Source organism: Tetrao urogallus (genome assembly GCF_951394365.1).
Source record: "Tetrao urogallus genome assembly, chromosome: 5".
NCBI lineage: Eukaryota > Metazoa > Chordata > Aves > Galliformes > Phasianidae > Tetrao > Tetrao urogallus.
The window spans coordinates 48,783,295-49,071,652 of record NC_136818.1 but is presented as its reverse complement, the minus strand read 5'-3'; the positions used below and the strand labels follow the sequence as shown (position 1 = coordinate 49,071,652).

The 288,358-nt window shown below is 41.8% G+C and overlaps 8 protein-coding genes across 8 annotated transcripts; all 8 read right to left on the bottom strand.

Annotated features, from left to right (window-relative positions):
• Positions 1 to 20,909: 20,909 nt before the first annotated feature.
• Positions 20,910 to 47,936, bottom strand: LOC306946965 (kinesin-like protein KIF20B; the record flags this gene model as incomplete). The annotated part of the gene is made up of 33 exons (XM_079536117.1): positions 20,910 to 20,960; positions 22,056 to 22,198; positions 22,668 to 22,800; positions 23,552 to 23,632; positions 24,245 to 24,448; positions 25,458 to 25,583; positions 26,230 to 26,394; positions 27,360 to 27,536; positions 28,429 to 28,584; positions 28,959 to 29,098; positions 29,355 to 29,480; positions 30,110 to 30,170; positions 30,578 to 30,700; positions 31,349 to 31,487; positions 32,056 to 33,259; positions 35,398 to 35,560; positions 36,299 to 36,418; positions 36,627 to 36,688; positions 37,193 to 37,460; positions 38,032 to 38,179; positions 38,711 to 38,850; positions 39,439 to 39,693; positions 40,555 to 40,717; positions 42,109 to 42,255; positions 42,719 to 42,790; positions 43,257 to 43,368; positions 43,703 to 43,900; positions 44,492 to 44,540; positions 45,415 to 45,599; positions 46,594 to 46,732; positions 46,927 to 47,043; positions 47,212 to 47,298; positions 47,781 to 47,936. The coding sequence occupies 33 exons, from the start codon at positions 47,934 to 47,936 to the stop codon at positions 20,910 to 20,912; spliced, it is 5,610 nt and encodes a 1,869-aa protein (XP_079392243.1).
• Positions 47,937 to 54,406: 6,470 nt separating this feature from the next.
• LOC306947260 (kinesin-like protein KIF20B) lies at positions 54,407 to 81,452 on the bottom strand (the record flags this gene model as incomplete). The annotated part of the gene is made up of 33 exons (XM_079536529.1): positions 54,407 to 54,457; positions 55,553 to 55,695; positions 56,165 to 56,297; positions 57,049 to 57,129; positions 57,742 to 57,945; positions 58,955 to 59,080; positions 59,736 to 59,900; positions 60,866 to 61,042; positions 61,935 to 62,090; positions 62,465 to 62,604; positions 62,861 to 62,986; positions 63,620 to 63,680; positions 64,088 to 64,210; positions 64,859 to 64,997; positions 65,566 to 66,769; positions 68,908 to 69,070; positions 69,809 to 69,928; positions 70,137 to 70,198; positions 70,703 to 70,970; positions 71,542 to 71,689; positions 72,221 to 72,360; positions 72,954 to 73,208; positions 74,070 to 74,232; positions 75,624 to 75,770; positions 76,234 to 76,305; positions 76,772 to 76,883; positions 77,218 to 77,415; positions 78,007 to 78,055; positions 78,930 to 79,114; positions 80,109 to 80,247; positions 80,442 to 80,558; positions 80,728 to 80,814; positions 81,297 to 81,452. The coding sequence occupies 33 exons, from the start codon at positions 81,450 to 81,452 to the stop codon at positions 54,407 to 54,409; spliced, it is 5,610 nt and encodes a 1,869-aa protein (XP_079392655.1).
• Positions 81,453 to 87,909: 6,457 nt separating this feature from the next.
• Positions 87,910 to 115,416, bottom strand: LOC306946673 (kinesin-like protein KIF20B; the record flags this gene model as incomplete). Its single annotated transcript, XM_079535766.1, has 33 exons — positions 87,910 to 87,960; positions 89,056 to 89,198; positions 89,668 to 89,800; positions 90,552 to 90,632; positions 91,245 to 91,448; positions 92,458 to 92,583; positions 93,230 to 93,394; positions 94,360 to 94,536; positions 95,429 to 95,584; positions 96,435 to 96,574; positions 96,831 to 96,956; positions 97,590 to 97,650; positions 98,058 to 98,180; positions 98,829 to 98,967; positions 99,536 to 100,739; positions 102,877 to 103,039; positions 103,778 to 103,897; positions 104,106 to 104,167; positions 104,672 to 104,939; positions 105,511 to 105,658; positions 106,190 to 106,329; positions 106,918 to 107,172; positions 108,034 to 108,196; positions 109,588 to 109,734; positions 110,198 to 110,269; positions 110,736 to 110,847; positions 111,182 to 111,379; positions 111,971 to 112,019; positions 112,894 to 113,078; positions 114,073 to 114,211; positions 114,406 to 114,522; positions 114,692 to 114,778; positions 115,261 to 115,416. The coding sequence occupies 33 exons, from the start codon at positions 115,414 to 115,416 to the stop codon at positions 87,910 to 87,912; spliced, it is 5,610 nt and encodes a 1,869-aa protein (XP_079391892.1).
• A 6,455-nt stretch (positions 115,417 to 121,871) lies between these two features.
• Positions 121,872 to 149,278, bottom strand: LOC306946671 (kinesin-like protein KIF20B; the record flags this gene model as incomplete). The annotated part of the gene is made up of 33 exons (XM_079535764.1): positions 121,872 to 121,922; positions 123,018 to 123,160; positions 123,630 to 123,762; positions 124,514 to 124,594; positions 125,206 to 125,409; positions 126,419 to 126,544; positions 127,200 to 127,364; positions 128,330 to 128,506; positions 129,399 to 129,554; positions 130,405 to 130,544; positions 130,801 to 130,926; positions 131,580 to 131,640; positions 132,048 to 132,170; positions 132,819 to 132,957; positions 133,397 to 134,600; positions 136,739 to 136,901; positions 137,640 to 137,759; positions 137,968 to 138,029; positions 138,534 to 138,801; positions 139,373 to 139,520; positions 140,052 to 140,191; positions 140,780 to 141,034; positions 141,896 to 142,058; positions 143,450 to 143,596; positions 144,060 to 144,131; positions 144,598 to 144,709; positions 145,044 to 145,241; positions 145,833 to 145,881; positions 146,756 to 146,940; positions 147,935 to 148,073; positions 148,268 to 148,384; positions 148,554 to 148,640; positions 149,123 to 149,278. The coding sequence occupies 33 exons, from the start codon at positions 149,276 to 149,278 to the stop codon at positions 121,872 to 121,874; spliced, it is 5,610 nt and encodes a 1,869-aa protein (XP_079391890.1).
• Positions 149,279 to 155,741: 6,463 nt separating this feature from the next.
• LOC306946670 (kinesin-like protein KIF20B) lies at positions 155,742 to 183,108 on the bottom strand (the record flags this gene model as incomplete). The annotated part of the gene is made up of 33 exons (XM_079535763.1): positions 155,742 to 155,792; positions 156,888 to 157,030; positions 157,500 to 157,632; positions 158,384 to 158,464; positions 159,076 to 159,279; positions 160,289 to 160,414; positions 161,060 to 161,224; positions 162,190 to 162,366; positions 163,259 to 163,414; positions 164,265 to 164,404; positions 164,661 to 164,786; positions 165,420 to 165,480; positions 165,888 to 166,010; positions 166,659 to 166,797; positions 167,237 to 168,440; positions 170,579 to 170,741; positions 171,480 to 171,599; positions 171,808 to 171,869; positions 172,374 to 172,641; positions 173,213 to 173,360; positions 173,892 to 174,031; positions 174,620 to 174,874; positions 175,736 to 175,898; positions 177,290 to 177,436; positions 177,900 to 177,971; positions 178,438 to 178,549; positions 178,873 to 179,070; positions 179,662 to 179,710; positions 180,586 to 180,770; positions 181,765 to 181,903; positions 182,098 to 182,214; positions 182,384 to 182,470; positions 182,953 to 183,108. 33 exons carry the CDS (start codon positions 183,106 to 183,108, stop codon positions 155,742 to 155,744), a joined length of 5,610 nt encoding a protein of 1,869 aa, XP_079391889.1.
• A 6,459-nt stretch (positions 183,109 to 189,567) lies between these two features.
• Positions 189,568 to 216,525, bottom strand: LOC306946815 (kinesin-like protein KIF20B; the record flags this gene model as incomplete). The annotated part of the gene is made up of 32 exons (XM_079535916.1): positions 189,568 to 189,618; positions 190,714 to 190,856; positions 191,326 to 191,458; positions 192,210 to 192,290; positions 192,902 to 193,105; positions 194,115 to 194,240; positions 194,896 to 195,060; positions 196,026 to 196,202; positions 197,095 to 197,250; positions 198,101 to 198,240; positions 198,497 to 198,622; positions 199,116 to 199,176; positions 200,076 to 200,214; positions 200,654 to 201,857; positions 203,996 to 204,158; positions 204,897 to 205,016; positions 205,225 to 205,286; positions 205,791 to 206,058; positions 206,630 to 206,777; positions 207,309 to 207,448; positions 208,037 to 208,291; positions 209,153 to 209,315; positions 210,707 to 210,853; positions 211,317 to 211,388; positions 211,855 to 211,966; positions 212,290 to 212,487; positions 213,079 to 213,127; positions 214,003 to 214,187; positions 215,182 to 215,320; positions 215,515 to 215,631; positions 215,801 to 215,887; positions 216,370 to 216,525. 32 exons carry the CDS (start codon positions 216,523 to 216,525, stop codon positions 189,568 to 189,570), a joined length of 5,487 nt encoding a protein of 1,828 aa, XP_079392042.1.
• Positions 216,526 to 222,985: 6,460 nt separating this feature from the next.
• On the bottom strand, positions 222,986 to 249,952 carry LOC306946814 (kinesin-like protein KIF20B; the record flags this gene model as incomplete). Its single annotated transcript, XM_079535915.1, has 32 exons — positions 222,986 to 223,036; positions 224,132 to 224,274; positions 224,744 to 224,876; positions 225,628 to 225,708; positions 226,320 to 226,523; positions 227,533 to 227,658; positions 228,314 to 228,478; positions 229,444 to 229,620; positions 230,513 to 230,668; positions 231,519 to 231,658; positions 231,915 to 232,040; positions 232,534 to 232,594; positions 233,482 to 233,632; positions 234,072 to 235,275; positions 237,414 to 237,576; positions 238,315 to 238,434; positions 238,643 to 238,704; positions 239,209 to 239,476; positions 240,048 to 240,195; positions 240,727 to 240,866; positions 241,455 to 241,709; positions 242,571 to 242,733; positions 244,125 to 244,271; positions 244,735 to 244,806; positions 245,273 to 245,384; positions 245,719 to 245,916; positions 246,508 to 246,556; positions 247,431 to 247,615; positions 248,610 to 248,748; positions 248,943 to 249,059; positions 249,228 to 249,314; positions 249,797 to 249,952. The coding sequence occupies 32 exons, from the start codon at positions 249,950 to 249,952 to the stop codon at positions 222,986 to 222,988; spliced, it is 5,499 nt and encodes a 1,832-aa protein (XP_079392041.1).
• Positions 249,953 to 256,412: 6,460 nt separating this feature from the next.
• Positions 256,413 to 283,367, bottom strand: LOC306946813 (kinesin-like protein KIF20B; the record flags this gene model as incomplete). The annotated part of the gene is made up of 32 exons (XM_079535914.1): positions 256,413 to 256,463; positions 257,559 to 257,701; positions 258,171 to 258,303; positions 259,055 to 259,135; positions 259,747 to 259,950; positions 260,960 to 261,085; positions 261,741 to 261,905; positions 262,871 to 263,047; positions 263,940 to 264,095; positions 264,946 to 265,085; positions 265,342 to 265,467; positions 265,961 to 266,021; positions 266,921 to 267,059; positions 267,499 to 268,702; positions 270,841 to 271,003; positions 271,742 to 271,861; positions 272,070 to 272,131; positions 272,636 to 272,903; positions 273,475 to 273,622; positions 274,154 to 274,293; positions 274,882 to 275,136; positions 275,998 to 276,160; positions 277,552 to 277,698; positions 278,162 to 278,233; positions 278,700 to 278,811; positions 279,135 to 279,332; positions 279,924 to 279,972; positions 280,846 to 281,030; positions 282,025 to 282,163; positions 282,358 to 282,474; positions 282,643 to 282,729; positions 283,212 to 283,367. 32 exons carry the CDS (start codon positions 283,365 to 283,367, stop codon positions 256,413 to 256,415), a joined length of 5,487 nt encoding a protein of 1,828 aa, XP_079392040.1.
• Between the last annotated feature and the right edge of the window lie 4,991 nt (positions 283,368 to 288,358).

Genomic DNA, 288,358 nt, shown 5'->3' with positions numbered 1-288,358 from the left:
GCTTCATGCCCAGTCCAACAAGACTGTGCTGGAACAAGGTTACAGCACCACACATCTGCACTTGGTCTCATACACAGCTATGATTTACAGGATATATTTTCTAATCCATAAGAACTTTCACTTAAGAGTACTCTCCACTCCATCCCCTGAAAAGTTTATCTAAATAGCTGTATTAACTGCAAATTAAGGCTGCCATATGATGTTTAGTTCTGTACCATGATCCTGAGTTCACAGTACTCAAGAAGAAGTATTTCCCTCTTTTAATGCTGGTGTCCTTAAGTGACACCCAAAAGTACCTCTATGCTGCTAGAAGTACCATCCAGAGTCATCACAGTGGCAATAGTTAATTAAGTTTAGAGATCAAACAGAAACAACTGACTTTGTCCTAGCAGAACTCATAGTGATAGAACACAGATCTACTGATAGCAATTGCTATTTATTGAATATAAATGATTTATGGATGGAACCATCCTTCCCCCACTCCTGCATTTTTTTTTTTTATTATTTCTAGCTCATAGTTGCTATTTAGCAATTAAGTTCCTGTAACATTTTTGAGAGAAGTGGCTGAGGAATTACAACCTTCATGCAAATCATTTCAACTAACAACTTCCAATTTCAGGATGTCACATTGGATGGAAAATTGTTATTTCTCTCATAGGCTGCTTGCAAAGGAATTACAAAATTAACAGGTTAGACAGAGATCGCAACAGAAAGCCACTCCCCATATCACCCATGGATCCTCCAATTTCCCAACTCATTTACACTTCACAGAGTTGTTCAAGCACATTTCCCCCAGAGCAAAGCTTTTGTTTCATGTCCATTCCTGCATTTTCTTGTTCTAAACCAGTAACCACATTAAGTCATTCATCTGCTCAGACTCTCTGCAGCTATCTTCGCTTAACTTCAAGGTCACTTGTGTGCACTCAACCCAGCATGCAGCCTTGTTTGTCACCTATGTGGCATGACCTGGCAGGCCCTCACAACTCATTCTGTGATCCAGACTCAGGTGTGAGGAGACATGGAACTGGAAAGGTCTCTTCAGCTTCAGCACACAGCTGCTTTACAGGCCAGTGGTGTTCACCATCTTTAGATTAACCAGGCAAAAATTTCTTCCTCAGAGGGCCTAAGCTTTAAGAAGCAGCTCCATTGCATTAACACTCATAAACAAACAGGTATTCCCCTACTTTAGGGCACACTAGATGACAGAGACAGCCAGTAGATTTCATGCCAAAAATCACTTTAATCTGAAATACAGATATCTACCCATGCAAAATATGGCTTGTTCAGCACTGCCTTCTGTGCTTACTGGAAAGAATTTCAGGAGACCTCTTGTAGACAGGCTGCCCCACAGCTCATGTTTGCATCCAGCAGCCACTGTACAACTCATGGTTAACTTATAGTTAATACATGGTGACTTATGACAGATTCAGCATACTTTACACCAAGTTTCAGTATGTGTATAAAGCAGTTTATATATTGACCCACTAGCACACATCCTAACAACATTTATCTGCATGAGACTGAAACCCAGGGCACCTAATGAGAAGAAACTGCTGCAACACTGAAACAGTGACAGCTCACTTCCTACATAAATGCATCAGATTTGTGCCCTTTTTGACACTGCCTACTCACATGTCATTCAACCAGCAAAGCAGACAGCACTACTTCTTCAAAAAAATACTACCTAAGAAGTAGTGTTATTAACAATACTCACAACACTTAGGAAAAGGTTTCTCTTCCACTGATTTTTTATTTTTAAAAATCAGGGTTAGATTATTGCAGCATGTCCACGTGGAGTAGCAACGTAGATAAACCGATCTAAATTCCTCCCTCTGCGTGTCAGCAACTACCCAATTTTTTCTCGCATATACCACAAATACATTCGTATTTCATGACTCCTCAAGTATTAAGTCACAGAGTAACTGACGAATCTAGATCCTATACTTGAGCCTAACGGATCATAAACACACCTATAGAAAAGGCTCTCCATTATTTCTTGATGCTTTCCCTTTACCAGCAGTACTACAGGTGAGAACATAAATCCGTATGGTAAACAGAAATTAAAAAAAGAATAGAGTGAAGCACTGAATCTGTTATATAGAGTTAACAATAAACAAAAGATACCCGTGTATAGAATTAGTTGTTAAAGCTGAAGAACTAAGAAGTGGCATATTTAAAAAAGGAATGTAATACCTTCTGGCTGTACTTACTGAGTTTTTTTAGTTTCAAGAACTCATATAACATAAAATCTATGGTCTTAAAGCTTTGGTCATCAGATTTAAGTTTGTGTTTAAGTTTTCATAACTATCTTCTCCCTTATGTCCTATAAGAAAGCTAAACAAATTTAAAACAGGGTTCAGTACTCACTTCACCAAAATAACTTGTTTTTCACCTTCACAGACAATATTTAGAAATAAGAGGGCAAAACAACTGTACAGCTTGAGAGTGAGGTGGCAAAAACATGGTATTTCTCTCATTATACTACAGAGATACTTCAGTATTTTTTGAATGACTATGTAGAAGATTTTTTTTTTACTTACCATTAAGGGAGAACAACAAAGAACGTTGTTCAATATTCAGCTAAATTCAGATCCTCTTACAACATTTACCTGAAAACATATTTTAAAAATTGCTTCTTGAAACACTGGCAGGAAATATATTGCTCCCATGAAGACCCAAAGATCAACACAAACTACAAGGAATTCTTGGTCAAGTAATCCTTCCCATAGCACCAAACACACAGCAAAGCAAAATAGAAAAAGCATTCAGTCCTCTCATCTGTTGCAGAAATAGCTGTTATTTGAAAATGCTTATTTCAGTTCTTATGGAAGCAGAACACTCTTGAAATAGAAAAAAAAAAAAAAGTTTTACAAAATGCAGGCTAAGGAAAGATCAGAGAACCTGAAAAACATTTAGTATTCTTATCTCTCACTGCACCACAGAAAATAAAGCCTACAATACAAGTGACTTCAGCAACCTCGCAGACAAGTAGCAAAACATGCCATAAATGAGGATCCTGAGCACAAGACAAAATAACACCCTCTTGAGAAAAAGAAGATTTAATTAGAAATAAAGAAGACAATCATCATAGCAAAGATAAATTGGCCAAGCACTTACCTTGCAGAGGACCGGGTCTGCACTAGTTACAGCAACACCTTCAGCAGTCAGAGCCCCAAATTTGCCCTCTCACCAGCATGTGCTCCCCAAAATCTTCCTCTATGACTCACAACCACACAGAGCAAACACAACAACATACCCTCACACCACACACTTCTCTACCAGCAAAAGACCTATTTAGCTTCTGGCTTCAGCTGCCACCAATCTGCATCACCTCAGTCATCATCACTAACACCTGTACAACCTCACTGCCTCAGATTACACCTGCAGAAACACTAAGACCTTTAATAACTTATCTCAATACATAATTCTGCAGGCAGTGAGCAAGGATTAGCAGCACCTGGTTCTTTTTCTGTGTTCTGGAAGGCCTCTAGAAGATGCAGGTAATCTCTAGAAAATCGAGGAGAAAATCAAGGAGTTTTTAGGAGTGAAAGACAACATTTTCAACTTACATAAGTTTTTGTATTTTAAAGTATCCAAAAACAAGATTCTAATAGCCCCATCTTACCCTCTAAATAACCTACATTTTAAGGAAATTATGCTGTTTGGAAATAAATAATTATCTTTCTGTTTCTTGATCCAGAATTTTGCAAATTGAAAAAAGAAAAAGGACAGTAGTTCTTCCATGCAAGATCAATTGCGTAAATTGTATCTACCAATATATGTCTCATTTTTTCTTTGCCAAATAAATTTTCAGTGACATATTTGTGTTATATACTTACCTTAAAACAAGTTACTGACTTCAAGCAGAAAACTTCTCTTGACATTTATTGACAATATTGCAGTAGGGTTTATGAGGCAGGAATGTAGTGTTTTTGAGGTTATGGGTTTTTGGTCTTGGCATATCCTCTGCTGCCATGCTGTATGGAACAACGTGTGCTCGCTCATTTCTATACTCCATAAAAACACAAACTTAGTAGCAAATTATGTTATTTTGCTGTTTCTGTCTGTGTTTTTTTACTACAACCAATTTCCAAGCCAGAGAAACACCCTCATTGGATCTACTCTTTCTTACAGAATTACAATAGCAATGAACCTGATGATCAGTGAGACTGATTTGAAAAGAACTTCCAAAAGAATTATCCCTCTGGAAATGCCATTGGATCTCCGTGAAGGTCTTTAAAGTTTACAACAATTAACAAAGGACCTGCACTGGCTTTCCAACATGACAAACATTGTTAATTTTTGTTAAGGGCTTTGAAAAGGTATTGTCTTTCAGGAGTGAAAAAGCCCACACAGATCACATGGCAGAGAGGATTCACCTATGACAACAATGCAAAGTCTGCTAGTCTCACATCAATTAAAATTATCTGCATATTCATAGCCTCGCTCAGTCTACTATGAAACCATTTTTCCTTCATATAGCTTCATTTTTACTTACCAAATCTCATAATCAACCTTGCCCTGGAAGTCTGGGCAAACAACTGAAGCTGAAAAGCCATATGAAACTGCATTTGTCCTTCACCCAAACTTTGCCCTATGTTCTCCCAGTACATTAGCAAAGAACAATCTTCGTGGCTCTTCAAGGATTGTTTAAAATACATACATTACATTTTCACTTAAAACGTGGATTTCCCCAACCATCCTTCAGAAGAGTTTTGATTTCTATTTTATAGAAAATTAAAGACCTAATTGGCAAATAGGCATTGTAACAAGTGCAGTTCTTCCACAAACACTGTATTTACTTTCAGTGTTTGGTGTTCCAAATGTAAAAACCTCCAGCCAGCTGCAATTCATGTATGCTGGAGGTTCAGCACTTGGTCCTAAAAAAATTTATCCACTGAATTTGCCAAATTTTTCTAGTTCTAACACATGCCAGACACTTTAAATGGTGGTGTGCCGGTTAATATTTAATTCTTATTGCAAAAGCCCATCTGTCTTTCTTTCTTTCTTACATTTCAGCTGAAAACAAACAAACCTGCATGAAAAGTGAGTAGTCATTTTGATTTAAAGGGATTGCTTTCTCTGCCTTCAGAAAAAGACTGGTATTAAAAATTAAAGAACAGTTCATTTGTGTCTACTTGTCATTGAATTGCACTACTCCACAGTTAACTGCTCAGAAACCATCCAATGCCTTCTCCAGAACATTGAGGGTACTCTACCACCCCCCACATCATCTCCTGCTGTTGATTCTCAGCCAAAATCCTTTTGCTGCTTTTCTCACACCCCTGGGGAAGGTATGTGATAGAGCTCAAAACAATTGCTAATAGAATTATATTCAACAAAGTCACAGAAACAGTTTTGATAGTAGAGTCCAAATATCTGACACACACCAAAAACGCTTCAAGAAGTTTTAAAATTAGAGCAATATGTCTTTAAGCTGTGCAACTTCTTCCACAGGCTAAGTAGATACAGCAGCCAGCAAGTTCCTTCCTTTAGCAATGAGAAGATGGAGACTGTAAAGCACTGCCCCATGTGACATGTACAATGATTAAAGGTAGGTGCGAGTTTCCACTGCCAGTCCAGATCTAATATAGTACAGACACATTAGATCTGCACAGAGAAGAGCAGACAGCTGCTGGGATGATCAAAAGCAGTCTGAGTTCTGGCATGCAATGTTCCAACTTTATATAGCAGCGAACCTCTTACCTTCAAGTGTGATATAACCATGCTGTGCTTTCCTGGATTAAATCAACCTTAAATGTTCTTGTATACTTGCTGAAGCACTTAATTCAAGATAACAAGATTATTGCATAGATATGTATAGTGAGATTTTTGCAGTTACATTTCATGTCTTGATTTCTAACGCAAGCCATTATGTGAGCTAACATTGAGTCTGATGGGTATGAAATTCTTGTAGTGCATTAAAAAAAAAAAAAAAAAAGGAAAAAAAAAGCCAAGAACATCACTACCACCACCACAAACCTTTTTATTGTTACCAATACACTTTTTATTAGAGTTTTATTAATTGCAGCGTTAAGATTCACTTGATTTCCTGTACAGTGTCTCCATCAATTCGATTATCTGGTCAGGAATGAGATCATTCTGTGGCCTTCTCCTCTCCCCTATCAAGATGCCTGTTGTCAAGAAATCTGTAGAGATATAGTGACCATGATTTGGCTGCCTGTCTCTAAATCTGGCTGAAGCCAGCCAATGGATTCAACAGTTAAGATGTGGACACACTTAGATGCTATGAGGGTATAAGCTGTGTCTTTTGAGAAGCCTAAAATAAGAAAGGCCACAAGTAGTCCCTGGTTCAGTGCTTTAGCTGTACTGCCAAGATACAACAAATTCTTAGACATCACAAGATAACACAGACCTATTCATATTACCTTGCAAATACTGAGTGTTTTTACTACAGCCAACTTTGACCACTGGAGAAACTGGAGAAAGGTTTTCTTTATGCAGTGTAAGAAATGCTGATGCCTGATTTTCTTACACAGTTTTTCCTTCTGAAGAAAATAATTTAAAAATATTTATGAAGCAAAATGCAAACTAAGTTTTCAGACAAATGCAGAGATAAAGAACTTGTCATGAAAAAATGTATCTTGTGATTAATATTCATGTTCAGGAAATTCCAGCAGTTTGAGGTATTGGTGAAGCTGTCTGGGCAGGCTTGCTGGAAGCTCTGCCTTCTTCTCCTTCAGTGCATCCAGATGTTCTCTTAAATCCCCACTCACAACCCCACTGTCTTTGGAAGCAGATATTCTATCGTGGCTCATGTTGTGAGAAGGAGCAGCCTGGAGATGGAAGCATTCTCTTTTAACATGCCTTCACTTAAATACAGTTGGCTGCTCCCCCACTGTAAGCAAATGGATGCCAAAGGATCCTTGTAGGGATGTCAGGATATGATTTGTCAGTCCCTCCTCAGTCTCAGGTTTCTCTGAAAAGATTTTAAATAAGACATAGTAGCATCTCTTACCGAAACTCCTTGTGTTTGGCTAATACTTCTTTTCCAGAAAGGCCTGAGAATGTCAGGCAATGAGGAGTTCTCCCATTTCCAGAGTGATATTTTAGAAAAACTTAATCCTTTTAAGGGGAAAAGATGGTAGATAATTTCTCATTTCCTTTACTTGTCATTCAAAAAAAGCCCTGACTTGTACCAGACCTAGAGCTACTCATTGCCATTCCATGGGAACTGCTATTCAGTGATCTTCCATTAACAGCCACTTTGGGGGATTTGCCAGTCCTCATGCCATTTCTCCAGGGCATTTTTTGTTGCCATTTAGAGGAATGGGAGACGATATTTAGCAGTTGTTGGGATGACTTCGAGACACATTACTGAATAACACCTCTAGCTCTATTTATAGTCCACAGGAGAAAGCCTCCTCAGGGCGTTCTCTCCCATAGGAGTGTGTCATGTAGTCAAACACCTATAAACTCCCTCCTTAAAACATTCAGCAATGTCCTGCTGCTGTGTGCTGCTGCCACACAAATGGCTTAGAACTGCAGTTGTCCTGGGAATCCTACAGGCACTTTGACAGAGGACTTTTTACCTGATGATAATTTAGGTTTCATGAGACTTTCAATTGCAAAGAGAAACTGTTAGGTGGCTCAGGGAGTGAATTTGAGTGCCATTTTTGCTCTACTAGGAGAGCTTGCCTGGCAATCCTGTAGCAGATGACATCAAACCAAAGGTGTGGAACACTTCTGTAAATTCCCCTGTGTTTGATTGATTACAGTGTTAATATGGTTTACAGAACAGATACTCCTCCAAAATACCAGATAATCCTTCAGTGCTCAAAACTGAGCTGGGAAGTAGCAGAGATCTGCACCTGCACCCTGAGCAGACCGCAATGGAGCTGCTGCATAGCCCCCTCCCCACCAAGAAGTGTGGAGTGAGGTGCAGCCAGATGGCCCCTTCAGGCCCTCACTCAGTGGCAGGAGACATTACATACATTTCCTTCACCCTTCTGAGAAAAGTGCACAGAAATAGGCAAAATCCTCAAGGGAACAATGCAGAAAATAAAGAGCAAAACCAGCAGAATAGGCCTGTTATGAATCCAAAAGCACTCTCGAGACCAGTTGAAGAAGCAGTAGCAAAACCAATTTCATGTTATGGAGATAAATCATGCAGTGCTTGTGCCTTCAAACAGCTATTCTATTTATTTTTTAAATCTGTGTACTGTTCCTTGCAGTTTTAGTTTGAACTGTGCTTTTCTTGTTTGAATTGCATCCAAGAGAAACATCATTTAATTCTCTGACCTCCATTTCCAACAGCACCAGGATCTCACCAGAGGGGGAGACAACATGGGCAGCAAAAATTCAGTTTGCAATAGAGCATCTTGAGCTGAATGGATGAGGAATGTTTTTTCTTTCTCAGCCTATATATACCTATCACACTGACAAGGCATTCAAGGCTCCTTTGCAATCAGATTTGGCCACCTAGAGCACCACAGGAGAGCACCAATAGTTCAGACACTGAGGTCAGTTGAAGCCTGTCGAAGGAATATCAATACACAAAATTTCACCCCCTCCCTTCCTCAGGACTTGACACTTCTCTGGAAGGTTCAAGCCCTGTTATTTTCCATGGAAATATTCGTTTTTACTTGAAATTGTTGACTAAAGGCCAGCCACTATGACGATTCTCAAATTCAGTATTAAACAGCAAAATACTATAAAATGGGAATTGTAGATGTTAAAAAAAATAATCTCTTTTTAAGCACTTAGACCTGTTTTTAGTTCAGTCTTCTCCTCCTATCCTCCATGACATAGAGGAAATCTCTCTGGATATCCAGCCATACTGCCTATTGTAGCAGTTATACTTAAACAACGCTCAATTTGTGCTTCCTGACACTGGGTTGCTAAAAGAGTTGTGAACAATTGGCTTAACTGAGAACAGCTGTAAAATTATGGTAACCAGGCAGAGCAGAGATTTGCTTGTCATAATGGATTTTAGAGTTTAAAAGTCCTTTTCTTCCCCAAATGCACACAAACACACTTTACCCTCTTTGAGGCTGAAACAGTCTGAAAGGCAAATGGGAATTCCATAAAATCTGAAGTGAAAGAAAACTGCAAAAATTCTACCCATAAACTGCTTCAGATCAACTCCTTATAACATATGAACATAGTGCAAAAATCCTTCCTTCCACTCATTAGCAGAAATCAGAATACCGAGGTCTGTGAAGGAGAAAACTGAGCTGATAGCTGGGACACTGTAAGATTTTTCAAAGCGTAGTAGTTTTTCTAGGAGTTTTAATTAACACAGTTAAAATATTTACAAATAGTGCCAAAGCAGACAAATGGTGCTGTGCCACACTGCATTTTCTGACTCAGAGATAGATTTTCCTCCTATATTACTTACAAGTTTTCCAAGGGAAGAATGTTTATTGAGGTGCATACCTCAGGACACATCAGACAGTAAGGAAAATTAAGCAAAAAAAAAAAAAGTGTCATACATAGATGCATATGAAGATAAACTAAGCTGCAATCTCTTTACCAGTGCATTACTTTATATCATAGTTTTGTTGGTTTATCAGTTAGTACAAGGTCTAAAAGGGGGATCAAAGTGGCTGACATGAAGTCAAGGCCTTCGATCCTTTCTGGAGTATTACTTGCAAAGTTAAGGTAAGTGAACAAAGACCCAACTAGGAACAGTTGTTAGATCCATCTCAGATCCAACAAGCCCTTAATTTATCATTGTCCTTTCTGCTGTTCCAGCTGCCTGTTGGTATAGCCAAAGAAAAACCAAGTACAAGGGATGTACCTACTTCATCCCCATACACCATCACAGAGCAACCACCCAGTCAAGTGTGATCAAGCATTGCTTCTGTTTTCCTTTAAGTGTTTTACAACTAAAGCAAAGACTGCATTTGAAAGAATTCTATTGCTTTTCAGAGTTGAATACAAATTCTCCCTCCTTCCACACGCTGGTTAGAAGGCAGCTCAGCAGACAGCTCTTGATTTATAGTCAGTTTAAGTCAAATAAGGGGGCTTTGATGGACTGCACATAATTTAATTTGTCTAGGATACCAAAAACTCTGCCAAATGCTGAAGAGAGCAGTTAGGAAGAATGTGCTTTAGGCATTCATGAGTATTCCAAGGCTCACCTGTTGACTGCTTGCTGTATTGCTACAGAAACGTGCAGATAAACTCAATAGGGTGTCTGAGGCGAAGATGAGTTCAACCCACATAACTTCTGAGGCAAATACCAAGTTTTAGAGTTCAGGAAGACTGAGCAGGCAGTTACAACTCTCATCCATGATTCCAATCCTCTCCCCAAAACTCACAGAACATTAAGGGCACAAGTGGTTACTGACCACTGAGAAATAAAGTGGAACATTTTAATTGTTTTTTTCTTAATATGAAACCATTACTGAAATTCCACTGCTATGAGCCAATTCAGACTTCTAGATGGAAAAAAAAATTCACAAGATGGAAATTAAGTCTTGCCTGGTGAAAAGGGGCAGTTCTCTACGCAGATCATGCAGAAATTATCAATGGCAGTGTTCTTTCCACCATCTTCCAGTATCCCTGGCGAAGTTCTTCTTCAAGTGCCTACGAAGAAAAAAGCTGGTGACACCAAAGAGTACCATCAGTATTTACCAAGAACTGACCTTTCTAAGGAAAAATTTACCTAAAATTTTACTTCCTATTTTTGGAAGACTATGGCTGAAGTACAGCTTGCAACAGTTCTTCAGTTTTTTCTCTTCAGAGACTAAAATTATGCTCAGATTTACACCTCTTGATCAAGAGAATTCTTATGTTCATATATGGTTGTATTTACTCAAGCGTGATCATGTCCTTAGACCACAAAGCAACTTTAAATTCACCAGAGCACAGAAGACAACGAATTTTGCTGTATGAAGCAATAACTGAGCCTGAAGAGTCTAGTGAGCACAAACTCATCCGACCTTCTCAGAAATATCCATCAGCCTAAAAAATCTAGAAGACGTTATCTGCATTTCCAGATGTTACTCTGTCTTTGGTCCATCAATATATCACACAAGTTTAGCACAAACTGTGGATCCACAAGATATTCTGTGAAAACCCAAAGCAGGTGGGGCTGGAGCAAGATACTAACTGGGAGAGAGAAAGGCCCCTTTTCCCAAACAGTGAGAGCACAGGGACACAAGAAAGACTGAAAATCAGAGGTCATAAAAGCCTGCCTTCAAATGCGCAAAAATAGTTACAAAGATGTTATATCCTATTAGGACAAAGCAAGGGATAAGGAGCTTGCAGCAGGGAGATTTAGAAAGCAGGGAAACTGAAGAGTAAAGAGAAGGAGCTCTAGATGTCCAGAAGGGTTTGGATTCCTGGCTCTGGATGCATTTGATACTGCACTGGATTACCATCTGAGAGGGATGTCCCAAATAACCTTCCTCAAGTAGTTTATTCCTACAGCTTTTCTCTTCCCTCTTATTTTCAGCTCTGCATACTGCTGCATTTCAGGCCATTTTGACTCTGCACTGTAATCTTTTCCTTAACTTTTAATGGAGATATTCCATCTCATTTGCTCCTCAGTTTCATTTTGTTGGATTTGCTGAAACTCAGAATACAGTAAATACATGAAAAGCATCTGAAGTCAGCGAGATCAAACAGATGTGTGCTGTTGTCATGGTTTTATAATTTCTGTTATCAAGTGTTCTACATCATAACATCATGTAAATCACCGGGAGTTAAAGAGTTAATGCCCCACTACAATGGACTGCTGATTTTCTGAATACCTGTCTCTCAGAAGAGAAGAACTACATACTCTGGAGGACTTTGTATTCAGAGGTGAACATAAAGCTGACAAATCACAGGACTCTCTCCCTGTCTGGCAGTGTTTGGTTGTGCTCCCCAGCTGTTTTGCCTTCAGTTCAGAGTGAAGCCTTCGGTTTTGAACAATCTCTCCATTTTATTTGATTTGTTAGTCTCAATTCCAATTATATATCATATTATACTGTGTTATCTTGTATTCTGACATCATATTTAGTAAATTAATTTTCCTCCTCAGATCGTTGCTGCTGTTCTATTTTTAGACCCAGCACCCAGCTCCCTACCCTTCCTCTTTTCCCCTTTTCCAGGCTGGTGGTCTTGTGGGCCTGCTACTCCATGACAGCTACCTACATCCAGATATATTCTGTAGTTCGTGTGGTTTGCGAGAAAAAACTTTCAGATAGATAGATAACACTGGAAGTTTTGGAAGGTTAGTTGCTGCAAAGGTTGACTGTAGCTACTGCTGAAGTTAAAAATTAGCTTCATCCTTCCAGGAGGTGTGTTACTCTTCTATGCTTTCAGTGTAACCTCTGACAGGCATCACACCTGAACAGCATGAAAAAGCAGCTTATTCCTATTTCAGGAAGCAGGCAACACTGATGTTAGAAAATCTTTTCGTTGATGGGCAAACAAGATAATAATACCACCTCAGACTTTTACCTTCAAGTTCATCCATTTCCTAGTTTCCTTCATTCAAGCTTGCAGCTTTCAGATAGCAGCTTTGACAGAAGACAGATGAGAGCTGGGAGGAAGAGGAGCACAGATTCCACCAGGCTGGTTTGCTCTCTCTGGGCACTGAGGGAGCTCTGGGAGGTTTCTCTGATGCTGAAAGTGCTGACACCCTACTGAGAACAGGAGGAAATAAACGTGAACACGTGCAGGCAGACTTGTAGAGGTGCTTTTGGGCAAGAAAATGGCATTGTTCTCTAAAGACAGCAGGCTAGAAACGTCGCAGTTTTATTCACGTCTTTTTAAGCCCTTTGTTGTTTGAAGTGCCCCGAGGAAGCACCCCAGAGACTCAGCAGCCCTTGATGAAAAAGTAGCTAAAACGCCTGAGGTAATTCAATCTCACACTTCTGCTAGTAGGTTTCACTCTTAGTAGTAGCTACTGAGAGCTTCTTTAGCTCCTCCTCTCGATAAAATGAATCTCTGATATCAGCAGCCATTAATTCAGTGCTTGATCATTTTGATCAATGCTCAAGAAACAGCAATTTTTTTGTTGCTTTGGCAGATTCCAAGCCGCAGGTTTCTCACTTTTCATTCGGAACTCAGAGATCATTATCTCCCGAGCTGTTTGCTTCAGAATACAGGCTCTCAGGAAGCAACAGAGTTAAGCGCTGCTAGCAGGCTTAACGGAACAGGCTTTCACGGAAGCCAACACAATCAGTTAGGAATGCCTTTAAGAAAAAGTTTTGGCGCGTTTCAGTTAACAGTCAGTCAGGGCAACTTGAACAATAGGGCAGCTAATACAGAAATTTGATTTATCACATGGCCAATTCATTCCAATTCAATTTACAAATTAGATTACCTTCCAAGCCAGGATAGGATACTCTATTAAAAATGGTACGTGAGCTCCCAACAATGACAAGTCTCCACTTGCCGTTTTAGCCTTTAGCGTGCATGTCTTTGAATCAGTCATGAAGAGTAGAGCTGTAAAGTCTCGAAAAATTTCATTACCTAAAATCTAAAAACTGGTACATCTCATATTAGTATGCTCTACAGCACTGCTGTGCTAGTCCAAAAGCCAAGTACACCATGTCCTACCGTGCCATAGTTCTGAACATACTTTTGTTTTCCTCTCCATCATTGCTTCTACGATAACTGTTCCAAAACACCACCAACTAGTCCCACTTACGTAGGCTCATGTTTTGAGTTAATGAAAGGCAAAAATGTCAGTAAATAAGAGAAAAACACGTCAGAAGGAAGTAATGTAAAAAGTAATTTTGAATTTCGCCACCCGTAGTTTAAATTTAATTCACTTTTTTCCAGGTGGTAATAAATTAATTCAGTTTCAATCATCTGAGACTAACAAGCAAAAAAAACTCACTTTATTTAGTGACTCATTGCATATGATTCTCTGATTTTGGTTTAAATGATAAGATTTTTTTAAAACTAACTGTTCACAAAAACTGAAAAAACTGTGTTAACAAAAAGTGAAAAGTGTCACTGTGTTTTCTCTAGCAATGAGGTCAATAAAAGTAAAAATAAAATCAAAGTTGATACTGATTTTTTGGAAGAAAGGAAATGAATTAACACTGATTATACAGAGAACTAAGGGTCATCAGCCCAATTCCATTGTAGCAAATGAAACACTCAGATGAGGTTTGAGCTACAGAATATTCACAAAGAGCATAGATCTGCACAAGAGAACAGGAGAGTGGAATACAGTTACCTTTTTTTTTTTTTTTTTTTTTTTTTTTTTTTAAGTTGTGATACATTAGAAAACAACAGGATATTAAAGGGCAATCCAACTGACACTGTACATCCTGCTGACCATGATGTGTAATCAGTGTACAGGGGGGTTCCTTTTGACCCCACCACTACAACAGTTTCCCAGGAAGGCTGAGAAGTGCCAGGGGACTGACAGAGCACCTGCAGAGCTCCATCTTTCCCCTCTCCCCATACTTGGTAACAGTCTTGGCACCACATCACAGTGCTGACTGCTGTTCTGAAGGCTGCAGTGTGGAAGGACAGCCCTCCCTCCACGTGGCAATAATGCCACTGCAGCCCACTTCTTTCATGTCTTAATGCAAGCAACAAGCCTTTATTGTCAACGCTAAGACATAATTGTATTGACTGCATGTGATTCAAAGTTCAGTCAAATATCACATCCTCTATCATCTACTAATTCCAAGCAATTTTGTCTTACCTTATAGTGCTGATAACAACTTTTGAAGTGTCTGGAATGAATCAGGTAACAGACCCTTGGAACTGTGCATAGCTGTTGCTCAGATGTAACGGTTATGAGAAAGAAAGCGAGAGTAAAATTACACGAAACCAGCACACAGTACAGCATTAATCTCTATGAAATGGAGAACAAATTGAATGATAGACATTAAAAATATATTTTAAGTCCCAGTATTGTGTGGGGCAGAAAAACAATGCACAACAGGAAGAACAAAAAGTCAAAACAATAAAGGCAGCAAGGCAACAGTAAAAATCAAAATTAATCAATACTTAAATGCACTCAATATAGTCACAGGTATAATTTGATGCAACATGTAAGCTTTACAGTGTTGGAAAACTCCCTAATTATAGAGATATCTTTTTGCTATACCTTCATCTTGTTTGTCAGTCAGGGAGTGCATAACCCTAGCAGTTAGGGTCCACCTCCATTTTTATCAGTAGAATATTAAGTTCTAAATAAAGTATTTTCCATAATAGCTGAAAGAGTACAATAGCAGAGATGAGAAAGGTCATTTTTGCACTGATTGCCAAACCTTTCTTCTGAAGTAAACTGGATATTTCAAAATTATTTGAGAATTATACATATAACATGTTTGAATCAAGAAGAATACTTCATTTTACATAAATCACAAAAGTTTAGGAAATTAGAAACAGCTTGCATGAAGGATATATACCTCATGCTGGAATGTAGATGTGTACCTCCCACAACACTGAAGTATTTGACTTATGAAGTACTTTGTCTTCTGGCACTGTCTGTATATAAGAAAATTTTCCTCTATCATCATCATTCTGCATATTTATCATGTGCTTAAGATGACATGAATTGAGCTCAATGCCTTTCCTCCAGAATTTGTTTGAAAATAACTTCAAAAAAACAAAGATTACTCAAATATATTATTTGGATAATGTGACTCTGCTTGCTAAACTACTTGGAAATTTTGACATCCAGAGAACCCTGCGACATCCAGAGAACCCTGCAACATCCAGAGAACCCTGCACACAAAGCAATCATTCCCCCCCTTTCCAGAATTATTCATTGAACAGCTGAAAGCAAACCAAGACTTTTGGTTTCTCAGCAACTGCAAAGGGCTTAGTGCTTGGAAAGCTGCACTCCAAGGGATTTACGCATTGTAGGGGAAAATCTTAACTTTCTCCTGACCTCCCACCACATTTCAGCAAAGACAGAAATTCTTTAACTGGAGAGATGACAGAATGTCATCAGAGATGTCAGTGGAGTTTTCCTGAGAAGTTTGTGCTGTGGTTTTCTGTTTGTAGGGAGTCGGTTTCTTTTGGGGGTTTTATACTCCTGAGAAGAACACATAATGTTTAACTACCTGACTCAGCCTCACATTTCATGATAGCACCCCAGGACTAGTGAGATCCATCCCTGCCAATGGAGGATTATGTGTCTTTTCCAAATACCCACGAGCACAGGCATCTTTGTGAAGCAGCCTCCTGAAGAACTTGGACAGTGCCTGCACTACACTTTCTCCCAAAAGATTGCCAGAGGAGCTGGGAGCCAATGCTAGTTATTTTATTCCTCTTACCACTGTACAACAGAGAGCTCAGACTGCAGAAGAAATGAGCCAAGAAGTCTGTTTCTTTCCCAATAACTGAGCAGGCCCACGGCCAGGCTTCAGGTGACAGCACTCAAAAGCTGCAGACAGAGAAGGGACACCACCATCCATCTGGTTAGGAATTCTGAGCAGCAAAAGATTTGTACTGAAAAGCGATGCCGTAACCGTGCCTCTTGCCCTTGCCACTCAGCAAAGCCTAAGCTTGGATGGAGCCTGGTGATAACTGAGCCTTCAAAAGTCAACAGCTTTTTGAGATAATTTAAGACACAGTGGTTAAGCACCAGGGATTGTGAAATTGATAGAACTGCTGTTAAAAATTTGTGGTTGTTTTTTTTTTTCCCTAAACAAAGCAACTTGTTTTCTTCACTTGCTGTTCCTTATGAAAACGCACAGAAATAAGTCAAGTCTGAGACTCACCAAACACCAAACACATGACATTTTGAAAAAGGTCAGTTTTGCAGCAAGAACAACATAAGATTACACCAAGTGTGCAACTACTTCTCCCATGCAGGAGAAGGCAGCAATGAGCCTGTTTTCACAAAAATACCGTTTTAAAAGTAGCACTTCTGTGGTGTAATCAAGTGCATATCATGAAGTGCCCAGTACCAACGAGAGCTCTGTTAATAGCTTCTGGAACAAGAAGTTCACTCTCACCTCCCACTATGACTTTTTCTCCGATGTCACATGGTCAATAACTTGCAGTCTTCTGGAAATGAAATATTTGCAAGTAGTTTGCAAATTGCTGCTAATCAGAATCATCTTCCATGATGTCGCCAATCACTACAGGCAGCAGTGTTTCATTTTGACATCTGGGCATGAGGCATTTCTGTGAGGCATTCACATATGCAGGTTAATAAATGGGAAGGAGGATGATTTAAAGTACTCATGCTTTCATCAGTGTGCAGTAGCTGCCTGTCTCACCTGGTAGGTATGAATGCTGTTTTCTACTCAAGATCAATACAAACTTCCATGTTGACATCCACTTGCAGATCTGTCCAGATAACACCATGGAGAAAAGCTTCTAAAGGTCAGTTCAAGTTTTTAATAAGATTGCTAAGCATAAAACCATATGATTCCCATGATCTTTCACAGATCATTTCCTTCAAAATCAAAAACCTGGATCTCACAAGCCTGCAAGCAAGGAAAAAGCTTATTTGCACAACAACAAATAATATGATTGTTTTTTTTTCAAACACTAGAAGTATATTTTTCTATTGCCAGCTGCTTTTAAGGCAGTTCACTTCCCATCAAACTCTCAAATATTCACCTAAGTCAGCTTTCTTCCACATTTCTACCCCCTGAGTGATTGAATCTATGGAACTGTTGGACTTGGAGATGACGTAAGGACAAACTGCCAGCTGAAAACCTTTCAGTTAACTCTTCCAACTGCATCCAAATGTTCAAAGCTCACTGAGTGGAGGAACAGTATTTGGGATTTTGCACAGAACCTGCATAATCATTTTGGTATTGTTTTGCAGCCAACATCCAAACAGAAATACTAGTTTAAGACTGGCAGCTTCAGCTGACAATACCTACATCTTTCTTGGTTAACCACAGGCACATGAAAGCATTACTGAACAGCTTTCCCCAGATATGGTCAAAATTACCCACGTTCAGTGAGGTCTCTGAGCTGTACCTGCTCATGAGGTACAATAGTTCACCTTAATAGATAGTACACCTGTCTTTTTCCAGTTTTTTCCCAGTATTTTCATTCTCCCCCATCTGGCATGCAGTGACACCAAGACATCACATTTACGATGAAAAAGACTTATACAGAACACACTTCAAGCAGTTGGAAATGTTGCAACTTCAGAAGTCATCTACTGCAGCTTAACCCAGCAGGCAGCTCAGCACTACACAGGTGTTTGTTCACTCCCTTCTCCCCGTCCCCCTCCCACTCCCTCACTCCCCCCTAAGTGGGATGGGGGAGAAAAAAAAAAAAAAAAAAACTTAGAATTTAGGTCAAAATAAAACTATTTACGAACATTGAGAAAAGGAACAGGAAAAAAATTATGACATACATATATATCTGCATAATAAGTGATGCACAAAGCAATCAATCGCTCACAACCCACCAACTGGTGCCAAGCCTGTCAACAATAAGTTGGCAGCAGTTTTTATGTGCCTGCTGCTGACACTTCGGGGCAAACCCTGAGTGAACCAGGATGGCAGTGGAGGCTCAAGATGAAAGATAACATCAGAGGCTTCAAACCATGGAAAAAAAAAAAAAAGAAAAGAAAAGAAAAAAAGGCATCTGAGAAGCTCAGTGAAGCTGAGGGAGGAGATCTTTTGCTGTAGCTTTTGCTTGCAAGCAGTGTGCATATAAGGCTACACAGCTGAAATAAGGCTAAAGGGTGAAGGCCTGGCTTATAAGCCAATGAGAACATCTCCTGAGAGCTTCTGACAAACATGACATGTGGTTTCTGCTTTGGGTGAAGGACATTTGTATAAGCTTCATAGAATGTAGTGGTGAAACTGATGCCACTTCTGTAAATATACATTTTTTGGTAATAATTCTGCTCTTCAGAGAACTTTCAAGAGGATGCCTTAGCGACTGGGACAGATGTACCGAGGAACAACACTAGATGTTCATGAGAAAACCGGAAAACCTTCAAGCAGTGCAGGCACTGGGTGCCAGCGCGCAGAGGGCAGCCCAACCTTTGCCCCCAGGCGGTTCAGATGAGATTGCTCTGTACTTTTCAATCCGTTCCAGGTACAGGAAATGGCACAGAAGCCCAAGAAGTGCTGGGCACCGTTCTGAAGCAACACTGTATGGGCAGTACATCTCTTCAGCAGGGCGAATGTGTGAAATGTAGCTCCAGAAGTGACAGAGGGGAGAGACATGGAATGCGCTGCAGTACAGACGCTCCCTACAGGTGACAGGGAAATGCAGGAGCTGAAGGAGCTCCACTAGCAGCAGCATAGCTCCACGAAGCTCGGCTAAGCGCGCCGAGATGCGGGCGCGTCGGAAAGGAGCAAAGCACTTCAGCTCCCCGCCGCTGGCAGAGGGAGGGCTGCTGACTCGGGATCAGAAGGGCCGCAGCGCCATCGTGCGGGCGCCGCGCCGGCTGGCCTACACGCATGCAGACGCACGTGCTCACCCACATACGCACTTCTTGTTTATAGCTCGACTTTTCTTCAGTCACAGCACAAGTCGAGCCCCAAGAAGCTCAGGTATTAGCATGCCTACTTAAAGCTGTCCTATCACAAAGAAGACTCCCCAAAATATTCGGTTCTCCTTTCATGGAAAGGAGCAAAAACCCGACAAGAAAAACCCACTGTCACAGCTGTTCCACGTGCAACATTTTTACCACCAAGAGCTGGAATATTTGAAGCTACAACATTTGGTAGGGAAAAGAACAATCAAATCAACAAAGAAATCATACCACAAGGAATTCAACGTGCTTCCTATCCTGCACTTACCTTGTGGATTTTTCTTGGCTTCAAAGCTTATTTGGTGATTTAATGACAAGCAATCAAGCCGTCATTCAAAGCAGCGTGATGGACCGTGAACCTCTCTGCAGGCAAGAGCAAGGTTGCGCAACGGGAGGAACAGTCCTGCTCAACAGGCATGTATTGATGGGTTCTAAAATTAACTTGAACTGTACAGAAGAACAAGATGGGGGGCAAGATGAGCAGCTGGTTGAACTTGTGCTGAGCGTGGAACAAAGCAGACAGAACTCTGAGAAAGGCAAAGAAGCAATACGCTAAGTACGGCCCACTGTTTAAGACTGTGCCATGACTTTCACTTTGTGTATTTATTATGCCTCCAGCTATGACACTTGCATAAAATGCAGAAACGCTCACCTACCACCTAGCTAAGAGTCATCAGCGATGCACTCTTCTCAAGTCCTGAAAGAGCTCAACTGTAGCCCTGAAAAAGGTCAGTCTAGACAGATAACCAAACCACAGGTGGGAGAAAACAGAAGATCCGGACAGAAGGACAAAGGAACTCAAAGCGTAGAACTACCTATGAAAACATTAAACAAGATTTCACGACAAATGCATTCATCTCTACTTAGGAAGGAAAGCCAAATTTGAGAGACGGGCAGCTTATTCTCTGTCGTATTTGAATGAAGAGGTGAGAAAGAAGATGGCGCCTGTCTTCCACGTTGAGGAACTGGCACTATCTTCTCTCCAAAGAAAATTCTTTAAAAAGATTCAAAAATTAAGCGTTATCATGCGCTGATCCCATTCCTCTCCCGCAAAGTTCTGCTAAGTACACCAGTCACCTGAAAAAAGCAATTCAGGCCATCCTGAACAAGTATGTTATTACTACTGCACAATGGGTAAATAACAAACACTTCTAAAGACACCATTCCTATACAGGGGAGGCAAAACAAACAAAAAACAAAAGAAGAAAAAAAAAAAAAAAAAAGAACTCCTTCCCCCCACCCCCCAAAAAAAAAACCAAACAAACAAACCACCAAACACATCATTCAAGAAAACTGGTATTTATTTCAACTTCAAGAGTCAGTTTGAAACGTCAGAAAGACACTATACACCTATATATACTATACTATATACAAACCTAAGAACACAACTAAGCAACTGTTAACGTTCAATAACAACCAGATATAACAATAACAATATAACAGAACTAAGTCCTGACTAAGTGGAACAAACATGCTTCTTCAAGGTTATTCAGCGTTTTTTGGATCGTAGTCGTCACTTGATGATTACATGGTCGCTTTCCTTCTTGTTCTGTTCCACAGAAACCTGAAGAAAATATTTCAAAAGTTACTCATCTTTTTACACAAGACTGACAATGACCCATGCAAACCTATTTCTTCCCCTAAATGGATTTCAGAATGGCATTTGCTTATTATCTTTTAATCAGAATTCTATAGGATACAGAGATTCTGTAGGATACAGAAATCTATAGGATACGGAGATTGTTTTAATGCAGCTTAATCAGAAGGAACAAATAAGACACATGTACAAAATGCTGTTTATTTTAAAAAATACCCACTCCCAAAGAAATCCTGAAGGCAGCATTCACTTTAAAATGCTTATTTTCCAATGAGCATTCTAATGCACGTTTTGTGAAACATGGGGTGTTCAGAAAACATTTCTAGCCTAAATCCCTGTAGCTATGACTTGCCCAGCAATTCACTTCTCTGTTCAGTTCCATGCTCTCAGAAGTACAGCGAGAGAAAAAATTGTCTCATTTCCTTCGTGCTCTAACAAAACCCATTTTGGTTTCTGCCCCCCTCATCCATCAAATCAACAGAAAATTCGGTGGGATGTTACAGTGTGGGCAAATGAACACTATGTTGAACAGAAAAAGGACTCTAACATAATTAAAGGATGCGGCTCCAACAGAGCAAGAACTCTCAGCACCATAGCTGCTGGCAGAGTCACAAAATTGCTTTCTGAAATGGTGCATCAAGTCCTGGCACTTCAGATCCTTGACAAGTTGGCTTGGGCAGGATAACGCAGTTTCAGCATACCTAAAGAGCTGTTCAAGTTGTGCTTTAGAAAAGCATAGCTGCAGTAGAATAATCCCAACCCAACACACTGTAAGTAACTGTGATTCCAAATTGGAAGACGTCTCCATGATTGCTACATTCCCTACATAGGCTGCTGTAAGCCAGCAGCCAAATACGGAGATCTTCAAAGAGAAAATAAAATAAAACTGCAGGAAGACCAACAAGAATGACTAGGTCGAACAAAGAAATAGCTCAGCACTTTCAACCTCCTCCTGCAAATAGATGAAATCTTCAAGTTTGTTGGACTCCTGAGTAGTTTATGTTGAGACAAGACTACAGAAATGCATTACATTGGACAGAATAGTAATGTGTAATCGCTCACCCAAGAAGCAGGTATATCTAGAGGGCAGGAAATGTCAGCTGAATACAGCTTCCTTTTGGATCTTTTTGGCTTCAACTCCTCCTTTCCAAGACTTTCTGGTTCAGGAGATTTTGGGGAGCTTACTGCTGCCATCAGCTTCTTGGCTAGAAGAAATTTGTTTTGATTCATAAAGTGACCAACTTACGGATTTCGTGAGTCTTTATATCAACAAATGCCAAAAGCTTCATTATAAACTTGGTTCATAAGTGATACATCAAGTTTAAATTAAAATATTCAGAAATTGCAATGGTCCATCAAGGGTATGAAAAACAAACATGACTCAGAAGTCGCTGGAAGTGAGGAACTTCGGCAGGAGCTAAACAACAGGCCTAACTTTTGTGCTGACAGAAGCACAAGGTGGAGTCAACTTCCTCTGCATACTTGCAGATTTTCATTCAAGTAGTAATGAATCTCGGAAGAGATGAACAAATGCATTTATTTCATAAGTTGAAGAGCAACGTAACATGGCAGACAAGTTCTCTAAGAATATATACATTCATAGCCTACAGCAGAAACAAGCCATTCTGCAGTGCCTACAGAAGGTGGAATAAATCTTACTTGTTCTACACCAACCTTTAGAGTGAATAATAGAAGGAGTACTTTGAAGAAAATCTCCAACTTTTTGTAGAGTTCCATCACTCCTGCTAGTCAATCTTCTACCGGAAGTACACACTCGCTTTCTTAGGAAGTACTCTTTTCCGGGTTTCTGTTTAACAGACACGTGAACAAGAAATAAGAGCATTGTTTAAGCTTTATTTTAGGTCAGTGTTATCTTAAGCCGACATTTTGAGCTTTGCTACTGACACCTCTGTTTATTATGCTAATGATATTACAACTGCAAGTAACGTAGACAATTTTATACCCTTTAGGGAGTTGTCAAAGTCTCAGCAATTCCAAGGCATAAGTTTCTTAACATTTGTTAAAGAAGCAGTAGTTTCTTTAAAAGTAAATCCCAAGCTGTGGAGATGTTTCTTACATAAGCTGCTCTAACTATAAGAAACATAAACAAACATACAAAACAGAAGACAACACATTGGGAAAAACCTACTCTTCACACTCTAACCATGCCAAGGATACTCCTAAGACATTAAAACATCTCTTTTTAATCATTCCCATGCATGCAAATCACATGAATCTCAGCTTAATACAAGGGCTTCACTTACAGAAGCACATGATAATACGCTCAGGCTTCTCCTCCCAGCTATTCTGTCTGCGATATGCCTTCCACCAAATCATTCCACACTACAGCCCAGCCATTATACACTCTTGGGACACACCGACTTGCTCTATGGTAAGCTTATGGGATTTAATAGGAGGAGGTCATAAGAGTTTAAGATTCCCATTCAGCTACACAAATAAGGATAAGACACTGCTGCATAAGAATGTTTACTCCCTTCAAATGGCCATACAATGACAGAAAGTCCCAAACTAGCTTCCAAACTAGAACAAAAACCAACCATTTTCTCGTCACTTGTAGAGGGTGAATTACAAGCCATGGCAGACTTTGCATTTTTCGAGTTCTCACTTATCACAAAATCCTGGGAAAATAAGACAAGTTTTAGCCACAACTCTTTTGGAAAGATTCACTTTTCATTAGGTATATCACAAAAGCAAACACTTTCAACGCTATTGCATTCAGTAATAGGGAGGTATTTGCTAGCGGTAACAATTCCAATGTGAATCAAATACTAAATAAACATTCAAGTGCACAAATGGGTTGGTAGCATTATTAAGATATCAGTATTAGACATCCTGTGATGCGATGCCATCCCCATACAGAGTGGACTTTTTTCTCCCCAAGACTCGTAAGAAGCAAAACTGCATGTTGACAAGTCAGAGGAAACACTCAGATATTTCAGACAAAATAGAAAGCAAACGTATAAGAAGTCTGAAAAGCTGACTGATGTCTTCGGATTTTCAAAGAAAATTCACAATGGAGTTGAGATTAAATTCTTTCCCTTCTCTTAAATCATTATCACCCAGCTTGGCTAGTAGTTTAGTTTCATTAAAGCTTGGACTCCCCACGCCAAGGTTCATCAATTAAATGCTTCAACCACTTTCCTGAGATAGAAGTAGCATTTATTAAAGCTTAAACGAGGAACGGTAGAAAGGCATCAGATATTTCGTTTTCTGTTTGGTGTAGGTCATACCTCATCCATGTCATCACTTTTTCTCTTCTTTCTTGTCCTAGGCATTTTCACCCTTGCAGGTAACATGCTGTCGCGCTGCTTAATCTCCATCTTATCAGGTTGCAGAGTTGGCAGTTGGATCTCCACCTCTGGTTTTGGGAAACAACCAGTTTTTCCATTTTCTGTGGATGCTTCAGAAGAGTGGAGGTCAGTTTCCAAATGCTCCTGGTAGCACAGAGAAATTTTAAGTGCAAGTGTTAGGGAAGCCATGAGATCAAAAACTATCATGCATCTGGAGAAGGATATGCAAACCTGCAGTATCCCAGCTGTTAGCTTACAGAACACTTCTAACAGAAGAAGCAGTCTATTTCAGTTACAGCAGAGTTTAGCCCTTCTTTCCCAGAACCTGTTACAATTAAAATTATTGTTTCCAATCTAAGGTAACAGAAAAAGTTTTCCATGTTACATTGAGCCTGATGCTTTACAGCTCATTTTTCTCAAGGGCACAGACAACCATTCTCTTTCTACAATTAACTGACATGATCTTCTTCATCTCAACTCTGCTGCTGCAGAACTGGGCAGGAACAGAAGCTTTTGACGCAAGTGCCTTATTATCGTCCAGCTTAGTTTTAGGCAGTTTGCCCTTCCTCTTCTACACTAGAGTTGCAGAGATCCACCCAACCCTGTTTTTCTCGGCAGGAACAACAGAGTCAGAGCTGTGATCACGTGGACTCCTCCTTCTCTATGGCAGGAATTCAGCTAGTAGCTAGCATATCAAAAGCAAGTTCAGATGTTGAACAGAACATGGAAGACGGGCTGCTGGGGACATCAGGAAATGGCAGATGGCTGCTACTACTGCCATGAATACATAGAACTGCTACTTTACGAAAGCTGGCAAAGTTAGAAATCCTGCAGGGGAAGAAAACAAGTTCCATTCGCTGTGCCCATTTCAGTGGCTCTGTAAATTGCTTTCCAGGTGACTCATGTAATCATGAGCCACGTCATAAGCATCAACGAGAGGAAAGTTTTCAACTGCAAATAAGAGGAATTCATCACACAATGGTTTCAACAGCTTTTATTCCTACCAAAGGCTATGAAAACAGATGATCTGATCACCTTGAAAGGGATAAACAAAGCTTGAGAATTGTGTAGAGAACTCAAGACCTTTTCCTACTCATTCTTTATCAAGATCAGTACAACTACCACATTTTCAGATTTGAAGTCGCATACTAACCTCAGATTCATTTAATGAAGTGATACCGCTAGGACGTCGAGTTGATGAATAATTCCCTTTAGCTTCACGTCTTCCTGGAACACTTTCTTCATCTCCGTTTTTAGTTTTGCTTTCTTTTTTCACAGCCTGTAAACATTTAAAATCAGTGAAGATCAAGCTGTGCAGCACACCTCCAAAATATTTTGAGTTTTCTAAAGTTTCCAGTGTAGAATCTCAAGCTCAGACACCACATGAACAAGTTAGTTGACCTTCACAGCACAAGTCTGTGAAGGTAGTAACATCCATTCATCGTGTGATCTTCAGATTCACCCTACTGTGTCTCTCCAACAGCCTCATTCAGTACTCCACCTCCAAAAGAGACCAAGTCAGATGTTACTTAGGGACAAAATCTGTAATGCTGGTCGTCTTGTCATCCATTCAGCCCGTACTCTCCGCACGCTCACAGCTGCTATGTTAGAATGCCAGAGACTAAACCTCTGCCTAATCTTTAGTGTCCACACATGAACACATGGAAAATTGAACGGAAAAGTTCCATTGCATATATACAGAGGTGGAGTTCCAGTAAATAAAATGCTTCTGAGAGGATGAGAGCACATGCCTGAGTGGAAGACAGAAAGAACCAACACTCATCACTGAATATGTCGTTAAAGGACTCTATGTTAAGAAAAGCGATTCTAACTCCTGGGAGATTTCCAGTATCTCTAGGAAAGCAGCAGAACAAAAAGGGGTGAACAAGACTTTGAGTACATATTTTCTGTAAATATAATCATACCTTTTCATTTACAGAACGATCCATTCTACCTTGTCTTTCTTCAAGTAAAGGTACTTCTGACAAAGCCTGGGGGCTATTGTGGTTGATGCGTTGTTTTAATTCCTTTATAAAGTCATCTTTGTCAGCCAGTTCTTTTCTTAACTCTTCTATCACAGTTTCATTATCCTAACAAACACCGTAAAAATTGCTGAGTTGCAGGATTGGCAAAAGGAGCTAACACACACAAGCAGCACTGCAGTTACTTAGTAGCAACCGTTTCAGAATTGCAGGCAAAGACAGTAAGCTAATCAAGAACAATAACATTGCATGGTTTTGTACGGTCACTGCTACAAGTGCAGTAGTCACCTTATTGCCTGGGAAGATGTATTACAATATGTATTGAATTCTTTTCTTTTCTTCTACTCTTGTGCTTCAGCCTTTCTCTTAAGATACAAGAATTAAAAGGGTTTTTATTTGTTCACGAAGACCTCTGTACTGTGAGAACTGTCAGCCCTTGTAGGGGAAGTTTTGCTATGAGCGCGGCTCCCATCCCACAGAAGGAGATATCCAAGCATTCTCAAAAAAGCACAACTCAATTAGTCTTCTGTTTAGCTTCTGAAGTTCCATGCTACTGCTTAGATTGGCTGTCCTGATTTAAAGCTGGACAGTGAAATAAAAAAGGCAACTTCCAGAGATCATTCCCCCTCTGCCTTTGATGCTTCCCTGCATCTCTCTTCCCATCTCCTTCCGTCTTTTCATGCCATTGTAGATACTAGCTCAGAGAAAACAAAGAAAGTAAGAAACCTGAGACAGAACTACTATCTGACCAAGTATTGAGCCTAGCTTGGGACCAAGAAACGCTGTGAAGTATGGGAAAAAGTTACAGACGTCCAGACTAACCTTAGGATCAAAAGCATCAAACTGACGTCCGTTTATTTGAACTACTAAAAATTTTGAAACTCTAGCACTACCAGAAATGCTGTTTCTGAAGAACGGAAGTCAAATCTGGTGCTTTTTTGGTTAGCTGCACTGCACACGATGTCAATACGACAGTGTTTAAGAACAGAACTACACCCAAAATACAAAGAGCAGGCATAGCGTTTTGCAGAATTTATGGGTAGCCAATCAGGCAGGAAGAAAAGAGAGCTGACCTTGCTTGAATCCTTTAAGGCCGATCGTTTCAGTTCTGCTATTTCTCTCTCTCTTTGCACGGCATTAGCAGCCAACGTTTTGAGCTGCACTTCCAAAGCTTCTACTAACTGATCTCTCTCTTCACGCCACTTTTGAAGATTGCTGTCCTTTTCCTCCAGCTGGGCAACAAGTCTTGCCTAAACAAAGAAAAGATTATCGATGAACAGCACTAGCACACACGGAAGTGTTCTTACAGTTTGGTAGGTAGCACTGTTTTACAGTCTTAGTAAATGTACGATCTCTTCAAGATCCACGGGAGCTCTGGAACTATTGCACTACAAACTACAGAAGCAAAACCATGCTTCTATTAGACAATCTCTGTTACTCTCCTTGTGAAAAATTATCATTGGTATTATTTAAGAACCTCCACTTCGGTTTGCTCATTTAGTGATTACTAACAGTACCAGTCTCCTCACATCCTCTGTGCTGCTTGCAGGTCCAGAAAGTCAGGACTAACTACTTCCGCATGCAAAAAAGGTTTTGTGCACCATACAGATGTACATGTTTGAGAAGTTACATGACAACAGCTCAGTGAACAGCTCAAGCAACCACTTTGTTATCAGTCACTTCTTGGAAAGTGATAAGGGAGCAAAAAAAAGGGAGCAGATTGACCCAGCAGTTTTATTCAGTATCTGGAGAGAAGTTTGTGGGGTTCCTTTGGAAACTCCATTGCCTTTTTCTTCCTTCTAAAGGCTTAGAGGCCTTCTGTGTTCCAGAAAAGAAAACAAACAAATCCTATTGTTCAAAATGTTTTCTTAGACTCATTAAGCAGTAATTTATTTTTCAACTGTAATTTTCTTATTTAAGTCCCACATACGTTACATTTCATTACGTAGTTAGGAAAGCTTTGTCTTTTTGTGACCCTCCTATTCCTCCCTTTTCCAAATCAAGCAGTTCTCATACGGGCTTCATAAGAAAGCAAGGGGACTTGGACAAGCTACTCTTACGTGCCCATACTGTTAGTACTTGGCGTGAAGTTGTCTCCAAACTACAGACTCTGGATGACTCTGCCAAGACCTCGTCACTTACAATTTCTGCTTGTTGCTTTCCGTGCCGTTGTCGGTCCTTAGCAAACTTCTTCATTTCTCTGTTGCGAAGATTCTCAGCTTCTTTTACCTGATTCAGGAGTCCTTTTTTTTCCTTCAGCCACTTCTTTCTATCAGTTTGATACTTGGCCTCACTTGTCTATTTCAAAGGAACCAGAAATGAAATACTAAGTGATTAAGGAATAAAAGTCTTAAAAGCCAGGACATCATTAAATAGACTTGTTTCTACAAGAAAATGAAAATTAGACACTCAGCACAACAAAAAAGGCTTCCTGGCGATAAAGTTAGCTGCTGATTTGGATAGCTTATACAAGTTGACCAAGCAACTAATAGAAAAAAGCTTTGACAAAAAGTTATAATCTGCTTTGAGTTAATATTCCTAGCTGTACCTGGTCCTTATTGCACACTGCACTGCAGGTTGTACAGAAAGATTTTTCCATCAATGTAACAGTTTACTTTATCATGTTATAAGTAGTCTCCTAAGTTGAAGTTACAACTTTAAAGTGAAGTTACCTTCAGCTCTTTTTGCAGCTTTATTAATTCTGTATGGTTTTCATTCACGTTTGCCTCTTCCCTTTCCCTGTCCTTTTGCTGCCGGTCACTATTGCTCTGGTTCTGCAGTTCTCTGCATCTATGTTTCCACGTCTCCAGTTCTACTCAATACACAGAATGAGGTTAGACACCTTATCGTTTCAAATGTGTATTTGAAACACCACATTAATGACTTTTTACTAAAGCCACTTAGGTTTTGCCTGCTGTAGAACAAAGAAATAACAGAAGCTTTTAACAAGTAGAAATTTGTTGTTCACTATGGAACATTAATGCCCAAGCCAAATGAAAATGGAAGTGGCTATCACAATACATCTAAAGCACTTATGCATCACCGCTCCCTTTCCACTGAAAGATTACCTGAAGCTAGCCTTTCCTTCTCTTCTAATTGAGCTTCAAGCACTTGATCTTGTTCAAGCTGAGTCTCTTGTTGTTCTTCTAATGTCGTCCTCATAACTCCAATTAGTTTTTCTCTTACATACAGATCTGGAGGTTTGAAAATTTACAGATGAACTCCCTATTAGTTCCCGTTATCCTCTCCCGAGGAGTTTTCAAGTCGAGGTTCCCCCATGACCAAAAGCTCTCTTGAAAGAAATAGAGCATCTCTATTGAAATATTCACATACAGATACAGAGTTCTTAAGTGACTCTTACCAACTTGTTTTAGGTGAGAATTCTAGTGCTAGGGACAATCAGAATATGGAGTTTATTACATGAGAAAATGACTGTAGTTCAGCTGCTCTAAGATCATCCTACAGCCTACAGAATCTGTTATTGCAGAACTTGACATTTCAGAGGTTGAGTTTACTTCAGAAGGTCAACTAAAACAGCACATGAGCAGCAGACTTTTTAAAAAGCACTGCAAATCTGCACTTTCTTGGAGACTTCTCCCAAATCTGTTGCTTTACTTTCAAGTTTACTTGATAATAGTCATACAATAACATTTAAAGCAGTGCGTAACTATTAAACATCTAGTTTGGAGTTTCTCAAATCACGTTTTAAAATATAAAAGTGTAAGACTCGCCAAAGTCATTAGCGATGTGACAACATTGACATGGATACTACACAGAGATAGAGAGAGAGAGAGATGGAGAGAGAGGAAAAATAATGGCTGACCTTCACGTATTTTCTCATATTGTCTGGTGACTTCTTCCAACTTCTCGTTATTCAACAGCTCCTATATTTCACATTGAGAGAAAAGCATACACAGTAGAAACAAGCAAATTTTTAAGACAGCCTTCAATCAGTCATTTTTTCATAAAGTACAAATAAGTATTCAAGCTGATAAGAAGGGTTTGAGGTAAGACATTTCAATTAACATACAGAGATGTCACTCATCAGAATCAGGTTATATGCAGCTATTAAACATGTATTTACTATGCAGCTTATTGTATTTAAAGCAATCTGCCAGCGCTCTGCAATGACAAATTATTTGAACACCTTTCATGGTCTATCACTAATTTCAGTTGGCTACTTTCATTTTACCCCAATTTCTGTACGCTTTTTCCTGTGCTTGGAATACTCGCATCATTCGTTTAAAAAAAGAAAATTATGAGCAAGGAAATTTTAATAAAAGTCATGTACCTGTCTAAGTTGCTGGATAGTAAGCCTTTTGACATCCAGCTCTTCACTGAACTGTTTTTTAATCTTTTCAAGTTCATCAATTCTGTTCCTCAGAGATTTCTCCATAGAATGCAATAAGGACACCTGTAACATAAGTAAAGCACACAGTTATTTTAAGACTTCTGTAAACCAAGTTACCTAAAACCATTTTTATGCCTCAATTTTCCACCCTAAACACTTCCAACTAACAATAATATTTCCAACTCAGTGCCTGCAAAATCGGTTGTAAAATATCTTCCTGCTTAATAACTAGATTATAATCATTAATATCATTAAGATGAAAATAAAGAAAAAAAATAGATATGCCTCATATCAAAGAGCCTCTGGAAATCAGTCTATTTCTCGTCAGGTAAATACCATTTTTCTTCCCAGTTATCAGCGCTTTTCACAAGAGTCAGGTTTGAGGCTTTGGAGTTGCCACAAATACCAGAGGCAAGGCTACTGTTACTACAGAGATCACCACAAGTCCCCCTCCAGAAGCCAATTAGCCATTCTTTTCACAAACATTATTCAAGACTACCAACAAAGTTTACTTTCCTCTGTTCGTTATCTTTATGAAACCATGTCTTGACTTCTGGTCTCCTCTACAGCTTCAACGGCAACATTCACTAAGCGTTGCTGCTTGCCCCACCAGCGTGACACATTTTTAAGCTTCGTAGGTAAGGTTTGAGCAAACAAGTTCTAACAACAGAAAGCCAAGCACAATCTTCTAGAAGAAACTTGACTACAAACCTCGCTTTGTATTTGCAGAATTTGTTTCTTGGCATCAGGAAGTTTGTCTTTTAAGTCTGCATACTCTTCTTCTTTCCTCTGCAAATCTTTTTTCAAATTCCGCACAAGGACAGAGCTCTCAGTAACAGCCTTTTTAAGCCTTATGTTAAAAATAAAGAGACAAAGAACATTACTGTACGCATCTCATGGAAACAGCATTTGTGGCTTAATCCAGGCCCTGCCTGCTGGTTTCTACTTGTAAATAGAATCTTAGATCTATCTAGACCAGTGACAAGATTTAAACAATTACTTTCAAATTTCAGCTTGCCCATCTCATGGAAACAGCATTTGTGGCTTAATCCAGGCCCTGCCTGCTGGTTTCTACTTGTAAATAGAATCTTAGATCTATCTAGACCAGTGACAAGATTTAAACAATTACTTTCAAATTTCAGCTTGCCTCTCATAATCAGATTCTGAAGCTACAGATACTTCAGATTCTGTTCTGAGGGATGTACAACAAAACCACCAGAAATCCCCAAGTTATTCTTTGCTTCCTTGCACGCTCCTGTTTTCCCTTTGAACTCAAGTAGCATACCAAAGCATCCTAAAGTAGTAGCTTGGCTACTGATAAACATGCAAAAGCATTAAGTCAAAGGGATGTTCACAGGAACGAGTTTTAACTCTAGCTCGTTCTCAAAGGGCTGTAAGTTATCTCAGGAGTTACTTACGATTCTATAGTTTGCATTTTCTCCTTTTCACTCCTTTCCTTTTCCCAAAGAGAGTGCTTCATCCGCTCCAAGCTGTTTTTCAGCTGCACAACTTCTTCCATCAGATTTGCTTTTTCATTATTTAGCTCTTCAACCTTTGTGTCTTCATTAGCAGACTTCTCCTGCAGAGCTGCCATAACTGTTCCTAGATTTACAATAATGGATTCCTTTTCCTTAAGTAACTCTTCGAGTTTTGTCACGCTGCCTTCCTTTGCTCTGAAAGCTTCCAGGAGACATTCAAGCTCTCTTATTTTTACCTCACAGTTGGCAACTTCCTCCTCAAATTGTGCAATTACTCTGTGATCTTCCGCAGCCTTTTTTTCAAAGTCCCAGGTTTTCTTTTCTACTTGCTCTTGTAACTGATTCATAAGATCTTCTTTCTGACTATCTGGATTTGTAACCTCGCTTAGCTTCATGTCAAGTCGATTATTACAATTCTCAGCATCTTTCAGTCCCTTCCTTAGGCTTTCAACATCTTGAAGCAGTGCTTCGATCCGCTGACTTTTTTGTGAGGAAACATCAATAATACTTTTGCATGCTTCCCAAATCCTTTCAAGACCGTGGTCAAAGGAGCGGTCCTGTGCAAGATCTGACAGAGAAGAAGCCTGTGACTGAAGGCATGCAGAACTAATTTGAGATCTCTCTGGTTCATCTTCCTCAGAGCCTGAGGAATCCTCTACATTGACTAAGTCAGTATCGATAGCGTAGGACTCTAAGTGACGTTTGTATAAGTCACCTAATTTGGTCTGCACTGCTTTTACTTGTGACACTTTATCAATTATGTTTTGTTTGGCAACTTCTATGATGTTATTTAGTTGAACATTTTTTTCTTCTAGCCCCATATTTACAGATCTCTGTTCATCCAGCTCAGAAGCAATTTCCCGATACTCAGCTTGACACTGCCGAAGTTGTTCACAGAGGTCAGCAGCTGTTTCTTCAGAAAAAGAGAGCTTAGTACGCAGGCTTGTGACCTGCTTACTGAGACCTTCTTTTTTATTTTCTTCTCTCCTGCAATGCTCTTCAAGCACAGCTAAGTGACGTTCCAAGGTTTCCGTTCTTTCCCTCAGTGCTAGTACTTCCATATGGTACGCAGAGCACTTCTGCGTCACGTGTTCAATTCTCTTTTGCTCTAGAGTGCTCTTTTTCTTTCTCTCCTTCACAACAACTGGAAAAAAAACACCACACAAAGAAAAGGAATGCAGCTCACGTTGATGAAAATCAATACTAGGTAGTAGTTCACAATACCAAGTATCAACTACTAAATGAAAAACTGTCTTAACATGAAAGCCATACCCTCACATCTCGTGGTATTTGAAAGTACAAATGGAGTTAAAGCCCTCTGAACTCGTAATCACGTGCCTCAGACTTCTAGACATAGTTTGCAGCAAAAAGCTTTCAGTCCGCAAGAACGCTTTTACCGTGGCACTACTCCAACCTTCCACTGCACACTAGTAGAACATGTGGTTAGTTTTAAGAAACATGGGAACGAAATAGATAATTCAGCTATATTGCTTCCACCTTCCCTGCTTCAGCAATCCCTAGAAAACAGCTAAGAATCCACCTACTTCTAAGAGGTATTAGACAGTTCTCTGAGAAGTTTCATTTAAACTCATGGTGCTCTTACTTTAAAAAGATAAAATCCGGGACAAGTTGATCACTTCAGTGTGGGTATCTGCTGTCTCCTTTTTTTCAGTTGGTCTCTGAACAACTTATGGGGATTCCTACTTCTGTCCACACCTACTATTTTTTTGCATAGAAAGCTTGCTCAGAAAAAGGTACACATTTGCAGACTCAAGTTTCCATAAACAGTGCATTAGCTTGGGGCTGGTTTTTCCTTAGCTAGTGAGCACTAACTAAAATTACATGCATTTTCTTCCTATCAGAAGTGACTCCTGCTGTACTTCTTCCTTGCTTTAGAATCCAGCTACGTCCATTAAGTAATATGCATACTTTGCTTCAGCATTTAAAAAATAAGTCAAGACTTAAATGACTAGGGATTGTGACAGCACAATATATCCCACAGAAATTTTGTAGAGTCCCGCTATTACTACAACCACAGAAAAGCAGAACTTTATAGCATCCACACACAGCCAGCATTACACACAGATACACGTGGATTGCATGGAAACGGCCTCTTAACCATTCCAACAAGTTCCACAGACGGCCCCCAAGTGATTTAGAAGTCGTTCTGAAGCAACAGCAGTGGCATCTTCAATCCCAAACCAGGTTTTGGGTTTTAATTGCTCCCAGCACCTCTAGCAAAGGCGAGTAAAATCCTCCGTTGGAAGACTTAGAAGTAATCTAAATGCTTTGTGCTGAAATGTACAAGCAAACACTAAAGCAAGAGAAGTAAGACTGCAAGAAGGTATGTGATGTTTAGTCTAGAAGCTCCTTATGCACCAAGTAAGGAAAAAGCATGATCCCAAAACGTGGGAAACGGGACCGAAAGCTCAGTGAATGGTGTAAATACCCTGAACTTCAAACCAAGATAACCTATCGTCTCTAATGAAATTTTGCTCACGCTACTAGGATAACTAAATTCTATAAGAGAATCAGCACAACACACCTGTGCTCATTGTTACATTGTGTATATTTAATACAGTTAAAGAAAATATATTAAACAGTAATTGGACACTTATAATACAAATTAAAAAAAACAACATCCAACATGATTGAATAGTCAGTATTTCTTCACAGAAAACTCAAGGCTGACCTTGTGAGTATCAGTTATCCATTTTAATTCCTAGCTGGAAGAGTACTACCATTAACTTTTTAAATGAGAGCTTCAGTCATATGATTATAACAAGCCTACTACAACTGGAAGTACGACAAAGTCCACATCAGCTCTATTTCCCTTCCTCTGTCTCTGGTAATACGAATATGCGTGATACCATTCAGTGGTCACATTATTTGGCATAAATACTGGATCCTAAAGATGGCAGAGGGAAATCATCCAAGAGAAGCATTCTCATACAAACAAGGCATGGCTTTCCTCTCTTGCACATATTTCGCAAGAGAAAGGCAAGAAAGGAAGGGACTACAGCTAAGCCGTGGATGAGGAAAAAGCAGCAAAAAGGAAATAAATAGTGCAGAAAGCTTTTATTTTAAGCATTCAGAAATGAACAGCATAGGACCTTCTGCAAAAGGGATATTTACATTACAGTTACTTCTATTTACAGAATAACACGGGATTTTCTCCTCATACCATAAGGTTGCGCTTCACAACCTTTTGCTTCCATTCCAGAATAGGAATCAATTTGGTTTTTTGGAAGACCCCTGGCTCAGCGATGGAAGAAACTGTACCTTTCTTTGGAGGTGGCTCTTCCACAGGAGGCTTATCTTCAAAACAGCGCTTTCTGCCCACTTCCAACTCACTTTCCGCACGTCCCTTGAATCGGCTGCTTTCACTAGCTTTATTAGAGTTCTCATTTGCCAGCTTTGTTTTAAAAGTAGTTATAGTCTTTTCCTGTATTGATAGAAGACCAGTTACATTGAAGCTGAACAAAAGGACCACTTAACGCACAGTAATCTTCTGTAGGCAAACGTTTTCACAAAACTACACAGCTGCAACGTTTATCCAAGGACCCTAAAGATGTCAGTTACAAATCCCAGCAACAGCAAGAACAGGTACACCTTCAGATAAGGACGAGCACAATACTCGGTGCAGTACACAAGGGAGAGCAAGAGCCTAGCAGGTTACAAAGCAAAAGACTTGCACACAATCCAGAGGAGTTTACCAGAGTGACAGAATTAACTATAAATGCTTTCAGAGCTACTTCACGCTACCACACATCAAGGTAGAAAATGAAGAAAAGCCACCAGAAGTGGTATGCACACACACTTCTAGCCAAGCTACTCTTCACATACTCAGTAGCTTGCAGTACATTAGCCAGGAGAGCTCTATTAACTGCATAGAATGTAGAGGTATCCTGGCCATCCACTCATACTTCAAACTCCGCTCAATATACTCCTACTGCTGCGCTTCCTTTGATGTAGGAGCGTCAGGTAGCAGTTGGTGGAACACACTGATATTTTTCTTGCTTGCGTTAACAACAACTATCTTCAGATTAACCTGAATTGTTTACAATTTCAAACAGTAACAGCTTCGTACAGAAAATCACTTTTACAGAGGTGAATGCATTACAAGCATAGGGTTTGGGATGGGTTGTTTCGGTGTAAAGATAGTGAGATGGGCAAAACTCACATAGTCCTTCACTTTTTCTTCTAAATGAGATCTCAAGTCTTGTAGCTTTGTAATAATGGCATCTTTCTGCACCACGACGTCTGTTAGCACTTGAATCCTTTCGTTTTGCACATTCATTCTCTTGGAAACAAAATAAAAAAATAGTTCAGTCATCAGCTTCTAATGCAGTGTTAAGTAGCCGAATTGCACAATGCATTTTAAACGCAAGTTCAGTTTCGCTAAACTTGGTGAGAAAGCTACTCCTGGAGCCTACTGGAACAGCATTTTAAGCTACCACAACTTGGTTTTAAACAAATAATCCTACACTGGATTTTCGTGATAAAGTTACCTCGGTTGCTTCTTTCAGTTGCTCAACAGACTCATCCAATTGAATCACCTGCATTTCAAAGTCTGTAACACACAGAAAAACTGGCATTAATAAGTAGCCAATAGGTAGTTTACTCAGTAATCCCAGATGTTCCCAGACATTCTGATGTTGGAGTAGATTTGAAGAAATTAATTCATTTGCACGTGGCCTGCACTTACGGGAGTGTTTCAAAAGTTGTATTTGTTGGAATGAAAAGGTTGCATCAGCAAGAAGTAAAGAAGAGCAGGGATTACAGTACAACAGCAAAATCTACACAGAGACATTTAACCCCATACTTCTGAAAGCTTCAGCCTGCTAGCTGCAGCTTAAGCGGAAAAAACATGAAATAACCAAGAACCGTGCAATTGTTCAACCTGAACACATGCACAGAACAAACAATCACTTCATATTGCACACAGGCTTTGTATTATATACAGGCGATGGCTCCAAACGTAGAACATCTCCTCTACTTCCAGCTCAAATTGCTTATGTCTACTTCGGATTAGTGAACTATTTCTTTCTTCTACCCATGGCATCACACAACTCACCTTTGTTCTTCTGTCTCAGCTCTTCCTCAGTTTTAAGTAGTTTGGTGTTTTTCTCTGTCAGCTCTTCCTTGGCCTTCATGAGTTCAAAGCCAGCTTTTTCCAGCTGCTCCTCAAGCCGACCAATAGCTTCCTGTGGATCCTCTAGGGATGCAATGTAACTATGTGCTGCCACAGCTTGCTTTTTAATATCCATAACATCACGCTGCAGAGAATCAAGAATGCCCTCAAGATCAGCACAGGTGTCACGCACTGCGCTATGTTCTCCACCCTGGAACACAATTTCTTGTCAGTTACAGTTGGTGGATAGCTACCTACGCAATAGCTGTTACTTCTACAGATAGTTTGGATAGCCACTGTGAAGTCAACCACCTAAACAGTTTTTAATTCCAGCTTCAAAGCCCACCATGCAAGTTCACATGCAACTTAACAGAGAGTTGTATTGGGGGGCGCGGGGAGTGGGAGATATGAATTGGCAATCTAGCAACAGCGATTATATTTTATAGTATTTGACGACCCACTATCACACTCCTTTTTTATATTACCACAGATACAACTCCTGCAAATTTAACCTGTAAGCTAGGATTCCCTTTTTCCTCGAACACAGGGTCATTTTTCGTTTTCTGTTGCAGAAACACAAAGAAAAGCCGTCAAATTCCCAAAGCTGTCTGAAAGGCTCAGCAACCATTCGTACTAGATGAAGAATAGATGCATCTTGCTCATCATACAGCAACACAGCCTGCCTTTCCTTGTGACCAGCCTTTCAGCTCCCTAAGACGTGCCCATACCACTTAACTGGTAAAAAGGAAAGTATTTAAGAAAAAGCAAGAACAAAAAAATACCAGGGGTTCAGCTTGTTCGCTGCGAGGCAGATTCTTTAGTTTCTCTTCGCCTGGGTTGTCAGCATAGCCACTTACAAGTTCCTTCAAAATTTCAAGGCGCTTTTCAGAATTTTCTTCAAGCCGTTCTTGTTCCTGGGAAAGGCATTCTCTGTAGAACAAAAGACAGAACATACGTCAGCTAAAAGCCAACCCATCTCAACCGCTACGTTATTAGCGCAGTTTCTTGAAAACAAAGATGTTTCTCTATTTCGGCACCACAGAATAATACACAGAATATTACTGCTACACTGACAAAGAAATGTATTTCCCCACTCCCCAAGACCTGATGGAGGTGAGGGAGAGCAGCAGCAGGTGACAACAGATGCAAATGTTTACTAGAAGACTTCTTCCTGAGCTCCTCAAGCCAGAAAAATTCTGTTTGCCACTAAGAGAGCAGTCAGTAAAGATACCCTCCTCTCCTCAGCCTCCAAATCAAAGCCTTTCCTGCGCTGTATTTCTCCTAAATTCCACCGTCCAGGTAGACATTGATTTCTTACCAGAGACCAAGTAAGAGTAAAAGAGCAAGTCCAGCAGAATAATAGACTATTCTTTCATCCAATCCAACTCTCAGCAACACGGGAATACACCCTCACCTTTCCTTTTCAACCAATAACTTTAAGAGCGTTTAAAGCTAACTTACTTGAACTCTGTTTCCTGCTGAGCAACATATCGGGTAAATTTTTGGGCCACTTCATCACAAATTTTCAGTTCCAGCAGTAACTTGTCCTTCTTCTCAGCAATAAGTTGGTTCCTCAAGTCTTCCACAAGACTCAGCAGTGCCTAGGATAACAGCACTATTAAGTTTTTCATCAAGCAATGGTTTCGCTAGAACTGAGTTTTCTCCCTTCACTCTATTTGAAAATGACCTCCCACTTCTTTCATTAACTTATTCATAAACAGAAGCCTTCACATTTGGTCCTAGCTCAATAACTTACAGGCTTGCTCAGATAAGTCATTTGCCAAGAAATCTAAAGCAGATAATTCATATAGAATTCAGCTGTTACTTTGCAGATGCCCTTTTTTGGGGGGGGGTTGGGGAGGGGTGGGAACAGTCTGCCCAGAGAGATTACGGGTACCCCCTCCCAGAGGTGTTCAAGGCCAGATTGGATGGAGCCCTGGGCAGCCTAGTCTAGTACTGAATGGGGAGGTTGGTGGCCCTGCATGCGGCAGGGGGGTTGGAGATCCATGATCCTTGAGGTCCCTTCCAACCCTGGCCATTCTGTGATTCTGAGATTCCACTTAGTTCTTAACATTGAATTTAGGGACAGAAAGGGTGCTCAGAACGAAGAGGAGGGAGATGGAAGAAAAGAAGGATGTTGTTACAAGCCTCAGGGATGCACTAATTCTTAAAGCAGTCTGGGCACTTACTGAATATTCTTCTTTCCCTATCAGGACGTTATTTTCTTCGTATTTCAGCACTGTTTCTTCTCCTGACTTCTTATGTTCTTGCTCCAACTCATAGTCATCATCTTCCACTCCATCTTCTAGGGTCCAGTCCCACAGAAATCCAGTGCTTCTCCTTGGGACGGTCATTTTAGAGCAACAGGGCATTGATGACCCACTGGCTGAGTTCTGGCCAAATGACTCATCACGAGGAGGAACAGATGCATCCGTTACTATAACCTGCCCAGGAAATAAAAGAACAAAGCCATCAGTATTCCTTCAACCTTGACTAGTACTTCCAAGAGGGACCTGCTGTCATTTCCTCTCCGGAGCTTACTACTCCCTTGGCCTATAGCCTTTGTTTGGTCACTACTTCAACCAGTTTTCAAGAAAGTAGAAAGGAATTACTGCAGACTCCAATCCTCCCCTTAGTCTCAAGACTATCACTAGCCAAACAACGTGCAAGAACTGCCACTTCACGAAGCCACAGGTTTCTGCTTTTGCTTTCAGTTTCCAGTTGCACTCAATGCAACTGGACATCATCTTTTCAGGTCTTTGTCTTGCACAACCACATCACCCTCGTAGGCTGCTCCTTCGACTTTCCCACTTAACCTCCTTAGATACGGCCACAATCCGAGGGCACACATCCACCAGTCACTCTTCAGACAACAAACTGCCAACGCTTCAAACACTTCCATCAAGCCTGCAGCACTGATCGGACAGTTTAACTTCCTCAGCCTTATATCATGACTCTCATTCCTACCCATTCTGACTAACCTCCGCTTCCCCACTGAAGCCTCTTACGGCCATAACACAGCCTTTCAAACTCTTTGCTGCTCCATTTATATTGTCAGGGCTTGACCTGAACAAGAGTCAAAATTACAACACGTATGGGCTAGCTGGATTGGCTTTCCTGGGTGGGATCATATTTTGGGAAGAGAGAAAAATTAAGTAAATAGTGGAGAATTTCCTCCCGATATGACAAGTTGCTTCTTGTTAGGCTGAAAACCTTTTAGGAATAAGATTCTCAGAAGAGAAGGGCTTCCGCCCTCACACCCCAAAGAAACACAACAACCCCAGGAGAGACTACAGCACACTCACTTTTTGTGCAAGAGCTGAGAACCTCAGCACATTGAACGTTTCATCATAGGCTGAAGCACTCTGGCTGATGTTTACTAACATGTGTATCTTCCCTTTTCCACTGAAGAATCCCTGAAGAAAGTGCGTCAACTTACTCTCCCGAAATGGTATGTGCTGCTGCACCCTTTGGAGACAAAAACCACAGCAAAGCCCATTACCACAAGTTAACAACTTCAGTTCAGTGTACGAGCTATCCAAGCGGAAGACAGCATATTAATAGCGGCAGAACTCCTTACATCATTTTGGGTTGTGGGCTGTTTTTAATGCTATCGCTTTTTGCTAGTCTGCAGACAGGTTGTGTGGTTGTTCCAGCTACTACGCAGCCTTTATCTTCTTGGACATCGCACAAGAATATTTAAAACAAAAAGTACGTCCAACATTTAGCCTATGTTAGGTCACACGGCCTCACATTACCTTCAATTCTCTCTCTCCTTTCTCTTTCCCTTACCATCTTTGCAAAAACGGCCTATCTACTTCTCAGAAAACAGTTTCTACTTGTACGAAAACCTCACCTCCCTGGTGAGGTTGCCCACTGCACTCTTGACAGCTACTGAATTCTGCAAATAGTGCAAGAAAGCTTCAGATAGTTACACTGCTGTCACAACACACACACGACCCATAAGCAGCTCTACTGCAGGAGTGCTAAACAAGAGTCGTGTTAAGAAAATGACTATCAAAGTCATCTATCAATATGATAAGTGATTAAGCTTCAGTACATTTCTTCTGAATTGTTCAGATGTCAAGTGATCAGGACCAGAACATAAAACAGTTCTGAACACATCACAGCTCTTCAAGAAGCTGCTAACTTTAAAGGCACCCTTCTTACCTACAAAGGAAGGACCGACGAGAGACTAAACCTCTAGCTAGGCCTATTTTCATCTTCTTTAAAGCACAACAGAATTTGAGTAGGCTACCAGGCAGAGTGTTAGCAAATAAGAGAATTTCTTCAAGCACACAATGGCATTTCCCAAGCACAGAGCACACTTAATCTGTGTGGAAGAAAGACATCTTCAAATGAGAATCTACAGAGAAAGCTGCTCCTGAGCGGTTGCATCCAGCTGTGACTGTAAATAAATACTACATCCTTTTAAAATACAGAAAGTTCTGCCTGCACTCACTTAGAGCCCAACTGCAGGCAAAAATAGCAGGTAGGCTTCTCTTCTGTCTGCATTATTGTAGAGAAAATAGTGAAGAGAAACTGTCTATCTTATCCCAGGATTTCTTTGAGAAGGCAAGGCCAGAAGAAACCATGTTAAGTTGCTTAAGTCCACGATAACACGTTCAAAGATTCAGAACTCAAAGGTTTACTTAAAAAAATCAAAAGTAAAAAATAAACAAAGCCGGCAAGTTTATAGACCACTTTGTTAGATCAACAAGGCTTCACACAACTGCAGAAGTCTACGTGTACTTTTCACTCATGCCTTAGCTTTGTACTCTGCATTTTAGACAATAGCTTAAACGTTGCACGCAATACCTGAAATCCACACCTGGTTTCCAGTTAGTACAAGGACTTACTTTGACTGCTGACTGATCCTGAGTGCACTGATACACTTGCTTAGAGTCAGGAGAGACGTATTGATATTTCCACTCTCTTTCAGCCTATCACCTTTGTTGCGCGTCTTGGTATACCTTTCTGAACCAGCAAGATCACACAGGGATAACCTGAAGGCAGATAAGGAAAATTAAGTTTTCTTGCCTCGGAACGTGCCCTGATTATTTTCATTTCTAACACAACCACTCCTCCCAACGGAAGAATTTCTTGAACCCTCCCATGCTTTTTAATGTTGCTTTCCTAGCGAAGCTGCACGCTACTTCCTGCCAAACGCTTCTTCAACAAAGCTTCCATTTTTCTGCCATGCGCTTCTTTCTGAGGACTTAACGTTAGTTCAGAAGTCGAGTGGAGCAGGATAGAGGAACATTGTGCTGAACAGGGGGCACAAGATGCAGAACAGCACTGCAACTGGATGGTTTAGTACCGTATGACGATAGGAAATGGGGAACCACCGCTCATACACGAGGCTCCATCAGGGAACACTGAGTACGTAGCCTAGTATCAGTACACCAACACTGAAAACAACTGACAATTTCACCCCAAAAGAAGAAGGGACCTTTGCTCTGAACTTACTCATTGACTCGTGTCACTCGTGGCATTTCAAGGTCTTCAATTTTTAGTAACTTGATGGTAAATATACTGTGGCTAAAAGGAGAAATTTAAAACCAGTAAGGAGAAATGAAGAAAGGACAGAAATACATGTATTTTTACAAATCTACAACATCTAGTCAAAACGCTGCTGGATCTACTTGAGATTCAATTAACTTCATAATTCTACTGGATGCAGTAAGCCTTTTAAAGAGACTTTTTTCTCAGCTTTTTTTGCTTTTCTTCCCTCCCCCAAAACACCAGTACTTAGACAGAAGAAGGCTTAGTTATTCTGCTGAGAGTTTTTGATAAAACAATTGGCTTTTGTACACGCTTATCTGCTCGAAGGACTAATCCATCTTGTTTCAAGCACTAGAATCACATGCAGTTACAGGATATCTAATGGAACACTCGATATCAAGCCTCTTTAAAGCCTTCTGCCCTACAAAAGCCACAGGCAGTATTTTCACTTATCCCTCTTCCCCACACCATCTTATACCCAACCTCAGACAAAGTCTCCCACCTTCGGCTGGAACAAGCACTCAGCTTTGGGCTTGCAAAACTCCGGTGTTTCTGTCCCAGTTCAAAAAGTTTAAAAGCTTCTTCACAATCAGAGACCTGAACCCACTGCAGACCTTTCAGAAGAAGGAAAAGTGACTTTGGGAGCTTCATTAGCAAAACGAAAAGTGAACAAGAAATGAGGTATACAAACAAAGAATAATACACTTAGTCAACACAAGAAAATACTGTATTAAGTCTGCTTCAGATACACGATAAGCTGATGAGAGATAAGACTAAGGTTCTTCCTCCCATGGAAAAGGGCAAGATACAGTATGCCTCTGCATTCAAGCAGACATTTCTAGAGCTAAACTGAACACATTTAAGAGTTTTCTATCTCAGAAGAAACATTATTACAGAAATAGCACTTTTCCATGACAAGCTTGGTGATTTGCAAAGCACTCCAGTTACCTTTCACGTAAGAATATCCCTTGTTGTCTGGAGCAAGGCCAAGTGTCTTTTTTTTCCTGTCATCTGACATAGGAGCCAGTAAATCATAAAAACATTCATTGTAAATCTCAAAAAATGAAACCCAAACAGAGAACTTTGAGAAATTATCTAGAGATAATCTGCTAGATTGTTCTGATCCTTTTGAGAGATTTCCTACACCTGCAAAGTAGAAAACATTACAAGTCAATCTAGAGACAGCAAAACTAATTGCATTTAAAAATAAGTAACGACTAAGATTACAGCAGCCTTGTTAATTAAAGAAAACTCTTCCCAGGCAAAAACCACGGACATCCCCCTCCTCCCATACACACACAGAGCATCTGGAAGTCATATGCTTGCCCTACACCTTTGCAAAGACACATCCACTTGAGAGCTTGCTTTTTCACTTCCAAAACCTAATCTAACGCGTCTAGTTGGGTTAGAAATATTCTGAACTCTTCAAAGGCTTTTTAATGTAGTTCTTGAATGCCCTAAAAGCCTGTCAGAATATCACTAGGAATCTTATCACAAGCCATACTCTTTCTCTTCGTTTTATACTTACACCTCGTGCTTAACACCAGGTTATGCTAGACGTCCAAGTAGTCTCCTAACCACTTCATCCCTTCTGTTTTCTGCCCAGATGTCCTGCCCATTATTCCAATCCATCGCAAATAAAAGCCAAATAATCCTTTTATTATTAACATTAGCCAAGAGTCCGTTCTTGACCTTAGCAGTTAGAAAAGCTTCTGTATTGTTTAATACAAAACATACCCTTAGAATCAGCCGGTGCTTTGCCGTTAGTGCTATTGCGATGCTCTACCTGCAAAAGAAAAGAGAGACTTCTGGATTTATTACTGAAGCACAGCACCAACACACCACCTGTGTTTTTGTGGTTGTTTTTTTTCTTTTTTTTAAAATACAGCTATATGGCCCTCCCAGAAAGCAGTACAGCATAGTTTCAATATGCCAACACCAAAAATCCTGGCAGTACGTTACGATTGGTTCAGTGCACTCATACACTCCTGCTTTCAGTCTTGTTTTTACCTTACTACTCATTCCTGACAATTCCTCTACTATAACATACTACAGCTCGCCGATACAGGGGGAAAAAAGAAAAATTGGAGGAGAATCCCAAACTGGAAAGAAAAATGCTTGCACCTAGTCAGTTTATCAGGTCAAGTGTTCTACCTACAGACATGGCTCTTGAAACCAGAGGAGGCACCTCTAGCACATGATCACATCTCATCCTACTCCATTAGAGAGTTAAGATCAGCATACAGCCGTTCACTGCATTTTCTTTCCACATCCTCACTAAACCTGGAACAGAGCTTTGGTTCATGCACATGTAGAAGACAGGTGTTGTTTCCCCCCGCCATACTTACAGATCATTGCAGCCAGACTTAACACGTGCCTGGGCTCTCAAAGTTATTCAGAAAGAATCTGACTGCCACCTGCCTTTGACGCACACTTAACTAACTCCTCAATAAGATCAATCTAACTCCACAACTGAAATACCCCACTATGGTGTGGCATGCCACTAAGAAGATGCTTCATTCTTTGTCGACAGGAACAGAAAGATGAATAAACAACTGCGTGAGAACACACAAGCCTCTTTCATCACACAATGCACAGGATCACACTGAGCTCTCTCAAGACGCATGTACTCATCGTTTCTTTATGAAGTAGTCTCCTACCTCTTTTGTCAGACGAAGCAAGGAATTTTTAAGAGCAGTTTCTTCTCTCACTTGGTCTTTAGTCAGTTTTATGTAATCTCGCCACCGAATAGGTTTCAGATCCATTTTGGTGTATAGCCTTCCTCCAATAGTTTTAAACAACATATCCATCGTCCTTGGCAAAATACCAACATCATCTTCTGTCCCTGAAAGCAAAAGAAAGGCCCCAGTAATTATCATGAGCAACGTACAAAGTAAACGAAGACGAAGATAGCGGATTTGAATCTCAAGGCACACACAAAAAATTAGAGGCCAGTTACAGTCTGAAGCAGCGTTTGCAGTGTTACTAGTGAAACACAACCCATTCCTTAGACATTACAGGGCATCACTTGAAAGCAGCCAAGATATACTGCATCAGCTTAGCCATAAGAGAAGGGGGAAAAGAAAACGCAGCAAAATCCCACATTCAACAAATATGCAAGTTTTCAACTGTTTTCCAGGCTTCCTCCCCTCTCTGAAATAATCCTGACATACAACCAGAGAGATGTCTCTGTAACACCACTGTATTCATCCCACCAACCTTAGTAACCAGTACCTGGGAGCCTTGTAACTATTGCTCAAGGAACTCAACTTCTTTCCCCACTGCCTTTTCTTAGAGCTCAAAAAAGACAAGCTTCTATGACGTTGTTATTACTAAACCCAGAAACTTGAAAAAAGATGGAAATAGCCTGCTCAAATGTTTCAAAATGTTTAATCTCTGCCTACGATAAATCCAACAAACTCAGACATACTTTCTTCAAATAAAAAACAGCATCTAAGATGCATAATGTCATTGTAGGAACCAAAACCAAAGTTGCTGATTTGCACCCTTCTCACAGACTGATCGTTCGATTTCACAGCTTTCTCTTCGCCCTGAGATTTGGAGTACTTGGACATGGAAGTCATGCACATCTCTCTGAAATTCCTGCTGGCTTACAAAGGACTACCACTGCACGTATACGCAAATTCGGGTAGTGACTACAGTTGTCACTTTAGTAATATATGTCATGGAAGAAGACTTTTCAAGGCTGCTAATATTCAATAGAAGGCAATGTACAAAGCCTGCTGAGTCACTAGGTAAGAAGTCAAAACATCTCTCTCTTCTAGAAGTAAATCCTGCTTCAAGAAACTAATTCAAGGAAAAAACTTTTCTACTCTTACCTTGGAATGTGTAGGTTTTCCCAGCATTTCTAACGCCATACGTAAAAACAAGGCGATTACATCCTTCTAGGAAGTCTAGCACTGGCTGCTTCACTGCACCTTCAAAGAATTCTTCTTGAGTTGCTTCAGGTCCAAACACCTGAACGTTACCAAGAAGCTGGTTAATCTCTTTAGCTTGTTTAAGCAGTCCTTACATACTTGTAGGAGTCAGATACACGCTTATAATCATACAGGGAATTCTTAAGAGAAACTTGTTGGTTCTATCTTAAGTAACAGAAGACAAGCAACATCTTCCACAAATAACTTAGAGGCATTTAAAGAAAATTCATTTACTCGTGAAAAGGTGAATTTCTGTATCGCCTGTCCTGCAGTTTTCTCAGTCGGTCGACTCCAGGAGCTCTTAGGGGGTTTCAGTATAACGCTTGTTGAGTCCTCAAGTGAAACACACCCCTATTAAAAGGAAGCACAAGTAATGCAGGCATCAAAAGTGTTTTAAAAGATCATCATAAGGGGAAAAGTAAACAAGTATACATTAAGGGTTGTTTGTTTTCTTTTGTTTGGAAGGTTGGGTTTTTTTTGTTGTTTGTTTTTAGCGTTAAGATTAAGTAAATGTCGTACCTGAGATCCATTTGCTCTTTCCAGTGCTGTAAAGGGCTTAATGCGCAGGCAAACTTGTATGTGTCCCCTAGGCTCCAAACTAGACCTCTAAAATTGAAAGAGCTGGAAGTTACAAATCTGACTAGATCCTCTCTTTGATGATTAGCACATTTAGACAGCATTCTTTTCATCAGCCTGTTGTAACAGACTCATTTGATGACACGGGAAGCACAAATATTTCACTCTGTTTTCACAAGTGCTTTGGCCCCTGCTAAACTTCCTTGTGAGAGCCTAGAGTTTCAAAACAAATAATACTGCAGTACACTCATGTTCTGCATTCAGGCCAACTATAAGCACAAGTCTTCCATCACTCTGCTTCTCTGAAGTGACGTCAGCTTCACCCACTGAGACTGGTGCACCCCATAAGGTATCAAAGCAACACCACACATCTTGGTCTAGCCTACGCACAGTCTAAAGGCACAGAAGAGATGACTGTCATCTCCTCTTTAAGATGCTAATTCTTCTTACCAAGAAAAGAATGAAGCTTCTTTTACAAGATCCAATTAATTTTAATATTGAAGCTTTCTTACCCGGCTCATGTCTGAGCTTGAAGAAACCAAACTAAACTCATCAGAGAGATTTGTTTTTATGTCTTCCACATTTACCAGTCCTGTTCTTTCTGGAAGCTCTATGCCAGCTACATAGGATGGTCTCAAAATTTTATCTTCTTCTGAATTAGTTTCCATTCTGCAAGATGATACAAAAAGAAATTATTCTTTGCTCTTTCAACGCATGATGCAGAGTTCCTAAGTTCAGTTAGGTAATACGCGACTAAGTGATATCTGCAGTTTGCTTTGTGTGTGTGGACTGACTCTTGCTTCGTCTTCCTTTTCTGTTCTACTCAACTTTCTTTACCTCAAACCCACAAGCGTAACCTTTTTCCTATTCTCCCCTCCATCTCCCCACAAGGAGCAAACCCTGTGGTGCCGAGCTGCCTGTCAGACTAAATCACACCACAACCGCCCATCGGGAAAAAGCCTTTTGCATGTAGCACAGCCTTGCTAGAGCCATGATGGCTGATGGAAATAGTCACAGATACCATTTAGTAAAAGCAGGCCCGCTCCACATAACCTTTCCCGTCATCTCATTTTGCAGTTTGAGTCTCCTTTTGGAATAAAAGCTTATCACAATAGAACATTGCAATGGCTTATCCCTGTGGCACCTAATCAATCGTTGGTATGAAAAAGGATAACCCCATGCAGTTTAACACAAGGCAGGACTCAGAGGCACTGTGAAGTCTAACAGGTAGCTTTGGTATTAAGAGGATACTAAACATCAGAAAACCTCATGCCAGAGTACAACTGTTGGCTTTTAAATCCGCAATTTAACTCCTTCAGTGCATCTCAGTCTCAGCAGTGATCTGCTACAGAAAAGGAAAGTGTAATTGATTCAGCGTGACAGGACACCCAAATACCCCTTAAGACGCACATCTGACATACAAATACCCGCGTGTTTTGCCCACACTTCATTCTCCTGCTACTTCTTCCTCTGATACTACAGGGGCCATCTTTGCAGTTTATATTTGCCCTCTGAAATAGCTTGTCAGGATATCACTCATCTATCACGGCAAAAAGCACTCTAACACTTGGTGCTGCCCGGCTTCCTACAGCTTGGACAGCAATTCAGCCGCCTTACAACCCTACACCCTCACGCCAAGCTCCAGCAGCGCACATACAGTGTCCGTAAGTGCTAATAGGGAATAGGCAACGTTTGATAAACTTCAGCGGTTAAAGCGGCCGATGGGACCAGCGCTGGGGCACAGGCCCTTCGCTCGCTGACAGCGCTGCCTCTCACGCAGTCACGTTTTTGATCTCCGCGAGCAGCACAAAAAGCCGGGATGGAGCAACACACAGCTCAGCCCTCCTACCCGACCAGCAAAACGCAGCTGCCGAGTCGGACAGGGCTAGGCAGCCATCGCCGAAAGTCACGCGGAAGGGAACGGGCCAGGCGTTCCCTTCCCTCTCCCTACAGCTTGCAAGCACGACGGGCAGCTGTTCAAAACAGGGGAAAGCCCGCCCTGAAATACCGCCCGAGCTTCAGCAAACGCCGTCTTACGGGAAAGAAACGGACCCCCGCCGAGCACGGTCGCTCCCGCAGGTCGCTAGGCAACCGCAAACCGCCGACGCCGCCAAAGGGGCCGCACGTCTCATAACCGCCGCCTCACTTACGTGCAGCGATGGCTGCTCGCAAGGCGGCATTTAGCAGGATCCTGCTCTCGCGCTGTGATTTCTCGCTTGAGAAGCAGAAGGCAGGCCTGCATGCATCTGCTGCGCCTCGAGGGGCAGCCTGGGGTGGCAGGGGCAGCCCCTCTGCCAGTTTCCCCCCCCCCCCCCCCCGGGGGACCCGGCGACCCTTATCCTGCCGTATCCTGCCGTTTCGTGGCACGGGGAGCTCAGGAGACCACAGCACCCCGCTGCGGAGGCCTCCTCTGCCTTAATATTACCTGTTCTAGCTGTAGTTGGGACTGTATGGATAGAAAAGACTCTGAAATGTGTACTCCAGGCTAGAACGCTTCAAACAGTAGCAGAGAAGAACACCTACATCTTTCTTGGTTAACCACAGGCACATGAAAGCATTACTGAACAGCTTTCCCCAGATATGGTCAAAATTACCCACGTTCCATGAGGTCTCTGAGCTGTACCTCCTCATGAGGTACAATAGTTCACCTTAATAGATAGTACACCTGTCCTTTTCCAGTTTTTTCCCCCAGTATTTTCATTCTCCCCCATCTGGCACGCAGTGACACCAAGGCATCACGTTTACAATGAAAAAGACTTATACAGAACACACTTCAAGCAGTTGGAAATGTTGTCCAAGTGGGATGGGGGAGAGAATTAAAAAAAAAAAAAAAAAAGTAGAACTCATGGGTGAAAATAAAACTATGTACGAAGATGGAGAAAAGGAACAGGAAAATAATTATGACATACATACATATGTACGTAACAAGCGATGCACAAGCAAGCAATCGCTCACCACCCACCAACAGGTGCCCGGCAAGTCTCCAAGCACTTGAAGCGAGAGCCAGAGATTAACTCCTCCTCCTTTGCAAACTCTCCTTCTGCAAGGAATATCGCCTTGGCCAGCTCCTTGGGCACCCTGTGCCTCTCAGCTCCTTTTCTTGCTCCTCATCAGTAGCACAGTGGGACAGACTGAGGGGTCCTCAGCTCTGTGCAGCGCAGCTCAGCAACAACTAGACACATCAAAGTGGTATCAACACTCTTTTTCTCATAGAGCCAAAACATAGCATAGTCACTAGACATTGTGAAGCAACACAATTCCATCCCACCGGAAACAATGACGCCTTCTTTCAACAATAAATTGCAGAGCGCAAGAAGTCTTCAGCATCCAGCAGGAAAGGTGCAATTTGGAATTTTTGTACCATAAAACATCCAAACTTTGTTTCTCAAAAGGAGAAGTCTCAATCCCGTAGATCACTCAGAAATAAAAGGAGATTGTAGCATTTACTAGACATGCATTCTAAGCTCCCAGAGTAGAATCACATTTTTGTTTTACATCAATGTTTCTGGGAAAAACTAGAGATGAACTTAATAGGGGGATCTATGAATGTTAAATTCAGCAACTTCAAAAACAAACTCTTCCTTAGCCAAGGTGATCTCCCATACTTGATCTTAAACTACAGAGGATCTCTTTTCTGCCTAATTATTTTTTCAGCAGCAGGAATTTCCCCAGCATGTAAGATAAAGGATAGGTCCATAAGCTCCTCTGAGATGTCAGTCAGCAGCAACAGGCAAACAAGTTATAGCTGGCACTGGTACGTATGAACTGTTTCATCACGATCCTGATAAGAAGCTTGAAGCTCTGAGTCACAGAATTGTAGGGGTTGGAAGGGACCTCTAGAGATCATCGAGACCAACCCCCCTGCCAAAGCAGGTTCCCTACACCAGGTCGCAAAGGTAGGCGTCCAGGCGAGTCTTGAACATCTCCAGAGAAGGAGACTCCACAACCCCCCCGGGCAGCCTGTTCCAGTGCTCCATCACCCTCACCGTAAAGAAGTTCTTGCGCACATTTGTGAGGAACTTCCTCTGCTGCAGCTTATGTCCGTTTCCCTTTGTCCTGTCTCCACGTACCACTGGAAAGAGACGGGCCTCACCACTATGGCCCCCACACCTCAGGTATTTATTAACCTGGATTCCATCCCCTCTCACTCGTCTTTTCTCAAGGCTAAACAGACCCAGTTCCCTCAGCCTTTCTTCATAGGGGAGATGCTCCAGGCCCTTCACCATCTTCGTGGCCCTCCGCTGGACTCTTTCCAAGAGGTCCCTGTCTTCTTTGTACTGGGGAGCCCAGAACTGGACACAGTACTCCAGATGAGGCCTTACCAGGGCAGAGTAGAGGGGGAGGATCACCTCCCTCGACCTGCTGGACACGCTCTTTTTAATGCACCCCAGAATGCCATTGGCCTTTTTGGCCACGAGGGCACACTGCTGGCCCATGGCCAACCTGTTGTCCACCAGGACGCCCAGGTCCCTCTCTGCAGAGCTCCTCTCCAGCAGCTCATCCCCCAGCCTGTACTGGTGCATGCAATTATTCCTCCCTAGGTGCAAGACCCTACACTTGCTTTTGTTGAACCTCATCTGGTTTCTTACTGCCCAGCTCTCCAGCCTGTCCAGGTCTCGCTGAATGGCAGCACAGCCTTCAGGCGGGTCAGCCAATCCTCCCAACTCCGTATCATCAGCAAACTTGCTGAGGGTGGCCACTATCCCCTCATCAAGGTCACTGATGAAGATGTTGAACAAGACCGGACCCAGCACAGACCCCTGGGGGACACCACTGGTTACAGGTCTCCAGGCAGACTCTGCACCACCAACGACAACCCTCTGTGCTCTGCCAGTCAGCCAGTTCTCAACCCACCTCACTGTCCACTCGTCTATCCCACACTTCCTCAGCTTTGTTATAAGGATGTCGTGGGAGACGGTATCAAATGCCTTTCGAAAATCAAGGTAGACTACATCTACGCTCTCCCCCCATCCACCCAGCATGTCACAACATCATAGAAGGCCATCAGGTTGGTCGAGCAAGACCTCCCCTTGGTGAAGCCATGCTGACTACTCCTGATAACCTCCTTTTCTCCCAGTTGTCCGGAGATGGCATCCACCACAAGCTGTACCATCACCTTTCCAGGGACAGAGGTGAGGCTGACAGGCCTATAATTACCCGGGTCTTCCTTCTTGCCCTTTTTGAAGACTGGAGTGACACTGGCTATCCTTCAGTCTTCATGACCTCCCTCATTATCCAAGACCCCTCAAAGATGACGGAGGGAGGTTCGGCAACGACCTCCGCCAGCTCCCTCAGCACACGTGGATGCACCCCATGGTGCAGGTCCCATGGACTTGTGGACCTTAGTACTGCCTAGGCACTTACGGAGCACCTCTTCCCTGACTAAGGGAAGTCTCCCAGTCCCCAGACCCTCTCACCAACCTCCAGGGTATGGGAAACCTGAGGGAGAGCCTTTCCACTGAAGACGGAAGTAAAGATTAAAAAGTAGTAAAGTAATTTAAACAGAAGTATTAAAGATTAAAAAGAAGTAAAGTAAATATTCTGCAAATATACACTTTTTGGTAACAATTCCACTCTTCAGAGAGCTTTCAAGAGGATGCCTTAGCGACTGGGACAGATGTACCGAGGAACAACACTAGATGTTCATGAGAAAACCGGAAAACCTTCAAGCAGTGCAGGCACTGGGTGCCAGCGCGCAGAGGGCAGCCCAACCTTTGCCCCCAGGCGGTTCAGATGAGCTTGCTCTGTACTTTTCAATCCGATCCAGGTACAGGAAATGGCACAGAAGCCCAAGAAGTGCTGGGCACCGTTCTGAAGCAACACTGTATGGGCAGTACATCTCTTCAGCAGGGCGAGTGTGCGAAATGTAGCTCCAGAAGTGACAGAGGGGAGAGACATGGAATGCGCTGCAGTGCAGACGCTCCCTACAGGTGACAGGGAAACGCAGGAGCTGAAGGAGCTCCACTAGCAGCAGCATAGCTCCACGAAGCTCGGCTAAGCGCGCCGAGATGCGGGCGCGTCGGAAAGGAGCAAAGCACTTCAGCTCCCCGCCGCTGGCAGAGGGAGGGCTGCTGACTCGGGATCAGAAGGGCCGCAGCGCCATCGTGCGGGCGCCGCGCCGGCTGGCCTACACGCATGCAGACGCACGTGCTCACCCACATACGCACTTCTTGTTTATAGCTCGACTTTTCTTCAGTCACAGCACAAGTCGAGCCCCAAGAAGCTCAGGTATTAGCATGCCTACTTAAAGCTGTCCTATCACAAAGAAGACTCCCCAAAATATTCGGTTCTCCTTTCATGGAAAGGAGCAAAAACCCAACAAGAAAAACCCACTGTCACAGCTGTTCCACGTGCAACATTTTTACCACCAAGAGCTGGAATACTTGAAACTACAACATTTGGTAGGGAAAAGAACAATCAAATCAAAGCGTAGAACTACCTATGAAAACATTAAACAAGATTTCACGACAAATGCATTCATCTCTACTTAGGAAGGAAAGCCAAATTTGAGAGACGGGCAGCTTATTCTCTGTCGTATTTGAATGAAGAGGTGAGAAAGAAGATGGCGCCTGTCTTCCACGTTGAGGAACTGGCACTATCTTCTCTCCAAAGAAAATTCTTTAAAAAGATTCAAAAATTAAGCGTTATCATGCGCTGATCCCATTCCTCTCCCGCAAAGTTCTGCTAAGTACACCAGTCACCTGAAAAAAGCAATTCAGGCCATCCTGAACAAGTATGTTATTACTACTGCACAATGGGTAAATAACAAACACTTCTAAAGACACCATTCCTATACAGGGGAGGCAAAACAAACAAAAAACAAAAGAAGAAAAAAAAAAAAAAAAAAAAGAACTCCTTCCCCCCACCCCCAAAAAAAAAACCAAACAAACAAACCACCAAACACATCATTCAAGAAAACTGGTATTTATTTCAACTTCAAGAGTCAGTTTGAAACGTCAGAAAGACACTATACACCTATATATACTATACTATATACAAACCTAAGAACACAACTAAGCAACTGTTAACGTTCAATAACAACCAGTTATAACAATAACAATATAACAGAACTAAGTCCTGACTAAGTGGAACAAACATGCTTCTTCAAGGTTATTCAGCGTTTTTTGGATCGTAGTCGTCACTTGATGATTACATGGTCGCTTTCCTTCTTGTTCTGTTCCACAGAAACCTGAAGAAAATATTTCAAAAGTTACTCATCTTTTTACACAAGACTGACAATGACCCATGCAAACCTATTTCTTCCCCTAAATGGATTTCAGAATGGCATTTGCTTATTATCTTTTAATCAGAATTCTATAGGATACAGAGATTCTGTAGGATACAGAAATCTATAGGATACGGAGATTGTTTTAATGCAGCTTAATCAGAAGGAACAAATAAGACACATGTACAAAATGCTGTTTATTTTAAAAAATACCCACTCCCAAAGAAATCCTGAAGGCAGCATTCACTTTAAAATGCTTATTTTCCAATGAGCATTCTAATGCACGTTTTGTGAAACATGGGGTGTTCAGAAAACATTTCTAGCCTAAATCCCTGTAGCTATGACTTGCCCAGCAATTCACTTCTCTGTTCAGTTCCATGCTCTCAGAAGTACAGTGAGAGAAAAAATTGTCTCATTTCCTTCGTGCTCTAACAAAACCCATTTTGGTTTCTGCCCCCCTCATCCATCAAATCAACAGAAAATTCGGTGGGATGTTACAGTGTGGGCAAATGAACACTATGTTGAACAGAAAAAGGACTCTAACATAATTAAAGGATGCGGCTCCAACAGAGCAAGAACTCTCAGCACCATAGCTGCTGGCAGAGTCACAAAATTGCTTTCTGAAATGGTGCATCAAGTCCTGGCACTTCAGATCCTTGACAAGTTGGCTTGGGCAGGATAACGCAGTTTCTGCATACCTAAAGAGCTGTTCAAGTTGTGCTTTAGAAAAGCATAGCTGCAGTAGAATAATCCCAACCCAACACACTGTAAGTAACTGTGATTCCAAATTGGAAGACGTCTCCATGATTGCTACATTCCCTACATAGGCTGCTGTAAGCCAGCAGCCAAATACGGAGATCTTCAAAGAGAAAATAAAATAAAACTGCAGGAAGACCAACAAGAATGACTAGGTCGAACAAAGAAATAGCTCAGCACTTTCAACCTCCTCCTGCAAATAGATGAAATCTTCAAGTTTGTTGGACTCCTGAGTAGTTTATGTTGAGACAAGACTACAGAAATGCATTACATTGGACAGAATAGTAATGTGTAATCGCTCACCCAAGAAGCAGGTATATCTAGAGGGCAGGAAATGTCAGCTGAATACAGCTTCCTTTTGGATCTTTTTGGCTTCAACTCCTCCTTTCCAAGACTTTCTGGTTCAGGAGATTTTGGGGAGCTTACTGCTGCCATCAGCTTCTTGGCTAGAAGAAATTTGTTTTGATTCATAAAGTGACCAACTTACGGATTTCGTGAGTCTTTATATCAACAAATGCCAAAAGCTTCATTATAAACTTGGTTCATAAGTGATACATCAAGTTTAAATTAAAATATTCAGAAATTGCAATGGTCCATCAAGGGTATGAAAAACAAACATGACTCAGAAGTCGCTGGAAGTGAGGAACTTCGGCAGGAGCTAAACAACAGGCCTAACTTTTGTGCTGACAGAAGCACAAGGTGGAGTCAACTTCCTCTGCATACTTGCAGATTTTCATTCAAGTAGTAATGAATCTCGGAAGAGATGAACAAATGCATTTATTTCATAAGTTGAAGAGCAACGTAACATGGCAGACAAGTTCTCTAAGAATATATACATTCATAGCCTACAGCAGAAACAAGCCATTCTGCAGTGCCTACAGAAGGTGGAATAAATCTTACTTGTTCTACACCAACCTTTAGAGTGAATAATAGAAGGAGTACTTTGAAGAAAATCTCCAACTTTTTGTAGAGTTCCATCACTCCTGCTAGTCAATCTTCTACCGGAAGTACACACTCGCTTTCTTAGGAAGTACTCTTTTCCGGGTTTCTGTTTAACAGACACGTGAACAAGAAATAAGAGCATTGTTTAAGCTTTATTTTAGGTCAGTGTTATCTTAAGCCGACATTTTGAGCTTTGCTACTGACACCTCTGTTTATTATGCTAATGATATTACAACTGCAAGTAACGTAGACAATTTTATACCCTTTAGGGAGTTGTCAAAGTCTCAGCAATTCCAAGGCATAAGTTTCTTAACATTTGTTAAAGAAGCAGTAGTTTCTTTAAAAGTAAATCCCAAGCTGTGGAGATGTTTCTTACATAAGCTGCTCTAACTATAAGAAACATAAACAAACATACAAAACAGAAGACAACACATTGGGAAAAACCTACTCTTCACACTCTAACCATGCCAAGGATACTCCTAAGACATTAAAACATCTCTTTTTAATCATTCCCATGCATGCAAATCACATGAATCTCAGCTTAATACAAGGGCTTCACTTACAGAAGCACATGATAATACGCTCAGGCTTCTCCTCCCAGCTATTCTGTCTGCGATATGCCTTCCACCAAATCATTCCACACTACAGCCCAGCCATTATACACTCTTGGGACACACCGACTTGCTCTATGGTAAGCTTATGGGATTTAATAGGAGGAGGTCATAAGAGTTTAAGATTCCCATTCAGCTACACAAATAAGGATAAGACACTGCTGCATAAGAATGTTTACTCCCTTCAAATGGCCATACAATGACAGAAAGTCCCAAACTAGCTTCCAAACTAGAACAAAAACCAACCATTTTCTCGTCACTTGTAGAGGGTGAATTACAAGCCATGGCAGACTTTGCATTTTTCGAGTTCTCACTTATCACAAAATCCTGGGAAAATAAGACAAGTTTTAGCCACAACTCTTTTGGAAAGATTCACTTTTCATTAGGTATATCACAAAAGCAAACACTTTCAACGCTATTGCATTCAGTAATAGGGAGGTATTTGCTAGCGGTAACAATTCCAATGTGAATCAAATACTAAATAAACATTCAAGTGCACAAATGGGTTGGTAGCATTATTAAGATATCAGTATTAGACATCCTGTGATGCGATGCCATCCCCATACAGAGTGGACTTTTTTCTCCCCAAGACTCGTAAGAAGCAAAACTGCATGTTGACAAGTCAGAGGAAACACTCAGATATTTCAGACAAAATAGAAAGCAAACGTATAAGAAGTCTGAAAAGCTGACTGATGTCTTCGGATTTTCAAAGAAAATTCACAATGGAGTTGAGATTAAATTCTTTCCCTTCTCTTAAATCATTATCACCCAGCTTGGCTAGTAGTTTAGTTTCATTAAAGCTTGGACTCCCCACGCCAAGGTTCATCAATTAAATGCTTCAACCACTTTCCTGAGATAGAAGTAGCATTTATTAAAGCTTAAACGAGGAACGGTAGAAAGGCATCAGATATTTCGTTTTCTGTTTGGTGTAGGTCATACCTCATCCATGTCATCACTTTTTCTCTTCTTTCTTGTCCTAGGCATTTTCACCCTTGCAGGTAACATGCTGTCGCGCTGCTTAATCTCCATCTTATCAGGTTGCAGAGTTGGCAGTTGGATCTCCACCTCTGGTTTTGGGAAACAACCAGTTTTTCCATTTTCTGTGGATGCTTCAGAAGAGTGGAGGTCAGTTTCCAAATGCTCCTGGTAGCACAGAGAAATTTTAAGTGCAAGTGTTAGGGAAGCCATGAGATCAAAAACTATCATGCATCTGGAGAAGGATATGCAAACCTGCAGTATCCCAGCTGTTAGCTTACAGAACACTTCTAACAGAAGAAGCAGTCTATTTCAGTTACAGCAGAGTTTAGCCCTTCTTTCCCAGAACCTGTTACAATTAAAATTATTGTTTCCAATCTAAGGTAACAGAAAAAGTTTTCCATGTTACATTGAGCCTGATGCTTTACAGCTCATTTTTCTCAAGGGCACAGACAACCATTCTCTTTCTACAATTAACTGACATGATCTTCTTCATCTCAACTCTGCTGCTGCAGAACTGGGCAGGAACAGAAGCTTTTGACGCAAGTGCCTTATTATCGTCCAGCTTAGTTTTAGGCAGTTTGCCCTTCCTCTTCTACACTAGAGTTGCAGAGATCCACCCAACCCTGTTTTTCTCGGCAGGAACAAGAGAGTCAGAGCTGTGATCACGTGGACTCCTCCTTCTCTATGGCAGGAATTCAGCTAGTAGCTAGCATATCAAAAGCAAGTTCAGATGTTGAACAGAACATGGAAGACGGGCTGCTGGGGACATCAGGAAATGGCAGATGGCTGCTACTACTGCCATGAATACATAGAACTGCTACTTTACGAAAGCTGGCAAAGTTAGAAATCCTGCAGGGGAAGAAAACAAGTTCCATTCGCTGTGCCCATTTCAGTGGCTCTGTAAATTGCTTTCCAGGTGACTCATGTAATCATGAGCCACGTCATAAGCATCAACGAGAGGAAAGTTTTCAACTGCAAATAAGAGGAATTCATCACACAATGGTTTCAACAGCTTTTATTCCTACCAAAGGCTATGAAAACAGATGATCTGATCACCTTGAAAGGGATAAACAAAGCTTGAGAATTGTGTAGAGAACTCGAGACCTTTTCCTACTCATTCTTTATCAAGATCAGTACAACTACCACATTTTCAGATTTGAAGTCGCATACTAACCTCAGATTCGTTTAATGAAGTGACACTGCTAGGGCGTCGAGTTGATGAATAATTCCCTTTAGCTTCACGTCTTCCTGGAATACTTTCTTCATCTCCGTTTTTAGTTTTGCTTTCTTTTTTCACAGCCTGTAAACATTTAAAATCAGTGAAGATCAAGCTGTGCAGCACACCTCCAAAATACTTTGAGTTTTCTAAAGTTTCCAGTGTAGAATCTCAAGCTCAGACACCACATGAACAAGTAAGTTGACCTTCACAGCACAAATCTGTGAAGGTAGTAACATCCATTCATCGTGTGATCTTCAGATTCACCCTACTGGGTCTCTCCAACAGCCTCATTCAGTACTCTACCTCCAAAAGAGACCAAGTCAGATGTTACTTAGGGACAAAATCTGTAATGCTGGTTGTCTTGTCATCCATTCAGCCCGTACTCTCCGCACGCTCACAGCTGCTATGTTAGAATGCCAGAGACTAAACCTCTGCCTAATCTTTAGTGTCCACACATGGAAAAATTGAACACATGGAAAATTGAACGGAAAAGTTCCATTGCATATATACAGAGGTGGAGTTCCAGTAAATAAAATGCTTCTGAGAGGATGAGAGCACATGCCTGAGTGGAAGACAGAAAGAACCAACACTCATCACTGAATATGTCGTTAAAGGACTCTATGTTAAGAAAAGTGATTCTAACTCCTGGGAGATTTCCAGTATCTCTAGGAAAACAGCAGAACAAAAAGGGGGGAACAAGACTTTGAGTACATATTTTCTGTAAATATAATCATACCTTTTCATTTACAGAACGATCCATTCTACCTTGTCTTTCTTCAAGTAAAGGTACTTCTGACAAAGCCTGGGGGCTATTGTGGTTGATGCGTTGTTTTAATTCCTTTATAAAGTCATCTTTGTCAGCCAGTTCTTTTCTTAACTCTTCTATCACAGTTTCATTATCCTAACAAACACCGTAAAAATTGCTGAGTTGCAGGATTGGCAAAAGGAGCTAACACACACAAGCAGCACTGCAGTTACTTAGTAGCAACCGTTTCAGAATTGCAGGCTAAGACAGTAAGCTAATCAAGAACAATAACATTGCATGGTTCTGTACGGTCGCTGCTACAAGTGCAGTAGTCACCTTATTGCCTGGGAAGATGTATTACAATATGTATTGAATTCTTTTCTTTTCTTCTACTCTTGTGCTTCAGCCTTTCTCTTAAGATACAAGAATTAAAAGGGTTTTTATTTGTTCACGAAGACCTCTGTACTGTGAGAATTGTCAGCCCTTGTAGGGGAAGTTTTGCTATGAGCGCGGCTCTCATCCCACAGAAGGAGATATCCAAGCATTCTCAAAAAAGCACAACTCAATTAGTCTTCTGTTTAGCTTCTGAAGTTCCATGCTACTGCTTAGATTGGCTGTCCTGATTTAAAGCTGGACAGTGAAATAAAAAAGGCAACTTCCAGAGATCATTCCCCCTCTGCCTTTGATGCTTCCCTGCATCTCTCTTCCCATCTCCTTCCGTCTTTTCATGCCATTGTAGATACTAGCTCAGAGAAAACAAAGAAAGTAAGAAACCTGAGACAGAACTACTATCTGACCAAGTATTGAGCCTAGCTTGGGACCAAGAAACGCTGTGAAGTATGGGAAAAAGTTACAGACGTCCAGACTAACCTTAGGATCAAAAGCATCAAACTGACGTCCGTTTATTTGAACTACTAAAAATTTTGAAACTCTAGCACTACCAGAAATGCTGTTTCTGAAGAACGGAAGTCAAATCTGGTGCTTTTTTGGTTAGCTGCACTGCACACGATGTCAATACGACAGTGTTTAAGAACAGAACTACACCCAAAATACAAAGAGCAGGCATAGCGTTTTGCAGAATTTATGGGTAGCCAATCAGGCAGGAAGAAAAGAGAGCTGACCTTGCTTGAATCCTTTAAGGCCGATCGTTTCAGTTCTGCTATTTCTCTCTCTCTTTGCACGGCATTAGCAGCCAACGTTTTGAGCTGCACTTCCAAAGCTTCTACTAACTGATCTCTCTCTTCACGCCACTTTTGAAGATTGCTGTCCTTTTCCTCCAGCTGGGCAACAAGTCTTGCCTAAACAAAGAAAAGATTATCGATGAACAGCACTAGCACACACGGAAGTGTTCTTACAGTTTGGTAGGTAGCACTGTTTTACAGTCTTAGTAAATGTACGATCTCTTCAAGATCCACGGGAGCTCTGGAACTATTGCACTACAAACTACAGAAGCAAAACCATGCTTCTATTAGACAATCTCTGTTACTCTCCTTGTGAAAAATTATCATTGGTATTATTTAAGAACCTCCACTTCGGTTTGCTCATTTAGTGATTACTAACAGTACCAGTCTCCTCACATCCTCTGTGCTGCTTGCAGGTCCAGAAAGTCAGGACTAACTACTTCCGCATGCAAAAAAGGTTTTGTGCACCATACAGATGTACATGTTTGAGAAGTTACATGACAACAGCTCAGTGAACAGCTCAAGCAACCACTTTGTTATCAGTCACTTCTTGGAAAGTGATAAGGGAGCAAAAAAAAGGGAGCAGATTGACCCAGCAGTTTTATTCAGTATCTGGAGAGAAGTTTGTGGGGTTCCTTTGGAAACTCCATTGCCTTTTTCTTCCTTCTAAAGGCTTAGAGGCCTTCTGTGTTCCAGAAAAGAAAACAAACAAATCCTACTGTTCAAAATGTTTTCTTAGACTCATTAAGCAGTAATTTATTTTTCAACTGTAATTTTCTTATTTAAGTCCCACATACGTTACATTTCATTACGTAGTTAGGAAAGCTTTGTCTTTTTGTGACCCTCCTATTCCTCCCTTTTCCAAATCAAGCAGTTCTCATACGGGCTTCATAAGAAAGCAAGGGGACTTGGACAAGCTACTCTTACGTGCCCATACTGTTAGTACTTGGCGTGAAGTTGACCCCAGACTACAGACTCTGGATGACTCTGCCAAGACCTCGTCACTTACAATTTCTGCTTGTTGCTTTCCGTGCCGTTGTCGGTCCTTAGCAAACTTCTTCATTTCTCTGTTGTGAAGATTCTCAGCTTCTTTTACCTGATTCAGGAGTCCTTTTTTTTCCTTCAGCCACTTCTTTCTATCAGTTTGGTACTTGGCCTCACTTGTCTATTTCAAAGGAACCAGAAATGAAATACTAAGTGATTAAGGAATAAAAGTCTTAAAAGCCAGGACATCATTAAATAGACTTGTTTCTACAAGAAAATGAAAATTAGACGCTCAGCACAACAAAAAAGGCTTCCTGGCGATAAAGTTAGCTGCTGATTTGGATAGCTTATACAAGTTGACCAAGCAACTAATAGAAAAAAGCTTTGACAAAAAGTTATAATCTGCTTTGAGTTAATATTCCTAGCTGTACCTGGTCCTTATTGCACACTGCACTGCAGGTTGTACAGAAAGATTTTTCCATCAATGTAACAGATTACTTTATCATGTTATAAGTAGTCTCCTAAGTTGAAGTTACAACTTTAAAGTGAAGTTACCTTCAGCTCTTTTTGCAGCTTTATTAATTCTGTATGGTTTTCATTCACGTTTGCCTCTTCCCTTTCCCTGTCCTTTTGCTGCCGGTCACTATTGCTCTGGTTCTGCAGTTCTCTGCATCTATGTTTCCACGTCTCCAGTTCTACTCAATACACAGAATGAGGTTAGACACCTTATCGTTTCAAATGTGTATTTGAAACACCACATTAATGACTTTTTACTAAAGCCACTTAGGTTTTGCCTGCTGTAGAACAAAGAAATAACAGAAGCTTTTAACAAGTAGAAATTTGTTGTTCACTATGGAACATTAATGCCCAAGCCAAATGAAAATGGAAGTGGCTATCACAATACATCTAAAGCACTTATGCATCACCGCTCCCTTTCCACTGAAAGATTACCTGAAGCTAGCCTTTCGTTCTCTTCTAATTGAGCTTCAAGCACTTGATCTTGTTCAAGCTGAGTCTCTTCTTGTTCTTCTAATGTCATCTTCATAGCTTCAATTGTTTTTTCTTTTGCACACAGATCTGGAGGTTTGAAAATTTACAGATGAACTCCCTATTAGTTCCCGTTATCCTCTCCCGAGGAGTTTTCAAGTCGAGGTTCCCCCATGACCAAAAGCTCTCTTGAAAGAAATAGAGCATCTCTATTGAAATATTCACATACAGATACAAACAGAGTTCTTAAGTGACTCTTACCAACTTGTTTTAGGTGAGAATTCTAGTGCTAGGGACAATCAGAATATGGAGTTTATTACATGAGAGAATGACTGTAGTTCAGCTGCTCTAAGATCATCCTACAGCCTACAGAATCTGTTATTGCAGAACTTGACATTTCAGAGGTTGAGTTTACTTCAGAAGGTCAACTAAAACAGCACATGAGCAGCAGACTTTTTAAAAAGCACTGCAAATCTGCACTTTCTTGGAGACTTCTCCCAAATCTGTTGCTTTACTTTCAAGTTTACTTGATAATAGTCATACAATAACATTTAAAGCAGTGCGTAACTATTAAACATCTAGTTTGGAGTTTCTCAAATCACGTTTTAAAATATAAAAGTGTAAGACTCGCCAAAGTCATTAGCGATGTGACAACATTGACATGGATACTACACAGAGATAGAGAGAGAGAGAGATGGAGAGAGAGGAAAAATAATGGCTGACCTTCACGTATTTTCTCATATTGTCTGGTGACTTCTTCCAACTTCTCGTTATTCAACAGCTCCTATATTTCACATTGAGAGAAAAGCATACACAGTAGAAACAAGCAAATTTTTAAGACAGCCTTCAATCAGTCATTTTTTCATAAAGTACAAATAAGTATTCAAGCTGATAAGAAGGGTTTGAGGTAAGACATTTCAATTAACATACAGAGATGTCACTCATCAGAATCAGGTTATATGCAGCTATTAAACATGTATTTACTATGCAGCTTATTGTATTTAAAGCAATCTGCCAGCGCTCTGCAATGACAAATTATTTGAACACCTTTCATGGTCTATCACTAATTTCAGTTGGCTACTTTCATTTTACCCCAATTTCTGTACGCTTTTTCCTGTGCTTGGAATACTCGCATCATTCGTTTAAAAAAAGAAAATTATGAGCAAGGAAATTTTAATAAAAGTCATGTACCTGTCTAAGTTGCTGGATAGTAAGCCTTTTGACATCCAGCTCTTCACTGAACTGTTTTTTAATCTTTTCAAGTTCATCAATTCTGTTCCTCAGAGATTTCTCCATAGAATGCAATAAGGACACCTGTAACATAAGTAAAGCACACAGTTATTTTAAGACTTCTGTAAACCAAGTTACCTAAAACCATTTTTATGCCTCAATTTTCCACCCTAAACACTTCCAACTAACAATAATATTTCCAACTCAGTGCCTGCAAAATCGGTTGTAAAATATCTTCCTGCTTAATAACTAGATTATAATCATTAATATCATTAAGATGAAAATAAAGAAAAAAAATAGATACGCCTCATGTCAAAGAGCCTCTGGAAATCAGTCTATTTCTCGTCAGGTAAATACCATTTTTCTTCCCAGTTATCAGCACTTTTCACAAGAGTCAGGTTTGAGGCTTTGGAGTTGCCACAAATACCAGAGGCAAGGCTACTGTTACTACAGAGATCACCACAAGTCCCCCTCCAGAAGCCAATTAGCCATTCTTTTCACAAACATTATTCAAGACTACCAACAAAGTTTACTTTCCTCTGTTCGTTATCTTTATGAAACCATGTCTTGACTTCTGGTCTCCTCTACAGCTTCAACGGCAACATTCACTAAGCGTTGCTGCTTGCCCCACCAGCGTGACACATTTTTAAGCTTCGTAGGTAAGGTTTGAGCAAACAAGTTCTAACAACAGAAAGCCAAGCACAATCTTCTAGAAGAAACTTGACTACAAACCTCGCTTTGTATTTGCAGAATTTGTTTCTTGGCATCAGGAAGTTTGTCTTTTAAGTCTGCATACTCTTCTTCTTTCCTCTGCAAATCTTTTTTCAAATTCCGCACAAGGACAGAGCTCTCAGTAACAGCCTTTTTAAGCCTTATGTTAAAAATAAAGAGACAAAGAACATTACTGTACGCATCTCATGGAAACAGCATTTGTGGCTTAATCCAGGCCCTGCCTGCTGGTTTCTACTTGTAAATAGAATCTTAGATCTATCTAGACCAGTGACAAGATTTAAACAATTACTTTCAAATTTCAGCTTGCCCATCTCATGGAAACAGCATTTGTGGCTTAATCCAGGCCCTGCCTGCTGGTTTCTACTTGTAAATAGAATCTTAGATCTATCTAGACCAGTGACAAGATTTAAACAATTACTTTCAAATTTCAGCTTGCCTCTCATAATCAGATTCTGAAGCTACAGATACTTCAGATTCTGTTCTGAGGGATGTACAACAAAACCACCAGAAATCCCCAAGTTATTCTTTGCTTCCTTGCACGCTCCTGTTTTCCCTTTGAACTCAAGTAGCATACCAAAGCATCCTAAAGTAGTAGCTTGGCTACTGATAAACATGCAAAAGCATTAAGTCAAAGGGATGTTCACAAGAACGAGTTTTAACTCTAGCTCGTTCTCAAAGGGCTGTAAGTTATCTCAGGAGTTACTTACGATTCTATAGTTTGCATTTTCTCCTTTTCACTCCTTTCCTTTTCCCAAAGAGAGTGTTTCATCCGCTCCAAGCTGTTTTTCAGCTGCACAACTTCTTCCATCAGATTTGCTTTTTCATTATTTAGCTCTTCAACCTTTGTGTCTTCATTAGCAGACTTCTCCTGCAGAGCTGCCATAACTGTTCCTAGATTTACAATAATGGATTCCTTTTCCTTAAGTAACTCTTCGAGTTTTGTCACGCTGCCTTCCTTTGCTCTGAAAGCTTCCAGGAGACATTCAAGCTCTCTTATTTTTACCTCACAGTTGGCAACTTCCTCCTCAAATTGTGCAATTACTCTGTGATCTTCCGCAGCCTTTTTTTCAAAGTCCCAGGTTTTCTTTTCTACTTGCTCTTGTAACTGATTCATAAGATCTTCTTTCTGACTATCTGGATTTGTAACCTCGCTTAGCTTCATGTCAAGTCGATTATTACAATTCTCAGCATCTTTCAGTCCCTTCCTTAGGCTTTCAACATCTTGAAGCAGTGCTTCGATCCGCTGACTTTTTTGTGAGGAAACATCAATAATACTTTTGCATGCTTCCCAAATCCTTTCAAGACCGTGGTCAAAGGAGCGGTCCTGTGCAAGATCTGACAGAGAAGAAGCCTGTGACTGAAGGCATGCAGAACTAATTTGAGATCTCTCTGGTTCATCTTCCTCAGAGCCTGAGGAATCCTCTACATTGACTAAGTCAGTATCGATAGCGTAGGACTCTAAGTGACGTTTGTATAAGTCACCTAATTTGGTCTGCACTGCTTTTACTTGTGACACTTTATCAATTATGTTTTGTTTGGCAACTTCTATGATGTTATTTAGTTGAACATTTTTTTCTTCTAGCCCCATATTTACAGATCTCTGTTCATCCAGCTCAGAAGCAATTTCCCGATACTCAGCTTGACACTGCCGAAGTTGTTCACAGAGGTCAGCAGCTGTTTCTTCAGAAAAAGAGAGCTTAGTACGCAGGCTTGTGACCTGCTTACTGAGACCTTCTTTTTTATTTTCTTCTCTCCTGCAATGCTCTTCAAGCACAGCTAAGTGACGTTCCAAGGTTTCCGTTCTTTCCCTCAGTGCTAGTACTTCCATATGGTACGCAGAGCACTTCTGCGTCACGTGTTCAATTCTCTTTTGCTCTAGAGTGCTCTTTTTCTTTCTCTCCTTCACAACAACTGGAAAAAAAACACCACACAAAGAAAAGGAATGCAGCTCACGTTGATGAAAATCAATACTAGGTAGTAGTTCACAATACCAAGTATCAACTACTAAATGAAAAACTGTCTTAACATGAAAGCCATACCCTCACATCTCGTGGTATTTGAAAGTACAAATGGAGTTAAAGCCCTCTGAACTCGTAATCACGTGCCTCAGACTTCTAGACATAGTTTGCAGCAAAAAGCTTTCAGTCCGCAAGAACGCTTTTACCGTGGCACTACTCCAACCTTCCACTGCACACTAGTAGAACATGTGGTTAGTTTTAAGAAACATGGGAACGAAATAGATAATTCAGCTATATTGCTTCCACCTTCCCTGCTTCAGCAATCCCTAGAAAACAGCTAAGAATCCACCTACTTCTAAGAGGTATTAGACAGTTCTCTGAGAAGTTTCATTTAAACTCCTGGTGCTCTTACTTTAAAAAGATAAAATCCGGGACAAGTTGATCACTTCAGTGTGGGTATCTGCTGTCTCCTTTTTTTCAGTTGGTCTCTGAACAACTTATGGGGATTCCTACTTCTGTCCACACCTACTATTTTTTTGCATAGAAAGCTTGCTCAGAAAAAGGTACACATTTGCAGACTCAAGTTTCCATAAACAGTGCATTAGCTTGGGGCTGGTTTTTCCTTAGCTAGTGAGCACTAACTAAAATTACATGCATTTTCTTCCTATCAGAAGTGACTCCTGCTGTACTTCTTCCTTGCTTTAGAATCCAGCTACGTCCATTAAGTAATATGCATACTTTGCTTCAGCATTTAAAAAATAAGTCAAGACTTAAATGACTAGGGATTGTGACAGCACAATATATCCCACAGAAATTTTGTAGAGTCCCGCTATTACTACAACCACAGAAAAGCAGAACTTTATAGCATCCACACACAGCCAGCATTACACACAGATACACGTGGATTGCATGGAAACGGCCTCTTAACCATTCCAACAAGTTCCACAGACGGCCCCCAAGTGATTTAGAAGTCGTTCTGAAGCAACAGCAGTGGCATCTTCAATCCCAAACCAGGTTTTGGGTTTTAATTGCTCCCAGCACCTCTAGCAAAGGCGAGTAAAATCCTCCGTTGGAAGACTTAGAAGTAATCTAAATGCTTTGTGCTGAAATGTACAAGCAAACACTAAAGCAAGAGAAGTAAGACTGCAAGAAGGTATGTGATGTTTAGTCTAGAAGCTCCTTATGCACCAAGTAAGGAAAAAGCATGATCCCAAAACGTGGGAAACGGGACCGAAAGCTCAGTGAATGGTGTAAATACCCTGAACTTCAAACCAAGATAACCTATCGTCTCTAATGAAATTTTGCTCACGCTACTAGGATAACTAAATTCTATAAGAGAATCAGCACAACACACCTGTGCTCATTGTTACATTGTGTATATTTAATACAGTTAAAGAAAATATATTAAACAGTAATTGGACACTTATAATACAAATTAAAAAAAACAACATCCAACATGATTGAATAGTCAGTATTTCTTCACAGAAAACTCAAGGCTGACCTTGTGAGTATCAGTTATCCATTTTAATTCCTAGCTGGAAGAGTACTACCATTAACTTTTTAAATGAGAGCTTCAGTCATATGATTATAACAAGCCTACTACAACTGGAAGTACGACAAAGTCCACATCAGCTCTATTTCCCTTCCTCTGTCTCTGGTAATACGAATATGCGTGATACCATTCAGTGGTCACATTATTTGGCATAAATACTGGATCCTAAAGATGGCAGAGGGAAATCATCCAAGAGAAGCATTCTCATACAAACAAGGCATGGCTTTCCTCTCTTGCACATATTTCGCAAGAGAAAGGCAAGAAAGGAAGGGACTACAGCTAAGCCGTGGATGAGGAAAAAGCAGCAAAAAGGAAATAAATAGTGCAGAAAGCTTTTATTTTAAGCATTCAGAAATGAACAGCATAGGACCTTCTGCAAAAGGGATATTTACATTACAGTTACTTCTATTTACAGAATAACACGGGATTTTCTCCTCATACCATAAGGTTGCGCTTCACAACCTTTTGCTTCCATTCCAGAATAGGAATCAATTTGGTTTTTTGGAAGACCCCTGGCTCAGCGATGGAAGAAACTGTACCTTTCTTTGGAGGTGGCTCTTCCACAGGAGGCTTATCTTCAAAACAGCGCTTTCTGCCCACTTCCAACTCACTTTCCGCACGTCCCTTGAATCGGCTGCTTTCACTAGCTTTATTAGAGTTCTCATTTGCCAGCTTTGTTTTAAAAGTAGTTATAGTCTTTTCCTGTATTGATAGAAGACCAGTTACATTGAAGCTGAACAAAAGGACCACTTAACGCACAGTAATCTTCTGTAGGCAAACGTTTTCACAAAACTACACAGCTGCAACGTTTATCCAAGGACCCTAAAGATGTCAGTTACAAATCCCAGCAACAGCAAGAACAGGTACACCTTCAGATAAGGACGAGCACAATACTCGGTGCAGTACACAAGGGAGAGCAAGAGCCTAGCAGGTTACAAAGCAAAAGACTTGCACACAATCCAGAGGAGTTTACCAGAGTGACAGAATTAACTATAAATGCTTTCAGAGCTACTTCAGGCTACCACACATCAAGGTAGAAAATGAAGAAAAGCCACCAGAAGTGGTATGCACACACACTTCTAGCCAAGCTACTCTTCACATACTCAGTAGCTTGCAGTACATTAGCCAGGAGAGCTCTATTAACTGCATAGAATGTAGAGGTATCCTGGCCATCCACTCATACTTCAAACTCCGCTCAATATACTCCTACTGCTGCGCTTCCTTTGATGTAGGAGCGTCAGGTAGCAGTTGGTGGAACACACTGATATTTTTCTTGCTTGCGTTAACAACAACTATCTTCAGATTAACCTGAATTGTTTACAATTTCAAACAGTAACAGCTTCGTACAGAAAATCACTTTTACAGAAGTGAATGCATTACAAGCATAGGGTTTGGGATGGGTTGTTTCGGTGTAAAGATAGTGAGATGGGCAAAACTCACATAGTCCTTCACTTTTTCTTCTAAATGAGATCTCAAGTCTTGTAGCTTTGTAATAATGGCATCTTTCTGCACCACGACGTCTGTTAGCACTTGAATCCTTTCGTTTTGCACATTCATTCTCTTGGAAACAAAATAAAAAAATAGTTCAGTCATCAGCTTCTAATGCAGTGTTAAGTAGCCGAATTGCACAATGCATTTTAAACGCAAGTTCAGTTTCGCTAAACTTGGTGAGAAAGCTACTCCTGGAGCCTACTGGAACAGCATTTTAAGCTACCACAACTTGGTTTTAAACAAATAATCCTACACTGGATTTTCGTGATAAAGTTACCTCGGTTGCTTCTTTCAGTTGCTCAACAGACTCATCCAATTGAATCACCTGCATTTCAAAGTCTGTAACACACAGAAAAACTGGCATTAATAAGTAGCCAATAGGTAGTTTACTCAGTAACCCCAGATGTTCCCAGACATTCTGATGTTGGAGTAGATTTGAAGAAATTAATTCATTTGCACGTGGCCTGCACTTATAGGAGTGTTTCAAAAGTTGTATTTGTTGGAATGAAAAGGTTGCATCAGCAAGAAGTAAAGAAGAGCAGGGATTACAGTACAACAGCAAAATCTACACAGGGACATTTAACCCCATACTTCTGAAAGCTTCAGCCTGCTAGCTGCAGCTTAAGCGGAAAAAACATGAAATAACCAAGAACCGTGCAATTGTTCAACCTGAACACATGCACAGAACAAACAATCACTTCATATTGCACACAGGCTTTGTATTATATACAGGCGATGGCTCCAAACGTAGAACATCTCCTCTACTTCCAGCTCAAATTGCTTATTTCTACTTCGGATTAGTGAACTGTTTCTTTCTCCTACCCATGGCATCACACAACTCACCTTTGTTCTTCTGTCTCAGCTCTTCCTCAGTTTTAAGTAGTTTGGTGTTTTTCTCTGTCAGCTCTTCCTTGGCCTTCATGAGTTCAAAGCCAGCTTTTTCCAGCTGCTCCTCAAGCCGACCAATAGCTTCCTGTGGATCCTCTAGGGATGCAATGTAACTATGTGCTGCCACAGCTTGCTTTTCAATATCCATAACATCACGCTGCAGAGAATCAAGAATGCCCTCAAGATCAGCACAGGTGTCACGCACTGCGCTATGTTCTCCACCCTGGAACACAATTTCTTGTCAGTTACAGTTGGTGGATAGCTACCTACGCAATAGCTGTTACTTCTGCAGATAGTTTGGATAGCCACTGTGAAGTCAACCACCTAAACAGTTTTTAATTCCAGCTTCAAAGCCCACCTTGCAAGTTCACATGCAACTTAACAGAGAGTTGTATTGGGGGGCGCGGGGAGTGGGAGATATGAATTGGCAATCTAGCAACAGCGATTATATTTTATAGTATTTGACGACCCACTATCACACTCCTTTTTTATATTACCACAGATACAACTCCTGCAAATTTAACCTGTAAGCTAGGATTCCCTTTTTCCTCGAACACAGGGTCATTTTTCGTTTTCTGTTGCAGAAACACAAAGAAAAGCCGTCAAATTCCCAAAGCTGTCTGAAAGGCTCAGCAACCATTCGTACTAGATGAAGAATAGATGCATCTTGCTCATCATACAGCAACACAGCCTGCCTTTCCTTGTGACCAGCCTTTCAGCTCCCTAAGACGTGCCCATACCACTTAACTGGTAAAAAGGAAAGTATTTAAGAAAAAGCAAGAACAAAAAAATACCAGGGGTTCAGCTTGTTCGCTGCGAGGCAGATTCTTTAGTTTCTCTTCGCCTGGGTTGTCAGCATAGCCACTTACAAGTTCCTTCAAAATTTCAAGGCGCTTTTCAGAATTTTCTTCAAGCCGTTCTTGTTCCTGGGAAAGGCATTCTCTGTAGAACAAAAGACAGAACATACGTCAGCTAAAAGCCAACCCATCTCAACCGCTACGTTATTAGCGCAGTTTCTTGAAAACAAAGATGTTTCTCTATTTCGGCACCACAGAATAATACACAGAATATTACTGCTACACTGACAAAGAAATGTATTTCCCCACTCCCCAAGACCTGATGGAGGTGAGGGAGAGCAGCAGCAGGTGACAACAGATGCAAATGTTTACTAGAAGACTTCTTCCTGAGCTCCTCAAGCCAGAAAAATTCTGTTTGCCACTAAGAGAGCAGTCAGTAAAGATACCCTCCTCTCCTCAGCCTCCAAATCAAAGCCTTTCCTGCGCTGTATTTCTCCTAAATTCCACCGTCCAGGTAGACATTGATTTCTTACCAGAGACCAAGTAAGAGTAAAAGAGCAAGTCCAGCAGAATAATAGACTATTCTTTCATCCAATCCAACTCTCAGCAACACGGGAATACACCCTCACCTTTCCTTTTCAACCAATAACTTTAAGAGCGTTTAAAGCTAACTTACTTGAACTCTGTTTCCTGCTGAGCAACATATCGGGTAAATTTTTGGGCCACTTCATCACAAATTTTCAGTTCCAGCAGTAACTTGTCCTTCTTCTCAGCAATAAGTTGGTTCCTCAAGTCTTCCACAAGACTCAGCAGTGCCTAGGATAACAGCACTATTAAGTTTTTCATCAAGCAATGGTTTCGCTAGAACTGAGTTTTCTCCCTTCACTCTATTTGAAAATGACCTCCCACTTCTTTTATTAACTTATTCATAAACAGAAGCCTTCACATTTGGTCCTAGCTCAATAACTTACAGGCTTGCTCAGATAAGTCATTTGCCAAGAAATCTAAAGCAGATAATTCATATAGAATTCAGCTGTTACTTTGCAGATGCCCTTTTTTTGGGGGGGGGATTGGTGGGGAGGGGTGGGAACAGGCTGCCCAGAGAGATTACGGGTACCCCCTCCCAGAGGTGTTCAAGGCCAGATTGGATGGAGCCCTGGGCAGCCTAGTCTAGTACTGAATGGGGAGGTTGGTGGCCCTGCATGCGGCAGGGGGGTTGGAGATCCATGATCCTTGAGGTCCCTTCCAACCCTGGCCATTCTGTGATTCTGAGATTCCACTTAGTTCTTAACATTGAATTTAGGGACAGAAAGGGTGCTCAGAACGAAGAGGAGGGAGATGGAAGAAAAGAAGGATGTTGTTACAAGCCTCAGGGATGCACTAATTCTTAAAGCAGTCTGGGCACTTACTGAATATTCTTCTTTCCCTATCAGGACGTTATTTTCTTCGTATTTCAGCACTGTTTCTTCTCCTGACTTCTTATGTTCTTGCTCCATCTCATAGTCATCATCTTCCACTCCATCTTCTAGGGTCCAGTCCCACAGAAATCCAGTGCTTCTCCTTGGGACGGTCATTCTAGAGCAACAGGGCATTGATGACCCACTGGCTGAGCTCTGGCCAAATGACTCATCACGAGGAGGAACAGATGCATCCGTTACTACAACCTGCCCAGGAAATAAAAGAACAAAGCCATCAGTATTCCTTCAACCTTGACTAGTACTTCCAAGAGGGACCTGCTGTCATTTCCTCTCCGGAGCTTACTACTCCCTTGGCCTATAGCCTTTGTTTGGTCACTACTTCAACCAGTTTTCAAGAAAGTAGAAAGGAATTACTGCAGACTCCAATCCTCCCCTTAGTCTCAAGACTATCACTAGCCAAACAACGTGCAAGAACTGCCACTTCACGAAGCCACAGGTTTCTGCTTTTGCTTTCAGTTTCCAGTTGCACTCAGTGCAACTGGACATCATCTTTTCAGGTCTTTGTCTTGCACAACCACATCACCCTCGTAGGCTGCTCCTTCGACTTTCCCCCTTAACCTCCTTAGATACGGCCACAATCCAAGGGCACACATCCACCAGTCACTCTTCAGACAACAAACTGCCAACGCTTCAAACACTTCCATCAAGCCTGCAGCACTGATCGGACAGTTTAACTTCCTCAGCCTTATATCATGACTCTCATTCCTACCCATTCTGACTAACCTCCGCTTCCCCACTGAAGCCTCTTACGGCCATAACACAGCCTTTCAAACTCTTTGCTGCTCCATTTATATTGTCAGGGCTTGACCTGAACAAGAGTCAAAATTACAACACGTATGGGCTAGCTGGATTGGCTTTCCTGGGTGGGATCATATTTTGGGAAGAGAGAAAAATTAAGTAAATAGTGGAGAATTTCCTCCCGATATGACAAGTTGCTTCTTGTTAGGCTGAAAACCTTTTAGGAATAAGATTCTCAGAAGAGAAGGGCTTCCGCCCTCACACCCCAAAGAAACACAACAACCCCAGGAGAGACTACAGCACACTCACTTTTTGTGCAAGAGCTGAGAACCTCAGCACGTTGAACGTTTCATCATAGGCTGAAGCACTCTGGCTGATGTTTACTAACATGTGTATCTTCCCTTTTCCACTGAAGAATCCCTGAAGAAAGTGCGTCAACTTACTCTCCCGAAACGGTATGTGCTGCTGCACCCTTTGGAGACAAAAACCACAGCAAAGCCCATTACCACAAGTTAACAACTTCAGTTCAGTGTACGAGCTATCCAAGCGGAAGACAGCATATTAATAGCGGCAGAACTCCTTACATCATTTTGGGTTGTGGGCTGTTTTTAATGCTATCGCTTTTTGCTAGTCTGCAGACAGGTTGTGTGGTTGTTCCAGCTACTACGCAGCCTTTATCTTCTTGGACATCGCACAAGAATATTTAAAACAAAAAGTACGTCCAACATTTAGCCTATGTTAGGTCACACGGCCTCACATTACCTTCAATTCTCTCTCTCCTTTCTCTTTCCCTTACCATCTTTGCAAAAACGGCCTATCTACTTCTCAGAAAACAGTTTCTACTTGTACGAAAACCTCACCTCCCTGGTGAGGTTGCCCACTGCACTCTTGACAGCTACTGAATTCTGCAAATAGTGCAAGAAAGCTTCAGATAGTTACACTGCTGTCACAACACACACACGACCCATAAGCAGCTCTACTGCAGGAGTGCTAAACAAGAGTCGTGTTAAGAAAATGACTATCAAAGTCATCTATCAATATGATAAGTGATTAAGCTTCAGTACATTTCTTCTGAATTGTTCAGATGTCAAGTGATCAGGACCAGAACATAAAACAGTTCTGAACACATCACAGCTCTTCAAGAAGCTGCTAACTTTAACGGCACCCTTCTTACCTAGAAAGGAAGGACCGACGAGAGACTAAACCTCTAGCTAGGCCTATTTTCATCTTCTTTAAAGCACAACAGAATTTGAGTAGGCTACCAGGCAGAGTGTTAGCAAATAAGAGAATTTCTTCAAGCACACAATGGCATTCCCCAAGCACAGAGCACACTTAATCTGTGCGGGAGAAAGACATCTTCAAATGAGAATCTACAGAGAAAGCTGCTCCTGAGCGGTTGCATCCAGCTGTGACTGTAAATAAATACTACATCCTTTTAAAATACAGAAAGTTCTGCCTGCACTCACTTAGAGCCCAACTGCAGGCAAAAATAGCAGGTAGGCTTCTCTTCTGTCTGCATTATTGTAGAGAAAATAGTGAAGAGAAACTGTCTATCTTATCCCAGGATTTCTTTGAGAAGGCAAGGCCAGAAGAAACAATGTTAAGTTGCTTAAGTCCACGATAACACGTTCAAAGATTCAGAACTCAAAGGTTTACTTAAAAAAATCAAAAGTAAAAAATAAACAAAGACGGCAAGTTTATAGACCACTTTGTTAGATCAACAAGGCTTCACACAACTGCAGAAGTCTACGTGTACTTTTCACTCATGCCTTAGCTTTGTACTCTGCATTTTAGACAATAGCTTAAACGTTGCACGCAATACCTGAAATCCACACCTGGTTTCCAGTTTGTACAAGGACTTACTTTGACTGCTGACTGATCCTGAGTGCACTGATACACTTGCTTAGAGTCAGGAGAGACGTATTGATATTTCCACTCTCTTTCAGCCTATCACCTTTGTTGCGCGTCTTGGTATACCTTTCTGAACCAGCAAGATCACACAGGGATAACCTGAAGGCAGATAAGGAAAATTAAGTTTTCTTGCCTCGGAACGTGCCCTGATTATTTTCATTTCTAACACAACCACTCCTCCCAACGGAAGAATTTCCTGAACCCTCCCATGCTTTTTAATGTTGCTTTCCTAGCGAAGCTGCACGCTACTTCCTGCCAAACGCTTCTTCAACAAAGCTTCCATTTTTCTGCCATGCGCTTCTTTCTGAGGACTTAACGTTAGTTCAGAAGTCGAGTGGAGCAGGATAGAGGAACATTGTGCTGAACAGGGGGCACAAGATGCAGAACAGCACTGCAACTGGATGGTTTAGTACCGTATGACGATAGGAAATGGGGAACCACCGCTCATACACGAGGCTCCATCAGGGAACACTGAGTACGTAGCCTAGTATCAGTACACCAACACTGAAAACAACTGACAATTTCACCCCAAAAGAAGAAGGGACCTTTGCTCTGAACTTACTCATTGACTCGTGTCACTCGTGGCATTTCAAGGTCTTCAATTTTTAGTAACTTGATGGTAAATATACTGTGGCTAAAAGGAGAAATTTAAAACCAGTAAGGAGAAATGAAGAAAGGACAGAAATACATGTATTTTTACAAATCTACAACATCTAGTCAAAACGCTGCTGGATCTACTTGAGATTCAATTAACTTCATAATTCTACTGGATGCAGTAAGCCTTTTAAAGAGACTTTTTTCTCGGCTTTTTTTGCTTTTCTTCCCTCCCCCAAAACACCAGTACTTAGACAGAAGAAGGCTTAGTTATTCTGCTGAGAGTTTTTGATAAAACAATTGGCTTTTGTACACGCTTATCTGCTCGAAGGACTAATCCATCTTGTTTCAAGCACTAGAATCACATGCAGTTACAGGATATCTAATGGAACACTCGATATCAAGCCTCTTTAAAGCCTTCTGCCCTACAAAAGCCACAGGCAGTATTTTCACTTATCCCTCTTCCCCACACCATCTTATACCCAACCTCAGACAAAGTCTCCCACCTTCGGCTGGAGCAAGCACTCAGCTTTGGGCTTGCAAAACTCCGGTGTTTCTGTCCCAGTTCAAAAAGTTTAAAAGCTTCTTCACAATCAGAGACCTGAACCCACTGCAGACCTTTCAGAAGAAGGAAAAGTGACTTTGGGAGCTTCATTAGCAAAACGAAAAGTGAACAAGAAATGAGGTATACAAACGAAGAATAATACATTTAGTCAACACAAGAAAATACTGTATTAAGTCTGCTTCAGACACACGATAAGCTGATGAGAGATAAGACTAAGGTTCTTCCTCCCATGGAAAAGGGCAAGATACAGTATGCCTCTGCATTCAAGCAGACATTTCTAGAGCTAAACTGAACACATTTAAGAGTTTTCTATCTCAGAAGAAACATTATTACAGAAATAGCACTTTTCCATGACAAGCTTGGTGATTTGCAAAGCACTCCAGTTACCTTTCACGTAAGAATATCCCTTGTTGTCTGGAGCAAGGCCAAGTGTCTTTTTTTTCCTGTCATCTGACATAGGAGCCAGTAAATCATAAAAACATTCATTGTAAATCTCAAAAAATGAAACCCAAACAGAGAACTTTGAGAAATTATCTAGAGATAATCTGCTAGATTGTTCTGATCCTTTTGAGAGATTTCCTACACCTGCAAAGTAGAAAACATTACAAGTCAATCTAGAGACAGCAAAACTAATTGCATTTAAAAATAAGTAACGACTAAGATTACAGCAGCCTTGTTAATTAAAGAAAACTCTTCCCAGGCAAAAACCACGGACATCCCCCTCCTCCCATACACACACAGAGCATCTGGAAGTCATATGCTTGCCCTACACCTTTGCAAAGACACATCCACTTGAGAGCTTGCTTTTTCACTTCCAAAACCTAATCTAACGCGTCTAGTTGGGTTAGAAATATTCTGAACTCTTCAAAGGCTTTTTAATGTAGTTCTTGAATGCCCTAAAAGCCTGTCAGAATATCACTAGGAATCTTATCACAAGCCATACTCTTTCTCTTCGTTTTATACTTACACCTCGTGCTTAACACCAGGTTATGCTAGACGTCCAAGTAGTCTCCTAACCACTTCATCCCTTCTGTTTTCTGCCCAGATGTCCTGCCCATTATTCCAATCCATCGCAAATAAAAGCCAAATAATCCTTTTATTATTAACATTAGCCAAGAGTCCGTTCTTGACCTTAGCAGTTAGAAAAGCTTCTGTATTGTTTAATACAAAACATACCCTTAGAATCAGCCGGTGCTTTGCCGTTAGTGCTATTGCGATGCTCTACCTGCAAAAGAAAAGAGAGACTTCTGGATTTATTACTGAAGCACAGCACCAACACACCACCTGTGTTTTTGTGGTTGTTTTTTTTCTTTTTTTTAAAATACAGCTATATGGCCCTCCCAGAAAGCAGTACAGCATAGTTTCAATATGCCAACACCAAAAATCCTGGCAGTACGTTACGATTGGTTCAGTGCACTCATACACTCCTGCTTTCAGTCTTGTTTTTACCTTACTACTCATTCCTGACAATTCCTCTACTATAACATACTACAGCTCGCCGATACAGGGGGAAAAAAGAAAAATTGGAGGAGAATCCCAAACTGGAAAGAAAAATGCTTGCACCTAGTCAGTTTATCAGGTCAAGTGTTCTACCTACAGACATGGCTCTTGAAACCAGAGGAGGCACCTCTAGCACATGATCACATCTCATCCTACTCCATTAGAGAGTTAAGATCAGCATACAGCCGTTCACTGCATTTTCTTTCCACATCCTCACTAAACCTGGAACAGAGCTTTGGTTCATGCACATGTAGAAGACAGGTGTTGTTTCCCCCCGCCATACTTACAGATCATTGCAGCCAGACTTAACACGTGCCTGGGCTCTCAAAGTTATTCAGAAAGAATCTGACTGCCACCTGCCTTTGACGCACACTTAACTAACTCCTCAATAAGATCAATCTAACTCCACAACTGAAATACCCCACTATGGTGTGGCATGCCACTAAGAAGATGCTTCATTCTTTGTCGACAGGAACAGAAAGATGAATAAACAACTGCGTGAGAACACACAAGCCTCTTTCATCACACAATGCACAGGATCACACTGAGCTCTCTCAAGACGCATGTACTCATCGTTTCTTTATGAAGTGGTCTCCTACCTCTTTTGTCAGACGAAGCAAGGAATTTTTAAGAGCAGTTTCTTCTCTCACTTGGTCTTTAGTCAGTTTTATGTAATCTCGCCACCGAATAGGTTTCAGATCCATTTTGGTGTATAGCCTTCCTCCAATAGTTTTAAACAACATATCCATCGTCCTTGGCAAAATACCAACATCATCTTCTGTCCCTGTAAGCAAAAGAAAGGCCCCAGTAATTATCATGAGCAACGTACAAAGTAAACGAAGACGAAGATAGCGGATTTGAATCTCAAGGCACACACAAAAAATTAGAGGCCAGTTACAGTCTGAAGCAGCGTTTGCAGTGTTACTAGTGAAACACAGCCCATTCCTTAGACATTACAGGGCATCACTTGAAAGCAGCCAAGATATACTGCATCAGCTTAGCCATAAGAGAAGGGGGAAAAGAAAACGCAGCAAAATCCCACATTCAACAAATATGCAAGTTTTCAACTGTTTTCCAGGCTTCCTCCCCTCTCTGAAATAATCCTGACATACAACCAGAGAGATGTCTCTGTAACACCACTGTATTCATCCCACCAACCTTAGTAACCAGTACCTGGGAGCCTTGTAACTATTGCTCAAGGAACTCAACTTCTTTCCCCACTGCCTTTTCTTAGAGCTCAAAAAAGACAAGCTTCTATGACGTTGTTATTACTAAACCCAGAAACTTGAAAAAAGATGGAAATAGCCTGCTCAAATGTTTCAAAATGTTTAATCTCTGCCTACGATAAATCCAACAAACTCAGACATACTTTCTTCAAATAAAAAACAGCATCTAAGATGCATAATGTCATTGTAGGAACCAAAACCAAAGTTGCTGATTTGCACCCTTCTCACAGACTGATCGTTCGATTTCACAGCTTTCTCTTCGCCCTGAGATTTGGAGTACTTGGACATGGAAGTCATGCACATCTCTCTGAAATTCCTGCTGGCTTACAAAGGACTACCACTGCACGTATACGCAAATTCGGGTAGCGACTACAGTTGTCACTTTAGTAATATATGTCATGGAAGAAGACTTTTCAAGGCTGCTAATATTCAATAGAAGGCAATGTACAAAGCCTGCTGAGTCACTAGGTAAGAAGTCAAAACATCTCTCTCTTCTAGAAGTAAATCCTGCTTCAAGAAACTAATTCAAGGAAAAAACTTTTCTACTCTTACCTTGGAATGTGTAGGTTTTCCCAGCATTTCTAACGCCATACGTAAAAACAAGGCGATTACATCCTTCTAGGAAGTCTAGCACTGGCTGCTTCACTGCACCTTCAAAGAATTCTTCTTGAGTTGCTTCAGGTCCAAACACCTGAACGTTACCAAGAAGCTGGTTAATCTCTTTAGCTTGTTTAAGCAGTCCTTACATACTTGTAGGAGTCAGATACACGCTTATAATCATACAGGGAATTCTTAAGAGAAACTTGTTGGTTCTATCTTAAGTAACAGAAGACAAGCAACATCTTCCACAAATAACTTAGAGGCATTTAAAGAAAATTCATTTACTCGTGAAAAGGTGAATTTCTGTATCGCCTGTCCTGCAGTTTTCTCAGTCGGTCGACTCCAGGAGCTCTTAGGGGGTTTCAGTATAACGCTTGTTGAGTCCTCAAGTGAAACACACCCCTATTAAAAGGAAGCACAAGTAATGCAGGCATCAAAAGTGTTTTAAAAGATCATCATAAGGGGAAAAGTAAACAAGTATACATTAAGGGTTGTTTGTTTTCTTTTGTTTGGTAGCTTGGGTTTTTTTTTGTTGTTTGTTTTTAGCGTTAAGATTAAGTAAATGTCGTACCTGAGATCCATTTGCTCTTTCCAGTGCTGTAAAGGGCTTAATGCGCAGGCAAACTTGTATGTGTCCCCTAGGCTCCAAACTAGACCTCTAAAATTGAAAGAGCTGGAAGTTACAAATCTGACTAGATCCTCTCTTTGATGATTAGCACATTTAGACAGCATTCTTTTCATCAGCCTGTTGTAACAGACTCATTTGATGACACGGGAAGCACGAATATTTCACTCTGTTTTCACAAGTGCTTTGGCCCCTGCTAAACTTCCTTGTGAGAGCCTAGAGTTTCAAAACAAATAATACTGCAGTACACTCATGTTCTGCATTCAGGCCAACTATAAGCACAAGTCTTCCATCACTCTGCTTCTCTGAAGTGACGTCAGCTTCACCCACTGAGACTGGTGCACCCCATAAGGTATCAAAGCAACACCACACATCTTGGTCTAGCCTACGCACAGTCTAAAGGCACAGAAGAGATGACTGTCATCTCCTCTTTAAGATGCTAATTCTTCTTACCAAGAAAAGAATGAAGCTTCTTTTACAAGATCCAATTAATTTTAATATTGAAGCTTTCTTACCCGGCTCATGTCTGAGCTTGAAGAAACCAAACTAAACTCATCAGAGAGATTTGTTTTTATGTCTTCCACATTTACCAGTCCTGGTCTTTCACATAGCTCCATGCCAGCTACATAGGATGGTCTCAAAATTTTATCTTCTTCTGAATTAGTTTCCATTCTGCAAGATGATACAAAAAGAAATTATTCTTTGCTCTTTCAACGCATGATGCAGAGTTCCTAAGTTCAGTTAGGTAATACGCGACTAAGTGATATCTGCAGTTTGCTTTGTGTGTGTGGACTGACTCTTGCTTCGTCTTCCTTTTCTGTTCTACTCAACTTTCTTTACCTCAAACCCACAAGCGTAACCTTTTTCCTATTCTCCCCTCCACCTCCCCACAAGGAGCAAACCCTGTGGTGCCGAGCTGCCTGTCAGACTAAATCACACCACAACCGCCCATCGGGAAAAAGCCTTTTGCATGTAGCACAGCCTTGCTAGAGCCATGATGGCTGATGGAAATAGTCACAGATACCATTTAGTAAAAGCAGGCCCGCTCCACATAACCTTTCCCGTCATCTCATTTTGCAGTTTGAGTCTCCTTTTGGAATAAAAGCTTATCACAATAGAACATTGCAATGGCTTATCCCTGTGGCACCTAATCAATCGTTGGTATGAAAAAGGATAACCCCATGCAGTTTAACACAAGGCAGGACTCAGAGGCACTGTGAAGTCTAACAGGTAGCTTTGGTATTAAGAGGATACTAAACATCAGAAAACCTCATGCCAGAGTACAACTGTTGGCTTTTAAATCCGCAATTTAACTCCTTCAGTGCATCTCAGTCTCAGCAGTGATCTGCTACAGAAAAGGAAAGTGTAATTGATTCAGCGTGACAGGACACCCAAATACCCCTTAAGACGCACATCTGACATACAAATACCCGCGTGTTTTGCCCACACTTCATTCTCCTGCTACTTCTTCCTCTGATACTACAGGGGCCATCTTTGCAGTTTATATTTGCCCTCTGAAATAGCTTGTCAGGATATCACTCATCTATCACGGCAAAAAGCACTCTAACACTTGGTGCTGCCCGGCTTCCTACAGCTTGGACAGCGATTCAGCCGCCTTACAACCCTACACCCTCACGCCAAGCTCCAGCAGCGCACATACAGTGTCCGTAAGTGCTAATAGGGAATAGGCAACGTTTGATAAACTTCAGCGGTTAAAGCGGCCGATGGGACCAGCGCTGGGGCACGGCCCTTCGCTCGCTGACAGCGCTGCCTCTCACGCAGTCACGTTTTTGATCTCCGCGAGCAGCACAAAAAGCCGGGATGGAGCAACACACAGCTCAGCCCTCCTACCCGACCAGCAAAACGCAGCTGCCGAGTCGGACAGGGCTAGGCAGCCATCGCCGAAAGTCACGCGGAAGGGAACGGGCCAGGCGTTCCCTTCCCTCTCCCTACAGCTTGCAAGCACGACGGGCAGCTGTTCAAAACAGGGGAAAGCCCGCCCTGAAATACCGCCCGAGCTTCAGCAAACGCCGTCTTACGGGAAAGAAACGGACCCCCGCCGAGCACGGTCGCTCCCGCAGGTCGCTAGGCAACCGCAAACCGCCGACGCCGCCAAAGGGGCCGCACGTCTCATAACCGCCGCCTCACTTACGTGCAGCGATGGCTGCTCGCAAGGCGGCATTTAGCAGGATCCTGCTCTCGCGCTGTGATTTCTCGCTTGAGAAGCAGAAGGCAGGCCTGCATGCATCTGCTGCGCCTCGAGGGGCAGCCTGGGGTGGCAGGGGCAGCCCCTCTGCCAGTTTCCCCCCCCCCCCCCCCGGGGGACCCGGCGACCCTTATCCTGCCGTTTCTTGGCACGGGGAGCTCAGGAGACCACAGCACCCCGCTGCGGAGGCCTCCTCTGCCTTAATATTACCTGTTCTAGCTGTAGTTGGGACTGTATGGATAGAAAAGACTCTGAAATGTGTACTCCAGGCTAGAACGCTTCAAACAGTAGCAGAGAAGAACACCTACATCTTTCTTGGTTAACCACAGGCACATGAAAGCATTACTGAACAGCTTTCCCCAGATATGGTCAAAATTACCCACGTTCCATGAGGTCTCTGAGCTGTACCTCCTCATGAGGTACAATAGTTCACCTTAACAGATAGTACACCTGTCCTTTTCCAGTTTTTTCCCCCAGTATTTTCATTCTCCCCCATCTGGCACGCAGTGACACCAAGGCATCACGTTTACAATGAAAAAGACTTATACAGAACACACTTCAAGCAGTTGGAAATGTTGTCCAAGTGGGATGGGGGAGAGAATTAAAAAAAAAAAAAAAAAAGTAGAACTCATGGGTGAAAATAAAACTATGTACGAAGATGGAGAAAAGGAACAGGAAAATAATTATGACATACATACATATGTACGTAACAAGCGATGCACAAGCAAGCAATCGCTCACCACCCACCAACAGGTGCCCGGCAAGTCTCCAAGCACTTGAAGCGAGAGCCAGAGATTAACTCCTCCTCCTTTGCAAACTCTCCTTCTGCAAGGAATATCGCCTTGGCCAGCTCCTTGGGCACCCTGTGCCTCTCAGCTCCTTTTCTTGCTCCTCATCAGTAGCACAGTGGGACAGACTGAGGGGTCCTCAGCTCTGTGCAGCGCAGCTCAGCAACAACTAGACACATCAAAGTGGTATCAACACTCTTTTTCTCATAGAGCCAAAACATAGCATAGTCACTAGACATTGTGAAGCAACACAATTCCATCCCACCGGAAACAATGACGCCTTCTTTCAACAATAAATTGCAGAGCGCAAGAAGTCTTCAGCATCCAGCAGGAAAGGTGCAATTTGGAATTTTTGTACCATAAAACATCCAAACTTTGTTTCTCAAAAGGAGAAGTCTCAATCCCGTAGATCACTCAGAAATAAAAGGAGATTGTAGCATTTACTAGACATGCATTCTAAGCTCCCAGAGTAGAATCACATTTTTGTTTTACATCAATGTTTCTGGGAAAAACTAGAGATGAACTTAATAGGGGGATCTATGAATGTTAAATTCAGCAACTTCAAAAACAAACTCTTCCTTAGCCAAGGTGATCTCCCATACTTGATCTTAAACTACAGAGGATCTCTTTTCTGCCTAATTATTTTTTCAGCAGCAGGAATTTCCCCAGCATGTAAGATAAAGGATAGGTCCATAAGCTCCTCTGAGATGTCAGTCAGCAGCAACAGGCAAACAAGTTATAGCTGGCACTGGTACGTATGAACTGTTTCATCACGATCCTGATAAGAAGCTTGAAGCTCTGAGTCACAGAATTGTAGGGGTTGGAAGGGACCTCTAGAGATCATCGAGACCAACCCCCCTGCCAAAGCAGGTTCCCTACACCAGGTCGCACAGGTAGGCGTCCAGGCGAGTCTTGAACATCTCCAGAGAAGGAGACTCCACAACCCCCCCGGGCAGCCTGTTCCAGTGCTCCATCGCCCTCACCGTAAAGAAGTTCTTGCGCACATTTGTGAGGAACTTCCTCTGCTGCAGCTTATGTCCGTTTCCCTTTGTCCTGTCTCCACGTACCACTGGAAAGAGACGGGCCTCACCACTATGGCCCCCACACCTCAGGTATTTATTAACCTGGATTCCATCCCCTCTCACTCGTCTTTTCTCAAGGCTAAACAGACCCAGTTCCCTCAGCCTTTCTTCATAGGGGAGATGCTCCAGGCCCTTCACCATCTTCGTGGCCCTCTGCTGGACTCTTTCCAAGAGGTCCCTGTCTTCTTTGTACTGGGGAGCCCAGAACTGGACACAGTACTCCAGATGAGGCCTTACCAGGGCAGAGTAGAGGGGGAGGATCACCTCCCTCGACCTGCTGGACACGCTCTTTTTAATGCACCCCAGAATGCCATTGGCCTTTTTGGCCACGAGGGCACACTGCTGGCCCATGGCCAACCTGTTGTCCACCAGGACGCCCAGGTCCCTCTCTGCAGAGCTCCTCTCCAGCAGCTCATCCCCCAGCCTGTACTGGTGCATGCAATTATTCCTCCCTAGGTGCAAGACCCTACACTTGCTTTTGTTGAACCTCATCTGGTTTCTTACTGCCCAGCTCTCCAGCCTGTCCAGGTCTCGCTGAATGGCAGCACAGCCTTCAGGCGGGTCAGCCAATCCTCCCAACTCCGTATCATCAGCAAACTTGCTGAGGGTGGCCACTATCCCCTCATCAAGGTCACTGATGAAGATGTTGAACAAGACCGGACCCAGCACAGACCCCTGGGGGATACCACTGGTTACAGGTCTCCAGGCAGACTCTGCACCACCAACGACAACCCTCTGTGCTCTGCCAGTCAGCCAGTTCTCAACCCACCTCACTGTCCACTCGTCTATCCCACACTTCCTCAGCTTTGTTATAAGGATGTCGTGGGAGACGGTATCAAATGCCTTTCGAAAATCAAGGTAGACTACATCTACGCTCTCCCCCCATCCACCCAGCATGTCACAACATCATAGAAGGCCATCAGGTTGGTCGAGCAAGACCTCCCCTTGGTGAAGCCATGCTGACTACTCCTGATAACCTCCTTTTCTCCCAGTTGTCCGGAGATGGCATCCACCACAAGCTGTACCATCACCTTTCCAGGGACAGAGGTGAGGCTGACAGGCCTATAATTACCCGGGTCTTCCTTCTTGCCCTTTTTGAAGACTGGAGTGACACTGGCTATCCTTCAGTCTTCATGACCTCCCTCATTATCCAAGACCCCTCAAAGATGACGGAGGGAGGTTCGGCAACGACCTCCGCCAGCTCCCTCAGCACACGTGGATGCACCCCATGGTGCAGGTCCCATGGACTTGTGGACCTTAGTACTGCCTAGGCACTTACGGAGCACCTCTTCCCTGACTAAGGGAAGTCTCCCAGTCCCCAGACCCTCTCACCAACCTCCAGGGTATGGGAAACCTGAGGGAGGGCCTTTCCACTGAAGACGGAAGTAAAGATTAAAAAGTAGTAAAGTAATTTAAACAGAAGTATTAAAGATTAAAAAGAAGTAAAGTAAATATTCTGCAAATATACACTTTTTGGTAACAATTCCACTCTTCAGAGAGCTTTCAAGAGGATGCCTTAGCGACTGGGACAGATGTACCGAGGAACAACACTAGATGTTCATGAGAAAACCGGAAAACCTTCAAGCAGTGCAGGCACTGGGTGCCAGCGCGCAGAGGGCAGCCCAACCTTTGCCCCCAGGCGGTTCAGATGAGCTTGCTCTGTACTTTTCAATCCGATCCAGGTACAGGAAATGGCACAGAAGCCCAAGAAGTGCTGGGCACCGTTCTGAAGCAACACTGTATGGGCAGTACATCTCTTCAGCAGGGCGAGTGTGCGAAATGTAGCTCCAGAAGTGACAGAGGGGAGAGACATGGAATGCGCTGCAGTGCAGACGCTCCCTACAGGTGACAGGGAAACGCAGGAGCTGAAGGAGCTCCACTAGCAGCAGCATAGCTCCACGAAGCTCGGCTAAGCGCGCCGAGATGCGGGCGCGTCGGAAAGGAGCAAAGCACTTCAGCTCCCCGCCGCTGGCAGAGGGAGGGCTGCTGACTCGGGATCAGAAGGGCCGCAGCGCCATCGTGCGGGCGCCGCGCCGGCTGGCCTACACGCATGCAGACGCACGTGCTCACCCACATACGCACTTCTTGTTTATAGCTCGACTTTTCTTCAGTCACAGCACAAGTCGAGCCCCAAGAAGCTCAGGTATTAGCATGCCTACTTAAAGCTGTCCTATCACAAAGAAGACTCCCCAAAATATTCGGTTCTCCTTTCATGGAAAGGAGCAAAAACCCAACAAGAAAAACCCACTGTCACAGCTGTTCCACGTGCAACATTTTTACCACCAAGAGCTGGAATACTTGAAACTACAACATTTGGTAGGGAAAAGAACAATCAAATCAAAGCGTAGAACTACCTATGAAAATATTAAACAAGGTTTCACGACAAATGCATTCATCTCTACTTAGGAAGGAAAGCCAAATTTGAGAGACGGGCAGCTTATTCTCTGTTGTATTTGAATGAAGAGGTGAGAAAGAAGATGGCGCCTGTCTTCCACGTTGAGGAACTGGCACTATCTTCTCTCCAAAGAAAATTCTTTAAAAAGATTCAAAAATTAAGCGTTATCATGCGCTGATCCCATTCCTCTCCCGCAAAGTTCTGCTAAGTACACCAGTCACCTGAAAAAAGCAATTCAGGCCATCCTGAACAAGTATGTTATTACTACTGCACAATGGGTAAATAACAAACACTTCTAAAGACACCATTCCTATACAGGGGAGGCAAAACAAACAAAAAACAAAAGAAGAAAAAAAAAAAAAAAAAAGAACTCCTTCCCCCCACCCCCAAAAAAAAAAACCAAACAAACAAACCACCAAACACATCATTCAAGAAAACTGGTATTTATTTCAACTTCAAGAGTCAGTTTGAAACGTCAGAAAGACACTATACACCTATATATACTATACTATATACAAACCTAAGAACACAACTAAGCAACTGTTAACGTTCAATAACAACCAGATATAACAATAACAATATAACAGAACTAAGTCCTGACTAAGTGGAACAAACATGCTTCTTCAAGGTTATTCAGCGTTTTTTGGATCGTAGTCGTCACTTGATGATTACATGGTCGCTTTCCTTCTTGTTCTGTTCCACAGAAACCTGAAGAAAATATTTCAAAAGTTACTCATCTTTTTACACAAGACTGACAATGACCCATGCAAACCTATTTCTTCCCCTAAATGGATTTCAGAATGGCATTTGCTTATTATCTTTTAATCAGAATTCTATAGGATACAGAGATTCTGTAGGATACAGAAATCTATAGGATACGGAGATTGTTTTAATGCAGCTTAATCAGAAGGAACAAATAAGACACATGTACAAAATGCTGTTTATTTTAAAAAATACCCACTCCCAAAGAAATCCTGAAGGCAGCATTCACTTTAAAATGCTTATTTTCCAATGAGCATTCTAATGCACGTTTTGTGAAACATGGGGTGTTCAGAAAACATTTCTAGCCTAAATCCCTGTAGCTATGACTTGCCCAGCAATTCACTTCTCTGTTCAGTTCCATGCTCTCAGAAGTACAGCGAGAGAAAAAATTGTCTCATTTCCTTCGTGCTCTAACAAAACCCATTTTGGTTTCTGCCCCCCTCATCCATCAAATCAACAGAAAATTCGGTGGGATGTTACAGTGTGGGCAAATGAACACTATGTTGAACAGAAAAAGGACTCTAACATAATTAAAGGATGCGGCTCCAACAGAGCAAGAACTCTCAGCACCATAGCTGCTGGCAGAGTCACAAAATTGCTTTCTGAAATGGTGCATCAAGTCCTGGCACTTCAGATCCTTGACAAGTTGGCTTGGGCAGGATAACGCAGTTTCAGCATACCTAAAGAGCTGTTCAAGTTGTGCTTTAGAAAAGCATAGCTGCAGTAGAATAATCCCAACCCAACACACTGTAAGTAACTGTGATTCCAAATTGGAAGACGTCTCCATGATTGCTACATTCCCTACATAGGCTGCTGTAAGCCAGCAGCCAAATACGGAGATCTTCAAAGAGAAAATAAAATAAAACTGCAGGAAGACCAACAAGAATGACTAGGTCGAACAAAGAAATAGCTCAGCACTTTCAACCTCCTCCTGCAAATAGATGAAATCTTCAAGTTTGTTGGACTCCTGAGTAGTTTATGTTGAGACAAGACTACAGAAATGCATTACATTGGACAGAATAGTAATGTGTAATCGCTCACCCAAGAAGCAGGTATATCTAGAGGGCAGGAAATGTCAGCTGAATACAGCTTCCTTTTGGATCTTTTTGGCTTCAACTCCTCCTTTCCAAGACTTTCTGGTTCAGGAGATTTTGGGGAGCTTACTGCTGCCATCAGCTTCTTGGCTAGAAGAAATTTGTTTTGATTCATAAAGTGACCAACTTACGGATTTCGTGAGTCTTTATATCAACAAATGCCAAAAGCTTCATTATAAACTTGGTTCATAAGTGATACATCAAGTTTAAATTAAAATATTCAGAAATTGCAATGGTCCATCAAGGGTATGAAAAACAAACATGACTCAGAAGTCGCTGGAAGTGAGGAACTTCGGCAGGAGCTAAACAACAGGCCTAACTTTTGTGCTGACAGAAGCACAAGGTGGAGTCAACTTCCTCTGCATACTTGCAGATTTTCATTCAAGTAGTAATGAATCTCGGAAGAGATGAACAAATGCATTTATTTCATAAGTTGAAGAGCAACGTAACATGGCAGACAAGTTCTCTAAGAATATATACATTCATAGCCTACAGCAGAAACAAGCCATTCTGCAGTGCCTACAGAAGGTGGAATAAATCTTACTTGTTCTACACCAACCTTTAGAGTGAATAATAGAAGGAGTACTTTGAAGAAAATCTCCAACTTTTTGTAGAGTTCCATCACTCCTGCTAGTCAATCTTCTACCGGAAGTACACACTCGCTTTCTTAGGAAGTACTCTTTTCCGGGTTTCTGTTTAACAGACACGTGAACAAGAAATAAGAGCATTGTTTAAGCTTTATTTTAGGTCAGTGTTATCTTAAGCCGACATTTTGAGCTTTGCTACTGACACCTCTGTTTATTATGCTAATGATATTACAACTGCAAGTAACGTAGACAATTTTATACCCTTTAGGGAGTTGTCAAAGTCTCAGCAATTCCAAGGCATAAGTTTCTTAACATTTGTTAAAGAAGCAGTAGTTTCTTTAAAAGTAAATCCCAAGCTGTGGAGATGTTTCTTACATAAGCTGCTCTAACTATAAGAAACATAAACAAACATACAAAACAGAAGACAACACATTGGGAAAAACCTACTCTTCACACTCTAACCATGCCAAGGATACTCCTAAGACATTAAAACATCTCTTTTTAATCATTCCCATGCATGCAAATCACATGAATCTCAGCTTAATACAAGGGCTTCACTTACAGAAGCACATGATAATACGCTCAGGCTTCTCCTCCCAGCTATTCTGTCTGCGATATGCCTTCCACCAAATCATTCCACACTACAGCCCAGCCATTATACACTCTTGGGACACACCGACTTGCTCTATGGTAAGCTTATGGGATTTAATAGGAGGAGGTCATAAGAGTTTAAGATTCCCATTCAGCTACACAAATAAGGATAAGACACTGCTGCATAAGAATGTTTACTGCCTTCAAATGGCCATACAATGACAGAAAGTCCCAAACTAGCTTCCAAACTAGAACAAAAACCAACCATTTTCTTGTCACTTGTAGAGGGTGAATTACAAGCCATGGCAGACTTTGCATTTTTCGAGTTCTCACTTATCACAAAATCCTGGGAAAATAAGACAAGTTTTAGCCACAACTCTTTTGGAAAGATTCACTTTTCATTAGGTATATCACAAAAGCAAACACTTTCAACGCTATTGCATTCAGTAATAGGGAGGTATTTGCTAGTGGTAACAATTCCAATGTGAATCAAATACTAAATAAACATTCAAGTGCACAAATGGGTTGGTAGCATTATTAAGATATCAGTATTAGACATCCTGTGATGCGATGCCATCCCCATACAGAGTGGACTTTGTTCTCCCCAAGACTCGTAAGAAGCAAAACTGCATGTTGACAAGTCAGAGGAAACACTCAGATATTTCAGACAAAATAGAAAGCAAACGTATAAGAAGTCTGAAAAGCTGACTGATGTCTACGGATTTTCAAAGAAAATTCACAATGGAGTTGAGATTAAATTCTTTCCCTTCTCTTAAATCATTATCACCCAGCTTGGCTAGTAGTTTAGTTTCATTAAAGCTTGGACTCCCCACGCCAAGGTTCATCAATTAAATGCTTCAACCACTTTCCTGAGATAGAAGTAGCATTTATTAAAGCTTAAACGAGGAACGGTAGAAAGGCATCAGATATTTCGTTTTCTGTTTGGTGTAGGTCATACCTCATCCATGTCATCACTTTTTCTCTTCTTTCTTGTCCTAGGCATTTTCACCCTTGCAGGTAACATGCTGTCGCGCTGCTTAATCTCCATCTTATCAGGTTGCAGAGTTGGCAGTTGGATCTCCACCTCTGGTTTTGGGAAACAACCAGTTTTTCCATTTTCTGTGGATGCTTCAGAAGAGTGGAGGTCAGTTTCCAAATGCTCCTGGTAGCACAGAGAAATTTTAAGTGCAAGTGTTAGGGAAGCCATGAGATCAAAAACTATCATGCATCTGGAGAAGGATATGCAAACCTGCAGTATCCCAGCTGTTAGCTTACAGAACACTTCTAACAGAAGAAGCAGTCTATTTCAGTTACAGCAGAGTTTAGCCCTTCTTTCCCAGAACCTGTTACAATTAAAATTATTGTTTCCAATCTAAGGTAACAGAAAAAGTTTTCCATGTTACATTGAGCCTGATGCTTTACAGCTCATTTTTCTCAAGGGCACAGACAACCATTCTCTTTCTACAATTAACTGACATGATCTTCTTCATCTCAACTCTGCTGCTGCAGAACTGGGCAGGAACAGAAGCTTTTGACGCAAGTGCCTTATTATCGTCCAGCTTAGTTTTAGGCAGTTTGCCCTTCCTCTTCTACACTAGAGTTGCAGAGATCCACCCAACCCTGTTTTTCTCGGCAGGAACAACAGAGTCAGAGCTGTGATCACGTGGACTCCTCCTTCTCTATGGCAGGAATTCAGCTAGTAGCTAGCATATCAAAAGCAAGTTCAGATGTTGAACAGAACATGGAAGACGGGCTGCTGGGGACATCAGGAAATGGCAGATGGCTGCTACTACTGCCATGAATACATAGAACTGCTACTTTACGAAAGCTGGCAAAGTTAGAAATCCTGCAGGGGAAGAAAACAAGTTCCATTCGCTGTGCCCATTTCAGTGGCTCTGTAAATTGCTTTCCAGGTGACTCATGTAATCATGAGCCACGTCATAAGCATCAACGAGAGGAAAGTTTTCAACTGCAAATAAGAGGAATTCATCACACAATGGTTTCAACAGCTTTTATTCCTACCAAAGGCTATGAAAACAGATGATCTGATCACCTTGAAAGGGATAAACAAAGCTTGAGAATTGTGTAGAGAACTCAAGACCTTTTCCTACTCATTCTTTATCAAGATCAGTACAACTACCACATTTTCAGATTTGAAGTCGCATACTAACCTCAGATTCATTTAATGAAGTGATACCGCTAGGACGTCGAGTTGATGAATAATTCCCTTTAGCTTCACGTCTTCCTGGAACACTTTCTTCATCTCCGTTTTTAGTTTTGCTTTCTTTTTTCACAGCCTGTAAACATTTAAAATCAGTGAAGATCAAGCTGTGCAGCACACCTCCAAAATATTTTGAGTTTTCTAAAGTTTCCAGTGTAGAATCTCAAGCTCAGACACCACATGAACAAGTTAGTTGACCTTCACAGCACAAGTCTGTGAAGGTAGTAACATCCATTCATCGTGTGATCTTCAGATTCACCCTACTGTGTCTCTCCAACAGCCTCATTCAGTACTCCACCTCCAAAAGAGACCAAGTCAGATGTTACTTAGGGACAAAATCTGTAATGCTGGTCGTCTTGTCATCCATTCAGCCCGTACTCTCCGCACGCTCACAGCTGCTATGTTAGAATGCCAGAGACTAAACCTCTGCCTAATCTTTAGTGTCCACACATGAACACATGGAAAATTGAACGGAAAAGTTCCATTGCATATATACAGAGGTGGAGTTCCAGTAAATAAAATGCTTCTGAGAGGATGAGAGCACATGCCTGAGTGGAAGACAGAAAGAACCAACACTCATCACTGAATATGTCGTTAAAGGACTCTATGTTAAGAAAAGCGATTCTAACTCCTGGGAGATTTCCAGTATCTCTAGGAAAGCAGCAGAACAAAAAGGGGTGAACAAGACTTTGAGTACATATTTTCTGTAAATATAATCATACCTTTTCATTTACAGAACGATCCATTCTACCTTGTCTTTCTTCAAGTAAAGGTACTTCTGACAAAGCCTGGGGGCTATTGTGGTTGATGCGTTGTTTTAATTCCTTTATAAAGTCATCTTTGTCAGCCAGTTCTTTTCTTAACTCTTCTATCACAGTTTCATTATCCTAACAAACACCGTAAAAATTGCTGAGTTGCAGGATTGGCAAAAGGAGCTAACACACACAAGCAGCACTGCAGTTACTTAGTAGCAACCGTTTCAGAATTGCAGGCTAAGACAGTAAGCTAATCAAGAACAATAACATTGCATGGTTCTGTACGGTCGCTGCTACAAGTGCAGTAGTCACCTTATTGCCTGGGAAGATGTATTACAATATGTATTGAATTCTTTTCTTTTCTTCTACTCTTGTGCTTCAGCCTTTCTCTTAAGATACAAGAATTAAAAGGGTTTTTATTTGTTCACGAAGACCTCTGTACTGTGAGAACTGTCAGCCCTTGTAGGGGAAGTTTTGCTATGAGCGCGGCTCCCATCCCACAGAAGGAGATATCCAAGCATTCTCAAAAAAGCACAACTCAATTAGTCTTCTGTTTAGCTTCTGAAGTTCCATGCTACTGCTTAGATTGGCTGTCCTGATTTAAAGCTGGACAGTGAAATAAAAAAGGCAACTTCCAGAGATCATTCCCCCTCTGCCTTTGATGCTTCCCTGCATCTCTCTTCCCATCTCCTTCCGTCTTTTCATGCCATTGTAGATACTAGCTCAGAGAAAACAAAGAAAGTAAGAAACCTGAGACAGAACTACTATCTGACCAAGTATTGAGCCTAGCTTGGGACCAAGAAACGCTGTGAAGTATGGGAAAAAGTTACAGACGTCCAGACTAACCTTAGGATCAAAAGCATCAAACTGACGTCCGTTTATTTGAACTACTAAAAATTTTGAAACTCTAGCACTACCAGAAATGCTGTTTCTGAAGAACGGAAGTCAAATTTGGTGCTTTTTTGGTTAGCTGCACTGCACACGATGTCAATACGACAGTGTTTAAGAACAGAACTACACCCAAAATACAAAGAGCAGGCATAGCGTTTTGCAGAATTTATGGGTAGCCAATCAGGCAGGAAGAAAAGAGAGCTGACCTTGCTTGAATCCTTTAAGGCCGATCGTTTCAGTTCTGCTATTTCTCTCTCTCTTTGCACGGCATTAGCAGCCAACGTTTTGAGCTGCACTTCCAAAGCTTCTACTAACTGATCTCTCTCTTCACGCCACTTTTGAAGATTGCTGTCCTTTTCCTCCAGCTGGGCAACAAGTCTTGCCTAAACAAAGAAAAGATTATCGATGAACAGCACTAGCACACACGGAAGTGTTCTTACAGTTTGGTAGGTAGCACTGTTTTACAGTCTTAGTAAATGTACGATCTCTTCAAGATCCACGGGAGCTCTGGAACTATTGCACTACAAACTACAGAAGCAAAACCATGCTTCTATTAGACAATCTCTGTTACTCTCCTTGTGAAAAATTATCATTGGTATTATTTAAGAACCTCCACTTCGGTTTGCTCATTTAGTGATTACTAACAGTACCAGTCTCCTCACATCCTCTGTGCTGCTTGCAGGTCCAGAAAGTCAGGACTAACTACTTCCGCATGCAAAAAAGGTTTTGTGCACCATACAGATGTACATGTTTGAGAAGTTACATGACAACAGCTCAGTGAACAGCTCAAGCAACCACTTTGTTATCAGTCACTTCTTGGAAAGTGATAAGGGAGCAAAAAAAAGGGAGCAGATTGACCCAGCAGTTTTATTCAGTATCTGGAGAGAAGTTTGTGGGGTTCCTTTGGAAACTCCATTGCCTTTTTCTTCCTTCTAAAGGCTTAGAGGCCTTCTGTGTTCCAGAAAAGAAAACAAACAAATCCTATTGTTCAAAATGTTTTCTTAGACTCATTAAGCAGTAATTTATTTTTCAACTGTAATTTTCTTATTTAAGTCCCACATACGTTACATTTCATTACGTAGTTAGGAAAGCTTTGTCTTTTTGTGACCCTCCTATTCCTCCCTTTTCCAAATCAAGCAGTTCTCATACGGGCTTCATAAGAAAGCAAGGGGACTTGGACAAGCTACTCTTACGTGCCCATACTGTTAGTACTTGGCGTGAAGTTGTCTCCAAACTACAGACTCTGGATGACTCTGCCAAGACCTCGTCACTTACAATTTCTGCTTGTTGCTTTCCGTGCCGTTGTCGGTCCTTAGCAAACTTCTTCATTTCTCTGTTGCGAAGATTCTCAGCTTCTTTTACCTGATTCAGGAGTCCTTTTTTTTCCTTCAGCCACTTCTTTCTATCAGTTTGATACTTGGCCTCACCTGTCTATTTCAAAGGAATCAGAAATGAAATACTAAGTGATTAAGGAATAAAAGTCTTAAAAGCCAGGACGTCATTAAATAGACTTGTTTCTACAAGATCATAGAAACATTAGCAGTTTTTACTACAGAATGTTCCCAGTGCATGTATTGCATACTCATCAGTTCTTTTCCATTTAATAATAATATTTTTCAGTATTTCTTATTCATACTGGAGGGACTCCACAGAACAACTTTTTCTCTTTATAAATGTTCTCACAAGCATTACAGAACTTACACCGAAAGTCACTGCATGAAAAACTATTTTAACTTAAAAGTGTCTAATATTTTATGCTGCCTTGCAGGAGATGTAGATAACTTGCACCTCCTTTGGGGTTGAAAGACAAAGAAACGTAACACAATTTACGCTGTAGGAATAGTCCATGTGTACTCAAGAACGTCACTCCAATCCACAACAACTTTATCTCCTTTTCTATCGCAATCAACCTTACTGTCAGACACACTCACATATAGCATAGAGCATCTGAGAAACTACTTGAAAAAAAAGAAAAATTCTTTTAACCAAGGCCAATTAAAATTAGACCCTCAGCACAACAAAAAAAGGCTTCCTGGCGATAAAGTTAGGTGCTGATTTGGATAGCTTATACAAATTGCCCAAGCAACTAATAGAAAAAAGGTTGGACAAATGTATGTTAAGTTATAATTTGCTTTCAGTTAATATTCCTAGCTGTACCTGGTCCTTATTGCACACTGCACTGCAGGTTGTACAGGAAGATTTTTCCATCAATGTAACAGTTTACTTTATCATGTTATAAGTAGTCTCCTAAGTTGAAGTTACAACTTTAAAGTGAAGTTACCTTCAGCTCTTTTTGCAGCTTTATTAATTCTGTATGGTTTTCATTCACGTTTGCCTCTTCCCTTTCCCTGTCCTTTTGCTGCCGGTCACTATTGCTCTGGTTCTGCAGTTCTCTGCATCTATGTTTCCACGTCTCCAGTTCTACTCAATACACAGAATGAGGTTAGACACCTTATCGTTTCAAATGTGTATTTGAAACACCACATTAATGACTTTTTGCTAAAGCCACTTAGGTTTTGCCTGCTGTAGAACAAAGAAATAACAGAAGCTTTTAACAAGTAGAAATTTGTTGTTCACTATGGAACATTAATGCCCAAGCCAAATGAAAATGGAAGTGGCTATCACAATACATCTAAAGCACTTATGCATCACCGCTCCCTTTCCACTGAAAGATTACCTGAAGCTAGCCTTTCGTTCTCTTCTAATTGAGCTTCAAGCACTTGATCTTGTTCAAGCTGAGTCTCTTCTTGTTCTTCTAATGTCATCTTCATAGCTTCAATTGTTTTTTCTTTTGCACACAGATCTGGAGGTTTGAAAATTTACAGATGAACTCCCTATTAGTTCCCGTTATCCTCTCCCGAGGAGTTTTCAAGTCGAGGTTCCCCCATGACCAAAAGCTCTCTTGAAAGAAACAGAGCATCTCTATTGAAATATTCACATACAGATACAAACAGAGTTCTTAAGTGACTCTTACCAACTTGTTTTAGGTGAGAATTCTAGTGCTAGGGACAATCAGAATATGGAGTTTATTACATGAGAGAATGACTGTAGTTCAGCTGCTCTAAGATCATCCTACAGCCTACAGAATCTGTTATTGCAGAACTTGACATTTCAGAGGTTGAGTTTACTTCAGAAGGTCAACTAAAACAGCACATGAGCAGCAGACTTTTTAAAAAGCACTGCAAATCTGCACTTTCTTGGAGACTTCTCCCAAATCTGTTGCTTTACTTTCAAGTTTACTTGATAATAGTCATACAATAACATTTAAAGCAGTGCGTAACTATTAAACATCTAGTTTGGAGTTTCTCAAATCACGTTTTAAAATATAAAAGTGTAAGACTCGCCAAAGTCATTAGCGATGTGACAACATTGACATGGATACTACACAGAGATAGAGAGAGAGAGAGATGGAGAGAGAGGAAAAATAATGGCTGACCTTCACGTATTTTCTCATATTGTCTGGTGACTTCTTCCAACTTCTCGTTATTCAACAGCTCCTATATTTCACATTGAGAGAAAAGCATACACAGTAGAAACAAGCAAATTTTTAAGACAGCCTTCAATCAGTCATTTTTTCATAAAGTACAAATAAGTATTCTAGCTGATAAGAAGGGTTTGAGGTAAGACATTTCAATTAACATACAGAGATGTCACTCATCAGAATCAGGTTATATGCAGCTATTAAACATGTATTTACTATGCAGCTTATTGTATTTAAAGCAATCTGCCAGCGCTCTGCAATGACAAATTATTTGAACACCTTTCATGGTCTATCACTAATTTCAGTTGGCTACTTTCATTTTACCCCAATTTCTGTACGCTTTTTCCTGTGCTTGGAATACTCGCATCATTCGTTTAAAAAAAGAAAATTATGAGCAAGGAAATTTTAATAAAAGTCATGTACCTGTCTAAGTTGCTGGATAGTAAGCCTTTTGACATCCAGCTCTTCACTGAACTGTTTTTTAATCTTTTCAAGTTCATCAATTCTGTTCCTCAGAGATTTCTCCATAGAATGCAATAAGGACACCTGTAACATAAGTAAAGCACACAGTTATTTTAAGACTTCTGTAAACCAAGTTACCTAAAACCATTTTTATGCCTCAATTTTCCACCCTAAACACTTCCAACTAACAATAATATTTCCAACTCAGTGCCTGCAAAATCGGTTGTAAAATATCTTCCTGCTTAATAACTAGATTATAATCATTAATATCATTAAGATGAAAATAAAGAAAAAAAATAGATATGCCTCATATCAAAGAGCCTCTGGAAATCAGTCTATTTCTCGTCAGGTAAATACCATTTTTCTTCCCAGTTATCAGCACTTTTCACAAGAGTCAGGTTTGAGGCTTTGGAGTTGCCACAAATACCAGAGGCAAGGCTACTGTTACTACAGAGATCACCACAAGTCCCCCTCCAGAAGCCAATTAGCCATTCTTTTCACAAACATTATTCAAGACTACCAACAAAGTTTACTTTCCTCTGTTCGTTATCTTTATGAAACCATGTCTTGACTTCTGGTCTCCTCTACAGCTTCAACGGCAACATTCACTAAGCGTTGCTGCTTGCCCCACCAGCGTGACACATTTTTAAGCTTCGTAGGTAAGGTTTGAGCAAACAAGTTCTAACAACAGAAAGCCAAGCACAATCTTCTAGAAGAAACTTGACTACAAACCTCGCTTTGTATTTGCAGAATTTGTTTCTTGGCATCAGGAAGTTTGTCTTTTAAGTCTGCATACTCTTCTTCTTTCCTCTGCAAATCTTTTTTCAAATTCCGCACAAGGACAGAGCTCTCAGTAACAGCCTTTTTAAGCCTTATGTTAAAAATAAAGAGACAAAGAACATTACTGTACGCATCTCATGGAAACAGCATTTGTGGCTTAATCCAGGCCCTGCCTGCTGGTTTCTACTTGTAAATAGAATCTTAGATCTATCTAGACCAGTGACAAGATTTAAACAATTACTTTCAAATTTCAGCTTGCCCATCTCATGGAAACAGCATTTGTGGCTTAATCCAGGCCCTGCCTGCTGGTTTCTACTTGTAAATAGAATCTTAGATCTATCTAGACCAGTGACAAGATTTAAACAATTACTTTCAAATTTCAGCTTGCCTCTCATAATCAGATTCTGAAGCTACAGATACTTCAGATTCTGTTCTGAGGGATGTACAACAAAACCACCAGAAATCCCCAAGTTATTCTTTGCTTCCTTGCACGCTCCTGTTTTCCCTTTGAACTCAAGTAGCATACCAAAGCATCCTAAAGTAGTAGCTTGGCTACTGATAAACATGCAAAAGCATTAAGTCAAAGGGATGTTCACAAGAACGAGTTTTAACTCTAGCTCGTTCTCAAAGGGCTGTAAGTTATCTCAGGAGTTACTTACGATTCTATAGTTTGCATTTTCTCCTTTTCACTCTTTTCCTTTTCCCAAAGAGAGTGTTTCATCCGCTCCAAGCTGTTTTTCAGCTGCACAACTTCTTCCATCAGATTTGCTTTTTCATTATTTAGCTCTTCAACCTTTGTGTCTTCATTAGCAGACTTCTCCTGCAGAGCTGCCATAACTGTTCCTAGATTTACAATAATGGATTCCTTTTCCTTAAGTAACTCTTCGAGTTTTGTCACGCTGCCTTCCTTTGCTCTGAAAGCTTCCAGGAGACATTCAAGCTCTCTTATTTTTACCTCACAGTTGGCAACTTCCTCCTCAAATTGTGCAATTACTCTGTGATCTTCCGCAGCCTTTTTTTCAAAGTCCCAGGTTTTCTTTTCTACTTGCTCTTGTAACTGATTCATAAGATCTTCTTTCTGACTATCTGGATTTGTAACCTCGCTTAGCTTCATGTCAAGTCGATTATTACAATTCTCAGCATCTTTCAGTCCCTTCCTTAGGCTTTCAACATCTTGAAGCAGTGCTTCGATCCGCTGACTTTTTTGTGAGGAAACATCAATAATACTTTTGCATGCTTCCCAAATCCTTTCAAGACCGTGGTCAAAGGAGCGGTCCTGTGCAAGATCTGACAGAGAAGAAGCCTGTGACTGAAGGCATGCAGAACTAATTTGAGATCTCTCTGGTTCATCTTCCTCAGAGCCTGAGGAATCCTCTACATTGACTAAGTCAGTATCGATAGCGTAGGACTCTAAGTGACGTTTGTATAAGTCACCTAATTTGGTCTGCACTGCTTTTACTTGTGACACTTTATCAATTATGTTTTGTTTGGCAACTTCTATGATGTTATTTAGTTGAACATTTTTTTCTTCTAGCCCCATATTTACAGATCTCTGTTCATCCAGCTCAGAAGCAATTTCCCGATACTCAGCTTGACACTGCCGAAGTTGTTCACAGAGGTCAGCAGCTGTTTCTTCAGAAAAAGAGAGCTTAGTACGCAGGCTTGTGACCTGCTTACTGAGACCTTCTTTTTTATTTTCTTCTCTCCTGCAATGCTCTTCAAGCACAGCTAAGTGACGTTCCAAGGTTTCCGTTCTTTCCCTCAGTGCTAGTACTTCCATATGGTACGCAGAGCACTTCTGCGTCACGTGTTCAATTCTCTTTTGCTCTAGAGTGCTCTTTTTCTTTCTCTCCTTCACAACAACTGGAAAAAAAACACCACACAAAGAAAAGGAATGCAGCTCACGTTGATGAAAATCAATACTAGGTAGTAGTTCACAATACCAAGTATCAACTACTAAATGAAAAACTGTCTTAACATGAAAGCCATACCCTCACATCTCGTGGTATTTGAAAGTACAAATGGAGTTAAAGCCCTCTGAACTCGTAATCACGTGCCTCAGACTTCTAGACATAGTTTGCAGCAAAAAGCTTTCAGTCCGCAAGAACGCTTTTACCGTGGCACTACTCCAACCTTCCACTGCACACTAGTAGAACATGTGGTTAGTTTTAAGAAACATGGGAACGAAATAGATAATTCAGCTATATTGCTTCCACCTTCCCTGCTTCAGCAATCCCTAGAAAACAGCTAAGAATCCACCTACTTCTAAGAGGTATTAGACAGTTCTCTGAGAAGTTTCATTTAAACTCATGGTGCTCTTACTTTAAAAAGATAAAATCCGGGACAAGTTGATCACTTCAGTGTGGGTATCTGCTGTCTCCTTTTTTTCAGTTGGTCTCTGAACAACTTATGGGGATTCCTACTTCTGTCCACACCTACTATTTTTTTGCATAGAAAGCTTGCTCAGAAAAAGGTACACATTTGCAGACTCAAGTTTCCATAAACATTGCATTAGCTTGGGGCTGGTTTTTCCTTAGCTAGTGAGCACTAACTAAAATTACATGCATTTTCTTCCTATCAGAAGTGACTCCTGCTGTACTTCTTCCTTGCTTTAGAATCCAGCTACGTCCATTAAGTAATATGCATACTTTGCTTCAGCATTTAAAAAATAAGTCAAGACTTAAATGACTAGGGATTGTGACAGCACAATATATCCCACAGAAATTTTGTAGAGTCCCGCTATTACTACAACCACAGAAAAGCAGAACTTTGTAGCATCCACACACAGCCAGCATTACACACAGATACACGTGGATTGCATGGAAACGGCCTCTTAACCATTCCAACAAGTTCCACAGACGGCCCCCAAGTGATTTAGAAGTCGTTCTGAAGCAACAGCAGTGGCATCTTCAGTCCCAAACCAGGTTTTGGGTTTTAATTGCTCCCAGCACCTCTAGCAAAGGCGAGTAAAATCCTCCATTGGAAAACTTAGAAGTAATCTAAATGCTTTGTGCTGAAATGTACAAGCAAACACTAAAGCAAGAGAAGTAAGACTGCAAGAAGGTATGTGATGTTTATCTAGAAGCTCCTTATGCACCAAGTAAGGAAAAAGCATGATCCCAAAACGTGGGAAACGGGACCGAAAGCTCAGTGAATGGTGTAAATACCCTGAACTTCAAACCAAGATAACCTATCGTCTCTAATGAAATTTTGCTCACGCTACTAGGACAACTAAATTCTATAAGAGAATCAGCACAACACACCTGTGCTCATTGTTACATTGTGTATATTTAATACAGTTAAAGAAAATATATTAAACAGTAATTGGACACTTATAATACAAATTAAAAAAAACAACATCCAACATGATTGAATAGTCAGTATTTCTTCACAGAAAACTCAAGGCTGACCTTGTGAGTATCAGTTATCCATTTTAATTCCTAGCTGGAAGAGTACTACCATTAACTTTTTAAATGAGAGCTTCAGTCATATGATTATAACAAGCCTACTACAACTGGAAGTACGACAAAGTCCACATCAGCTCTATTTCCCTTCCTCTGTCTCTGGTAATACGAATATGCGTGATACCATTCAGTGGTCACATTATTTGGCATAAATACTGGATCCTAAAGATGGCAGAGGGAAATCATCCAAGAGAAGCATTCTCATACAAACAAGGCATGGCTTTCCTCTCTTGCACATATTTCGCAAGAGAAAGGCAAGAAAGGAAGGGACTACAGCTAAGCCGTGGATGAGGAAAAAGCAGCAAAAAGGAAATAAATAGTGCAGAAAGCTTTTATTTTAAGCATTCAGAAATGAACAGCATAGGACCTTCTGCAAAAGGGATATTTACATTACAGTTACTTCTATTTACAGAATAACACGGGATTTTCTCCTCATACCATAAGGTTGCGCTTCACAACCTTTTGCTTCCATTCCAGAATAGGAATCAATTTGGTTTTTTGGAAGACCCCTGGCTCAGCGATGGAAGAAACTGTACCTTTCTTTGGAGGTGGCTCTTCCACAGGAGGCTTATCTTCAAAACAGCGCTTTCTGCCCACTTCCAACTCACTTTCCGCACGTCCCTTGAATCGGCTGCTTTCACTAGCTTTATTAGAGTTCTCATTTGCCAGCTTTGTTTTAAAAGTAGTTATAGTCTTTTCCTGTATTGATATAAGACCAGTTACATTGAAGCTGAACAAAAGGACCACTTAACGCACAGTAATCTTCTGTAGGCAAACGTTTTCACAAAACTACACAGCTGCAACGTTTATCCAGGGACCCTAAAGATGTCAGTTACAAATCCCAGCAACAGCAAGAACAGGTACACCTTCAGATAAGGACGAGCACAATACTCGGTGCAGTACACAAGGGAGAGCAAGAGCCTAGCAGGTTACAAAGCAAAAGACTTGCACACAATCCAGAGGAGTTTACCAGAGTGACAGAATTAACTATAAATGCTTTCAGAGCTACTTCAGGCTACCACACATCAAGGTAGAAAATGAAGAAAAGCCACCAGAAGTGGTATGCACACACACTTCTAGCCAAGCTACTCTTCACATACTCAGTAGCTTGCAGTACATTAGTCAGGAGAGCTCTATTAACTGCATAGAATGTAGAGGTATCCTGGCCATCCACTCATACTTCAAACTCCGCTCAATATACTCCTACTGCTGCTCTTCCTTTGATGTAGGAGCGTCAGGTAGCAGTTGGTGGAACACACTGATATTTTTCTTGCTTGCGTTAACAACAACTATCTTCAGATTAACCTGAATTGTTTACAATTTCAAACAGCAACAGCTTCGTACAGAAAATCACTTTTACAGAAGTGAATGCATTACAAGCATAGGGTTTGGGATGGGTTGTTTCGGTGTAAAGATAGTGAGATGGGCAAAACTCACATAGTCCTTCACTTTTTCTTCTAAATGAGATCTCAAGTCTTGTAGCTTTGTAATAATGGCATCTTTCTGCACCACGACGTCTGTTAGCACTTGAATCCTTTCGTTTTGCACATTCATTCTCTTGGAAACAAAATAAAAAAATAGTTCAGTCATCAGCTTCTAATGCAGTGTTAAGTAGCCGAATTGCACAATGCATTTTAAACGCAAGTTCAGTTTCGCTAAACTTGGTGAGAAAGCTACTCCTGGAGCCTACTGGAACAGCATTTTAAGCTACCACAACTTGGTTTTAAACAAATAATCCTACACTGGATTTTCGTGATAAAGTTACCTCGGTTGCTTCTTTCAGTTGCTCAACAGACTCATCCAATTGAATCACCTGCATTTCAAAGTCTGTAACACACAGAAAAACTGGCATTAATAAGTAGCCAATAGGTAGTTTACTCAGTAACCCCAGATGTTCCCAGACATTCTGATGTTGGAGTAGATTTGAAGAAATTAATTCATTTGCACGTGGCCTGCACTTATAGGAGTGTTTCAAAAGTTGTATTTGTTGGAATGAAAAGGTTGCATCAGCAAGAAGTAAAGAAGAGCAGGGATTACAGTACAACAGCAAAATCTACACAGGGACATTTAACCCCATACTTCTGAAAGCTTCAGCCTGCTAGCTGCAGCTTAAGCGGAAAAAACATGAAATAACCAAGAACCGTGCAATTGTTCAACCTGAACACATGCACAGAACAAACAATCACTTCATATTGCACACAGGCTTTGTATTATATACAGGCGATGGCTCCAAACGTAGAACATCTCCTCTACTTCCAGCTCAAATTGCTTATGTCTACTTCGGATTAGTGAACTATTTCTTTCTTCTACCCATGGCATCACACAACTCACCTTTGTTCTTCTGTCTCAGCTCTTCCTCAGTTTTAAGTAGTTTGGTGTTTTTCTCTGTCAGCTCTTCCTTGGCCTTCATGAGTTCAAAGCCAGCTTTTTCCAGCTGCTCCTCAAGCCGACCAATAGCTTCCTGTGGATCCTCTAGGGATGCAATGTAACTATGTGCTGCCACAGCTTGCTTTTTAATATCCATAACATCACGCTGCAGAGAATCAAGAATGCCCTCAAGATCAGCACAGGTGTCACGCACTGCGCTATGTTCTCCACCCTGGAACACAATTTCTTGTCAGTTACAGTTGGTGGATAGCTACCTACGCAATAGCTGTTACTTCTACAGATAGTTTGGATAGCCACTGTGAAGTCAACCACCTAAACAGTTTTTAATTCCAGCTTCAAAGCCCACCTTGCAAGTTCACATGCAACTTAACAGAGAGTTGTATTGGGGGGCGCGGGGAGTGGGAGATGTGAATTGGCAATCTAGCAACAGCTATTATATTTTATAGTATTTGATGACCCACTATCACACTCCTTTTTTATATTACCACAGATACAACTCCTGCAAATTTAACCTGTAAGCTAGGATTCCCTTTTTCCTCGAACACAGGGTCATTTTTCGTTTTCTGTTGCAGAAACACAAAGAAAAGCCGTCAAATTCCCAAAGCTGTCTGAAAGGCTCAGCAACCATTCGTACTAGATGAAGAATAGATGCATCTTGCTCATCATACAGCAACACAGCCTGCCTTTCCTTGTGACCAGCCTTTCAGCTCCCTAAGACGTGCCCATACCACTAAACTAGTAAAAAGGAAAATATTTAAGAAAAAGCAAGAACGAAAAAATACCAGGGGTTCAGCTTGTTCGCTGCGAGGCAGATTCTTTAGTTTCTCTTCACCTGGGTTGTCAGCATAACCACTTACAAGTTCCTTCAAAATTTCAAGGCGCTTTTCAGAATTTTCTTCAAGCCGTTCTCGTTCCTGGGAAAGGCATTCTCTGTAGAACAAAAGACAGAACATACGTCAGCTAAAAGCCAACCCATCTCAACCGCTACGTTATTAGCGCAGTTTCTTGAAAACAAAGATGTTTCTCTATTTCGGCACCACAGAATAATACACAGAATATTACTGCTACACTGACAAAGAAATGTATTTCCCCACTCCCCAAGACCTGATGGAGGTGGGGGAGAGCAGCAGCAGGTGACAACAGATGCAAATGTTTACTAGAAGACTTCTTCCTGAGCTCCTCAAGCCAGAAAAATTCTGTTTGCCACTAAGAGAGCAGTCAGTAAAGATACCCTCCTCTCCTCAGCCTCCAAATCAAAGCCTTTCCTGCGCTGTATTTCTCCTAAATTCCACCGTCCAGGTAGACATTGATTTCTTACCAGAGACCAAGTAAGAGTAAAAGAGCAAGTCCAGCAGAATAATAGACTATTCTTTCATCCAATCCAACTCTCAGCAACACGGGAATACACCCTCACCTTTCCTTTTCAACCAATAACTTTAAGAGCGTTTAAAGCTAACTTACTTGAACTCTGTTTCCTGCTGAGCAACATATCGGGTAAATTTTTGGGCCACTTCATCACAAATTTTCAGTTCCAGCAGTAACTTGTCCTTCTTCTCAGCAATAAGTTGGTTCCTCAAGTCTTCCACAAGACTCAGCAGTGCCTAGGATAACAGCACTATTAAGTTTTTCATCAAGCAATGGTTTCGCTAGAACTGAGTTTTCTCCCTTCACTCTATTTGAAAATGACCTCCCACTTCTTTCATTAACTTATTCATAAACAGAAGCCTTCACATTTGGTCCTAGCTCAATAACTTACAGGCTTGCTCAGATAAGTCATTTGCCAAGAAATCTAAAGCAGATAATTCATATAGAATTCAGCTGTTACTTTGCAGATGCCCTTTTTTGGGGGGGGGTTGGGGAGGGGTGGGAACAGGCTGCCCAGAGAGATTACGGGTACCCCCTCCCAGAGGTGTTCAAGGCCAGATTGGATGGAGCCCTGGGCAGCCTAGTCTAGTATTGAATGGGGAGGTTGGTGGCCCTGCATGCGGCAGGGGGGTTGGAGATCCATGATCCTTGAGGTCCCTTCCAACCCTGGCCATTCTGTGATTCTGAGATTCCACTTAGTTCTTAACATTGAATTTAGGGACAGAAAGGGTGCTCAGAACGAAGAGGAGGGAGATGGAAGAAAAGAAGGATGTTGTTACAAGCCTCAGGGATGCACTAATTCTTAAAGCAGTCTGGGCACTTACTGAATATTCTTCTTTCCCTATCAGGACGTTATTTTCTTCGTATTTCAGCACTGTTTCTTCTCCTGACTTCTTATGTTCTTGCTCCATCTCATAGTCATCATCTTCCACTCCATCTTCTAGGGTCCAGTCCCACAGAAATCCAGTGCTTCTCCTTGGGACGGTCATTTTAGAGCAACAGGGCATTGATGACCCACTGGCTGAGTTCTGGCCAAATGACTCATCACGAGGAGGAACAGATGCATCCGTTACTACAACCTGCCCAGGAAATAAAAGAACAAAGCCATCAGTATTCCTTCAACCTTGACTAGTACTTCCAAGAGGGACCTGCTGTCATTTCCTCTCCGGAGCTTACTACTCCCTTGGCCTATAGCCTTTGTTTGGTCACTACTTCAACCAGTTTTCAAGAAAGTAGAAAGGAATTACTGCAGACTCCAATCCTCCCCTTAGTCTCAAGACTATCACTAGCCAAACAACGTGCAAGAACTGCCACTTCACGAAGCCACAGGTTTCTGCTTTTGCTTTCAGTTTCCAGTTGCACTCAATGCAACTGGACATCATCTTTTCAGGTCTTTGTCTTGCACAACCACATCACCCTCGTAGGCTGCTCCTTCGACTTTCCCACTTAACCTCCTTAGATACGGCCACAATCCGAGGGCACACATCCACCAGTCACTCTTCAGACAACAAACTGCCAACGCTTCAAACACTTCCATCAAGCCTGCAGCACTGATCGGACAGTTTAACTTCCTCAGCCTTATATCATGACTCTCATTCCTACCCATTCTGACTAACCTCCGCTTCCCCACTGAAGCCTCTTACGGCCATAACACAGCCTTTCAAACTCTTTGCTGCTCCATTTATATTGTCAGGGCTTGACCTGAACAAGAGTCAAAATTACAACACGTATGGGCTAGCTGGATTGGCTTTCCTGGGTGGGATCATATTTTGGGAAGAGAGAAAAATTAAGTAAATAGTGGAGAATTTCCTCCCGATATGACAAGTTGCTTCTTGTTAGGCTGAAAACCTTTTAGGAATAAGATTCTCAGAAGAGAAGGGCTTCCGCCCTCACACCCCAAAGAAACACAACAACCCCAGGAGAGACTACAGCACACTCACTTTTTGTGCAAGAGCTGAGAACCTCAGCACGTTGAACGTTTCATCATAGGCTGAAGCACTCTGGCTGATGTTTACTAACATGTGTATCTTCCCTTTTCCACTGAAGAATCCCTGAAGAAAGTGCGTCAACTTACTCTCCCGAAACGGTATGTGCTGCTGCACCCTTTGGAGACAAAAACCACAGCAAAGCCCATTACCACAAGTTAACAACTTCAGTTCAGTGTACGAGCTATCCAAGCGGAAGACAGCATATTAATAGCGGCAGAACTCCTTACATCATTTTGGGTTGTGGGCTGTTTTTAATGCTATCGCTTTTTGCTAGTCTGCAGACAGGTTGTGTGGTTGTTCCAGCTACTACGCAGCCTTTATCTTCTTGGACATCGCACAAGAATATTTAAAACAAAAAGTACGTCCAACATTTAGCCTATGTTAGGTCACACGGCCTCACATTACCTTCAATTCTCTCTCTCCTTTCTCTTTCCCTTACCATCTTTGCAAAAACGGCCTATCTACTTCTCAGAAAACAGTTTCTACTTGTACGAAAACCTCACCTCCCTGGTGAGGTTGCCCACTGCACTCTTGACAGCTACTGAATTCTGCAAATAGTGCAAGAAAGCTTCAGATAGTTACACTGCTGTCACAACACACACACGACCCATAAGCAGCTCTACTGCAGGAGTGCTAAACAAGAGTCGTGTTAAGAAAATGACTATCAAAGTCATCTATCAATATGATAAGTGATTAAGCTTCAGTACATTTCTTCTGAATTGTTCAGATGTCAAGTGATCAGGACCAGAACATAAAACAGTTCTGAACACATCACAGCTCTTCAAGAAGCTGCTAACTTTAACGGCACCCTTCTTACCTAGAAAGGAAGGACCGACGAGAGACTAAACCTCTAGCTAGGCCTATTTTCATCTTCTTTAAAGCACAACAGAATTTGAGTAGGCTACCAGGCAGAGTGTTAGCAAATAAGAGAATTTCTTCAAGCACACAATGGCATTCCCCAAGCACAGACCACACTTAATCTGTGTGGGAGAAAGACATCTTCAAATGAGAATCTACAGAGAAAGCTGCTCCTGAGCGGTTGCATCCAGCTGTGACTGTAAATAAATACTACATCCTTTTAAAACACAGAAAGTTCTGCCTGCACTCACTTAGAGCCCAACCGCAGGCAAAAATAGCAGGTAGGCTTCTCTTCTGTCTGCATTATTGTAGAGAAAATAGTGAAGAGAAACTGTCTATCTTATCCCAGGATTTCTTTGAGAAGGCAAGGCCAGAAGAAACAATGTTAAGTTGCTTAAGTCCACGATAACACGTTCAAAGATTCAGAACTCAAAGGTTTACTTAAAAAAATCAAAAGTAAAAAATAAACAAAGACGGCAAGTTTATAGACCACTTTGTTAGATCAACAAGGCTTCACACAACTGCAGAAGTCTACGTGTACTTTTCACTCATGCCTTAGCTTTGTACTCTGCATTTTAGACAATAGCTTAAACGTTGCACGCAATACCTGAAATCCACACCTGGTTTCCAGTTAGTACAAGGACTTACTTTGACTGCTGACTGATCCTGAGTGCACTGATACACTTGCTTAGAGTCAGGAGAGACGTATTGATATTTCCACTCTCTTTCAGCCTATCACCTTTGTTGCGCGTCTTGGTATACCTTTCTGAACCAGCAAGATCACACAGGGATAACCTGAAGGCAGATAAGGAAAATTAAGTTTTCTTGCCTCGGAACGTGCCCTGATTATTTTCATTTCTAACACAACCACTCCTCCCAACAGAAGAATTTCTTGAACCCTCCCATGCTTTTTAATGTTGCTTTCCTAGCGAAGCTGCACGCTACTTCCTGCCAAACGCTTCTTCAACAAAGCTTCCATTTTTCTGCCATGCGCTTCTTTCTGAGGACTTAACGTTAGTTCAGAAGTCGAGTGGAGCAGGATAGAGGAACACTGTGCTGAACAGGGGGCACAAGATGCAGAACAGCACTGCAACTGGATGGTTTAGTACCGTATGACGATAGGAAATGGGGAACCACCGCTCATACACGAGGCTCCATCAGGGAACACTGAGTACGTAGCCTAGTATCAATACACCAACACTGAAAACAACTGACAATTTCACCCCAAAAGAAGAAGGGACCTTTGCTCTGAACTTACTCATTGACTCGTGTCACTCGTGGCATTTCAAGGTCTTCAATTTTTAGTAACTTGATGGTAAATATACTGTGGCTAAAAGGAGAAATTTAAAACCAGTAAGGAGAAATGAAGAAAGGACAGAAATACATGTATTTTTACAAATCTACAACATCTAGTCAAAACGCTGCTGGATCTACTTGAGATTCAATTAACTTCATAATTCTACTGGATGCAGTAAGCCTTTTAAAGAGACTTTTTTCTCGGCTTTTTTTGCTTTTCTTCCCTCCCCCAAAACACCAGTACTTAGACAGAAGAAGGCTTAGTTATTCTGCTGAGAGTTTTTGATAAAACAATTGGCTTTTGTACACGCTTATCTGCTTGAAGGACTAATCCATCTTGTTTCAAGCACTAGAATCACATGCAGTTACAGGATATCTAATGGAACACTCGATATCAAGCCTCTTTAAAGCCTTCTGCCCTACAAAAGCCACAGGCAGTATTTTCACTTATCCCTCTTCCCCACACCATCTTATACCCAACCTCAGACAAAGTCTCCCACCTTCGGCTGGAGCAAGCATTCAGCTTTGGGCTTGCAAAACTCCGGTGTTTCTGTCCCAGTTCAAAAAGTTTAAAAGCTTCTTCACAATCAGAGACCTGAACCCACTGCAGACCTTTCAGAAGAAGGAAAAGTGACTTTGGGAGCTTCATTAGCAAAACGAAAAGTGAACAAGAAATGAGGTATACAAACGAAGAATAATACATTTAGTCAACACAAGAAAATATTGTATTAAGTCTGCTTCAGATACACGATAAGCTGATGAGAGATAAGACTGAGATTCTTCCTCCCATGGAAAAGGGCAAGACACAGTATGCCTCTGCATTCAAGCAGACATTTCTAGAGCTAAACTGAACACATTTAAGAGTTTTCTATCTCAGAAGAAACATTATTACAGAAATAGCACTTTTCCATGACAAGCTTGGTGATTTGCAAAGCACTCCAGTTACCTTTCACGTAAGAATATCCCTTGTTGTCTGGAGCAAGGCCAAGTGTCTTTTTTTTCCTGTCATCTGACATAGGAGCCAGTAAATCATAAAAACATTCATTGTAAATCTCAAAAAATGAAACCCAAACAGAGAACTTTGAGAAATTATCTAGAGATAATCTGCTAGATTGTTCTGATCCTTTTGAGAGATTTCCTACACCTGCAAAGTAGAAAATATTACAAGTCAATCTAGAGACAGCAAAACTAATTGCATTTAAAAATAAGTAACGACTAAGATTACAGCAGCCTTGTTAATTAAAGAAAACTCTTCCCAGGCAAAAACCACGGACATCCCCCTCCTCCCATACACACACAGAGCATCTGGAAGTCATATGCTTGCCCTACACCTTTGCAAAGACACATCCACTTGAGAGCTTGCTTTTTCACTTCCAAAACCTAATCTAACGCGTCTAGTTGGGTTAGAAATATTCTGAACTCTTCAAAGGCTTTTTAATGTAGTTCTTGAATGCCCTAAAAGCCTGTCAGAATATCACTAGGAATCTTATCACAAGCCATACTCTTTCTCTTCGTTTTATACTTACACCTCGTGCTTAACACCAGGTTATGCTAGACGTCCAAGTAGTCTCCTAACCACTTCATCCCTTCTGTTTTCTGCCCAGATGTCCTGCCCATTATTCCAATCCATCGCAAATAAAAGCCAAATAATCCTTTTATTATTAACATTAGCCAAGAGTCCGTTCTTGACCTTAGCAGTTAGAAAAGCTTCTGTATTGTTTAATACAAAACATACCCTTAGAATCAGCCGGTGCTTTGCCGTTAGTGCTATTGCGATGCTCTACCTGCAAAAGAAAAGAGAGACTTCTGGATTTATTACTGAAGCACAGCACCAACACACCACCTGTGTTTTTGTGGTTGTTTTTTTTCTTTTTTTTAAAATACAGCTATATGGCCCTCCCAGAAAGCAGTACAGCATAGTTTCAATATGCCAACACCAAAAATCCTGGCAGTACGTTACGATTGGTTCAGTGCACTCATACACTCCTGCTTTCAGTCTTGTTTTTACCTTACTACTCATTCCTGACAATTCCTCTACTATAACATACTACAGCTCGCCGATACAGGGGGAAAAAAGAAAAATTGGAGGAGAATCCCAAACTGGAAAGAAAAATGCTTGCACCTAGTCAGTTTATCAGGTCAAGTGTTCTACCTACAGACATGGCTCTTGAAACCAGAGGAGGCACCTCTAGCACATGATCACATCTCATCCTACTCCATTAGAGAGTTAAGATCAGCATACAGCCGTTCACTGCATTTTCTTTCCACATCCTCACTAAACCTGGAACAGAGCTTTGGTTCATGCACATGTAGAAGACAGGTGTTGTTTCCCCCCGCCATACTTACAGATCATTGCAGCCAGACTTAACACGTGCCTGGGCTCTCAAAGTTATTCAGAAAGAATCTGACTGCCACCTGCCTTTGACGCACACTTAACTAACTCCTCAATAAGATCAATCTAACTCCACAACTGAAATACCCCACTATGGTGTGGCATGCCACTAAGAAGATGCTTCATTCTTTGTCGACAGGAACAGAAAGATGAATAAACAACTGCGTGAGAACACACAAGCCTCTTTCATCACACAATGCACAGGATCACACTGAGCTCTCTCAAGACGCATGTACTCATCGTTTCTTTATGAAGTAGTCTCCTACCTCTTTTGTCAGACGAAGCAAGGAATTTTTAAGAGCAGTTTCTTCTCTCACTTGGTCTTTAGTCAGTTTTATGTAATCTCGCCACCGAATAGGTTTCAGATCCATTTTGGTGTATAGCCTTCCTCCAATAGTTTTAAACAACATATCCATCGTCCTTGGCAAAATACCAACATCATCTTCTGTCCCTGTAAGCAAAAGAAAGGCCCCAGTAATTATCATGAGCAACGTACAAAGTAAACGAAGACGAAGATAGCGGATTTGAATCTCAAGGCACACACAAAAAATTAGAGGCCAGTTACAGTCTGAAGCAGCGTTTGCAGTGTTACTAGTGAAACACAACCCATTCCTTAGACATTACAGGGCATCACTTGAAAGCAGCCAAGATATACTGCATCAGCTTAGCCATAAGAGAAGGGGGAAAAGAAAACGCAGCAAAATCCCACATTCAACAAATATGCAAGTTTTCAACTGTTTTCCAGGCTTCCTCCCCTCTCTGAAATAATCCTGACATACAACCAGAGAGATGTCTCTGTAACACCACTGTATTCATCCCACCAACCTTAGTAACCAGTACCTGGGAGCCTTGTAACTATTGCTCAAGGAACTCAACTTCTTTCCCCACTGCCTTTTCTTAGAGCTCAAAAAAGACAAGCTTCTATGACATTGTTATTACTAAACCCAGAAACTTGAAAAAAGATGGAAATAGCCTGCTCAAATGTTTCAAAATGTTTAATCTCTGCCTACGATAAATCCAACAAACTCAGACATACTTTCTTCAAATAAAAAACAGCATCTAAGATGCATAATGTCATTGTAGGAACCAAAACCAAAGTTGCTGATTTGCACCCTTCTCACAGACTGATCGTTCGATTTCACAGCTTTCTCTTCGCCCTGAGATTTGGAGTACTTGGACATGGAAGTCATGCACATCTCTCTGAAATTCCTGCTGGCTTACAAAGGACTACCACTGCACGTATACGCAAATTCGGGTAGTGACTACAGTTGTCACTTTAGTAATATATGTCATGGAAGAAGACTTTTCAAGGCTGCTAATATTCAATAGAAGGCAATGTACAAAGCCTGCTGAGTCACTAGGTAAGAAGTCAAAACATCTCTCTCTTCTAGAAGTAAATCCTGCTTCAAGAAACTAATTCAAGGAAAAAACTTTTCTACTCTTACCTTGGAATGTGTAGGTTTTCCCAGCATTTCTAACGCCATACGTAAAAACAAGGCGATTACATCCTTCTAGGAAGTCTAGCACTGGCTGCTTCACTGCACCTTCAAAGAATTCTTCTTGAGTTGCTTCAGGTCCAAACACCTGAACGTTACCAAGAAGCTGGTTAATCTCTTTAGCTTGTTTAAGCAGTCCTTACATACTTGTAGGAGTCAGATACACGCTTATAATCATACAGGGAATTCTTAAGAGAAACTTGTTGGTTCTATCTTAAGTAACAGAAGACAAGCAACATCTTCCACAAATAACTTAGAGGCATTTAAAGAAAATTCATTTACTCGTGAAAAGGTGAATTTCTGTATCGCCTGTCCTGCAGTTTTCTCAGTCGGTCGACTCCAGGAGCTCTTAGGGGGTTTCAGTATAACGCTTGTTGAGTCCTCAAGTGAAACACACCCCTATTAAAAGGAAGCACAAGTAATGCAGGCATCAAAAGTGTTTTAAAAGATCATCATAAGGGGAAAAGTAAACAAGTATACATTAAGGGTTGTTTGTTTTCTTTTGTTTGGTAGCTTGGGTTTTTTTTTGTTGTTTGTTTTTAGCGTTAAGATTAAGTAAATGTCGTACCTGAGATCCATTTGCTCTTTCCAGTGCTGTAAAGGGCTTAATGCGCAGGCAAACTTGTATGTGTCCCCTAGGCTCCAAACTAGACCTCTAAAATTGAAAGAGCTGGAAGTTACAAATCTGACTAGATCCTCTCTTTGATGATTAGCACATTTAGACAGCATTCTTTTCATCAGCCTGTTGTAACAGACTCATTTGATGACACGGGAAGCACGAATATTTCACTCTGTTTTCACAAGTGCTTTGGCCCCTGCTAAACTTCCTTGTGAGAGCCTAGAGTTTCAAAACAAATAATACTGCAGTACACTCATGTTCTGCATTCAGGCCAACTATAAGCACAAGTCTTCCATCACTCTGCTTCTCTGAAGTGACGTCAGCTTCACCCACTGAGACTGGTGCACCCCATAAGGTATCAAAGCAACACCACACATCTTGGTCTAGCCTACGCACAGTCTAAAGGCACAGAAGAGATGACTGTCATCTCCTCTTTAAGATGCTAATTCTTCTTACCAAGAAAAGAATGAAGCTTCTTTTACAAGATCCAATTAATTTTAATATTGAAGCTTTCTTACCCGGCTCATGTCTGAGCTTGAAGAAACCAAACTAAACTCATCAGAGAGATTTGTTTTTATGTCTTCCACATTTACCAGTCCTGTTCTTTCTGGAAGCTCTATGCCAGCTACATAGGATGGTCTCAAAATTTTATCTTCTTCTGAATTAGTTTCCATTCTGCAAGATGATACAAAAAGAAATTATTCTTTGCTCTTTCAACGCATGATGCAGAGTTCCTAAGTTCAGTTAGGTAATACGCGACTAAGTGATATCTGCAGTTTGCTTTGTGTGTGTGGACTGACTCTTGCTTCGTCTTCCTTTTCTGTTCTACTCAACTTTCTTTACCTCAAACCCACAAGCGTAACCTTTTTCCTATTCTCCCCTCCATCTCCCCACAAGGAGCAAACCCTGTGGTGCCGAGCTGCCTGTCAGACTAAATCACACCACAACCGCCCATCGGGAAAAAGCCTTTTGCATGTAGCACAGCCTTGCTAGAGCCATGATGGCTGATGGAAATAGTCACAGATACCATTTAGTAAAAGCAGGCCCGCTCCACATAACCTTTCCCGTCATCTCATTTTGCAGTTTGAGTCTCCTTTTGGAATAAAAGCTTATCACAATAGAACATTGCAATGGCTTATCCCTGTGGCACCTAATCAATCGTTGGTATGAAAAAGGATAACCCCATGCAGTTTAACACAAGGCAGGACTCAGAGGCACTGTGAAGTCTAACAGGTAGCTTTGGTATTAAGAGGATACTAAACATCAGAAAACCTCATGCCAGAGTACAACTGTTGGCTTTTAAATCCGCAATTTAACTCCTTCAGTGCATCTCAGTCTCAGCAGTGATCTGCTACAGAAAAGGAAAGTGTAATTGATTCAGCGTGACAGGACACCCAAATACCCCTTAAGACGCACATCTGACATACAAATACCCGCGTGTTTTGCCCACACTTCATTCTCCTGCTACTTCTTCCTCTGATACTACAGGGGCCATCTTTGCAGTTTATATTTGCCCTCTGAAATAGCTTGTCAGGATATCACTCATCTATCACGGCAAAAAGCACTCTAACACTTGGTGCTGCCCGGCTTCCTACAGCTTGGACAGCGATTCAGCCGCCTTACAACCCTACACCCTCACGCCAAGCTCCAGCAGCGCACATACAGTGTCCGTAAGTGCTAATAGGGAATAGGCAACGTTTGATAAACTTCAGCGGTTAAAGCGGCCGATGGGACCAGCGCTGGGGCACGGCCCTTCGCTCGCTGACAGCGCTGCCTCTCACGCAGTCACGTTTTTGATCTCCGCGAGCAGCACAAAAAGCCGGGATGGAGCAACACACAGCTCAGCCCTCCTACCCGACCAGCAAAACGCAGCTGCCGAGTCGGACAGGGCTAGGCAGCCATCGCCGAAAGTCACGCGGAAGGGAACGGGCCAGGCGTTCCCTTCCCTCTCCCTACAGCTTGCAAGCACGACGGGCAGCTGTTCAAAACAGGGGAAAGCCCGCCCTGAAATACCGCCCGAGCTTCAGCAAACGCCGTCTTACGGGAAAGAAACGGACCCCCGCCGAGCACGGTCGCTCCCGCAGGTCGCTAGGCAACCGCAAACCGCCGACGCCGCCAAAGGGGCCGCACGTCTCATAACCGCCGCCTCACTTACGTGCAGCGATGGCTGCTCGCAAGGCGGCATTTAGCAGGATCCTGCTCTCGCGCTGTGATTTCTCGCTTGAGAAGCAGAAGGCAGGCCTGCATGCATCTGCTGCGCCTCGAGGGGCAGCCTGGGGTGGCAGGGGCAGCCCCTCTGCCAGTTCCCCCCCCCCCCCCCGGGGGACCCGGCGACCCTTATCCTGCCGTTTCTTGGCACAGGGAGCTCAGGAGACCACAGCACCCCGCTGCGGAGGCCTCCTCTGCCTTAATATTACCTGTTCTAGCTGTAGTTGGGACTGTATGGATAGAAAAGACTCTGAAATGTGTACTCCAGGCTAGAACGCTTCAAACAGTAGCAGAGAAGAACACCTACATCTTTCTTGGTTAACCACAGGCACATGAAAGCATTACTGAACAGCTTTCCCCAGATATGGTCAAAATTACCCACGTTCCATGAGGTCTCTGAGCTGTACCTCCTCATGAGGTACAATAGTTCACCTTAACAGATAGTACACCTGTCCTTTTCCAGTTTTTTCCCCCAGTATTTTCATTCTCCCCCCTCTGGCACGCAGTGACACCAAGGCATCACGTTTACAATGAAAAAGACTTATACAGAACACACTTCAAGCAGTTGGAAATGTTGTCCAAGTGGGATGGGGGAGAGAATTAAAAAAAAAAAAAAAAAAAAAAAGTAGAACTCATGGGTGAAAATAAAACTATGTACGAAGATGGAGAAAAGGAACAGGAAAATAATTATGACATACATACATATGTACGTAACAAGCGATGCACAAGCAAGCAATCGCTCACCACCCACCAACAGGTGCCCGGCAAGTCTCCAAGCACTTGAAGCGAGAGCCAGAGATTAACTCCTCCTCCTTTGCAAACTCTCCTTCTGCAAGGAATATCGCCTTGGCCAGCTCCTTGGGCACCCTGTGCCTCTCAGCTCCTTTTCTTGCTCCTCATCAGTAGCACAGTGGGACAGACTGAGGGGTCCTCAGCTCTGTGCAGCGCAGCTCAGCAACAACTAGACACATCAAAGTGGTATCAACACTCTTTTTCTCATAGAGCCAAAACATAGCATAGTCACTAGACATTGTGAAGCAACACAATTCCATCCCACCGGAAACAATGACGCCTTCTTTCAACAATAAATTGCAGAGCGCAAGAAGTCTTCAGCATCCAGCAGGAAAGGTGCAATTTGGAATTTTTGTACCATAAAACATCCAAACTTTGTTTCTCAAAAGGAGAAGTCTCAATCCCGTAGATCACTCAGAAATAAAAGGAGATTGTAGCATTTACTAGACATGCATTCTAAGCTCCCAGAGTAGAATCACATTTTTGTTTTACATCAATGTTTCTGGGAAAAACTAGAGATGAACTTAATAGGGGGATCTATGAATGTTAAATTCAGCAACTTCAAAAACAAACTCTTCCTTAGCCAAGGTGATCTCCCATACTTGATCTTAAACTACAGAGGATCTCTTTTCTGCCTAATTATTTTTTCAGCAGCAGGAATTTCCCCAGCATGTAAGATAAAGGATAGGTCCATAAGCTCCTCTGAGATGTCAGTCAGCAGCAACAGGCAAACAAGTTATAGCTGGCACTGGTACGTATGAACTGTTTCATCACGATCCTGATAAGAAGCTTGAAGCTCTGAGTCACAGAATTGTAGGGGTTGGAAGGGACCTCTAGAGATCATCGAGACCAACCCCCCTGCCAAAGCAGGTTCCCTACACCAGGTCGCACAGGGAGGCGTCCAGGCGAGTCTTGAACATCTCCAGAGAAGGAGACTCCACAACCCCCCCGGGCAGCCTGTTCCAGTGCTCCATCACCCTCACCGTAAAGAAGTTCTTGCGCACATTTGTGAGGAACTTCCTCTGCTGCAGCTTATGTCCGTTTCCCTTTGTCCTGTCTCCACGTACCACTGGAAAGAGACGGGCCTCACCACTATGGCCCCCACACCTCAGGTATTTATTAACCTGGATTCCATCCCCTCTCACTCGTCTTTTCTCAAGGCTAAACAGACCCAGTTCCCTCAGCCTTTCTTCATAGGGGAGATGCTCCAGGCCCTTCACCATCTTCGTGGCCCTCCGCTGGACTCTTTCCAAGAGGTCCCTGTCTTCTTTGTACTGGGGAGCCCAGAACTGGACACAGTACTCCAGATGAGGCCTTACCAGGGCAGAGTAGAGGGGGAGGATCACCTCCCTCGACCTGCTGGACACTCTCTTTTTAATGCACCCCAGAATGCCATTGGCCTTTTTGGCCACGAGGGCACACTGCTGGCCCATGGCCAACCTGTTGTCCACCAGGACGCCCAGGTCCCTCTCTGCAGAGCTCCTCTCCAGCAGCTCATCCCCCAGCCTGTACTGGTGCATGCAATTATTCCTCCCTAGGTGCAAGACCCTACACTTGCTTTTGTTGAACCTCATCTGGTTTCTTACTGCCCAGCTCTCCAGCCTGTCCAGGTCTCGCTGAATGGCAGCACAGCCTTCAGGCGGGTCAGCCAATCCTCCCAACTCCGTATCATCAGCAAACTTGCTGAGGGTGGCCACTATCCCCTCATCAAGGTCACTGATGAAGATGTTGAACAAGACCGGACCCAGCACAGACCCCTGGGGGACACCACTGGTTACAGGTCTCCAGGCAGACTCTGCACCACCAACGACAACCCTCTGTGCTCTGCCAGTCAGCCAGTTCTCAACCCACCTCACTGTCCACTCGTCTATCCCACACTTCCTCAGCTTTGTTATAAGGATGTCGTGGGAGACGGTATCAAATGCCTTTCGAAAATCAAGGTAGACTACATCTACGCTCTCCCCCCATCCACCCAGCATGTCACAACATCATAGAAGGCCATCAGGTTGGTCGAGCAAGACCTCCCCTTGGTGAAGCCATGCTGACTACTCCTGATAACCTCCTTTTCTCCCAGTTGTCCGGAGATGGCATCCACCACAAGCTGTACCATCACCTTTCCAGGGACAGAGGTGAGGCTGACAGGCCTATAATTACCCGGGTCTTCCTTCTTGCCCTTTTTGAAGACTGGAGTGACACTGGCTATCCTTCAGTCTTCATGACCTCCCTCATTATCCAAGACCCCTCAAAGATGACGGAGGGAGGTTCGGCAACAACCTCCGCCAGCTCCCTCAGCACACGTGGATGCACCCCATGGTGCAGGTCCCATGGACTTGTGGACCTTAGTACTGCCTAGGCACTTACGGAGCACCTCTTCCCTGACTAAGGGAAGTCTCCCAGTCCCCAGACCCTCTCACCAACCTCCAGGGTATGGGAAACCTGAGGGAGAGCCTTTCCACTGAAGACGGAAGTAAAGATTAAAAAGTAGTAAAGTAATTTAAACAGAAGTATTAAAGATTAAAAAGAAGTAAAGTAAATATTCTGCAAATATACACTTTTTGGTAACAATTCCACTCTTCAGAGAGCTTTCAAGAGGATGCCTTAGCGACTGGGACAGATGTACCGAGGAACAACACTAGATGTTCATGAGAAAACCGGAAAACCTTCAAGCAGTGCAGGCACTGGGTGCCAGCGCGCAGAGGGCAGCCCAACCTTTGCCCCCAGGCGGTTCAGATGAGCTTGCTCTGTACTTTTCAATCCGATCCAGGTACAGGAAATGGCACAGAAGCCCAAGAAGTGCTGGGCACCGTTCTGAAGCAACACTGTATGGGCAGTACATCTCTTCAGCAGGGCGAGTGTGCGAAATGTAGCTCCAGAAGTGACAGAGGGGAGAGACATGGAATGCGCTGCAGTGCAGACGCTCCCTACAGGTGACAGGGAAACGCAGGAGCTGAAGGAGCTCCACTAGCAGCAGCATAGCTCCACGAAGCTCGGCTAAGCGCGCCGAGATGCGGGCGCGTCGGAAAGGAGCAAAGCACTTCAGCTCCCCGCCGCTGGCAGAGGGAGGGCTGCTGACTCGGGATCAGAAGGGCCGCAGCGCCATCGTGCGGGCGCCGCGCCGGCTGGCCTACACGCATGCAGACGCACGTGCTCACCCACATACGCACTTCTTGTTTATAGCTCGACTTTTCTTCAGTCACAGCACAAGTCGAGCCCCAAGAAGCTCAGGTATTAGCATGCCTACTTAAAGCTGTCCTATCACAAAGAAGACTCCCCAAAATATTCGGTTCTCCTTTCATGGAAAGGAGCAAAAACCCAACAAGAAAAACCCACTGTCACAGCTGTTCCACGTGCAACATTTTTACCACCAAGAGCTGGAATACTTGAAACTACAACATTTGGTAGGGAAAAGAACAATCAAATCAACGCGTAGAACTACCTATGAAAACATTAAACAAGATTTCACGACAAATGCATTCATCTCTACTTAGGAAGGAAAGCCAAATTTGAGAGACGGGCAGCTTATTCTCTGTTGTATTTGAATGAAGAGGTGAGAAAGAAGATGGCGCCTGTCTTCCACGTTGAGGAACTGGCACTATCTTCTCTCCAAAGAAAATTCTTTAAAAAGATTCAAAAATTAAGCGTTATCATGCGCTGATCCCATTCCTCTCCCGCAAAGTTCTGCTAAGTACACCAGTCACCTGAAAAACGCAATTCAGGCCATCCTGAACAAGTATGTTATTACTACTGCACAATGGGTAAATAACAAACACTTCTAAAGACACCATTCCTATACAGGGGAGGCAAAACAAACAAACAACAAAAGAAGAAAAAAAAAAAAAAGAACTCCTCCCCCCCACCCCAAAAAAAAAAAACAAACAAACAAACCACCAAACACATCATTCAAGAAAACTGGTATTTATTTCAACTTCAAGAGTCAGTTTGAAACGTCAGAAAGACACTATACACCTATATATACTATACTATATACAAACCTAAGAACACAACTAAGCAACTGTTAACGTTCAATAACAACCAGATATAACAATAACAATATAACAGAACTAAGTCCTGACTAAGTGGAACAAACATGCTTCTTCAAGGTTATTCAGCGTTTTTTGGATCGTAGTCGTCACTTGATGATTACATGGTCGCTTTCCTTCTTGTTCTGTTCCACAGAAACCTGAAGAAAATATTTCAAAAGTTACTCGTCTTTTTACACAAGACTGACAATGACCCATGCAAACCTATTTCTTCCCCTAAATGGATTTCAGAATGGCATTTGCTTATTATCTTTTAATCAGAATTCTATAGGATACAGAGATTCTATAGGATACAGAAATCTATAGGATACAGACATTGTTTTAATGCAGCTTAATCAGAAGGAACAAATAAGACAAATGTACAAAATGCTGTTTATTTTAAAAAATACCCACTCCCAAAGAAATCCCGAAGGCAGCATTCACTTTAAAATGCTTATTTTCCAATGAGCATTCTAATGCACGTTTTGTGAAACATGGGGTGTTCAGAAAACATTTCTAGCCTAAATCCCTGTAGCTATGACTTGCCCAGCAATTCACTTCTCTGTTCAGTTCCATGCTCTCAGAAGTACAGCGAGAGAAAAAATTGTCTCATTTCCTTCGTGCTCTAACAAAACCCATTTTGGTTTCTGCCCCCCTCATCCATCAAATCAACAGAAAATTCAGTGGGATGTTACAGTGTGGGCAAATGAACACTATGTTGAACAGAAAAAGGACTCTAACATAATTAAAGGATGCGGCTCCAACAGAGCAAGAACTCTCAGCACCATAGCTGCTGGCAGAGTCACAAAATTGCTTTCTGAAATGGTGCATCAAGTCCTGGCACTTCAGATCCTTGACAAGTTGGCTTGGGCAGGATAACGCAGTTTCTGCATACCTAAAGAGCTGTTCAAGTTGTGCTTTAGAAAAGCATAGCTGCAGTAGAATAATCCCAACCCAACACACTGTAAGTAACTGTGATTCCAAATTGGAAGACGTCTCCATGATTGCTACATTCCCTACATAGGCTGCTGTAAGCCAGCAGCCAAATGCAGAGATCTTCAAAGAGAAAATAAAATAAAACTGCAGGAAGACCAACAAGAATGACTAGGTCGAACAAAGAAATAGCTCAGCACTTTCAACCTCCTCCTGCAAATAGATGAAATCTTCAAGTCTGTTGGACTCCTGAGTAGTTTATGTTGAGACAAGACTACAGAAATGCATTACATTGGACAGAATAGTAATGTGTAATCGCTCACCCAAGAAGCAGGTATATCTAGAGGGCAGGAAATGTCAGCTGAATACAGCTTCCTTTTGGATCTTTTTGGCTTCAACTCCTCCTTTCCAAGACTTTCTGGTTCAGGAGATTTTGGGGAGCTTACTGCTGCCATCAGCTTCTTGGCTAGAAGAAATTTGTTTTGATTCATAAAGTGACCAACTTACGGATTTCGTGAGTCTTTATATCAACAAATGCCAAAAGCTTCATTATAAACTTGGTTCATAAGTGATACATCAAGTTTAAATTAAAATATTCAGAAATTGCAATGGTCCATCAAGGGTATGAAAAACAAACATGACTCAGAAGTCGCTGGAAGTGAGGAACTTCGGCAGGAGCTAAACAACAGGCCTAACTTTTGTGCTGACAGAAGCACAAGGTGGAGTCAACTTCCTCTGCATACTTGCAGATTTTCATTCAAGTAGTAATGAATCTCGGAAGAGATGAACAAATGCATTTATTTCATAAGTTGAAGAGCAACGTAACATGGCAGACAAGTTCTCTAAGAATATATACATTCATAGCCTACAGCAGAAACAAGCCATTCTGCAGTGCCTACAGAAGGTGGAATAAATCTTACTTGTTCTACACCAACCTTTAGAGTGAATAATAGAAGGAGTACTTTGAAGAAAATCTCCAACTTTTTGTAGAGTTCCATCACTCCTGCTAGTCAATCTTCTACCGGAAGTACACACTCGCTTTCTTAGGAAGTACTCTTTTCCGGGTTTCTGTTTAACAGACACGTGAACAAGAAATAAGAGCATTGTTTAAGCTTTATTTTAGGTCAGTGTTATCTTAAGCCGACATTTTGAGCTTTGCTACTGACACCTCTGTTTATTATGCTAATGATATTACAACTGCAAGTAACGTAGACAATTTTATACCCTTTAGGGAGTTGTCAAAGTCTCAGCAATTCCAAGGCATAAGTTTCTTAACATTTGTTAAAGAAGCAGTAGTTTCTTTAAAAGTAAATCCCAAGCTGTGGAGATGTTTCTTACATAAGCTGCTCTAACTATAAGAAACATAAACAAACATACAAAACAGAAGACAACACATTGGGAAAAACCTACTCTTCACACTCTAACCATGCCAAGGATACTCCTAAGACATTAAAACATCTCTTTTTAATCATTCCCATGCATACAAATCACATGAATCTCAGCTTAATACAAGGGCTTCACTTACAGAAGCACATGATAATACGCTCAGGCTTCTCCTCCCAACTATTCAGTCTGCCATATCCTTTCCACCAAATCATTCCACACTACAGCCCAGCCATTGTACACTCTTGGGACAGACCGACTTGCTCTATGGTAAGCTTATGGGATTTAATAGGAGGAGGTCATAAGAGTTTAAGATTCCCATTCAGCTACACAAATAAGGATAAGACACTGCTGCATAAGAATGTTTACTCCCTTCAAATGGCCACACAATGACAGAAAGTCCCAAACTAGCTTCCAAACTAGAACAAAAACCAACCATTTTCTCGTCACTTGTAGAGGGTGAATTACAAGCCATGGCAGACTTTGCATTTTTCGAGTTCTCACTTATCACAAAATCCTGGGAAAATAAGACAAGTTTTAGCCACAACTCTTTTGGAAAGATTCGCTTTTCATTAGGTATATCACAAAAGCAAACACTTTCAACGCTATTGCATTCAGTAATAGGGAGGTATTTGCTAGTGGTAACAATTCCAATGTGAATCAAATACTAAATAAACATTCAAGTGCACAAATGGGTTGGTAGCATTATTAAGATATCAGTATTAGACATCCTGTGATGCGATGCCATCCCCATACAGAGTGGACTTTGTTCTCCCCAAGACTCGTAAGAAGCAAAACTGCATGTTGACAAGTCAGAGGAAACACTCAGATATTTCAGACAAAATAGAAAGCAAACGTATAAGAAGTCTGAAAAGCTGACTGATGTCTACAGATTTTCAAAGAAAATTCACAATGGAGTTGAGATAAAGTCTTTCCCTTCTCTTAAATCATTATCACCCAGCTTGGCTAGTAGTTTAGTTTCATTAAAGCTTGGACTCTCCACGCCAAGGTTCATCAATTAAATGCTTCAACCACTTTCCTGAGATAGAAGTAGCATTTATTAAAGCTTAAACGAGGAACGGTAGAAAGGCATCAGATATTTTGTTTTCTGTTTGGTGTAGGTCATACCTCATCCATGTCATCACTTTTTCTCTTCTTTCTTGTCCTAGGCATTTTCACCCTTGCAGGTAACATGCTGTCGCGCTGCTTAATCTCCATCTTATCAGGTTGCAGAGTTGGCAGTTGGATCTCCACCTCTGGTTTTGGGAAACAACCAGTTTTTCCATTTTCTGTGGATGCTTCAGAAGAGTGGAGGTCAGTTTCCAAATGCTCCTGGTAGCACAGAGAAATTTTAAGTGCAAGTGTTAGGGAAGCCATGAGATCAAAAACTATCATGCATCTGGAGAAGGATATGCAAACCTGCAGTATCCCAGCTGTTAGCTTACAGAACACTTCTAACAGAAGAAGCAGTCTATTTCAGTTACAGCAGAGTTTAGCCCTTCTTTCCCAGAACCTGTTACAATTAAAATTATTGTTTCCAATCTAAGGTAACAGAAAAAGTTTTCCATGTTACATTGAGCCTGATGCTTTACAGCTCATTTTTCTCAAGGGCACAGACAACCATTCTCTTTCTACAATTAACTGACATGATCTTCTTCATCTCAACTCTGCTGCTGCAGAACTGGGCAGGAACAGAAGCTTTTGACGCAAGTGCCTTATTATCGTCCAGCTTAGTTTTAGGCAGTTTGCCCTTCCTCTTCTACACTAGAGTTGCAGAGATCCACCCAACCCTGTTTTTCTCGGCAGGAACAACAGAGTCAGAGCTGTGATCACGTGGACTCCTCCTTCTCTATGGCAGGAATTCAGCTAGTAGCTAGCATATCAAAAGCAAGTTCAGATGTTGAACAGAACATGGAAGACGGGCTGCTGGGGACATCAGGAAATGGCAGATGGCTGCTACTACTGCCATGAATACATAGAACTGCTACTTTACGAAAGCTGGCAAAGTTAGAAATCCTGCAGGGGAAGAAAACAAGTTCCATTCGCTGTGCCCATTTCAGTGGCTCTGTAAATTGCTTTCCAGGTGACTCATGTAATCATGAGCCACGTCATAAGCATCAACGAGAGGAAAGTTTTCAACTGCAAATAAGAGGAATTCATCACACAATGGTTTCAACAGCTTTTATTCCTACCAAAGGCTATGAAAACAGATGATCTGATCACCTTGAAAGGGATAAACAAAGCTTGAGAATTGTGTAGAGAACTCAAGACCTTTTCCTACTCATTCTTTATCAAGATCAGTACAACTACCACATTTTCAGATTTGAAGTCGCATACTAACCTCAGATTCATTTAATGAAGTGACACTGCTAGGACGTCGAGTTGATGAATAATTCCTTTTAGCTTCACATCTTCCTGGAATACTTTCTTCACCTCCGTTTTTAGTTTTGCTTTCTTTTTTCACAGCCTGTAAACATTTAAAATCAGTGAAGATCAAGCTGTGCAGCACACCTCCAAAATACTTTGAGTTTTCTAAAGTTTCCAGTGTAGAATCTCAAGCTCAGACACCACATGAACAAGTTAGTTGACCTTCACAGCACAAATCTGTGAAGGTAGTAACATCCATTCATCGTGTGATCTTCAGATTCACCCTACTGGGTCTCTCCAACAGCCTCATTCAGTACTCTACCTCCAAAAGAGACCAAGTCAGATGTTACTTAGGGACAAAATCTGTAATGCTGGTTGTCTTGTCATCCATTCAGCCCGTACTCTCCGCACGCTCACAGCTGCTATGTTAGAATGCCAGAGACTAAACCTCTGCCTAATCTTTAGTGTCCACACATGGAAAAATTGAACACATGGAAAATTGAACGGAAAAGTTCCATTGCATATATACAGAGGTGGAGTTCCAGTAAATAAAATGCTTCTGAGAGGATGAGAGCACATGCCTGAGTGGAAGACAGAAAGAACCAACACTCATCACTGAATATGTCGTTAAAGGACTCTATGTTAAGAAAAGTGATTCTAACTCCTGGGAGATTTCCAGTATCTCTAGGAAAACAGCAGAACAAAAAGGGGTGAACAAGACTTTGAGTACATATTTTCTGTAAATATAATCATACCTTTTCATTTGCAGAACGATCCATTCTACCTTGTCTTTCTTCAAGTAAAGGTACTTCTGACAAAGCCTGGGGGCTATTGTGGTTGATGCGTTGTTTTAATTCCTTTATAAAGTCATCTTTGTCAGCCAGTTCTTTTCTTAACTCTTCTATCACAGTTTCATTATCCTAATAAACACCGTAAAAATTGCTGAGTTGCAGGATTGGCAAAAGGAGCTAACACACACAAGCAGCACTGCAGTTACTTAGTAGCAACCGTTTCAGAATTGCAGGCTAAGACAGTAAGCTAATCAAGAACAATAACATTGCATGGTTCTGTACGGTCGCTGCTACAAGTGCAGTAGTCACCTTATTGCCTGGGAAGATGTATTACAATATGTATTGAATTCTTTTCTTTTCTTCTACTCTTGTGCTTCAGCCTTTCTCTTAAGATACAAGAATAAAAAGGGTTTTTATTTGTTCACAAAGACCTCTGTACTGTGAGAATTGTCAGCCCTTGTAGGGGAAGTTTTGCTATGAGCGCGGCTCTCATCCCACAGAAGGAGATATCCAAGCATTCTCAAAAAAGCACAACTCAATTAGTCTTCTGTTTAGCTTCTGAAGTTCCATGCTACTGCTTAGATTGGCTGTCCTGATTTAAAGCTGGACAGTGAAATAAAAAAGGCAACTTCCAGAGATCATTCCCCCTCTGCCTTTGATGCTTCCCTGCATCTCTCTTCCCATCTCCTTCCGTCTTTTCATGCCATTGTAGATACTAGCTCAGAGAAAACAAAGAAAGTAAGAAACCTGAGACAGAACTACTATCTGACCAAGTATTGAGCCTAGCTTGGGACCAAGAAACGCTGTGAAGTATGGGAAAAAGTTACAGACGTCCAGACTAACCTTAGGATCAAAAGCATCAAACTGACGTCCGTTTATTTGAACTACTAAAAATTTTGAAACTCTAGCACTACCAGAAATGCTGTTTCTGAAGAACGGAAGTCAAATCTGGTGCTTTTTTGGTTAGCTGCACTGCACACGATGTCAATACGACAGTGTTTAAGAACAGAACTACACCCAAAATACAAAGAGCTGGCATAGCGTTTTGCAGAATTTATGGGTAGCCAATCAGGCAGGAAGAAAAGAGAGCTGACCTTGCTTGAATCCTTTAAGGCCGATCGTTTCAGTTCTGCTATTTCTCTCTCTCTTTGCACGGCATTAGCAGCCAACGTTTTGAGCTGCACTTCCAAAGCTTCTACTAACTGATCTCTCTCTTCACGCCACTTTTGAAGATTGCTGTCCTTTTCCTCCAGCTGGGCAACAAGTCTTGCCTAAACAAAGAAAAGATTATCGATGAACAGCACTAGCACACACGGAAGTGTTCTTACAGTTTGGTAGGTAGCACTGTTTTACAGTCTTAGTAAATGTACGATCTCTTCAAGATCCACGGGAGCTCTGGAACTATTGCACTACAAACTACAGAAGCAAAACCATGCTTCTATTAGACAATCTCTGTTACTCTCCTTGTGAAAAATTATCATTGGTATTATTTAAGAACCTCCACTTCGGTTTGCTCATTTAGTGATTACTAACAGTACCAGTCTCCTCACATCCTCTGTGCTGCTTGCAGGTCCAGAAAGTCAGGACTAACTACTTCCGCATGCAAAAAAGGTTTTGTGCACCATACAGATGTACATGTTTGAGAAGTTACATGACAACAGCTCAGTGAACAGCTCAAGCAACCACTTTGTTATCAGTCACTTCTTGGAAAGTGATAAGGGAGCAAAAAAAAGGGAGCAGATTGACCCAGCAGTTTTATTCAGTATCTGGAGAGAAGTTTGTGGGGTTCCTTTGGAAACTCCATTGCCTTTTTCTTCCTTCTAAAGGCTTAGAGGCCTTCTGTGTTCCAGAAAAGAAAACAAACAAATCCTACTGTTCAAAATGTTTTCTTAGACTCATTAAGCAGTAATTTATTTTTCAACTGTAATTTTCTTATTTAAGTCCCACATACGTTACATTTCATTACGTAGGTAGGAAAGCTTTGTCTTTTTGTGACCCTCCTATTCCTCCCTTTTCCAAATCAGGCAGTTCTCATACGAGCTTCATAAGAAAGCAAGGGGACTTGGACAAGCTACTCTTACGTGCCCATACTGTTAGTACTTGGCGTGAAGTTGTCTCCAAACTACAGACTCTGGATGACTCTGCCAAGACCTCGTCACTTACAATTTCTGCTTGTTGCTTTCCGTGCCGTTGTCGGTCCTTAGCAAACTTCTTCATTTCTCTGTTGCGAAGATTCTCAGCTTCTTTTACCTGATTCAGGAGTCCTTTTTTTTCCTTCAGCCACTTCTTTCTATCAGTTTGATACTTGGCCTCACCTGTCTATTTCAAAGGAATCAGAAATGAAAAACTAAGTGATTAAGGAATAAAAGTCTTAAAAGCCAGGACGTCATTAAATAGACTTGTTTCTACAAGATCATAGAAACATTAGCAGTTTTTACTACAGAATGTTCCCAGTGCATGTATTGCATACTCATCAGTTCTTTTCCATTTAATAATAATATTTTTCAGTATTTCTTATTCAGACTGGAGGGACTCCACAGAACAACTTTTTCTCTTTATAAATGTTCTCACAAGCATTACAGAACTTACACCGAAAGTCACTGCATGAAAAACTATTTTAACTTAAAAGTGTCTAATATTTTATGCTGCCTTGCAGGAGATGTAGATAACTTGCACCTCCTTTGGGGTTGAAAGACAAAGAAACGTAACACAATTTACGCTGTAGGAATAGTCCATGTGTACTCAAGAACGTCACTCCAATCCACAACAACTTTATCTCCTTTTCTATCGCAATCAACCTTACTGTCAGACACACTCACATATAGCATAGAGCATCTGAGAAACTACTTGAAAAAAAAGAAAAATTCTTTTAACCAAGGCCAATTAAAATTAGACCCTCAGCACAACAAAAAAAGGCTTCCTGGCGATAAAGTTAGGTGCTGATTTGGATAGCTTATACAAATTGCCCAAGCAACTAATAGAAAAAAGGTTGGACAAATGTATGTTAAGTTATAATTTGCTTTCAGTTAATATTCCTAGCTGTACCTGGTCCTTATTGCACACTGCACTGCAGGTTGTACAGGAAGATTTTTCCATCAATGTAACAGTTTACTTTATCATGTTATAAGTAGTCTCCTAAGTTGAAGTTACAACTTTAAAGTGAAGTTACCTTCAGCTCTTTTTGCAGCTTTATTAATTCTGTATGGTTTTCATTCACGTTTGCCTCTTCCCTTTCCCTGTCCTTTTGCTGCCGGTCACTATTGCTCTGGTTCTGCAGTTCTCTGCATCTATGTTTCCACGTCTCCAGTTCTACTCAATACACAGAATGAGGTTAGACACCTTATCGTTTCAAATGTGTATTTGAAACACCACATTAATGACTTTTTGCTAAAGCCACTTAGGTTTTGCCTGCTGTAGAACAAAGAAATAACAGAAGCTTTTAACAAGTAGAAATTTGTTGTTCACTATGGAACATTAATGCCCAAGCCAAATGAAAATGGAAGTGGCTATCACAATACATCTAAAGCACTTATGCATCACTGCTCCCTTTCCACTGAAAGATTACCTGAAGCTAATCTTTCGTTCTCTTCTAATTGAGCTTCAAGCACTTGATCTTGTTCAAGCTGAGTCTCTTCTTGTTCTTCTAATGTCATCTTCATAGCTTCAATTGTTTTTTCTTTTGCACACAGATCTGGAGGTTTGAAAATTTACAGATGAACTCCCTATTAGTTCCCGTTATCCTCTCCCGAGGAGTTTTCAAGTCGAGGTTCCCCCATGACCAAAAGCTCTCTTGAAAGAAATAGAGCATCTCTATTGAAATATTCACATACAGATACAAACAGAGTTCTTAAGTGACTCTTACCAACTTGTTTTAGGTGAGAATTCTAGTGCTAGGGACAATCAGAATATGGAGTTTATTACATGAGAGAATGACTGTAGTTCAGCTGCTCTAAGATCATCCTACAGCCTACAGAATCTGTTATTGCAGAACTTGACATTTCAGAGGTTGAGTTTACTTCAGAAGGTCAACTAAAACAGCACATGAGCAGCAGACTTTTTAAAAAGCACTGCAAATCTGCACTTTCTTGGAGACTTCTCCCAAATCTGTTGCTTTACTTTCAAGTTTACTTGATAATAGTCATACAATAACATTTAAAGCAGTGCGTAACTATTAAACATCTAGTTTGGAGTTTCTCAAATCACGTTTTAAAATATAAAAGTGTAAGACTCGCCAAAGTCATTAGCGATGTGACAACATTGACATGGATACTACACAGAGATAGAGAGAGAGAGAGAGAGAGAGAGAGAGAGAGAGATGGAGAGAGAGGAAAAATAATGGCTGACCTTCACGTATTTTCTCATATTGTCTGGTGACTTCTTCCAACTTCTCGTTATTCAACAGCTCCTATATTTCACATTGAGAGAAAAGCATACACAGTAGAAACAAGCAAATTTTTAAGACAGCCTTCAATCAGTCATTTTTTCATAAAGTACAAATAAGCATTCTAGCTGAAAAGAAGGGTTTGAGATGAGACATTTCAATTAACATACAGAGTTGTCACTCATCAGAATCAGGTTATATGCAGTTATTAAACATGTATTTACTATGCAGCTTATTGTATTTAAAGCAATCTGCCAGCGCTCTGCAATGACAAATTATTTGAACACCTTTCATGGTCTATCACTAATTTCAGTTGGCTACTTTCATTTTACCCCAATTTCTGTACGCTTTTTCCTGTGCTTGGAATACTCGCATCATTCGTTTAAAAAAAGAAAATTATGAGCAAGGAAATTTTAATAAAAGTCATGTACCTGTCTGAGTTGCTGGATAGTAAGCCTTTTGACATCCAGCTCTTCACTGAACTGTTTTTTAATCTTTTCAAGTTCATCAATTCTGTTCCTCAGAGATTTCTCCATAGAATGCAATAAGGACACCTGTAACATAAGTAAAGCACACAGTTATTTTAAGACTTCTGTAAACCAAGTTACCTAAAACCATTTTTATGCCTCAATTTTCCACCCTAAACACTTCCAACTAACAATAATATTTCCAACTCAGTGCCTGCAAAATCGGTTGTAAAATATCTTCCTGCTTAATAACTAGATTATAATCATTAATATCATTAAGATGAAAATAAAGAAAAAAAATAGATATGCCTCATATCAAAGAGCCTCTGGAAATCAGTCTATTTCTCGTCAGGTAAATACCATTTTTCTTCCCAGTTATCAGCACTTTTCACAAGAGTCAGGTTTGAGGCTTTGGAGTTGCCACAAATACCAGAGGCAAGGCTACTGTTACTACAGAGATCACCACAAGTCCCCCTCCAGAAGCCAATTAGCCATTCTTTTCACAAACATTATTCAAGACTACCAACAAAGTTTACTTTCCTCTGTTCGTTATCTTTATGAAACCATGTCTTGACTTCTGGTCTCCTCTACAGCTTCAACGGCAACATTCACTAAGCGTTGCTGCTTGCCCCACCAGCGTGACACATTTTTAAGCTTCGTAGGTAAGGTTTGAGCAAACAAGTTCTAACAACAGAAAGCCAAGCACAATCTTCTAGAAGAAACTTGACTACAAACCTCGCTTTGTATTTGCAGAATTTGTTTCTTGGCATCAGGAAGTTTGTCTTTTAAGTCTGCATACTCTTCTTCTTTCCTCTGCAAATCTTTTTTCAAATTCCGCACAAGGACAGAGCTCTCAGTAACAGCCTTTTTAAGCCTTATGTTAAAAATAAAGAGACAAAGAACATTACTGTACGCATCTCATGGAAACAGCATTTGTGGCTTAATCCAGGCCCTGCCTGCTGGTTTCTACTTGTAAATAGAATCTTAGATCTATCTAGACCAGTGACAAGATTTAAACAATTACTTTCAAATTTCAGCTTGCCTCTCATAATCAGATTCTGAAGCTACAGATACTTCAGATTCTGTTCTGAGGGATGTACAACAAAACCACCAGAAATCCCCAAGTTATTCTTTGCTTCTTTGCACGCTCCTGTTTTCCCTTTGAACTCAAGTAGCATACCAAAGCATCCTAAAGTAGTAGCTTGGCTACTGATAAACATGCAAAAGCATTAAGTCAAAGGGATGTTCACAAGAACGAGTTTTAACTCTAGCTCGTTCTCAAAGGGCTGTAAGTTATCTCAGGAGTTACTTACGATTCTATAGTTTGCATTTTCTCCTTTTCACTCTTTTCCTTTTCCCAAAGAGAGTGTTTCATCCGCTCCAAGCTGTTTTTCAGCTGCACAACTTCTTCCATCAGATTTGCTTTTTCATTATTTAGCTCTTCAACCTTTGTGTCTTCATTAGCAGACTTCTCCTGCAGAGCTGCCATAACTGTTCCTAGATTTACAATAATGGATTCCTTTTCCTTAAGTAACTCTTCGAGTTTTGTCACGCTGCCTTCCTTTGCTCTGAAAGCTTCCAGGAGACATTCAAGCTCTCTTATTTTTACCTCACAGTTGGCAACTTCCTCCTCAAATTGTGCAATTACTCTGTGATCTTCCGCAGCCTTTTTTTCAAAGTCCCAGGTTTTCTTTTCTACTTGCTCTTGTAACTGATTCATAAGATCTTCTTTCTGACTATCTGGATTTGTAACCTCGCTTAGCTTCATGTCAAGTCGATTATTACAATTCTCAGCATCTTTCAGTCCCTTCCTTAGGCTTTCAACATCTTGAAGCAGTGCTTCGATCCGCTGACTTTTTTGTGAGGAAACATCAATAATACTTTTGCATGCTTCCCAAATCCTTTCAAGACCGTGGTCAAAGGAGCGGTCCTGTGCAAGATCTGACAGAGAAGAAGCCTGTGACTGAAGGCATGCAGAACTAATTTGAGATCTCTCTGGTTCATCTTCCTCAGAGCCTGAGGAATCCTCTACATTGACTAAGTCAGTATCGATAGCGTAGGACTCTAAGTGACGTTTGTATAAGTCACCTAATTTGGTCTGCACTGCTTTTACTTGTGACACTTTATCAATTATGTTTTGTTTGGCAACTTCTATGATGTTATTTAGTTGAACATTTTTTTCTTCTAGCCCCATATTTACAGATCTCTGTTCATCCAGCTCAGAAGCAATTTCCCGATACTCAGCTTGACACTGCCGAAGTTGTTCACAGAGGTCAGCAGCTGTTTCTTCAGAAAAAGAGAGCTTAGTACGCAGGCTTGTGACCTGCTTACTGAGACCTTCTTTTTTATTTTCTTCTCTCCTGCAATGCTCTTCAAGCACAGCTAAGTGACGTTCCAAGGTTTCCGTTCTTTCCCTCAGTGCTAGTACTTCCATATGGTACGCAGAGCACTTCTGCTTCATGTATTCCATTCTCTTTTGCTCTAGAGTGCTCTTTTTCTTTCTCTCCTTCACAACAACTGGAAAAAAAACACCACACAAAGAAAAGGAATGCAGCTCACGTTGATGAAAATCAATACTAGGTAGTAGTTCACAATACCAAGTATCAACTACTAAATGAAAAACTGTCTTAACATGAAAGCCATACCCTCACATCTCGTGGTATTTGAAAGTACAAATGGAGTTAAAGCCCTCTGAACTCGTAATCACATGCCTCAGACTTCTAGACATAGTTTGCAGCAAAAAGCTTTCAGTCCGCAAGAACGCTTTTACCGTGGCACTACTCCAACCTTCCACTGCACACTAGTAGAACATGTGGTCAGTTTTAAGAAACATGGGAACGAAATAGATAATTCAGCTATATTGCTTCCACCTTCCCTGCTTCAGCAATCCCTAGAAAACAGCTAAGAATCCACCTACATCTAAGAGGTATTAGACAGTTCTCTGAGAAGTTTCATTTAAACTCCTGGTGCTCTTACTTTAAAAAGATAAAATCCGGGACAAGTTGATCACTTCAGTGTGGGTATCTGCTGTCTCCTTTTTTTCAGTTGGTCTCTGAACAACTTATGGGGATTCCTACTTCTGTCCACACCTACTATTTTTTTGCATAGAAAGCTTGCTCAGAAAAAGGTACACATTTGCAGACTCAAGTTTCCATAAACAGTGCATTAGCTTGGGGCTGGTTTTTCCTTAGCTAGTGAGCACTAACTAAAATTACATGCATTTTCTTCCTATCAGAAGTGACTCCTGCTGTACTTCTTCCTTGCTTTAGAATCCAGCTACGTCCATTAAGTAATATGCATACTTTGCTTCAGCATTTAAAAAATAAGTCAAGACTTAAATGACTAGGGATTGTGACAGCACAATATATCCCACAGAAATTTTGTAGAGTCCCGCTATTACTACAACCACAGAAAAGCAGAACTTTGTAGCATCCACACACAGCCAGCATTACACACAGATACACGTGAATTGCATGGAAACGGCCTCTTAACCAATCCAACAAGTTCCACAGACGGCCCCCAAGTGATTTAGAAGTCGTTCTGAAGCAACAGCAGTGGCATCTTCAATCCCAAACCAGGTTTTGGGTTTTAATTGCTCCCAGCACCTCTAGCAAAGGCGAGTAAAATCCTCCATTGGAAAACTTAGAAGTAATCTAAATGCTTTGTGCTGAAATGTACAAGCAAACACTAAAGCAAGAGAAGTAAGACTGCAAGAAGGTATGTGATGTTTAGTCTAGAAGCTCCTTATGCACCAAGTAAGGAAAAAGCATGATCCCAAAACGTGGGAAACGGGACCGAAAGCTCAGTGAATGGTGTAAATACCCTGAACTTCAAACCAAGATAACCTATCGTCTCTAATGAAATTTTGCTCACGCTACTAGGATAACTAAATTCTATAAGAGAATCAGCACAACACACCTGTGCTCATTGTTACATTGTGTATATTTAATACAGTTAAAGAAAATATATTAAACAGTAATTGGACACTTATAATACAAATTAAAAAAAACAACATCCAACATGATTGAATAGTCAGTATTTCTTCACAGAAAACTCAAGGCTGACCTTGTGAGTATCAGTTATCCATTTTAATTCCTAGCTGGAAGAGTACTACCATTAACTTTTTAAATGAGAGCTTCAGTCATATGATTATAACAAGCCTACTACAACTGGAAGTACGACAAAGTCCACATCAGCTCTATTTCCCTTCCTCTGTCTCTGGTAATACGAATATGCGTGATACCATTCAGTGGTCACATTATTTGGCATAAATACTGGATCCTAAAGATGGCAGAGGGAAATCATCCAAGAGAAGCATTCTCATACAAACAAGGCATGGCTTTCCTCTCTTGCACATATTTCGCAAGAGAAAGGCAAGAAAGGAAGGGACTACAGCTAAGCCGTGGATGAGGAAAAAGCAGCAAAAAGGAAATAAATAGTGCAGAAAGCTTTTATTTTAAGCATTCAGAAATGAACAGCATAGGACCTTCTGCAAAAGGGATATTTACATTACAGTTACTTCTATTTACAGAATAACACGGGATTTTCTCCTCATACCATAAGGTTGCGCTTCACAACCTTTTGCTTCCATTCCAGAATAGGAATCAATTTGGTTTTTTGGAAGACCCCTGGCTCAGCGATGGAAGAAACTGTACCTTTCTTTGGAGGTGGCTCTTCCACAGGAGGCTTATCTTCAAAACAGCGCTTTCTGCCCACTTCCAACTCACTTTCCGCACGTCCCTTGAATCGGCTGCTTTCACTAGCTTTATTAGAGTTCTCATTTGCCAGCTTTGTTTTAAAAGTAGTTATAGTCTTTTCCTGTATTGATAGAAGACCAGTTACATTGAAGCTGAACAAAAGGACCACTTAACGCACAGTAATCTTCTGTAGGCAAACGTTTTCACAAAACTACACAGCTGCAACGTTTATCCAGGGACCCTAAAGATGTCAGTTACAAATCCCAGCAACAGCAAGAACAGGTACACCTTCAGATAAGGACGAGCACAATACTCGGTGCAGTACACAAGGGAGAGCAAGAGCCTAGCAGGTTACAAAGCAAAAGACTTGCACACAATCCAGAGGAGTTTACCAGAGTGACAGAATTAACTATAAATGCTTTCAGAGCTACTTCAGGCTACCACACATCAAGGTAGAAAATGAAGAAAAGCCACCAGAAGTGGTATGCACACACACTTCTAGCCAAGCTACTCTTCACATACTCAGTAGCTTGCAGTACATTAGTCAGGAGAGCTCTATTAACTGCATAGAATGTAGAGGTATCCTGGCCATCCACTCATACTTCAAACTCCGCTCAATATACTCCTACTGCTGCGCTTCCTTTGATGTAGGAGCGTCAGGTAGCAGTTGGTGGAACACACTGATATTTTTCTTGCTTGCGTTAACAACAACTATCTTCAGATTAACCTGAATTGTTTACAATTTCAAACAGCAACAGCTTCGTACAGAAAATCACTTTTACAGAAGTGAATGCATTACAAGCATAGGGTTTGGGATGGGTTGTTTCGGTGTAAAGATAGTGAGATGGGCAAAACTCACATAGTCCTTCACTTTTTCTTCTAAATGAGATCTCAAGTCTTGTAGCTTTGTAATAATGGCATCTTTCTGCACCACGACGTCTGTTAGCACTTGAATCCTTTCGTTTTGCACATTCATTCTCTTGGAAACAAAATAAAAAAATAGTTCAGTCATCAGCTTCTAATGCAGTGTTAAGTAGCCGAATTGCACAATGCATTTTAAACGCAAGTTCAGTTTCGCTAAACTTGGTGAGAAAGCTACTCCTGGAGCCTACTGGAACAGCATTTTAAGCTACCACAACTTGGTTTTAAACAAATAATCCTACACTGGATTTTCGTGATAAAGTTACCTCGGTTGCTTCTTTCAGTTGCTCAACAGACTCATCCAATTGAATCACCTGCATTTCAAAGTCTGTAACACACAGAAAAACTGGCATTAATAAGTAGCCAATAGGTAGTTTACTCAGTAACCCCAGATGTTCCCAGACATTCTGATGTTGGAGTAGATTTGAAGAAATTAATTCATTTGCACGTGGCCTGCACTTATAGGAGTGTTTCAAAAGTTGTATTTGTTGGAATGAAAAGGTTGCATCAGCAAGAAGTAAAGAAGAGCAGGGATTACAGTACAACAGCAAAATCTACACAGGGACATTTAACCCCATACTTCTGAAAGCTTCAGCCTGCTAGCTGCAGCTTAAGCGGAAAAAACATGAAATAACCAAGAACCGTGCAATTGTTCAACCTGAACACATGCACAGAACAAACAATCACTTCATATTGCACACAGGCTTTGTATTATATACAGGCGATGGCTCCAAACGTAGAACATCTCCTCTACTTCCAGCTCAAATTGCTTATGTCTACTTCGGATTAGTGAACTATTTCTTTCTTCTACCCATGGCATCACACAACTCACCTTTGTTCTTCTGTCTCAGCTCTTCCTCAGTTTTAAGTAGTTTGGTGTTTTTCTCTGTCAGCTCTTCCTTGGCCTTCATGAGTTCAAAGCCAGCTTTTTCCAGCTGCTCCTCAAGCCGACCAATAGCTTCCTGTGGATCCTCTAGGGATGCAATGTAACTATGTGCTGCCACAGCTTGCTTTTTAATATCCATAACATCACGCTGCAGAGAATCAAGAATGCCCTCAAGATCAGCACAGGTGTCACGCACTGCGCTATGTTCTCCACCCTGGAACACAATTTCTTGTCAGTTACAGTTGGTGGATAGCTACCTACGCAATAGCTGTTACTTCTACAGATAGTTTGGATAGCCACTGTGAAGTCAACCACCTAAACAGTTTTTAATTCCAGCTTCAAAGCCCACCATGCAAGTTCACATGCAACTTAACAGAGAGTTGTATTGGGGGGCGCGGGGAGTGGGAGATATGAATTGGCAATCTAGCAACAGCGATTATATTTTATAGTATTTGACGACCCACTATCACACTCCTTTTTTATATTACCACAGATACAACTCCTGCAAATTTAACCTGTAAGCTAGGATTCCCTTTTTCCTCGAACACAGGGTCATTTTTCGTTTTCTGTTGCAGAAACACAAAGAAAAGCCGTCAAATTCCCAAAGCTGTCTGAAAGGCTCAGCAACCATTCGTACTAGATGAAGAATAGATGCATCTTGCTCATCATACAGCAACACAGCCTGCCTTTCCTTGTGACCAGCCTTTCAGCTCCCTAAGACGTGCCCATACCACTTAACTGGTAAAAAGGAAAGTATTTAAGAAAAAGCAAGAATGAAAAAATACCAGGGGTTCAGCTTGTTCGCTGCGAGGCAGATTCTTTAGTTTCTCTTCGCCTGGGTTGTCAGCATAACCACTTACAAGTTCCTTCAAAATTTCAAGGCGCTTTTCAGAATTTTCTTCAAGCCGTTCTCGTTCCTGGGAAAGGCATTCTCTGTAGAACAAAAGACAGAACATACGTCAGCTAAAAGCCAACCCATCTCAACCGCTACGTTATTAGCGCAGTTTCTTGAAAACAAAGATGTTTCTCTATTTCGGCACCACAGAATAATACACAGAATATTACTGCTACACTGACAAAGAAATGTATTTCCCCACTCCCCAAGACCTGATGGAGGTGAGGGAGAGCAGCAGCAGGTGACAACAGATGCAAATGTTTACTAGAAGACTTCTTCCTGAGCTCCTCAAGCCAGAAAAATTCTGTTTGCCACTAAGAGAGCAGTCAGTAAAGATACCCTCCTCTCCTCAGCCTCCAAATCAAAGCCTTTCCTGCGCTGTATTTCTCCTAAATTCCACCGTCCAGGTAGACATTGATTTCTTACCAGAGACCAAGTAAGAGTAAAAGAGCAAGTCCAGCAGAATAATAGACTATTCTTTCATCCAATCCAACTCTCAGCAACACGGGAATACACCCTCACCTTTCCTTTTCAACCAATAACTTTAAGAGCGTTTAAAGCTAACTTACTTGAACTCTGTTTCCTGCTGAGCAACATATCGGGTAAATTTTTGGGCCACTTCATCACAAATTTTCAGTTCCAGCAGTAACTTGTCCTTCTTCTCAGCAATAAGTTGGTTCCTCAAGTCTTCCACAAGACTCAGCAGTGCCTAGGATAACAGCACTATTAAGTTTTTCATCAAGCAATGGTTTCGCTAGAACTGAGTTTTCTCCCTTCACTCTATTTGAAAATGACCTCCCACTTCTTTTATTAACTTATTCATAAACAGAAGCCTTCACATTTGGTCCTAGCTCAATAACTTACAGGCTTGCTCAGATAAGTCATTTGCCAAGAAATCTAAAGCAGATAATTCATATAGAATTCAGCTGTTACTTTGCAGATGCCCTTTTTTGGGGGGGGGTTGGGGAGGGGTGGGAACAGTCTGCCCAGAGAGATTACGGGTACCCCCTCCCAGAGGTGTTCAAGGCCAGATTGGATGGAGCCCTGGGCAGCCTACTCTAGTACTGAATGGGGAGGTTGGTGGCCCTGCATGCGGCAGGGGGGTTGGAGATCCATGATCCTTGAGGTCCCTTCCAACCCTGGCCATTCTGTGATTCTGAGATTCCACTTAGTTCTTAACATTGAATTTAGGGACAGAAAGGGTGCTCAGAACGAAGAGGAGGGAGATGGAAGAAAAGAAGGATGTTGTTACAAGCCTCAGGGATGCACTAATTCTTAAAGCAGTCTGGGCACTTACTGAATATTCTTCTTTCCCTATCAGGACGTTATTTTCTTCGTATTTCAGCACTGTTTCTTCTCCTGACTTCTTATGTTCTTGCTCCATCTCATAGTCATCATCTTCCACTCCATCTTCTAGGGTCCAGTCCCACAGAAATCCAGTGCTTCTCCTTGGGACGGTCATTTTAGAGCAACAGGGCATTGATGACCCACTGGCTGAGTTCTGGCCAAATGACTCATCACGAGGAGGAACAGATGCATCCGTTACTACAACCTGCCCAGGAAATAAAAGAACAAAGCCATCAGTATTCCTTCAACCTTGACTAGTACTTCCAAGAGGGACCTGCTGTCATTTCCTCTCCGGAGCTTACTACTCCCTTGGCCTATAGCCTTTGTTTGGTCACTACTTCAACCAGTTTTCAAGAAAGTAGAAAGGAATTACTGCAGACTCCAATCCTCCCCTTAGTCTCAAGACTATCACTAGCCAAACAACGTGCAAGAACTGCCACTTCACGAAGCCACAGGTTTCTGCTTTTGCTTTCAGTTTCCAGTTGCACTCAATGCAACTGGACATCATCTTTTCAGGTCTTTGTCTTGCACAACCACATCACCCTCGTAGGCTGCTCCTTCGACTTTCCCACTTAACCTCCTTAGATACGGCCACAATCCGAGGGCACACATCCACCAGTCACTCTTCAGACAACAAACTGCCAACGCTTCAAACACTTCCATCAAGCCTGCAGCACTGATCGGACAGTTTAACTTCCTCAGCCTTATATCATGACTCTCATTCCTACCCATTCTGACTAACCTCCGCTTCCCCACTGAAGCCTCTTACGGCCATAACACAGCCTTTCAAACTCTTTGCTGCTCCATTTATATTGTCAGGGCTTGACCTGAACAAGAGTCAAAATTACAACACGTATGGGCTAGCTGGATTGGCTTTCCTGGGTGGGATCATATTTTGGGAAGAGAGAAAAATTAAGTAAATAGTGGAGAATTTCCTCCCGATATGACAAGTTGCTTCTTGTTAGGCTGAAAACCTTTTAGGAATAAGATTCTCAGAAGAGAAGGGCTTCCGCCCTCACACCCCAAAGAAACACAACAACCCCAGGAGAGACTACAGCACACTCACTTTTTGTGCAAGAGCTGAGAACCTCAGCACGTTGAACGTTTCATCATAGGCTGAAGCACTCTGGCTGATGTTTACTAACATGTGTATCTTCCCTTTTCCACTGAAGAATCCCTGAAGAAAGTGCGTCAACTTACTCTCCCGAAACGGTATGTGCTGCTGCACCCTTTGGAGACAAAAACCACAGCAAAGCCCATTACCACAAGTTAACAACTTCAGTTCAGTGTACGAGCTATCCAAGCGGAAGACAGCATATTAATAGCGGCAGAACTCCTTACATCATTTTGGGTTGTGGGCTGTTTTTAATGCTATCGCTTTTTGCTAGTCTGCAGACAGGTTGTGTGGTTGTTCCAGCTACTACGCAGCCTTTATCTTCTTGGACATCGCACAAGAATATTTAAAACAAAAAGTACGTCCAACATTTAGCCTATGTTAGGTCACACGGCCTCACATTACCTTCAATTCTCTCTCTCCTTTCTCTTTCCCTTACCATCTTTGCAAAAACGGCCTATCTACTTCTCAGAAAACAGTTTCTACTTGTACGAAAACCTCACCTCCCTGGTGAGGTTGCCCACTGCACTCTTGACAGCTACTGAATTCTGCAAATAGTGCAAGAAAGCTTCAGATAGTTACACTGCTGTCACAACACACGCACGACCCATAAGCAGCTCTACTGCAGGAGTGCTAAACAAGAGTCGTGTTAAGAAAATGACTATCAAAGTCATCTATCAATATGATAAGTGATTAAGCTTCAGTACATTTCTTCTGAATTGTTCAGATGTCAAGTGATCAGGACCAGAACATAAAACAGTTCTGAACACATCACAGCTCTTCAAGAAGCTGCTAACTTTAAAGGCACCCTTCTTACCTACAAAGGAAGGACCGACGAGAGACTAAACCTCTAGCTAGGCCTATTTTCATCTTCTTTAAAGCACAACAGAATTTGAGTAGGCTACCAGGCAGAGTGTTAGCAAATAAGAGAATTTCTTCAAGCACACAATGGCATTCCCCAAGCACAGAGCACACTTAATCTGTGCGGGAGAAAGACATCTTCAAATGAGAATCTACAGAGAAAGCTGCTCCTGAGCGGTTGCATCCAGCTGTGACTGTAAATAAATACTACATCCTTTTAAAACACAGAAAGTTCTGCCTGCACTCACTTAGAGCCCAACCGCAGGCAAAAATAGCAGGTAGGCTTCTCTTCTGTCTGCATTATTGTAGAGAAAATAGTGAAGAGAAACTGTCTATCTTATCCCAGGATTTCTTTGAGAAGGCAAGGCCAGAAGAAACAATGTTAAGTTGCTTAAGTCCACGATAACACGTTCAAAGATTCAGAACTCAAAGGTTTACTTAAAAAAATCAAAAGTAAAAAATAAACAAAGCCAGCAAGTTTATAGACCACTTTGTTAGATCAACAAGGCTTCACACAACTGCAGAAGTCTACGTGTACTTTTCACTCATGCCTTAGCTTTGTACTCTGCATTTTAGACAATAGCTTAAACGTTGCACGCAATACCTGAAATCCACACCTGGTTTCCAGTTAGTACAAGGACTTACTTTGACTGCTGACTGATCCTGAGTGCACTGATACACTTGCTTAGAGTCAGGAGAGACGTATTGATATTTCCACTCTCTTTCAGCCTATCACCTTTGTTGCGCGTCTTGGTATACCTTTCTGAACCAGCAAGATCACACAGGGATAACCTGAAGGCAGATAAGGAAAATTAAGTTTTCTTGCCTCGGAACGTGCCCTGATTATTTTCATTTCTAACACAACCACTCCTCCCAACGGAAGAATTTCTTGAACCCTCCCATGCTTTTTAATGTTGCTTTCCTAGCGAAGCTGCACGCTACTTCCTGCCAAACGCTTCTTCAACAAAGCTTCCATTTTTCTGCCATGCGCTTCTTTCTGAGGACTTAACGTTAGTTCAGAAGTCGAGTGGAGCAGGATAGAGGAACATTGTGCTGAACAGGGGGCACAAGATGCAGAACAGCACTGCAACTGGATGGTTTAGTACCGTATGACGATAGGAAATGGGGAACCACCGCTCATACACGAGGCTCCATCAGGGAACACTGAGTACGTAGCCTAGTATCAATACACCAACACTGAAAACAACTGACAATTTCACCCCAAAAGAAGAAGGGACCTTTGCTCTGAACTTACTCATTGACTCGTGTCACTCGTGGCATTTCAAGGTCTTCAATTTTTAGTAACTTGATGGTAAATATACTGTGGCTAAAAGGAGAAATTTAAAACCAGTAAGGAGAAATGAAGAAAGGACAGAAATACATGTATTTTTACAAATCTACAACATCTAGTCAAAACGCTGCTGGATCTACTTGAGATTCAACTAACTTCATAATTCTACTGGATGCAGTAAGCCTTTTAAAGAGACTTTTTTCTCAGCTTTTTTTGCTTTTCTTCCCTCCCCCAAAACACCAGTACTTAGACAGAAGAAGGCTTAGTTATTCTGCTGAGAGTTTTTGATAAAATAATTGGCTTTTGTACACGCTTATCTGCTCGAAGGACTAATCCATCTTGTTTCAAGCACTAGAATCACATGCAGTTACAGGATATCTAATGGAACACTCGATATCAAGCCTCTTTAAAGCCTTCTGCCCTACAAAAGCCACAGGCAGTATTTTCACTTATCCCTCTTCCCCACACCATCTTATACCCAACCTCAGACAAAGTCTCCCACCTTCGGCTGGAGCAAGCATTCAGCTTTGGGCTTGCAAAACTCCGGTGTTTCTGTCCCAGTTCAAAAAGTTTAAAAGCTTCTTCACAATCAGAGACCTGAACCCACTGCAGACCTTTCAGAAGAAGGAAAAGTGACTTTGGGAGCTTCATTAGCAAAACGAAAAGTGAACAAGAAATGAGGTATACAAACGAAGAATAATACATTTAGTCAACACAAGAAAATACTGTATTAAGTCTGCTTCAGATACACGATAAGCTGATGAGAGATAAGACTGAGATTCTTCCTCCCATGGAAAAGGGCAAGACACAGTATGCCTCTGCATTCAAGCAGACATTTCTAGAGCTAAACTGAACACATTCAAGAGTTTTCTATCTCAGAAGAAACATTATTACAGAAATAGCACTTTTCCATGACAAGCTTGGTGATTTGCAAAGCACTCCAGTTACCTTTCACGTAAGAATATCCCTTGTTGTCTGGAGCAAGGCCAAGTGTCTTTTTTTTCCTGTCATCTGACATAGGAGCCAGTAAATCATAAAAACATTCATTGTAAATCTCAAAAAATGAAACCCAAACAGAGAACTTTGAGAAATTATCTAGAGATAATCTGCTAGATTGTTCTGATCCTTTTGAGAGATTTCCTACACCTGCAAAGTAGAAAATATTACAAGTCAATCTAGAGACAGCAAAACTAATTGCATTTAAAAATAAGTAACGACTAAGATTACAGCAGCCTTGTTAATTAAAGAAAACTCTTCCCAGGCAAAAACCACGGACATCCCCCTCCTCCCATACACACACAGAGCATCTGGAAGTCATATGCTTGCCCTACACCTTTGCAAAGACACATCCACTTGAGAGCTTGCTTTTTCACTTCCAAAACCTAATCTAACGCGTCTAGTTGGGTTAGAAATATTCTGAACTCTTCAAAGGCTTTTTAATGTAGTTCTTGAATGCCCTAAAAGCCTGTCAGAATATCACTAGGAATCTTATCACAAGCCATACTCTTTCTCTTCGTTTTATACTTACACCTCGTGCTTAACACCAGGTTATGCTAGACGTCCAAGTAGTCTCCTAACCACTTCATCCCTTCTGTTTTCTGCCCAGATGTCCTGCCCATTATTCCAATCCATCGCAAATAAAAGCCAAATAATCCTTTTATTATTAACATTAGCCAAGAGTCCGTTCTTGACCTTAGCAGTTAGAAAAGCTTCTGTATTGTTTAATACAAAACATACCCTTAGAATCAGCCGGTGCTTTGCCGTTAGTGCTATTGCGATGCTCTACCTGCAAAAGAAAAGAGAGACTTCTGGATTTATTACTGAAGCACAGCACCAACACACCACCTGTTGCCTGTTTGTTTTTTTTTTGTTTTTTTTTAAAATACAGCTATATGGCCCTCCCAGAAAGCAGTACAGCATAGTTTCAATATGCCAACACCAAAAATCCTGGCAGTACGTTACGATTGGTTCAGTGCACTCATACACTCCTGCTTTCAGTCTTGTTTTTACCTTACTACTCATTCCTGACAATTCCTCTACTATAACATACTACAGCTCGCCGATACAGGGGGAAAAAAGAAAAATTGGAGGAGAATCCCAAACTGGAAAGAAAAATGCTTGCACCTAGTCAGTTTATCAGGTCAAGTGTTCTACCTACAGACATGGCTCTTGAAACCAGAGGAGGCACCTCTAGCACATGATCACATCTCATCCTACTCCATTAGAGAGTTAAGATCAGCATACAGCCGTTCACTGCATTTTCTTTCCACATCCTCACTAAACCTGGAACAGAGCTTTGGTTCATGCACATGTAGAAGACAGGTGTTGTTTCCCCCCGCCATACTTACAGATCATTGCAGCCAGACTTAACACGTGCCTGGGCTCTCAAAGTTATTCAGAAAGAATCTGACTGCCACCTGCCTTTGACGCACACTTAACTAACTCCTCAATAAGATCAATCTAACTCCACAACTGAAATACCCCACTATGGTGTGGCATGCCACTAAGAAGATGCTTCATTCTTTGTCGACAGGAACAGAAAGATGAATAAACAACTGCGTGAGAACACACAAGCCTCTTTCATCACACAATGCACAGGATCACACTGAGCTCTCTCAAGACGCATGTACTCATCGTTTCTTTATGAAGTAGTCTCCTACCTCTTTTGTCAGACGAAGCAAGGAATTTTTAAGAGCAGTTTCTTCTCTCACTTGGTCTTTAGTCAGTTTTATGTAATCTCGCCACCGAATAGGTTTCAGATCCATTTTGGTGTATAGCCTTCCTCCAATAGTTTTAAACAACATATCCATCGTCCTTGGCAAAATACCAACATCATCTTCTGTCCCTGTAAGCAAAAGAAAGGCCCCAGTAATTATCATGAGCAACGTACAAAGTAAACGAAGACGAAGATAGCGGATTTGAATCTCAAGGCACACACAAAAAATTAGAGGCCAGTTACAGTCTGAAGCAGCGTTTGCAGTGTTACTAGTGAAACACAACCCATTCCTTAGACATTACAGGGCATCACTTGAAAGCAGCCAAGATATACTGCATCAGCTTAGCCATAAGAGAAGGGGGAAAAGAAAACGCAGCAAAATCCCACATTCAACAAATATGCAAGTTTTCAACTGTTTTCCAGGCTTCCTCCCCTCTCTGAAATAATCCTGACATACAACCAGAGAGATGTCTCTGTAACACCACTGTATTCATCCCACCAACCTTAGTAACCAGTACCTGGGAGCCTTGTAACTATTGCTCAAGGAACTCAACTTCTTTCCCCACTGCCTTTTCTTAGAGCTCAAAAAAGACAAGCTTCTATGACGTTGTTATTACTAAACCCAGAAACTTGAAAAAAGATGGAAATAGCCTGCTCAAATGTTTCAAAATGTTTAATCTCTGCCTACGATAAATCCAACAAACTCAGACATACTTTCTTCAAATAAAAAACAGCATCTAAGATGCATAATGTCATTGTAGGAACCAAAACCAAAGTTGCTGATTTGCACCCTTCTCACAGACTGATCGTTCGATTTCACAGCTTTCTCTTCGCCCTGAGATTTGGAGTACTTGGACATGGAAGTCATGCACATCTCTCTGAAATTCCTGCTGGCTTACAAAGGACTACCACTGCACGTATACGCAAATTCGGGTAGCGACTACAGTTGTCACTTTAGTAATATATGTCATGGAAGAAGACTTTTCAAGGCTGCTAATATTCAATAGAAGGCAATGTACAAAGCCTGCTGAGTCACTAGGTAAGAAGTCAAAACATCTCTCTCTTCTAGAAGTAAATCCTGCTTCAAGAAACTAATTCAAGGAAAAAACTTTTCTACTCTTACCTTGGAATGTGTAGGTTTTCCCAGCATTTCTAACGCCATACGTAAAAACAAGGCGATTACATCCTTCTAGGAAGTCTAGCACTGGCTGCTTCACTGCACCTTCAAAGAATTCTTCTTGAGTTGCTTCAGGTCCAAACACCTGAACGTTACCAAGAAGCTGGTTAATCTCTTTAGCTTGTTTAAGCAGTCCTTACATACTTGTAGGAGTCAGATACACGCTTATAATCATACAGGGAATTCTTAAGAGAAACTTGTTGGTTCTATCTTAAGTAACAGAAGACAAGCAACATCTTCCACAAATAACTTAGAGGCATTTAAAGAAAATTCATTTACTCGTGAAAAGGTGAATTTCTGTATCGCCTGTCCTGCAGTTTTCTCAGTCGGTCGACTCCAGGAGCTCTTAGGGGGTTTCAGTATAACGCTTGTTGAGTCCTCAAGTGAAACACACCCCTATTAAAAGGAAGCACAAGTAATGCAGGCATCAAAAGTGTTTTAAAAGATCATCATAAGGGGAAAAGTAAACAAGTATACATTAAGGGTTGTTTGTTTTCTTTTGTTTGGTAGCTTGGGTTTTTTTTTGTTGTTTGTTTTTAGCGTTAAGATTAAGTAAATGTCGTACCTGAGATCCATTTGCTCTTTCCAGTGCTGTAAAGGGCTTAATGCGCAGGCAAACTTGTATGTGTCCCCTAGGCTCCAAACTAGACCTCTAAAATTGAAAGAGCTGGAAGTTACAAATCTGACTAGATCCTCTCTTTGATGATTAGCACATTTAGACAGCATTCTTTTCATCAGCCTGTTGTAACAGACTCATTTGATGACACGGGAAGCACAAATATTTCACTCTGTTTTCACAAGTGCTTTGGCCCCTGCTAAACTTCCTTGTGAGAGCCTAGAGTTTCAAAACAAATAATACTGCAGTACACTCATGTTCTGCATTCAGGCCAACTATAAGCACAAGTCTTCCATCACTCTGCTTCTCTGAAGTGACGTCAGCTTCACCCACTGAGACTGGTGCACCCCATAAGGTATCAAAGCAACACCACACATCTTGGTCTAGCCTATGCACAGTCTAAAGGCACAGAAGAGATGACTGTCATCTCCTCTTTAAGATGCTAATTCTTCTTACCAAGAAAAGAATGAAGCTTCTTTTACAAGATCCAATTAATTTTAATATTGAAGCTTTCTTACCCGGCTCATGTCTGAGCTTGAAGAAACCAAACTAAACTCATCAGAGAGATTTGTTTTTATGTCTTCCACATTTACCAGTCCTGTTCTTTCTGGAAGCTCTATGCCAGCTACATAGGATGGTCTCAAAATTTTATCTTCTTCTGAATTAGTTTCCATTCTGCAAGATGATACAAAAAGAAATTATTCTTTGCTCTTTCAACGCATGATGCAGAGTTCCTAAGTTCAGTTAGGTAATACGCGACTAAGTGATATCTGCAGTTTGCTTTGTGTGTGTGGACTGACTCTTGCTTCGTCTTCCTTTTCTGTTCTACTCAACTTTCTTTACCTCAAACCCACAAGCGTAACCTTTTTCCTATTCTCCCCTCCATCTCCCCACAAGGAGCAAACCCTGTGGTGCCGAGCTGCCTGTCAGACTAAATCACACCACAACCGCCCATCGGGAAAAAGCCTTTTGCATGTAGCACAGCCTTGCTAGAGCCATGATGGCTGATGGAAATAGTCACAGATACCATTTAGTAAAAGCAGGCCCGCTCCACATAACCTTTCCCGTCATCTCATTTTGCAGTTTGAGTCTCCTTTTGGAATAAAAGCTTATCACAATAGAACATTGCAATGGCTTATCCCTGTGGCACCTAATCAATCGTTGGTATGAAAAAGGATAACCCCATGCAGTTTAACACAAGGCAGGACTCAGAGGCACTGTGAAGTCTAACAGGTAGCTTTGGTATTAAGAGGATACTAAACATCAGAAAACCTCATGCCAGAGTACAACTGTTGGCTTTTAAATCCGCAATTTAACTCCTTCAGTGCATCTCAGTCTCAGCAGTGATCTGCTACAGAAAAGGAAAGTGTAATTGATTCAGCGTGACAGGACACCCAAATACCCCTTAAGACGCACATCTGACATACAAATACCCGCGTGTTTTGCCCACACTTCATTCTCCTGCTACTTCTTCCTCTGATACTACAGGGGCCATCTTTGCAGTTTATATTTGCCCTCTGAAATAGCTTGTCAGGATATCACTCATCTATCACGGCAAAAAGCACTCTAACACTTGGTGCTGCCCGGCTTCCTACAGCTTGGACAGCGATTCAGCCGCCTTACAACCCTACACCCTCACGCCAAGCTCCAGCAGCGCACATACAGTGTCCGTAAGTGCTAATAGGGAATAGGCAACGTTTGATAAACTTCAGCGGTTAAAGCGGCCGATGGGACCAGCGCTGGGGCACGGCCCTTCGCTCGCTGACAGCGCTGCCTCTCACGCAGTCACGTTTTTGATCTCCGCGAGCAGCACAAAAAGCCGGGATGGAGCAACACACAGCTCAGCCCTCCTACCCGACCAGCAAAACGCAGCTGCCGAGTCGGACAGGGCTAGGCAGCCATCGCCGAAAGTCACGCGGAAGGGAACGGGCCAGGCGTTCCCTTCCCTCTCCCTACAGCTTGCAAGCACGACGGGCAGCTGTTCAAAACAGGGGAAAGCCCGCCCTGAAATACCGCCCGAGCTTCAGCAAACGCCGTCTTACGGGAAAGAAACGGACCCCCGCCGAGCACGGTCGCTCCCGCAGGTCGCTAGGCAACCGCAAACCGCCGACGCCGCCAAAGGGGCCGCACGTCTCATAACCGCCGCCTCACTTACGTGCAGCGATGGCTGCTCGCAAGGCGGCATTTAGCAGGATCCTGCTCTCGCGCTGTGATTTCTCGCTTGAGAAGCAGAAGGCAGGCCTGCATGCATCTGCTGCGCCTCGAGGGGCAGCCTGGGGTGGCAGGGGCAGCCCCTCTGCCAGTTCCCCCCCCCCCCCCGGGGGACCCGGCGACCCTTATCCTGCCGTTTCTTGGCACGGGGAGCTCAGGAGACCACAGCACCCCGCTGCGGAGGCCTCCTCTGCCTTAATATTACCTGTTCTAGCTGTAGTTGGGACTGTATGGATAGAAAAGACTCTGAAATGTGTACTCCAGGCTAGAACGCTTCAAACAGTAGCAGAGAAGAACACCTACATCTTTCTTGGTTAACCACAGGCACATGAAAGCATTACTGAACAGCTTTCCCCAGATATGGTCAAAATTACCCACGTTCCATGAGGTCTCTGAGCTGTACCTCCTCATGAGGTACAATAGTTCACCTTAATAGATAGTACACCTGTCCTTTTCCAGTTTTTTCCCCCAGTATTTTCATTCTCCCCCATCTGGCACGCAGTGACACCAAGGCATCACGTTTGCAATGAAAAAGACTTATACAGAACACACTTCAAGCAGTTGGAAATGTTGTCCAAGTGGGATGGGGGAGAGAATTAAAAAAAAAAAAAAAAAAAAAAGTAGAACTCATGGGTGAAAATAAAACTATGTACGAAGATGGAGAAAAGGAACAGGAAAATAATTATGACATACATACATATGTACGTAACAAGCGATGCACAAGCAAGCAATCGCTCACCACCCACCAACAGGTGCCCGGCAAGTCTCCAAGCACTTGAAGCGAGAGCCAGAGATTAACTCCTCCTCCTTTGCAAACTCTCCTTCTGCAAGGAATATCGCCTTGGCCAGCTCCTTGGGCACCCTGTGCCTCTCAGCTCCTTTTCTTGCTCCTCATCAGTAGCACAGTGGGACAGACTGAGGGGTCCTCAGCTCTGTGCAGCGCAGCTCAGCAACAACTAGACACATCAAAGTGGTATCAACACTCTTTTTCTCATAGAGCCAAAACATAGCATAGTCACTAGACATTGTGAAGCAACACAATTCCATCCCACCGGAAACAATGACGCCTTCTTTCAACAATAAATTGCAGAGCGCAAGAAGTCTTCAGCATCCAGCGGGAAAGGTGCAATTTGGAATTTTTGTACCATAAAACATCCAAACTTTGTTTCTCAAAAGGAGAAGTCTCAATCCCGTAGATCACTCAGAAATAAAAGGAGATTGTAGCATTTACTAGACATGCATTCTAAGCTCCCAGAGTAGAATCACATTTTTGTTTTACATCAATGTTTCTGGGAAAAACTAGAGATGAACTTAATAGGGGGATCTATGAATGTTAAATTCAGCAACTTCAAAAACAAACTCTTCCTTAGCCAAGGTGATCTCCCATACTTGATCTTAAACTACAGAGGATCTCTTTTCTGCCTAATTATTTTTTCAGCAGCAGGAATTTCCCCAGCATGTAAGATAAAGGATAGGTCCATAAGCTCCTCTGAGATGTCAGTCAGCAGCAACAGGCAAACAAGTTATAGCTGGCACTGGTACGTATGAACTGTTTCATCACGATCCTGATAAGAAGCTTGAAGCTCTGAGTCACAGAATCACAGAATTGTAGGGGTTGGAAGGGACCTCTAGAGATCATCGAGACCAACCCCCCTGCCAAAGCAGGTTCCCTACACCAGGTCGCACAGGTAGGCATCCAGGCGAGTCTTGAACATCTCCAGAGAAGGAGACTCCACAACCCCCCCGGGCAGCCTGTTCCAGTGCTCCATCGCCCTCACCGTAAAGAAGTTCTTGCGCACATTTGTGAGGAACTTCCTCTGCTGCAGCTTATGTCCGTTTCCCTTTGTCCTGTCTCCACGTACCACTGGAAAGAGACGGGCCTCACCACTATGGCCCCCACACCTCAGGTATTTATTAACCTGGATTCCATCCCCTCTCACTCGTCTTTTCTCAAGGCTAAACAGACCCAGTTCCCTCAGCCTTTCCTCATAGGGGAGATGCTCCAGGCCCTTCACCATCTTCGTGGCCCTCCGCTGGACTCTTTCCAAGAGGTCCCTGTCTTCTTTGTACTGGGGAGCCCAGAACTGGACACAGTACTCCAGATGAGGCCTTACCAGGGCAGAGTAGAGGGGGAGGATCACCTCCCTCGACCTGCTGGACACGCTCTTTTTAATGCACCCCAGAATGCCATTGGCCTTTTTGGCCACGAGGGCACACTGCTGGCCCATGGCCAACCTGTTGTCCACCAGGACGCCCAGGTCCCTCTCTGCAGAGCTCCTCTCCAGCAGCTCATCCCCCAGCCTGTACTGGTGCATGCAATTATTCCTCCCTAGGTGCAAGACCCTACACTTGCTTTTGTTGAACCTCATCTGGTTTCTTACTGCCCAGCTCTCCAGCCTGTCCAGGTCTCGCTGAATGGCAGCACAGCCTTCAGGCGGGTCAGCCAATCCTCCCAACTCCGTATCATCAGCAAACTTGCTGAGGGTGGCCACTATCCCCTCATCAAGGTCACTGATGAAGATGTTGAACAAGACCGGACCCAGCACAGACCCCTGGGGGACACCACTGGTTACAGGTCTCCAGGCAGACTCTGCACCACCAACGACAACCCTCTGTGCTCTGCCAGTCAGCCAGTTCTCAACCCACCTCACTGTCCACTCGTCTATCCCACACTTCCTCAGCTTTGTTATAAGGATGTCGTGGGAGACGGTATCAAATGCCTTTCGAAAATCAAGGTAGACTACATCTACGCTCTCCCCCCATCCACCCAGCATGTCACAACATCATAGAAGGCCATCAGGTTGGTCGAGCAAGACCTCCCCTTGGTGAAGCCATGCTGACTACTCCTGATAACCTCCTTTTCTCCCAGTTGTCCGGAGATGGCATCCACCACAAGCTGTACCATCACCTTTCCAGGGACAGAGGTGAGGCTGACAGGCCTATAATTACCCGGGTCTTCCTTCTTGCCCTTTTTGAAGACTGGAGTGACACTGGCTATCCTTCAGTCTTCATGACCTCCCTCATTATCCAAGACCCCTCAAAGATGACGGAGGGAGGTTCGGCAACGACCTCCGCCAGCTCCCTCAGCACACGTGGATGCACCCCATGGTGCAGGTCCCATGGACTTGTGGACCTTAGTACTGCCTAGGCACTTACGGAGCACCTCTTCCCTGACTAAGGGAAGTCTCCCAGTCCCCAGACCCTCTCACCAACCTCCAGGGTATGGGAAACCTGAGGGAGAGCCTTTCCACTGAAGACGGAAGTAAAGATTAAAAAGTAGTAAAGTAATTTAAAAAGAAGTATTAAAGATTAAAAAGAAGTAAAGTAAATATTCTGCAAATATACACTTTTTGGTAACAATTCCACTCTTCAGAGAGCTTTCAAGAGGATGCCTTAGCGACTGGGACAGATGTACCGAGGAACAACACTAGATGTTCATGAGAAAACCGGAAAACCTTCAAGCAGTGCAGGCACTGGGTGCCAGCGCGCAGAGGGCAGCCCAACCTTTGCCCCCAGGCGGTTCAGATGAGCTTGCTCTGTACTTTTCAATCCGATCCAGGTACAGGAAATGGCACAGAAGCCCAAGAAGTGCTGGGCACCGTTCTGAAGCAACACTGTATGGGCAGTACATCTCTTCAGCAGGGCGAGTGTGCGAAATGTAGCTCCAGAAGTGACAGAGGGGAGAGACATGGAATGCGCTGCAGTGCAGACGCTCCCTACAGGTGACAGGGAAACGCAGGAGCTGAAGGAGCTCCACTAGCAGCAGCATAGCTCCACGAAGCTCGGCTAAGCGCGCCGAGATGCGGGCGCGTCGGAAAGGAGCAAAGCACTTCAGCTCCCCGCCGCTGGCAGAGGGAGGGCTGCTGACTCGGGATCAGAAGGGCCGCAGCGCCATCGTGCGGGCGCCGCGCCGGCTGGCCTACACGCATGCAGACGCACGTGCTCACCCACATACGCACTTCTTGTTTATAGCTCGACTTTTCTTCAGTCACAGCACAAGTCGAGCCCCAAGAAGCTCAGGTATTAGCATGCCTACTTAAAGCTGTCCTATCACAAAGAAGACTCCCCAAAATATTCGGTTCTCCTTTCATGGAAAGGAGCAAAAACCCAACAAGAAAAACCCACTGTCACAGCTGTTCCACGTGCAACATTTTTACCACCAAGAGCTGGAATACTTGAAACTACAACATTTGGTAGGGAAAAGAACAATCAAATCAAAGCGTAGAACTACCTATGAAAACATTAAACAAGATTTCACGACAAATGCATTCATCTCTACTTAGGAAGGAAAGCCAAATTTGAGAGACGGGCAGCTTATTCTCTGTTGTATTTGAATGAAGAGGTGAGAAAGAAGATGGCGCCTGTCTTCCACGTTGAGGAACTGGCACTATCTTCTCTCCAAAGAAAATTCTTTAAAAAGATTCAAAAATTAAGCGTTATCATGCGCTGATCCCATTCCTCTCCCGCAAAGTTCTGCTAAGTACACCAGTCACCTGAAAAAAGCAATTCAGGCCATCCTGAACAAGTATGTTATTACTACTGCACAATGGGTAAATAACAAACACTTCTAAAGACACCATTCCTATACAGGGGAGGCAAAACAAACAAAAAACAAAAGAAGCAAAAAAAAAAAAAAAAAGAACTCCTTCCCCCCACCCCCAAAAAAAACCAAACAAACAAACCACCAAACACATCATTCAAGAAAACTGGTATTTATTTCAACTTCAAGAGTCAGTTTGAAACGTCAGAAAGACACTATACACCTATATATACTATACTATATACAAACCTAAGAACACAACTAAGCAACTGTTAACGTTCAATAACAACCAGTTATAACAATAACAATATAACAGAACTAAGTCCTGACTAAGTGGAACAAACATGCTTCTTCAAGGTTATTCAGCGTTTTTTGGATCGTAGTCGTCACTTGATGATTACATGGTCGCTTTCCTTCTTGTTCTGTTCCACAGAAACCTGAAGAAAATATTTCAAAAGTTACTCATCTTTTTACACAAGACTGACAATGACCCATGCAAACCTATTTCTTCCCCTAAATGGATTTCAGAATGGCATTTGCTTATTATCTTTTAATCAGAATTCTATAGGATACAGAGATTCTGTAGGATACAGAAATCTATAGGATACAGACATTGTTTTAATGCAGCTTAATCAGAAGGAACAAATAAGACACATGTACAAAATGCTGTTTATTTTAAAAAATACCCACTCCCAAAGAAATCCCGAAGGCAGCATTCACTTTAAAATGCTTATTTTCCAATGAGCATTCTAATGCACGTTTTGTGAAACATGGGGTGTTCAGAAAACATTTCTAGCCTAAATCCCTGTAGCTATGACTTGCCCAGCAATTCACTTCTCTGTTCAGTTCCATGCTCTCAGAAGTACAGCGAGAGAAAAAATTGTCTCATTTCCTTCGTGCTCTAACAAAACCCATTTTGGTTTCTGCCCCCCTCATCCATCAAATCAACAGAAAATTCAGTGGGATGTTACAGTGTGGGCAAATGAACACTATGTTGAACAGAAAAAGGACTCTAACATAATTAAAGGATGCGGCTCCAACAGAGCAAGAACTCTCAGCACCATAGCTGCTGGCAGAGTCACAAAATTGCTTTCTGAAATGGTGCATCAAGTCCTGGCACTTCAGATCCTTGACAAGTTGGCTTGGGCAGGATAACGCAGTTTCTGCATACCTAAAGAGCTGTTCAAGTTGTGCTTTAGAAAAGCATAGCTGCAGTAGAATAATCCCAACCCAACACACTGTAAGTAACTGTGATTCCAAATTGGAAGACGTCTCCATGATTGCTACATTCCCTACATAGGCTGCTGTAAGCCAGCAGCCAAATGCAGAGATCTTCAAAGAGAAAATAAAATAAAACTGCAGGAAGACCAACAAGAATGACTAGGTCGAACAAAGAAATAGCTCAGCACTTTCAACCTCCTCCTGCAAATAGATGAAATCTTCAAGTCTGTTGGACTCCTGAGTAGTTTATGTTGAGACAAGACTACAGAAATGCATTACATTGGACAGAATAGTAATGTGTAATCGCTCACCCAAGAAGCAGGTATATCTAGAGGGCAGGAAATGTCAGCTGAATACAGCTTCCTTTTGGATCTTTTTGGCTTCAACTCCTCCTTTCCAAGACTTTCTGGTTCAGGAGATTTTGGGGAGCTTACTGCTGCCATCAGCTTCTTGGCTAGAAGAAATTTGTTTTGATTCATAAAGTGACCAACTTACGGATTTCGTGAGTCTTTATATCAACAAATGCCAAAAGCTTCATTATAAACTTGGTTCATAAGTGATACATCAAGTTTAAATTAAAATATTCAGAAATTGCAATGGTCCATCAAGGGTATGAAAAACAAACATGACTCAGAAGTCGCTGGAAGTGAGGAACTTCGGCAGGAGCTAAACAACAGGCCTAACTTTTGTGCTGACAGAAGCACAAGGTGGAGTCAACTTCCTCTGCATACTTGCAGATTTTCATTCAAGTAGTAATGAATCTCGGAAGAGATGAACAAATGCATTTATTTCATAAGTTGAAGAGCAACGTAACATGGCAGACAAGTTCTCTAAGAATATATACATTCATAGCCTACAGCAGAAACAAGCCATTCTGCAGTGCCTACAGAAGGTGGAATAAATCTTACTTGTTCTACACCAACCTTTAGAGTGAATAATAGAAGGAGTACTTTGAAGAAAATCTCCAACTTTTTGTAGAGTTCCATCACTCCTGCTAGTCAATCTTCTACCGGAAGTACACACTCGCTTTCTTAGGAAGTATTCTTTTCCGGGTTTCTGTTTAACAGACACGTGAACAAGAAATAAGAGCATTGTTTAAGCTTTATTTTAGGTCAGTGTTATCTTAAGCCGACATTTTGAGCTTTGCTACTGACACCTCTGTTTATTATGCTAATGATATTACAACTGCAAGTAACGTAGACAATTTTATACCCTTTAGGGAGTTGTCAAAGTCTCAGCAATTCCAAGGCATAAGTTTCTTAACATTTGTTAAAGAAGCAGTAGTTTCTTTAAAAGTAAATCCCAAGCTGTGGAGATGTTTCTTACATAAGCTGCTCTAACTATAAGAAACATAAACAAACATACAAAACAGAAGACAACACATTGGGAAAAACCTACTCTTCACACTCTAACCATGCCAAGGATACTCCTAAGACATTAAAACATCTCTTTTTAATCATTCCCATGCATACAAATCACATGAATCTCAGCTTAATACAAGGGCTTCACTTACAGAAGCACATGATAATACGCTCAGGCTTCTCCTCCCAACTATTCAGTCTGCCATATCCTTTCCACCAAATCATTCCACACTACAGCCCAGCCATTGTACACTCTTGGGACAGACCGACTTGCTCTATGGTAAGCTTATGGGATTTAATAGGAGGAGGTCATAAGAGTTTAAGATTCCCATTCAGCTACACAAATAAGGATAAGACACTGCTGCATAAGAATGTTTACTCCCTTCAAATGGCCACACAATGACAGAAAGTCCCAAACTAGCTTCCAAACTAGAACAAAAACCAACCATTTTCTCGTCACTTGTAGAGGGTGAATTACAAGCCATGGCAGACTTTGCATTTTTCGAGTTCTCACTTATCACAAAATCCTGGGAAAATAAGACAAGTTTTAGCCACAACTCTTTTGGAAAGATTCGCTTTTCATTAGGTATATCACAAAAGCAAACACTTTCAACGCTATTGCATTCAGTAATAGGGAGGTATTTGCTAGCGGTAACAATTCCAATGTGAATCAAATACTAAATAAACATTCAAGTGCACAAATGGGTTGGTAGCATTATTAAGATATCAGTATTAGACATCCTGTGATGCGATGCCATCCCCATACAGAGTGGACTTTGTTCTCCCCAAGACTCGTAAGAAGCAAAACTGCATGTTGACAAGTCAGAGGAAACACTCAGATATTTCAGACAAAATAGAAAGCAAACGTATAAGAAGTCTGAAAAGCTGACTGATGTCTACAGATTTTCAAAGAAAATTCACAATGGAGTTGAGATAAAGTCTTTCCCTTCTCTTAAATCATTATCACCCAGCTTGGCTAGTAGTTTAGTTTCATTAAAGCTTGGACTCTCCACGCCAAGGTTCATCAATTAAATGCTTCAACTACTTTCCTGAGATAGAAGTAGCATTTTTTAAAGCTTAAACGAGGAACGGTAGAAAGGCATCAGATATTTCGTTTTCTGTTTGGTGTAGGTCATACCTCATCCATGTCATCACTTTTTCTCTTCTTTCTTGTCCTAGGCATTTTCACCCTTGCAGGTAACATGCTGTCGCGCTGCTTAATCTCCATCTTATCAGGTTGCAGAGTTGGCAGTTGGATCTCCACCTCTGGTTTTGGGAAACAACCAGTTTTTCCATTTTCTGTGGATGCTTCAGAAGAGTGGAGGTCAGTTTCCAAATGCTCCTGGTAGCACAGAGAAATTTTAAGTGCAAGTGTTAGGGAAGCCATGAGATCAAAAACTATCATGCATCTGGAGAAGGATATGCAAACCTGCAGTATCCCAGCTGTTAGCTTACAGAACACTTCTAACAGAAGAAGCAGTCTATTTCAGTTACAGCAGAGTTTAGCCCTTCTTTCCCAGAACCTGTTACAATTAAAATTATTGTTTCCAATCTAAGGTAACAGAAAAAGTTTTCCATGTTACATTGAGCCTGATGCTTTACAGCTCATTTTTCTCAAGGGCACAGACAACCATTCTCTTTCTACAATTAACTGACATGATCTTCTTCATCTCAACTCTGCTGCTGCAGAACTGGGCAGGAACAGAAGCTTTTGACGCAAGTGCCTTATTATCGTCCAGCTTAGTTTTAGGCAGTTTGCCCTTCCTCTTCTACACTAGAGTTGCAGAGATCCACCCAACCCTGTTTTTCTCGGCAGGAACAACAGAGTCAGAGCTGTGATCACGTGGACTCCTCCTTCTCTATGGCAGGAATTCAGCTAGTAGCTAGCATATCAAAAGCAAGTTCAGATGTTGAACAGAACATGGAAGACGGGCTGCTGGGGACATCAGGAAATGGCAGATGGCTGCTACTACTGCCATGAATACATAGAACTGCTACTTTACGAAAGCTGGCAAAGTTAGAAATCCTGCAGGGGAAGAAAACAAGTTCCATTTGCTGTGCCCATTTCAGTGGCTCTGTAAATTGCTTTCCAGGTGACTCATGTAATCATGAGCCACGTCATAAGCATCAACGAGAGGAAAGTTTTCAACTGCAAATAAGAGGAATTCATCACACAATGGTTTCAACAGCTTTTATTCCTACCAAAGGCTATGAAAACAGATGATCTGATCACCTTGAAAGGGATAAACAAAGCTTGAGAATTGTGTAGAGAACTCGAGACCTTTTCCTACTCATTCTTTATCAAGATCAGTACAACTACCACATTTTCAGATTTGAAGTCGCATACTAACCTCAGATTCATTTAATGAAGTGACACTGCTAGGACGTCGAGTTGATGAATAATTCCCTTTAGCTTCACGTCTTCCTGGAATACTTTCTTCATCTCCGTTTTTAGTTTTGCTTTCTTTTTTCACAGCCTGTAAACATTTAAAATCAGTGAAGATCAAGCTGTGCAGCACACCTCCAAAATACTTTGAGTTTTCTAAAGTTCCAGTGTAGAATCTCAAGCTCAGACACCACATGAACAAGTAAGTTGACCTTCACAGCACAAGTCTGTGAAGGTAGTAACATCCATTCATCGTGTAATCTTCAGATTCACCCTACTGGGTCTCTCCAACGGCCTCATTCAGTACTCCACCTCCAAAAGAGACCAAGTCAGATGTTACTTAGGGACAAAATCTGTAATGCTGGTCGTCTTGTCATCCATTCAGCCCGTACTCTCCGCACGCTCACAGCTGCTATGTTAGAATGCCAGAGACTAAACCTCTGCCTAATCTTTAGTGTCCACACATGAACACATGGAAAATTGAACGGAAAAGTTCCATTGCATATATACAGAGGTGGAGTTCCAGTAAATAAAATGCTTCTGAGAGGATGAGAGCACATGCCTGAGTTGAAGACAGAAAGAACCAACACTCATCACTGAATGTGTAGTTAAAGGACTCTATGTTAAGAAAAGTGATTCTAACTCCTGGGAGATTTCCAGTATCTCTAGGAAAACAGCAGAATAAAAAGGGGGGAACAAGACTTTGAGTACATATTTTCTGTAAATATAATCATACCTTTTCATTTACAGAACGATCCATTCTACCTTGTCTTTCTTCAAGTAAAGGTACTTCTGACAAAGCCTGGGGGCTATTGTGGTTGATGCGTTGTTTTAATTCCTTTATAAAGTCATCTTTGTCAGCCAGTTCTTTTCTTAACTCTTCTATCACAGTTTCATTATCCTAACAAACACCGTAAAAATTGCTGAGTTGCAGGATTGGCAAAAGGAGCTAACACACACAAGCAGCACTGCAGTTACTTAGTAGCAACCGTTTCAGAATTGCAGGCTAAGACAGTAAGCTAATCAAGAACAATAACATTGCATGGTTCTGTACGGTCGCTGCTACAAGTGCAGTAGTCACCTTATTGCCTGGGAAGATGTATTACAATATGTATTGAATTCTTTTCTTTTCTTCTACTCTTGTGCTTCAGCCTTTCTCTTAAGATACAAGAATAAAAAGGGTTTTTATTTGTTCACGAAGACCTCTGTACTGTGAGAACTGTCAGCAGTTGTAGGGGAAGTTTTGCTATGAGCGCGGCTCTCATCCCACAGAAGGAGATATCCAAGCATTCTCAAAAAAGCACAACTCAATTAGTCTTCTGTTTAGCTTCTGAAGTTCCATGCTACTGCTTAGATTGGCTGTCCTGATTTAAAGCTGGACAGTGAAATAAAAAAGGCAACTTCCAGAGATCATTCCCCCTCTGCCTTTGATGCTTCCCTGCATCTCTCTTCCCATCTCCTTCCGTCTTTTCATGCCATTGTAGATACTAGCTCAGAGAAAACAAAGAAAGTAAGAAACCTGAGACAGAACTACTATCTGACCAAGTATTGAGCCTAGCTTGGGACCAAGAAACGCTGTGAAGTATGGGAAAAAGTTACAGACGTCCAGACTAACCTTAGGATCAAAAGCATCAAACTGACGTCCGTTTATTTGAACTACTAAAAATTTTGAAACTCTAGCACTACCAGAAATGCTGTTTCTGAAGAACGGAAGTCAAATCTGGTGCTTTTTTGGTTAGCTGCACTGCACACGATGTCAATACGACAGTGTTTAAGAACAGAACTACACCCAAAATACAAAGAGCTGGCATAGCGTTTTGCAGAATTTATGGGTAGCCAATCAGGCAGGAAGAAAAGAGAGCTGACCTTGCTTGAATCCTTTAAGGCCGATCGTTTCAGTTCTGCTATTTCTCTCTCTCTTTGCACGGCATTAGCAGCCAACGTTTTGAGCTGCACTTCCAAAGCTTCTACTAACTGATCTCTCTCTTCACGCCACTTTTGAAGATTGCTGTCCTTTTCCTCCAGCTGGGCAACAAGTCTTGCCTAAACAAAGAAAAGATTATCGATGAACAGCACTAGCACACACGGAAGTGTTCTTACAGTTTGGTAGGTAGCACTGTTTTACAGTCTTAGTAAATGTACGATCTCTTCAAGATCCACGGGAGCTCTGGAACTATTGCACTACAAACTACAGAAGCAAAACCATGCTTCTATTAGACAATCTCTGTTACTCTCCTTGTGAAAAATTATCATTGGTATTATTTAAGAACCTCCACTTCGGTTTGCTCATTTAGTGATTACTAACAGTACCAGTCTCCTCACATCCTCTGTGCTGCTTGCAGGTCCAGAAAGTCAGGACTAACTACTTCCGGATGCAAAAAAGGTTTTGTGCACCATACAGATGCACATGTTTGAGAAGTTACATGACAACAGCTCAGTGAACAGCTCAAGCAACCACTTTGTTATCAGTCACTTCTTGGAAAGTGATAAGGGAGCAAAAAAAAGGGAGCAGATTGACCCAGCAGTTTTATTCAGTATCTGGAGAGAAGTTTGTGGGGTTCCTTTGGAAACTCCATTGCCTTTTTCTTCCTTCTAAAGGCTTAGAGGCCTTCTGTGTTCCAGAAAAGAAAACAAACAAATCCTACTGTTCAAAATGTTTTCTTAGACTCATTAAGCAGTAATTTATTTTTCAACTGTAATTTTCTTATTTAAGTCCCACATACGTTACATTTCATTACGTAGGTAGGAAAGCTTTGTCTTTTTGTGGCCCTCCTATTCCTCCCTTTTCCAAATCAAGCAGTTCTCATACGGGCTTCATAAGAAAGCAAGGGGACTTGGACAAGCTACTCTTACGTGCCCATACTGTTAGTACTTGGCGTGAAGTTGTCTCCAAACTACAGACTCTGGATGACTCTGCCAAGACCTCGTCACTTACAATTTCTGCTTGTTGCTTTCCGTGCCGTTGTCGGTCCTTAGCAAACTTCTTCATTTCTCTGTTGCGAAGATTCTCAGCTTCTTTTACCTGATTCAGGAGTCCTTTTTTTTCCTTCAGCCACTTCTTTCTATCAGTTTGATACTTGGCCTCACCTGTCTATTTCAAAGGAATCAGAAATGAAAAACTAAGTGATTAAGGAATAAAAGTCTTAAAAGCCAGGACGTCATTAAATAGACTTGTTTCTACAAGATCATAGAAACATTAGCAGTTTTTACTACAGAATGTTCCCAGTGCATGTATTGCATACTCATCAGTTCTTTTCCATTTAATAATAATATTTTTCAGTATTTCTTATTCAGACTGGAGGGACTCCACAGAACAACTTTTTCTCTTTATAAATGTTCTCACAAGCATTACAGAACTTACACCGAAAGTCACTGCATGAAAAACTATTTTAACTTAAAAGTGTCTAATATTTTATGCTGCCTTGCAGGAGATGTAGATAACTTGCACCTCCTTTGGGGTTGAAAGACAAAGAAACGTAACACAATTTACGCTGTAGGAATAGTCCATGTGTACTCAAGAACGTCACTCCAATCCACAACAACTTTATCTCCTTTTCTATCGCAATCAACCTTACTGTCAGACACACTCACATATAGCATAGAGCATCTGAGAAACTACTTGAAAAAAAAGAAAAATTCTTTTAACCAAGGCCAATTAAAATTAGACCCTCAGCACAACAAAAAAAGGCTTCCTGGCGATAAAGTTAGGTGCTGATTTGGATAGCTTATACAAATTGCCCAAGCAACTAATAGAAAAAAGGTTGGACAAATGTATGTTAAGTTATAATTTGCTTTCAGTTAATATTCCTAGCTGTACCTGGTCCTTATTGCACACTGCACTGCAGGTTGTACAGGAAGATTTTTCCATCAATGTAACAGTTTACTTTATCATGTTATAAGTAGTCTCCTAAGTTGAAGTTACAACTTTAAAGTGAAGTTACCTTCAGCTCTTTTTGCAGCTTTATTAATTCTGTATGGTTTTCATTCACGTTTGCCTCTTCCCTTTCCCTGTCCTTTTGCTGCCGGTCACTATTGCTCTGGTTCTGCAGTTCTCTGCATCTATGTTTCCACGTCTCCAGTTCTACTCAATACACAGAATGAGGTTAGACACCTTATCGTTTCAAATGTGTATTTGAAACACCACATTAATGACTTTTTACTAAAGCCACTTAGGTTTTGCCTGCTGTAGAACAAAGAAATAACAGAAGCTTTTAACAAGTAGAAATTTGTTGTTCACTATGGAACATTAATGCCCAAGCCAAATGAAAATGGAAGTGGCTATCACAATACATCTAAAGCACTTATGCATCACTGCTCCCTTTCCACTGAAAGATTACCTGAAGCTAATCTTTCGTTCTCTTCTAATTGAGCTTCAAGCACTTGATCTTGTTCAAGCTGAGTCTCTTCTTGTTCTTCTAATGTCATCTTCATAGCTTCAATTGTTTTTTCTTTTGCACACAGATCTGGAGGTTTGAAAATTTACAGATGAACTCCCTATTAGTTCCCGTTATCCTCTCCCGAGGAGTTTTCAAGTCGAGGTTCCCCCATGACCAAAAGCTCTCTTGAAAGAAACAGAGCATCTCTATTGAAATATTCACATACAGATACAAACAGAGTTCTTAAGTGACTCTTACCAACTTGTTTTAGGTGAGAATTCTAGTGCTAGGGACAATCAGAATATGGAGTTTATTACATGAGAAAATGACTGTAGTTCAGCTGCTCTAAGATCATCCTACAGCCTACAGAATCTGTTATTGCAGAACTTGACATTTCAGAGGTTGAGTTTACTTCAGAAGGTCAACTAAAACAGCACATGAGCAGCAGACTTTTTAAAAAGCACTGCAAATCTGCACTTTCTTGGAGACTTCTCCCAAATCTGTTGCTTTACTTTCAAGTTTACTTGATAATAGTCATACAATAACATTTAAAGCAGTGCGTAACTATTAAACATCTAGTTTGGAGTTTCTCAAATCACGTTTTAAAATATAAAAGTGTAAGACTCGCCAAAGTCATTAGCGATGTGACAACATTGACATGGATACTACACAGAGATAGAGAGAGAGAGAGATGGAGAGAGAGGAAAAATAATGGCTGACCTTCACGTATTTTCTCATATTGTCTGGTGACTTCTTCCAACTTCTCGTTATTCAACAGCTCCTATATTTCACATTGAGAGAAAAGCATACACAGTAGAAACAAGCAAATTTTTAAGACAGCCTACAATCAGTCATTTTTTCATAAAGTACAAATAAGTATTCTAGCTGATAAGAAGGGTTTGAGGTAAGACATTTCAATTAACATACAGAGATGTCACTCATCAGAATCAGGTTATATGCAGCTATTAAACATGTATTTACTATGCAGCTTATTGTATTTAAAGCAATCTGCCAGCGCTCTGCAATGACAAATTATTTGAACACCTTTCATGGTCTATCACTAATTTCAGTTGGCTACTTTCATTTTACCCCAATTTCTGTACGCTTTTTCCTGTGCTTGGAATACTCGCATCATTCGTTTAAAAAAAGAAAATTATGAGCAAGGAAATTTTAATAAAAGTCATGTACCTGTCTAAGTTGCTGGATAGTAAGCCTTTTGACATCCAGCTCTTCACTGAACTGTTTTTTAATCTTTTCAAGTTCATCAATTCTGTTCCTCAGAGATTTCTCCATAGAATGCAATAAGGACACCTGTAACATAAGTAAAGCACACAGTTATTTTAAGACTTCTGTAAACCAAGTTACCTAAAACCATTTTTATGCCTCAATTTTCCACCCTAAACACTTCCAACTAACAATAATATTTCCAACTCAGTGCCTGCAAAATCGGTTGTAAAATATCTTCCTGCTTAATAACTAGATTATAATCATTAATATCATTAAGATGAAAATAAAGAAAAAAAATAGATATGCCTCATATCAAAGAGCCTCTGGAAATCAGTCTATTTCTCGTCAGGTAAATACCATTTTTCTTCCCAGTTATCAGCACTTTTCACAAGAGTCAGGTTTGAGGCTTTGGAGTTGCCACAAATACCAGAGGCAAGGCTACTGTTACTACAGAGATCACCACAAGTCCCCCTCCAGAAGCCAATTAGCCATTCTTTTCACAAACATTATTCAAGACTACCAACAAAGTTTACTTTCCTCTGTTCGTTATCTTTATGAAACCATGTCTTGACTTCTGGTCTCCTCTACAGCTTCAACGGCAACATTCACTAAGCGTTGCTGCTTGCCCCACCAGCGTGACACATTTTTAAGCTTCGTAGGTAAGGTTTGAGCAAACAAGTTCTAACAACAGAAAGCCAAGCACAATCTTCTAGAAGAAACTTGACTACAAACCTCGCTTTGTATTTGCAGAATTTGTTTCTTGGCATCAAAAAGTTTGTCTTTTAAGTCTGCATACTCTTCTTCTTTCCTCTGCAAATCTTTTTTCAAATTCCGCACAAGGACAGAGCTCTCAGCAACAGCCTTTTTAAGCCTTATGTTAAAAATAAAGAGACAAAGAACATTTCTGTACGCATCTCATGGAAACAGCATTTGTGGCTTAATCCAGGCCCTGCCTGCTGGTTTCTACTTGTAAATAGAATCTTAGATCTATCTAGACCAGTGACAAGATTTAAACAATTACTTTCAAATTTCAGCTTGCCTCTCATAATCAGATTCTGAAGCTACAGATACTTCAGATTCTGTTCTGAGGGATGTACAACAAAACCACCAGAAATCCCCAAGTTATTCTTTGCTTCCTTGCACGCTCCTGTTTTCCCTTTGAACTCAAGTAGCATACCAAAGCATCCTAAAGTAGTAGCTTGGCTACTGATAAACATGCAAAAGCATTAAGTCAAAGGGATGTTCACAAGAACGAGTTTTAACTCTAGCTCGTTCTCAAAGGGCTGTAAGTTATCTCAGGAGTTACTTACGATTCTATAGTTTGCATTTTCTCCTTTTCACTCTTTTCCTTTTCCCAAAGAGAGTGTTTCATCCGCTCCAAGCTGTTTTTCAGCTGCACAACTTCTTCCATCAGATTTGCTTTTTCATTATTTAGCTCTTCAACCTTTGTGTCTTCATTAGCAGACTTCTCCTGCAGAGCTGCCATAACTGTTCCTAGATTTACAATAATGGATTCCTTTTCCTTAAGTAACTCTTCGAGTTTTGTCACGCTGCCTTCCTTTGCTCTGAAAGCTTCCAGGAGACATTCAAGCTCTCTTATTTTTACCTCACAGTTGGCAACTTCCTCCTCAAATTGTGCAATTACTCTGTGATCTTCCGCAGCCTTTTTTTCAAAGTCCCAGGTTTTCTTTTCTACTTGCTCTTGTAACTGATTCATAAGATCTTCTTTCTGACTATCTGGATTTGTAACCTCGCTTAGCTTCATGTCAAGTCGATTATTACAATTCTCAGCATCTTTCAGTCCCTTCCTTAGGCTTTCAACATCTTGAAGCAGTGCTTCGATCCGCTGACTTTTTTGTGAGGAAACATCAATAATACTTTTGCATGCTTCCCAAATCCTTTCAAGACCGTGGTCAAAGGAGCGGTCCTGTGCAAGATCTGACAGAGAAGAAGCCTGTGACTGAAGGCATGCAGAACTAATTTGAGATCTCTCTGGTTCATCTTCCTCAGAGCCTGAGGAATCCTCTACATTGACTAAGTCAGTATCGATAGCGTAGGACTCTAAGTGACGTTTGTATAAGTCACCTAATTTGGTCTGCACTGCTTTTACTTGTGACACTTTATCAATTATGTTTTGTTTGGCAACTTCTATGATGTTATTTAGTTGAACATTTTTTTCTTCTAGCCCCATATTTACAGATCTCTGTTCATCCAGCTCAGAAGCAATTTCCCGATACTCAGCTTGACACTGCCGAAGTTGTTCACAGAGGTCAGCAGCTGTTTCTTCAGAAAAAGAGAGCTTAGTACGCAGGCTTGTGACCTGCTTACTGAGACCTTCTTTTTTATTTTCTTCTCTCCTGCAATGCTCTTCAAGCACAGCTAAGTGACGTTCCAAGGTTTCCGTTCTTTCCCTCAGTGCTAGTACTTCCATATGGTACGCAGAGCACTTCTGCGTCACGTGTTCAATTCTCTTTTGCTCTAGAGTGCTCTTTTTCTTTCTCTCCTTCACAACAACTGGAAAAAAAACACCACACAAAGAAAAGGAATGCAGCTCACGTTGATGAAAATCAATACTAGGTAGTAGTTCACAATACCAAGTATCAACTACTAAATGAAAAACTGTCTTAACATGAAAGCCATACCCTCACATCTCGTGGTATTTGAAAGTACAAATGGAGTTAAAGCCCTCTGAACTCGTAATCACGTGCCTCAGACTTCTAGACATAGTTTGCAGCAAAAAGCTTTCAGTCCGCAAGAACGCTTTTACCGTGGCACTACTCCAACCTTCCACTGCACACTAGTAGAACATGTGGTCAGTTTTAAGAAACATGGGAACGAAATAGATAATTCAGCTATATTGCTTCCACCTTCCCTGCTTCAGCAATCCCTAGAAAACAGCTAAGAATCCACCTACATCTAAGAGGTATTAGACAGTTCTCTGAGAAGTTTCATTTAAACTCCTGGTGCTCTTACTTTAAAAAGATAAAATCCGGGACAAGTTGATCACTTCAGTGTGGGTATCTGCTGTCTCCTTTTTTTCAGTTGGTCTCTGAACAACTTATGGGGATTCCTACTTCTGTCCACACCTACTATTTTTTTGCATAGAAAGCTTGCTCAGAAAAAGGTACACATTTGCAGACTCAAGTTTCCATAAACAGTGCATTAGCTTGGGGCTGGTTTTTCCTTAGCTAGTGAGCACTAACTAAAATTACATGCATTTTCTTCCTATCAGAAGTGACTCCTGCTGTACTTCTTCCTTGCTTTAGAATCCAGCTACGTCCATTAAGTAATATGCATACTTTGCTTCAGCATTTAAAAAATAAGTCAAGACTTAAATGACTAGGGATTGTGACAGCACAATATATCCCACAGAAATTTTGTAGAGTCCCGCTATTACTACAACCACAGAAAAGCAGAACTTTGTAGCATCCACACACAGCCAGCATTACACACAGATACACGTGGATTGCATGGAAACGGCCTCTTAACCATTCCAACAAGTTCCACAGACGGCCCCCAAGTGATTTAGAAGTCGTTCTGAAGCAACAGCAGTGGCATCTTCAGTCCCAAACCAGGTTTTGGGTTTAAATTGCTCCCAGCACCTCTAGCAAAGGCGAGTAAAATCCTCCGTTGGAAGACTTAGAAGTAATCTAAATGCTTTGTGCTGAAATGTACAAGCAAACACTAAAGCAAGAGAAGTAAGACTGCAAGAAGGTATGTGATGTTTAGTCTAGAAGCTCCTTATGCACCAAGTAAGGAAAAAGCATGATCCCAAAACGTGGGAAACGGGACCGAAAGCTCAGTGAATGGTGTAAATACCCTGAACTTCAAACCAAGATAACCTATCGTCTCTAATGAAATTTTGCTCACGCTACTAGGATAACTAAATTCTATAAGAGAATCAGCACAACACACCTGTGCTCATTGTTACATTGTGTATATTTAATACAGTTAAAGAAAATATATTAAACAGTAATTGGACACTTATAATACAAATTAAAAAAAACAACATCCAACATGATTGAATAGTCAGTATTTCTTCACAGAAAACTCAAGGCTGACCTTGTGAGTATCAGTTATCCATTTTAATTCCTAGCTGGAAGAGTACTACCATTAACTTTTTAAATGAGAGCTTCAGTCATATGATTATAACAAGCCTACTACAACTGGAAGTACGACAAAGTCCACATCAGCTCTATTTCCCTTCCTCTGTCTCTGGTAATACGAATATGCGTGATACCATTCAGTGGTCACATTATTTGGCATAAATACTGGATCCTAAAGATGGCAGAGGGAAATCATCCAAGAGAAGCATTCTCATACAAACAAGGCATGGCTTTCCTCTCTTGCACATATTTCGCAAGAGAAAGGCAAGAAAGGAAGGGACTACAGCTAAGCCGTGGATGAGGAAAAAGCAGCAAAAAGGAAATAAATAGTGCAGAAAGCTTTTATTTTAAGCATTCAGAAATGAACAGCATAGGGCCTTCTGCAAAAGGGATATTTACATTACAGTTACTTCTATTTACAGAATAACACGGGATTTTCTCCTCATACCATAAGGTTGCGCTTCACAACCTTTTGCTTCCATTCCAGAATAGGAATCAATTTGGTTTTTTGGAAGACCCCTGGCTCAGCGATGGAAGAAACTGTACCTTTCTTTGGAGGTGGCTCTTCCACAGGAGGCTTATCTTCAAAACAGCGCTTTCTGCCCACTTCCAACTCACTTTCCGCACGTCCCTTGAATTGGCTGCTTTTACTAGCTTTATTAGAGTTCTCATTTGCCAGCTTTGTTTTAAAAGTAGTTATAGTCTTTTCCTGTATTGATAGAAGACCAGTTACATTGAAGCTGAACAAAAGGACCACTTAACGCACAGTAATCTTCTGTAGGCAAACATTTTCACAAAACTACACAGCTGCAACGTTTATCCAGGGACCCTAAAGATGTCAGTTACAAATCCCAGCAACAGCAAGAACAGGTACACCTTCAGATAAGGACGAGCACAATACTCGGTGCAGTACACAAGGGAGAGCAAGAGCCTAGCAGGTTACAAAGCAAAAGACTTGCACACATTCCAGAGGAGTTTACCAGAGTGACAGAATTAACTATAAATGCTTTCAGAGCTACTTCAGGCTACCACACATCAAGGTAGAAAATGAAGAAAAGCCACCAGAAGTGGTATGCACACACACTTCTAGCCAAGCTACTCTTCACATACTCAGTAGCTTGCAGTACATTAGTCAGGAGAGCTCTATTAACTGCATAGAATGTAGAGGTATCCTGGCCATCCACTCATACTTCAAACTCCGCTCAATATACTCCTACTGCTGCTCTTCCTTTGATGTAGGAGCGTCAGGTAGCAGTTGGTGGAACACACTGATATTTTTCTTGCTTGCGTTAACAACAACTATCTTCAGATTAACCTGAATTGTTTACAATTTCAAACAGTAACAGCTTCGTACAGAAAATCACTTTTACAGAGGTGAATGCATTACAAGCATAGGGTTTGGGATGGGTTGTTTCGGTGTAAAGATAGTGAGATGGGCAAAACTCACATAGTCCTTCACTTTTTCTTCTAAATGAGATCTCAAGTCTTGTAGCTTTGTAATAATGGCATCTTTCTGCACCACGACGTCTGTTAGCACTTGAATCCTTTCGTTTTGCACATTCATTCTCTTGGAAACAAAATAAAAAAATAGTTCAGTCATCAGCTTCTAATGCAGTGTTAAGTAGCCGAATTGCACAATGCATTTTAAACGCAAGTTCAGTTTCGCTAAACTTGGTGAGAAAGCTACTCCTGGAGCCTACTGGAACAGCATTTTAAGCTACCACAACTTGGTTTTAAACAAATAATCCTACACAGGATTTTCGTGATAAAGTTACCTCGGTTGCTTCTTTCAGTTGCTCAACAGACTCATCCAATTGAATCACCTGCATTTCAAAGTCTGTAACACACAGAAAAACTGGCATTAATAAGTAGCCAATAGGTAGTTTACTCAGTAACCCCAGATGTTCCCAGACATTCTGATGTTGGAGTAGATTTGAAGAAATTAATTCATTTGCACGTGGCCTGCACTTATAGGAGTGTTTCAAAAGTTGTATTTGTTGGAATGAAAAGGTTGCATCAGCAAGAAGTAAAGAAGAGCAGGGATTACAGTACAACAGCAAAATCTACACAGGGACATTTAACCCCATACTGCTGAAAGCTTCAGCCTGCTAGCTGCAGCTTAAGCGGAAAAAACATGAAATAACCAAGAACCGTGCAATTGTTCAACCTGAACACATGCACAGAACAAACAATCACTTCATATTGCACACAGGCTTTGTATTATATACAGGCGATGGCTCCAAACGTAGAACATCTCCTCTACTTCCAGCTCAAATTGCTTATGTCTACTTCGGATTAGTGAACTATTTCTTTCTTCTACCCATGGCATCACACAACTCACCTTTGTTCTTCTGTCTCAGCTCTTCCTCAGTTTTAAGTAGTTTGGTGTTTTTCTCTGTCAGCTCTTCCTTGGCCTTCATGAGCTCAAAGCCAGCTTTTTCCAGCTGCTCCTCAAGCCGACCAATAGCTTCCTGTGGATCCTCTAGGGATGCAATGTAACTATGTGCTGCCACAGCTTGCTTTTTAATATCCATAACATCACGCTGCAGAGAATCAAGAATGCCCTCAAGATCAGCACAGGTGTCACGCACTGCGCTATGTTCTCCACCCTGGAACACAATTTCTTGTCAGTTACAGTTGGTGGATAGCTACCTACGCAATAGCTGTTACTTCTACAGATAGTTTGGATAGCCACTGTGAAGTCAACCACCTAAACAGTTTTTAATTCCAGCTTCAAAGCCCACCTTGCAAGTTCACATGCAACTTAACAGAGAGTTGTATTGGGGGGCGCGGGGAGTGGGAGATGTGAATTGGCAATCTAGCAACAGCTATTATATTTTATAGTATTTGACGACCCACTATCACACTCCTTTTTTATATTACCACAGATACAACTCCTGCAAATTTAACCTGTAAGCTAGGATTCCCTTTTTCCTCGAACACAGGGTCATTTTTCGTTTTCTGTTGCAGAAACACAAAGAAAAGCCGTCAAATTCCCAAAGCTGTCTGAAAGGCTCAGCAACCATTCGTACTAGATGAAGAATAGATGCATCTTGCTCATCATACAGCAACACAGCCTGCCTTTCCTTGTGACCAGCCTTTCAGCTCCCTAAGACGTGCCCATACCACTTAACTGGTAAAAAGGAAAGTATTTAAGAAAAAGCAAGAACGAAAAAATACCAGGGGTTCAGCTTGTTCGCTGCGAGGCAGATTCTTTAGTTTCTCTTCGCCTGGGTTGTCAGCATAGCCACTTACAAGTTCCTTCAAAATTTCAAGGCGCTTTTCAGAATTTTCTTCAAGCCGTTCTCGTTCCTGGGAAAGGCATTCTCTGTAGAACAAAAGACAGAACATACGTCAGCTAAAAGCCAACCCATCTCAACCGCTACGTTATTAGCGCAGTTTCTTGAAAACAAAGATGTTTCTCTATTTCGGCACCACAGAATAATACACAGAATATTACTGCTACACTGACAAAGAAATGTATTTCCCCACTCCCCAAGACCTGATGGAGGTGAGGGAGAGCAGCAGCAGGTGACAACAGATGCAAATGTTTACTAGAAGACTTCTTCCTGAGCTCCTCAAGCCAGAAAAATTCTGTTTGCCACTAAGAGAGCAGTCAGTAAAGATACCCTCCTCTCCTCAGCCTCCAAATCAAAGCCTTTCCTGCGCTGTATTTCTCCTAAATTCCACCGTCCAGGTAGACATTGATTTCTTACCAGAGACCAAGTAAGAGTAAAAGAGCAAGTCCAGCAGAATAATAGACTATTCTTTCATCCAATCCAACTCTCAGCAACACGGGAATACACCCTCACCTTTCCTTTTCAACCAATAACTTTAAGAGCGTTTAAAGCTAACTTACTTGAACTCTGTTTCCTGCTGAGCAACATATCGGGTAAATTTTTGGGCCACTTCATCACAAATTTTCAGTTCCAGCAGTAACTTGTCCTTCTTCTCAGCAATAAGTTGGTTCCTCAAGTCTTCCACAAGACTCAGCAGTGCCTAGGATAACAGCACTATTAAGTTTTTCATCAAGCAATGGTTTCGCTAGAACTGAGTTTTCTCCCTTCACTCTATTTGAAAATGACCTCCCACTTCTTTTATTAACTTATTCATAAACAGAAGCCTTCACATTTGGTCCTAGCTCAATAACTTACAGGCTTGCTCAGATAAGTCATTTGCCAAGAAATCTAAAGCAGATAATTCATATAGAATTCAGCTGTTACTTTGCAGATGCCCTTTTTTGGGGGGGGGTTGGGGAGGGGTGGGAACAGTCTGCCCAGAGAGATTACGGGTACCCCCTCCCAGAGGTGTTCAAGGCCAGATTGGATGGAGCCCTGGGCAGCCTACTCTAGTACTGAATGGGGAGGTTGGTGGCCCTGCATGCGGCAGGGGGGTTGGAGATCCATGATCCTTGAGGTCCCTTCCAACCCTGGCCATTCTGTGATTCTGAGATTCCACTTAGTTCTTAACATTGAATTTAGGGACAGAAAGGGTGCTCAGAACGAAGAGGAGGGAGATGGAAGAAAAGAAGGATGTTGTTACAAGCCTCAGGGATGCACTAATTCTTAAAGCAGTCCGGGCACTTACTGAATATTCTTCTTTCCCTATCAGGACGTTATTTTCTTCGTATTTCAGCACTGTTTCTTCTCCTGACTTCTTATGTTCTTGCTCCATCTCATAGTCATCATCTTCCACTCCATCTTCTAGGGTCCAGTCCCACAGAAATCCAGTGCTTCTCCTTGGGACGGTCATTTTAGAGCAACAAGGCGTTGATGACCCACTGGCTGAGTTCTGGCCAAATGACTCATCACGAGGAGGAACAGATGCATCCGTTACTATAACCTGCCCAGGAAATAAAAGAACAAAGCCATCAGTATTCCTTCAACCTTGACTAGTACTTCCAAGAGGGACCTGCTGTCATTTCCTCTCCGGAGCTTACTACTCCCTTGGCCTATAGCCTTTGTTTGGTCACTACTTCAACCAGTTTTCAAGAAAGTAGAAAGGAATTACTGCAGACTCCAATCCTCCCCTTAGTCTCAAGACTATCACTAGCCAAACAACGTGCAAGAACTGCCACTTCACGAAGCCACAGGTTTCTGCTTTTGCTTTCAGTTTCCAGTTGCACTCAATGCAACTGGACATCATCTTTACAGGTCTTTGTCTTGCACAACCACATCACCCTCGTAGGCTGCTCCTTCGACTTTCCCACTTAACCTCCTTAGATACGGCCACAATCCGAGGGCACACATCCACCAGTCACTCTTCAGACAACAAACTGCCAACGCTTCAAACACTTCCATCAAGCCTGCAGCACTGATCGGACAGTTTAACTTCTTCAGCCTTATATCATGACTCTCATTCCTACCCATTCTGACTAACCTCCGCTTCCCCACTGAAGCCTCTTACGGCCATAACACAGCCTTTCAAACTCTTTGCTGCTCCATTTATATTGTCAGGGCTTGACCTGAACAAGAGTCAAAATTACAACACGTATGGGCTAGCTGGATTGGCTTTCCTGGGTGGGATCATATTTTGGGAAGAGAGAAAAATTAAGTAAATAGTGGAGAATTTCCTCCCGATATGACAAGTTGCTTCTTGTTAGGCTGAAAACCTTTTAGGAATAAGATTCTCAGAAGAGAAGGGCTTCCGCCCTCACACCCCAAAGAAACACAACAACCCCAGGAGAGACTACAGCACACTCACTTTTTGTGCAAGAGCTGAGAACCTCAGCACGTTGAACGTTTCATCATAGGCTGAAGCACTCTGGCTGATGTTTACTAACATGTGTATCTTCCCTTTTCCACTGAAGAATCCCTGAAGAAAGTGCGTCAACTTACTCTCCCGAAACGGTATGTGCTGCTGCACCCTTTGGAGACAAAAACCACAGCAAAGCCCATTACCACAAGTTAACAACTTCAGTTCAGTGTACGAGCTATCCAAGCGGAAGACAGCATATTAATAGCGGCAGAACTCCTTACATCATTTTGGGTTGTGGGCTGTTTTTAATGCTATCGCTTTTTGCTAGTCTGCAGACAGGTTGTGTGGTTGTTCCAGCTACTACGCAGCCTTTATCTTCTTGGACATCGCACAAGAATATTTAAAACAAAAAGTACGTCCAACATTTAGCCTATGTTAGGTCACACGGCCTCACATTACCTTCAATTCTCTCTCTCCTTTCTCTTTCCCTTACCATCTTTGCAAAAACGGCCTATCTGCTTCTCAGAAAACAGTTTCTACTTGTACGAAAACCTCACCTCCCTGGTGAGGTTGCCCACTGCACTCTTGACAGCTACTGAATTCTGCAAATAGTGCAAGAAAGCTTCAGATAGTTACACTGCTGTCACAACACACACACGACCCATAAGCAGCTCTACTGCAGGAGTGCTAAACAAGAGTCGTGTTAAGAAAATGACTATCAAAGTCATCTATCAATATGATAAGTGATTAAGCTTCAGTACATTTCTTCTGAATTGTTCAGATGTCAAGTGATCAGGACCAGAACATAAAACAGTTCTGAACACATCACAGCTCTTCAAGAAGCTGCTAACTTTAAAGGCACCCTTCTTACCTACAAAGGAAGGACCGACGAGAGACTAAACCTCTAGCTAGGCCTATTTTCATCTTCTTTAAAGCACAACAGAATTTGAGTAGGCTACCAGGCAGAGTGTTAGCAAATAAGAGAATTTCTTCAAGCACACAATGGCATTCCCCAAGCACAGACCACACTTAATCTGTGTGGGAGAAAGACATCTTCAAATGAGAATCTACAGAGAAAGCTGCTCCTGAGCGGTTGCATCCAGCTGTGACTGTAAATAAATACTACATCCTTTTAAAATACAGAAAGTTCTGCCTGCACTCACTTAGAGCCCAACTGCAGGCAAAAATAGCAGGTAGGCTTCTCTTCTGTCTGCATTATTGTAGAGAAAATAGTGAAGAGAAACTGTCTATCTTATCCCAGGATTTCTTTGAGAAGGCAAGGCCAGAAGAAACAATGTTAAGTTGCTTAAGTCCACGATAACACGTTCAAAGATTCAGAACTCAAAGGTTTACTTAAAAAAATCAAAAGTAAAAAATAAACAAAGACGGCAAGTTTATAGACCACTTTGTTAGATCAACAAGGCTTCACACAACTGCAGAAGTCTACGTGTACTTTTCACTCATGCCTTAGCTTTGTACTCTGCATTTTAGACAATAGCTTAAACGTTGCACGCAATACCTGAAATCCACACCTGGTTTCCAGTTTGTACAAGGACTTACTTTGACTGCTGACTGATCCTGAGTGCACTGATACACTTGCTTAGAGTCAGGAGAGACGTATTGATATTTCCACTCTCTTTCAGCCTATCACCTTCGTTGCGCGTCTTGGTATACCTTTCTGAACCAGCAAGATCACACAGGGATAACCTGAAGGCAGATAAGGAAAATTAAGTTTTCTTGCCTCGGAACGTGCCCTGATTATTTTCATTTCTAACACAACCACTCCTCCCAACGGAAGAATTTCTTGAACCCTCCCATGCTTTTTAATGTTGCTTTCCTAGCGAAGCTGCACGCTACTTCCTGCCAAACGCTTCTTCAACAAAGCTTCCATTTTTCTGCCATGCGCTTCTTTCTGAGGACTTAACGTTAGTTCAGAAGTCGAGTGGAGCAGGATAGAGGAACATTGTGCTGAACAGGGGGCACAAGATGCAGAACAGCACTGCAACTGGATGGTTTAGTACCGTATGACGATAGGAAATGGGGAACCACCGCTCATACACGAGGCTCCATCAGGGAACACTGAGTACGTAGCCTAGTATCAATACACCAACACTGAAAACAACTGACAATTTCACCCCAAAAGAAGAAGGGACCTTTGCTCTGAACTTACTCATTGACTCGTGTCACTCGTGGCATTTCAAGGTCTTCAATTTTTAGTAACTTGATGGTAAATATACTGTGGCTAAAAGGAGAAATTTAAAACCAGTAAGGAGAAATGAAGAAAGGACAGAAATACATGTATTTTTACAAATCTACAACATCTAGTCAAAACGCTGCTGGATCTACTTGAGATTCAACTAACTTCATAATTCTACTGGATGCAGTAAGCCTTTTAAAGAGACTTTTTTCTCGGCTTTTTTTGCTTTTCTTCCCTCCCCCAAAACACCAGTACTTAGACAGAAGAAGGCTTAGTTATTCTGCTGAGAGTTTTTGATAAAATAATTGGCTTTTGTACACGCTTATCTGCTCGAAGGACTAATCCATCTTGTTTCAAGCACTAGAATCACATGCAGTTACAGGATATCTAATGGAACACTCGATATCAAGCCTCTTTAAAGCCTTCTGCCCTACAAAAGCCACAGGCAGTATTTTCACTTATCCCTCTTCCCCACACCATCTTATACCCAACCTCAGACAAAGTCTCCCACCTTCGGCTGGAGCAAGCATTCAGCTTTGTGCTTGCAAAACTCCGGTGTTTCTGTCCCAGTTCAAAAAGTCCAAAAGCTTCTTCACAATCAGAGACCTGAACCCACTGCAGACCTTTCAGAAGAAGGAAAAGTGACTTTGGGAACTTCATTAGCAAATAAAGAAATGAGGTATACAAACAAAGAATAATACATTTAGTCAACACAAGAAAATACTGTATTAAGTCTGCTTCAGACACACGATAAGCTGATGAGAGATAAGACTAAGGTTCTTCCTCCCATGGAAAAGGGCAAGACACAGTATGCCTCTGCATTCAAGCAGACATTTCTAGAGCTAAACTGAACACATTTAAGAGTTTTCTATCTCAGAAGAAACATTATTACAGAAATAGCACTTTTCCATGACAAGCTTGGTGATTTGCAAAGCACTCCAGTTACCTTTCACGTAAGAATATCCCTTGTTGTCTGGAGCAAGGCCAAGTGTCTTTTTTTTCCTGTCATCTGACATAGGAGCCAGTAAATCATAAAAACATTCATTGTAAATCTCAAAAAATGAAACCCAAACAGAGAACTTTGAGAAATTATCTAGAGATAATCTGCTAGATTGTTCTGATCCTTTTGAGAGATTTCCTACACCTGCAAAGTAGAAAATATTACAAGTCAATCTAGAGACAGCAAAACTAATTGCATTTAAAAATAAGTAACGACTAAGATTACAGCAGCCTTGTTAATTAAAGAAAACTCTTCCCAGGCAAAAACCACGGACATCCCCCTCCTCCCATACACACACAGAGCATCTGGAAGTCATATGCTTGCCCTACACCTTTGCAAAGACACATCCACTTGAGAGCTTGCTTTTTCACTTCCAAAACCTAATCTAACGCGTCTAGTTGGGTTAGAAATATTCTGAACTCTTCAAAGGCTTTTTAATGTAGTTCTTGAATGCCCTAAAAGCCTGTCAGAATATCACTAGGAATCTTATCACAAGCCATACTCTTTCTCTTCGTTTTATACTTACACCTCGTGCTTAACACCAGGTTATGCTAGACGTCCAAGTAGTCTCCTAACCACTTCATCCCTTCTGTTTTCTGCCCAGATGTCCTGCCCATTATTCCAATCCATCGCAAATAAAAGCCAAATAATCCTTTTATTATTAACATTAGCCAAGAGTCCGTTCTTGACCTTAGCAGTTAGAAAAGCTTCTGTATTGTTTAATACAAAACATACCCTTAGAATCAGCCGGTGCTTTGCCGTTAGTGCTATTGCGATGCTCTACCTGCAAAAGAAAAGAGAGACTTCTGGATTTATTACTGAAGCACAGCACCAACACACCACCTGTGTTTTTGTGTTTGTTTTTTTTCTTTTTTTTTTAAATACAGCTATATGGCCCTCCCAGAAAGCAGTACAGCATAGTTTCAATATGCCAACACCAAAAATCCTGGCAGTACGTTACGATTGGTTCAGTGCACTCATACACTCCTGCTTTCAGTCTTGTTTTTACCTTACTACTCATTCCTGACAATTCCTCTACTATAACATACTACAGCTCGCCGATACAGGGGGAAAAAAGAAAAATTGGAGGAGAATCCCAAACTGGAAAGAAAAATGCTTGCACCTAGTCAGTTTATCAGGTCAAGTGTTCTACCTACAGACATGGCTCTTGAAACCAGAGGAGGCACCTCTAGCACATGATCACATCTCATCCTACTCCATTAGAGAGTTAAGATCAGCATACAGCCGTTCACTGCATTTTCTTTCCACATCCTCACTAAACCTGGAACAGAGCTTTGGTTCATGCACATGTAGAAGACAGGTGTTGTTTCCCCCTGCCATACTTACAGATCATTGCAGCCAGACTTAACATGTGCCTGGGCTCTCAAAGTTATTCAGAAAGAATCTGACTGCCACCTGCCTTTGACGCACACTTAACTAACTCCTCAATAAGATCAATCTAACTCCACAACTGAAATACCCCACTATGGTGTGGCATGCCACTAAGAAGATGCTTCATTCTTTGTCGACAGGAACAGAAAGATGAATAAACAACTGCGTGAGAACACACAAGCCTCTTTCATCACACAATGCACAGGATCACACTGAGCTCTCTCAAGACGCATGTACTCATCGTTTCTTTATGAAGTGGTCTCCTACCTCTTTTGTCAGACGAAGCAAGGAATTTTTAAGAGCAGTTTCTTCTCTCACTTGGTCTTTAGTCAGTTTTATGTAATCTCGCCACCGAATAGGTTTCAGATCCATTTTGGTGTATAGCCTTCCTCCAATAGTTTTAAACAACATATCCATCGTCCTTGGCAAAATACCAACATCATCTTCTGTCCCTGTAAGCAAAAGAAAGGCCCCAGTAATTATCATGAGCAACGTACAAAGTAAACGAAGACGAAGATAGCGGATTTGAATCTCAAGGCACACACAAAAAATTAGAGGCCAGTTACAGTCTGAAGCAGCGTTTGCAGTGTTACTAGTGAAACACAACCCATTCCTTAGACATTACAGGGCATCACTTGAAAGCAGCCAAGATATACTGCATCAGCTTAGCCATAAGAGAAGGGGGAAAAGAAAACGCAGCAAAATCCCACATTCAACAAATATGCAAGTTTTCAACTGTTTTCCAGGCTTCCTCCCCTCTCTGAAATAATCCTGACATACAACCAGAGAGATGTCTCTGTAACACCACTGTATTCATCCCACCAACCTTAGTAACCAGTACCTGGGAGCCTTGTAACTATTGCTCAAGGAACTCAACTTCTTTCCCCACTGCCTTTTCTTAGAGCTCAAAAAAGACAAGCTTCTATGACGTTGTTATTACTAAACCCAGAAACTTGAAAAAAGATGGAAATAGCCTGCTCAAATGTTTCAAAATGTTTAATCTCTGCCTACGATAAATCCAACAAACTCAGACATACTTTCTTCAAATAAAAAACAGCATCTAAGATGCATAATGTCATTGTAGGAACCAAAACCAAAGTTGCTGATTTGCACCCTTCTCACAGACTGATCGTTCGATTTCACAGCTTTCTCTTCGCCCTGAGATTTGGAGTACTTGGACATGGAAGTCATGCACATCTCTCTGAAATTCCTGCTGGCTTACAAAGGACTACCACTGCACGTATACGCAAATTCGGGTAGCGACTACAGTTGTCACTTTAGTAATATATGTCATGGAAGAAGACTTTTCAAGGCTGCTAATATTCAATAGAAGGCAATGTACAAAGCCTGCTGAGTCACTAGGTAAGAAGTCAAAACATCTCTCTCTTCTAGAAGTAAATCCTGCTTCAAGAAACTAATTCAAGGAAAAAACTTTTCTACTCTTACCTTGGAATGTGTAGGTTTTCCCAGCATTTCTAACGCCATACGTAAAAACAAGGCGATTACATCCTTCTAGGAAGTCTAGCACTGGCTGCTTCACTGCACCTTCAAAGAATTCTTCTTGAGTTGCTTCAGGTCCAAACACCTGAACGTTACCAAGAAGCTGGTTAATCTCTTTAGCTTGTTTAAGCAGTCCTTACATACTTGTAGGAGTCAGATACACGCTTATAATCATACAGGGAATTCTTAAGAGAAACTTGTTGGTTCTATCTTAAGTAACAGAAGACAAGCAACATCTTCCACAAATAACTTAGAGGCATTTAAAGAAAATTCATTTACTCGTGAAAAGGTGAATTTCTGTATCGCCTGTCCTGCAGTTTTCTCAGTCGGTCGACTCCAGGAGCTCTTAGGGGGTTTCAGTATAACGCTTGTTGAGTCCTCAAGTGAAACACACCCCTATTAAAAGGAAGCACAAGTAATGCAGGCATCAAAAGTGTTTTAAAAGATCATCATAAGGGGAAAAGTAAACAAGTATACATTAAGGGTTGTTTGTTTTCTTTTGTTTGGTAGCTTGGGTTTTTTTTTGTTGTTTGTTTTTAGCGTTAAGATTAAGTAAATGTCGTACCTGAGATCCATTTGCTCTTTCCAGTGCTGTAAAGGGCTTAATGCGCAGGCAAACTTGTATGTGTCCCCTAGGCTCCAAACTAGACCTCTAAAATTGAAAGAGCTGGAAGTTACAAATCTGACTAGATCCTCTCTTTGATGATTAGCACATTTAGACAGCATTCTTTTCATCAGCCTGTTGTAACAGACTCATTTGATGACACGGGAAGCACAAATATTTCACTCTGTTTTCACAAGTGCTTTGGCCCCTGCTAAACTTCCTTGTGAGAGCCTAGAGTTTCAAAACAAATAATACTGCAGTACACTCATGTTCTGCATTCAGGCCAACTATAAGCACAAGTCTTCCATCACTCTGCTTCTCTGAAGTGACGTCAGCTTCACCCACTGAGACTGGTGCACCCCATAAGGTATCAAAGCAACACCACACATCTTGGTCTAGCCTATGCACAGTCTAAAGGCACAGAAGAGATGACTGTCATCTCCTCTTTAAGATGCTAATTCTTCTTACCAAGAAAAGAATGAAGCTTCTTTTACAAGATCCAATTAATTTTAATATTGAAGCTTTCTTACCCGGCTCATGTCTGAGCTTGAAGAAACCAAACTAAACTCATCAGAGAGATTTGTTTTTATGTCTTCCACATTTACCAGTCCTGTTCTTTCTGGAAGCTCTATGCCAGCTACATAGGATGGTCTCAAAATTTTATCTTCTTCTGAATTAGTTTCCATTCTGCAAGATGATACAAAAAGAAATTATTCTTTGCTCTTTCAACGCATGATGCAGAGTTCCTAAGTTCAGTTAGGTAATACGCGACTAAGTGATATCTGCAGTTTGCTTTGTGTGTGTGGACTGACTCTTGCTTCGTCTTCCTTTTCTGTTCTACTCAACTTTCTTTACCTCAAACCCACAAGCGTAACCTTTTTCCTATTCTCCCCTCCATCTCCCCACAAGGAGCAAACCCTGCGGTGCCGAGCTGCCTGTCAGACTAAATCACACCACAACCGCCCATCGGGAAAAAGCCTTTTGCATGTAGCACAGCCTTGCTAGAGCCATGATGGCTGATGGAAATAGTCACAGATACCATTTAGTAAAAGCAGGCCCGCTCCACATAACCTTTCCCGTCATCTCATTTTGCAGTTTGAGTCTCCTTTTGGAATAAAAGCTTATCACAATAGAACATTGCAATGGCTTATCCCTGTGGCACCTAATCAATCGTTGGTATGAAAAAGGATAACCCCATGCAGTTTAACACAAGGCAGGACTCAGAGGCACTGTGAAGTCTAACAGGTAGCTTTGGTATTAAGAGGATACTAAACATCAGAAAACCTCATGCCAGAGTACAACTGTTGGCTTTTAAATCCGCAATTTAACTCCTTCAGTGCATCTCAGTCTCAGCAGTGATCTGCTACAGAAAAGGAAAGTGTAATTGATTCAGCGTGACAGGACACCCAAATACCCCTTAAGACGCACATCTGACATACAAATACCCGCGTGTTTTGCCCACACTTCATTCTCCTGCTACTTCTTCCTCTGATACTACAGGGGCCATCTTTGCAGTTTATATTTGCCCTCTGAAATAGCTTGTCAGGATATCACTCATCTATCACGGCAAAAAGCACTCTAACACTTGGTGCTGCCCGGCTTCCTACAGCTTGGACAGCGATTCAGCCGCCTTACAACCCTACACCCTCACGCCAAGCTCCAGCAGCGCACATACAGTGTCCGTAAGTGCTAATAGGGAATAGGCAACGTTTGATAAACTTCAGCGGTTAAAGCGGCCGATGGGACCAGCGCTGGGGCACGGCCCTTCGCTCGCTGACAGCGCTGCCTCTCACGCAGTCACGTTTTTGATCTCCGCGAGCAGCACAAAAAGCCGGGATGGAGCAACACACAGCTCAGCCCTCCTACCCGACCAGCAAAACGCAGCTGCCGAGTCGGACAGGGCTAGGCAGCCATCGCCGAAAGTCACGCGGAAGGGAACGGGCCAGGCGTTCCCTTCCCTCTCCCTACAGCTTGCAAGCACGACGGGCAGCTGTTCAAAACAGGGGAAAGCCCGCCCTGAAATACCGCCCGAGCTTCAGCAAACGCCGTCTTACGGGAAAGAAACGGACCCCCGCCGAGCACGGTCGCTCCCGCAGGTCGCTAGGCAACCGCAAACCGCCGACGCCGCCAAAGGGGCCGCACGTCTCATAACCGCCGCCTCACTTACGTGCAGCGATGGCTGCTCGCAAGGCGGCATTTAGCAGGATCCTGCTCTCGCGCTGTGATTTCTCGCTTGAGAAGCAGAAGGCAGGCCTGCATGCATCTGCTGCGCCTCGAGGGGCAGCCTGGGGTGGCAGGGGCAGCCCCTCTGCCAGTTCCCCCCCCCCCCCCGGGGGACCCGGCGACCCTTATCCTGCCGTTTCTTGGCACGGGGAGCTCAGGAGACCACAGCACCCCGCTGCGGAGGCCTCCTCTGCCTTAATATTACCTGTTCTAGCGGTAGTTGGGACTGTATGGATAGAAAAGACTCTGAAATGTGTACTCCAGGCTAGAACGCTTCAAACAGTAGCAGAGAAGAACACCTACATCTTTCTTGGTTAACCACAGGCACATGAAAGCATTACTGAACAGCTTTCCCCAGATATGGTCAAAATTACCCACGTTCCATGAGGTCTCTGAGCTGTACCTCCTCATGAGGTACAATAGTTCACCTTAACAGATAGTACACCTGTCCTTTTCCAGTTTTTTTCCCCCAGTATTTTCATTCTCCCCCATCTGGCATGCAGTGACACCAAGGCATCACGTTTACAATGAAAAAGACTTATACAGAACACACTTCAAGCAGTTGGAAATGTTGTCCAAGTGGGATGGGGGAGAGAATTAAAAAAAAAAAAAAAAAAAAAAAAAGTAGAACTCATGGGTGAAAATAAAACTATGTACGAAGATGGAGAAAAGGAACAGGAAAATAATTATGACATACATACATATGTACGTAACAAGCGATGCACAAGCAAGCAATCGCTCACCACCCACCAACAGGTGCCCGGCAAGTCTCCAAGCACTTGAAGCGAGAGCCAGAGATTAACTCCTCCTCCTTTGCAAACTCTCCTTCTGCAAGGAATATCGCCTTGGCCAGCTCCTTGGGCACCCTGTGCCTCTCAGCTCCTTTTCTTGCTCCTCATCAGTAGCACAGTGGGACAGACTGAGGGGTCCTCAGCTCTGTGCAGCGCAGCTCAGCAACAACTAGACACATCAAAGTGGTATCAACACTCTTTTTCTCATAGAGCCAAAACATAGCATAGTCACTAGACATTGTGAAGCAACACAATTCCATCCCACCGGAAACAATGACACCTTCTTTCAACAATAAATTGCAGAGCGCAAGAAGTCTTCAGCATCCAGCAGGAAAGGTGCAATTTGGAATTTTTGTACCATAAAACATCCAAACTTTGTTTCTCAAAAGGAGAAGTCTCAATCCCGTAGATCACTCAGAAATAAAAGGAGATTGTAGCATTTACTAGACATGCATTCTAAGCTCCCAGAGTAGAATCACATTTTTGTTTTACATCAATGTTTCTGGGAAAAACTAGAGATGAACTTAATAGGGGGATCTATGAATGTTAAATTCAGCAACTTCAAAAACAAACTCTTCCTTAGCCAAGGTGATCTCCCATACTTGATCTTAAACTACAGAGGATCTCTTTTCTGCCTAATTATTTTTTCAGCAGCAGGAATTTCCCCAGCATGTAAGATAAAGGATAGGTCCATAAGCTCCTCTGAGATGTCAGTCAGCAGCAACAGGCAAACAAGTTATAGCTGGCACTGGTACGTATGAACTGTTTCATCACGATCCTGATAAGAAGCTTGAAGCTCTGAGTCACAGAATTGTAGGGGTTGGAAGGGACCTCTAGAGATCATCGAGACCAACCCCCCTGCCAAAGCAGGTTCCCTACACCAGGTCGCACAGGTAGGCGTCCAGGCGAGTCTTGAACATCTCCAGAGAAGGAGACTCCACAACCCCCCCGGGCAGCCTGTTCCAGTGCTCCATCACCCTCACCGTAAAGAAGTTCTTGCGCACATTTGTGAGGAACTTCCTCTGCTGCAGCTTATGTCCGTTTCCCTTTGTCCTGTCTCCACGTACCACTGGAAAAGACGGGCCTCACCACTATGGCCCCCACACCTCAGGTATTTATTAACCTGGATTCCATCCCCTCTCACTCGTCTTTTCTCAAGGCTAAACAGACCCAGTTCCCTCAGCCTTTCCTCATAGGGGAGATGCTCCAGGCCCTTCACCATCTTCGTGGCCCTCCGCTGGACTCTTTCCAAGAGGTCCCTGTCTTCTTTGTACTGGGGAGCCCAGAACTGGACACAGTACTCCAGATGAGGCCTTACCAGGGCAGAGTAGAGGGGGAGGATCACCTCCCTCGACCTGCTGGACACGCTCTTTTTAATGCACCCCAGAATGCCATTGGCCTTTTTGGCCACGAGGGCACACTGCTGGCCCATGGCCAACCTGTTGTCCACCAGGACGCCCAGGTCCCTCTCTGCAGAGCTCCTCTCCAGCAGCTCATCCCCCAGCCTGTACTGGTGCATGCAATTATTCCTCCCTAGGTGCAAGACCCTACACTTGCTTTTGTTGAACCTCATCTGGTTTCTTACTGCCCAGCTCTCCAGCCTGTCCAGGTCTCGCTGAATGGCAGCACAGCCTTCAGGCGGGTCAGCCAATCCTCCCAACTCCGTATCATCAGCAAACTTGCTGAGGGTGGCCACTATCCCCTCATCAAGGTCACTGATGAAGATGTTGAACAAGACCGGACCCAGCACAGACCCCTGGGGGACACCACTGGTTACAGGTCTCCAGGCAGACTCTGCACCACCAACGACAACCCTCTGTGCTCTGCCAGTCAGCCAGTTCTCAACCCACCTCACTGTCCACTCGTCTATCCCACACTTCCTCAGCTTTGTTATAAGGATGTCGTGGGAGACGGTATCAAATGCCTTTCGAAAATCAAGGTAGACTACATCTACGCTCTCCCCCCATCCACCCAGCATGTCACAACATCATAGAAGGCCATCAGGTTGGTCGAGCAAGACCTCCCCTTGGTGAAGCCATGCTGACTACTCCTGATAACCTCCTTTTCTCCCAGTTGTCCGGAGATGGCATCCACCACAAGCTGTACCATCACCTTTCCAGGGACAGAGGTGAGGCTGACAGGCCTATAATTACCCGGGTCTTCCTTCTTGCCCTTTTTGAAGACTGGAGTGACACTGGCTATCCTTCAGTCTTCATGACCTCCCTCATTATCCAAGACCCCTCAAAGATGACGGAGGGAGGTTCGGCAATGACCTCCGCCAGCTCCCTCAGCACACGTGGATGCACCCCATGGTGCAGGTCCCATGGACTTGTGGACCTTAGTACTGCCTAGGCACTTACGGAGCACCTCTTCCCTGACTAAGGGAAGTCTCCCAGTCCCCAGACCCTCTCACCAACCTCCAGGGTATGGGAAACCTGAGGGAGAGCCTTTCCACTGAAGACGGAAGTAAAGATTAAAAAGTAGTAAAGTAATTTAAAAAGAAGTATTAAAGATTAAAAAGAAGTAAAGTAAATATTCTGCAAATATACACTTTTTGGTAACAATTCCACTCTTCAGAGAGCTTTCAAGAGGATGCCTTAGCGACTGGGACAGATGTACCGAGGAACAACACTAGATGTTCATGAGAAAACCGGAAAACCTTCAAGCAGTGCAGGCACTGGGTGCCAGCGCGCAGAGGGCAGCCCAACCTTTGCCCCCAGGCGGTTCAGATGAGCTTGCTCTGTACTTTTCAATCCGATCCAGGTACAGGAAATGGCACAGAAGCCCAAGAAGTGCTGGGCACCGTTCTGAAGCAACACTGTATGGGCAGTACATCTCTTCAGCAGGGCGAGTGTGCGAAATGTAGCTCCAGAAGTGACAGAGGGGAGAGACATGGAATGCGCTGCAGTGCAGACGCTCCCTACAGGTGACAGGGAAACGCAGGAGCTGAAGGAGCTCCACTAGCAGCAGCATAGCTCCACGAAGCTCGGCTAAGCGCGCCGAGATGCGGGCGCGTCGGAAAGGAGCAAAGCACTTCAGCTCCCCGCCGCTGGCAGAGGGAGGGCTGCTGACTCGGGATCAGAAGGGCCGCAGCGCCATCGTGCGGGCGCCGCGCCGGCTGGCCTACACGCATGCAGACGCACGTGCTCACCCACATACGCACTTCTTGTTTATAGCTCGACTTTTCTTCAGTCACAGCACAAGTCGAGCCCCAAGAAGCTCAGGTATTAGCATGCCTACTTAAAGCTGTCCTATCACAAAGAAGACTCCCCAAAATATTCGGTTCTCCTTTCATGGAAAGGAGCAAAAACCCAACAAGAAAAACCCACTGTCACAGCTGTTCCACGTGCAACATTTTTACCACCAAGAGCTGGAATACTTGAAACTACAACATTTGGTAGGGAAAAGAACAATCAAATCAAAGCGTAGAACTACCTATGAAAACATTAAACAAGATTTCACGACAAATGCATTCATCTCTACTTAGGAAGGAAAGCCAAATTTGAGAGACGGGCAGCTTATTCTCTGTTGTATTTGAATGAAGAGGTGAGAAAGAAGATGGCGCCTGTCTTCCACGTTGAGGAACTGGCACTATCTTCTCTCCAAAGAAAATTCTTTAAAAAGATTCAAAAATTAAGCGTTATCATGCGCTGATCCCATTCCTCTCCCGCAAAGTTCTGCTAAGTACACCAGTCACCTGAAAAAAGCAATTCAGGCCATCCTGAACAAGTATGTTATTACTACTGCACAATGGGTAAATAACAAACACTTCTAAAGACACCATTCCTATACAGGGGAGGCAAAACAAACAAAAAACAAAAGAAGCAAAAAAAAAAAAAAAAAGAACTCCTTCCCCCCACCCCCAAAAAAAAACCAAACAAACAAACCACCAAACACATCATTCAAGAAAACTGGTATTTATTTCAACTTCAAGAGTCAGTTTGAAACGTCAGAAAGACACTATACACCTATATATACTATACTATATACAAACCTAAGAACACAACTAAGCAACTGTTAACGTTCAATAACAACCAGTTATAACAATAACAATATAACAGAACTAAGTCCTGACTAAGTGGAACAAACATGCTTCTTCAAGGTTATTTAGTGTTTTTTGGATCGTAGTCGTCACTTGATGATTACATGGTCGCTTTCCTTCTTGTTCTGTTCCACAGAAACCTGAAGAAAATATTTCAAAAGTTACTCATCTTTTTACACAAGACTGACAATGACCCATGCAAACCTATTTCTTCCCCTAAATGGATTTCAGAATGGCATTTGCTTATTATCTTTTAATCAGAATTCTATAGGATACAGAGATTCTGTAGGATACAGAAATCTATAGGATACGGAGATTGTTTTAATGCAGCTTAATCAGAAGGAACAAATAAGACACATGTACAAAATGCTGTTTATTTTAAAAAATACCCACTCCCAAAGAAATCCTGAAGGCAGCATTCACTTTAAAATGCTTATTTTCCAATGAGCATTCTAATGCACGTTTTGTGAAACATGGGGTGTTCAGAAAACATTTCTAGCCTAAATCCCTGTAGCTATGACTTGCCCAGCAATTCACTTCTCTGTTCAGTTCCATGCTCTCAGAAGTACAGCGAGAGAAAAAATTGTCTCATTTCCTTCGTGCTCTAACAAAACCCATTTTGGTTTCTGCCCCCCTCATCCATCAAATCAACAGAAAATTCAGTGGGATGTTACAGTGTGGGCAAATGAACACTATGTTGAACAGAAAAAGGACTCTAACATAATTAAAGGATGCGGCTCCAACAGAGCAAGAACTCTCAGCACCATAGCTGCTGGCAGAGTCACAAAATTGCTTTCTGAAATGGTGCATCAAGTCCTGGCACTTCAGATCCTTGACAAGTTGGCTTGGGCAGGATAACGCAGTTTCTGCATACCTAAAGAGCTGTTCAAGTTGTGCTTTAGAAAAGCATAGCTGCAGTAGAATAATCCCAACCCAACACACTGTAAGTAACTGTGATTCCAAATTGGAAGACGTCTCCATGATTGCTACATTCCCTACATAGGCTGCTGTAAGCCAGCAGCCAAATGCAGAGATCTTCAAAGAGAAAATAAAATAAAACTGCAGGAAGACCAACAAGAATGACTAGGTCGAACAAAGAAATAGCTCAGCACTTTCAACCTCCTCCTGCAAATAGATGAAATCTTCAAGTTTGTTGGACTCCTGAGTAGTTTATGTTGAGACAAGACTACAGAAATGCATTACATTGGACAGAATAGTAATGTGTAATCGCTCACCCAAGAAGCAGGTATATCTAGAGGGCAGGAAATGTCAGCTGAATACAGCTTCCTTTTGGATCTTTTTGGCTTCAACTCCTCCTTTCCAAGACTTTCTGGTTCAGGAGATTTTGGGGAGCTTACTGCTGCCATCAGCTTCTTGGCTAGAAGAAATTTGTTTTGATTCATAAAGTGACCAACTTACGGATTTCGTGAGTCTTTATATCAACAAATGCCAAAAGCTTCATTATAAACTTGGTTCATAAGTGATACATCAAGTTTAAATTAAAATATTCAGAAATTGCAATGGTCCATCAAGGGTATGAAAAACAAACATGACTCAGAAGTCGCTGGAAGTGAGGAACTTCGGCAGGAGCTAAACAACAGGCCTAACTTTTGTGCTGACAGAAGCACAAGGTGGAGTCAACTTCCTCTGCATACTTGCAGATTTTCATTCAAGTAGTAATGAATCTCGGAAGAGATGAACAAATGCATTTATTTCATAAGTTGAAGAGCAACGTAACATGGCAGACAAGTTCTCTAAGAATATATACATTCATAGCCTACAGCAGAAACAAGCCATTCTGCAGTGCCTACAGAAGGTGGAATAAATCTTACTTGTTCTACACCAACCTTTAGAGTGAATAATAGAAGGAGTACTTTGAAGAAAATCTCCAACTTTTTGTAGAGTTCCATCACTCCTGCTAGTCAATCTTCTACCGGAAGTACACACTCGCTTTCTTAGGAAGTACTCTTTTCCGGGTTTCTGTTTAACAGACACGTGAACAAGAAATAAGAGCATTGTTTAAGCTTTATTTTAGGTCAGTGTTATCTTAAGCCGACATTTTGAGCTTTGCTACTGACACCTCTGTTTATTATGCTAATGATATTACAACTGCAAGTAACGTAGACAATTTTATACCCTTTAGGGAGTTGTCAAAGTCTCAGCAATTCCAAGGCATAAGTTTCTTAACATTTGTTAAAGAAGCAGTAGTTTCTTTAAAAGTAAATCCCAAGCTGTGGAGATGTTTCTTACATAAGCTGCTCTAACTATAAGAAACATAAACAAACATACAAAACAGAAGACAACACATTGGGAAAAACCTACTCTTCACACTCTAACCATGCCAAGGATACTCCTAAGACATTAAAACATCTCTTTTTAATCATTCCCATGCATACAAATCACATGAATCTCAGCTTAATACAAGGGCTTCACTTACAGAAGCACATGATAATACGCTCAGGCTTCTCCTCCCAACTATTCAGTCTGCCATATCCTTTCCACCAAATCATTCCACACTACAGCCCAGCCATTGTACACTCTTGGGACAGACCGACTTGCTCTATGGTAAGCTTATGGGATTTAATAGGAGGAGGTCATAAGAGTTTAAGATTCCCATTCAGCTACACAAATAAGGATAAGACACTGCTGCATAAGAATGTTTACTCCCTTCAAATGGCCACACAATGACAGAAAGTCCCAAACTAGCTTCCAAACTAGAACAAAAACCAACCATTTTCTCGTCACTTGTAGAGGGTGAATTACAAGCCATGGCAGACTTTGCATTTTTCGAGTTCTCACTTATCACAAAATCCTGGGAAAATAAGACAAGTTTTAGCCACAACTCTTTTGGAAAGATTCGCTTTTCATTAGGTATATCACAAAAGCAAACACTTTCAACGCTATTGCATTCAGTAATAGGGAGGTATTTGCTAGTGGTAACAATTCCAATGTGAATCAAATACTAAATAAACATTCAAGTGCACAAATGGGTTGGTAGCATTATTAAGATATCAGTATTAGACATCCTGTGATGCGATGCCATCCCCATACAGAGTGGACTTTGTTCTCCCCAAGACTCGTAAGAAGCAAAACTGCATGTTGACAAGTCAGAGGAAACACTCAGATATTTCAGACAAAATAGAAAGCAAACGTATAAGAAGTCTGAAAAGCTGACTGATGTCTACAGATTTTCAAAGAAAATTCACAATGGAGTTGAGATAAAGTCTTTCCCTTCTCTTAAATCATTATCACCCAGCTTGGCTAGTAGTTTAGTTTCATTAAAGCTTGGACTCTCCACGCCAAGGTTCATCAATTAAATGCTTCAACTACTTTCCTGAGATAGAAGTAGCATTTTTTAAAGCTTAAACGAGGAACGGTAGAAAGGCATCAGATATTTCGTTTTCTGTTTGGTGTAGGTCATACCTCATCCATGTCATCACTTTTTCTCTTCTTTCTTGTCCTAGGCATTTTCACCCTTGCAGGTAACATGCTGTCGCGCTGCTTAATCTCCATCTTATCAGGTTGCAGAGTTGGCAGTTGGATCTCCACCTCTGGTTTTGGGAAACAACCAGTTTTTCCATTTTCTGTGGATGCTTCAGAAGAGTGGAGGTCAGTTTCCAAATGCTCCTGGTAGCACAGAGAAATTTTAAGTGCAAGTGTTAGGGAAGCCATGAGATCAAAAACTATCATGCATCTGGAGAAGGATATGCAAACCTGCAGTATCCCAGCTGTTAGCTTACAGAACACTTCTAACAGAAGAAGCAGTCTATTTCAGTTACAGCAGAGTTTAGCCCTTCTTTCCCAGAACCTGTTACAATTAAAATTATTGTTTCCAATCTAAGGTAACAGAAAAAGTTTTCCATGTTACATTGAGCCTGATGCTTTACAGCTCATTTTTCTCAAGGGCACAGACAACCATTCTCTTTCTACAATTAACTGACATGATCTTCTTCATCTCAACTCTGCTGCTGCAGAACTGGGCAGGAACAGAAGCTTTTGACGCAAGTGCCTTATTATCGTCCAGCTTAGTTTTAGGCAGTTTGCCCTTCCTCTTCTACACTAGAGTTGCAGAGATCCACCCAACCCTGTTTTTCTCGGCAGGAACAACAGAGTCAGAGCTGTGATCACGTGGACTCCTCCTTCTCTATGGCAGGAATTCAGCTAGTAGCTAGCATATCAAAAGCAAGTTCAGATGTTGAACAGAACATGGAAGACGGGCTGCTGGGGACATCAGGAAATGGCAGATGGCTGCTACTACTGCCATGAATACATAGAACTGCTACTTTACGAAAGCTGGCAAAGTTAGAAATCCTGCAGGGGAAGAAAACAAGTTCCATTTGCTGTGCCCATTTCAGTGGCTCTGTAAATTGCTTTCCAGGTGACTCATGTAATCATGAGCCACGTCATAAGCATCAACGAGAGGAAAGTTTTCAACTGCAAATAAGAGGAATTCATCACACAATGGTTTCAACAGCTTTTATTCCTACCAAAGGCTATGAAAACAGATGATCTGATCACCTTGAAAGGGATAAACAAAGCTTGAGAACTGTGTAGAGAACTCGAGACCTTTTCCTACTCATTCTTTATCAAGATCAGTACAACTACCACATTTTCAGATTTGAAGTCGCATACTAACCTCAGATTCATTTAATGAAGTGACACCGCTAGGACGTTGAGTTGATGCATAATTCCCTTTAGCTTCACGTCTTCCTGGAATACTTTCTTCATCTCCGTTTTTAGTTTTGCTTTCTTTTTTCACAGCCTGTAAACATTTAAAATCAGTGAAGATCAAGCTGTGCAGCACACCTCCAAAATACTTTGAGTTTTCTAAAGTTTCCAGTGTAGAATCTCAAGCTCAGACACCACATGAACAAGTTAGTTGACCTTCACAGCACAAATCTGTGAAGGTAGTAACATCCATTCATCGTGTGATCTTCAGATTCACCCTACTGGGTCTCTCCAACAGCCTCATTCAGTACTCTACCTCCAAAAGAGACCAAGTCAGATGTTACTTAGGGACAAAATCTGTAATGCTGGTCGTCTTGTCATCCATTCAGCCCGTACTCTCCGCACGCTCACAGCTGCTATGTTAGAATGCCAGAGACTAAACCTCTGCCTAATCTTTAGTGTCCACACATGGAAAAATTGAACACATGGAAAATTGAACGGAAAAGTTCCATTGCATATATACAGAGGTGGAGTTCCAGTAAATAAAATGCTTCTGAGAGGATGAGAGCACATGCCTGAGTGGAAGACAGAAAGAACCAACACTCATCACTGAATATGTCGTTAAAGGACTCTATGTTAAGAAAAGTGATTCTAACTCCTGGGAGATTTCCAGTATCTCTAGGAAAACAGCAGAACAAAAAGGGGGGAACAAGACTTTGAGTACATATTTTCTGTAAATATAATCATACCTTTTCATTTACAGAACGATCCATTCTACCTTGTCTTTCTTCAAGTAAAGGTACTTCTGACAAAGCCTGGGGGCTATTGTGGTTGATGCGTTGTTTTAATTCCTTTATAAAGTCATCTTTGTCAGCCAGTTCTTTTCTTAACTCTTCTATCACAGTTTCATTATCCTAATAAACACCGTAAAAATTGCTGAGTTGCAGGATTGGCAAAAGGAGCTAACACACACAAGCAGCACTGCAGTTACTTAGTAGCAACCGTTTCAGAATTGCAGGCTAAGACAGTAAGCTAATCAAGAACAATAACATTGCATGGTTCTGTATGGTCACTGCTACAAGTGCAGTAGTCACCTTATTGCCTGGGAAGATGTATTACAATATGTATTGAATTCTTTTCTTTTCTTCTACTCTTGTGCTTCAGCCTTTCTCTTAAGATACAAGAATAAAAAGGGTTTTTATTTGTTCACAAAGACCTCTGTACTGTGAGAATTGTCAGCCCTTGTAGGGGAAGTTTTGCTATGAGCGCGGCTCCCATCCCACAGAAGGAGATATCCAAGCATTCTCAAAAAAGCACAACTCAATTAGTCTTCTGTTTAGCTTCTGAAGTTCCATGCTACTGCTTAGATTGGCTGTCCTGATTTAAAGCTGGACAGTGAAATAAAAAAGGCAACTTCCAGAGATCATTCCCCCTCTGCCTTTGATGCTTCCCTGCATCTCTCTTCCCATCTCCTTCCGTCTTTTCATGCCATTGTAGATACTAGCTCAGAGAAAACAAAGAAAGTAAGAAACCTGAGACAGAACTACTATCTGACCAAGTATTGAGCCTAGCTTGGGACCAAGAAACGCTGTGAAGTATGGGAAAAAGTTACAGACGTCCAGACTAACCTTAGGATCAAAAGCATCAAACTGACGTCCGTTTATTTGAACTACTAAAAATTTTGAAACTCTAGCACTACCAGAAATGCTGTTTCTGAAGAACGGAAGTCAAATCTGGTGCTTTTTTGGTTAGCTGCACTGCACACGATGTCAATACGACAGTGTTTAAGAACAGAACTACACCCAAAATACAAAGAGCTGGCATAGCGTTTTGCAGAATTTATGGGTAGCCAATCAGGCAGGAAGAAAAGAGAGCTGACCTTGCTTGAATCCTTTAAGGCCGATCGTTTCAGTTCTGCTATTTCTCTCTCTCTTTGCACGGCATTAGCAGCCAACGTTTTGAGCTGCACTTCCAAAGCTTCTACTAACTGATCTCTCTCTTCACGCCACTTTTGAAGATTGCTGTCCTTTTCCTCCAGCTGGGCAACAAGTCTTGCCTAAACAAAGAAAAGATTATCGATGAACAGCACTAGCACACACGGAAGTGTTCTTACAGTTTGGTAGGTAGCACTGTTTTACAGTCTTAGTAAATGTACGATCTCTTCAAGATCCACGGGAGCTCTGGAACTATTGCACTACAAACTACAGAAGCAAAACCATGCTTCTATTAGACAATCTCTGTTACTCTCCTTGTGAAAAATTATCATTGGTATTATTTAAGAACCTCCACTTCGGTTTGCTCATTTAGTGATTACTAACAGTACCAGTCTCCTCACATCCTCTGTGCTGCTTGCAGGTCCAGAAAGTCAGGACTAACTACTTCCGCATGCAAAAAAGGTTTTGTGCACCATACAGATGTACATGTTTGAGAAGTTACATGACAACAGCTCAGTGAACAGCTCAAGCAACCACTTTGTTATCAGTCACTTCTTGGAAAGTGATAAGGGAGCAAAAAAAAGGGAGCAGATTGACCCAGCAGTTTTATTCAGTATCTGGAGAGAAGTTTGTGGGGTTCCTTTCGAAACTCCATTGCCTTTTTCTTCCTTCTAAAGGCTTAGAGGCCTTCTGTGTTCCAGAAAAGAAAACAAACAAATCCTACTGTTCAAAATGTTTTCTTAGACTCATTAAGCAGTAATTTATTTTTCAACTGTAATTTTCTTATTTAAGTCCCACATACGTTACATTTCATTACGTAGTTAGGAAAGCTTTGTCTTTTTGTGACCCTCCTATTCCTCCCTTTTCCAAATCAAGCAGTTCTCATACGAGCTTCATAAGAAAGCAAGGGGACTTGGACAAGCTACTCTTATGTGCCCATACTGTTAGTACTTGGCGTGAAGTTGTCCCCAGACTACAGACTCTGGATGACTCTGCCAAGACCTCGTCACTTACAATTTCTGCTTGTTGCTTTCCGTGCCGTTGTCGGTCCTCAGCAAACTTCTTCATTTCTCTGTTGCGAAGATTCTCAGCTTCTTTTACCTGATTCAGGAGTCCTTTTTTTTCCTTCAGCCACTTCTTTCTATCAGTTTGATACTTGGCCTCACCTGTCTATTTCAAAGGAATCAGAAATGAAAAACTAAGTGATTAAGGAATAAAAGTCTTAAAAGCCAGGACGTCATTAAATAGACTTGTTTCTACAAGATCATAGAAACATTAGCAGTTTTTACTACAGAATGTTCCCAGTGCATGTATTGCATACTCATCAGTTCTTTTCCATTTAATAATAATATTTTTCAGTATTTCTTATTCAGACTGGAGGGACTCCACAGAACAACTTTTTCTCTTTATAAATGTTCTCACAAGCATTACAGAACTTACACCGAAAGTCACTGCATGAAAAACTATTTTAACTTAAAAGTGTCTAATATTTTATGCTGCCTTGCAGGAGATGTAGATAACTTGCACCTCCTTTGGGGTTGAAAGACAAAGAAACGTAACACAATTTACGCTGTAGGAATAGTCCATGTGTACTCAAGAACGTCACTCCAATCCACAACAACTTTATCTCCTTTTCTATCGCAATCAACCTTACTGTCAGACACACTCACATATAGCATAGAGCATCTGAGAAACTACTTGAAAAAAAAGAAAAATTCTTTTAACCAAGGCCAATTAAAATTAGACCCTCAGCACAACAAAAAAAGGCTTCCTGGCGATAAAGTTAGGTGCTGATTTGGATAGCTTATACAAGTTGCCCAAGCAACTAATAGAAAAAAGGTTGGACAAATGTATGTTAAGTTATAATTTGCTTTCAGTTAATACTCCTAGCTGTACCTGGTCCTTATTGCACACTGCACTGCAGGTTGTACAGGAAGATTTTTCCATCAATGTAACAGTTTACTTTATCATGTTATAAGTAGTCTCCTAAGTTGAAGTTACAACTTTAAAGTGAAGTTACCTTCAGCTCTTTTTGCAGCTTTATTAATTCTGTATGGTTTTCATTCACGTTTGCCTCTTCCCTTTCCCTGTCCTTTTGCTGCCGGTCACTATTGCTCTGGTTCTGCAGTTCTCTGCATCTATGTTTCCACGTCTCCAGTTCTACTCAATACACAAAAAGAGGTTAGACACCTTATCGTTTCAAATGTGTATTTGAAACACCACATTAATGACTTTTTACTAAAGCCACTTAGGTTTTGCCTGCTGTAGAACAAAGAAATAACAGAAGCTTTTAACAAGTAGAAATTTGTTGTTCACTATGGAACATTAATGCCCAAACCAAATGAAAATGGAAGTGGCTATCACAATACATCTAAAGCACTTATGCATCACTGCTCCCTTTCCACTGAAAGATTACCTGAAGCTAACCTTTCCTTCTCTTCTAATTGAGCTTCAAGCACTTGATCTTGTTCAAGCTGAGTCTCTTGTTGTTCTTCTAATGTCGTCCTCATAACTCCAATTAGTTTTTCTCTTACATACAGATCTGGAGGTTTGAAAATTTACAGATGAACTCCCTACTAGTTCCCGTTATCCTCTCCCGAGGAGTTTTCAAGTCGAGGTTCCCCCATGACCAAAAGCTCTCTTGAAAGAAATAGAGCATCTCTATTGAAATATTCACATACAGATACAAACAGAGTTCTTAAGTGACTCTTACCAACTTGTTTTAGGTGAGAATTCTAGTGCTAGGGACAATCAGAATATGGAGTTTATTACATGAGAGAATGACTGTAGTTCAACTGCTCTAAGTTCATCCAGCCTACAGAATCTGTTATTGCAGAACTTGACATTTCAGAGGTTGAGTTTACTTCAGAAGGTCAACTAAAACAGCACATGAGCAGTAGACTTTTTAAAAAGCACAGCAAACCTATCATTTTAAAAATATAAAAGTGTAAGACCTACCAAAGCCATCAGCAATGTCACAACATTGACATGGATATTACACAGAGACATAGAGAGAGGGAAAAATAATGGCTGACCTTCACGTATTTTCTTATATTGACTGGAGACTTCTTCCAACTTTGCATTATTCAACAGCTCCTATATTTCACATTGAAAGAAAAGCATACACAGTAGAAACAAGCAGAATTTTTAAGACAGCCTACAATCAGTCATTTTTTCATAAAGTACAAATAAGCATTCTAGCTGATAAGAAGGGTTTGAGGTAAGACATTTCAATTAACATACAGAGATGTCACTCATCAGAATCAGGTTATATGCAGTTATTAAACATGTATTTACTATGCAGCTTATTGTATTTAAAGCAATCTGCCAGCGCTCTGCAATGACAAATTATTTGAACACCTTTCATGGTCTATCACTAATTTCAGTTGGCTACTTTCATTTTACCCCAATTTCTGTAAACTTTTTCCTGTTGCTTGGAAAACTTGCATCATTCATTAAAATAAAACAAAAATTCCAGTAAAATAGCTTGCAAGATATCTTCCTGCTTAATAATTAATCTTAACCAGTAACATCACTGAAGATGAGAATAAAGAAAAAAATACGTATGTCTTATACCAAAGAGCCTCTGGGAATCAGTCTATTTCTCGTCAGGTAAATACCATTTTTCTTCCCAGTTATCAGCACTTTTCACAGGAGTCAGGTTTGAGGTTTTGGAGTTGCCACAAATACCAGAGGCAAGGCTACTGTTACTACAAAGATCACCACAAGTCCCCCTCCAGAAGCCAATTAGCCATTCTTTTCACAAACATTATTCAAGACTACCAACAAAGTTTACTTTCCTCTGTTCGTTATCTTTATGAAACCATGTCTTGACTTCTGGTCTCCTCTACAGCTTCAACGGCAACATTCACTAAGCGTTGCTGCTTGCCCCACCAGCGTGACACATTTTTAAGCTTCGTAGGTAAGGTTTGAGCAAACAAGTTCTAACAACAGAAAGCCAAGCACAATCTTCTAGAAGAAACTTGACTACAAACCTCGCTTTGTATTTGCAGAATTTGTTTCTTGGCATCAAAAAGTTTGTCTTTTAAGTCTGCATACTCTTCTTCTTTCCTCTGCAAATCTTTTTTCAAATTCCGCACAAGGACAGAGCTCTCAGCAACAGCCTTTTTAAGCCTTATGTTAAAAATAAAGAGACAAAGAACATTTCTGTACGCATCTCATGGAAACAGCATTTGTGGCTTAATCCAGGCCCTGCCTGCTGGTTTCTACTTGTAAATAGAATCTTAGATCTATCTAGACCAGTGACAAGATTTAAACAATTACTTTCAAATTTCAGCTTGCCTCTCATAATCAGATTCTGAAGCTACAGATACTTCAGATTCTGTTCTGAGGGATGTACAACAAAACCACCAGAAATCCCCAAGTTATTCTTTGCTTCCTTGCACGCTCCTGTTTTCCCTCTGAACTCAAGTAGCATACCAAAGCATCCTAAAGTAGTAGCTTGGCTACTGATAAACATGCAAAAGCATTAAGTCAAAGGGATGTTCACAAGAACGAGTTTTAACTCTAGCTCGTTCTCAAAGGGCTGTAAGTTATCTCAGGAGTTACTTACGATTCTATAGTTTGCATTTTCTCCTTTTCACTCTTTTCCTTTTCCCAAAGAGAGTGTTTCATCCGCTCCAAGCTGTTTTTCAGCTGCACAACTTCTTCCATCAGATTTGCTTTTTCATTATTTAGCTCTTCAACCTTTGTGTCTTCATTAGCAGACTTCTCCTGCAGAGCTGCCATAACTGTTCCTAGATTTACAATAATGGATTCCTTTTCCTTAAGTAACTCTTCGAGTTTTGTCACGCTGCCTTCCTTTGCTCTGAAAGCTTCCAGGAGACATTCAAGCTCTCTTATTTTTACCTCACAGTTGGCAACTTCCTCCTCAAATTGTGCAATTACTCTGTGATCTTCCGCAGCCTTTTTTTCAAAGTCCCAGGTTTTCTTTTCTACTTGCTCTTGTAACTGATTCATAAGATCTTCTTTCTGACTATCTGGATTTGTAACCTCGCTTAGCTTCATGTCAAGTCGATTATTACAATTCTCAGCATCTTTCAGTCCCTTCCTTAGGCTTTCAACATCTTGAAGCAGTGCTTCGATCCGCTGACTTTTTTGTGAGGAAACATCAATAATACTTTTGCATGCTTCCCAAATCCTTTCAAGACCGTGGTCAAAGGAGCGGTCCTGTGCAAGATCTGACAGAGAAGAAGCCTGTGACTGAAGGCATGCAGAACTAATTTGAGATCTCTCTGGTTCATCTTCCTCAGAGCCTGAGGAATCCTCTACATTGACTAAGTCAGTATCGATAGCGTAGGACTCTAAGTGACGTTTGTATAAGTCACCTAATTTGGTCTGCACTGCTTTTACTTGTGACACTTTATCAATTATGTTTTGTTTGGCAACTTCTATGATGTTATTTAGTTGAACATTTTTTTCTTCTAGCCCCATATTTACAGATCTCTGTTCATCCAGCTCAGAAGCAATTTCCCGATACTCAGCTTGACACTGCCGAAGTTGTTCACAGAGGTCAGCAGCTGTTTCTTCAGAAAAAGAGAGCTTAGTACGCAGGCTTGTGACCTGCTTACTGAGACCTTCTTTTTTATTTTCTTCTCTCCTGCAATGCTCTTCAAGCACAGCTAAGTGACGTTCCAAGGTTTCCGTTCTTTCCCTCAGTGCTAGTACTTCCATATGGTACGCAGAGCACTTCTGCGTCACGTGTTCAATTCTCTTTTGCTCTAGAGTGCTCTTTTTCTTTCTCTCCTTCACAACAACTGGAAAAAAAACACCACACAAAGAAAAGGAATGCAGCTCACGTTGATGAAAATCAATACTAGGTAGTAGTTCACAATACCAAGTATCAACTACTAAATGAAAAACTGTCTTAACATGAAAGCCATACCCTCACATCTCGTGGTATTTGAAAGTACAAATGGAGTTAAAGCCCTCTGAACTCGTAATCACGTGCCTCAGACTTCTAGACATAGTTTGCAGCAAAAAGCTTTCAGTCCACAAGAACGCTTTTACCGTGGCACTACTCCAACCTTCCACTGCACACTAGTAGAACATGTGGTTAGTTTTAAGAAACATGGGAACGAAATAGATAATTCAGCTATATTGCTTCCACCTTCCCTGCTTCAGCAATCCCTAGAAAACAGCTAAGAATCCACCTACATCTAAGAGGTATTAGACAGTTCTCTGAGAAGTTTCATTTAAACTCCTGGTGCTCTTACTTTAAAAAGATAAAATCCGGGACAAGTTGATCACTTCAGTGTGGGTATCTGCTGTCTCCTTTTTTTCAGTTGGTCTCTGAACAACTTATGGGGATTCCTACTTCTGTCCACACCTACTATTTTTTTGCATAGAAAGCTTGCTCAGAAAAAGGTACACATTTGCAGACTCAAGTTTCCATAAACAGTGCATTAGCTTGGGGCTGGTTTTTCCTTAGCTAGTGAGCACTAACTAAAATTACATGCATTTTCTTCCTATCAGAAGTGACTCCTGCTGTACTTCTTCCTTGCTTTAGAATCCAGCTACGTCCATTAAGTAATATGCATACTTTGCTTCAGCATTTAAAAAATAAGTCAAGACTTAAATGACTAGGGATTGTGACAGCACAATATATCCCACAGAAATTTTGTAGAGTCCCGCTATTACTACAACCACAGAAAAGCAGAACTTTGTAGCATCCACACACAGCCAGCATTACACACAGATACACGTGGATTGCATGGAAACGGCCTCTTAACCATTCCAACAAGTTCCACAGACGGCCCCCAAGTGATTTAGAAGTCGTTCTGAAGCAACAGCAGTGGCATCTTCAGTCCCAAACCAGGTTTTGGGTTTAAATTGCTCCCAGCACCTCTAGCAAAGGCGAGTAAAATCCTCCGTTGGAAGACTTAGAAGTAATCTAAATGCTTTGTGCTGAAATGTACAAGCAAACACTAAAGCAAGAGAAGTAAGACTGCAAGAAGGTATGTGATGTTTAGTCTAGAAGCTCCTTATGCACCAAGTAAGGAAAAAGCATGATCCCAAAACGTGGGAAACGGGACCGAAAGCTCAGTGAATGGTGTAAATACCCTGAACTTCAAACCAAGATAACCTATCGTCTCTAATGAAATTTTGCTCACGCTACTAGGATAACTAAATTCTATAAGAGAATCAGCACAACACACCTGTGCTCATTGTTACATTGTGTATATTTAATACAGTTAAAGAAAATATATTAAACAGTAATTGGACACTTACAATACAAATTAAAAAAAACAACATCCAACATGATTGAATAGTCAGTATTTCTTCACAGAAAACTCAAGGCTGACCTTGTGAGTATCAGTTATCCATTTTAATTCCTAGCTGGAAGAGTACTACCATTAACTTTTTAAATGAGAGCTTCAGTCATATGATTATAACAAGCCTACTACAACTGGAAGTACGACAAAGTCCACATCAGCTCTATTTCCCTTCCTCTGTCTCTGGTAATACGAATATGCGTGATACCATTCAGTGGTCACATTATTTGGCATAAATACTGGATCCTAAAGATGGCAGAGGGAAATCATCCAAGAGAAGCATTCTCATACAAACAAGGCATGGCTTTCCTCTCTTGCACATATTTCGCAAGAGAAAGGCAAGAAAGGAAGGGACTACAGCTAAGCCGTGGATGAGGAAAAAGCAGCAAAAAGGAAATAAATAGTGCAGAAAGCTTTTATTTTAAGCATTCAGAAATGAACAGCATAGGGCCTTCTGCAAAAGGGATATTTACATTACAGTTACTTCTATTTACAGAATAACACGGGATTTTCTCCTCATACCATAAGGTTGCGCTTCACAACCTTTTGCTTCCATTCCAGAATAGGAATCAATTTGGTTTTTTGGAAGACCCCTGGCTCAGCGATGGAAGAAACTGTACCTTTCTTTGGAGGTGGCTCTTCCACAGGAGGCTTATCTTCAAAACAGCGCTTTCTGCCCACTTCCAACTCACTTTCCGCACGTCCCTTGAATTGGCTGCTTTTACTAGCTTTATTAGAGTTCTCATTTGCCAGCTTTGTTTTAAAAGTAGTTATAGTCTTTTCCTGTATTGATAGAAGACCAGTTACATTGAAGCTGAACAAAAGGACCACTTAACGCACAGTAATCTTCTGTAGGCAAACATTTTCACAAAACTACACAGCTGCAACGTTTATCCAGGGACCCTAAAGATGTCAGTTACAAATCCCAGCAACAGCAAGAACAGGTACACCTTCAGATAAGGACGAGCACAATACTCGGTGCAGTACACAAGGGAGAGCAAGAGCCTAGCAGGTTACAAAGCAAAAGACTTGCACACATTCCAGAGGAGTTTACCAGAGTGACAGAATTAACTATAAATGCTTTCAGAGCTACTTCAGGCTACCACACATCAAGGTAGAAAATGAAGAAAAGCCACCAGAAGTGGTATGCACACACACTTCTAGCCAAGCTACTCTTCACATACTCAGTAGCTTGCAGTACATTAGTCAGGAGAGCTCTATTAACTGCATAGAATGTAGAGGTATCCTGGCCATCCACTCATACTTCAAACTCCGCTCAATATACTCCTACTGCTGCTCTTCCTTTGATGTAGGAGCGTCAGGTAGCAGTTGGTGGAACACACTGATATTTTTCTTGCTTGCGTTAACAACAACTATCTTCAGATTAACCTGAATTGTTTACAATTTCAAACAGTAACAGCTTCGTACAGAAAATCACTTTTACAGAGGTGAATGCATTACAAGCATAGGGTTTGGGATGGGTTGTTTCGGTGTAAAGATAGTGAGATGGGCAAAACTCACATAGTCCTTCACTTTTTCTTCTAAATGAGATCTCAAGTCTTGTAGCTTTGTAATAATGGCATCTTTCTGCACCACGACGTCTGTTAGCACTTGAATCCTTTCGTTTTGCACATTCATTCTCTTGGAAACAAAATAAAAAAATAGTTCAGTCATCAGCTTCTAATGCAGTGTTAAGTAGCCGAATTGCACAATGCATTTTAAACGCAAGTTCAGTTTCGCTAAACTTGGTGAGAAAGCTACTCCTGGAGCCTACTGGAACAGCATTTTAAGCTACCACAACTTGGTTTTAAACAAATAATCCTACACAGGATTTTCGTGATAAAGTTACCTCGGTTGCTTCTTTCAGTTGCTCAACAGACTCATCCAATTGAATCACCTGCATTTCAAAGTCTGTAACACACAGAAAAACTGGCATTAATAAGTAGCCAATAGGTAGTTTACTCAGTAACCCCAGATGTTCCCAGACATTCTGATGTTGGAGTAGATTTGAAGAAATTAATTCATTTGCACGTGGCCTGCACTTATAGGAGTGTTTCAAAAGTTGTATTTGTTGGAATGAAAAGGTTGCATCAGCAAGAAGTAAAGAAGAGCAGGGATTACAGTACAACAGCAAAATCTACACAGGGACATTTAACCCCATACTTCTGAAAGCTTCAGCCTGCTAGCTGCAGCTTAAGCGGAAAAAACATGAAATAACCAAGAACCGTGCAATTGTTCAACCTGAACACATGCACAGAACAAACAATCACTTCATATTGCACACAGGCTTTGTATTATATACAGGCGATGGCTCCAAACGTAGAACATCTCCTCTACTTCCAGCTCAAATTGCTTATGTCTACTTCGGATTAGTGAACTATTTCTTTCTTCTACCCATGGCATCACACAACTCACCTTTGTTCTTCTGTCTCAGCTCTTCCTCAGTTTTAAGTAGTTTGGTGTTTTTCTCTGTCAGCTCTTCCTTGGCCTTCATGAGCTCAAAGCCAGCTTTTTCCAGCTGCTCCTCAAGCCGACCAATAGCTTCCTGTGGATCCTCTAGGGATGCAATGTAACTATGTGCTGCCACAGCTTGCTTTTTAATATCCATAACATCACGCTGCAGAGAATCAAGAATGCCCTCAAGATCAGCACAGGTGTCACGCACTGCGCTATGTTCTCCACCCTGGAACACAATTTCTTGTCAGTTACAGTTGGTGGATAGCTACCTACGCAATAGCTGTTACTTCTACAGATAGTTTGGATAGCCACTGTGAAGTCAACCACCTAAACAGTTTTTAATTCCAGCTTCAAAGCCCACCTTGCAAGTTCACATGCAACTTAACAGAGAGTTGTATTGGGGGGCGCGGGGAGTGGGAGATGTGAATTGGCAATCTAGCAACAGCTATTATATTTTATAGTATTTGACGACCCACTATCACACTCCTTTTTTATATTACCACAGATACAACTCCTGCAAATTTAACCTGTAAGCTAGGATTCCCTTTTTCCTCGAACACAGGGTCATTTTTCGTTTTCTGTTGCAGAAACACAAAGAAAAGCCGTCAAATTCCCAAAGCTGTCTGAAAGGCTCAGCAACCATTCGTACTAGATGAAGAATAGATGCATCTTGCTCATCATACAGCAACACAGCCTGCCTTTCCTTGTGACCAGCCTTTCAGCTCCCTAAGACGTGCCCATACCACTTAACTGGTAAAAAGGAAAGTATTTAAGAAAAAGCAAGAACGAAAAAATACCAGGGGTTCAGCTTGTTCGCTGCGAGGCAGATTCTTTAGTTTCTCTTCGCCTGGGTTGTCAGCATAGCCACTTACAAGTTCCTTCAAAATTTCAAGGCGCTTTTCAGAATTTTCTTCAAGCCGTTCTCGTTCCTGGGAAAGGCATTCTCTGTAGAACAAAAGACAGAACATACGTCAGCTAAAAGCCAACCCATCTCAACCGCTACGTTATTAGCGCAGTTTCTTGAAAACAAAGATGTTTCTCTATTTCGGCACCACAGAATAATACACAGAATATTACTGCTACACTGACAAAGAAATGTATTTCCCCACTCCCCAAGACCTGATGGAGGTGAGGGAGAGCAGCAGCAGGTGACAACAGATGCAAATGTTTACTAGAAGACTTCTTCCTGAGCTCCTCAAGCCAGAAAAATTCTGTTTGCCACTAAGAGAGCAGTCAGTAAAGATACCCTCCTCTCCTCAGCCTCCAAATCAAAGCCTTTCCTGCGCTGTATTTCTCCTAAATTCCACCGTCCAGGTAGACATTGATTTCTTACCAGAGACCAAGTAAGAGTAAAAGAGCAAGTCCAGCAGAATAATAGACTATTCTTTCATCCAATCCAACTCTCAGCAACACGGGAATACACCCTCACCTTTCCTTTTCAACCAATAACTTTAAGAGCGTTTAAAGCTAACTTACTTGAACTCTGTTTCCTGCTGAGCAACATATCGGGTAAATTTTTGGGCCACTTCATCACAAATTTTCAGTTCCAGCAGTAACTTGTCCTTCTTCTCAGCAATAAGTTGGTTCCTCAAGTCTTCCACAAGACTCAGCAGTGCCTAGGATAACAGCACTATTAAGTTTTTCATCAAGCAATGGTTTCGCTAGAACTGAGTTTTCTCCCTTCACTCTATTTGAAAATGACCTCCCACTTCTTTTATTAACTTATTCATAAACAGAAGCCTTCACATTTGGTCCTAGCTCAATAACTTACAGGCTTGCTCAGATAAGTCATTTGCCAAGAAATCTAAAGCAGATAATTCATATAGAATTCAGCTGTTACTTTGCAGATGCCCTTTTTTGGGGGGGGGTTGGGGAGGGGTGGGAACAGTCTGCCCAGAGAGATTACGGGTACCCCCTCCCAGAGGTGTTCAAGGCCAGATTGGATGGAGCCCTGGGCAGCCTACTCTAGTACTGAATGGGGAGGTTGGTGGCCCTGCATGCGGCAGGGGGGTTGGAGATCCATGATCCTTGAGGTCCCTTCCAACCCTGGCCATTCTGTGATTCTGAGATTCCACTTAGTTCTTAACATTGAATTTAGGGACAGAAAGGGTGCTCAGAACGAAGAGGAGGGAGATGGAAGAAAAGAAGGATGTTGTTACAAGCCTCAGGGATGCACTAATTCTTAAAGCAGTCCGGGCACTTACTGAATATTCTTCTTTCCCTATCAGGACGTTATTTTCTTCGTATTTCAGCACTGTTTCTTCTCCTGACTTCTTATGTTCTTGCTCCATCTCATAGTCATCATCTTCCACTCCATCTTCTAGGGTCCAGTCCCACAGAAATCCAGTGCTTCTCCTTGGGACGGTCATTTTAGAGCAACAAGGCGTTGATGACCCACTGGCTGAGTTCTGGCCAAATGACTCATCACGAGGAGGAACAGATGCATCCGTTACTATAACCTGCCCAGGAAATAAAAGAACAAAGCCATCAGTATTCCTTCAACCTTGACTAGTACTTCCAAGAGGGACCTGCTGTCATTTCCTCTCCGGAGCTTACTACTCCCTTGGCCTATAGCCTTTGTTTGGTCACTACTTCAACCAGTTTTCAAGAAAGTAGAAAGGAATTACTGCAGACTCCAATCCTCCCCTTAGTCTCAAGACTATCACTAGCCAAACAACGTGCAAGAACTGCCACTTCACGAAGCCACAGGTTTCTGCTTTTGCTTTCAGTTTCCAGTTGCACTCAATGCAACTGGACATCATCTTTACAGGTCTTTGTCTTGCACAACCACATCACCCTCGTAGGCTGCTCCTTCGACTTTCCCACTTAACCTCCTTAGATACGGCCACAATCCGAGGGCACACATCCACCAGTCACTCTTCAGACAACAAACTGCCAACGCTTCAAACACTTCCATCAAGCCTGCAGCACTGATCGGACAGTTTAACTTCTTCAGCCTTATATCATGACTCTCATTCCTACCCATTCTGACTAACCTCCGCTTCCCCACTGAAGCCTCTTACGGCCATAACACAGCCTTTCAAACTCTTTGCTGCTCCATTTATATTGTCAGGGCTTGACCTGAACAAGAGTCAAAATTACAACACGTATGGGCTAGCTGGATTGGCTTTCCTGGGTGGGATCATATTTTGGGAAGAGAGAAAAATTAAGTAAATAGTGGAGAATTTCCTCCCGATATGACAAGTTGCTTCTTGTTAGGCTGAAAACCTTTTAGGAATAAGATTCTCAGAAGAGAAGGGCTTCCGCCCTCACACCCCAAAGAAACACAACAACCCCAGGAGAGACTACAGCACACTCACTTTTTGTGCAAGAGCTGAGAACCTCAGCACGTTGAACGTTTCATCATAGGCTGAAGCACTCTGGCTGATGTTTACTAACATGTGTATCTTCCCTTTTCCACTGAAGAATCCCTGAAGAAAGTGCGTCAACTTACTCTCCCGAAACGGTATGTGCTGCTGCACCCTTTGGAGACAAAAACCACAGCAAAGCCCATTACCACAAGTTAACAACTTCAGTTCAGTGTACGAGCTATCCAAGCGGAAGACAGCATATTAATAGCGGCAGAACTCCTTACATCATTTTGGGTTGTGGGCTGTTTTTAATGCTATCGCTTTTTGCTAGTCTGCAGACAGGTTGTGTGGTTGTTCCAGCTACTACGCAGCCTTTATCTTCTTGGACATCGCACAAGAATATTTAAAACAAAAAGTACGTCCAACATTTAGCCTATGTTAGGTCACACGGCCTCACATTACCTTCAATTCTCTCTCTCCTTTCTCTTTCCCTTACCATCTTTGCAAAAACGGCCTATCTGCTTCTCAGAAAACAGTTTCTACTTGTACGAAAACCTCACCTCCCTGGTGAGGTTGCCCACTGCACTCTTGACAGCTACTGAATTCTGCAAATAGTGCAAGAAAGCTTCAGATAGTTACACTGCTGTCACAACACACACACGACCCATAAGCAGCTCTACTGCAGGAGTGCTAAACAAGAGTCGTGTTAAGAAAATGACTATCAAAGTCATCTATCAATATGATAAGTGATTAAGCTTCAGTACATTTCTTCTGAATTGTTCAGATGTCAAGTGATCAGGACCAGAACATAAAACAGTTCTGAACACATCACAGCTCTTCAAGAAGCTGCTAACTTTAACGGCACCCTTCTTACCTAGAAAGGAAGGACCGACGAGAGACTAAACCTCTAGCTAGGCCTATTTTCATCTTCTTTAAAGCACAACAGAATTTGAGTAGGCTACCAGGCAGAGTGTTAGCAAATAAGAGAATTTCTTCAAGCACACAATGGCATTTCCCAAGCACAGAGCACACTTAATCTGTGTGGGAGAAAGACATCTTCAAATGAGAATCTACAGAGAAAGCTGCTCCTGAGCGGTTGCATCCAGCTGTGACTGTAAATAAATACTACATCCTTTTAAAATACAGAAAGTTCTGCCTGCACTCACTTAGAGCCCAACTGCAGGCAAAAATAGCAGGTAGGCTTCTCTTCTGTCTGCATTATTGTAGAGAAAATAGTGAAGAGAAACTGTCTATCTTATCCCAGGATTTCTTTGAGAAGGCAAGGCCAGAAGAAACAATGTTAAGTTGCTTAAGTCCACGATAACACGTTCAAAGATTCAGAACTCAAAGGTTTACTTAAAAAAATCAAAAGTAAAAAATAAACAAAGACGGCAAGTTTATAGACCACTTTGTTAGATCAACAAGGCTTCACACAACTGCAGAAGTCTACGTGTACTTTTCACTCATGCCTTAGCTTTGTACTCTGCATTTTAGACAATAGCTTAAACGTTGCACGCAATACCTGAAATCCACACCTGGTTTCCAGTTTGTACAAGGACTTACTTTGACTGCTGACTGATCCTGAGTGCACTGATACACTTGCTTAGAGTCAGGAGAGACGTATTGATATTTCCACTCTCTTTCAGCCTATCACCTTCGTTGCGCGTCTTGGTATACCTTTCTGAACCAGCAAGATCACACAGGGATAACCTGAAGGCAGATAAGGAAAATTAAGTTTTCTTGCCTCGGAACGTGCCCTGATTATTTTCATTTCTAACACAACCACTCCTCCCAACGGAAGAATTTCTTGAACCCTCCCATGCTTTTTAATGTTGCTTTCCTAGCGAAGCTGCACGCTACTTCCTGCCAAACGCTTCTTCAACAAAGCTTCCATTTTTCTGCCATGCGCTTCTTTCTGAGGACTTAACGTTAGTTCAGAAGTCGAGTGGAGCAGGATAGAGGAACATTGTGCTGAACAGGGGGCACAAGATGCAGAACAGCACTGCAACTGGATGGTTTAGTACCGTATGACGATAGGAAATGGGGAACCACCGCTCATACACGAGGCTCCATCAGGGAACACTGAGTACGTAGCCTAGTATCAATACACCAACACTGAAAACAACTGACAATTTCACCCCAAAAGAAGAAGGGACCTTTGCTCTGAACTTACTCATTGACTCGTGTCACTCGTGGCATTTCAAGGTCTTCAATTTTTAGTAACTTGATGGTAAATATACTGTGGCTAAAAGGAGAAATTTAAAACCAGTAAGGAGAAATGAAGAAAGGACAGAAATACATGTATTTTTACAAATCTACAACATCTAGTCAAAACGCTGCTGGATCTACTTGAGATTCAACTAACTTCATAATTCTACTGGATGCAGTAAGCCTTTTAAAGAGACTTTTTTCTCGGCTTTTTTTGCTTTTCTTCCCTCCCCCAAAACACCAGTACTTAGACAGAAGAAGGCTTAGTTATTCTGCTGAGAGTTTTTGATAAAATAATTGGCTTTTGTACACGCTTATCTGCTCGAAGGACTAATCCATCTTGTTTCAAGCACTAGAATCACATGCAGTTACAGGATATCTAATGGAACACTCGATATCAAGCCTCTTTAAAGCCTTCTGCCCTACAAAAGCCACAGGCAGTATTTTCACTTATCCCTCTTCCCCACACCATCTTATACCCAACCTCAGACAAAGTCTCCCACCTTCGGCTGGAGCAAGCATTCAGCTTTGTGCTTGCAAAACTCCGGTGTTTCTGTCCCAGTTCAAAAAGTCCAAAAGCTTCTTCACAATCAGAGACCTGAACCCACTGCAGACCTTTCAGAAGAAGGAAAAGTGACTTTGGGAACTTCATTAGCAAATAAAGAAATGAGGTATACAAACAAAGAATAATACACTTAGTCAACACAAGAAAATACTGTATTAAGTCTGCTTCAGACACACGATAAGCTGATGAGAGATAAGACTAAGGTTCTTCCTCCCATGGAAAAGGGCAAGACACAGTATGCCTCTGCATTCAAGCAGACATTTCTAGAGCTAAACTGAACACATTTAAGAGTTTTCTATCTCAGAAGAAACATTATTACAGAAATAGCACTTTTCCATGACAAGCTTGGTGATTTGCAAAGCACTCCAGTTACCTTTCACGTAAGAATATCCCTTGTTGTCTGGAGCAAGGCCAAGTGTCTTTTTTTTCCTGTCATCTGACATAGGAGCCAGTAAATCATAAAAACATTCATTGTAAATCTCAAAAAATGAAACCCAAACAGAGAACTTTGAGAAATTATCTAGAGATAATCTGCTAGATTGTTCTGATCCTTTTGAGAGATTTCCTACACCTGCAAAGTAGAAAATATTACAAGTCAATCTAGAGACAGCAAAACTAATTGCATTTAAAAATAAGTAACGACTAAGATTACAGCAGCCTTGTTAATTAAAGAAAACTCTTCCCAGGCAAAAACCACGGACATCCCCCTCCTCCCATACACACACAGAGCATCTGGAAGTCATATGCTTGCCCTACACCTTTGCAAAGACACATCCACTTGAGAGCTTGCTTTTTCACTTCCAAAACCTAATCTAACGCGTCTAGTTGGGTTAGAAATATTCTGAACTCTTCAAAGGCTTTTTAATGTAGTTCTTGAATGCCCTAAAAGCCTGTCAGAATATCACTAGGAATCTTATCACAAGCCATACTCTTTCTCTTCGTTTTATACTTACACCTCGTGCTTAACACCAGGTTATGCTAGACGTCCAAGTAGTCTCCTAACCACTTCATCCCTTCTGTTTTCTGCCCAGATGTCCTGCCCATTATTCCAATCCATCGCAAATAAAAGCCAAATAATCCTTTTATTATTAACATTAGCCAAGAGTCCGTTCTTGACCTTAGCAGTTAGAAAAGCTTCTGTATTGTTTAATACAAAACATACCCTTAGAATCAGCCGGTGCTTTGCCGTTAGTGCTATTGCGATGCTCTACCTGCAAAAGAAAAGAGAGACTTCTGGATTTATTACTGAAGCACAGCACCAACACACCACCTGTGTTTTTGTGTTTGTTTTTTTTCTTTTTTTTTTAAATACAGCTATATGGCCCTCCCAGAAAGCAGTACAGCATAGTTTCAATATGCCAACACCAAAAATCCTGGCAGTACGTTACGATTGGTTCAGTGCACTCATACACTCCTGCTTTCAGTCTTGTTTTTACCTTACTACTCATTCCTGACAATTCCTCTACTATAACATACTACAGCTCGCCGATACAGGGGGAAAAAAGAAAAATTGGAGGAGAATCCCAAACTGGAAAGAAAAATGCTTGCACCTAGTCAGTTTATCAGGTCAAGTGTTCTACCTACAGACATGGCTCTTGAAACCAGAGGAGGCACCTCTAGCACATGATCACATCTCATCCTACTCCATTAGAGAGTTAAGATCAGCATACAGCCGTTCACTGCATTTTCTTTCCACATCCTCACTAAACCTGGAACAGAGCTTTGGTTCATGCACATGTAGAAGACAGGTGTTGTTTCCCCCCGCCATACTTACAGATCATTGCAGCCAGACTTAACATGTGCCTGGGCTCTCAAAGTTATTCAGAAAGAATCTGACTGCCACCTGCCTTTGACGCACACTTAACTAACTCCTCAATAAGATCAATCTAACTCCACAACTGAAATACCCCACTATGGTGTGGCATGCCACTAAGAAGATGCTTCATTCTTTGTCGACAGGAACAGAAAGATGAATAAACAACTGCGTGAGAACACACAAGCCTCTTTCATCACACAATGCACAGGATCACACTGAGCTCTCTCAAGACGCATGTACTCATCGTTTCTTTATGAAGTGGTCTCCTACCTCTTTTGTCAGACGAAGCAAGGAATTTTTAAGAGCAGTTTCTTCTCTCACTTGGTCTTTAGTCAGTTTTATGTAATCTCGCCACCGAATAGGTTTCAGATCCATTTTGGTGTATAGCCTTCCTCCAATAGTTTTAAACAACATATCCATCGTCCTTGGCAAAATACCAACATCATCTTCTGTCCCTGTAAGCAAAAGAAAGGCCCCAGTAATTATCATGAGCAACGTACAAAGTAAACGAAGACGAAGATAGCGGATTTGAATCTCAAGGCACACACAAAAAATTAGAGGCCAGTTACAGTCTGAAGCAGCGTTTGCAGTGTTACTAGTGAAACACAACCCATTCCTTAGACATTACAGGGCATCACTTGAAAGCAGCCAAGATATACTGCATCAGCTTAGCCATAAGAGAAGGGGGAAAAGAAAACGCAGCAAAATCCCACATTCAACAAATATGCAAGTTTTCAACTGTTTTCCAGGCTTCCTCCCCTCTCTGAAATAATCCTGACATACAACCAGAGAGATGTCTCTGTAACACCACTGTATTCATCCCACCAACCTTAGTAACCAGTACCTGGGAGCCTTGTAACTATTGCTCAAGGAACTCAACTTCTTTCCCCACTGCCTTTTCTTAGAGCTCAAAAAAGACAAGCTTCTATGACGTTGTTATTACTAAACCCAGAAACTTGAAAAAAGATGGAAATAGCCTGCTCAAATGTTTCAAAATGTTTAATCTCTGCCTACGATAAATCCAACAAACTCAGACATACTTTCTTCAAATAAAAAACAGCATCTAAGATGCATAATGTCATTGTAGGAACCAAAACCAAAGTTGCTGATTTGCACCCTTCTCACAGACTGATCGTTCGATTTCACAGCTTTCTCTTCGCCCTGAGATTTGGAGTACTTGGACATGGAAGTCATGCACATCTCTCTGAAATTCCTGCTGGCTTACAAAGGACTACCACTGCACGTATACGCAAATTCGGGTAGCGACTACAGTTGTCACTTTAGTAATATATGTCATGGAAGAAGACTTTTCAAGGCTGCTAATATTCAATAGAAGGCAATGTACAAAGCCTGCTGAGTCACTAGGTAAGAAGTCAAAACATCTCTCTCTTCTAGAAGTAAATCCTGCTTCAAGAAACTAATTCAAGGAAAAAACTTTTCTACTCTTACCTTGGAATGTGTAGGTTTTCCCAGCATTTCTAACGCCATACGTAAAAACAAGGCGATTACATCCTTCTAGGAAGTCTAGCACTGGCTGCTTCACTGCACCTTCAAAGAATTCTTCTTGAGTTGCTTCAGGTCCAAACACCTGAACGTTACCAAGAAGCTGGTTAATCTCTTTAGCTTGTTTAAGCAGTCCTTACATACTTGTAGGAGTCAGATACACGCTTATAATCATACAGGGAATTCTTAAGAGAAACTTGTTGGTTCTATCTTAAGTAACAGAAGACAAGCAACATCTTCCACAAATAACTTAGAGGCATTTAAAGAAAATTCATTTACTCGTGAAAAGGTGAATTTCTGTATCGCCTGTCCTGCAGTTTTCTCAGTCGGTCGACTCCAGGAGCTCTTAGGGGGTTTCAGTATAACGCTTGTTGAGTCCTCAAGTGAAACACACCCCTATTAAAAGGAAGCACAAGTAATGCAGGCATCAAAAGTGTTTTAAAAGATCATCATAAGGGGAAAAGTAAACAAGTATACATTAAGGGTTGTTTGTTTTCTTTTGTTTGGTAGCTTGGGTTTTTTTTTGTTGTTTGTTTTTAGCGTTAAGATTAAGTAAATGTCGTACCTGAGATCCATTTGCTCTTTCCAGTGCTGTAAAGGGCTTAATGCGCAGGCAAACTTGTATGTGTCCCCTAGGCTCCAAACTAGACCTCTAAAATTGAAAGAGCTGGAAGTTACAAATCTGACTAGATCCTCTCTTTGATGATTAGCACATTTAGACAGCATTCTTTTCATCAGCCTGTTGTAACAGACTCATTTGATGACACGGGAAGCACAAATATTTCACTCTGTTTTCACAAGTGCTTTGGCCCCTGCTAAACTTCCTTGTGAGAGCCTAGAGTTTCAAAACAAATAATACTGCAGTACACTCATGTTCTGCATTCAGGCCAACTATAAGCACAAGTCTTCCATCACTCTGCTTCTCTGAAGTGACGTCAGCTTCACCCACTGAGACTGGTGCACCCCATAAGGTATCAAAGCAACACCACACATCTTGGTCTAGCCTATGCACAGTCTAAAGGCACAGAAGAGATGACTGTCATCTCCTCTTTAAGATGCTAATTCTTCTTACCAAGAAAAGAATGAAGCTTCTTTTACAAGATCCAATTAATTTTAATATTGAAGCTTTCTTACCCGGCTCATGTCTGAGCTTGAAGAAACCAAACTAAACTCATCAGAGAGATTTGTTTTTATGTCTTCCACATTTACCAGTCCTGTTCTTTCTGGAAGCTCTATGCCAGCTACATAGGATGGTCTCAAAATTTTATCTTCTTCTGAATTAGTTTCCATTCTGCAAGATGATACAAAAAGAAATTATTCTTTGCTCTTTCAACGCATGATGCAGAGTTCCTAAGTTCAGTTAGGTAATACGCGACTAAGTGATATCTGCAGTTTGCTTTGTGTGTGTGGACTGACTCTTGCTTCGTCTTCCTTTTCTGTTCTACTCAACTTTCTTTACCTCAAACCCACAAGCGTAACCTTTTTCCTATTCTCCCCTCCATCTCCCCACAAGGAGCAAACCCTGTGGTGCCGAGCTGCCTGTCAGACTAAATCACACCACAACCGCCCATCGGGAAAAAGCCTTTTGCATGTAGCACAGCCTTGCTAGAGCCATGATGGCTGATGGAAATAGTCACAGATACCATTTAGTAAAAGCAGGCCCGCTCCACATAACCTTTCCCGTCATCTCATTTTGCAGTTTGAGTCTCCTTTTGGAATAAAAGCTTATCACAATAGAACATTGCAATGGCTTATCCCTGTGGCACCTAATCAATCGTTGGTATGAAAAAGGATAACCCCATGCAGTTTAACACAAGGCAGGACTCAGAGGCACTGTGAAGTCTAACAGGTAGCTTTGGTATTAAGAGGATACTAAACATCAGAAAACCTCATGCCAGAGTACAACTGTTGGCTTTTAAATCCGCAATTTAACTCCTTCAGTGCATCTCAGTCTCAGCAGTGATCTGCTACAGAAAAGGAAAGTGTAATTGATTCAGCGTGACAGGACACCCAAATACCCCTTAAGACGCACATCTGACATACAAATACCCGCGTGTTTTGCCCACACTTCATTCTCCTGCTACTTCTTCCTCTGATACTACAGGGGCCATCTTTGCAGTTTATATTTGCCCTCTGAAATAGCTTGTCAGGATATCACTCATCTATCACGGCAAAAAGCACTCTAACACTTGGTGCTGCCCGGCTTCCTACAGCTTGGACAGCAATTCAGCCGCCTTACAACCCTACACCCTCACGCCAAGCTCCAGCAGCGCACATACAGTGTCCGTAAGTGCTAATAGGGAATAGGCAACGTTTGATAAACTTCAGCGGTTAAAGCGGCCGATGGGACCAGCGCTGGGGCACGGCCCTTCGCTCGCTGACAGCGCTGCCTCTCACGCAGTCACGTTTTTGATCTCCGCGAGCAGCACAAAAAGCCGGGATGGAGCAACACACAGCTCAGCCCTCCTACCCGACCAGCAAAACGCAGCTGCCGAGTCGGACAGGGCTAGGCAGCCATCGCCGAAAGTCACGCGGAAGGGAACGGGCCAGGCGTTCCCTTCCCTCTCCCTACAGCTTGCAAGCACGACGGGCAGCTGTTCAAAACAGGGGAAAGCCCGCCCTGAAATACCGCCCGAGCTTCAGCAAACGCCGTCTTACGGGAAAGAAACGGACCCCCGCCGAGCACGGTCGCTCCCGCAGGTCGCTAGGCAACCGCAAACCGCCGACGCCGCCAAAGGGGCCGCACGTCTCATAACCGCCGCCTCACTTACGTGCAGCGATGGCTGCTCGCAAGGCGGCATTTAGCAGGATCCTGCTCTCGCGCTGTGATTTCTCGCTTGAGAAGCAGAAGGCAGGCCTGCATGCATCTGCTGCGCCTCGAGGGGCAGCCTGGGGTGGCAGGGGCAGCCCCTCTGCCAGTTCCCCCCCCCCCCCCGGGGGACCCGGCGACCCTTATCCTGCCGTTTCTTGGCACGGGGAGCTCAGGAGACCACAGCACCCCGCTGCGGAGGCCTCCTCTGCCTTAATATTACCTGTTCTAGCGGTAGTTGGGACTGTATGGATAGAAAAGACTCTGAAATGTGTACTCCAGGCTAGAACGCTTCAAACAGTAGCAGAGAAGAACACCTACATCTTTCTTGGTTAACCACAGGCACATGAAAGCATTACTGAACAGCTTTCCCCAGATATGGTCAAAATTACCCACGTTCCATGAGGTCTCTGAGCTGTACCTCCTCATGAGGTACAATAGTTCACCTTAACAGATAGTACACCTGTCCTTTTCCAGTTTTTTTCCCCCAGTATTTTCATTCTCCCCCATCTGGCATGCAGTGACACCAAGGCATCACATTTACAATGAAAAAGACTTATACAGAACACACTTCAAGCAGTTGGAAATGTTGTCCAAGTGGGATGGGGGAGAGAATTAAAAAAAAAAAAAAAAAAAAAAAAAGTAGAACTCATGGGTGAAAATAAAACTATGTACGAAGATGGAGAAAAGGAACAGGAAAATAATTATGACATACATACATATGTACGTAACAAGCGATGCACAAGCAAGCAATCGCTCACCACCCACCAACAGGTGCCCGGCAAGTCTCCAAGCACTTGAAGCGAGAGCCAGAGATTAACTCCTCCTCCTTTGCAAACTCTCCTTCTGCAAGGAATATCGCCTTGGCCAGCTCCTTGGGCACCCTGTGCCTCTCAGCTCCTTTTCTTGCTCCTCATCAGTAGCACAGTGGGACAGACTGAGGGGTCCTCAGCTCTGTGCAGCGCAGCTCAGCAACAACTAGACACATCAAAGTGGTATCAACACTCTTTTTCTCATAGAGCCAAAACATAGCATAGTCACTAGACATTGTGAAGCAACACAATTCCATCCCACCGGAAACAATGACACCTTCTTTCAACAATAAATTGCAGAGCGCAAGAAGTCTTCAGCATCCAGCAGGAAAGGTGCAATTTGGAATTTTTGTACCATAAAACATCCAAACTTTGTTTCTCAAAAGGAGAAGTCTCAATCCCGTAGATCACTCAGAAATAAAAGGAGATTGTAGCATTTACTAGACATGCATTCTAAGCTCCCAGAGTAGAATCACATTTTTGTTTTACATCAATGTTTCTGGGAAAAACTAGAGATGAACTTAATAGGGGGATCTATGAATGTTAAATTCAGCAACTTCAAAAACAAACTCTTCCTTAGCCAAGGTGATCTCCCATACTTGATCTTAAACTACAGAGGATCTCTTTTCTGCCTAATTATTTTTTCAGCAGCAGGAATTTCCCCAGCATGTAAGATAAAGGATAGGTCCATAAGCTCCTCTGAGATGTCAGTCAGCAGCAACAGGCAAACAAGTTATAGCTGGCACTGGTACGTATGAACTGTTTCATCACGATCCTGATAAGAAGCTTGAAGCTCTGAGTCACAGAATTGTAGGGGTTGGAAGGGACCTCTAGAGATCATCGAGACCAACCCCCCTGCCAAAGCAGGTTCCCTACACCAGGTCGCACAGGTAGGCGTCCAGGCGAGTCTTGAACATCTCCAGAGAAGGAGACTCCACAACCCCCCCGGGCAGCCTGTTCCAGTGCTCCATCACCCTCACCGTAAAGAAGTTCTTGCGCACATTTGTGAGGAACTTCCTCTGCTGCAGCTTATGTCCGTTTCCCTTTGTCCTGTCTCCACGTACCACTGGAAAAGACGGGCCTCACCACTATGGCCCCCACACCTCAGGTATTTATTAACCTGGATTCCATCCCCTCTCACTCGTCTTTTCTCAAGGCTAAACAGACCCAGTTCCCTCAGCCTTTCCTCATAGGGGAGATGCTCCAGGCCCTTCACCATCTTCGTGGCCCTCCGCTGGACTCTTTCCAAGAGGTCCCTGTCTTCTTTGTACTGGGGAGCCCAGAACTGGACACAGTACTCCAGATGAGGCCTTACCAGGGCAGAGTAGAGGGGGAGGATCACCTCCCTCGACCTGCTGGACACGCTCTTTTTAATGCACCCCAGAATGCCATTGGCCTTTTTGGCCACGAGGGCACACTGCTGGCCCATGGCCAACCTGTTGTCCACCAGGACGCCCAGGTCCCTCTCTGCAGAGCTCCTCTCCAGCAGCTCATCCCCCAGCCTGTACTGGTGCATGCAATTATTCCTCCCTAGGTGCAAGACCCTACACTTGCTTTTGTTGAACCTCATCTGGTTTCTTACTGCCCAGCTCTCCAGCCTGTCCAGGTCTCGCTGAATGGCAGCACAGCCTTCAGGCGGGTCAGCCAATCCTCCCAACTCCGTATCATCAGCAAACTTGCTGAGGGTGGCCACTATCCCCTCATCAAGGTCACTGATGAAGATGTTGAACAAGACCGGACCCAGCACAGACCCCTGGGGGACACCACTGGTTACAGGTCTCCAGGCAGACTCTGCACCACCAACGACAACCCTCTGTGCTCTGCCAGTCAGCCAGTTCTCAACCCACCTCACTGTCCACTCGTCTATCCCACACTTCCTCAGCTTTGTTATAAGGATGTCGTGGGAGACGGTATCAAATGCCTTTCGAAAATCAAGGTAGACTACATCTACGCTCTCCCCCCATCCACCCAGCATGTCACAACATCATAGAAGGCCATCAGGTTGGTCGAGCAAGACCTCCCCTTGGTGAAGCCATGCTGACTACTCCTGATAACCTCCTTTTCTCCCAGTTGTCCGGAGATGGCATCCACCACAAGCTGTACCATCACCTTTCCAGGGACAGAGGTGAGGCTGACAGGCCTATAATTACCCGGGTCTTCCTTCTTGCCCTTTTTGAAGACTGGAGTGACACTGGCTATCCTTCAGTCTTCATGACCTCCCTCATTATCCAAGACCCCTCAAAGATGACGGAGGGAGGTTCGGCAACAACCTCCGCCAGCTCCCTCAGCACACGTGGATGCACCCCATGGTGCAGGTCCCATGGACTTGTGGACCTTAGTACTGCCTAGGCACTTACGGAGCACCTCTTCCCTGACTAAGGGAAGTCTCCCAGTCCCCAGACCCTCTCACCAACCTCCAGGGTATGGGAAACCTGAGGGAGAGCCTTTCCACTGAAGACGGAAGTAAAGATTAAAAAGTAGTAAAGTAATTTAAAAAGAAGTATTAAAGATTAAAAAGAAGTAAAGTAAATATTCTGCAAATATACACTTTTTGGTAACAATTCCACTCTTCAGAGAGCTTTCAAGAGGATGCCTTAGCGACTGGGACAGATGTACCGAGGAACAACACTAGATGTTCATGAGAAAACCGGAAAACCTTCAAGCAGTGCAGGCACTGGGTGCCAGCGCGCAGAGGGCAGCCCAACCTTTGCCCCCAGGCGGTTCAGATGAGCTTGCTCTGTACTTTTCAATCCGATCCAGGTACAGGAAATGGCACAGAAGCCCAAGAAGTGCTGGGCACCGTTCTGAAGCAACACTGTATGGGCAGTACATCTCTTCAGCAGGGCGAGTGTGCGAAATGTAGCTCCAGAAGTGACAGAGGGGAGAGACATGGAATGCGCTGCAGTGCAGACGCTCCCTACAGGTGACAGGGAAACGCAGGAGCTGAAGGAGCTCCACTAGCAGCAGCATAGCTCCACGAAGCTCGGCTAAGCGCGCCGAGATGCGGGCGCGTCGGAAAGGAGCAAAGCACTTCAGCTCCCCGCCGCTGGCAGAGGGAGGGCTGCTGACTCGGGATCAGAAGGGCCGCAGCGCCATCGTGCGGGCGCCGCGCCGGCTGGCCTACACGCATGCAGACGCACGTGCTCACCCACATACGCACTTCTTGTTTATAGCTCGACTTTTCTTCAGTCACAGCACAAGTCGAGCCCCAAGAAGCTCAGGTATTAGCATGCCTACTTAAAGCTGTCCTATCACAAAGAAGACTCCCCAAAATATTCGGTTCTCCTTTCATGGAAAGGAGCAAAAACCCAACAAGAAAAACCCACTGTCACAGCTGTTCCACGTGCAACATTTTTACCACCAAGAGCTGGAATACTTGAAACTACAACATTTGGTAGGGAAAAGAACAATCAAATCAAAGCGTAGAACTACCTATGAAAACATTAAACAAGATTTCACGACAAATGCATTCATCTCTACTTAGGAAGGAAAGCCAAATTTGAGAGACGGGCAGCTTATTCTCTGTCGTATTTGAATGAAGAGGTGAGAAAGAAGATGGCGCCTGTCTTCCACGTTGAGGAACTGGCACTATCTTCTCTCCAAAGAAAATTCTTTAAAAAGATTCAAAAATTAAGCGTTATCATGCGCTGATCCCATTCCTCTCCCGCAAAGTTCTGCTAAGTACACCAGTCACCTGAAAAAAGCAATTCAGGCCATCCTGAACAAGTATGTTATTACTACTGCACAATGGGTAAATAACAAACACTTCTAAAGACACCATTCCTATACAGGGGAGGCAAAACAAACAAAAAACAAAAGAAGCAAAAAAAAAAAAAAAAAAGAACTCCTTCCCCCCACCCCCAAAAAAAAACCAAACAAACAAACCACCAAACACATCATTCAAGAAAACTGGTATTTATTTCAACTTCAAGAGTCAGTTTGAAACGTCAGAAAGACACTATACACCTATATATACTATACTATATACAAACCTAAGAACACAACTAAGCAACTGTTAACGTTCAATAACAACCAGTTATAACAATAACAATATAACAGAACTAAGTCCTGACTAAGTGGAACAAACATGCTTCTTCAAGGTTATTTAGTGTTTTTTGGATCGTAGTCGTCACTTGATGATTACATGGTCGCTTTCCTTCTTGTTCTGTTCCACAGAAACCTGAAGAAAATATTTCAAAAGTTACTCGTCTTTTTACACAAGACTGACAATGACCCATGCAAACCTATTTCTTCCCCTAAATGGATTTCAGAATGGCATTTGCTTATTATCTTTTAATCAGAATTCTATAGGATACAGAGATTCTGTAGGATACAGAAATCTATAGGATACGGAGATTGTTTTAATGCAGCTTAATCAGAAGGAACAAATAAGACACATGTACAAAATGCTGTTTATTTTAAAAAATACCCACTCCCAAAGAAATCCTGAAGGCAGCATTCACTTTAAAATGCTTATTTTCCAATGAGCATTCTAATGCACGTTTTGTGAAACATGGGGTGTTCAGAAAACATTTCTAGCCTAAATCCCTGTAGCTATGACTTGCCCAGCAATTCACTTCTCTGTTCAGTTCCATGCTCTCAGAAGTACAGCGAGAGAAAAAATTGTCTCATTTCCTTCGTGCTCTAACAAAACCCATTTTGGTTTCTGCCCCCCTCATCCATCAAATCAACAGAAAATTCAGTGGGATGTTACAGTGTGGGCAAATGAACACTATGTTGAACAGAAAAAGGACTCTAACATAATTAAAGGATGCGGCTCCAACAGAGCAAGAACTCTCAGCACCATAGCTGCTGGCAGAGTCACAAAATTGCTTTCTGAAATGGTGCATCAAGTCCTGGCACTTCAGATCCTTGACAAGTTGGCTTGGGCAGGATAACGCAGTTTCTGCATACCTAAAGAGCTGTTCAAGTTGTGCTTTAGAAAAGCATAGCTGCAGTAGAATAATCCCAACCCAACACACTGTAAGTAACTGTGATTCCAAATTGGAAGACGTCTCCATGATTGCTACATTCCCTACATAGGCTGCTGTAAGCCAGCAGCCAAATGCAGAGATCTTCAAAGAGAAAATAAAATAAAACTGCAGGAAGACCAACAAGAATGACTAGGTCGAACAAAGAAATAGCTCAGCACTTTCAACCTCCTCCTGCAAATAGATGAAATCTTCAAGTTTGTTGGACTCCTGAGTAGTTTATGTTGAGACAAGACTACAGAAATGCATTACATTGGACAGAATAGTAATGTGTAATCGCTCACCCAAGAAGCAGGTATATCTAGAGGGCAGGAAATGTCAGCTGAATACAGCTTCCTTTTGGATCTTTTTGGCTTCAACTCCTCCTTTCCAAGACTTTCTGGTTCAGGAGATTTTGGGGAGCTTACTGCTGCCATCAGCTTCTTGGCTAGAAGAAATTTGTTTTGATTCATAAAGTGACCAACTTACGGATTTCGTGAGTCTTTATATCAACAAATGCCAAAAGCTTCATTATAAACTTGGTTCATAAGTGATACATCAAGTTTAAATTAAAATATTCAGAAATTGCAATGGTCCATCAAGGGTATGAAAAACAAACATGACTCAGAAGTCGCTGGAAGTGAGGAACTTCGGCAGGAGCTAAACAACAGGCCTAACTTTTGTGCTGACAGAAGCACAAGGTGGAGTCAACTTCCTCTGCATACTTGCAGATTTTCATTCAAGTAGTAATGAATCTCGGAAGAGATGAACAAATGCATTTATTTCATAAGTTGAAGAGCAACGTAACATGGCAGACAAGTTCTCTAAGAATATATACATTCATAGCCTACAGCAGAAACAAGCCATTCTGCAGTGCCTACAGAAGGTGGAATAAATCTTACTTGTTCTACACCAACCTTTAGAGTGAATAATAGAAGGAGTACTTTGAAGAAAATCTCCAACTTTTTGTAGAGTTCCATCACTCCTGCTAGTCAATCTTCTACCGGAAGTACACACTCGCTTTCTTAGGAAGTACTCTTTTCCGGGTTTCTGTTTAACAGACACGTGAACAAGAAATAAGAGCATTGTTTAAGCTTTATTTTAGGTCAGTGTTATCTTAAGCCGACATTTTGAGCTTTGCTACTGACACCTCTGTTTATTATGCTAATGATATTACAACTGCAAGTAACGTAGACAATTTTATACCCTTTAGGGAGTTGTCAAAGTCTCAGCAATTCCAAGGCATAAGTTTCTTAACATTTGTTAAAGAAGCAGTAGTTTCTTTAAAAGTAAATCCCAAGCTGTGGAGATGTTTCTTACATAAGCTGCTCTAACTATAAGAAACATAAACAAACATACAAAACAGAAGACAACACATTGGGAAAAACCTACTCTTCACACTCTAACCATGCCAAGGATACTCCTAAGACATTAAAACATCTCTTTTTAATCATTCCCATGCATACAAATCACATGAATCTCAGCTTAATACAAGGGCTTCACTTACAGAAGCACATGATAATACGCTCAGGCTTCTCCTCCCAACTATTCAGTCTGCCATATCCTTTCCACCAAATCATTCCACACTACAGCCCAGCCATTGTACACTCTTGGGACAGACCGACTTGCTCTATGGTAAGCTTATGGGATTTAATAGGAGGAGGTCATAAGAGTTTAAGATTCCCATTCAGCTACACAAATAAGGATAAGACACTGCTGCATAAGAATGTTTACTCCCTTCAAATGGCCACACAATGACAGAAAGTCCCAAACTAGCTTCCAAACTAGAACAAAAACCAACCATTTTCTCGTCACTTGTAGAGGGTGAATTACAAGCCATGGCAGACTTTGCATTTTTCGAGTTCTCACTTATCACAAAATCCTGGGAAAATAAGACAAGTTTTAGCCACAACTCTTTTGGAAAGATTCGCTTTTCATTAGGTATATCACAAAAGCAAACACTTTCAACGCTATTGCATTCAGTAATAGGGAGGTATTTGCTAGTGGTAACAATTCCAATGTGAATCAAATACTAAATAAACATTCAAGTGCACAAATGGGTTGGTAGTATTATTAAGATATCAGTATTAGACATCCTGTGATGCGATGCCATCCCCATACAGAGTGGACTTTGTTCTCCCCAAGACTCGTAAGAAGCAAAACTGCATGTTGACAAGTCAGAGGAAACACTCAGATATTTCAGACAAAATAGAAAGCAAACGTATAAGAAGTCTGAAAAGCTGACTGATGTCTACAGATTTTCAAAGAAAATTCACAATGGAGTTGAGATAAAGTCTTTCCCTTCTCTTAAATCATTATCACCCAGCTTGGCTAGTAGTTTAGTTTCATTAAAGCTTGGACTCTCCACGCCAAGGTTCATCAATTAAATGCTTCAACTACTTTCCTGAGATAGAAGTAGCATTTTTTAAAGCTTAAACGAGGAACGGTAGAAAGGCATCAGATATTTCGTTTTCTGTTTGGTGTAGGTCATACCTCATCCATGTCATCACTTTTTCTCTTCTTTCTTGTCCTAGGCATTTTCACCCTTGCAGGTAACATGCTGTCGCGCTGCTTAATCTCCATCTTATCAGGTTGCAGAGTTGGCAGTTGGATCTCCACCTCTGGTTTTGGGAAACAACCAGTTTTTCCATTTTCTGTGGATGCTTCAGAAGAGTGGAGGTCAGTTTCCAAATGCTCCTGGTAGCACAGAGAAATTTTAAGTGCAAGTGTTAGGGAAGCCATGAGATCAAAAACTATCATGCATCTGGAGAAGGATATGCAAACCTGCAGTATCCCAGCTGTTAGCTTACAGAACACTTCTAACAGAAGAAGCAGTCTATTTCAGTTACAGCAGAGTTTAGCCCTTCTTTCCCAGAACCTGTTACAATTAAAATTATTGTTTCCAATCTAAGGTAACAGAAAAAGTTTTCCATGTTACATTGAGCCTGATGCTTTACAGCTCATTTTTCTCAAGGGCACAGACAACCATTCTCTTTCTACAATTAACTGACATGATCTTCTTCATCTCAACTCTGCTGCTGCAGAACTGGGCAGGAACAGAAGCTTTTGACGCAAGTGCCTTATTATCGTCCAGCTTAGTTTTAGGCAGTTTGCCCTTCCTCTTCTACACTAGAGTTGCAGAGATCCACCCAACCCTGTTTTTCTCGGCAGGAACAACAGAGTCAGAGCTGTGATCACGTGGACTCCTCCTTCTCTATGGCAGGAATTCAGCTAGTAGCTAGCATATCAAAAGCAAGTTCAGATGTTGAACAGAACATGGAAGACGGGCTGCTGGGGACATCAGGAAATGGCAGATGGCTGCTACTACTGCCATGAATACATAGAACTGCTACTTTACGAAAGCTGGCAAAGTTAGAAATCCTGCAGGGGAAGAAAACAAGTTCCATTTGCTGTGCCCATTTCAGTGGCTCTGTAAATTGCTTTCCAGGTGACTCATGTAATCATGAGCCACGTCATAAGCATCAACGAGAGGAAAGTTTTCAACTGCAAATAAGAGGAATTCATCACACAATGGTTTCAACAGCTTTTATTCCTACCAAAGGCTATGAAAACAGATGATCTGATCACCTTGAAAGGGATAAACAAAGCTTGAGAACTGTGTAGAGAACTCGAGACCTTTTCCTACTCATTCTTTATCAAGATCAGTACAACTACCACATTTTCAGATTTGAAGTCGCATACTAACCTCAGATTCATTTAATGAAGTGACACCGCTAGGACGTTGAGTTGATGCATAATTCCCTTTAGCTTCACGTCTTCCTGGAATACTTTCTTCATCTCCGTTTTTAGTTTTGCTTTCTTTTTTCACAGCCTGTAAACATTTAAAATCAGTGAAGATCAAGCTGTGCAGCACACCTCCAAAATACTTTGAGTTTTCTAAAGTTTCCAGTGTAGAATCTCAAGCTCAGACACCACATGAACAAGTAAGTTGACCTTCACAGCACAAATCTGTGAAGGTAGTAACATCCATTCATCGTGTGATCTTCAGATTCACCCTACTGGGTCTCTCCAACAGCCTCATTCAGTACTCTACCTCCAAAAGAGACCAAGTCAGATGTTACTTAGGGACAAAATCTGTAATGCTGGTCGTCTTGTCATCCATTCAGCCCGTACTCTCCGCACGCTCACAGCTGCTATGTTAGAATGCCAGAGACTAAACCTCTGCCTAATCTTTAGTGTCCACACATGGAAAAATTGAACACATGGAAAATTGAACGGAAAAGTTCCATTGCATATATACAGAGGTGGAGTTCCAGTAAATAAAATGCTTCTGAGAGGATGAGAGCACATGCCTGAGTGGAAGACAGAAAGAACCAACACTCATCACTGAATATGTCGTTAAAGGACTCTATGTTAAGAAAAGTGATTCTAACTCCTGGGAGATTTCCAGTATCTCTAGGAAAACAGCAGAACAAAAAGGGGGGAACAAGACTTTGAGTACATATTTTCTGTAAATATAATCATACCTTTTCATTTACAGAACGATCCATTCTACCTTGTCTTTCTTCAAGTAAAGGTACTTCTGACAAAGCCTGGGGGCTATTGTGGTTGATGCGTTGTTTTAATTCCTTTATAAAGTCATCTTTGTCAGCCAGTTCTTTTCTTAACTCTTCTATCACAGTTTCATTATCCTAATAAACACCGTAAAAATTGCTGAGTTGCAGGATTGGCAAAAGGAGCTAACACACACAAGCAGCACTGCAGTTACTTAGTAGCAACCGTTTCAGAATTGCAGGCTAAGACAGTAAGCTAATCAAGAACAATAACATTGCATGGTTCTGTATGGTCACTGCTACAAGTGCAGTAGTCACCTTATTGCCTGGGAAGATGTATTACAATATGTATTGAATTCTTTTCTTTTCTTCTACTCTTGTGCTTCAGCCTTTCTCTTAAGATACAAGAATAAAAAGGGTTTTTATTTGTTCACGAAGACCTCTGTACTGTGAGAATTGTCAGCCCTTGTAGGGGAAGTTTTGCTATGAGCGCGGCTCCCATCCCACAGAAGGAGATATCCAAGCATTCTCAAAAAAGCACAACTCAATTAGTCTTCTGTTTAGCTTCTGAAGTTCCATGCTACTGCTTAGATTGGCTGTCCTGATTTAAAGCTGGACAGTGAAATAAAAAAGGCAACTTCCAGAGATCATTCCCCCTCTGCCTTTGATGCTTCCCTGCATCTCTCTTCCCATCTCCTTCCGTCTTTTCATGCCATTGTAGATACTAGCTCAGAGAAAACAAAGAAAGTAAGAAACCTGAGACAGAACTACTATCTGACCAAGTATTGAGCCTAGCTTGGGACCAAGAAACGCTGTGAAGTATGGGAAAAAGTTACAGACGTCCAGACTAACCTTAGGATCAAAAGCATCAAACTGACGTCCGTTTATTTGAACTACTAAAAATTTTGAAACTCTAGCACTACCAGAAATGCTGTTTCTGAAGAACGGAAGTCAAATCTGGTGCTTTTTTGGTTAGCTGCACTGCACACGATGTCAATACGACAGTGTTTAAGAACAGAACTACACCCAAAATACAAAGAGCTGGCATAGCGTTTTGCAGAATTTATGGGTAGCCAATCAGGCAGGAAGAAAAGAGAGCTGACCTTGCTTGAATCCTTTAAGGCCGATCGTTTCAGTTCTGCTATTTCTCTCTCTCTTTGCACGGCATTAGCAGCCAACGTTTTGAGCTGCACTTCCAAAGCTTCTACTAACTGATCTCTCTCTTCACGCCACTTTTGAAGATTGCTGTCCTTTTCCTCCAGCTGGGCAACAAGTCTTGCCTAAACAAAGAAAAGATTATCGATGAACAGCACTAGCACACACGGAAGTGTTCTTACAGTTTGGTAGGTAGCACTGTTTTACAGTCTTAGTAAATGTACGATCTCTTCAAGATCCACGGGAGCTCTGGAACTATTGCACTACAAACTACAGAAGCAAAACCATGCTTCTATTAGACAATCTCTGTTACTCTCCTTGTGAAAAATTATCATTGGTATTATTTAAGAACCTCCACTTCGGTTTGCTCATTTAGTGATTACTAACAGTACCAGTCTCCTCACATCCTCTGTGCTGCTTGCAGGTCCAGAAAGTCAGGACTAACTACTTCCGGATGCAAAAAAGGTTTTGTGCACCATACAGATGTACATGTTTGAGAAGTTACATGACAACAGCTCAGTGAACAGCTCAAGCAACCACTTTGTTATCAGTCACTTCTTGGAAAGTGATAAGGGAGCAAAAAAAAGGGAGCAGATTGACCCAGCAGTTTTATTCAGTATCTGGAGAGAAGTTTGTGGGGTTCCTTTCGAAACTCCATTGCCTTTTTCTTCCTTCTAAAGGCTTAGAGGCCTTCTGTGTTCCAGAAAAGAAAACAAACAAATCCTACTGTTCAAAATGTTTTCTTAGACTCATTAAGCAGTAATTTATTTTTCAACTGTAATTTTCTTATTTAAGTCCCACATACGTTACATTTCATTACGTAGTTAGGAAAGCTTTGTCTTTTTGTGACCCTCCTATTCCTCCCTTTTCCAAATCAAGCAGTTCTCATACGAGCTTCATAAGAAAGCAAGGGGACTTGGACAAGCTACTCTTATGTGCCCATACTGTTAGTACTTGGCGTGAAGTTGTCCCCAGACTACAGACTCTGGATGACTCTGCCAAGACCTCGTCACTTACAATTTCTGCTTGTTGCTTTCCGTGCCGTTGTCGGTCCTCAGCAAACTTCTTCATTTCTCTGTTGCGAAGATTCTCAGCTTCTTTTACCTGATTCAGGAGTCCTTTTTTTTCCTTCAGCCACTTCTTTCTATCAGTTTGATACTTGGCCTCACCTGTCTATTTCAAAGGAATCAGAAATGAAAAACTAAGTGATTAAGGAATAAAAGTCTTAAAAGCCAGGACGTCATTAAATAGACTTGTTTCTACAAGATCATAGAAACATTAGCAGTTTTTACTACAGAATGTTCCCAGTGCATGTATTGCATACTCATCAGTTCTTTTCCATTTAATAATAATATTTTTCAGTATTTCTTATTCAGACTGGAGGGACTCCACAGAACAACTTTTTCTCTTTATAAATGTTCTCACAAGCATTACAGAACTTACACCGAAAGTCACTGCATGAAAAACTATTTTAACTTAAAAGTGTCTAATATTTTATGCTGCCTTGCAGGAGATGTAGATAACTTGCACCTCCTTTGGGGTTGAAAGACAAAGAAACGTAACACAATTTACGCTGTAGGAATAGTCCATGTGTACTCAAGAACGTCACTCCAATCCACAACAACTTTATCTCCTTTTCTATCGCAATCAACCTTACTGTCAGACACACTCACATATAGCATAGAGCATCTGAGAAACTACTTGAAAAAAAAGAAAAATTCTTTTAACCAAGGCCAATTAAAATTAGACCCTCAGCACAACAAAAAAAGGCTTCCTGGCGATAAAGTTAGGTGCTGATTTGGATAGCTTATACAAGTTGCCCAAGCAACTAATAGAAAAAAGGTTGGACAAATGTATGTTAAGTTATAATTTGCTTTCAGTTAATACTCCTAGCTGTACCTGGTCCTTATTGCACACTGCACTGCAGGTTGTACAGGAAGATTTTTCCATCAATGTAACAGTTTACTTTATCATGTTATAAGTAGTCTCCTAAGTTGAAGTTACAACTTTAAAGTGAAGTTACCTTCAGCTCTTTTTGCAGCTTTATTAATTCTGTATGGTTTTCATTCACGTTTGCCTCTTCCCTTTCCCTGTCCTTTTGCTGCCGGTCACTATTGCTCTGGTTCTGCAGTTCTCTGCATCTATGTTTCCACGTCTCCAGTTCTACTCAATACACAAAAAGAGGTTAGACACCTTATCGTTTCAAATGTGTATTTGAAACACCACATTAATGACTTTTTACTAAAGCCACTTAGGTTTTGCCTGCTGTAGAACAAAGAAATAACAGAAGCTTTTAACAAGTAGAAATTTGTTGTTCACTATGGAACATTAATGCCCAAACCAAATGAAAATGGAAGTGGCTATCACAATACATCTAAAGCACTTATGCATCACTGCTCCCTTTCCACTGAAAGATTACCTGAAGCTAACCTTTCCTTCTCTTCTAATTGAGCTTCAAGCACTTGATCTTGTTCAAGCTGAGTCTCTTGTTGTTCTTCTAATGTCGTCCTCATAACTCCAATTAGTTTTTCTCTTACATACAGATCTGGAGGTTTGAAAATTTACAGATGAACTCCCTACTAGTTCCCGTTATCCTCTCCCGAGGAGTTTTCAAGTCGAGGTTCCCCCATGACCAAAAGCTCTCTTGAAAGAAATAGAGCATCTCTATTGAAATATTCACATACAGATACAAACAGAGTTCTTAAGTGACTCTTACCAACTTGTTTTAGGTGAGAATTCTAGTGCTAGGGACAATCAGAATATGGAGTTTATTACATGAGAGAATGACTGTAGTTCAACTGCTCTAAGTTCATCCAGCCTACAGAATCTGTTATTGCAGAACTTGACATTTCAGAGGTTGAGTTTACTTCAGAAGGTCAACTAAAACAGCACATGAGCAGTAGACTTTTTAAAAAGCACAGCAAACCTATCATTTTAAAAATATAAAAGTGTAAGACCTACCAAAGCCATCAGCAATGTCACAACATTGACATGGATATTACACAGAGACATAGAGAGAGGGAAAAATAATGGCTGACCTTCACGTATTTTCTTATATTGACTGGAGACTTCTTCCAACTTTGCATTATTCAACAGCTCCTATATTTCACATTGAAAGAAAAGCATACACAGTAGAAACAAGCAGAATTTTTAAGACAGCCTACAATCAGTCATTTTTTCATAAAGTACAAATAAGCATTCTAGCTGATAAGAAGGGTTTGAGGTAAGACATTTCAATTAACATACAGAGATGTCACTCATCAGAATCAGGTTATATGCAGTTATTAAACATGTATTTACTATGCAGCTTATTGTATTTAAAGCAATCTGCCAGCGCTCTGCAATGACAAATTATTTGAACACCTTTCATGGTCTATCACTAATTTCAGTTGGCTACTTTCATTTTACCCCAATTTCTGTAAACTTTTTCCTGTTGCTTGGAAAACTTGCATCATTCATTAAAATAAAACAAAAATTCCAGTAAAATAGCTTGCAAGATATCTTCCTGCTTAATAATTAATCTTAACCAGTAACATCACTGAAGATGAGAATAAAGAAAAAAATACGTATGTCTTATACCAAAGAGCCTCTGGGAATCAGTCTATTTCTCGTCAGGTAAATACCATTTTTCTTCCCAGTTATCAGCACTTTTCACAGGAGTCAGGTTTGAGGTTTTGGAGTTGCCACAAATACCAGAGGCAAGGCTACTGTTACTACAAAGATCACCACAAGTCCCCCTCCAGAAGCCAATTAGCCATTCTTTTCACAAACATTATTCAAGACTACCAACAAAGTTTACTTTCCTCTGTTCGTTATCTTTATGAAACCATGTCTTGACTTCTGGTCTCCTCTACAGCTTCAACGGCAACATTCACTAAGCGTTGCTGCTTGCCCCACCAGCGTGACACATTTTTAAGCTTCGTAGGTAAGGTTTGAGCAAACAAGTTCTAACAACAGAAAGCCAAGCACAATCTTCTAGAAGAAACTTGACTACAAACCTCGCTTTGTATTTGCAGAATTTGTTTCTTGGCATCAAAAAGTTTGTCTTTTAAGTCTGCATACTCTTCTTCTTTCCTCTGCAAATCTTTTTTCAAATTCCGCACAAGGACAGAGCTCTCAGCAACAGCCTTTTTAAGCCTTATGTTAAAAATAAAGAGACAAAGAACATTTCTGTACGCATCTCATGGAAACAGCATTTGTGGCTTAATCCAGGCCCTGCCTGCTGGTTTCTACTTGTAAATAGAATCTTAGATCTATCTAGACCAGTGACAAGATTTAAACAATTACTTTCAAATTTCAGCTTGCCTCTCATAATCAGATTCTGAAGCTACAGATACTTCAGATTCTGTTCTGAGGGATGTACAACAAAACCACCAGAAATCCCCAAGTTATTCTTTGCTTCCTTGCACGCTCCTGTTTTCCCTCTGAACTCAAGTAGCATACCAAAGCATCCTAAAGTAGTAGCTTGGCTACTGATAAACATGCAAAAGCATTAAGTCAAAGGGATGTTCACAAGAACGAGTTTTAACTCTAGCTCGTTCTCAAAGGGCTGTAAGTTATCTCAGGAGTTACTTACGATTCTATAGTTTGCATTTTCTCCTTTTCACTCTTTTCCTTTTCCCAAAGAGAGTGTTTCATCCGCTCCAAGCTGTTTTTCAGCTGCACAACTTCTTCCATCAGATTTGCTTTTTCATTATTTAGCTCTTCAACCTTTGTGTCTTCATTAGCAGACTTCTCCTGCAGAGCTGCCATAACTGTTCCTAGATTTACAATAATGGATTCCTTTTCCTTAAGTAACTCTTCGAGTTTTGTCACGCTGCCTTCCTTTGCTCTGAAAGCTTCCAGGAGACATTCAAGCTCTCTTATTTTTACCTCACAGTTGGCAACTTCCTCCTCAAATTGTGCAATTACTCTGTGATCTTCCGCAGCCTTTTTTTCAAAGTCCCAGGTTTTCTTTTCTACTTGCTCTTGTAACTGATTCATAAGATCTTCTTTCTGACTATCTGGATTTGTAACCTCGCTTAGCTTCATGTCAAGTCGATTATTACAATTCTCAGCATCTTTCAGTCCCTTCCTTAGGCTTTCAACATCTTGAAGCAGTGCTTCGATCCGCTGACTTTTTTGTGAGGAAACATCAATAATACTTTTGCATGCTTCCCAAATCCTTTCAAGACCGTGGTCAAAGGAGCGGTCCTGTGCAAGATCTGACAGAGAAGAAGCCTGTGACTGAAGGCATGCAGAACTAATTTGAGATCTCTCTGGTTCATCTTCCTCAGAGCCTGAGGAATCCTCTACATTGACTAAGTCAGTATCGATAGCGTAGGACTCTAAGTGACGTTTGTATAAGTCACCTAATTTGGTCTGCACTGCTTTTACTTGTGACACTTTATCAATTATGTTTTGTTTGGCAACTTCTATGATGTTATTTAGTTGAACATTTTTTTCTTCTAGCCCCATATTTACAGATCTCTGTTCATCCAGCTCAGAAGCAATTTCCCGATACTCAGCTTGACACTGCCGAAGTTGTTCACAGAGGTCAGCAGCTGTTTCTTCAGAAAAAGAGAGCTTAGTACGCAGGCTTGTGACCTGCTTACTGAGACCTTCTTTTTTATTTTCTTCTCTCCTGCAATGCTCTTCAAGCACAGCTAAGTGACGTTCCAAGGTTTCCGTTCTTTCCCTCAGTGCTAGTACTTCCATATGGTACGCAGAGCACTTCTGCGTCACGTGTTCAATTCTCTTTTGCTCTAGAGTGCTCTTTTTCTTTCTCTCCTTCACAACAACTGGAAAAAAAACACCACACAAAGAAAAGGAATGCAGCTCACGTTGATGAAAATCAATACTAGGTAGTAGTTCACAATACCAAGTATCAACTACTAAATGAAAAACTGTCTTAACATGAAAGCCATACCCTCACATCTCGTGGTATTTGAAAGTACAAATGGAGTTAAAGCCCTCTGAACTCGTAATCACGTGCCTCAGACTTCTAGACATAGTTTGCAGCAAAAAGCTTTCAGTCCACAAGAACGCTTTTACCGTGGCACTACTCCAACCTTCCACTGCACACTAGTAGAACATGTGGTTAGTTTTAAGAAACATGGGAACGAAATAGATAATTCAGCTATATTGCTTCCACCTTCCCTGCTTCAGCAATCCCTAGAAAACAGCTAAGAATCCACCTACATCTAAGAGGTATTAGACAGTTCTCTGAGAAGTTTCATTTAAACTCCTGGTGCTCTTACTTTAAAAAGATAAAATCCGGGACAAGTTGATCACTTCAGTGTGGGTATCTGCTGTCTCCTTTTTTTCAGTTGGTCTCTGAACAACTTATGGGGATTCCTACTTCTGTCCACACCTACTATTTTTTTGCATAGAAAGCTTGCTCAGAAAAAGGTACACATTTGCAGACTCAAGTTTCCATAAACAGTGCATTAGCTTGGGGCTGGTTTTTCCTTAGCTAGTGAGCACTAACTAAAATTACATGCATTTTCTTCCTATCAGAAGTGACTCCTGCTGTACTTCTTCCTTGCTTTAGAATCCAGCTACGTCCATTAAGTAATATGCATACTTTGCTTCAGCATTTAAAAAATAAGTCAAGACTTAAATGACTAGGGATTGTGACAGCACAATATATCCCACAGAAATTTTGTAGAGTCCCGCTATTACTACAACCACAGAAAAGCAGAACTTTGTAGCATCCACACACAGCCAGCATTACACACAGATACACGTGGATTGCATGGAAACGGCCTCTTAACCATTCCAACAAGTTCCACAGACGGCCCCCAAGTGATTTAGAAGTCGTTCTGAAGCAACAGCAGTGGCATCTTCAGTCCCAAACCAGGTTTTGGGTTTAAATTGCTCCCAGCACCTCTAGCAAAGGCGAGTAAAATCCTCCGTTGGAAGACTTAGAAGTAATCTAAATGCTTTGTGCTGAAATGTACAAGCAAACACTAAAGCAAGAGAAGTAAGACTGCAAGAAGGTATGTGATGTTTAGTCTAGAAGCTCCTTATGCACCAAGTAAGGAAAAAGCATGATCCCAAAACGTGGGAAACGGGACCGAAAGCTCAGTGAATGGTGTAAATACCCTGAACTTCAAACCAAGATAACCTATCGTCTCTAATGAAATTTTGCTCACGCTACTAGGATAACTAAATTCTATAAGAGAATCAGCACAACACACCTGTGCTCATTGTTACATTGTGTATATTTAATACAGTTAAAGAAAATATATTAAACAGTAATTGGACACTTACAATACAAATTATAAAAAACAACATCCAACATGATTGAATAGTCAGTATTTCTTCACAGAAAACTCAAGGCTGACCTTGTGAGTATCAGTTATCCATTTTAATTCCTAGCTGGAAGAGTACTACCATTAACTTTTTAAATGAGAGCTTCAGTCATATGATTATAACAAGCCTACTACAACTGGAAGTACGACAAAGTCCACATCAGCTCTATTTCCCTTCCTCTGTCTCTGGTAATACGAATATGCGTGATACCATTCAGTGGTCACATTATTTGGCATAAATACTGGATCCTAAAGATGGCAGAGGGAAATCATCCAAGAGAAGCATTCTCATACAAACAAGGCATGGCTTTCCTCTCTTGCACATATTTCGCAAGAGAAAGGCAAGAAAGGAAGGGACTACAGCTAAGCCGTGGATGAGGAAAAAGCAGCAAAAAGGAAATAAATAGTGCAGAAAGCTTTTATTTTAAGCATTCAGAAATGAACAGCATAGGACCTTCTGCAAAAGGGATATTTACATTACAGTTACTTCTATTTACAGAATAACATGGGATTTTCTCCTCATACCATAAGGTTGCGCTTCACAACCTTTTGCTTCCATTCCAGAATAGGAATCAATTTGGTTTTTTGGAAGACCCCTGGCTCAGCGATGGAAGAAACTGTACCTTTCTTTGGAGGTGGCTCTTCCACAGGAGGCTTATCTTCAAAACAGCGCTTTCTGCCCACTTCCAACTCACTTTCCGCACGTCCCTTGAATTGGCTGCTTTTACTAGCTTTATTAGAGTTCTCATTTGCCAGCTTTGTTTTAAAAGTAGTTATAGTCTTTTCCTGTATTGATAGAAGACCAGTTACATTGAAGCTGAACAAAAGGACCACTTAACGCACAGTAATCTTCTGTAGGCAAATATTTTCACAAAACTACACAGCTGCAACGTTTATCCAGGGACCCTAAAGATGTCAGTTACAAATCCCAGCAACAGCAAGAACAGGTACACCTTCAGATAAGGACGAGCACAATACTCGGTGCAGTACACAAGGGAGAGCAAGAGCCTAGCAGGTTACAAAGCAAAAGACTTGCACACATTCCAGAGGAGTTTACCAGAGTGACAGAATTAACTATAAATGCTTTCAGAGCTACTTCAGGCTACCACACATCAAGGTAGAAAATGAAGAAAAGCCACCAGAAGTGGTATGCACACACACTTCTAGCCAAGCTACTCTTCACATACTCAGTAGCTTGCAGTACATTAGTCAGGAGAGCTCTATTAACTGCATAGAATGTAGAGGTATCCTGGCCATCCACTCATACTTCAAACTCCGCTCAATATACTCCTACTGCTGCTCTTCCTTTGATGTAGGAGCGTCAGGTAGCAGTTGGTGGAACACACTGATATTTTTCTTGCTTGCGTTAACAACAACTATCTTCAGATTAACCTGAATTGTTTACAATTTCAAACAGTAACAGCTTCGTACAGAAAATCACTTTTACAGAGGTGAATGCATTACAAGCATAGGGTTTGGGATGGGTTGTTTCGGTGTAAAGATAGTGAGATGGGCAAAACTCACATAGTCCTTCACTTTTTCTTCTAAATGAGATCTCAAGTCTTGTAGCTTTGTAATAATGGCATCTTTCTGCACCACGACGTCTGTTAGCACTTGAATCCTTTCGTTTTGCACATTCATTCTCTTGGAAACAAAATAAAAAAATAGTTCAGTCATCAGCTTCTAATGCAGTGTTAAGTAGCCGAATTGCACAATGCATTTTAAACGCAAGTTCAGTTTCGCTAAACTTGGTGAGAAAGCTACTCCTGGAGCCTACTGGAACAGCATTTTAAGCTACCACAACTTGGTTTTAAACAAATAATCCTACACAGGATTTTCGTGATAAAGTTACCTCGGTTGCTTCTTTCAGTTGCTCAACAGACTCATCCAATTGAATCACCTGCATTTCAAAGTCTGTAACACACAGAAAAACTGGCATTAATAAGTAGCCAATAGGTAGTTTACTCAGTAACCCCAGATGTTCCCAGACATTCTGATGTTGGAGTAGATTTGAAGAAATTAATTCATTTGCACGTGGCCTGCACTTATAGGAGTGTTTCAAAAGTTGTATTTGTTGGAATGAAAAGGTTGCATCAGCAAGAAGTAAAGAAGAGCAGGGATTACAGTACAACAGCAAAATCTACACAGGGACATTTAACCCCATACTTCTGAAAGCTTCAGCCTGCTAGCTGCAGCTTAAGCGGAAAAAACATGAAATAACCAAGAACCGTGCAATTGTTCAACCTGAACACATGCACAGAACAAACAATCACTTCATATTGCACACAGGCTTTGTATTATATACAGGCGATGGCTCCAAACGTAGAACATCTCCTCTACTTCCAGCTCAAATTGCTTATGTCTACTTCGGATTAGTGAACTATTTCTTTCTTCTACCCATGGCATCACACAACTCACCTTTGTTCTTCTGTCTCAGCTCTTCCTCAGTTTTAAGTAGTTTGGTGTTTTTCTCTGTCAGCTCTTCCTTGGCCTTCATGAGCTCAAAGCCAGCTTTTTCCAGCTGCTCCTCAAGCCGACCAATAGCTTCCTGTGGATCCTCTAGGGATGCAATGTAACTATGTGCTGCCACAGCTTGCTTTTTAATATCCATAACATCACGCTGCAGAGAATCAAGAATGCCCTCAAGATCAGCACAGGTGTCACGCACTGCGCTATGTTCTCCACCCTGGAACACAATTTCTTGTCAGTTACAGTTGGTGGATAGCTACCTACGCAATAGCTGTTACTTCTACAGATAGTTTGGATAGCCACTGTGAAGTCAACCACCTAAACAGTTTTTAATTCCAGCTTCAAAGCCCACCTTGCAAGTTCACATGCAACTTAACAGAGAGTTGTATTGGGGGGCGCGGGGAGTGGGAGATGTGAATTGGCAATCTAGCAACAGCTATTATATTTTATAGTATTTGACGACCCACTATCACACTCCTTTTTTATATTACCACAGATACAACTCCTGCAAATTTAACCTGTAAGCTAGGATTCCCTTTTTCCTCGAACACAGGGTCATTTTTCGTTTTCTGTTGCAGAAACACAAAGAAAAGCCGTCAAATTCCCAAAGCTGTCTGAAAGGCTCAGCAACCATTCGTACTAGATGAAGAATAGATGCATCTTGCTCATCATACAGCAACACAGCCTGCCTTTCCTTGTGACCAGCCTTTCAGCTCCCTAAGACGTGCCCATACCACTTAACTGGTAAAAAGGAAAGTATTTAAGAAAAAGCAAGAACGAAAAAATACCAGGGGTTCAGCTTGTTCGCTGCGAGGCAGATTCTTTAGTTTCTCTTCGCCTGGGTTGTCAGCATAGCCACTTACAAGTTCCTTCAAAATTTCAAGGCGCTTTTCAGAATTTTCTTCAAGCCGTTCTCGTTCCTGGGAAAGGCATTCTCTGTAGAACAAAAGACAGAACATACGTCAGCTAAAAGCCAACCCATCTCAACCGCTACGTTATTAGCGCAGTTTCTTGAAAACAAAGATGTTTCTCTATTTCGGCACCACAGAATAATACACAGAATATTACTGCTACACTGACAAAGAAATGTATTTCCCCACTCCCCAAGACCTGATGGAGGTGAGGGAGAGCAGCAGCAGGTGACAACAGATGCAAATGTTTACTAGAAGACTTCTTCCTGAGCTCCTCAAGCCAGAAAAATTCTGTTTGCCACTAAGAGAGCAGTCAGTAAAGATACCCTCCTCTCCTCAGCCTCCAAATCAAAGCCTTTCCTGCGCTGTATTTCTCCTAAATTCCACCGTCCAGGTAGACATTGATTTCTTACCAGAGACCAAGTAAGAGTAAAAGAGCAAGTCCAGCAGAATAATAGACTATTCTTTCATCCAATCCAACTCTCAGCAACACGGGAATACACCCTCACCTTTCCTTTTCAACCAATAACTTTAAGAGCGTTTAAAGCTAACTTACTTGAACTCTGTTTCCTGCTGAGCAACATATCGGGTAAATTTTTGGGCCACTTCATCACAAATTTTCAGTTCCAGCAGTAACTTGTCCTTCTTCTCAGCAATAAGTTGGTTCCTCAAGTCTTCCACAAGACTCAGCAGTGCCTAGGATAACAGCACTATTAAGTTTTTCATCAAGCAATGGTTTCGCTAGAACTGAGTTTTCTCCCTTCACTCTATTTGAAAATGACCTCCCACTTCTTTTATTAACTTATTCATAAACAGAAGCCTTCACATTTGGTCCTAGCTCAATAACTTACAGGCTTGCTCAGATAAGTCATTTGCCAAGAAATCTAAAGCAGATAATTCATATAGAATTCAGCTGTTACTTTGCAGATGCCCTTTTTTGGGGGGGGGTTGGGGAGGGGTGGGAACAGTCTGCCCAGAGAGATTATGGGTACCCCCTCCCAGAGGTGTTCAAGGCCAGATTGGATGGAGCCCTGGGCAGCCTACTCTAGTACTGAATGGGGAGGTTGGTGGCCCTGCATGCGGCAGGGGGGTTGGAGATCCATGATCCTTGAGGTCCCTTCCAACCCTGGCCATTCTGTGATTCTGAGATTCCACTTAGTTCTTAACATTGAATTTAGGGACAGAAAGGGTGCTCAGAACGAAGAGGAGGGAGATGGAAGAAAAGAAGGATGTTGTTACAAGCCTCAGGGATGCACTAATTCTTAAAGCAGTCTGGGCACTTACTGAATATTCTTCTTTCCCTATCAGGACGTTATTTTCTTCGTATTTCAGCACTGTTTCTTCTCCTGACTTCTTATGTTCTTGCTCCATCTCATAGTCATCATCTTCCACTCCATCTTCTAGGGTCCAGTCCCACAGAAATCCAGTGCTTCTCCTTGGGACGGTCATTTTAGAGCAACAGGGCATTGATGACCCACTGGCTGAGTTCTGGCCAAATGACTCATCACGAGGAGGAACAGATGCATCCGTTACTATGACCTGCCCAGGAAATAAAAGAACAAAGCCATCAGTATTCCTTCAACCTTGACTAGTACTTCCAAGAGGGACCTGCTGTCATTTCCTCTCCGGAGCTTACTACTCCCTTGGCCTATAGCCTTTGTTTGGTCACTACTTCAACCAGTTTTCAAGAAAGTAGAAAGGAATTACTGCAGACTCCAATCCTCCCCTTAGTCTCAAGACTATCACTAGCCAAACAACGTGCAAGAACTGCCACTTCACGAAGCCACAGGTTTCTGCTTTTGCTTTCAGTTTCCAGTTGCACTCAGTGCAACTGGACATCATCTTTTCAGGTCTTTGTCTTGCACAACCACATCACCCTCGTAGGCTGCTCCTTCGACTTTCCCACTTAACCTCCTTAGATACGGCCACAATCCGAGGGCACACATCCACCAGTCACTCTTCAGACAACAAACTGCCAACGCTTCAAACACTTCCATCAAGCCTGCAGCACTGATCGGACAGTTTAACTTCCTCAGCCTTATATCATGACTCTCATTCCTACCCATTCTGACTAACCTCCGCTTCCCCACTGAAGCCTCTTACGGCCATAACACAGCCTTTCAAACTCTTTGCTGCTCCATTTATATTGTCAGGGCTTGACCTGAACAAGAGTCAAAATTACAACACGTATGGGCTAGCTGGATTGGCTTTCCTGGGTGGGATCATATTTTGGGAAGAGAGAAAAATTAAGTAAATAGTGGAGAATTTCCTCCCGATATGACAAGTTGCTTCTTGTTAGGCTGAAAACCTTTTAGGAATAAGATTCTCAGAAGAGAAGGGCTTCCGCCCTCACACCCCAAAGAAACACAACAACCCCAGGAGAGACTACAGCACACTCACTTTTTGTGCAAGAGCTGAGAACCTCAGCACGTTGAACGTTTCATCATAGGCTGAAGCACTCTGGCTGATGTTTACTAACATGTGTATCTTCCCTTTTCCACTGAAGAATCCCTGAAGAAAGTGCGTCAACTTACTCTCCCGAAACGGTATGTGCTGCTGCACCCTTTGGAGACAAAAACCACAGCAAAGCCCATTACCACAAGTTAACAACTTCAGTTCAGTGTACGAGCTATCCAAGCGGAAGACAGCACATTAATAGCGGCAGAACTCCTTACATCATTTTGGGTTGTGGGCTGTTTTTAATGCTATCGCTTTTTGCTAGTCTGCAGACAGGCTGTGTGGTTGTTCCAGCTACTACGCAGCCTTTATCTTCTTGGACATCGCACAAGAATATTTAAAACAAAAAGTACGTCCAACATTTAGCCTATGTTAGGTCACACGGCCTCACATTACCTTCAATTCTCTCTCTCCTTTCTCTTTCCCTTACCATCTTTGCAAAAACGGCCTATCTACTTCTCAGAAAACAGTTTCTACTTGTACGAAAACCTCACCTCCCTGGTGAGGTTGCCCACTGCACTCTTGACAGCTACTGAATTCTGCAAATAGTGCAAGAAAGCTTCAGATAGTTACACTGCTGTCACAACACACACACGACCCATAAGCAGCTCTACTGCAGGAGTGCTAAACAAGAGTCGTGTTAAGAAAATGACTATCAAAGTCATCTATCAATATGATAAGTGATTAAGCTTCAGTACATTTCTTCTGAATTGTTCAGATGTCAAGTGATCAGGACCAGAACATAAAACAGTTCTGAACACATCACAGCTCTTCAAGAAGCTGCTAACTTTAACGGCACCCTTCTTACCTAGAAAGGAAGGACCGACGAGAGACTAAACCTCTAGCTAGGCCTATTTTCATCTTCTTTAAAGCACAACAGAATTTGAGTAGGCTACCAGGCAGAGTGTTAGCAAATAAGAGAATTTCTTCAAGCACACAATGGCATTTCCCAAGCACAGAGCACACTTAATCTGTGTGGGAGAAAGACATCTTCAAATGAGAATCTACAGAGAAAGCTGCTCCTGAGCGGTTGCATCCAGCTGTGACTGTAAATAAATACTACATCCTTTTAAAATACAGAAAGTTCTGCCTGCACTCACTTAGAGCCCAACTGCAGGCAAAAATAGCAGGTAGGCTTCTCTTCTGTCTGCATTATTGTAGAGAAAATAGTGAAGAGAAACTGTCTATCTTATCCCAGGATTTCTTTGAGAAGGCAAGGCCAGAAGAAACAATGTTAAGTTGCTTAAGTCCACGATAACACGTTCAAAGATTCAGAACTCAAAGGTTTACTTAAAAAAATCAAAAGTAAAAAATAAACAAAGACGGCAAGTTTATAGACCACTTTGTTAGATCAACAAGGCTTCACACAACTGCAGAAGTCTACGTGTACTTTTCACTCATGCCTTAGCTTTGTACTCTGCATTTTAGACAATAGCTTAAACGTTGCACGCAATACCTGAAATCCACACCTGGTTTCCAGTTTGTACAAGGACTTACTTTGACTGCTGACTGATCCTGAGTGCACTGATACACTTGCTTAGAGTCAGGAGAGACGTATTGATATTTCCACTCTCTTTCAGCCTATCACCTTCGTTGCGCGTCTTGGTATACCTTTCTGAACCAGCAAGATCACACAGGGATAACCTGAAGGCAGATAAGGAAAATTAAGTTTTCTTGCCTCGGAACGTGCCCTGATTATTTTCATTTCTAACACAACCACTCCTCCCAACGGAAGAATTTCTTGAACCCTCCCATGCTTTTTAATGTTGCTTTCCTAGCGAAGCTGCACGCTACTTCCTGCCAAACGCTTCTTCAACAAAGCTTCCATTTTTCTGCCATGCGCTTCTTTCTGAGGACTTAACGTTAGTTCAGAAGTCGAGTGGAGCAGGATAGAGGAACATTGTGCTGAACAGGGGGCACAAGATGCAGAACAGCACTGCAACTGGATGGTTTAGTACCGTATGACGATAGGAAATGGGGAACCACCGCTCATACACGAGGCTCCATCAGGGAACACTGAGTACGTAGCCTAGTATCAATACACCAACACTGAAAACAACTGACAATTTCACCCCAAAAGAAGAAGGGACCTTTGCTCTGAACTTACTCATTGACTCGTGTCACTCGTGGCATTTCAAGGTCTTCAATTTTTAGTAACTTGATGGTAAATATACTGTGGCTAAAAGGAGAAATTTAAAACCAGTAAGGAGAAATGAAGAAAGGACAGAAATACATGTATTTTTACAAATCTACAACATCTAGTCAAAACGCTGCTGGATCTACTTGAGATTCAACTAACTTCATAATTCTACTGGATGCAGTGAGCCTTTTAAAGAGACTTTTTTCTCGGCTTTTTTTGCTTTTCTTCCCTCCCCCAAAACACCAGTACTTAGACAGAAGAAGGCTTAGTTATTCTGCTGAGAGTTTTTGATAAAACAATTGGCTTTTGTACACGCTTATCTGCTTGAAGGACTAATCCATCTTGTTTCAAGCACTAGAATCACATGCAGTTACAGGATATCTAATGGAACACTCGATATCAAGCCTCTTTAAAGCCTTCTGCCCTACAAAAGCCACAGGCAGTATTTTCACTTATCCCTCTTCCCCACACCATCTTATACCCAACCTCAGACAAAGTCTCCCACCTTCGGCTGGAGCAAGCATTCAGCTTTGGGCTTGCAAAACTCCGGTGTTTCTGTCCCAGTTCAAAAAGTTTAAAAGCTTCTTCACAATCAGAGACCTGAACCCACTGCAGACCTTTCAGAAGAAGGAAAAGTGACTTTGGGAGCTTCATTAGCAAAATGAAAAGTGAACAAGAAATGAGGTATACAAACAAAGAATAATACACTTAGTCAACACAAGAAAATACTGTATTAAGTCTGCTTCAGACACACGATAAGCTGATGAGAGATAAGACTAAGGTTCTTCCTCCCATGGAAAAGGGCAAGACACAGTATGCCTCTGCATTCAAGCAGACATTTCTAGAGCTAAACTGAACACATTTAAGAGTTTTCTATCTCAGAAGAAACATTATTACAGAAATAGCACTTTTCCATGACAAGCTTGGTGATTTGCAAAGCACTCCAGTTACCTTTCACGTAAGAATATCCCTTGTTGTCTGGAGCAAGGCCAAGTGTCTTTTTTTTCCTGTCATCTGACATAGGAGCCAGTAAATCATAAAAACATTCATTGTAAATCTCAAAAAATGAAACCCAAACAGAGAACTTTGAGAAATTATCTAGAGATAATCTGCTAGATTGTTCTGATCCTTTTGAGAGATTTCCTACACCTGCAAAGTAGAAAATATTACAAGTCAATCTAGAGACAGCAAAACTAATTGCATTTAAAAATAAGTAACGACTAAGATTACAGCAGCCTTGTTAATTAAAGAAAACTCTTCCCAGGCAAAAACCACGGACATCCCCCTCCTCCCATACACACACAGAGCATCTGGAAGTCATATGCTTGCCCTACACCTTTGCAAAGACACATCCACTTGAGAGCTTGCTTTTTCACTTCCAAAACCTAATCTAACGCGTCTAGTTGGGTTAGAAATATTCTGAACTCTTCAAAGGCTTTTTAATGTAGTTCTTGAATGCCCTAAAAGCCTGTCAGAATATCACTAGGAATCTTATCACAAGCCATACTCTTTCTCTTCGTTTTATACTTACACCTCGTGCTTAACACCAGGTTATGCTAGACGTCCAAGTAGTCTCCTAACCACTTCATCCCTTCTGTTTTCTGCCCAGATGTCCTGCCCATTATTCCAATCCATCGCAAATAAAAGCCAAATAATCCTTTTATTATTAACATTAGCCAAGAGTCCGTTCTTGACCTTAGCAGTTAGAAAAGCTTCTGTATTGTTTAATACAAAACATACCCTTAGAATCAGCCGGTGCTTTGCCGTTAGTGCTATTGCGATGCTCTACCTGCAAAAGAAAAGAGAGACTTCTGGATTTATTACTGAAGCACAGCACCAACACACCACCTGTGTTTTTGTGGTTGTTTTTTTTCTTTTTTTTAAAATACAGCTATATGGCCCTCCCAGAAAGCAGTACAGCATAGTTTCAATATGCCAACACCAAAAATCCTGGCAGTACGTTACGATTGGTTCAGTGCACTCATACACTCCTGCTTTCAGTCTTGTTTTTACCTTACTACTCATTCCTGACAATTCCTCTACTATAACATACTACAGCTCGCCGATACAGGGGGAAAAAAGAAAAATTGGAGGAGAATCCCAAACTGGAAAGAAAAATGCTTGCACCTAGTCAGTTTATCAGGTCAAGTGTTCTACCTACAGACATGGCTCTTGAAACCAGAGGAGGCACCTCTAGCACATGATCACATCTCATCCTACTCCATTAGAGAGTTAAGATCAGCATACAGCCGTTCACTGCATTTTCTTTCCACATCCTCACTAAACCTGGAACAGAGCTTTGGTTCATGCACATGTAGAAGACAGGTGTTGTTTCCCCCCGCCATACTTACAGATCATTGCAGCCAGACTTAACACGTGCCTGGGCTCTCAAAGTTATTCAGAAAGAATCTGACTGCCACCTGCCTTTGACGCACACTTAACTAACTCCTCAATAAGATCAATCTAACTCCACAACTGAAATACCCCACTATGGTGTGGCATGCCACTAAGAAGATGCTTCATTCTTTGTCGACAGGAACAGAAAGATGAATAAACAACTGCGTGAGAACACACAAGCCTCTTTCATCACACAATGCACAGGATCACACTGAGCTCTCTCAAGACGCATGTACTCATCGTTTCTTTATGAAGTGGTCTCCTACCTCTTTTGTCAGACGAAGCAAGGAATTTTTAAGAGCAGTTTCTTCTCTCACTTGGTCTTTAGTCAGTTTTATGTAATCTCGCCACCGAATAGGTTTCAGATCCATTTTGGTGTATAGCCTTCCTCCAATAGTTTTAAACAACATATCCATCGTCCTTGGCAAAATACCAACATCATCTTCTGTCCCTGTAAGCAAAAGAAAGGCCCCAGTAATTATCATGAGCAACGTACAAAGTAAACGAAGACGAAGATAGCGGATTTGAATCTCAAGGCACACACAAAAAATTAGAGGCCAGTTACAGTCTGAAGCAGCGTTTGCAGTGTTACTAGTGAAACACAACCCATTCCTTAGACATTACAGGGCATCACTTGAAAGCAGCCAAGATATACTGCATCAGCTTAGCCATAAGAGAAGGGGGAAAAGAAAACGCAGCAAAATCCCACATTCAACAAATATGCAAGTTTTCAACTGTTTTCCAGGCTTCCTCCCCTCTCTGAAATAATCCTGACATACAACCAGAGAGATGTCTCTGTAACACCACTGTATTCATCCCACCAACCTTAGTAACCAGTACCTGGGAGCCTTGTAACTATTGCTCAAGGAACTCAACTTCTTTCCCCACTGCCTTTTCTTAGAGCTCAAAAAAGACAAGCTTCTATGACGTTGTTATTACTAAACCCAGAAACTTGAAAAAAGATGGAAATAGCCTGCTCAAATGTTTCAAAATGTTTAATCTCTGCCTACGATAAATCCAACAAACTCAGACATACTTTCTTCAAATAAAAAACAGCATCTAAGATGCATAATGTCATTGTAGGAACCAAAACCAAAGTTGCTGATTTGCACCCTTCTCACAGACTGATCGTTCGATTTCACAGCTTTCTCTTCGCCCTGAGATTTGGAGTACTTGGACATGGAAGTCATGCACATCTCTCTGAAATTCCTGCTGGCTTACAAAGGACTACCACTGCACGTATACGCAAATTCGGGTAGTGACTACAGTTGTCACTTTAGTAATATATGTCATGGAAGAAGACTTTTCAAGGCTGCTAATATTCAATAGAAGGCAATGTACAAAGCCTGCTGAGTCACTAGGTAAGAAGTCAGAACATCTCTCTCTTCTAGAAGTAAATCCTGCTTCAAGAAACTAATTCAAGGAAAAAACTTTTCTACTCTTACCTTGGAATGTGTAGGTTTTCCCAGCATTTCTAACGCCATACGTAAAAACAAGGCGATTACATCCTTCTAGGAAGTCTAGCACTGGCTGCTTCACTGCACCTTCAAAGAATTCTTCTTGAGTTGCTTCAGGTCCAAACACCTGAACGTTACCAAGAAGCTGGTTAATCTCTTTAGCTTGTTTAAGCAGTCCTTACATACTTGTAGGAGTCAGATACACGCTTATAATCATACAGGGAATTCTTAAGAGAAACTTGTTGGTTCTATCTTAAGTAACAGAAGACAAGCAACATCTTCCACAAATAACTTAGAGGCATTTAAAGAAAATTCATTTACTCGTGAAAAGGTGAATTTCTGTATCGCCTGTCCTGCAGTTTTCTCAGTCGGTCGACTCCAGGAGCTCTTAGGGGGTTTCAGTATAACGCTTGTTGAGTCCTCAAGTGAAACACACCCCTATTAAAAGGAAGCACAAGTAATGCAGGCATCAAAAGTGTTTTAAAAGATCATCATAAGGGGAAAAGTAAACAAGTATACATTAAGGGTTGTTTGTTTTCTTTTGTTTGGTAGCTTGGGTTTTTTTTGTTGTTTGTTTTTAGTGTTAAGATTAAGTAAATGTCGTACCTGAGATCCATTTGCTCTTTCCAGTGCTGTAAAGGGCTTAATGCGCAGGCAAACTTGTATGTGTCCCCTAGGCTCCAAACTAGACCTCTAAAATTGAAAGAGCTGGAAGTTACAAATCTGACTAGATCCTCTCTTTGATGATTAGCACATTTAGACAGCATTCTTTTCATCAGCCTGTTGTAACAGACTCATTTGATGACACGGGAAGCACGAATATTTCACTCTGTTTTCACAAGTGCTTTGGCCCCTGCTAAACTTCCTTGTGAGAGCCTAGAGTTTCAAAACAAATAATACTGCAGTACACTCATGTTCTGCATTCAGGCCAACTATAAGCACAAGTCTTCCATCACTCTGCTTCTCTGAAGTGACGTCAGCTTCACCCACTGAGACTGGTGCACCCCATAAGGTATCAAAGCAACACCACACATCTTGGTCTAGCCTACGCACAGTCTAAAGGCACAGAAGAGATGACTGTCATCTCCTCTTTAAGATGCTAATTCTTCTTACCAAGAAAAGAATGGAGCTTCTTTTACAAGATCCAATTAATTTTAATATTGAAGCTTTCTTACCCGGCTCATGTCTGAGCTTGAAGAAACCAAACTAAACTCATCAGAGAGATTTGTTTTTATGTCTTCCACATTTACCAGTCCTGTTCTTTCTGGAAGCTCTATGCCAGCTACATAGGATGGTCTCAAAATTTTATCTTCTTCTGAATTAGTTTCCATTCTGCAAGATGATACAAAAAGAAATTATTCTTTGCTCTTTCAACGCATGATGCAGAGTTCCTAAGTTCAGTTAGGTAATACGCGACTAAGTGATATCTGCAGTTTGCTTTGTGTGTGTGGACTGACTCTTGCTTCGTCTTCCTTTTCTGTTCTACTCAACTTTCTTTACCTCAAACCCACAAGCGTAACCTTTTTCCTATTCTCCCCTCCATCTCCCCACAAGGAGCAAACCCTGTGGTGCCGAGCTGCCTGTCAGACTAAATCACACCACAACCGCCCATCGGGAAAAAGCCTTTTGCATGTAGCACAGCCTTGCTAGAGCCATGATGGCTGATGGAAATAGTCACAGATACCATTTAGTAAAAGCAGGCCCGCTCCACATAACCTTTCCCGTCATCTCATTTTGCAGTTTGAGTCTCCTTTTGGAATAAAAGCTTATCACAATAGAACATTGCAATGGCTTATCCCTGTGGCACCTAATCAATCGTTGGTATGAAAAAGGATAACCCCATGCAGTTTAACACAAGGCAGGACTCAGAGGCACTGTGAAGTCTAACAGGTAGCTTTGGTATTAAGAGGATACTAAACATCAGAAAACCTCATGCCAGAGTACAACTGTTGGCTTTTAAATCCGCAATTTAACTCCTTCAGTGCATCTCAGTCTCAGCAGTGATCTGCTACAGAAAAGGAAAGTGTAATTGATTCAGCGTGACAGGACACCCAAATACCCCTTAAGACGCACATCTGACATACAAATACCCGCGTGTTTTGCCCACACTTCATTCTCCTGCTACTTCTTCCTCTGATACTACAGGGGCCATCTTTGCAGTTTATATTTGCCCTCTGAAATAGCTTGTCAGGATATCACTCATCTATCACGGCAAAAAGCACTCTAACACTTGGTGCTGCCCGGCTTCCTACAGCTTGGACAGCGATTCAGCCGCCTTACAACCCTACACCCTCACGCCAAGCTCCAGCAGCGCACATACAGTGTCCGTAAGTGCTAATAGGGAATAGGCAACGTTTGATAAACTTCAGCGGTTAAAGCGGCCGATGGGACCAGCGCTGGGGCACGGCCCTTCGCTCGCTGACAGCGCTGCCTCTCACGCAGTCACGTTTTTGATCTCCGCGAGCAGCACAAAAAGCCGGGATGGAGCAACACACAGCTCAGCCCTCCTACCCGACCAGCAAAACGCAGCTGCCGAGTCGGACAGGGCTAGGCAGCCATCGCCGAAAGTCACGCGGAAGGGAACGGGCCAGGCGTTCCCTTCCCTCTCCCTACAGCTTGCAAGCACGACGGGCAGCTGTTCAAAACAGGGGAAAGCCCGCCCTGAAATACCGCCCGAGCTTCAGCAAACGCCGTCTTACGGGAAAGAAACGGACCCCCGCCGAGCACGGTCGCTCCCGCAGGTCGCTAGGCAACCGCAAACCGCCGACGCCGCCAAAGGGGCCGCACGTCTCATAACCGCCGCCTCACTTACGTGCAGCGATGGCTGCTCGCAAGGCGGCATTTAGCAGGATCCTGCTCTCGCGCTGTGATTTCTCGCTTGAGAAGCAGAAGGCAGGCCTGCATGCATCTGCTGCGCCTCGAGGGGCAGCCTGGGGTGGCAGGGGCAGCCCCTCTGCCAGTTCCCCCCCCCCCCCCGGGGGACCCGGCGACCCTTATCCTGCCGTTTCTTGGCACGGGGAGCTCAGGAGACCACAGCACCCCGCTGCGGAGGCCTCCTCTGCCTTAATATTACCTGTTCTAGCTGTAGTTGGGACTGTATGGATAGAAAAGACTCTGAAATGTGTACTCCAGGCTAGAACGCTTCAAACAGTAGCAGAGAAGAACACCTACATCTTTCTTGGTTAACCACAGGCACATGAAAGCATTACTGAACAGCTTTCCCCAGATATGGTCAAAATTACCCACGTTCCATGAGGTCTCTGAGCTGTACCTCCTCATGAGGTACAATAGTTCACCTTAACAGATAGTACACCTGTCCTTTTCCAGTTTTTTTCCCCCAGTATTTTCATTCTCCCCCATCTGGCATGCAGTGACACCAAGGCATCACGTTTACAATGAAAAAGACTTATACAGAACACACTTCAAGCAGTTGGAAATGTTGTCCAAGTGGGATGGGGGAGAGAATTAAAAAAAAAAAAAAAAAAAAAAAAAAAGTAGAACTCATGGGTGAAAATAAAACTATGTACGAAGATGGAGAAAAGGAACAGGAAAATAATTATGACATACATACATATGTACGTAACAAGCGATGCACAAGCAAGCAATCGCTCACCACCCACCAACAGGTGCCCGGCAAGTCTCCAAGCACTTGAAGCGAGAGCCAGAGATTAACTCCTCCTCCTTTGCAAACTCTCCTTCTGCAAGGAATATCGCCTTGGCCAGCTCCTTGGGCACCCTGTGCCTCTCAGCTCCTTTTCTTGCTCCTCATCAGTAGCACAGTGGGACAGACTGAGGGGTCCTCAGCTCTGTGCAGCGCAGCTCAGCAACAACTAGACACATCAAAGTGGTATCAACACTCTTTTTCTCATAGAGCCAAAACATAGCATAGTCACTAGACATTGTGAAGCAACACAATTCCATCCCACCGGAAACAATGACGCCTTCTTTCAACAATAAATTGCAGAGCGCAAGAAGTCTTCAGCATCCAGCAGGAAAGGTGCAATTTGGAATTTTTGTACCATAAAACATCCAAACTTTGTTTCTCAAAAGGAGAAGTCTCAATCCCGTAGATCACTCAGAAATAAAAGGAGATTGTAGCATTTACTAGACATGCATTCTAAGCTCCCAGAGTAGAATCACATTTTTGTTTTACATCAATGTTTCTGGGAAAAACTAGAGATGAACTTAATAGGGGGATCTATGAATGTTAAATTCAGCAACTTCAAAAACAAACTCTTCCTTAGCCAAGGTGATCTCCCATACTTGATCTTAAACTACAGAGGATCTCTTTTCTGCCTAATTATTTTTTCAGCAGCAGGAATTTCCCCAGCATGTAAGATAAAGGATAGGTCCATAAGCTCCTCTGAGATGTCAGTCAGCAGCAACAGGCAAACAAGTTATAGCTGGCACTGGTACGTATGAACTGTTTCATCACGATCCTGATAAGAAGCTTGAAGCTCTGAGTCACAGAATTGTAGGGGTTGGAAGGGACCTCTAGAGATCATCGAGACCAACCCCCCTGCCAAAGCAGGTTCCCTACACCAGGTCGCACAGGTAGGCGTCCAGGCGAGTCTTGAACATCTCCAGAGAAGGAGACTCCACAACCCCCCCGGGCAGCCTGTTCCAGTGCTCCATCACCCTCACCGTAAAGAAGTTCTTGCGCACATTTGTGAGGAACTTCCTCTGCTGCAGCTTATGTCCGTTTCCCTTTGTCCTGTCTCCACGTACCACTGGAAAAGACGGGCCTCACCACTATGGCCCCCACACCTCAGGTATTTATTAACCTGGATTCCATCCCCTCTCACTCGTCTTTTCTCAAGGCTAAACAGACCCAGTTCCCTCAGCCTTTCTTCATAGGGGAGATGCTCCAGGCCCTTCACCATCTTCGTGGCCCTCCGCTGGACTCTTTCCAAGAGGTCCCTGTCTTCTTTGTACTGGGGAGCCCAGAACTGGACACAGTACTCCAGATGAGGCCTTACCAGGGCAGAGTAGAGGGGGAGGATCACCTCCCTCGACCTGCTGGACACTCTCTTTTTAATGCACCCCAGAATGCCATTGGCCTTTTTGGCCACGAGGGCACACTGCTGGCCCATGGCCAACCTGTTGTCCACCAGGACGCCCAGGTCCCTCTCTGCAGAGCTCCTCTCCAGCAGCTCATCCCCCAGCCTGTACTGGTGCATGCAATTATTCCTCCCTAGGTGCAAGACCCTACACTTGCTTTTGTTGAACCTCATCTGGTTTCTTACTGCCCAGCTCTCCAGCCTGTCCAGGTCTCGCTGAATGGCAGCACAGCCTTCAGGCGGGTCAGCCAATCCTCCCAACTCCGTATCATCAGCAAACTTGCTGAGGGTGGCCACTATCCCCTCATCAAGGTCACTGATGAAGATGTTGAACAAGACCGGACCCAGCACAGACCCCTGGGGGACACCACTGGTTACAGGTCTCCAGGCAGACTCTGCACCACCAACGACAACCCTCTGTGCTCTGCCAGTCAGCCAGTTCTCAACCCACCTCACTGTCCACTCGTCTATCCCACACTTCCTCAGCTTTGTTATAAGGATGTCGTGGGAGACGGTATCAAATGCCTTTCGAAAATCAAGGTAGACTACATCTACGCTCTCCCCCCATCCACCCAGCATGTCACAACATCATAGAAGGCCATCAGGTTGGTCGAGCAAGACCTCCCCTTGGTGAAGCCATGCTGACTACTCCTGATAACCTCCTTTTCTCCCAGTTGTCCGGAGATGGCATCCACCACAAGCTGTACCATCACCTTTCCAGGGACAGAGGTGAGGCTGACAGGCCTATAATTACCCGGGTCTTCCTTCTTGCCTTTTTTGAAGACTGGAGTGACACTGGCTATCCTTCAGTCTTCATGACCTCCCTCATTATCCAAGACCCCTCAAAGATGACGGAGGGAGGTTCGGCAACAACCTCCGCCAGCTCCCTCAGCACACGTGGATGCACCCCATGGTGCAGGTCCCATGGACTTGTGGACCTTAGTACTGCCTAGGCACTTACGGAGCACCTCTTCCCTGACTAAGGGAAGTCTCCCAGTCCCCAGACCCTCTCACCAACCTCCAGGGTATGGGAAACCTGAGGGAGAGCCTTTCCACTGAAGACGGAAGTAAAGATTAAAAAGTAGTAAAGTAATTTAAACAGAAGTGTTAAAGATTAAAAAGAAGTAAAGTAAATATTCTGCAAATATACACTTTTTGGTAACAATTCCACTCTTCAGAGAGCTTTCAAGAGGATGCCTTAGCGACTGGGACAGATGTACCGAGGAACAACACTAGATGTTCATGAGAAAACCGGAAAACCTTCAAGCAGTGCAGGCACTGGGTGCCAGCGCGCAGAGGGCAGCCCAACCTTTGCCCCCAGGCGGTTCAGATGAGCTTGCTCTGTACTTTTCAATCCGATCCAGGTACAGGAAATGGCACAGAAGCCCAAGAAGTGCTGGGCACCGTTCTGAAGCAACACTGTATGGGCAGTACATCTCTTCAGCAGGGCGAGTGTGCGAAATGTAGCTCCAGAAGTGACAGAGGGGAGAGACATGGAATGCGCTGCAGTGCAGACGCTCCCTACAGGTGACAGGGAAACGCAGGAGCTGAAGGAGCTCCACTAGCAGCAGCATAGCTCCACGAAGCTCGGCTAAGCGCGCCGAGATGCGGGCGCGTCGGAAAGGAGCAAAGCACTTCAGCTCCCCGCCGCTGGCAGAGGGAGGGCTGCTGACTCGGGATCAGAAGGGCCGCAGCGCCATCGTGCGGGCGCCGCGCCGGCTGGCCTACACGCATGCAGACGCACGTGCTCACCCACATACGCACTTCTTGTTTATAGCTCGACTTTTCTTCAGTCACAGCACAAGTCGAGCCCCAAGAAGCTCAGGTATTAGCATGCCTACTTAAAGCTGTCCTATCACAAAGAAGACTCCCCAAAATATTCGGTTCTCCTTTCATGGAAAGGAGCAAAAACCCAACAAGAAAAACCCACTGTCACAGCTGTTCCACGTGCAACATTTTTACCACCAAGAGCTGGAATACTTGAAACTACAACATTTGGTAGGGAAAAGAACAATCAAATCAAAGCGTAGAACTACCTATGAAAACATTAAACAAGATTTCACGACAAATGCATTCATCTCTACTTAGGAAGGAAAGCCAAATTTGAGAGACGGGCAGCTTATTCTCTGTCGTATTTGAATGAAGAGGTGAGAAAGAAGATGGCGCCTGTCTTCCACGTTGAGGAACTGGCACTATCTTCTCTCCAAAGAAAATTCTTTAAAAAGATTCAAAAATTAAGCGTTATCATGCGCTGATCCCATTCCTCTCCCGCAAAGTTCTGCTAAGTACACCAGTCACCTGAAAAAAGCAATTCAGGCCATCCTGAACAAGTATGTTATTACTACTGCACAATGGGTAAATAACAAACACTTCTAAAGACACCATTCCTATACAGGGGAGGCAAAACAAACAAAAAACAAAAGAAGCAAAAAAAAAAAAAAAAAGAACTCCTTCCCCCCACCCCCAAAAAAAACCAAACAAACAAACCACCAAACACATCATTCAAGAAAACTGGTATTTATTTCAACTTCAAGAGTCAGTTTGAAACGTCAGAAAGACACTATACACCTATATATACTATACTATATACAAACCTAAGAACACAACTAAGCAACTGTTAACGTTCAATAACAACCAGTTATAACAATAACAATATAACAGAACTAAGTCCTGACTAAGTGGAACAAACATGCTTCTTCAAGGTTATTTAGCGTTTTTTGGATCGTAGTCGTCACTTGATGATTACATGGTCGCTTTCCTTCTTGTTCTGTTCCACAGAAACCTGAAGAAAATATTTCAAAAGTTACTCGTCTTTTTACACAAGACTGACAATGACCCATGCAAACCTATTTCTTCCCCTAAATGGATTTCAGAATGGCATTTGCTTATTATCTTTTAATCAGAATTCTATAGGATACAGAGATTCTGTAGGATACAGAAATCTATAGGATACGGAGATTGTTTTAATGCAGCTTAATCAGAAGGAACAAATAAGACACATGTACAAAATGCTGTTTATTTTAAAAAATACCCACTCCCAAAGAAATCCCGAAGGCAGCATTCACTTTAAAATGCTTATTTTCCAATGAGCATTCTAATGCACGTTTTGTGAAACATGGGGTGTTCAGAAAACATTTCTAGCCTAAATCCCTGTAGCTATGACTTGCCCAGCAATTCACTTCTCTGTTCAGTTCCATGCTCTCAGAAGTACAGCGAGAGAAAAAATTGTCTCATTTCCTTCGTGCTCTAACAAAACCCATTTTGGTTTCTGCCCCCCTCATCCATCAAATCAACAGAAAATTCAGTGGGATGTTACAGTGTGGGCAAATGAACACTATGTTGAACAGAAAAAGGACTCTAACATAATTAAAGGATGCGGCTCCAACAGAGCAAGAACTCTCAGCACCATAGCTGCTGGCAGAGTCACAAAATTGCTTTCTGAAATGGTGCATCAAGTCCTGGCACTTCAGATCCTTGACAAGTTGGCTTGGGCAGGATAACGCAGTTTCTGCATACCTAAAGAGCTGTTCAAGTTGTGCTTTAGAAAAGCATAGCTGCAGTAGAATAATCCCAACCCAACACACTGTAAGTAACTGTGATTCCAAATTGGAAGACGTCTCCATGATTGCTACATTCCCTGCATAGGCTGCTGTAAGCCAGCAGCCAAATGCAGAGATCTTCAAAGAGAAAATAAAATAAAACTGCAGGAAGACCAACAAGAATGACTAGGTCGAACAAAGAAATAGCTCAGCACTTTCAACCTCCTCCTGCAAATAGATGAAATCTTCAAGTTTGTTGGACTCCTGAGTAGTTTATGTTGAGACAAGACTACAGAAATGCATTACATTGGACAGAATAGTAATGTGTAATCGCTCACCCAAGAAGCAGGTATATCTAGAGGGCAGGAAATGTCAGCTGAATACAGCTTCCTTTTGGATCTTTTTGGCTTCAACTCCTCCTTTCCAAGACTTTCTGGTTCAGGAGATTTTGGGGAGCTTACTGCTGCCATCAGCTTCTTGGCTAGAAGAAATTTGTTTTGATTCATAAAGTGACCAACTTACGGATTTCGTGAGTCTTTATATCAACAAATGCCAAAAGCTTCATTATAAACTTGGTTCATAAGTGATACATCAAGTTTAAATTAAAATATTCAGAAATTGCAATGGTCCATCAAGGGTATGAAAAACAAACATGACTCAGAAGTCGCTGGAAGTGAGGAACTTCGGCAGGAGCTAAACAACAGGCCTAACTTTTGTGCTGACAGAAGCACAAGGTGGAGTCAACTTCCTCTGCATACTTGCAGATTTTCATTCAAGTAGTAATGAATCTCGGAAGAGATGAACAAATGCATTTATTTCATAAGTTGAAGAGCAACGTAACATGGCAGACAAGTTCTCTAAGAATATATACATTCATAGCCTACAGCAGAAACAAGCCATTCTGCAGTGCCTACAGAAGGTGGAATAAATCTTACTTGTTCTACACCAACCTTTAGAGTGAATAATAGAAGGAGTACTTTGAAGAAAATCTCCAACTTTTTGTAGAGTTCCATCACTCCTGCTAGTCAATCTTCTACCGGAAGTACACACTCGCTTTCTTAGGAAGTACTCTTTTCCGGGTTTCTGTTTAACAGACACGTGAACAAGAAATAAGAGCATTGTTTAAGCTTTATTTTAGGTCAGTGTTATCTTAAGCCGACATTTTGAGCTTTGCTACTGACACCTCTGTTTATTATGCTAATGATATTACAACTGCAAGTAACGTAGACAATTTTATACCCTTTAGGGAGTTGTCAAAGTCTCAGCAATTCCAAGGCATAAGTTTCTTAACATTTGTTAAAGAAGCAGTAGTTTCTTTAAAAGTAAATCCCAAGCTGTGGAGATGTTTCTTACATAAGCTGCTCTAACTATAAGAAACATAAACAAACATACAAAACAGAAGACAACACATTGGGAAAAACCTACTCTTCACACTCTAACCATGCCAAGGATACTCCTAAGACATTAAAACATCTCTTTTTAATCATTCCCATGCATACAAATCACATGAATCTCAGCTTAATACAAGGGCTTCACTTACAGAAGCACATGATAATACGCTCAGGCTTCTCCTCCCAACTATTCAGTCTGCCATATCCTTTCCACCAAATCATTCCACACTACAGCCCAGCCATTGTACACTCTTGGGACAGACCGACTTGCTCTATGGTAAGCTTATGGGATTTAATAGGAGGAGGTCATAAGAGTTTAAGATTCCCATTCAGCTACACAAATAAGGATAAGACACTGCTGCATAAGAATGTTTACTCCCTTCAAATGGCCACACAATGACAGAAAGTCCCAAACTAGCTTCCAAACTAGAACAAAAACCAACCATTTTCTCGTCACTTGTAGAGGGTGAATTACAAGCCATGGCAGACTTTGCATTTTTCGAGTTCTCACTTATCACAAAATCCTGGGAAAATAAGACAAGTTTTAGCCACAACTCTTTTGGAAAGATTCGCTTTTCATTAGGTATATCACAAAAGCAAACACTTTCAACGCTATTGCATTCAGTAATAGGGAGGTATTTGCTAGTGGTAACAATTCCAATGTGAATCAAATACTAAATAAACATTCAAGTGCACAAATGGGTTGGTAGCATTATTAAGATATCAGTATTAGACATCCTGTGATGCGATGCCATCCCCATACAGAGTGGACTTTGTTCTCCCCAAGACTCGTAAGAAGCAAAACTGCATGTTGACAAGTCAGAGGAAACACTCAGATATTTCAGACAAAATAGAAAGCAAACGTATAAGAAGTCTGAAAAGCTGACTGATGTCTACAGATTTTCAAAGAAAATTCACAATGGAGTTGAGATAAAGTCTTTCCCTTCTCTTAAATCATTATCACCCAGCTTGGCTAGTAGTTTAGTTTCATTAAAGCTTGGACTCTCCACGCCAAGGTTCATCAATTAAATGCTTCAACTACTTTCCTGAGATAGAAGTAGCATTTTTTAAAGCTTAAACGAGGAACGGTAGAAAGGCATCAGATATTTCGTTTTCTGTTTGGTGTAGGTCATACCTCATCCATGTCATCACTTTTTCTCTTCTTTCTTGTCCTAGGCATTTTCACCCTTGCAGGTAACATGCTGTCGCGCTGCTTAATCTCCATCTTATCAGGTTGCAGAGTTGGCAGTTGGATCTCCACCTCTGGTTTTGGGAAACAACCAGTTTTTCCATTTTCTGTGGATGCTTCAGAAGAGTGGAGGTCAGTTTCCAAATGCTCCTGATAGCACAGAGAAATTTTAAGTGCAAGTGTTAGGGAAGCCATGAGATCAAAAACTATCATGCATCTGGAGAAGGATATGCAAACCTGCAGTATCCCAGCTGTTAGCTTACAGAACACTTCTAACAGAAGAAGCAGTCTATTTCAGTTACAGCAGAGTTTAGCCCTTCTTTCCCAGAACCTGTTACAATTAAAATTATTGTTTCCAATCTAAGGTAACAGAAAAAGTTTTCCATGTTACATTGAGCCTGATGCTTTACAGCTCATTTTTCTCAAGGGCACAGACAACCATTCTCTTTCTACAATTAACTGACATGATCTTCTTCATCTCAACTCTGCTGCTGCAGAACTGGGCAGGAACAGAAGCTTTTGACGCAAGTGCCTTATTATCGTCCAGCTTAGTTTTAGGCAGTTTGCCCTTCCTCTTCTACACTAGAGTTGCAGAGATCCACCCAACCCTGTTTTTCTCGGCAGGAACAACAGAGTCAGAGCTGTGATCACGTGGACTCCTCCTTCTCTATGGCAGGAATTCAGCCAGTAGCTAGCATATCAAAAGCAAGTTCAGATGTTGAACAGAACATGGAAGACGGGCTGCTGGGGACATCAGGAAATGGCAGATGGCTGCTACTACTGCCATGAATACATAGAACTGCTACTTTACGAAAGCTGGCAAAGTTAGAAATCCTGCAGGGGAAGAAAACAAGTTCCATTTGCTGTGCCCATTTCAGTGGCTCTGTAAATTGCTTTCCAGGTGACTCATGTAATCATGAGCCACGTCATAAGCATCAACGAGAGGAAAGTTTTCAACTGCAAATAAGAGGAATTCATCACACAATGGTTTCAACAGCTTTTATTCCTACCAAAGGCTATGAAAACAGATGATCTGATCACCTTGAAAGGGATAAACAAAGCTTGAGAACTGTGTAGAGAACTCGAGACCTTTTCCTACTCATTCTTTATCAAGATCAGTACAACTACCACATTTTCAGATTTGAAGTCGCATACTAACCTCAGATTCATTTAATGAAGTGACACCGCTAGGACGTTGAGTTGATGAATAATTCCCTTTAGCTTCACGTCTTCCTGGAATACTTTCTTCATCTCCGTTTTTAGTTTTGCTTTCTTTTTTCACAGCCTGTAAACATTTAAAATCAGTGAAGATCAAGCTGTGCAGCACACCTCCAAAATACTTTGAGTTTTCTAAAGTTTCCAGTGTAGAATCTCAAGCTCAGACACCACATGAACAAGTAAGTTGACCTTCACAGCACAAATCTGTGAAGGTAGTAACATCCATTCATCGTGTAATCTTCAGATTCACCCTACTGGGTCTCTCCAACAGCCTCATTCAGTACTCTACCTCCAAAAGAGACCAAGTCAGATGTTACTTAGGGACAAAATCTGTAATGCTGGTCGTCTTGTCATCCATTCAGCCCGTACTCTCCGCACGCTCACAGCTGCTATGTTAGAATGCCAGAGACTAAACCTCTGCCTAATCTTTAGTGTCCACACATGGAAAAATTGAACACATGGAAAATTGAACGGAAAAGTTCCATTGCATATATACAGAGGTGGAGTTCCAGTAAATAAAATGCTTCTGAGAGGATGAGAGCACATGCCTGAGTGGAAGACAGAAAGAACCAACACTCATCACTGAATATGTCGTTAAAGGACTCTATGTTAAGAAAAGTGATTCTAACTCCTGGGAGATTTCCAGTATCTCTAGGAAAACAGCAGAACAAAAAGGGGGGAACAAGACTTTGAGTACATATTTTCTGTAAATATAATCATACCTTTTCATTTACAGAACGATCCATTCTACCTTGTCTTTCTTCAAGTAAAGGTACTTCTGACAAAGCCTGGGGGCTATTGTGGTTGATGCGTTGTTTTAATTCCTCTATAAAGTCATCTTTGTCAGCCAGTTCTTTTCTTAACTCTTCTATCACAGTTTCATTATCCTAATAAACACCGTAAAAATTGCTGAGTTGCAGGATTGGCAAAAGGAGCTAACACACACAAGCAGCACTGCAGTTACTTAGTAGCAACCGTTTCAGAATTGCAGGCTAAGACAGTAAGCTAATCAAGAACAATAACATTGCATGGTTCTGTATGGTCACTGCTACAAGTGCAGTAGTCACCTTATTGCCTGGGAAGATGTATTACAATATGTATTGAATTCTTTTCTTTTCTTCTACTCTTGTGCTTCAGCCTTTCTCTTAAGATACAAGAATAAAAAGGGTTTTTATTTGTTCACAAAGACCTCTGTACTGTGAGAATTGTCAGCCCTTGTAGGGGAAGTTTTGCTATGAGCGCGGCTCCCATCCCACAGAAGGAGATATCCAAGCATTCTCAAAAAAGCACAACTCAATTAGTCTTCTGTTTAGCTTCTGAAGTTCCATGCTACTGCTTAGATTGGCTGTCCTGATTTAAAGCTGGACAGTGAAATAAAAAAGGCAACTTCCAGAGATCATTCCCCCTCTGCCTTTGATGCTTCCCTGCATCTCTCTTCCCATCTCCTTCCGTCTTTTCATGCCATTGTAGATACTAGCTCAGAGAAAACAAAGAAAGTAAGAAACCTGAGACAGAACTACTATCTGACCAAGTATTGAGCCTAGCTTGGGACCAAGAAACGCTGTGAAGTATGGGAAAAAGTTACAGACGTCCAGACTAACCTTAGGATCAAAAGCATCAAACTGACGTCCGTTTATTTGAACTACTAAAAATTTTGAAACTCTAGCACTACCAGAAATGCTGTTTCTGAAGAACGGAAGTCAAATCTGGTGCTTTTTTGGTTAGCTGCACTGCACACGATGTCAATACGACAGTGTTTAAGAACAGAACTACACCCAAAATACAAAGAGCTGGCATAGCGTTTTGCAGAATTTGTGGGTAGCCAATCAGGCAGGAAGAAAAGAGAGCTGACCTTGCTTGAATCCTTTAAGGCCGATCGTTTCAGTTCTGCTATTTCTCTCTCTCTTTGCACGGCATTAGCAGCCAACGTTTTGAGCTGCACTTCCAAAGCTTCTACTAACTGATCTCTCTCTTCACGCCACTTTTGAAGATTGCTGTCCTTTTCCTCCAGCTGGGCAACAAGTCTTGCCTAAACAAAGAAAAGATTATCGATGAACAGCACTAGCACACACGGAAGTGTTCTTACAGTTTGGTAGGTAGCACTGTTTTACAGTCTTAGTAAATGTACGATCTCTTCAAGATCCACGGGAGCTCTGGAACTATTGCACTACAAACTACAGAAGCAAAACCATGCTTCTATTAGACAATCTCTGTTACTCTCCTTGTGAAAAATTATCATTGGTATTATTTAAGAACCTCCACTTCGGTTTGCTCATTTAGTGATTACTAACAGTACCAGTCTCCTCACATCCTCTGTGCTGCTTGCAGGTCCAGAAAGTCAGGACTAACTACTTCCGGATGCAAAAAAGGTTTTGTGCACCATACAGATGTACATGTTTGAGAAGTTACATGACAACAGCTCAGTGAACAGCTCAAGCAACCACTTTGTTATCAGTCACTTCTTGGAAAGTGATAAGGGAGCAAAAAAAAGGGAGCAGATTGACCCAGCAGTTTTATTCAGTATCTGGAGAGAAGTTTGTGGGGTTCCTTTGGAAACTCCATTGCCTTTTTCTTCCTTCTAAAGGCTTAGAGGCCTTCTGTGTTCCAGAAAAGAAAACAAACAAATCCTACTGTTCAAAATGTTTTCTTAGACTCATTAAGCAGTAATTTATTTTTCAACTGTAATTTTCTTATTTAAGTCCCACATACGTTACATTTCATTACGTAGGTAGGAAAGCTTTGTCTTTTTGTGACCCTCCTATTCCTCCCTTTTCCAAATCAAGCAGTTCTCATACGAGCTTCATAAGAAAGCAAGGGGACTTGGACAAGCTACTCTTATGTGCCCATACTGTTAGTACTTGGCGTGAAGTTGTCCCCAGACTACAGACTCTGGATGACTCTGCCAAGACCTCGTCACTTACAATTTCTGCTTGTTGCTTTCCGTGCCGTTGTCGGTCCTCAGCAAACTTCTTCATTTCTCTGTTGCGAAGATTCTCAGCTTCTTTTACCTGATTCAGGAGTCCTTTTTTTTCCTTCAGCCACTTCTTTCTATCAGTTTGATACTTGGCCTCACCTGTCTATTTCAAAGGAATCAGAAATGAAAAACTAAGTGATTAAGGAATAAAAGTCTTAAAAGCCAGGACGTCATTAAATAGACTTGTTTCTACAAGATCATAGAAACATTAGCAGTTTTTACTACAGAATGTTCCCAGTGCATGTATTGCATACTCATCAGTTCTTTTCCATTTAATAATAATATTTTTCAGTATTTCTTATTCAGACTGGAGGGACTCCACAGAACAACTTTTTCTCTTTATAAATGTTCTCACAAGCATTACAGAACTTACACCGAAAGTCACTGCATGAAAAACTATTTTAACTTAAAAGTGTCTAATATTTTATGCTGCCTTGCAGGAGATGTAGATAACTTGCACCTCCTTTGGGGTTGAAAGACAAAGAAACGTAACACAATTTACGCTGTAGGAATAGTCCATGTGTACTCAAGAACGTCACTCCAATCCACAACAACTTTATCTCCTTTTCTATCGCAATCAACCTTACTGTCAGACACACTCACATATAGCATAGAGCATCTGAGAAACTACTTGAAAAAAAAGAAAAATTCTTTTAACCAAGGCCAATTAAAATTAGACCCTCAGCACAACAAAAAAAGGCTTCCTGGCGATAAAGTTAGGTGCTGATTTGGATAGCTTATACAAATTGCCCAAGCAACTAATAGAAAAAAGGTTGGACAAATGTATGTTAAGTTATAATTTGCTTTCAGTTAATACTCCTAGCTGTACCTGGTCCTTATTGCACACTGCACTGCAGGTTGTACAGGAAGATTTTTCCATCAATGTAACAGTTTACTTTATCATGTTATAAGTAGTCTCCTAAGTTGAAGTTACAACTTTAAAGTGAAGTTACCTTCAGCTCTTTTTGCAGCTTTATTAATTCTGTATGGTTTTCATTCACGTTTGCCTCTTCCCTTTCCCTGTCCTTTTGCTGCCGGTCACTATTGCTCTGGTTCTGCAGTTCTCTGCATCTATGTTTCCACGTCTCCAGTTCTACTCAATACACAAAAAGAGGTTAGACACCTTATCGTTTCAAATGTGTATTTGAAACACCACATTAATGACTTTTTACTAAAGCCACTTAGGTTTTGCCTGCTGTAGAACAAAGAAATAACAGAAGCTTTTAACAAGTAGAAATTTGTTGTTCACTATGGAACATTAATGCCCAAACCAAATGAAAATGGAAGTGGCTATCACAATACATCTAAAGCACTTATGCATCACTGCTCCCTTTCCACTGAAAGATTACCTGAAGCTAACCTTTCCTTCTCTTCTAATTGAGCTTCAAGCACTTGATCTTGTTCAAGCTGAGTCTCTTGTTGTTCTTCTAATGTCGTCCTCATAACTCCAATTAGTTTTTCTCTTACATACAGATCTGGAGGTTTGAAAATTTACAGATGAACTCCCTACTAGTTCCCGTTATCCTCTCCCGAGGAGTTTTCAAGTCGAGGTTCCCCCATGACCAAAAGCTCTCTTGAAAGAAATAGAGCATCTCTATTGAAATATTCACATACAGATACAAACAGAGTTCTTAAGTGACTCTTACCAACTTGTTTTAGGTGAGAATTCTAGTGCTAGGGACAATCAGAATATGGAGTTTATTACATGAGAGAATGACTGTAGTTCAACTGCTCTAAGTTCATCCAGCCTACAGAATCTGTTATTGCAGAACTTGACATTTCAGAGGTTGAGTTTACTTCAGAAGGTCAACTAAAACAGCACATGAGCAGTAGACTTTTTAAAAAGCACAGCAAACCTATCATTTTAAAAATATAAAAGTGTAAGACCTACCAAAGCCATCAGCAATGTCACAACATTGACATGGATATTACACAGAGACATAGAGAGAGGGAAAAATAATGGCTGACCTTCACGTATTTTCTTATATTGACTGGAGACTTCTTCCAACTTTGCATTATTCAACAGCTCCTATATTTCACATTGAAAGAAAAGCATACACAGTAGAAACAAGCAGAATTTTTAAGACAGCCTACAATCAGTCATTTTTTCATAAAGTACAAATAAGCATTCTAGCTGATAAGAAGGGTTTGAGGTAAGACATTTCAATTAACATACAGAGATGTCACTCATCAGAATCAGGTTATATGCAGTTATTAAACATGTATTTACTATGCAGCTTATTGTATTTAAAGCAATCTGCCAGCGCTCTGCAATGACAAATTATTTGAACACCTTTCATGGTCTATCACTAATTTCAGTTGGCTACTTTCATTTTACCCCAATTTCTGTAAACTTTTTCCTGTTGCTTGGAAAACTTGCATCATTCATTAAAATAAAACAAAAATTCCAGTAAAATAGCTTGCAAGATATCTTCCTGCTTAATAATTAATCTTAACCAGTAACATCACTGAAGATGAGAATAAAGAAAAAAATACGTATGTCTTATACCAAAGAGCCTCTGGGAATCAGTCTATTTCTCGTCAGGTAAATACCATTTTTCTTCCCAGTTATCAGCACTTTTCACAGGAGTCAGGTTTGAGGTTTTGGAGTTGCCACAAATACCAGAGGCAAGGCTACTGTTACTACAAAGATCACCACAAGTCCCCCTCCAGAAGCCAATTAGCCATTCTTTTCACAAACATTATTCAAGACTACCAACAAAGTTTACTTTCCTCTGTTCGTTATCTTTATGAAACCATGTCTTGACTTCTGGTCTCCTCTACAGCTTCAACGGCAACATTCACTAAGCGTTGCTGCTTGCCCCACCAGCGTGACACATTTTTAAGCTTCGTAGGTAAGGTTTGAGCAAACAAGTTCTAACAACAGAAAGCCAAGCACAATCTTCTAGAAGAAACTTGACTACAAACCTCGCTTTGTATTTGCAGAATTTGTTTCTTGGCATCAAAAAGTTTGTCTTTTAAGTCTGCATACTCTTCTTCTTTCCTCTGCAAATCTTTTTTCAAATTCCGCACAAGGACAGAGCTCTCAGCAACAGCCTTTTTAAGCCTTATGTTAAAAATAAAGAGACAAAGAACATTACTGTACGCATCTCATGGAAACAGCATTTGTGTCTTAATCCAGGCCCTGCCTGCTGGTTTCTACTTGTAAATAGAATCTTAGATCTATCTAGACCAGTGACAAGATTTAAACAATTACTTTCAAATTTCAGCTTGCCTCTCATAATCAGATTCTGAAGCTACAGATACTTCAGATTCTGTTCTGAGGGATGTACAACAAAACCACCAGAAATCCCCAAGTTATTCTTTGCTTCCTTGCACGCTCCTGTTTTCCCTCTGAACTCAAGTAGCATACCAAAGCATCCTAAAGTAGTAGCTTGGCTACTGATAAACATGCAAAAGCATTAAGTCAAAGGGATGTTCACAAGAACGAGTTTTAACTCTAGCTCGTTCTCAAAGGGCTGTAAGTTATCTCAGGAGTTACTTACGATTCTATAGTTTGCATTTTCTCCTTTTCACTCTTTTCCTTTTCCCAAAGAGAGTGTTTCATCCGCTCCAAGCTGTTTTTCAGCTGCACAACTTCTTCCATCAGATTTGCTTTTTCATTATTTAGCTCTTCAACCTTTGTGTCTTCATTAGCAGACTTCTCCTGCAGAGCTGCCATAACTGTTCCTAGATTTACAATAATGGATTCCTTTTCCTTAAGTAACTCTTCGAGTTTTGTCACGCTGCCTTCCTTTGCTCTGAAAGCTTCCAGGAGACATTCAAGCTCTCTTATTTTTACCTCACAGTTGGCAACTTCCTCCTCAAATTGTGCAATTACTCTGTGATCTTCCGCAGCCTTTTTTTCAAAGTCCCAGGTTTTCTTTTCTACTTGCTCTTGTAACTGATTCATAAGATCTTCTTTCTGACTATCTGGATTTGTAACCTCGCTTAGCTTCATGTCAAGTCGATTATTACAATTCTCAGCATCTTTCAGTCCCTTCCTTAGGCTTTCAACATCTTGAAGCAGTGCTTCGATCCGCTGACTTTTTTGTGAGGAAACATCAATAATACTTTTGCATGCTTCCCAAATCCTTTCAAGACCGTGGTCAAAGGAGCGGTCCTGTGCAAGATCTGACAGAGAAGAAGCCTGTGACTGAAGGCATGCAGAACTAATTTGAGATCTCTCTGGTTCATCTTCCTCAGAGCCTGAGGAATCCTCTACATTGACTAAGTCAGTATCGATAGCGTAGGACTCTAAGTGACGTTTGTATAAGTCACCTAATTTGGTCTGCACTGCTTTTACTTGTGACACTTTATCAATTATGTTTTGTTTGGCAACTTCTATGATGTTATTTAGTTGAACATTTTTTTCTTCTAGCCCCATATTTACAGATCTCTGTTCATCCAGCTCAGAAGCAATTTCCCGATACTCAGCTTGACACTGCCGAAGTTGTTCACAGAGGTCAGCAGCTGTTTCTTCAGAAAAAGAGAGCTTAGTACGCAGGCTTGTGACCTGCTTACTGAGACCTTCTTTTTTATTTTCTTCTCTCCTGCAATGCTCTTCAAGCACAGCTAAGTGACGTTCCAAGGTTTCCGTTCTTTCCCTCAGTGCTAGTACTTCCATATGGTACGCAGAGCACTTCTGCGTCACGTGTTCAATTCTCTTTTGCTCTAGAGTGCTCTTTTTCTTTCTCTCCTTCACAACAACTGGAAAAAAAACACCACACAAAGAAAAGGAATGCAGCTCACGTTGATGAAAATCAATACTAGGTAGTAGTTCACAATACCAAGTATCAACTACTAAATGAAAAACTGTCTTAACATGAAAGCCATACCCTCACATCTCGTGGTATTTGAAAGTACAAATGGAGTTAAAGCCCTCTGAACTCGTAATCACGTGCCTCAGACTTCTAGACATAGTTTGCAGCAAAAAGCTTTCAGTCCGCAAGAACGCTTTTACCGTGGCACTACTCCAACCTTCCACTGCACACTAGTAGAACATGTGGTTAGTTTTAAGAAACATGGGAACGAAATAGATAATTCAGCTATATTGCTTCCACCTTCCCTGCTTCAGCAATCCCTAGAAAACAGCTAAGAATCCACCTACTTCTAAGAGGTATTAGACAGTTCTCTGAGAAGTTTCATTTAAACTCCTGGTGCTCTTACTTTAAAAAGATAAAATCCGGGACAAGTTGATCACTTCAGTGTGGGTATCTGCTGTCTCCTTTTTTTCAGTTGGTCTCTGAACAACTTATGGGGATTCCTACTTCTGTCCACACCTACTATTTTTTTGCATAGAAAGCTTGCTCAGAAAAAGGTACACATTTGCAGACTCAAGTTTCCATAAACAGTGCATTAGCTTGGGGCTGGTTTTTCCTTAGCTAGTGAGCACTAACTAAAATTACATGCATTTTCTTCCTATCAGAAGTGACTCCTGCTGTACTTCTTCCTTGCTTTAGAATCCAGCTACGTCCATTAAGTAATATGCATACTTTGCTTCAGCATTTAAAAAATAAGTCAAGACTTAAATGACTAGGGATTGTGACAGCACAATATATCCCACAGAAATTTTGTAGAGTCCCGCTATTACTACAACCACAGAAAAGCAGAACTTTGTAGCATCCACACACAGCCAGCATTACACACAGATACACGTGGATTGCATGGAAACGGCCTCTTAACCATTCCAACAAGTTCCACAGATGGCCCCCAAGTGATTTAGAAGTCGTTCTGAAGCAACAGCAGTGGCATCTTCAGTCCCAAACCAGGTTTTGGGTTTAAATTGCTCCCAGCACCTCTAGCAAAGGTGAGTAAAATCCTCCGTTGGAAGACTTAGAAGTAATCTAAATGCTTTGTGCTGAAATGTACAAGCAAACACTAAAGCAAGAGAAGTAAGACTGCAAGAAGGTATGTGATGTTTAGTCTAGAAGCTCCTTATGCACCAAGTAAGGAAAAAGCATGATCCCAAAACGTGGGAAACGGGACCGAAAGCTCAGTGAATGGTGTAAATACCCTGAACTTCAAACCAAGATAACCTATCGTCTCTAATGAAATTTTGCTCACGCTACTAGGATAACTAAATTCTATAAGAGAATCAGCACAACACACCTGTGCTCATTGTTACATTGTGTATATTTAATACAGTTAAAGAAAATATATTAAACAGTAATTGGACACTTACAATACAAATTAAAAAAAACAACATCCAACATGATTGAATAGTCAGTATTTCTTCACAGAAAACTCAAGGCTGACCTTGTGAGTATCAGTTATCCATTTTAATTCCTAGCTGGAAGAGTACTACCATTAACTTTTTAAATGAGAGCTTCAGTCATATGATTATAACAAGCCTACTACAACTGGAAGTACGACAAAGTCCACATCAGCTCTATTTCCCTTCCTCTGTCTCTGGTAATACGAATATGCGTGATACCATTCAGTGGTCACATTATTTGGCATAAATACTGGATCCTAAAGATGGCAGAGGGAAATCATCCAAGAGAAGCATTCTCATACAAACAAGGCATGGCTTTCCTCTCTTGCACATATTTCGCAAGAGAAAGGCAAGAAAGGAAGGGACTACAGCTAAGCCGTGGATGAGGAAAAAGCAGCAAAAAGGAAATAAATAGTGCAGAAAGCTTTTATTTTAAGCATTCAGAAATGAACAGCATAGGACCTTCTGCAAAAGGGATATTTACATTACAGTTACTTCTATTTACAGAATAACACGGGATTTTCTCCTCATACCATAAGGTTGCGCTTCACAACCTTTTGCTTCCATTCCAGAATAGGAATCAATTTGGTTTTTTGGAAGACCCCTGGCTCAGCGATGGAAGAAACTGTACCTTTCTTTGGAGGTGGCTCTTCCACAGGAGGCTTATCTTCAAAACAGCGCTTTCTGCCCACTTCCAACTCACTTTCCGCACGTCCCTTGAATTGGCTGCTTTCACTAGCTTTATTAGAGTTCTCATTTGCCAGCTTTGTTTTAAATGTAGTTATAGTCTTTTCCTGTATTGATATAAGACCAGTTACATTGAAGCTGAACAAAAGGACCACTTAACGCACAGTAATCTTCTGTAGGCAAACATTTTCACAAAACTACACAGCTGCAACGTTTATCCAGGGACCCTAAAGATGTCAGTTACAAATCCCAGCAACAGCAAGAACAGGTACACCTTCAGATAAGGACGAGCACAATACTCGGTGCAGTACACAAGGGAGAGCAAGAGCCTAGCAGGTTACAAAGCAAAAGACTTGCACACATTCCAGAGGAGTTTACCAGAGTGACAGAATTAACTATAAATGCTTTCAGAGCTACTTCAGGCTACCACACATCAAGGTAGAAAATGAAGAAAAGCCACCAGAAGTGGTATGCACACACACTTCTAGCCAAGCTACTCTTCACATACTCAGTAGCTTGCAGTACATTAGCCAGGAGAGCTCTATTAACTGCATAGAATGTAGAGGTATCCTGGCCATCCACTCATACTTCAAACTCCGCTCAATATACTCCTACTGCTGCTCTTCCTTTGATGTAGGAGCGTCAGGTAGCAGTTGGTGGAACACACTGATATTTTTCTTGCTTGCGTTAACAACAACTATCTTCAGATTAACCTGAATTGTTTACAATTTCAAACAGTAACAGCTTCGTACAGAAAATCACTTTTACAGAGGTGAATGCATTACAATCATAGGGTTTGGGATGGGTTGTTTCGGTGTAAAGATAGTGAGATGGGCAAAACTCACATAGTCCTTCACTTTTTCTTCTAAATGAGATCTCAAGTCTTGTAGCTTTGTAATAATGGCATCTTTCTGCACCACGACGTCTGTTAGCACTTGAATCCTTTCGTTTTGCACATTCATTCTCTTGGAAACAAAATAAAAAAATAGTTCAGTCATCAGCTTCTAATGCAGTGTTAAGTAGCCGAATTGCACAATGCATTTTAAACGCAAGTTCAGTTTCGCTAAACTTGGTGAGAAAGCTACTCCTGGAGCCTACTGGAACAGCATTTTAAGCTACCACAACTTGGTTTTAAACAAATAATCCTACACAGGATTTTCGTGATAAAGTTACCTCGGTTGCTTCTTTCAGTTGCTCAACAGACTCATCCAATTGAATCACCTGCATTTCAAAGTCTGTAACACACAGAAAAACTGGCATTAATAAGTAGCCAATAGGTAGTTTACTCAGTAACCCCAGATGTTCCCAGACATTCTGATGTTGGAGTAGATTTGAAGAAATTAATTCATTTGCACGTGGCCTGCACTTATAGGAGTGTTTCAAAAGTTGTATTTGTTGGAATGAAAAGGTTGCATCAGCAAGAAGTAAAGAAGAGCAGGGATTACAGTACAACAGCAAAATCTACACAGGGACATTTAACCCCATACTTCTGAAAGCTTCAGCCTGCTAGCTGCAGCTTAAGCGGAAAAAACATGAAATAACCAAGAACCGTGCAATTGTTCAACCTGAACACATGCACAGAACAAACAATCACTTCATATTGCACACAGGCTTTGTATTATATACAGGCGATGGCTCCAAACGTAGAACATCTCCTCTACTTCCAGCTCAAATTGCTTATGTCTACTTCGGATTAGTGAACTATTTCTTTCTTCTACCCATGGCATCACACAACTCACCTTTGTTCTTCTGTCTCAGCTCTTCCTCAGTTTTAAGTAGTTTGGTGTTTTTCTCTGTCAGCTCTTCCTTGGCCTTCATGAGCTCAAAGCCAGCTTTTTCCAGCTGCTCCTCAAGCCGACCAATAGCTTCCTGTGGATCCTCTAGGGATGCAATGTAACTATGTGCTGCCACAGCTTGCTTTTTAATATCCATAACATCACGCTGCAGAGAATCAAGAATGCCCTCAAGATCAGCACAGGTGTCACGCACTGCGCTATGTTCTCCACCCTGGAACACAATTTCTTGTCAGTTACAGTTGGTGGATAGCTACCTACGCAATAGCTGTTACTTCTACAGATAGTTTGGATAGCCACTGTGAAGTCAACCACCTAAACAGTTTTTAATTCCAGCTTCAAAGCCCACCTTGCAAGTTCACATGCAACTTAACAGAGAGTTGTATTGGGGGGCGCGGGGAGTGGGAGATATGAATTGGCAATCTAGCAACAGCTATTATATTTTATAGTATTTGACGACCCACTATCACACTCCTTTTTTATATTACCACAGATACAACTCCTGCAAATTTAACCTGTAAGCTAGGATTCCCTTTTTCCTCGAACACAGGGTCATTTTTCGTTTTCTGTTGCAGAAACACAAAGAAAAGCCGTCAAATTCCCAAAGCTGTCTGAAAGGCTCAGCAACCATTCGTACTAGATGAAGAATAGATGCATCTTGCTCATCATACAGCAACACAGCCTGCCTTTCCTTGTGACCAGCCTTTCAGCTCCCTAAGACGTGCCCATACCACTTAACTGGTAAAAAGGAAAGTATTTAAGAAAAAGCAAGAACGAAAAAATACCAGGGGTTCAGCTTGTTCGCTGCGAGGCAGATTCTTTAGTTTCTCTTCGCCTGGGTTGTCAGCATAACCACTTACAAGTTCCTTCAAAATTTCAAGGCGCTTTTCAGAATTTCCTTCAAGCCGTTCTCGTTCCTGGGAAAGGCATTCTCTGTAGAACAAAAGACAGAACATACGTCAGCTAAAAGCCAACCCATCTCAACCGCTACGTTATTAGCGCAGTTTCTTGAAAACAAAGATGTTTCTCTATTTCGGCACCACAGAATAATACACAGAATATTACTGCTACACTGACAAAGAAATGTATTTCCCCACTCCCCAAGACCTGATGGAGGTGAGGGAGAGCAGCAGCAGGTGACAACAGATGCAAATGTTTACTAGAAGACTTCTTCCTGAGCTCCTCAAGCCAGAAAAATTCTGTTTGCCACTAAGAGAGCAGTCAGTAAAGATACCCTCCTCTCCTCAGCCTCCAAATCAAAGCCTTTCCTGCGCTGTATTTCTCCTAAATTCCACCGTCCAGGTAGACATTGATTTCTTACCAGAGACCAAGTAAGAGTAAAAGAGCAAGTCCAGCAGAATAATAGACTATTCTTTCATCCAATCCAACTCTCAGCAACACGGGAATACACCCTCACCTTTCCTTTTCAACCAATAACTTTAAGAGCGTTTAAAGCTAACTTACTTGAACTCTGTTTCCTGCTGAGCAACATATCGGGTAAATTTTTGGGCCACTTCATCACAAATTTTCAGTTCCAGCAGTAACTTGTCCTTCTTCTCAGCAATAAGTTGGTTCCTCAAGTCTTCCACAAGACTCAGCAGTGCCTAGGATAACAGCACTATTAAGTTTTTCATCAAGCAATGGTTTCGCTAGAACTGAGTTTTCTCCCTTCACTCTATTTGAAAATGACCTCCCACTTCTTTTATTAACTTATTCATAAACAGAAGCCTTCACATTTGGTCCTAGCTCAATAACTTACAGGCTTGCTCAGATAAGTCATTTGCCAAGAAATCTAAAGCAGATAATTCATATAGAATTCAGCTGTTACTTTGCAGATGCCCTTTTTTGGGGGGGGGTTGGGGAGGGGTGGGAACAGTCTGCCCAGAGAGATTACGGGTACCCCCTCCCAGAGGTGTTCAAGGCCAGATTGGATGGAGCCCTGGGCAGCCTACTCTAGTACTGAATGGGGAGGTTGGTGGCCCTGCATGCGGCAGGGGGGTTGGAGATCCATGATCCTTGAGGTCCCTTCCAACCCTGGCCATTCTGTGATTCTGAGATTCCACTTAGTTCTTAACATTGAATTTAGGGACAGAAAGGGTGCTCAGAACGAAGAGGAGGGAGATGGAAGAAAAGAAGGATGTTGTTACAAGCCTCAGGGATGCACTAATTCTTAAAGCAGTCTGGGCACTTACTGAATATTCTTCTTTCCCTATCAGGACGTTATTTTCTTCGTATTTCAGCACTGTTTCTTCTCCTGACTTCTTATGTTCTTGCTCCATCTCATAGTCATCATCCTCCACTACATCTTCTAGGGTCCAGTCCCACAGAAATCCAGTGCTTCTCCTTGGGACGGTCATTTTAGAGCAACAGGGCATTGATGACCCACTGGCTGAGTTCTGGCCAAATGACTCATCACGAGGAGGAACAGATGCATCCGTTACTATGACCTGCCCAGGAAATAAAAGAACAAAGCCATCAGTATTCCTTCAACCTTGACTAGTACTTCCAAGAGGGACCTGCTGTCATTTCCTCTCCGGAGCTTACTACTCCCCTGGCCTATAGCCTTTGTTTGGTCACTACTTCAACCAGTTTTCAAGAAAGTAGAAAGGAATTACTGCAGACTCCAATCCTCCCCTTAGTCTCAAGACTATCACTAGCCAAACAACGTGCAAGAACTGCCACTTCACGAAGCCACAGGTTTCTGCTTTTGCTTTCAGTTTCCAGTTGCACTCAATGCAACTGGACATCATCTTTTCAGGTCTTTGTCTTGCACAACCACATCACCCTCGTAGGCTGCTCCTTCGACTTTCCCACTTAACCTCCTTAGATACGGCCACAATCCGAGGGCACACATCCACCAGTCACTCTTCAGACAACAAACTGCCAACGCTTCAAACACTTCCATCAAGCCTGCAGCACTGATCGGACAGTTTAACTTCTTCAGCCTTATATCATGACTCTCATTCCTACCCATTCTGACTAACCTCCGCTTCCCCACTGAAGCCTCTTACGGCCATAACACAGCCTTTCAAACTCTTTGCTGCTCCATTTATATTGTCAGGGCTTGACCTGAACAAGAGTCAAAATTACAACACGTATGGGCTAGCTGGATTGGCTTTCCTGGGTGGGATCATATTTTGGGAAGAGAGAAAAATTAAGTAAATAGTGGAGAATTTCCTCCCGATATGACAAGTTGCTTCTTGTTAGGCTGAAAACCTTTTAGGAATAAGATTCTCAGAAGAGAAGGGCTTCCGCCCTCACACCCCAAAGAAACACAACAACCCCAGGAGAGACTACAGCACACTCACTTTTTGTGCAAGAGCTGAGAACCTCAGCACGTTGAACGTTTCATCATAGGCTGAAGCACTCTGGCTGATGTTTACTAACATGTGTATCTTCCCTTTTCCACTGAAGAATCCCTGAAGAAAGTGCGTCAACTTACTCTCCCGAAACGGTATGTGCTGCTGCACCCTTTGGAGACAAAAACCACAGCAAAGCCCATTACCACAAGTTAACAACTTCAGTTCAGTGTACGAGCTATCCAAGCGGAAGACAGCACATTAATAGCGGCAGAACTCCTTACATCATTTTGGGTTGTGGGCTGTTTTTAATGCTATCGCTTTTTGCTAGTCTGCAGACAGGCTGTGTGGTTGTTCCAGCTACTACGCAGCCTTTATCTTCTTGGACATCGCACAAGAATATTTAAAACAAAAAGTACGTCCAACATTTAGCCTATGTTAGGTCACACGGCCTCACATTACCTTCAATTCTCTCTCTCCTTTCTCTTTCCCTTACCATCTTTGCAAAAACGGCCTATCTACTTCTCAGAAAACAGTTTCTACTTGTACGAAAACCTCACCTCCCTGGTGAGGTTGCCCACTGCACTCTTGATAGCTACTGAATTCTGCAAATAGTGCAAGAAAGCTTCAGATAGTTACACTGCTGTCACAACACACACACGACCCATAAGCAGCTCTACTGCAGGAGTGCTAAACAAGAGTCGTGTTAAGAAAATGACTATCAAAGTCATCTATCAATATGATAAGTGATTAAGCTTCAGTACATTTCTTCTGAATTGTTCAGATGTCAAGTGATCAGGACCAGAACATAAAACAGTTCTGAACACATCACAGCTCTTCAAGAAGCTGCTAACTTTAACGGCACCCTTCTTACCTAGAAAGGAAGGACCGACGAGAGACTAAACCTCTAGCTAGGCCTATTTTCATCTTCTTTAAAGCACAACAGAATTTGAGTAGGCTACCAGGCAGAGTGTTAGCAAATAAGAGAATTTCTTCAAGCACACAATGGCATTTCCCAAGCACAGAGCACACTTAATCTGTGCGGGAGAAAGACATCTTCAAATGAGAATCTACAGAGAAAGCTGCTCCTGAGCGGTTGCATCCAGCTGTGACGGTAAATAAATACTACATCCTTTTAAAACACAGAAAGTTCTGCCTGCACTCACTTAGAGCCCAACCGCAGGCAAAAATAGTAGGTAGGCTTCTCTTCTGTCTGCATTATTGTAGAGAAAATAGTGAAGAGAAACTGTCTATCTTATCCCAGGATTTCTTTGAGAAGGCAAGGCCAGAAGAAACAATGTTAAGTTGCTTAAGTCCACGATAACACGTTCAAAGATTCAGAACTCAAAGGTTTACTTAAAAAAATCAAAAGTAAAAAATAAACAAAGACGGCAAGTTTATAGACCACTTTGTTAGATCAACAAGGCTTCACACAACTGCAGAAGTCTACGTGTACTTTTCACTCATGCCTTAGCTTTGTACTCTGCATTTTAGACAATAGCTTAAACGTTGCACGCAATACCTGAAATCCACACCTGGTTTCCAGTTTGTACAAGGACTTACTTTGACTGCTGACTGATCCTGAGTGCACTGATACACTTGCTTAGAGTCAGGAGAGACGTATTGATATTTCCACTCTCTTTCAGCCTATCACCTTCGTTGCGCGTCTTGGTATACCTTTCTGAACCAGCAAGATCACACAGGGATAACCTGAAGGCAGATAAGGAAAATTAAGTTTTCTTGCCTCGGAACGTGCCCTGATTATTTTCATTTCTAACACAACCACTCCTCCCAACGGAAGAATTTCTTGAACCCTCCCATGCTTTTTAATGTTGCTTTCCTAGCGAAGCTGCACGCTACTTCCTGCCAAACGCTTCTTCAACAAAGCTTCCATTTTTCTGCCATGCGCTTCTTTCTGAGGACTTAACGTTAGTTCAGAAGTCGAGTGGAGCAGGATAGAGGAACATTGTGCTGAACAGGGGGCACAAGATGCAGAACAGCACTGCAACTGGATGGTTTAGTACCGTATGATGATAGGAAATGGGGAACCACCGCTCATACACGAGGCTCCATCAGGGAACACTGAGTACGTAGCCTAGTATCAATACACCAACACTGAAAACAACTGACAATTTCACCCCAAAAGAAGAAGGGACCTTTGCTCTGAACTTACTCATTGACTCGTGTCACTCGTGGCATTTCAAGGTCTTCAATTTTTAGTAACTTGATGGTAAATATACTGTGGCTAAAAGGAGAAATTTAAAACCAGTAAGGAGAAATGAAGAAAGGACAGAAATACATGTATTTTTACAAATCTACAACATCTAGTCAAAACGCTGCTGGATCTACTTGAGATTCAACTAACTTCATAATTCTACTGGATGCAGTAAGCCTTTTAAAGAGACTTTTTTCTCGGCTTTTTTTGCTTTTCTTCCCTCCCCCAAAACACCAGTACTTAGACAGAAGAAGGCTTAGTTATTCTGCTGAGAGTTTTTGATAAAACAATTGGCTTTTGTACACGCTTATCTGCTTGAAGGACTAATCCATCTTGTTTCAAGCACTAGAATCACATGCAGTTACAGGATATCTAATGGAACACTCGATATCAAGCCTCTTTAAAGCCTTCTGCCCTACAAAAGCCACAGGCAGTATTTTCACTTATCCCTCTTCCCCACACCATCTTATACCCAACCTCAGACAAAGTCTCCCACCTTCGGCTGGAGCAAGCATTCAGCTTTGGGCTTGCAAAACTCCGGTGTTTCTGTCCCAGTTCAAAAAGTTTAAAAGCTTCTTCACAATCAGAGACCTGAACCCACTGCAGACCTTTCAGAAGAAGGAAAAGTGACTTTGGGAACTTCATTAGCAAATAAAGAAATGAGGTATACAAACAAAGAATAATACATTTAGTCAACACAAGAAAATACTGTATTAAGTCTGCTTCAGACACACGATAAGCTGATGAGAGATAAGACTGAGATTCTTCCTCCCATGGAAAAGGGCAAGATACAGTATGCCTCTGCATTCAAGCAGACATTTCTAGAGCTAAACTGAACACATTTAAGAGTTTTCTATCTCAGAAGAAACATTATTACAGAAATAGCACTTTTCCATGACAAGCTTGGTGATTTGCAAAGCACTCCAGTTACCTTTCACGTAAGAATATCCCTTGTTGTCTGGAGCAAGGCCAAGTGTCTTTTTTTTCCTGTCATCTGACATAGGAGCCAGTAAATCATAAAAACATTCATTGTAAATCTCAAAAAATGAAACCCAAACAGAGAACTTTGAGAAATTATCTAGAGATAATCTGCTAGATTGTTCTGATCCTTTTGAGAGATTTCCTACACCTGCAAAGTAGAAAATATTACAAGTCAATCTAGAGACAGCAAAACTAATTGCATTTAAAAATAAGTAACGACTAAGATTACAGCAGCCTTGTTAATTAAAGAAAACTCTTCCCAGGCAAAAACCACGGACATCCCCCTCCTCCCATACACACACAGAGCATCTGGAAGTCATATGCTTGCCCTACACCTTTGCAAAGACACATCCACTTGAGAGCTTGCTTTTTCACTTCCAAAACCTAATCTAACGCGTCTAGTTGGGTTAGAAATATTCTGAACTCTTCAAAGGCTTTTTAATGTAGTTCTTGAATGCCCTAAAAGCCTGTCAGAATATCACTAGGAATCTTATCACAAGCCATACTCTTTCTCTTCGTTTTATACTTACACCTCGTGCTTAACACCAGGTTATGCTAGACGTCCAAGTAGTCTCCTAACCACTTCATCCCTTCTGTTTTCTGCCCAGATGTCCTGCCCATTATTCCAATCCATCGCAAATAAAAGCCAAATAATCCTTTTATTATTAACATTAGCCAAGAGTCCGTTCTTGACCTTAGCAGTTAGAAAAGCTTCTGTATTGTTTAATACAAAACATACCCTTAGAATCAGCCGGTGCTTTGCCGTTAGTGCTATTGCGATGCTCTACCTGCAAAAGAAAAGAGAGACTTCTGGATTTATTACTGAAGCACAGCACCAACACACCACCTGTGTTTTTGTGGTTGTTTTTTTTCTTTTTTTAAAATACAGCTATATGGCCCTCCCAGAAAGCAGTACAGCATAGTTTCAATATGCCAACACCAAAAATCCTGGCAGTACGTTACGATTGGTTCAGTGCACTCATACACTCCTGCTTTCAGTCTTGTTTTTACCTTACTACTCATTCCTGACAATTCCTCTACTATAACATACTACAGCTCGCCGATACAGGGGGAAAAAAGAAAAATTGGAGGAGAATCCCAAACTGGAAAGAAAAATGCTTGCACCTAGTCAGTTTATCAGGTCAAGTGTTCTACCTACAGACATGGCTCTTGAAACCAGAGGAGGCACCTCTAGCACATGATCACATCTCATCCTACTCCATTAGAGAGTTAAGATCAGCATACAGCCGTTCACTGCATTTTCTTTCCACATCCTCACTAAACCTGGAACAGAGCTTTGGTTCATGCACATGTAGAAGACAGGTGTTGTTTCCCCCCGCCATACTTACAGATCATTGCAGCCAGACTTAACATGTGCCTGGGCTCTCAAAGTTATTCAGAAAGAATCTGACTGCCACCTGCCTTTGACGCACACTTAACTAACTCCTCAATAAGATCAATCTAACTCCACAACTGAAATACCCCACTATGGTGTGGCATGCCACTAAGAAGATGCTTCATTCTTTGTCGACAGGAACAGAAAGATGAATAAACAACTGCGTGAGAACACACAAGCCTCTTTCATCACACAATGCACAGGATCACACTGAGCTCTCTCAAGACGCATGTACTCATCGTTTCTTTATGAAGTGGTCTCCTACCTCTTTTGTCAGACGAAGCAAGGAATTTTTAAGAGCAGTTTCTTCTCTCACTTGGTCTTCAGTCAGTTTTATGTAATCTCGCCACCGAATAGGTTTCAGATCCATTTTGGTGTATAGCCTTCCTCCAATAGTTTTAAACAACATATCCATCGTCCTTGGCAAAATACCAACATCATCTTCTGTCCCTGTAAGCAAAAGAAAGGCCCCAGTAATTATCATGAGCAACGTACAAAGTAAACGAAGACGAAGATAACGGATTTGAATCTCAAGGCACACACAAAAAATTAGAGGCCAGTTACAGTCTGAAGCAGCGTTTGCAGTGTTACTAGTGAAACACAGCCCATTCCTTAGACATTACAGGGCATCACTTGAAAGCAGCCAAGATATACTGCATCAGCTTAGCCATAAGAGAAGGGGGAAAAGAAAACGCAGCAAAATCCCACATTCAACAAATATGCAAGTTTTCAACTGTTTTCCAGGCTTCCTCCCCTCTCTGAAATAATCCTGACATACAACCAGAGAGATGTCTCTGTAACACCACTGTATTCATCCCACCAACCTTAGTAACCAGTACCTGGGAGCCTTGTAACTATTGCTCAAGGAACTCAACTTCTTTCCCCACTGCCTTTTCTTAGAGCTCAAAAAAGACAAGCTTCTATGACGTTGTTATTACTAAACCCAGAAACTTGAAAAAAGATGGAAATAGCCTGCTCAAATGTTTCAAAATGTTTAATCTCTGCCTACGATAAATCCAACAAACTCAGACATACTTTCTTCAAATAAAAAACAGCATCTAAGATGCATAATGTCATTGTAGGAACCAAAACCAAAGTTGCTGATTTGCACCCTTCTCACAGACTGATCGTTCGATTTCACAGCTTTCTCTTCGCCCTGAGATTTGGAGTACTTGGACATGGAAGTCATGCACATCTCTCTGAAATTCCTGCTGGCTTACAAAGGACTACCACTGCACGTATACGCAAATTCGGGTAGTGACTACAGTTGTCACTTTAGTAATATATGTCATGGAAGAAGACTTTTCAAGGCTGCTAATATTCAATAGAAGGCAATGTACAAAGCCTGCTGAGTCACTAGGTAAGAAGTCAAAACATCTCTCTCTTCTAGAAGTAAATCCTGCTTCAAGAAACTAATTCAAGGAAAAAACTTTTCTACTCTTACCTTGGAATGTGTAGGTTTTCCCAGCATTTCTAACGCCATACGTAAAAACAAGGCGATTACATCCTTCTAGGAAGTCTAGCACTGGCTGCTTCACTGCACCTTCAAAGAATTCTTCTTGAGTTGCTTCAGGTCCAAACACCTGAACGTTACCAAGAAGCTGGTTAATCTCTTTAGCTTGTTTAAGCAGTCCTTACATACTTGTAGGAGTCAGATACACGCTTATAATCATACAGGGAATTCTTAAGAGAAACTTGTTGGTTCTATCTTAAGTAACAGAAGACAAGCAACATCTTCCACAAATAACTTAGAGGCATTTAAAGAAAATTCATTTACTCGTGAAAAGGTGAATTTCTGTATCGCCTGTCCTGCAGTTTTCTCAGTCGGTCGACTCCAGGAGCTCTTAGGGGGTTTCAGTATAACGCTTGTTGAGTCCTCAAGTGAAACACACCCCTATTAAAAGGAAGCACAAGTAATGCAGGCATCAAAAGTGTTTTAAAAGATCATCATAAGGGGAAAAGTAAACAAGTATGCATTAAGGGTTGTTTGTTTTCTTTTGTTTGGTAGCTTGGGTTTTTTCTGTTGTTTGTTTTTAGTGTTAAGATTAAGTAAATGTCGTACCTGAGATCCATTTGCTCTTTCCAGTGCTGTAAAGGGCTTAATGCGCAGGCAAACTTGTATGTGTCCCCTAGGCTCCAAACTAGACCTCTAAAATTGAAAGAGCTGGAAGTTACAAATCTGACTAGATCCTCTCTTTGATGATTAGCACATTTAGACAGCATTCTTTTCATCAGCCTGTTGTAACAGACTCATTTGATGACACGGGAAGCACGAATATTTCACTCTGTTTTCACAAGTGCTTTGGCCCCTGCTAAACTTCCTTGTGAGAGCCTAGAGTTTCAAAACAAATAATACTGCAGTACACTCATGTTCTGCATTCAGGCCAACTATAAGCACAAGTCTTCCATCACTCTGCTTCTCTGAAGTGACGTCAGCTTCACCCACTGAGACTGGTGCACCCCATAAGGTATCAAAGCAACACCACACATCTTGGTCTAGCCTACGCACAGTCTAAAGGCACAGAAGAGATGACTGTCATCTCCTCTTTAAGATGCTAATTCTTCTTACCAAGAAAAGAATGAAGCTTCTTTTACAAGATCCAATTAATTTTAATATTGAAGCTTTCTTACCCGGCTCATGTCTGAGCTTGAAGAAACCAAACTAAACTCATCAGAGAGATTTGTTTTTATGTCTTCCACATTTACCAGTCCTGTTCTTTCTGGAAGCTCTATGCCAGCTACATAGGATGGTCTCAAAATTTTATCTTCTTCTGAATTAGTTTCCATTCTGCAAGATGATACAAAAAGAAATTATTCTTTGCTCTTTCAACGCATGATGCAGAGTTCCTAAGTTCAGTTAGGTAATACGCGACTAAGTGATATCTGCAGTTTGCTTTGTGTGTGTGGACTGACTCTTGCTTCGTCTTCCTTTTCTGTTCTACTCAACTTTCTTTACCTCAAACCCACAAGCGTAACCTTTTTCCTATTCTCCCCTCCATCTCCCCACAAGGAGCAAACCCTGTGGTGCCGAGCTGCCTGTCAGACTAAATCACACCACAACCGCCCATCGGGAAAAAGCCTTTTGCATGTAGCACAGCCTTGCTAGAGCCATGATGGCTGATGGAAATAGTCACAGATACCATTTAGTAAAAGCAGGCCCGCTCCACATAACCTTTCCCGTCATCTCATTTTGCAGTTTGAGTCTCCTTTTGGAATAAAAGCTTATCACAATAGAACATTGCAATGGCTTATCCCTGTGGCACCTAATCAATCGTTGGTATGAAAAAGGATAACCCCATGCAGTTTAACACAAGGCAGGACTCAGAGGCACTGTGAAGTCTAACAGGTAGCTTTGGTATTAAGAGGATACTAAACATCAGAAAACCTCATGCCAGAGTACAACTGTTGGCTTTTAAATCCGCAATTTAACTCCTTCAGTGCATCTCAGTCTCAGCAGTGATCTGCTACAGAAAAGGAAAGTGTAATTGATTCAGCGTGACAGGACACCCAAATACCCCTTAAGACGCACATCTGACATACAAATACCCGCGTGTTTTGCCCACACTTCATTCTCCTGCTACTTCTTCCTCTGATACTACAGGGGCCATCTTTGCAGTTTATATTTGCCCTCTGAAATAGCTTGTCAGGATATCACTCATCTATCACGGCAAAAAGCACTCTAACACTTGGTGCTGCCCGGCTTCCTACAGCTTGGACAGCGATTCAGCCGCCTTACAACCCTACACCCTCACGCCAAGCTCCAGCAGCGCACATACAGTGTCCGTAAGTGCTAATAGGGAATAGGCAACGTTTGATAAACTTCAGCGGTTAAAGCGGCCGATGGGACCAGCGCTGGGGCACGGCCCTTCGCTCGCTGACAGCGCTGCCTCTCACGCAGTCACGTTTTTGATCTCCGCGAGCAGCACAAAAAGCCGGGATGGAGCAACACACAGCTCAGCCCTCCTACCCGACCAGCAAAACGCAGCTGCCGAGTCGGACAGGGCTAGGCAGCCATCGCCGAAAGTCACGCGGAAGGGAACGGGCCAGGCGTTCCCTTCCCTCTCCCTACAGCTTGCAAGCACGACGGGCAGCTGTTCAAAACAGGGGAAAGCCCGCCCTGAAATACCGCCCGAGCTTCAGCAAACGCCGTCTTACGGGAAAGAAACGGACCCCCGCCGAGCACGGTCGCTCCCGCAGGTCGCTAGGCAACCGCAAACCGCCGACGCCGCCAAAGGGGCCGCACGTCTCATAACCGCCGCCTCACTTACGTGCAGCGATGGCTGCTCGCAAGGCGGCATTTAGCAGGATCCTGCTCTCGCGCTGTGATTTCTCGCTTGAGAAGCAGAAGGCAGGCCTGCATGCATCTGCTGCGCCTCGAGGGGCAGCCTGGGGTGGCAGGGGCAGCCCCTCTGCCAGTTCCCCCCCGCCCCCCGGGGACCCTTATCCTGCCGTATCCTGCCGTTTCGTGGCACGGGGAGCTCAGGAGACCACAGCACCCCGCTGCGGAGGCCTCCTCTGCCTTAATATTACCTGTTCTAGCTGTAGTTGGGACTGTATGGATAGAAAAGACTCTGAAATGTGTACTCCAGGCTAGAACGCTTCAAACAGTAGCAGAGAAGAACACCTACATCTTTCTTGGTTAACCACAGGCACATGAAAGCATTACTGAACAGCTTTCCCCAGATATGGTCAAAATTACCCACGTTCCATGAGGTCTCTGAGCTGTACCTCCTCATGAGGTACAATAGTTCACCTTAATAGATAGTACACCTGTCCTTTTCCAGTTTTTTCCCCCAGTATTTTCATTCTCCCCCATCTGGCACGCAGTGACACCAAGGCATCACGTTTACAATGAAAAAGACTTATACAGAACACACTTCAAGCAGTTGGAAATGTTGTCCAAGTGGGATGGGGGAGAGAATTAAAAAAAAAAAAAAAAAAAAAAAAAAAAAGTAGAACTCATGGGTGAAAATAAAACTATGTACGAAGATGGAGAAAAGGAACAGGAAAATAATTATGACATACATACATATGTACGTAACAAGCGATGCACAAGCAAGCAATCGCTCACCACCCACCAACAGGTGCCCGGCAAGTCTCCAAGCACTTGAAGAGAGAGCCAGAGATTAACTCCTCCTCCTTTGCAAACTCTCCTTCTGCAAGGAATATCGCCTTGGCCAGCTCCTTGGGCACCCTGTGCCTCTCAGCTCCTTTTCTTGCTCCTCATCAGTAGCACAGTGGGACAGACTGAGGGGTCCTCAGCTCTGTGCAGCGCAGCTCAGCAACAACTAGACACATCAAAGTGGTATCAACACTCTTTTTCTCATAGAGCCAAAACATAGCATAGTCACTAGACATTGTGAAGCAACACAATTCCATCCCACCGGAAACAATGACGCCTTCTTTCAACAATAAATTGCAGAGCGCAAGAAGTCTTCAGCATCCAGCAGGAAAGGTGCAATTTGGAATTTTTGTACCATAAAACATCCAAACTTTGTTTCTCAAAAGGAGAAGTCTCAATCCCGTAGATCACTCAGAAATAAAAGGAGATTGTAGCATTTACTAGACATGCATTCTAAGCTCCCAGAGTAGAATCACATTTTTGTTTTACATCAATGTTTCTGGGAAAAACTAGAGATGAACTTAATAGGGGGATCTATGAATGTTAAATTCAGCAACTTCAAAAACAAACTCTTCCTTAGCCAAGGTGATCTCCCATACTTGATCTTAAACTACAGAGGATCTCTTTTCTGCCTAATTATTTTTTCAGCAGCAGGAATTTCCCCAGCATGTAAGATAAAGGATAGGTCCATAAGCTCCTCTGAGATGTCAGTCAGCAGCAACAGGCAAACAAGTTATAGCTGGCACTGGTACGTATGAACTGTTTCATCACGATCCTGATAAGAAGCTTGAAGCTCTGAGTCACAGAATTGTAGGGGTTGGAAGGGACCTCTAGAGATCATCGAGACCAACCCCCCTGCCAAAGCAGGTTCCCTACACCAGGTCGCACAGGTAGGCGTCCAGGCGAGTCTTGAACATCTCCAGAGAAGGAGACTCCACAACCCCCCCGGGCAGCCTGTTCCAGTGCTCCATCACCCTCACCGTAAAGAAGTTCTTGCGCACATTTGTGAGGAACTTCCTCTGCTGCAGCTTATGTCCGTTTCCCTTTGTCCTGTCTCCACGTACCACTGGAAAAGACGGGCCTCACCACTATGGCCCCCACACCTCAGGTATTTATTAACCTGGATTCCATCCCCTCTCACTCGTCTTTTCTCAAGGCTAAACAGACCCAGTTCCCTCAGCCTTTCTTCATAGGGGAGATGCTCCAGGCCCTTCACCATCTTCGTGGCCCTCCGCTGGACTCTTTCCAAGAGGTCCCTGTCTTCTTTGTACTGGGGAGCCCAGAACTGGACACAGTACTCCAGATGAGGCCTTACCAGGGCAGAGTAGAGGGGGAGGATCACCTCCCTCGACCTGCTGGACACTCTCTTTTTAATGCACCCCAGAATGCCATTGGCCTTTTTGGCCACGAGGGCACACTGCTGGCCCATGGCCAACCTGTTGTCCACCAGGACGCCCAGGTCCCTCTCTGCAGAGCTCCTCTCCAGCAGCTCATCCCCCAGCCTGTACTGGTGCATGCAATTATTCCTCCCTAGGTGCAAGACCCTACACTTGCTTTTGTTGAACCTCATCTGGTTTCTTACTGCCCAGCTCTCCAGCCTGTCCAGGTCTCGCTGAATGGCAGCACAGCCTTCAGGCGGGTCAGCCAATCCTCCCAACTCCGTATCATCAGCAAACTTGCTGAGGGTGGCCACTATCCCCTCATCAAGGTCACTGATGAAGATGTTGAACAAGACCGGACCCAGCACAGACCCCTGGGGGACACCACTGGTTACAGGTCTCCAGGCAGACTCTGCACCACCAACGACAACCCTCTGTGCTCTGCCAGTCAGCCAGTTCTTAACCCACCTCACTGTCCACTCGTCTATCCCACACTTCCTCAGCTTTGTTATAAGGATGTCGTGGGAGACGGTATCAAATGCCTTTCGAAAATCAAGGTAGACTACATCTACGCTCTCCCCCCATCCACCCAGCATGTCACAACATCATAGAAGGCCATCAGGTTGGTCGAGCAAGACCTCCCCTTGGTGAAGCCATGCTGACTACTCCTGATAACCTCCTTTTCTCCCAGTTGTCCGGAGATGGCATCCACCACAAGCTGTACCATCACCTTTCCAGGGACAGAGGTGAGGCTGACAGGCCTATAATTACCCGGGTCTTCCTTCTTGCCTTTTTTGAAGACTGGAGTGACACTGGCTATCCTTCAGTCTTCATGACCTCCCTCATTATCCAAGACCCCTCAAAGATGACGGAGGGAGGTTCGGCAACAACCTCCGCCAGCTCCCTCAGCACACGTGGATGCACCCCATGGTGCAGGTCCCATGGACTTGTGGACCTTAGTACTGCCTAGGCACTTACGGAGCACCTCTTCCCTGACTAAGGGAAGTCTCCCAGTCCCCAGACCCTCTCACCAACCTCCAGGGTATGGGAAACCTGAGGGAGAGCCTTTCCACTGAAGACGGAAGTAAAGATTAAAAAGTAGTAAAGTAATTTAAACAGAAGTATTAAAGATTAAAAAGAAGTAAAGTAAATATTCTGCAAATATACACTTTTTGGTAACAATTCCACTCTTCAGAGAGCTTTCAAGAGGATGCCTTAGCGACTGGGACAGATGTACCGAGGAACAACACTAGATGTTCATGAGAAAACCGGAAAAC